This window comes from Chiloscyllium punctatum, chromosome 48 (assembly GCF_047496795.1).
Source record: "Chiloscyllium punctatum isolate Juve2018m chromosome 48, sChiPun1.3, whole genome shotgun sequence".
Taxonomy (NCBI): Eukaryota; Metazoa; Chordata; class Chondrichthyes; order Orectolobiformes; family Hemiscylliidae; genus Chiloscyllium; species Chiloscyllium punctatum.
Genome location: NC_092786.1, coordinates 37332601 through 37620958, shown reverse-complemented (window position 1 = coordinate 37620958; position 288358 = coordinate 37332601). Strand labels below are relative to the sequence as shown.

The 288358-nt window shown below is 40.9% G+C and overlaps 5 protein-coding genes across 18 annotated transcripts; 4 read left to right on the top strand and 1 right to left on the bottom strand.

Annotated features, from left to right (window-relative positions):
- Positions 1-24208: 24208 nt before the first annotated feature.
- On the top strand, positions 24209-52319 carry dnaaf4 (dynein axonemal assembly factor 4). 3 transcript variants are annotated; one of them, XM_072564977.1, is made up of 10 exons: positions 24209-24346; positions 26079-26226; positions 26391-26524; positions 30523-30763; positions 32676-32818; positions 34282-34391; positions 38228-38381; positions 38972-39077; positions 40515-40631; positions 50515-52319. In XM_072564977.1, the coding sequence occupies exons 1-9, from the start codon at positions 24224-24226 to the stop codon at positions 40622-40624; spliced, it is 1269 nt and encodes a 422-aa protein (XP_072421078.1). In that variant the 5' UTR covers positions 24209-24223; the 3' UTR covers positions 40625-40631; positions 50515-52319. The 3 variants fall into 3 exon arrangements, with proteins under 3 accessions (XP_072421078.1, XP_072421077.1, XP_072421079.1); XM_072564976.1 differs by having other exon boundaries at positions 50431-52319; XM_072564978.1 differs by lacking the exon at positions 24209-24346 and adding an exon at positions 24662-24779 and having other exon boundaries at positions 50431-52319.
- Positions 52320-54758: 2439 nt separating this feature from the next.
- LOC140468896 (uncharacterized) lies at positions 54759-60476 on the bottom strand. Its single transcript, XM_072564975.1, has 2 exons — positions 59382-60476; positions 54759-58910 (listed from the first exon to the last, which is right to left on the bottom strand). Exons 1-2 carry the CDS (start codon positions 59974-59976, stop codon positions 58876-58878), a joined length of 630 nt encoding a protein of 209 aa, XP_072421076.1. The 5' UTR covers positions 59977-60476; the 3' UTR covers positions 54759-58875.
- Positions 60477-60490: 14 nt separating this feature from the next.
- Positions 60491-123871, top strand: ccpg1 (cell cycle progression 1). Of its 2 annotated transcripts, none has more exons than XM_072564974.1 (11): positions 60491-60595; positions 65933-66008; positions 77294-77393; positions 81810-81889; positions 82904-83114; positions 91424-91669; positions 95964-96002; positions 100515-100615; positions 106221-106346; positions 114939-116383; positions 121358-123871. In XM_072564974.1, the coding sequence occupies exons 2-11, from the start codon at positions 65949-65951 to the stop codon at positions 121566-121568; spliced, it is 2619 nt and encodes an 872-aa protein (XP_072421075.1). In that variant the 5' UTR covers positions 60491-60595; positions 65933-65948; the 3' UTR covers positions 121569-123871. The 2 variants fall into 2 exon arrangements, with proteins under 2 accessions (XP_072421075.1, XP_072421074.1); XM_072564973.1 differs by having other exon boundaries at positions 81807-81889.
- A 2765-nt stretch (positions 123872-126636) lies between these two features.
- Positions 126637-129935, top strand: LOC140468893 (protein PIGBOS1). The gene has a single exon (XM_072564972.1). It carries the CDS (start codon positions 126806-126808, stop codon positions 126986-126988), a length of 183 nt encoding a protein of 60 aa, XP_072421073.1. The 5' UTR covers positions 126637-126805; the 3' UTR covers positions 126989-129935.
- A 22244-nt stretch (positions 129936-152179) lies between these two features.
- Positions 152180-286756, top strand: rab27a (RAB27A, member RAS oncogene family). 11 transcript variants are annotated; one of them, XM_072564967.1, is made up of 9 exons: positions 152196-152350; positions 173390-173547; positions 175470-175522; positions 211116-211322; positions 244120-244292; positions 266845-266930; positions 270961-271064; positions 275113-275236; positions 285416-286756. In XM_072564967.1, exons 5-9 carry the CDS (start codon positions 244140-244142, stop codon positions 285615-285617), a joined length of 669 nt encoding a protein of 222 aa, XP_072421068.1. In that variant the 5' UTR covers positions 152196-152350; positions 173390-173547; positions 175470-175522; positions 211116-211322; positions 244120-244139; the 3' UTR covers positions 285618-286756. The 11 variants fall into 11 exon arrangements, with proteins under 11 accessions (XP_072421063.1, XP_072421062.1, XP_072421068.1 ...); XM_072564962.1 differs by lacking the exon at positions 173390-173547 and having other exon boundaries at positions 152180-152350; XM_072564966.1 differs by lacking the exon at positions 173390-173547 and having other exon boundaries at positions 152196-152353.
- Positions 286757-288358: the final 1602 nt, after the last annotated feature.

Genomic DNA, 288358 nt, shown 5'->3' with positions numbered 1-288358 from the left:
TGCCTCATAATCTGCTAAACTGTGAGTGAATAAAAGAAAACCCCTGATTTCCACTGTTTACAGAAAAAAACCCAAAAACTATTAATAAATCTAAATATCTTTCTTAGCTAATCACTATCTGACCCCCAACTCTATAAAATACTGCTGTAATAACATAACTATGAAACATTAAATTAATTTCTCAAACGTCCATACAATCTCTAATGTTATCTTCCTTCTAGTCTCCCTGCTGTTTCTTTCTGTCTGTCTGATTCTGCTGTCTTCTCCCTGGGTCTTCTTACTTTTCTCTGCCAATGTCTTTGTATATAATTTCTTGGTACCTTTAAAGATAATGCCTTCTGAGGGATTTATTTTGAGAGCTTTGAAAGACCCTATCAGATGACATGTGCTCTCCAGTTCAATGGGCAGTTAGCTCTGAATAATATTCAAAGTGCCCTTCCTTTTTGAAACCCAAGACTCATACTTCTCACTGATCCGATGTCAATACAATCAAATTCAAATTCAATTGGTTTTTGGTACCCTGGCCATAATATAAATTAATTGATTAAATTCTAATCCAGTTGCCATAACATTAAAACACAACCCCAAGCCAATTGTTACAAATTATCAATTTTCATAAGTCTCTGTACCTGTCAGCTAGTCATAGACACATCTATGTCACAATCTCTCAGCTCAAAAAAGGCTCTCTCTTAAACTGGCCATACACTCCTTCAACTTTGTCACATTTGGACGTTTGCCAATGACACCAAAATCGGAGGTGTAGTGGGATGCGAAGAAGGTTACCTCAGAGTACAATGGGATCTTGATCAGATGGGCCAATGGGTCGAGGAGTGGCAGACGGAGTTTAATTTAGATAAATGTGAGGTGTTGCATTTTAGAGAGGCAAATCAGTGCAGGATTTATATACTAAATGGTAAGGTCCTATGGAATGTTGCTGAACAAAGAGATCTTGGAGTGCAGGTTCACAGTTCCTTGGAAATAGAGTCGCAGGTAGATAAGAGAGTGAAGATAGCATTTGGTATGCTTGCCTTTGTTAGTCATTCAGTATAGGAGTTGGGAGGTAATATTGCAGCAGTATAGAACATTCGTTAGGCCACTTTTGGAATATTGTGTGCAATTCTGGTCTCCCTCCAATGGAAGGATATTGTGAAACTTTAAAGGGTTCAGAAAAGATTTACAAGGATGTTGTCAGGGTTGGAGGGTTTGACCTATAGGGAGAGGCTGAATAGGCTGGCATTATTTTCCCTGGAGTGTCAGAGGCTGAGGGGTGACCTTTTCGAGGTTTATAAAACCATGAGGGGTATGGATAGGATAAATAGATAAGGTGTGTTGCCAGGTGGGGGAGTCCAGAACTAGAGGGCATAGGTTTAAAGTTAGAGGGGAAAGATTTAAAAGGGATCTAAGGGGCAATTTTTTCATGCAGAGGGTGGTGCGAATATGGAACTAGCTGCCAGAGGAAGTGGTGGAGTCAGGTACAATTACAACATTTAAAAGGCATCTAGATGGGTATATGAATAGGAAGAGTTTCAAGAGATATGGGCCAAATACTTGGAAATGGGACTAGATTTATCTAGGATATCTGGTCAGCATGGACAAGTTGACCGAAAGGTCTGTTTCTATGCTTTACATCTCTATGACTCTGTAACTCTGTGCTGGAAACTATAGATGTGTGGGAATGGATGTGGAAGAGAACACAAGCTACAGAAAAAGAATCAAGTTTGGGAAAGGTGAATTCAGAAAGACCAACTAAAGGAACAGCCTCAACTCTCCAATTTCAAATAACTCACTTTGGCCCTCAATCCCGCCCCCCCCCCCACCCCCCCACCCCACCCCCCCTCAAGAGAGGGAATGTGTTGGATACAGCTAAGGCCCTGTGAACCAATGTGGTGGTAATCCTTGTTTGAGGAAAAAGCTGGACATTTCAGAGACCCCTCCCGTAGAAGCTGGCATCATTGGAACAGATGCAACAGAGACAGAGGAACTGGGAGAATAGAATGGAGTTTTTACAGGAAATGGGGTGTGGGGATATATAGTCAAGGTAACTGTGGGAGTCGATGGGTTTGTAGTGGATATTGGTGACCAGCCTAACCTTAGAAAGGGAAACAGAGCTATCGAGGAAGGGAAGAGAGAAGCCAGAGATGGACCAGGTGAAGGTGAGAGTGGAGTGTTTGATCTAGTTGAATGACAAAGCAGGTTCAGGGCCTATTCCTACACCTATTTCCTGAATTCCTACAGCAAAAATCCAGCAACCTCTGATTTAAACTTTACAATTGATCTAGAAGGATAAGAGTTCCAAAATGCTGGCACAACAGTTTGTGTGTAGAAATCTTTCCTTAACGTCACTGCTGTAAGGCCTGACTTGAAAGTTTAATCTATGCCCCCTCATCCCAGTGGAAGTTGTTTCTGTCCACCTACCCTACCTGCTCCCATTGATATCTTAAAAACCTCAGTCATCTCACTCCTTAACTTTTGAAATTGCTGGGAATATGAACATAGTTTGTGTAATTTTATTTCGAATTTAACCCAGTGAACGGATTGTCTGTAACTGACTGGCCTTTCAAACAGAGGTCCACAAGGGCTCTGGACCTTATCATTTCTCTTTCCATTACACTGTCCATTTTCTTCTCTATTCATGACTTTGCTCAAGACCATTATTTCTCTTGCTGTACACTAGTGAGAATCCCTGTAGGGTTTGCCATTTTGAGTTTAGCTGGCTAGTTCCTTGTGAGTTAATCTTCATTTCTTTCCTACAGAAATGCCACATCCCAAGCCATGAATAAATGTTGATCCATCAAAATGTCTCACTAAATTACCTGGAGACTATGTTGAGAATATGATTTGCTTTGGGTATTCATCTCAGCCGCGGTGTTAATAATGTGGAGGTGTTGATGTTGGGCTGGTATGGCAAAAGTCAGAGGTCACACGACGCCAGGTTATAGTCCAACAGGTTTATTTGAAATCACAAGCTTTCGTAGCATAGCCCTTTGTCATGTGACTTCTGACATAGTCTTAATGGAGGATGTTGTAGTGGAAAACTTATGAGTGCTATGCCAACAAGGTGGTTCTACTTAATTAAGCTCCACTTATTACTCATACTTTGTCATTTTAAATCCTGGGAAAGTGGGGAAAGAGTGTGTACAAAGAACATGTGTGTGAAAACCCTAGTTTTGTGAATTTCTCAAAATGTTTGGTTTGGGTCACACTGATGGGTTTCATCGAGTGTCAGGTATACAAGTTACAGATTCACAAGGCAGTACTGACCTCTACAGGTTATCAGCAGAACCACAACAGGCAAACCACCAAACGGAGTGCTGTATTCTGTGGGAAAGCATACTGCCTCTTTTCTAGTGTCATGGGAACATGAATTGTTCTGCAAAACCCAATTAGCAGCTATGTAGTTTGTAAACTATTGAACTGACATCCACATCTTTTGAGTCTGAACAGTGGCCTTTCATAGAATCCCTACAGTGCAGAAAGAGGCCATTCAGCTCATCGAGTCTGCACCGACTGTCTGAAGAGACCCTCTCATACTGTCACATTCCATATTATTAGACTGCTATACAGTTAAATTCTCATAGAATAATTCTCCCATTATTTTACATTCCTTTAGTGTTTTGTCCGATTCTGTTACACTTCTACAGTCTCTCACTTTTATACTGTCAAACTCCTATGTGGTACATTTCTTATATTATTACATTCCTCTGTTATTACATTCCTATATTATTACACTTGTTGCAAAGGTGTATGGTCCAAATATTAGTTCCTAATATAATTGACCAAACCGAATTATACCTTGAACTTTGGAAAACACACTTTGCAAAGCAATAAACCCTGTTGCATTTCTGAGGAACACAGCATTTGGATAGTCTATGATACTTTCAGAGTGAGGTCTTATGACCCAGTTTGTGGGTAATACAGCTACTGAAATTTGTACAGTCAGAGTTTGCAATATCCCTTTACCCTTTCTCTCTTTCTCGGAAACTCATTGAATCAAAATGCGTGAATTGAAGACCCATCAGAAGGCTTCATCACCAGTCCAGGAGGGTTTCAGTAGAAGAGTATCTACCTCATTGACTCCAGAAAAATAGAATCTAACCAGACACTGATCCAGGAACACGCCCCAGTTTCAATAGCTTGTGTGTGCAAAGTGACTGGCTACAGATTCAAAATCAATAAAAAAAATTCAAAGATGCATGAATATTCTTTTCCTCTGAAGTTTCCCTAAACACAAACAACATCCTGCAGAGTTTTATTTTTTTTCCTCAGATTAGGTAGAGGTAGGGGTAGGGGTGTGTGCATGCATGCGTGTTAGTTTTACGAAAAAGTAGTCATATATATTTGCACAGACTAAACCCTTTGTTAGTAAGCATTACCTTTGTTTGAGTAAGTTTCATCTGTAATAACTTAGTTGTTATTTGTTAACTACAGAAACCTGGCTGACTTCTTATTGATAACAAACTAAATACAGCCTTTGACAAATAGAATTGGTAATATAACCACCAAATTAAAATTGAAACTTGTTTGTAACCAGTGGAGGATTGGGAAAGGGAAAGGGAATCAGTTCATCCTTCCAGTATCATTTGCAGTGTCTCTTATTCATAAGAGGTTAAATCACATTCACCTCCATTTTTATTCGAAGTTAAAAATCACAACACCAGGTTATTGTCCAACAGATGTTTTGGAAGCACTAGCTTTTGGAGGGCTGCCCCTTCATCAGGTAGACTCTCCTGCTCCTCAGATGTTGCCTGACCAGCTGTTCTTTTCCAGCACCACAACCTTCGACTCTGATCTACAGCATCTGCAGTTCTCATTTTCTCCTTATCTATACAGGTGCGTTGTATGCTATATTGTTGCAGTCCTGTATTGTAATAACACTAGATAAAAATAACATTTTTAGAAATTTTAGATTGAGGATGAACTCTGTTGTTCAGATGATCAGGTTTCTCAATTTGAAGTCTATTTACATAGAAGCGATTTCTTTAGGCTTGTTGTTCAGACCAATGTTCTACAGTTTTTGTTCATATGGAACGAGACAGGTAGAGATAATTACAAACAAAAACTGAAATTGTTGGAAAAACTCAGCACGTCTGGCGGTATGTGGAGAGAGAAATCAGAGTTAACATCTCAGGTCCAGTGATTCTCCTTCAGAATTTTTTGTTTAGAGATAATTACAATGAGCCAAATATAAACTCTGCTGTGGACCAGGTAAAAACAATAACTGCAGATGCTGGAAACCAAATTCTGGATTAGTGGTGCTGGAAGAGCACAGCAGTTCAAGCAGCATCCAACGAGCAGCGAAATCGACGTTTCGGGCAAAAGCCCTGATGAAGAACGTCAATTTCGCTGCTCGTTGGATGCTGCCTGAACTGCTGTGCTCTTCCAGCACCACTAATCCAGAATCTGCTGCGGACCAGTTGATCCAAATAGCCTGTTACTGTGCAGTCAATTTGATGTAAGTCTGTTTCTTCCCCTTAGCAGCATCGTGGGTAGACTGTTCAGCCTGCACCCTGAAGAGATGAGAGATGTTGTAGATTAGATTCCTACAATGTGGAAACAGGCTCTTTGGCCCAACCAGTCCACATCACCGAAGAGTAACTGATTTAGATTAGATTACATTACATTACAGTGTGGAAACAGGCCCTTCAGCCTAACAAGTCCACACCGATCCGCCGAAGCGTAACCCACCCATACCCCTCCATTTACCCCTTACCTAATACTATGGGCAATTTAGCATGGCCAATTCACCCGACCTGCACATCTTTGGACTGTGGGAGGAAACCAGAGCACCTGGAGGAAACCCACGCAGACATGGGGAGAATGTGCAAACTCCACACAGTCAGTCGCCTGAGGTGGGAATTGAACCCGGGTCTCTGGCGTTGTGAGGCAGCAGTGCTAACCACTGTGCCACCGTGTCGCCCACGGCCAATTTAGCATGGCCAATTCACCTGCCCTGCACATCTTTGGACTGTGGGAGGAAACCCATGCAGACACAGGGAGAATACGCAAACTCCACACAGACAGTCACCCGAGGTTGGAATCGAACGTGGGACCCTGGTGCTGTGAGGCAACAGTGCTAACCACTGAGCCACCATGCTGGCCCTGATGTTCTGATACATGAACTCCAATTTGATGAGAGTGCAGCTTTTGTAGTTCATTCGGCTGACCACCATGTGCTGCAGAGGAATTTACAACAGGCTGTGACAAGGATTCAAGGTGCTTAGCCCAGAAAAACACCACTGATAAACAGCGCTGAATTCAAAATTGTCGACAAATTCCATTACCTGCAGGCAACGGTCTACGTGAGAATTTTCACTGATCCCAACTTGTGGTGAGAGTGCTGCTGAAGCATTTGTACAGCTTCATGTTGGAGTCTGGAAACGTCCAAGCTCACAATTGCCCCACAATTAGAAATTGAAGATGTTTTTGTACTAACTAGACTGCTGTAATGTGCTGAAATTTGGACTGTTTGTTAGAAGCGGGAATGCAGATTGAATGGATTTCATGCCTGCTGCTCAAGAACAATCCTTGGGATCCTTAGGCAGCATGGAGCTCCCAACACAGACATACTGCAGCTTTCAAATTCGGAAACTATTGTGGCAATGTTGATATAATGATGACTATGATGTCAATCCCATGCTATTATAATTAATTATGACTACCTACCCAGAGGTGCACTGGATTGACAGCTCACCTGTAGCCCATTGCACACCCAAAACCAAGACACAAGGAAATAGGAGCATTGGATCAGGGGAAATAGGAACAAAAGGAGGCCATTCAGGCCCTAATACCCAGTTCTACTATTTTACTGCTTTATAGCTGAATTACCACAACACATTTTCCAGCACTATCCCCAAGTCCACTGATACCTTTTATATCGAGAAATGCATTGCTCTCTGTGTTGAATAAACTAAAGTCTGAGCCTGCACAGCACCCTGAATAGATAATTCCAAAGCTTCATGACTATCAAGGTACAAAACTCCTCATTATTGCAGTCCTAAACAGCCTACCTTCATGCAAGCAAGATATCATTTCATGCTAAATAAAAGCAAAATGTGGATGCTGTGGAAATCTGAATTAAAAACTGCAATTGCTGCAGAAACTCAGCAGGTCTGGCACCGTCTGGAGAAAAATAGAGACAATATTTTGTATGACTCTCTTTCAGAACTCTGCCAAAGAAGAGTCATATCAGGCTCGAAAGGTTAACCCTGTTCCTCTCTTGACAGATGCTGCCAGTCCTGCTAAGTTTCTCCAGCACTATCTGTTTTCATATCATTTCATCCCACAGTAACTTTAACAACCAGGAACAATCTACATATGACTGGAGCACTTGGTATTGTAGTCCATCCGGGAATGTAGAAGTTTGAGGAGCAACCTTTTCAGCTTGCCACAGGAAGCTTTAGGAAGCAATACACAGCAGCATCTCTGCATCAGCAACAGACCACCTGCAGATCAGCAGCTGACATGTCTTGTTCAACTCAGACTATGTGAAGACTTGCTCAGATCTGGATTGTATTTGAAGACTTCCTCAGACCGGATTGTGGAGTCATAAAGTTGTACAGTTGTACATAAAGGAAACAGACCCTTCAGTCCAACTTATCCCTGCCAAGCAGATATCCTAAATTAATCTAGTCCCATTTTCTAGTATTTGGCTCACATCCCTCTTCACCCTTCCTACTCATGGACCCATCCAGATGACTTTTAATGTTGTATTCGTACCAGTCTGTGCCATTTCTTTTGGCAGCTCATTCCATACACACACCACCCTCTTCTTGAAACAGTTGCCTCTCAGGTCCCTTTTAAATCTTTCCCCTCTCACCTTAATCATATGCCCTCTAGTTTTGGACTCCCATACCCTGGGGAAAAAGACTTTGGCTATTTACCCTGTCCATGCCCCTCATGACTTATTTGAAGACTTGCTCAGACTGGCCAATATTTTAAGAGTTGCTCAGACTGAACTACATTTGGAGTGTTGTTCAGACTGGACTTGCTCAAATTGGACTGTATTTGAAAACTCACAACAGATGAGGAATAGCCACAAATCATTGGCAATGCAGTAAATCACAGAAGAGTAAATGTGATTGACTGTGGCATCGTCTAGTGGTCCAATCAGAGATATAAATAAAAACCGAAAAAACTCCAGATGCTGTAAGTCAGAAACAAAAACAGAAGTTGCTGGAAAAGCTCAGTAGGTAATAGAGTCATAGAGATGTACTGCATAGAAACAGACCCTTCGGTCCAACCCATCCATGCCGACCAGATATACCACCCCAATCTAGTCCCACCTGCCAGGACCCGGCCCATATCCCTCCAAACCCTTCCTATTCATATACCCATCCAAATGCCTCTTAAATGTTGCAATTGTACCAGCCTCCACCACTTCCTCTGGCAGCTCATTCCATACCCGTACCACCTTCTGTGTGAAAAAGTTGCCCCTTAGGTCTCTTTTATATCTTTCCCCTCTCACCCTAAACCTATGCCCTCTAGTTCTGGACTCCCTGACCCATGGGAGAAGGCTTTGCCTATTTACCCTATCCATGCCCCTCATAATTTTGTAAACCTCTATAAGGTCACCCCTCGGCCTCCGACGCTCCAGGAAAAACAACCCCAGCCTGTTCAACCTCTCCGTGTAGCTCAGATCCTCCAGCCCTGGTAACATCCTCGTAAATATTTTCTGAACCCTTTCAAGTTTCACAACATCTTTCCGATAGGAAGGAGACCAGAATTGCATGCAATATTCCAACAGTGGCCTAACCAATGTCCTGTACAGCCGCAACAGGACCTCCCAATTCCTGTACTCAATACTCTAACCATTAAAGGAAAGCATACCAAGTGCCTTCTTCACTATCCTATCTATCTGTGACTCCACTTTCAAGGAGCTATGAACCTGCACTCCAAGGTCTCTTTGTTCAGCAACACTCCCTAGGACCTTACCATTAAGTGTGTAAGTCTTGCTAAGATTTGTTTTCCCAAAATGCAGCACCTCACATTCATCTGAATTAAACTCCATCTACCACTTTTCAGCCCATTGGCCCATCTGATCAAGATCCTGTTGTAATCTGAGGTAACCCTCTTCGCTGTCCACTACACCTCCAATTTTGGTGTCATCTATAAACTTACTAACTGTACCTCTTATGCTCGCATCCAAATCATTTATGTAAATGACAAAAAGTAGAGGACCCAGCACCGATCCTTGTGGCACTCCACTGGTCACAGGCCTCCAGTCTGAAAAACAACCCTCCACCACCGCCCTCCATCTTCTACCTTTGAGTCAGTTCTGTATCCAAATGGCTAGTTCTCCCTGTATTCCATGAGATCTAACCTTGCTAATCAGTCTTCCATGGGGGACCTTGTCGAACGCCTTACTGAAGTCCATATAGATCATATCTACTGCTCTGCCCTCATCAATCCTCTTTGTTACTTCTTCAAAAAACTCAATCAAGTTTGTGAGACATGCTTTCCCATGCACAAAGCCATGTTGACTATCCCCAATCAGTCCTTGCCTTTCCAAATACATGTACATCCTGTCCCTCAGGACTCCCTCCAACAACTTGCCCACCACCGAGGTGTGGCTCACCGGTCAATAGTTCCCTGGTTTGTCCTTACCACCATTCTTAAACAGTGGCACCACGTTTGCCAACCTCCAGTCTTCCAGCACCTCACCTGTGACTATCAATGATACAAGAGGCCCAGCAATCACCTCTCTAGCTTCCCACAGAGTACACCTGATCAGGTCCTGGGGATTTATCCACCTTTACCTGTTTCAAGACATCCAGCACTTCCTCCTCTATAATCTGGACAGCATCTGTGAAGAGATCCTACCATCAGTTCTGAGAAAAGGTCACTAGATCTGAAATGTTAACTCTGATACAGATGCTGCCAGACCTGCTGAGCTTTTCCAGCAATTTCTGTCTTTGTTTCTAATCTGAGATATATTTGCTTTTTAGTGTTTTTTGCAGTCTTTCCCTCATCTGGTCACTCAATATTACTCATTGTAACATAAACAATGTGTTGTGTATGGACATTCAAATTAGATTAAGGATAATTCTTGAAGCCACCAGGGAATATATGTCACTAAGTAGATAAGTGTTTCTGATCCAAAATTATTATTCTTCTAAGAATAAGACTTGTTGCTTTATATTGGGAAATAAAGTATCAATCATTTGATTATTTGTAAAGTTAAGTAGATCTTTTGCAAAGGGTTTGCAAAGAGCACCTAATGATCCATTTAATAAAAACTCTATTAAAATGTGGATTATGATGTGTTGTAACAAACACTTGAAGAAAACACTCTTATTCACAAAAATGCTAACCTACAATTTAACAGAGGCAATGTTTTTAACTTATACAATTGTCAGTCTCTGGACGGGCTTTCCTTTATTTTCCTTAGATTTGCTCCAACTCCTTACTCCAATAGTCAAATGCTGCCTTGGTTTTCAGGACAGTTACTTCTGTCTGTCCTTTAACGTTTAGATGTTGCATCTGGTTATTAGGAGGAGAGGCAGGGTGCTTCAAAACACTTCTACAATTTGCAGTTATGGTGAAGAAGCAACTTATATCAAATATAGACATTTAAGATATACAGATAATAATAACTGCCCACATGTAACCAGGTATAGTATCAATCAAGGAAGCACATACAATTTGGCAATGATTATTGTCAAGCCAGAGGACTGGGAATGTTTTAAAACCCAACAAAAGATGACCAAAAAATAACAAATAAACTATAAATACAGACTACTAAGCAATACAAGTATCCATAGAAGGCATTACTCAGACCACAGCTGGAATACTGTGAACAGTTTTGGTCCCTTATCAAAGGAAACATTTGGGCAGTGAATTCCAGAGCAACGCACAGGCAGCAAGTCTCAGGCTGAGACCGATGCGGGGGAGGCAGTTTTGGAACTTATCTTGGTGCAGCCAAGTGTTGCTGCACCAAGTCTGGAGACTTGGAACAGAGCAGGATGACTGTTGGGCTGGGGTCTGGCACGAGCGGTCAGACTACATACGAAGGCCCTGCGTTGAGCTGCTGCAATGCAGTGTTTATTTGAAATTTTTCACCTGACTATAATGTCAATCCTGTAACAATATCTTATTTATAACTTAAAGTCTGTAAAGTAATGCAATGACTTTTTATTTCTTTCGTATCCAAGATTTGTACTAGGTGCTTGTACCTAAGATGGCACCATAAGAGACAGACATTGTAAAAGCTTTTCACACATGACATTAAAGGATATTTTATTCTAAGGAAAGATATAGTAGCATTGGAGATAGTCCAGAGGAGATTCAGAAAGCTGATTCTGAGTTTGGAGGACTTTCTAATGAGGAAGGGTTGGGTTCGTTGGGCTTGTACTTGTCGAAGTTTAGAAGAATTAGAGGAGACCTTATTGAAACATACACGATTCTTTAGGGGGCTTAATAGGGTAGTCACAGAGTTATTGTTTCCCCTTGTATGAGATTCTTGGACATGAGGGCACAATCTCAGAGTAAAGGATTGCCCAGTTAAAACAGAGATGAGGAAGGATTGCTTCTCTCAGTTGCCAATGAGTCAATGGAATTCTTTACCACAGAAGCCTGTTGAGGCTGGGTCATTAAGGTGAGATAAACAGATTTTTAATCAGACAGGGAATCAAGCATTCTGTGAAAAAGACAAGAAAGTGAAGTTGAGGTTTATCAGATCAACCAGATATGATTGAATTGCAGAGCAGAATTGATGGGCCAAAAGGCCTACTTCAATGTATATCCATTAAGGTCATGTAATATAGATTAACATATACATGTGGAAATCTGCATTTATCAAGTACTTCATAAAAGTGTTATTATTTCATGTACTTGTGCAAATTTAATTCAGTTCTTCATATTCCCTGGTGACAGAAGACTCAGCGAAAAGCTCTCTGTCACTCCACCCCTCCATATACAGTGTAATTAGCCCTCTCCTCTCCCCCACACTTGCACACACAGATACACATATTCCTCTTCCCAAACCCCCACAAAATCCTTCAAACAGTAGTTCCTCTTCTCAAACTCCCAGACCTGAGTGGGAATATTTTCTCCCTATTTACTCTGTCCAGACTTCTCATGATTTTGAATCAGATCTCCATTTAGCCCTCTCTTCTCCAAGGACAAGATTCCCAGTTTTCTAATCTTACCTTGATTACAGAAATTCCCCATCCCCTGAAGCCACTCAGATAATCCTCTTCTTCACTGTGTCTAATGCCTTTACATATTCCTAGAGCATGGCAACCGGAAATAGTCCAACTGAAGCTGAAGTAGTATCCTATATCAGTTCAACATAATGTTCAGTGTCACTGGGTCAAAATCATGGAATTCCCTCCTTAACAGCACTGTACGTATACTTTCGCCAAATGGACTGCAGCGCTTGAAGAAGGCAGATCATCACCAACTTCTCCAGGGCAACTAGGGGTGGGCAATAAATACTGACCCACCCAGTGATGCCCATGTTCCATGAATGAGTTTTTATTAGAAATAGAAGAATATACACAGTTAGTTAAAATTCTCAACTCTCTGGAGAAAATCATTGAATATGACTGGTTGAATGGAGAATTATCTCATAGGTATGAAAAAAAAATGTTCTGGAAATAGAATAGAATCCTTACAGTGTAGAAACAGGCCATTCGGCCCAACAAGTCCACACCAAACCTCCGAGGATCATCCCACCCAGACCAATCCCTGTACCCTGTAACACTGCATTTCCAATGGCAAACCTACACATCCCTAAACACTATTGGCAATTAGCATGGCCAAACCACCTAACTTGCCCCACGTCTTTGGACTGAAGCATACTAAGAAATGACAGCAATGGGGCAGATAAAGGAAACTGTGTTTCAACTACTGAATTTCCCTAATACTGAAAGAAGGGACAGATGATTTGGTCTGTAGTTAGTTATAGAGCAAGCTCTCCCTCTGTAATTCTGACTGCAGATTGCTGACCACCATTTTAATGAGTTGAAATTTCATTGCTGGATCTCAATCCCACAGATGCTGGTGCTAGGACTAGTCCCACATTGTGACTTTCAGAGAGGTGGCCAATTAAATGAGGGCCTCTGTGATCCCAATCCAATTAAGAACAAGAAGTAGGATCCAAAGTCTGAAGTTGGAGAAAGTGAGGACTGCAAATGCTGGAGACCAGAGTTGAAAAATGTGATGCTGGAAAAACACAGCAGGCCAGGCAGCATCCGAGGAGCAGGAGAATCAACGTTTTGGGCATAAGCCAATTCCTGAAGAAGGACTTATGCCTGAAACGTCGATTCTCCTGCTCCTTGGATGCTGCCTGGCCTGCTGTGCTTTTCCAGCATCACATTTTTCAACTCCAAAGTCTGAAGAGCCAACAGGAGATTGTCCATCACTAAAAGATTGGCCATTCCACTGTCAGAGTATTGCACACGTCTTTTTGATTAAAATTCCACAAGTCGTGAACCCAGTGGGGGCTGTTTAGCTGAGCTGGATAGATGGTTGTGTGTGGCTCAGATTGTTGGCATCAGCATGGACTTTGTTCCTGATTCCAGACAGTTAGCTAGGTCCCATCCTCCCAACTGCCTTGACAGGCCTGAAAATCTTCGCTAGTCCCATATGGTGACTCACAAACAATTATTTCAACTTTAAATCCTTCCCAGAGGCTCAACCATAGTGCTTTAAAAATACCAAGCAATAAAACACCTGGTTCAAATCAGATACTGGGCAAGGCAGAGTCAACCTGCTTAATGAACTGTCAGGCATAAAACCAGAGGACTAACTAACAACGAAAACAGAAGTTGTTGGAAAAGCTCAACAGGTCTGGCAACATCTGTGAATAGAAATCAGAGTTAATGTTTTGGGTCTAATGAGCCTTTCTTAGAACTGAAGAAAGGGCACTGGACCCAAAAGGTTAACTCTGATTTCTCTTCACAGATGCTTGCAGATGAGCTGAGCTTCTCCAGCAACTTCTGTTTTTGTTTCTGATGTACAGCATCTGTAGTTCTTTTGGTTTTCATTTACAGAGGACTATCTTGTTGCAGTCACAGAAGTAAACGTAAAATTCCAATGATTCTACTTACATAACTTAGTCAGCCTTGTAGCTTCTGTCGATGCCAATGTGACCATGAAGCTGCAACAGTTTTACATTGTCACTCGGCCTGACAAAGCATGATCCAGAATAGAACAGGTTTTACTGATGTTTGTCAAATGCATTTGAGGTTTGTTAAAAGTCCCAGGTGATAGAATGATTCTGTAAAAAACAAAGTATTGGAGAAACTCAACAGATCTGGCAGCATTTATGGACAGAGAAACAGAGTTAACATTTCAAGTTTAACATGACCCTTCTTTGGAAGAAGAAGATCTTCTGCATCTGCAGTATTTTGCTTTTAGCAGAATGATTACATCTACCTCCCAAAAAAGTAACATAAAACTTTTTTTTGTGCTTTTTGAATGTTAGTACAGCTTGACAGTTACATTGAACAGTTTGTTTGGCAAAAGGGGACTAACATCAATAGCCTTATCATTCAATTTACAAAAAACATTTTGAGTACGTCAATTTGAGTAAGGGTGAACATTTCTGTTAGAATTTTCAAAGAGCATTTGTATTCTGCATGTATGTTGTGCTTTGTGATGCTACTCATTACAGAACAGTGAGGGGACACAGCTGACATAATACCATTGGTGAATGCAATCAGCAAAGGATTCTAACACAAAAAAGTGACTTAGCCTTAATTGCCCTTTGTGAGTCCACAGTTAATTTTGGTCAGTTAGCTTTATTTCAAACTTGATAAATTAAGGTGCTAAATCGTATGCTTTGTTTTGGTGTCTATCTACAATAAATCAATGAAGTGCTATGAACAAATAGCTTTAACTGCTGGTGTCTAGGAATAAAGAATGGATAAAATAGGTCACTATAGATCAAAGAATCTGGGAGATACTGATGAATAATCAGGCTGTTGTTACAAGACAGTGATAGTGATCACGTGTAAAAAACACCTGATAACACTTGAAGTAAGTTATTTTTCACGACTTATTAGCTCGAAAAAAATTTACACCTTTACTTTGATCTATTTAATAAAGTCAGACTGAACTATGTGTCACAAAGAAATTAGAGATAGCATTAGATCCAAAAGAGGCATACAAAATGGCCAGACAAAAAAAACACCTGAAGAATGGGAGCAGTTTAGAATACAGTAAAGGAGAACAAAGAGATTAAGAAAGGAAAAATAGAGTTATAGAGTAAACTTGCAGTGAATATTACTGCCTAAAGAGTTTCTATATGTATGTGAAGAGAAAAAAAATTGTTCAAGACATATGTAGATCCCCTATGACAAAAAACAGGGGAAGTTGTATTGGGGAATAAAGAAATGGCTGACCAACTAAATATATGCTTTTGTTCTGTGTACATAAGGGAGGACACAAGCAACATATCAGAAATGCTGAGAATCTCAGGTTTTAGTGAGAGGGAGGAACTGATGGAAATCAGCATTAGTACGGAAATGGTGTAAAGGAAAATGATGGGACTGAAGCCCTAAAAATCTCTTGGTCCTGATAGTCCACATCCCAGAGTACTTGAGGAAATGGACCTCGAAATAATGGAAGCATTGGTGGTCATTTTCTAAAATTCTAAAGACTCTGGAACAGTTTCTACAGATTGGAGGGAAGCTAATGTAACACCACTGTTTAAAACAGGAGGTACAATGAAAACTGGGAATTATAGACCAGTCAGCCTGTTGTTGGTTGTGGGGAAAATACTAGAGCCCTTAATAAAGATTTAATAGCTGAGCATTTGGAAAACAGTGACAGGATCAGACAAAGTCAGCATAGATTTATGAAAGGGAAGTATACTGGAATTCTTTAATTATGGAACTCTGCAAGGTGGCACAGAAGGTGGGAATACAGCACAGCAGAGTGAACCTGGGTGTGAACAGTGAAAAGATAAATAGCTGAGGGGTGGGGTCAGTCAGTGTGAGTCTGAAGACAGGCAGAGCAGGATTGAGGACAGTAAAAATGGGACTGAGGTCAGTCAGAGCAAGACTGAGCACCGTCAGGGTGGGGTGGAGGACAGTCAGGATGGGACGGAGGACAGTCACAGTGGGACTGAGGTCAGTAAAAATTAGACTGAGGTCAGTCAGAGCAGGGCTGAGCACAGTCAGAATGGGATTGAGGACAGTCAGATTGGGACTGAGGTTAGTCAGGGTGGGACTGAGGACAGTCAGGACAAGACTGAGGTCAGTCAGAGCAGGAGTGAGGTGAGGCAGAATGGGACTGAGAACAGTTGAGCAGACAGCTAACAGATGGAATGGGACTGTGGACAGTCATAGCAGGCTTGTGGACAGTCAGAGTGGGACTGAGAACAGTCAGAATGGGAGCGGTGTCAAGAATGCAGCTGAATCCAAAGGCAAAGCAGCAAAGGTGGTGTCAAACTCAATAAGTGACATAAGTTTGGCTGTTCAGGAACCAGGTTTAGAGATTGAGTGAGTAGTGTCAACATGGGATAGAATATAAAGTACTTACCTCTGCTGTAGTTTGTTAGGAATAGAGAGTGAGGGTGAGAAATCTGATTTTGGTGAGTAGTTTTGTATAATTTGTTCCTAGATTATTGGCTGCAATTGGTCAGGATCACAATGGCAGGAGAACTCAGCCCTTTGGGATGTTCCTCCTGCAATATGTGGGAAATCAGGGACACTTCCAGTGTCCAAGGTGACTATGGATGTGGAAAGTGTGTTGAGCTGCAGCTCCTGAATTTGCTTGGAGCTGCGGATAGACTCATTACAGAACATCCATGAAACTGAGAATGTTGTGGACAGCATATTTAGCAAGCTGGTCATACCACCAGCATGGGGTCCACCAACAGAAAAGATGGGTGACCACCAGGTAGACTAGTAAGCTTGGGCAAGCAATGCAGGAATCCCATGTGACCAATCACCTCTCAAACAAGTATACGTTTTTGGATACAATTGGGGATGAATGGCCTATCAGAGGAAAGCAATAGCTGCAGCCAGATCAGTGATACCATGATTGAGTCTGTTGTATGGCAGGGAGGGTTGAAGTGTAAAAACAATGACTGCAGATGATGGAAACCAGATTCTGGATTAGTGGTGCTGGAAGAGCACAACAGTTCAGGCAGCAACCAAGTAGCTTCGAAGATGTAGTGATAGGGGATTCTGTAGTGAGGGGCACAGATAGGTGTTTCTATGGCTGTGTGAGATGCCAGGATGGTGTGTTATCTCCCTAATTCCAGGTCAAAGATGTCTTAGAGTGGGCACAGGATACTCTGAAAGGGGAGGGTGAGAGGCCAGATGTCACTGTCCACATTGATGCCAATGACAAAGGCAGAAAGATGAGGTCCTGCAAAGGAAATTCAGGGAGTTCGTAGGAAGTTAAAAAGCAGGACCTCAAGGATTGTAAACTTGGGATTACTCCCTGTGCCATATGCTTGTGAGGAAGATAATACAGTTGAGTATAGTAGCTGTACAAGAATAACAATTTGCACCGAAACTGACAGGGAAGTTTGCTCGTGTCACTCAGAGTATTTTAAACTATTGTAGCTGGGTGGGGCTGATGGGATCCAGAGCAGTAAGTCAGCATCTTGAGTGTTTCAAGAGAAGCAAAGAGCTAAATTAAGTAAATCTAGCAGGAAGAACAGGCAGGGCCAATTAAATGAGCATGGCAGGACTTGGCAGCAGTTTATTTATTTTAATGCAAGGAGTATAATAAACAAGGCATTTGAGCTTGGAGCTTGGATTAGTTCACGGGACTACGGTGTGGTAGCCAAAGCAGAAACTTAATTAAGAGAGGATAGGACTGGGAGCTCAACATTCTAGGGTTTCAATGTTTCAGGTGAGCAAGAGTGAGATATAAAAGGGTTAGCAGAGTTGGATTATTGATTAAAGAGAATGTCATAGCTACACTAAGAAAGGACATCTTGGAAAGGTCATCCACTGAGGCAATATGGATAAAACTCAGGAATAAGAGCAATCACTCTTATGGGATTATAGTATAGGGCCCCAGTAGCCAGCAGGGAACATATGAATAGATATGTAAGCAGAGCATGAAAAGGTGTTAAAACAACAGGGCTGTTGTAGTGGGTGATTTTAACTTCCCCAATATTGACTAGGACTCCTTTAGTGCCAAGAGCTTAGATGGGCAGAAGTTGTTAGGCCCAACCAAGACTGTTTCTTGGAACAATATGTAGATAGTCCAACTAGGGAAGGGGCCTACTACACATTGCATTGGGGAATGAGCCCGGCTAGGTAATCAAAATTTCAGTTAGAAGTGTTTTGAGAACACTGAACACTGAAGCTTTAAGATAGTTAAGATAGTTAGAAGAGGATAAGATTGGTCCTCATCTAGAAAGGAATAGATTGATTAGGGAGAGTAACATGGTTTTATGAAGGTTAGGTCATGCCTCACAAACCTTACTGAGTTCTTTGAAAAGGTAACCAAACAGGTAGATGAAGGTAAAGTGGTTGATGTGGTGTATATGGATTTCAGTAAAGCGTTTGATAAGGTTCCCCATGGTAGGCTATTGCATAAAATATAGATGCAAGGGATTGAGGATGTTTTAGCAGTTTGGATCAGAAATTGGCTAGCTGAAAGAAGACAGAGGGTGGTGGTTGATGGGAAATATTCATCCTAGAGTTCAGTTACTAGTGGGGTACCGCAAGGATCTGTTTTGGGTCTGCTATTGTTTGTCATTTTTATAAATGACCTGGATGAGGGCACAGAAGGATGAGTTAGTACATTTGCAGATGACAATAAGCTCGGTAAGAGTTGTGGATAGTGACGAAGGGTGTTGTAGGTTAGATTCATAGAGTCATAGAAATGCACAGCATGGAAACAGACCCTTCGATCCAACCCGTCCATGCCGACCAGATATACCACCCCAATCTAGTCCCACCTGCCAGCACCCGGCCCATATCCCTTCAAACCCTTCGTATTCATATACCCATCCAAATGCCTCTTAAATGTTGCAATTATACCAGCCTCCACCACAGCCTCTGGCAGTTCATTTCATACATGTACCACCGTCTGCGTGAAAAAGTTGCCCCTTAGGTCTCTTTTATATCTTTCCCCTCTCACCCTAAACCTATGCCCTCTAGTTCTGGACTCCCCGACCCCAGGGAAAAGACTTTGTCTATTTATCCTATCCATGCCCCTCATAATTTTGTAAACCTCTGTAAGGTCACCCCTCAGCCTCTGACGCTCCAGGGAAAACAACCCCAGCCTGTTCAACCACTCCGTGTAGCTCAGATCCTCCAGCCCTGGTAACATCCTTGTAAATATTTTCTGAACCCTTTCAAGTTTCACAACATCTTTCCGATAGGAAGGAGACCAGAATTGCATGCAATATTCCAACAGTGGCCTAACCAATGTCCTGTACAGCTGCAACATGACCTCCCAATTCCTGTACTCAATAATCTGACCAATAAAGGAAAGGATACCAAACGCCTTCTTCACAATCCTATCTATTTGTGACTCCACTTTCAAGGAGCTATGAACTTACACTCCAAGGACTCTTTGTTCAGCAACACTCCCTCGGACCTTACCATTAAGTGTATAAGCCCTGCTAAGATTTGCTTTCCCAAAATGCAGCACCTCACATTTATCTGAATTAAACTCCATCTGCCACTTCTCAGCCCATTGGCCCATCTGGTCAAGATCCTGTTGTAATCTGAGGTAACCCTCTTCGCTGTCCACTACACCTCCAATTTTGGTATCATCTGCAAACTTACTAACTGTACCTCTTATGTTCACATCCAAATCATGTATGTAAATGACAAAAAGTAGAGGACCCAGCACTGATCCTTGTGGGACTGCACTGGTCACAGGCCTCCAGTCTGAAAAACAACCCTCCACCACCACCCCCTTTGAGCCAGTTCTGTATCCAAATGGCTGGTTCTCCCTGTATTCCATGAGATCTAACCTTGCTAATCAGTCTCCCATGGGGAACCTTGTCGAACGCCTTACTGAAGTCCATATAGATCATATCTACTGCTCTGCCCTCATCAATCTTCTTTGTTACCTCTTCAAAAAACTCAATCAAGTTTGTGAGACATGATTTCCCACACACAAAGCCATGTTGACTATCCCGAATCAGTCCTTGTCTTTCCAAATACATGTACATCCTGTCCCTCAGGATTCCCTCCAACAACCTGCCCACCACTGAGGTCAGGCTCACCGGTCTATAGTTCCCTGGCTTGTCATTACCGCCCTTCTTAAACAATGGCACCAGTTTGCCAACCTCCAGTCTTCCAGCACCTCACCTGTGACTATCGATGATACAAATATCTCAGCAAGAGGCCCATTACAGAGGTACATAAATAAGCTGCAGAGCTGGGCTGAGAGGTGGCAAATGGAGTTTAATGCTGAAAAGTGTGAAGTGACTGACATTGGAAGGAGTAACAGGAATGCAGAGTACTGGGCAAATGGTAAGATTCTTGGTATTGTAGATGAGCAGAGATATCTCCGTGTCCAGGTGCATAGATCCTTGAAAGTTGCCACCCAGGTTGATAGGGTTGTTAAGAAGGCATATAGTGTCTTTGCTTTTATTGGGAGAGGGATTGAGTTTTGGAACCATGAGATCATGCTGCAGCTGCTCAAAACATTGATGCGGCCACATTTGGAGTATTGCTTATAGTTCTGGTCATTTGTAGTATTGCATACAGTTCTGGTCACCGCATTATAGGAAGGATGTGGAAGCTTTGGGAAGGGTTTTTTTTAAGATTAGATTAGATTACTTACAGTGTGGAAACAGGCCCTTCGGCCCAACAAGTCCACACCGCCCCGCCGAAGCGCAACCCACCCATACCGCTACATCTACCCCTTACCTAACACTATGGGGAATTTAGCATGGCCAATTCACCTGACCTGCACATCTTTGGACTGTGGGAGGAAACCAGAGCACCCGGAGGAAACCCACGCAGACACGGGGAGAATGTGCAAACTCCACACAGTCAGTTGCCTGAGGCGGGAATTGAACCCAGGTCTCTGGCGCTGTGAGGCAGCAGTGCTAACCACTGTGCCACCGTGCCGTTTAGAGGGGATTTACTGGGATGTTGCCTTGTATGGAAGGAAGGTCTTACGAGGAAAGGCTGAGGGACTTGAGACTGTTTTCTTAGAGGGAAGAAGTGACTTAATTGAGACATATACGATAATCAGAGGGTTAGATAGGTTGGACAGTGGGAGCCATTTTCCTCCAATGGCAATGGCTAGCATGAGGGGACATAGCTTTAAATTGAGAGGTGATAGATATAGGACAGATGTCAGAGTAGTTTCTTTACTGAGAGAGCAGTACGGGCGTGGAACACACTGCCTCCAACAGTAGTAGACTCGCCAACATTAATGGTCGTTGGATAGGCATATGGACGAGAATGGAATAGTGTAGGTTAGATGGGCTTCAGATTGGTTCCACAGGTCGGTGCAACATCGAGGGCTGAAGGCCTGTAGTGTGCTGTAATGTTCTAAGTTCTATTAGTTGAAAAGGAAAAAAAAGTATCTGTAAGGTTTAGGAAACAGAAATCAAATGGGGTTTTTGAGAAATATAAATGAAGCAGAAAAGAAATAAATTAGGAGGGCAAGAAGGGACCACGAAATGTCCTTGGCAGGTCGGATTAAGGAGAATCCCAAGACACTTTATACATATATTAGGAGCAAGTCAGTAACTAGTGAAAATGCAGATTCACTCAAAGGCAAAGGAAGGAATTTATGTGTGAAGCCAGAGGAAGTGGGTGAGATCTTTAATGAATATTTTCAATTAGTATCCATCAAGGAGAAAGGCATGGATGATTCTAAGTTTAGAGAGGGGTTTGTGGTAACTCCAAAGCATGTTGATGTTAAGAAGGACGAGGTTCTGGGTGTCTTGAAAAACATTAAGATAGATAAGTCCCCAGACCCTGAAGCGATCTATCAAAGGATTCTGAAGAAGACAAGGGAGGAAATTGTTGGGACCAAGACAGAGATCTTTGTATCCTCTTTCTGTTGCAGAAGGGAGTGGTGCTGTCGAAGAAAGCTCAATAAGCTGCTGTAGTGCATCCTATAAATTGGTTCATATTGCAGCCATGGTGTAGTATTGATGGAGGTCATCATGACACAATGGTTGAAATAACTTAAACAAAGTTGGCCTCTTCCTGTTAATTTTACAAAAACAAGTTTGAGAACACTAATTTTATTTCTAATTAAGATAAACTACTGATTCAGGATGTCATTGTAATGTTTTCAATTTATTTAGTGCCTTTTTTTCTGTGCACTTCATGCATGTTTTTATTCTATTGAACACAACATTAAATGGTATTATGAAATTGCATACGTGTATAATTTCTGGATAAGTGATTGGCAGCACTTACTTAAGCTTCTGTAATTCCACAATGGTGATACATCTCAAACCTTGTAAACATTTCTGAGACAATTGCTAATGAAAAGTATCAAACATGAAATTTCAAACTAAAACAGTTTGTCAGATTTAATTTATTTTTCCCTTCCAATAGCTGATTAGTGTATAATTAGTTGGGCTGGAAGAAGCTGGCACTGGAATTGGATCTTCCTCCTTTCCATTACTTCATCAAACACTGCTAATTTACACAAAACTCATGTAATAAATATTTCACCAGTAAAGAGGGAGATGGCACAAGGCGGGGTGACACTAGGCAAACGGACACACAAGATGGCCGCTGAGCCATCAGTTGGCCAACTTGATACACAAGATGGCCACCGGATCACAATATGGAGAGAAACAGCAGAGCAGATATGGATACTGCCTGGGACCACCAGAATGTCAGCACAATCCACTCACAACCCAGTTGATTAGCTTAAGACGAGTGGGCAGAGAATACACATGAGTAACGAACACCGCCTGCCAAAGTGTCTGGGTCTAACCAACATCTCTTATAGAAATGCTAACACCTTGATACAGACTCAATACAAAATGCTAATAGATATTGAAACTGACAATGTCTACACTGAAACTGACAATGACCACGCGGAAATTAACGAAGGCTGAGCTGGAACTGACAAAGTCTGTATCGAAACTATCAACAATTCTGCAATGATTGCCATAAACAAACCATGTTACAAAGACAATAATCTCATCACTGACCTATTGTATCACAAGATGTATAAAAATTTCTTGACGTGCTCTGGGTCGAGAGAGTACTCGCAGCTGTTGGTGTCTTTCTCTCCATGGAGCTCCGGTATTTCCTTATGCAATAAACTCTGTCATTGAACCCTGAGTTTGACTCTGAGACTGGTGTTTTTCCCCACAATACCAGAATTGCCATTTGGTCAGTTGAACATTTATATACAGTTCAGTCAGAAGGCTAGGAAAAGTGGGTGACATGGTGGCACAGTGGTTAGCACTACTGCTGTCTCACAGTGCTAGAGACCTGGGTTCAGTTCCTGCCTCAGGCAACTGACTGTGTGGAGTTTGAACATTCTCTGTGTGGGTTTCCTCTGGGTGCTCTGTTTTCCTCCTACAGTCCAAAAATGTGCAGGTTAGGTAAATTGGCTATGTATAGTGTTAAATGTAGGGGAATGGGTCTGGGTGGGTGTGTGTTGGTGTGGACTTGTTGGGCCGAAGGGCCTGTAAGTAATCTAATCTGAAAAAAAGGCAAACAACTGTCTTATAAAGCTAAGCAACAAGGACATAGTAGGAATGGATAATTATGGACAAATAGTATTTAGCAGCTTTCGATGAATCAGTTAGGGCTCGAATGTGGTTCATTTAATGTTGATGACACCATTTTGTTTCATATCTTGATCCAAATACTCAGGAGTGGTCCGAAAATGATGTTACCATCCAAACACTGCTCCACAAAGTAGATTTGTAAACGGATGGATAGATATACCAAACTAGTAGCATAATACACACATTGTTGAGTCACTGGACTCAAAACGTTAACTTTGTTTCTTTCTCCATTGATGCTGCCAAAATGCTGAGTTTCTCTAGCACTTTCTGTGTTTTTCTGTTTCAAATCTCCAGCATACACAAATGATTGTTTTAGCTACATCGCTGAACATTAGTTTGAATTAATTTTCATCAGAAACCATATTGAATCCATATAAGTGGCAGTGACTCCCTAAAATCTCTTCATAAAAGTCTTGAACTGAGTGAAGAACCTGGAATCTCAGGTTCAATGTGTGGAGGGTATCCATGGAAACTGTCACTCATTGATCCGGAAGTAAAGCTCACGTCACCCGGAAGGACCAGTGAGCGTGACTCGCGTCGCTTAGCAACGGGCTGCTGTCCGTAAAGATGCCGCTGCAGGTTAAAGATTACACTTGGGACCAGGTGGAGAGCCAAGTGTTTCTAACGGTGCCGCTGAAGGGAGTGAGGGCTGGGAAAGCGGACATTTTCTGTACAGAGGATTATTTAAAGGTGAGGGATCCCCGTGGGTGTCTGTGCTTGGAAATGGAGAGGGGAGCTGCCTGTACCCCTGCTCTATACATTTGCTTCACAAGCAAAGCACAGGCTGTCAGCTTCTGCTGTTACCATCTTAATTTCACCTTGTGAGGCCAGTCACTTTATCAAAGTGCTTTAACGCCACAAAACTATTTTCGTTACATAAATTGTTGGAAAAACTCAGCAGGTTTGGTGGAGAGAAATCATAGTTGACGTTTCGGATCCATTGACCCTTCTTCAGAACTGATGGTAACTCGGAAAATATTGATATAGAAGATGGAGAGGGGAAGAGTAAGAGCCCAAAAATGGGCTGCTACCACACACAACCCATTGTCAAGTCCTAAAAGCTCCAGTAGCTGCTATTCATTTCCACAGCCAACCACCTGATGAAGAAGCAGTGCTCCGAAAGGTAGTGCTTCCAATTAAAACTGTCAGACTATAACTTAGTATTGTGTGATTTTTAACTTCCCACAGACTGACCTTTAATCACGTGAATGTGGTATTGGCACAACCCTTAGAATAGTCCTCATCCACAAATCATTTAAAAAGATTGTTAATGTATTGAGCTACATTAAATTTCTGTTTTTAGTTTATAAAAGAAGTAGAGAATGAATACACTTAATTTACTTTGGAATCCTGAACCTGCATTTAGATTCATAGAGTTATGTAGATATACAGCACAGAAACAGACCCTTCAGTCTACCACGTCCATGTTGACCATTTGGCCCATATCCCTCTAAAGTCTTCCTATTCCTATACCTATCCTGATACCTTTTAAACGTTGTATTGTACCAATCTCCATCACTTCCTCTGGCAATCCATTTAATACACTCCCCACCCTTTGTTTGAAAAGTTGCCCTTTTGGTCTCTGTTAAATCTTTCCCCTCTCACTTTAAACCTATGCTTTCTAGTTTTGGACTCCCCCACAATGTTTACCCTCTCCATGCCTCTCATGATTTTATAAACCTCCTATAAGATCATCCCTCAGCCTCCGACGCTCGATGAAGAATAGCTGCAGCCTATTCAACCTCTCCCTATAGCTGAAACCCTCCATCCCTGCCAACATCCTTGTAAATCTTTTCTGAACACTTTCAAGATTCACAACATTCTTCCTTAGCAGGGAAACCAGAATTGCACACAGTATTCTAATAGTGGCCGAACCAATGTCCAGTATAGCTGCAACATGACCTCCCAACTCCTATACTCAATGCACTGACCAATAAAGGCAAGCATACCAAATGCCACCTTCACTATCCTATCTACTTGTAACTCCTCTTTCAAGGAACTATGAACCTGCAGTCCAAGGACTCTTTGTTCAGCAACACTCCCGAGGACCTTACTATTAAGTATATAAGTCCTGTCCTGATTTGCCTTTCCAAAATGCAACACCTCACATTTATCTAAATTAAACTTCATATGCCAGCCTTTGCCCCATTGGCCCATCTGATCAAGATTCTGTTGTACTCTGAGGTAAACTTCTTCACTGTCGACCACACCTCCAATTTTGGTGTCATGTGCAAACTTACTAACCATACCTCCTATATTTACATCCAAATCAATGAAAAACAGTGGACCCAGCACCGATCCTTGTGGCACATTGCTGGTCACAGGCCTCTAGTGTGAAAACCAACTCTCCATCACCACTCTCTGACTTCTACCTTCGAGCCTTTGCCTCCAGATTTTGATTTTAAATTTTTTACTTTAACAGGTGAACTTTCCTCCATTTCTGTTTGAGGTAATATTATTTGCTTCTATTGATGAATCAAAAAGCTCTGCTAAAGTTGGCAATGATGTTGTTATCTTCACCTTGTGTAAGAAAGACTCGCGAATGTGGGAGCAACTTACAACGGTCGAAGGTAAGCAATGATTTAGATATTTTGCTATATATTGAATCCTATAAAATTAAAATGGATATGAATTGCATTAGCAGTACTGCTCATGACAGTTACTTTAAATTTTGTAGTTAGACATAACTAGTTTTTCTTTGCATCATATAATTACATTGACTGTCCTTTGATAGTTAGTAAGGAAAAGTTGCAGAAAAGGAGGGAGAATGCAATACTTGCTGCTCAAGAAAAGGCACAAGAGGCAGCAAAAGAAAAGGCAATTAAAAAACGAGAAAATGAGAAGTACTCATTGGAAAAGACAATGAAGGTAAGTATTGTAGAACCTGTTAAAATATTTAATTTTCTTGTTGTGCACAATATTGTCTACTTAAAATAGACTTACTGACAGAGTAATTTGATATAAAACTATGAATTCAAGCCATTTGTACAATAAAGCTAGAAAAGGAATTAAAGTTTCCAGAGTACAGTTCAAGATGACCAGCATCATGGTAGTGTAGTAACATGGTAATTTAATCAAAACAAGACTTTATCTCCCCTATGCAGATCTCGCACATTTTCTGTAATACTCTTTTCCTTTTTGACAATGCTACAAGATATAAACTTAAAACTTGAGGATTGATAGTCAAAGGCTTGACTAATATAATCAAATGGAGTGGTGGTAATGTGAGACAATCATTCAAATGTTACAATCTCATTAATTCAAAGAATATAAGATTGTATACATATACACTTTTATCCTTATTAGTCTTCTGTCATAGTTGTATGAAAAGCTTGTTGTATTAATGACTTTCAACCTTCTGTTTGACTTTGTTCCAAAGATCTAAAAGTTGAAATTCTAAATTGGAGGAAGATTAATATTGACGATATTAGGCAAAAACTTTCAAAGCTAATTGTGGGCAGATGTTTTCAGGTAAAGGGATGGCTGGAAAATGGGATGCCTTCAGAAATGAGATAACAAGAGTCCAGAGACAGTATATTTCTGTTCGGGTGAAAGGAAAGGCTGGTAAGTGTAGGGATTGCTGGATGACTAGAGAAATTCAGGGTTTGGTTAAGAAAAAGAAGGAGGCATATATCAGGTATAGACAGGAGAGATCGAGTGAATCCTTAGCGTATAAAGGCAGTAAGTATACTTAAAAGGGAAATCAGGAGGACAAGAAGGGGACATGAGATAGCTTTGGCAAATAGGGTTAAGAAGAATCCAAAGGGTTTTTACAAATACATAAGGACAAAAGGGCAAAAGGGAGACAATAGGGCCCCTTAATGATCAGCAAGGTGGCCTTTGTGTGGAGCTGCAGGCGATGGGGGAGATACTAAACGAGTATTTTGCATCAGTGTTTACTGTGGAGATGGACATGAAAGATATAGAATGTAGGGAAATAGATGGTGTCATCTTGAAAAATGTCCATATTACAGAGGAGAAACTGCTGGATGTCTTGAAACACATAATGGTGGATAAATCCCAGGACCTGATCAGGTGTACCCTGGAACCCTGTGGGAAACTAGGGAAGTTTCCCACAGGGAATATCTTACTGAGATATTTGTATAATTGATAGTCACAGGTGAGGTGCCAGAATACTGGAGGTTGGCTAACATTGTGCCACTATTTAAGAAAGGTGGTAAGGACAAGCCAGGGAACTATAGATCAGTGAGCCTGACGTTGGTGGTGGGCAAGTTGTTGGAGGAAATCCTGAGTGACAGGATTTATGTGTATTTAGAAAGGCAAGGACTGATTAGGGATAGTCAACATGGCTTTGTGCGTGGGAAATCATGTCTCATGAATTTGATTGAGCTTTTTGAAGTAAGAAAGAGGATTGATGAGGGCAGAGGGGTGGACGTGATCTATATGGACTTAAATAAGGCATTCAACAAGGTTCCCCATGGGAGACTGCTTAGCAAGGTTAGATCTCATGGAATACAGGGAGAACTAGCCATTTGGATACAGAACTGGCTCAAAGGTAGAAGACAGAGGGTGGTGGTGGAGGGTTGTTTTTCAGACTGGAGACCTGTGACCGGTGGAGTGCCACAAGGATCGGTGCTGGGTCCACTACTTTTCGTCATTTATGTAAATGATTTGGATGTGAACGTAGGAAGTATAGCTAGTAAGTTTGCAGATGACACCAAAATTGGAGGTGTAATGGACAGTGAAGAAGATTACCTCAGAGTACAACGGAATCTTGATTAGATGGGCCAAAGGACTGAGGAGTGGCAGATGGAATTTAATTTAAGTAAATGTGAGGTGCTGCATTTTGAGAAAGCAAATCTCAGCAGGAGTTAAGGTCCTAGGGAGTGTTGCTGAACAAAGAAACCTTGGAGTGCAAGTTTATAGCTCCTTGAAAATAGAGTTGCAGGTAGATGGGATAGTGAAGAAGGCATTTGGTATGCTTTTCTTTGTTGGTCATAGTGTTGAGTATAGGAATTGGGAGGTCATGTTGCGGCTGTACAGGATGTTGGTTAGGCCACTTTTGGAATATTGCATGCAATTCTGGTCTCCTTCCTATTGAAAAAATGTTGTGAAACTTGAACGGGTTCAGAAAAGATTTATAAGGATGTTGCCAGAGTTGGAGGATTTGAGTGTAGGGAGAGGCTGAATAGGCTGGGGCTGTTTTCCCTGGAGCATTGGAGGCTGAGGAGTGACCTTTTAGAGGTTTGTAAAATCATGAGTGGTATGGATAGGATAAATAGACAAAGTCTTTTCCCTGGGGTGGGGGAATTCCAGAACTAGAGGGCATAGGTTTAAGGTGAGAGGGGAAAGATATAAAAGAGACCTAAAGGGCAACTCTTTCATGCAGAGAGTGATACGTGTATGGAATGAGTTGCCAGAGGAAGTGGTGGAAAACAATTGCAATATTTGAAAGGCATCTGGATGTGTATATGAATAGGAAGGGTTTAGAGGGATATGGGCCAAGTGCTGGCAAATGGGAGTAGATTAGGTTGGGATAACTGGTTGGCATGGACAAGTTGGAATGAAGGATCTGTTTCTGTGCTGTACATCTCTATAACTAATTCTTCACTCAACATACATTACCCATGAATACAAACTTGGAACAAATTACATGCTGGTGGATGGTTTGGATTATGTCAATAATTTGCCTCCATTTTTCATACTTTAATTCTTTTATCTTACATTTATAATTCTAGCAAAGGTGTAAACTAGGTTAATTGTAAGAGGATTTATTTATGGTTGGGCCGGTGGCCGAATTACATTGTGACGAGAGAGAATTCTCCAAAATTTACTCTGTAATCAGTACCTCCTGTCATCTACTGAATCTGATTGTACAGATTAACATTTCTTCTTTCTTTCACACAACATATACCATGCCTCAGTTTTTTGTGTTTCCACTGACTCCATCCACTGTCTAAAGTTATAGTCATTCCTTTTCTATCTGAAGTATGCTTATTAGATTTATATTTTCTATGCTAGCAATCCATAAAGTATTAATGTAATTTTCATTTCTACTTTTCCCACCAACATTGCAATATGCATTACTAAAAATGTAGAAATACTTAAAACACTCTTTAAGTTTCATTGTAAAGCTAAAGTACATTCTGATACGAAGTTCGTAGATTTAATTAGAATGAAATTTTTATAAACTTGTGTAATGAACCAGTCAAACCCCCTGAAAATATATCAAGAAGATAGTCTAGACCCTAACGTCGTCTTATTTTAAAGGTAAGTGTAAGGCGTTGCATTCCAGCTGCAATTCAATGGGTCAAACTACTTGACTTCAAGCAAAATACACTTTATATTTACACTATAGTTAAAATGCAGATAGAATGAAAATAAAAGAAAAGAATTGACTTAACTGTAACTCTACTGAAATGGTTAACAAAAGAACACATTTATTAACAACCACTAATTAACTATTTCAATATAGTAACATCCCAAATGTACATCCTTGGCAAAGGCAAATTCAGTAAAATAGATTGTCTCACAATCAATTCTAGCAGCAGGAAGAGAACCCCAGCTTTTAACTAAAACAGAGAGGAAAAAAAATCAGAGCTTCCACATCCAGCACCTGCAGAAAACCAGAACTAAAAATCCTGGTTCTGTGGGAGCTTGACCCCACCCATTCAAACTGCTTCTATTGTTCCAACTTGAGAAAACACCCAAGGCCTCACAACCTGTTTGTTTTATTGGCTTTCAGCAGACTGATTTGTATCTCTATCTCAACCTTTCTTCATTTATAAAAAAAGGACAAAAATACCTCTTAAAGCTGTAGTATTGTTAAATGTGAGAGTCAGAAACTGAAAGTTTGACATAAACATGATGTTTCAGAATAATAAACTTGCACGACAATTGTACAGATAGAGGAACATGCCAGAAAACAGATTGAAGAGATGAAAGAACAAGAGCGAAGAAAAGCTACTGAAGAGTTGGAACAGTGGAAGCTGCAGAAGCATGAAGAAGAGAAATTAAAGAGAAAGGAGGAACTAAAGCATGCAAAGCAGAAAATTGAGGCAGAGAAAAGGAGGATGAAGAAGAAGGAAGAAGCCAAAATACAGAATTCTGACTCACGAACTTCAAACAAACATTCAGTTAAAGGAGGTAAACCTATTTCAAATCAGTGATTTAATTCGGATTTCCTTTTACATAAAGACAAAATCAGCAAGAGAGAATTTAAAATAACATTCATCCAAGTGTTAAGAATACCCATAAAAGATGCAGCATGTGACATTAAGCTAAGTGGATTTCAGATTCATTGTACCTCTCGCTCATTTTAAGTTTTCTCCCTGCCTTTGGTTTCCTTCTTCCCTTATGCTCAACTACACTCTTAGCCAAGAGGGAGCTTAGGTTAGCCCATGTTAGTTGGAACAAAGTAACTTGTTTGTTGGAATATTCAAATATACTGCCAGCATGACTGATCTGAGTCATACAGTAGGCGATTGGGTCTGGGTGGGTTACTCTTTGGAGGGTTGGTGTGGACTTGTTGTGCCAAAGAGTCTGTTTCCGCACTGTCGGGATTCTATGATTCTATGCTGATTTGCTGATTTTGGGAAGAAGTTGGGGGGAATGGGTTGATCTCTCTTTTGCAGCTTCTTTGCATGACTGAGTGTAGAATTTGACGTTTGGGGCTTTAAATCGGAATTTAGTGAATAATAAACCAGTATAATAAATCATGTTTATATTATGTCATTATTTGCTGTATGTATAAACAGGTATTATTATAGAAGTGTATTTCTTTCTGTTGGATATTTCTTAAAGATACTTTATTATTAAGCTAAACAACTTACTTCATCAAAAAGCACTTTTTATTCATTCACGGGATGAGAGTGTCACTGGCTAGGCCAGCATTTATTGCTCATCCCAGAGGACAGTTAAAAGTCAACCACACTGCTGTGGTCTGGAGTCACATGTAGTCCAGGCGAAGTAAGGATAACAGTTTTGTTCCCTAAAGGACATTAGTGAACTAATGGGTTTTTCCGACTAGGGACTCATAATTCCACATTTTTATTGAATTTAAATTCCATAATCTGCTGTGGCAGGATTCAAACCCAGATCCCTAGAACATTACTGGATCTCTGAATTAACACTCCAGTGATAATACCACTATAGTAATGCTTCCCCTTTATTTGAGAGAAGACATTTCATCAATATACTGAGGACTGAGAAGTGAACGTGCAACTGTACAGAATCTTCTGGTGCGATGTTTGACACTGAATGTGTTTAATATCTAATATGTGTAGCACTGTGACTTAACATCAGCATACAGCAGCTCAAATGTATTCAATTAAGATAAGCATTCCGTTTTTATACTGACGCTGTTGATTTTGTTTAACCAAAAATGTTTTTTCTTACCTGCTCAAACATCATATTTTCCATCCATGCTACTCTGGTTTGACCTCAAGATGGTGCTCTCCTCCAAAAAGGGACATCTTTCATTGCAGGACCTACAAAGCCTGCCCACTAAAAAGGGTCATTCTGTCCAGAACATTTTCTGTATGAAAAATAATTAGACTATTCACGAGCAGCCAAAAGCTCATCAAGAGCAGAACAATAATGGCGTGAAGTTGTTACATCTAATCAAGCAGGTGGAATATGCCATATGTAGCGTTCATATATGAAAGTTGGCTGACCTCGCATTTATTTTATAAGTTGACATTGTGACTTAGTGTTTAATACTTTGCAGTTCCTGTGCCACCTTGACATGACCACATTATCAGCTCCAATATCTTTTGTTTAAATAAGGTTAAATAAATTGGATTGGCGCTAACTTTTGGTTTTATTCATTCTACTTGACAATGCATAGTTCAATGCCTTGAAGTTCCTTTTTCTGTATCATAAAGATTTGATTATCAAAGAAGTCAGTTGTTTCCTGATATATCTGTGGCAAATCTGTAGATCATAATAATAAAGGTACCTTTTCCTTCTATTTTAGTTCCTAACTGCAAACAAAAAGTATAATAATCTTTGCAGGATGGTATTTAATGGTTAACTTTTAACCATTGATTAATTGCAGGTACAGCTGCCAACATGTTTGCTGAAAACTACAATGACAAAATCATCCCAGATCCCCGTTCGGCTGGCAATATTGAAGTACAATTCACACCACGAGTTTTTCCTACAGCACTGAGAGAATCTCTTATTGCAGAGGAGGAAGAGGTTTGGGTTTTGTAAAAGTGAATACATTTCTTCAAACAAATGCCATAATCAATGAAGAAATTGTTTCTGGACCTGTGAATCTCAGAAAACAAAGAAGTATTTATACATTGTTAACTCTGATGGCTTGGCAGCTCACGTAACTAGTTTAAATTTCCGGTTAGAGATGAGTTTCAAATTGAAAGGATAAGGAAATTATGGTGGTTTTTGTATTGATTTTAGTAAAACCTGTTGTTTGCAGAATAAAATAATAGGTAGAAGAAAATATTGCATCTCTAAGTAGGTGCTGGGAATTAATATTTTTTCTAATTTTTTTTACATTTTAATTATCTTTTTCTCTCCTTTGTACTCACTTATACAGAGTTCCTCTTCAAAGCATGAATAGGCAAATTTATTCTGGGTTTCTGCCAGATTTTAGTTTGTTATTGCTTGGGGTACAGGAATGCCATGATTACACTTGCATTACAATCTCACTTTGAATGTCATGTCTTAATCTTGATCAATTTTTAATGTAGTTCAAGTAAATTCTGAAACTCACTGTGAGGAATCCTAGATATGATTCTGTGTGGTGCTGTTCATTAGTTGCTGTTGGTTTACATTTGAGCTTTGGTTTAATTTATTCTTGTTTCTTTGTTGTCCATATATTATAACCGAAAATCTAGGATGTGATCAAATGTTTACACTTAAAATAGTCTTTATAGATTTGATTTAGAATTTAGAGAATGAAGTTGCTAAGTTTATAAAGCAGCTTTGTATAAGTTATGATGTGGAGGTGCCAGTTTTGGACTAGGGTGGACAAAGTTAAAAATCACACAACACCAGGTTATGGTCCAACAGTTTTATTTGGAAACACTAGCTTTCGGAGCGCTACTTCTTCAGGTAGCTGTGGAACAGGATCATAAGACACAGAATTTATAGCAAAAGATTACAGAATCATGCAGCTGAAATGAAATATTGAACAAACCTAGATTGCTGGTTTCGGTTCATTAATATGTTAATCCCAGAACTTCTTTTAAGTAACATTCTTGAGATATTGTAAGGTTTTATTAAAAAAAAGTGACATCTCAGCTCAGACAATGTATTAAAGGTTTCTGAGCTGAGACATCATAAAACTTTAAGTTTTCTCGAGAATGTAACTTAAAAGAAGTTCTGGAATATACATATTAATGAACCGAAACCTGCAACCCATTCTAAAAGATGAAAGACTTAACAACAATCTAGGTCTGTTCAATATATCATTTCAGCTGCATGACACTGTAATCTTTTGCTATAAATTCTGTGTCTTATGATCCTGTTCTACAGCTACCTGATGAAGGAATAGTACTCTGAAAGCTAGTGTTTCCAAATAAACCTGTTGGACTATAACCTGGTGTTGTGTGATTTTTAACTTTGTGTAAGTTAAGATGCCTTAAGAAATATAACATACGATGAAAATTTATGAACTAAGGTTCTTCATTTGTTTACAGTGGTTAAGAAAACAGGCAGAAGCTAGACGAGCTAAAAATGCAAATATCCCTGAGCTTAAAGACCTGAAAGCAGAGGAGAAAAATCCAGACTGGCTGAAGGATAAGGGGAAGTAAGTTATGACAACATTTTTAACAATTGATTGTAATATTAAAAAACTTCACACTTCACTAACTCATCGGTAAAATACAAGGAACAGGACCAACTGCTGTACTTGGCCATTTTCAAACACTCAAAAAGCCTTTGTCTCCATCACCTGTGAAGACTTATGGAGTATCCTCCTCCAGTTTTTCTGCCCTCAGAAGTTTTTACCATCCTCCACCTACTCCATGATGATATGTAAGCCTTAATCCTCATCAATGGAATATCAGAGTCTCTGTCAAGCAAGGTCAGGCAAGGCTGTTTCATTACACCAACCTTATTCTCCAGCTTCTTGTCTGCAATACTGCACCTCACCCCAAAATTACCCACTGACGGAAGTAATTTTCCTAACAGATGGGAAACTGTTTAATTCATATCACCTTCCATCCAATACTAAAATCACTCAGCTCCGGTGAGTGGGTGCAGTAAACAGATGATGCTTGTGTATGTATTCACTTAAAAACTGTGTCCAAAGTGATTGTTGATTCCTTCATTGAAGCATTTGAAACAATAGACTTTTCACTAAACTCATGAAAATGTAAGGTCCCCTCTTCCAATCAGCTCTAATGCCACAATAATTTGTTAATTAAGATCAACGGTGAGATCCTGAACAATATGTCCATTTCTATATCTGGGGAGCCTCCTCAGGTCATTTGAGGCATTGGACAAATCTACCAGTGATACCTTTGCAAATTCTCCAAATTCAATGGCAAGAAAGGTGATCAAATAGCAGTATTCTCTCCCAAGCCAACATATCCACAATGGAAGATTTAACCACAAAACCATTTCCGCTGGGCAGAGCATATCATTTATATGCCTGATAGCAGACTTCTGAAACAAGTATTCCATATGGTCATGGCATGAATCCATTGTCGATTGTTGGAAACAATTGTTAGGGACATCTTCAAAGCACTCAAAAGCTCTACTGAACAGCTCTACTAATTCACGGGAGTCTCTGCTTGTGACTAATGAAAATTAAGAAAGTTCATTCGAAAAGGCACCAAACAAATGGAGACACTTCATTGGGAAAATGTAGAGCTAAAGTTGAGACATTGAAAGGAATTAGCTGCATGATCTTCACACAGTGACTGAAAGGAGTCTTAACTGCCTTTGGTTAAAAAGGAGAGAATTACCCTGTGTTTTTGCTTTGATCACTATACAGTAATTCTTGCCAGACATGTATATGCATAAAGATTGGGTGAAGACACAAAAAGAGTTGGTTAGAATGTGGAATTCTCTGTCTCAACCTGCTGTCGAAACAACTGCTGCTGAGCATATAAGAGCTTTTAAACAAGAATTAAGGTAGATGCTGAAAAAAAGAGACATGGGCAGAAAATGAGAGATGATATGATTCTGCCAAAATATCTTGACAAATGATATTGTGACATTTGCTTGAATAAATGCCACTCACAAGATGTACTTGACTGGTGGAAATTTATTTGCTTTAGCAGCAGTTTGTGACACAGAATATTACAATCTCACCATATGTGAGGAAATACTTTATTTGAACTACTTCTGCAATTCTCCAGGAAAGTGTTAGTCAATTAGATAGGAAGATGATTTGAGGATTAAAAAAACTACTCATCATTGCATTTGTTTAAACATTATTTTAATATCCAGAGAAAACAGCTAGTACATTAATGACGGACTACTGATTGAAACAACTTGCTCACCCATTCAATAACTGACCCATCTCCAGTCTAGAAGCCAGTCTGGTCTGTTGCTGAAGCCTTTCAATGATTTCTGCTGATCCTGATGCTAATAACATAATAGTTGGAAAAACGGTGATATAAAGTGCTGAATCTTACCAGAATTGGCTAAATACCAATTTTGGTGAGTGTCATGGTGATGTCCACAAGATCTGGCAATTTTTCTCATGCTCTTTTCCCAACCTGCCTCATTATTTTGCATCACACCACTATGGTTTTCTGCTTGTTGTATTCTTCCACTTGTCATAGGTAGCAATACTTACCTGTGCTGGACATCCCAAGATTCCTATTGCTAATGTTGTATTTAAAGCCCAGCCATGCACTCAGCCAAGTGGTGGCAATTTTGAGCTACCATTCACCATGCACGTTGTGGGGGGGCAAGCAAAAGTAATGCTTTCTTAACACATAGATTGTACAGCTGATGCTTCATTGCATTTACAAGTGCATATTCAAACATCTATTGCTATTTAAGAAAAAGCTGCACAGCTTATCTGTCCTTAGCTTCATTCCAACTTACAGTCCTATCTTAGGCAGTGCTACTCTTTCCCCAATGTCCTTTGTAGCCCAACAGCTTATCATTGTTCAGTGTGGTTCCATCACATACAGGAAAGCCTTCAAAAGTTTCACATCATTCACTTTTAATCAGCAATGGTAAAAGCAAACAATAAAACAAGCAGAAGATACATTTGCGAATGGCAGCAGTCAGGGATAGCTTGCCCTTCAAGAACCAGCACACCTACAGTCAATGAGTAATTACTGTAACCAGCTCTCAGTTATTGGAACTGGATGTCAATTAACCAGTGTGTCTTAATGCACTTGATGCTTCAGTGCTCGATCATGCAGAACGTGATGTTCCTTCTGTGCTATGTCACCATCTTCCTCCTCAGATGACTGCTGATAGTCTCCCGGCTCTTCAGAGTCCATCATTTTTTGTTTACTCATTCATGGGATTGCCTAGAGGGCATTTAAGAGTCAACCGCATTGCTGTGGGTTTGGAGTCACATGTAGGCTAGACCAGGTAAGGATGGCAGTTTCCTTCCCTTAATGGTATTAGTGAACCTGATGGGTTTTTCCAACAATTGTCAATGGATTCATGGTCTTCATTAGATTCTTAATTCCAGATATTTATTGAATTCAAATTCCACCATCTGCGGTGGTCGGACTGGAACCCGGGCCTCAGAACCCTATCTGGGTCTCTGAATTAACGGTCCGGCAATAATATCACTAGGCCATCACCTCCCCTTGTTGCCCACTCCAGTTGTACAGAACACAGCATCTTGGGATAATGTGATGTACTCTGTCTGGAGTGAACTGCAATGCCCTTCAACGCTGCTCCAAACATTGAATATCATCCTCTGGAAGTTTTTATCTGCTTCACCATAGTCTTTGTGGAAGAACGGGCTGCATTGTATTGATGCCCAATTTCAGTCAAGGGGTTGCTTAATGGATTCATCCACCAAGATCACAAAAGTTAGCTCTGGTTTCCCAGTAACCATATTTATAAGGCATCTGGCCCTTGAAATAAAGCAGGAACTACCTAATTCCAAATTTTTATTGAATTAAAATTCCACCAACTGCCATGGGGGGGGATCTGAACCTGAGTCTCCAGAATATTTCCTTGGTCTCTGGATTAATAGCCTAGTGATAATACCACTATGCCATTGCCTTTCCTCCATTTGCCTTTCTATCTGCTACCTAACTGGTTGAAACTTACTTTCCACTCAGAATGTAAATGTTACAATTAACCATATTGTCCTTTAAAAACAATGCATGCATCTATTCTAGGTGAAGTCAGTGATGCCGCAACTCTGTAGCCCTCCATATTCAAATTGTTTATGAACAGGAACTGTTTGGTCTTTCATATAATTATGTGGCACTTGGAAAATTAATTCAATGATTTGCCTTTTCTGTGTATCCTCTGAAAGAAATTCTGGAATCTATTACATTGTTGTCGATAATAAAGTAATAACTAACTGCAGTAAGTGATCTTCATTTGTGGCAGTCTGTACATTGTTAGCCATGAAGACCTGTTTAATTTCCCTGTAATACACTTCAAATCAGGTTATCATATTGTTCAAATATTATTTTTCTCTTCCAGCAAGCTGTTTGCATCCGGAGATTATCTTGCAGCAATTAATGCCTATAATTTGGGAATACAATTGAATAATAAACTTCCAGCCCTATATCTGAACCGGGCTGCAAGCCACCTTAAACTAAGAAATTTACACAAAGTCATTGAAGACTCCTCCAAGGTTAGTTCATGTTCAGTTTCTGGGAAATTAGTTAATGCCGATCAATTGAATAAGGCAAAATTAACCATAATTCAGTTTGTGTGCACATTTAAGAACCTTCCTGTGTCCAAATCACTTTTTGCATCAGGGTCAGTTACAAAATTAAGGTAAATCATAAAATTCCATCTGTTACAGAACAATATGAAATTATACATTTGTTATGAAGGGATTGGCGTTTGGTTATTTGTCCCACATTTTTATTTCTCTGATGTGGAATGCATTGCTTCCTGTGTCAGGGGATAAACGGGGGACACAATCATTCCCTCTCTTATGCTAGAGCAACTCATTAAATTGAAGGTTGCGAGATCATCCAGCCAAAATGACAGTATTCTTTTTAAATAGATACGGATTAAATTCTGTGGCAGTCACCGGGACTTGATTTGCTATTTTAATCTGTGGCCTCAGTGGAACACTGTGATTGCTAGGTTGGTGCATGATGCTTTAAGTTACTTACTACTCTTGGAATATTTTACACACACTTTTAAAAGATAACCTACAGCTCTTTTTATATTATATCTTTTTACTTGCTTAACTATATATTTTTCCTTTAGGCACTTGATTTGTTAACTCCTGCTGTTCCAGATAATGCAAGTAGCAGACTGAAAGCCCATGTTCGAAGAGGAACAGCATTTTGTGAGCTGGAACTCTACGTAGAAGGTTAGAGAACCTTTTGGTACTTTGTGCACTGAAATTAGGGGATAGTGGTAATTTCACTCGACTAGTAATCCAGAACTCTCACCTGTTGTTCTGGGGATATGGATTCAAAGCCTATTATGATAGTTGGTGAAATTTGAATTTGTTAAAAATATGGAATTAAGAGAAAGCCTTTTTATTGTTCATAAATTATGGTAAATTATAAAACAGATTTGGTTCATTAATGTACTTTCGGGAAGAAAATCTGCCTCTTTACCTCGTCTGGCTCATGTGTCTCCAGACTCTTGGCAATGTAGTTGGCTCTTAACCGTCCTCTGGATGAGCAATAATTGCTGGTGAAGCCAGCAACATCCCTATCCCACAAACATATGAAAAAAATGTAGTAATATATAATTAACAAATATTAGATATTGGAATTAAAACAGGCTACACCAGTTTTCCCCTTCCCAACTTTTTTCCTCTTTCTCATTCTTTCCTTAATACTGTAATATGTGGAAGATTCAAATACCGCACCAGTTAATGAACTCTTAAGTTATTTAGAATTAACTTCAGGTATGGCAACGTACAGATTAATGTGTGTTTAAGAATAAATTTTAACCACAGTCAGCAAAACAATAGCATATAGCTATTTCGTTGTGCTTTGCTCTTTCCCTTATTTTCTCATTTTTCAGGTCATTTATAGAATAATAGAATCCCTAAGCTGTACGTAGAGGCTATTCGGCCCATTGAATTTTCCAGAGTCCTCCAAAGAGCATCCCAGCCTATCTCCGTAACCTCACGGTGACCACCGCTAACCCAGGACACTATGGGCAATTCATTTTGGCCAATCCACCTAACCTACATATCTTTGGACTTTTGGAGGAACCCAAAGCACCTGGAAGAAATCCACATAGACATGGGAGAGCATGCAAAAGCCACACAGACAGTCACCCAAGGCTGAAATTGAACCATGGCCCCTGGCGCTGTGAGGCAGCAGTGCTAACCACTGTACCACCATACCTTTATATGCCCAACATCACAAGGAGTGAGGAGATAAAACTTCATTTTTTCCCAACTCAACCTGTCCATCTAAACCTTAACAAAGTTATGTTGGAACATGGAGCTATGGGATTTAGCTATGTGGTTGTCAGTGTTGGTGAACTAAGCAATTTGGCATGTGTTCTAACCAAATTTCATCTCGCCATCATTGAAGGTGAAGAGAAACACACTCAGCAAACGTGCAAAATCTGCAATTGCTTGCTAATCATAATTTAGAATTCTGATATTTTTTCCTGTTAATAGTCTAGGCACTCTGAAGCCAATTATATTTTCCCACTTCTTCTTCAACTGAGATCTTGCAGACCAGTACATTCTAGTAATTCAATATGAATTTTGTGGTTTACAATCACATCACAGCAGATTTGATTTATTCAAGGGATTATTTAATTTATGGTCTGGCAGGCCTTCAGGATTTTGAAGCGGCTCTCAAGATTGACCCAAATAACAAGACAATACAAGACGATGCAGAAAAGATACGGCGAGTGATTCAAGGAGCACCTCCAGACCCCTAAAAGCAAGGTGAGAAATGTCAAGAATTTGGAGGTCTATTCACAGAAAAAAAAGCCCTTCAGCCCATTGTGTGTGCACTGGTCAAAAACAACCACCTAACAATTCTGTTCCCTTTTACAAGCACTTGGCCCATAGCCTTGTATGCCTTTGCATTGCAAGTGCACATCTAAATATTTACTGACCGTTAGTGTATTTCTGTCTTACACTTTCTGTTGGGACATAAACATTGTTTTCAGAGGGGCAAATAAATCCAAAGCAATAATCCAAATCAGCCTTTGTTCGATTTTCTGAGGAAAATTTGAAGTTAAATCAGTTTGAACTAAAAGATTTCTAGAGTCCTTGACTAATACTGCAATGTATTAATTAATGGTCCAATTGCATTTCTTTCTTTATGAGAAGCTGAAGTCTTTTATTTGTTTATGGTACTCCTTTTAGAATTGAGTATATGCCTTCACAGTCATGAGGTTGGAATATTTAATCGTATGCCTGTTACACAACCATTTTAGATCTGTTAGAACAGTTGCATTATAGAGTCTTCACCTGCTGAACAGCTCCAGTTAAAACTGCAGCTGGCAGATGTACTCATTCACATGACTTTGGAATGACTATATCTCTGCCAAGAAATGTTGTTATTTGAAATTGCTCGCTTGAGTCTCCAGTCAACCTTGCATCAACCTTGACTCCATTGTAGTGAAGCTTTATGAAATAACTCCACATAGGCTGTTATCCACCAAATCACCCTTTGTTTACCATGAAGAGTCCTTGGCACTGATCCAGCTCTGTAAAAGCCAGCTGTCAGAGTAACAGAGTCTCTGATACTCCTGTTTATTTTTTTAAATTTCTTTTTTTTTCTTTAGAGTGAACAGAATGTCTGACACTCTTGTTTTTTTTTACCCCCACACTACTGCCTAACTGCGGTAGTGCTTATTTTTTCCCCAGCACCATGTTGTGTGTGTACAGGTGTGAACATTCCTGTTTATTTTTTTTTTCTTTAGCACCCATGGTGTGTGTGTGTGCAGGTGTAAAACACAGTGAAAGACACAAAGTGCACCAATCTTTATTCAATTTCCACCACCAGGAAGATATGAAAAACACCCGAGTGGAATCTCCAGTTTATATATTTTTTTGTTCTCCTTTTTTTTCTTCTTTTTTAACCCCCACACTACCGCCTAAGTGTGGTAGTGCTTATAACATTCCTGTTTTTTTTGTCACAACTCCAGGGTGTCGGTGGACACCCGCGTGCTCCTTCTCCAAGGACACCCAGAACATTCCTGTTTATATCTGACAGCTAGGCCTCCCTGATTAGACCACATTAACAGCCCCAATCAGGGAACTCATTCTATGAGGTTCACCTGGCTGACCTTGTTACTATCACTACATCCCTCCCCCTCTGATTCCAAGGGCATATGTTGGTTCTTTTTTTTTGTTGCTCCTCCTGGATCGTTTTAGCACCAGGTCAGGTTCCTCCAACTTTGCCTTGCATACGGGGGCGTATAACGCACAATAGCTTGCCTCTTGCACCTGGACCGTCTCGGGAAAAATGCATTCTGCACTTCAGTCAGCAAAGGTGTCGGCGGCAACACCTGCACGTCCATTTCAGATTCTGAGGTATCTGGGTTCCAGAACAGTCAGAAAAGCAGTCAAGAAGCCGGGGATGTTTTGCTCCTGCACCATTTGTGAGTTTGCGGCTTTCATATGGTCAACATTCTTTTTCAGGACTGTCACATCTGCATGAACTTTATATGTCACTGGACCTGATCTTACATTAGGCAAAAGTGAGGACTGCAGATGCTGAAAACCAGAGTTTAGATCAGAGTGGTGCTGGAAAAGCACAGCAGGTCAGGCAGCATCTGAGGAGCAGGAAAATCGACATTTTCGGGCAAAATCCCTTCATCAGGATTATTCAAGACCAGTGCTGAATTTTGCCTGAACCTATGGGCGGCCCTGCCTTGTCTTCTTTAAGTAGACGTAACAAGGTTTATTAATGTGTTATTATTTCAAATTTACATCTGTAAAGGTATTGGTAGAACTTCCTGACTTCAAATATGATTGCCAAACCTTCCTTGTCTATCTGGGTATATTTATGTTCTGCATAAGCCAAAGTCCTGGACGTATATGCCATTGGGTGTTCCTCTCCATTGGGCCACCTATGAGCTAATACTACCCCGATGCTATGTGGGGAGGCGTCACATGTTAATACCAGACCTTGCTTGGGAGGATATTGTGCCAACACCTTAGAGTATGATAGCTGTTTCCCTTCTCTGAAGGCTATATGACTTGGCTATGCAACAGTTTCCAAGGCTGACCCTTTTTTTAAGAGTTGATGCAAAGGTGCCAGGATGGAGGCGTGGTTATGTATGAACTTTCAGTTAATAGCACATCATCTAGGTAAATGGTGACCTGTGGTAAACCTCATAAAACATTCTCCATCATCTGCTGAAAAATTGCACAGGCTGATGATACCCTAAACAGCAGACTTGTATATTGATACAAATCCTTATGGGTATTAAGTGTGGCATTTTTCTGGGAATCCTCTTCTGACTGCAATTGCAAGTACACATGGCTTATATCCAGCTTTGTGAAGGATAGCTCCCCTACCAGCTTTGTGTATAAATCCTCTATGTTTGGGATTGGGTATTTCTCCAGCTGTGAAAAACAGTTTATCGTTTGTTTAACATAATCAGAAAGATGAATCAACCTTCACAATCAGTACAACTGGTGCTGCCCCTTCCGCAAACAGAGCTGGTTTGATGATTCCTTCGCTATCTAATCTGCTTGTTTATGTCTCTACTTTTGCCCGGAAGGGAAGTGGCACTGGGTGGACCTCTCAGAATTGTGGAATTGCTTCCTGGTCAATGTGCAAGGTGACCTTGGTGCTTTTGATTGTTCCTAGACTTCCTGAAAAAATCCAGGCATTTAATTAAGATTTCACTCAGGCTGTCATTTTCTATTCAAAAAATATTGAGCCAATCCAGGGGAATCTTCCTCAACTAATTTTGCCCCATCAAGCTTGGGCCCAAGCGTTTTACCTTCGAGAAGAAAGTGAGGACAGCAGATGCTGGAGATCAGAGCTGAAAATGTGTTGCTGGAAAAGCGCAGCAGGTCAGGCAGCATCCAAGGAGCAGGAGAAGAGCTTCTGTGCAGAGGAGATGACCTGGGGTGTGCAGTGAGAGAGGGACTCACTGAATTCCTTGTAGAGGGAGGAAGAGAACTTCTTCAAGGAAGGCATCCTTGCAAGAGGTTCCTGAAGAAGGGCTCATGCCCGAAACGTCGATTCTCCTGCTCCTTGGATGCTGCTTGACCTGCTGCGCTTTTCCAGCAACACATTTTCAGCCCCAAGCATTTTACTACAATCAGTGGTAACTGAACCAGCTGTTTCTCATCAGAGACCAAAGCTGAAGTTGCACCCTTAATATGTAAAGATTCCCCAGTATAGGTTCTCAGTCAAGCTGAAGTCTTGTGTAAAGTTAAGAGTTGGAGTCCAGAGTGAATTTTGTTAAAGACTGGTTCTGTGATCACTGAAACGGCCACACCAGTATTGACCTCCATTAGAATTGGACGACCATTTAACAAGACATTTTATTTGATTGGTGCTGATTTGGATGTTGCTAAGTGATTTAACTGTTCCAAAACAGATATAGGTGGTCTTTCCATGGTGTATACTCTCCTGGATACCAGCCTATGAGTTCACTTACTCAATTTAAAGTCTAGTAAGACTCTTTTGCTGTGTACCAGCAGCAACTACAATGGTTTTCTGGCCTGAATTCTGAAGAAAATTTCAACCATTTGGTCGAGATTTGGCTTTGTTTTAGGGTTTTGCTGTGGGCTAACCTAGAGTCTTTCTGTTCAGGATATGTCCTGAGTGAGGCTGTGCAATTGCCTTTACTCAAGCGATGTTTCCCCCAAACACTGTTGGATGACAAGAGTGTCCAATTCCTTCGGAATACTCTGCAACTCACATGCTCCACTTTCTGCATTTTCTAATGACATAGCTAGTTGGAGTACCATTTGAAGTCCACTTGGGTTTCAGTTAGTGATGCTTTTGCGTGGTTACATCATTCATTCCGCATACCTAACAGTTCCTCAGCATCTCATTAAAGGTTTAAACCAAAGTCATGTGCCTCTGCCATCATCTTAACCCAGTCAGAAATCCCAATACAGATTCCCCTGGTTCTCAAATCATCCTGTAAAACTGATAGCATCTTAGAGTTAGGGGATGCTGGGGTCATAATATTTCTTCTCTAAATATGTCAACTCTTGAAAGGTGCCTCAAGAAAAGTTAGGCTCCTAATAACTGAAAAAGCTATGGGTCCACAAGCTGTCAGGGAAATTACTTGTTGCTTGTCAGCTGCCCCAGTGCCATTTGCCTGAAAAGAAACAAGTCTCCGACGGCAGGATTGAATGAGTCAAGTTTTCCAAATAGCAACATGACGCCAGAAATGCTTACTCCAGCTCAAAGATGACTGTTGTGAGCCAATTTGTTTAGGAGCATGTTTTTCTCTCGTCACTGCTGAAATAACTCCACTTGTCACCAACTCACCCATTATTTACATGTGAAGAGTCTTGCCACTAAGCTAGCTCCTTCAGAGCCAGCTGAACAGAATCTCTGACACTTTTTTAAAAATATCTATCTGCCAGGGCTTCCTAATTGGATCTGATTACAGCTCCAATCAGGGAACTCCTATTCTATGAGGTCCACCTGGCTGACCTCATTTCTATCATTACACTTTACACTTGATTTCCAACTGGACTACCGTGACTGTTCAGTTAGTTTTTCCTAAAAGTGTCTGTGGAGAAGTTAAAGACAAAACCAAGCTTAATTGAAATACTCATGATAAAGTAATAGGTGCCAATTAAAGATATAGATCACATTTTATATAATGGCATATCCTGTTCAATACCTAGCAAATGGACAAATGCAACTCATCTCCAACACATTGAATTCCACATTTCACTGCAACATGATAAACTGCATGTGAACAACCCCCTTGGGAAGGTGGAGTTGACAATTTCTATCATTAATCAGTCAATTTCAGTGTAATTAACACTGCTTTTTCAATTTTACTGTGGATCTCAAGTGTTTGCTAAACTTCTTCGTGAAAATAGGGTTAATACACAGCAATCAAGGGACTGAACTCATGACAGGAAAACCTGTCCTGAAATCTTACAGCTGATTTCCTGCCTGTTTTGTTACATAGTATTTGTGTTGAGATGCAACTTTGACAACTTTGGAGGTTTGTTTATCTGATCCTCATTTTTGGAAGTTCCATACTATCAGATCAACATGTGTGTCCTTTCTACAGCATTATGTTGGACCTCAGATGAGGACCAAGGTGACTAGCAGCATCAGAAACAGCATTAGCCTGTTTCTCACAGATCTGCAGCTCCACAGGAGTGAGGTTATGAGCAGAAAGATGCAACTCACAGGAGTACACACTTATTACCACATGGTCCACAGGTAGTGTTTAAACTTCCAGCACATCAGAACAGCAGTGTCTCAGCTGGCTGAATATGTTGAATATGTTGCATCAGGTAGTGGCTGACCTTTCAGCTGGCTGGAACTTTATTAGTTGCCAAGTGGACCTGATAATCACTTTTTACCCGTGATGGTCAAAAATCATTATCACCCTCATTGTTTGCTTCTTGATCCTTCCAAGGCTGTGATGGAGAGATTCATGGTCAGCAACCCATAAATGCATAATGCTGGTGACTGATGATTTGTTTGGCAGGGCAGGCAATTATGTCAACTTTGCCCATGATATTGCCGGACAGAATGGGCAAGTACTTTGAGATCCTGACTGAATTTTCACAGATGCAGTAGATTATTTACTGCATGGGTGTATTAGTTAATCTACTCAGTATATCCTGGAACATTCATCAATCGCAAGGGCATTTATTCTATCATCTTTTTCTTGGCTCACCCACAATTCCCTACTGGCAATAAATTGGAGAGCACTTTGCTGCAGATCATTAGAGTGATGTTTATCCAAGGCTAGAATATCATGCAACCTTTTTAAACTAGCATTCAAAATTAGCAAGCCTTTAATGTCAGGTTTGTACACACTTGTTTGATGTTCTATGCAGTTGGCCAATTGAAGTGTCCATAATAAAAGCCAATCTATAATTTTGGCCTATGGAACTCTCTCCACATGATATCAAGAATAGCTGAAGGCACTTGATTTTGGAAACCGTGTGGGCTCTGACAATATTTCAGCAACAGTACTGAAGACTTGTGCTCCAGGAAAACTGTATCTTTAGCCAAATTATTCAAGTGCAGATGTAACTCAGAACTGACAATATAGAATACTGCCTCCTATGCCCTGTCAACAGGGACAGACCCAATCTGGCCAATTGCTTCCCCATAATCATCAGCAAAATGATGGAAGTTGTTGTTAGCAGTGCTACCAGTGACATTAACCTGCTCAGTTATGCTCAGTTTGAGTTTCACAAGTTGGGCTGAATAGCCTGTTTCAATGCTGTAAGACTCTATATTGGAGGCCTGCCACCCCTCACTTTGCCCCATCCTTATGGAATATTGTCCCTCAAGCTATATGTAGCCAATGATCTTTCTGTAATGGAGATACTTTTGGTCCTTTGTGGACAATGGCTAATTATCTCTTATCAAGTCCACATGTCTGAGTTGGTTTGCCACATGGTTGTAAAATATTTAATTCTGTAACCAGGTGTCTAGGTGGGTCCCCAACTTGAATAGCTAGACACATTAAGATTCTATTGATATCCAGGGATGCCTTCTCTGGAGTTGTCAACGGAGAGATGGCTGGGAACCTGCCATTGGTCTGCATCTCCTCCGTGTGTTCTGTGCTTCCTTTGCAAAAAGGGAAAGTAACTAAAGTGAAATTGCATTTAAAGATGTGTCAGTGGTGAATGTGAGGAAGTGTACAGGCAGAAAGGGATAGGTAGACCTTCAAATTAGTGTGAGGAATGAATTATTGAAGTATGCTTGAGAAAGCAGAGCAAAGGGTTGATATGATATACCTCTCAGGATGTCAGTGAAGTGCCATTCTCACCTTTTCTACTCTGCTTATGTCATTCCTGCTCTTCTTTCTGAACACGTGGGCAACTTCCAGCCTGCACTTTTGTTTCATGGGCAGACCTTTTCTTCTCACAATAGAGAAGAAAATGTTTATGTGGACTCTTACATTGCTAGCATCTCATCCAAAGCAGCATCACAAGATGAAACAAGAGATGAAACAAGGCACAATCTTTGAATATCTGATTTAAATTCAGTCAGTTCCTTTTGTTGTACTGTTGACTCCAAAATCCATGATTGCCATGTTGCTTTAAATTTTGAAGTTGAAATTAACACATAGAATCATAGAGGCATAGACATGTACAGCATGGAAACAGACCCTACGGTCCAGCCCGACCAGATATCCCCTGTCATTAAGCTGGCTCATATAAATTGGTTGGAAAACCAAGAGTGACACATTGGCTGGGTTAAAAAGCCAATGGACACACCTGTTGTCAACATGACAGGAATTTAAATTCTAATCAGACGTTTCAGAGACCAGCAGAAACATACGTCAAATAAAATTAGCACTTTCTAGATAGGTTATGGGGAAAAGTAGGAATAATTCTAACTTACTTTCTAAACTGCACAGTTTCTTACTTTGTAATCATCAAAAAAATACATTTTTTACTGAAATCAAGCAAATTGAAAATATTGAATTCACCATCTTTCATATACCCTACAAATGTGACTCCTCTCCATTCAACAAAGTGAATGAGTTATTCAAATTTCATTTTATACAGTCTTGCTATTTTGTGATGAATACATGTTAAACTCACTTTATCAAACACACAGACCAAATAAAAGGTAGATCTTTCCATATTTTCCTTCTTGTTGTTGTTGGCTGCCCTTCGATTCACGGATGACATCTATTCAAAATTGCAAATTTTTGTCACAAATCTTTGTGACTGAACAGGCTGACCCTTGACCTGTAGGTCTTTGGGAGTAGGATCTCCCATAAGATGGCAGGATCTGGAGCATGAGAATTGCTTCCTTTTCTTTCCCTTAAATTCTGCTACTCTGTCTAATCATTAAGAAGTTGAAGCTCAAATCATGATTTTGCTTGATGATCAAGTTGTCACCATTTTGAACACTTTATAGCAAACCCCTGCAAATCATAAATGTCATTGCTGCCAGTCTTCAGGGAGAGCTTAGGATGTTGTTACAACACAGGGTAAACCTCTCTGCTAATTTAAACCAGCCACACAGAAAAGGTTCACCTTACGCTGTAATTTGTTAAAATTTGAGAGGCAAACAACTATCTCAGAGGTCACTGTTTAAAGTAAAAATAAACAATTTTATTCTTGAAGTCCAACAAAGACAATTAAAACCAACAACTATTTACAACTCCTTTATTTTAAACCTATCTTTTACCTCCCACTCTACAATACTGGTCCAATAAAACAAAATCCTGATTAAGATTTACAAAAAAAAAATCATGTTTCAAAAACCATGCTTTGTCGATTCTCCTTTGTACATTTTCCTCTGTAGATTTTCTCTAGGTCAGTTTCAATGTTCTGCTGCACAAACTTCTTATAGACAGGTACCTTTCAGAGAGCTCTTCAACTCCTTTGAAGATTTTCCTCTGAAGATTTTCTCTAGGTCAGTTTCAGTGTTCTGCTGTGCAAACTTCTTATAGACAGGTATCTTTCAGAGAGCTCTTCAACCAGCAGTCTATATTTGTAGATGGCCTTGCAGTTCTTCTTCTAATTGTTCAAAATGTCCGGTTTTATATCCCAAAACATCAGATCGTTTCACTGGTTTTAATATTATCAAACTACTAAATTCAAATTTGATTGGATTTTGTTTTCTTGGGGCATAATTTAAACTGATTGGCTGAATTTGAATTTGTTTTTGTTTCATGACAACTCAGTTGTAGCTATCAGTTTCCCAAGTGTTACATTCTTACTTTGTTCAGGACTCTCTGTGCTTTGTCAGTCCTTGCTAGCTTTTCAACTCTCTTAAAGGTACAGTACACCTCTACACCTTCATATCAGTGTTGTTATAGTATTTTCTTTGTCCTCCTCTGTAACAGTGGCCATCTGAAATTTATGAAAATTTCAGGACCTGATGGGGTAGATACTTTTCAACGATCCAATTTATTTTAGTTGATTTTGCAGATGTTTTGCATTAGTAGTTGCAGAGCTGGCTTAAAATATTATTCATGCACTAACATTTATTCAATGGTCCTCCTATTGATTCCAGCAAATGGGGAAGATACATTGCTGGTGGAATTTCTCTAGTGCTCTTATGTGTCACTAATATACAGTCCCATTCTCATTACAGTACAGCAGTTTTATGAACTACAGCAGTGAGTGTTTGACAACCAAGCGCTCCACTAGTCAACATAGCGCCTAGTGAGAAAGTTGGTTGCCATCACCGCATTCCTGTACTGCGGTGAGAACTAGACTAAGTAATGCCAGTTGGGTTGCTCCGATATCATGATGCTATGTGTTCAGTTTCAAACAAACGGTATTGCTTTTGCCATTTGTAACTTAACAATGAAAATTCCTTGTTTTGGAAATAACTACTTGAAAAATGCAATGGAGGCTTTTAAGTCAGATTAAACAATAATACAGTCCTGGTAGCTTGTTGTTTCATTTGAACATCATTATCATTCTAAAATTCACATGAAATCATTAATGCTTTAGAGAAATGATAAATAAATGTTATGATAAAGTTAGAATGATAAATTGGAATAGCATTTGATTATGCTACCATAATTGTGTTTTCAAAGACATTTTTAAACCTGAAATTTTAATTTAATGGTGCAATTAGGTAACTCATCTGGAGCAGAAAATGGGTGTAAAGAGACTGTGAGAATATGGAAAATAGAAAGCTAAAATGATTATTTATTTAAAGAGGAAAAGGGAATGGATCCAACAGTAGCCCAATGCTTTCAATATCACTGAGGTACAACAAAAGAAGAAACCGGTGAACAAATAAGGAGAAGAGAATGAGATTCAAGACAATCTGCTGAAGAACAGAATCTTAAAAGAAGACATGATATCGACATTAAAGTGTTATTGGACAATGGTTATCTGTTGTTGTTCTGAAATAATATAACAAACTTTCACCGGAGTTGTTTTATTGTTGATGATTACTATCTTCTTTGCTTTTCTAAAAAAAAAATTCCAAAATATTTACCATGATAAATGTGGTGTACTAAGGAGAATGAGGATTGAGCAAATTTTACACTTTTTAACTTGTACTAAGTTACTATGCTTTAATTATTAAACTGTCTGATGTTATCTCATTTAACATAGTTAGATGCATAATTGTGTTTGTGAAGTATTTGACACCTCAGAATCGGCAAACATTTTCAATACCTCATGTAATAATGATTCATAGTTAACAGTGCCCGATCTTTTAATTTGATTGAGTTTTATGGGTAATTCAGGAGAAGGTAAATCAATTTTAATACAATATCTTAAATTAATGTACATTTTGATACTTCTGTTTTAATAACATTCAGGCATCTTTGAGACAGTTGCTGTATGCCCACAATATGCATTCTGACTCCATAAATGTTCTGGTGTTTGCTGGTGAAAGACTGTAATGTGTGAATTAATTCTGGAATTTGTATTTCATGACTAGGTTGTTACACTTCCATTGTGTCAGACAGGTATGCATAGTAATTGGAACACTTTTTTCAGTCACCCTATTCATTTTAAATAATAGAACTTCCTATCGGAAGGATGGTGTGAAACTTGAAAGAGTTCAGAAAAGATTTACAAGGGTGTTGCCAAAGTTGGAGGATTTCAGACATCGGGAGAGGCTGAATAGGCTGGGGTTGTTTTCCCTGGAGCATGAGAGACTAATGGGTGATTTTATAGAGGTTTATAAAATCATAAGGAGCATGGATATGGTATACAGACAATGTCTTTTCCCCAGGTTGGGGGAGTCCAGAAGTAGAGAAAATAGGTTTCAGGTGAGAGGGGAAGAATTTAAAAAGGACCTAAAGGGCAACTATTTCACACAGAGGGTGGTTCATGTATGGAATGATCTGCTGAGAAAGTGGTGGAGGCTGGTACAATTACAACATTTAAAAAGCATCTGGATAGGCATATGAATAGAAAGGGTATAGAGGGATCTGGGCCAAGTACTGGCAAATGGGACTAGATTAGGTTAGGGTATCTGGTCAATATGGATGAGTTGGAGCAAAGAGTCTGTTTCCAAGCTGTGCATCTCACTGACTGTAAGAGCTCAGACATTCTTTGCTCAGAGGCTTTCAGGCATAATACACTCTGTATATCCTAAGAACAGTCATATTCAACTCGAAACATTGACCCTGTTTCTCTCTCAAGCTGCCCAAGCTACGAAGTTTTTCCAGCACTTTATTAAATCTCAGTTTTCCAGCTTCTGTTGTTTTTTATTTTCATGAATAAAATTAAAACAACCAGGTTTGGTAGATGTGAGGTATATGGGGCAGGATTTTTTGGGTAGCAGAGTTGGCCACTGCAAGATCTAGAAAGTTATTGGTGAATGGACTCCTGCCAAATGCTACATCCCTCAGCCATTTACTGTTTCAAGAGCTGCTGGCTTATCTGATTGGCTGGTGATTCCAGCAGGAGCAGTGGCCAAGACTGGAACTATAAGTAGTCTCCTGATTCTGACCTGACATCCAGGACGTATTAAGTGTGGTGGGGGGGGGGGATCTCACAGCTGGGAGGAAGCTGATGCAGATGGCATGGCAAGAACACGATGCCACTTTCACTTGATGAAATTTGTCAAGATTTCCCTCAATCATTCCTGTCCAGCTGCTTGCTCAGTTATTTTTGGTGGTGGTTAAGAATCATATTGTATTGTATGCCTGGAGTTACAGGTAGGCCAGACCGGATAATAATGACAGATTTTCATCCCTAAAGGTTAATGGTGAATCAGAATTGCTTTTAATGACAATCTCCTAGTTTTATGTTTACTATTAGTTATACTAGTTTTTATTCCAAAATTACTCAATTAGTTAATTAACTGTATTTGAATGCCCAACAACTGCTGTGGGATTTGGATTCACGGATTACTGATTCAGTGAGATATCCAGAATACCTTGGGTATCACCAATTATCTATCAATATTTGAATAAAACATCTTCCATAATAAAGTAAAAGTTTATCATTTAACAAAGAGATTCCATCCCTTTTTGGTATATATTGATGAAGTTTCTCTGATCTACCATTTTGGAATTAAGAGCTATTTTAAATTATACAGTACCAAGGACTTAAAGTTTTAATTTTGTAGTGAGATTAGAAACTGATATTTAAAATCATTGAGGACTATAATTTATCACATTTAGCACAGTGCTTTGGATAATAAATTATACCATTCAGGAAAATAAAATTGTACTGTATCGATGATTTGTAGTTGCAGGATCATTTGATACCTCAGTGTGTTCATCCCTGTCCTTTTGCAAGTTGCCCCAGGCCTAGGTCAGAGTTCCCTGCTCAAGGTTACAAACCAGGCTTAGTGATGGAACCAGCAAATTTTTGGTGGTGATGACGGAAGAGCAAGAACCTCAAGGTTACAGCTGTTTACAGGCAGAGGACACCTCAGCAAAAGTGGTTTTGTTTCCTTTAAATGCACATGGGAAAGATAACAGGAAGCCACCTTTTATTCTTTTCCGTTGTTATATTGCTCATTGCTATTGGTAGTTGTCAGTGTCAGGTTCTTATAAACAACTGAAGAGCAATGCAAGGCAAAGGGAAATGGGCACAGGATCTATCCTTGGGATGATTCACACTACACAAGAATGAATATTAATTTTCTAAATTGTTTAAGAGGACACTAAGTATTATCAAAAGAAGTGAAGGAATATTCAGCAAAATGTGATCGTTAACAAGGTTTTAATATCCTTGGCATATGCTTCATTTCTTTGGAACTGCTTCAAGTTTCACTTTATCTGCTCGTTTTTTTTAAAGAAGAAGCTATATTATTATGGGCTAGCTATTTGGTAAAGAGATACATTTTGTGATATATAAAACCAAAAGGAAGACAATGTGTAATTGAACTGTGACTCTCTGCAGATGTTGGCTGACCTGTCGGGGTTTTTTTTGCCTATTCTGTTTCTTTAATATATTATAGGCATTATTTGGAGAAATTACAATTAAAGTACCTTTGTTCTGTTTAATGATTACTTTGAAAGTAGGTACAAGCAAGCTGGCTTTCATTTACACATTTCAACTGCTAACTTACTGAAATTTCAAGGGAATAATGTGAGTCAAAGTCAGGATTTATACCTTTTTTAAAGCAATTAAATCTCCTGTTAAAGAAAATTATAGGGACTTCTTTAACATCAATAGCACATAATAGCATAGTTTCAAGAAAGTGAAGTAGTGTGATCCATAACTGTAAAGTTGCACATACAGTATTGGTATTTGTGTTCAGACAGTATGTTGTCTGTGGATAAATCTTGTGATCTCTAACCTGCCCTCTATCTGAACATGTCGAGATGGGCAGTGTGAGACACCAATGGACACATTTTTGAGGAGCTGGAACATAAATGACAGGCTGAGGGACCCTATTTTGTACTGTAAAATTTGATGATTCTTATAGTATTGAATAGGGTGATGTTGAGCATTGTACTGGTATTTTTAAAAAAAATTAGGGATGTGGGTCTCACAGGGTGGGCCAGCATTTATTGCCTGCTCCTAATTGCCTGTGAGAAAGTGGTGGTGAGCAATCATCTTGAACCATTGTAGGAACATGTACAACACATTCGCTCGGGATTTCCAAGATTTTGACCCAACAAAGAGAACGTATGATGATATATTTCCAAATCTGGATTGTGAGTGGATTGGAGAGGAACTTGCAGGTGGTGGTGTTGCCATGTTTCTATTGTGTCATCCTCTTTGATGGTAGATGTCATGGGTTTGGAAGGTCCTAAAGAGCCTTTATGAATTTTTGGAGTGCATCTTGTAGATGGAGCACACTGTTGCTAATGAGCATTGGTAATAGAGAGAATGAATGGTTATGGATGTGGTGCCTGTCAAGTGTGCTGCTTTGTCCTGGTTGATGTTAAGCCTCTTGAAAGTTGTAGGAACTATACTCACCAAGACAATTAGGGAGTATTCCATCACATTCTTGACTTTGATTTGGTTTATTATCACATGTACCGAAGTACAATGAAAAGCTTTGAGTACAAGCAGAACATAGGAAGCACAGATGTACAGATCAAAAAGACTTAAACAGAGGCATACAGGTTACATTGCACTGGGTGTGCTCTAGGTGAGATCAGCATTAGCTAGATCAGCATTATTTGAAGCTAGAGAGTCCATTCATCAGTCTAATAATGGCTAGGAAGAAGCTGTTCCTGAACCTGCTGGTGCATGTGTTCAGGCTTCTGTATCTTCTGCCTGACGGAAGAGGTTGTAGAAGATCTTTACTGGGATGCAATGGGTCTTTGATGCTGGCAGCCTTTCCACGGTTGCGAGCAGTGTAAATGGAGTCCATGGATGGAAGTCAAAAAGTGTGGTGCTGGAAAAGCACAGCTAGTCAGGCAGCATCTAAGGAGCAGGAGAGTTGACGTTTTAAGTATGAGCTCTTCATCAGGAATGAGGTGATGGCCCAAGGGTGCTGGGAGATAAATGGAGGAGGGGGAGGAGGGCTGCTGGCGGAAGGTAGCTGGAAATGCCATTAGTAAATGAAACTGGGGGGTAATGATGATAGGTTGAGAAGGAGGGTGAAGCAGATAGGTAGGAAGGAAGACAGGTAGGCCAGTTCAAGAGGGTGTTGCTGAGTTGGAAGGTTGGCTCTGGGATAAGGTGGGGGGGAAGGGAAAATGAGGAAACAATTGAAATCCACATTGATCCCTTGTGGTTGGAGGGTTCCAAGGCAGAAGATGAGGCATTCTTCCTCCAGGCGATGGGTGGCCAGCGTTTGGCAGTGGAGGAGGCCCAGGACTTGCATATCCTTGGTGGAGTGGGAGGGGGAGTTAAAGTGTTCGGCTGCAGGGTGGTGGAGTTGTTTAGTGCGTGTGTCCCAGAGATGTTATGTGAAATGTTTCACAAGTTGGTGTCCTGTCTCCCCAGTATAGAGGAGACCACATCGGGAGCAACAGACACAGTAGATGACGTGTGCAGAAGTACAGATAAATCTCTGTCGGATGTGGAAGGATCCTTTGGGGCTTTGAATGGAGGTGATTGGGGAGGTGTGGGTGCAGGTTTTACACTTCTTATGATGGCAGGGAAAGGTGCTGGGAGTGGAGGGTGGGTTGGTGGGCAAACGTGGATCTAACAAGGGAGTTGCGGAGGGAATTGTTTCTGCGGAATGCAGAGAGGGGTTGGGAGGGAAATATGTCCTTGGTGAGGGAGTCTCTTTGTAGGTGGCGGAAATGGCAGAGGATGATATGTTGTATCTGGAGGTTGGTGGGGTGGAAGGTGAGTACTGGGGGAGTTCTGTCCTTGTTGTAATTGGAGGGGTGGGGTTCAAGGGCGGAGGTGTGGGAAGTGGAGGAGATATGCTGGAGGGTATCATCAACCACGTAGGAGGGGAAATTGCGGTCCTTGAAGAAGAAGAAGGCCATCTGGATGATCTGTGGTGGAATTGGTTCTCCTGGGAGCAGATGCGGGATAGCATTTTTACGGGAGGCACGATAGGAGGAGGTGCAATCCAGGTAGCTGTGGGAATTGGTGGTTTTGATGTAGGTCCGTGTTGAGTTGGTCGCTGCAAATGGAGATGAAGAGTCCAGGAAGGGGAGGGAGGTGTCTGAGATGGTCCAGGTAAACTAGAGAGGTGAGATTGGAAGGTGTTAGTGAAGTTGATGAACTGTTTAACCTCCTGGTGGGAGTATGAGGTGGCGCCGATACAGTTATCAATGTAGCGGAGGAAAAAGTGAGGAATGGTGCCAGTGAAGCTGCAGAAGATGGACTTTCCACATACCCGACAAAGAGGCAGGCATAGCTGGGGCCCATGCGGGTGCCCATGGCTACCCTCTGGTCTGGAGGAAATGGGAGGTTTTGAAGGAGAAATTGTTGAGGGTGAGGACTAGTTCAGTCAGTTGAATGTGTCAGTGGAAGGGTACTGGTTGGGTCGGCGGGAGACGAAGAAAATGAGGGCGTGGAGGCATTTATCATGGCAATGGATGTGTACAGGGACTGGATGTGACTGGTGAAGATGAGGCATTGGGGGCCGAGGAAACAAAAGTCATGGAGGAGATGGAGGGCATGGATGGTGTCTGAATGTATGTGGGGAGATCCTGCACCGAAAGGGACTGGATGGTGTCAAGCATTGACTTCTGTGATGTTCTGGGCACTGCACACCACCTTCTGTAGTTTCTTACAGTCCTGGGCAGAGCAGTTGCCATACCAGGCCATTATGCACCCAGAGAGTATGCTGTCAATGGTTGCATTTGTAGAAGTTGGTGAGGGTCCTTATTGACATGCCACACTTCCTTGTGCCTTGTAGATTGTAGACAAGCTTTTGAAAGTCAGGAGGTGAGTTATTCACTGCAGGGTTCCTAGCCTTTACCCGCTCTTGTAGCCACAATATCTGCGAGACAAGTTCAGTTTCGGGCCAGTGGTAACTCCCAGTATATCGCCAATGGGAGAATTCAGTAATGATTGTCTCTTTTTAGAGCTGGTCATTGCATGGTATCTGTATGGGATGAATGTTACTTGCTATTTGCTCAAGTTTGGATCTGTCCTGGTCTTAGTACATTTTTACATGGATTGCTTGAGTATTTGAGGAGTCACAAATAATGCTGAGCATTGTGCAATTATCAGTGAATATCCCTACCTCTAACCTAATGATGCAGAGTAGGTCATTGATGAAACAATTGAAGATGGTTAGGTCGAGGACACCATCCCGAGAAGTTCCTGGAGAGATGCCCTGGAGTGGCAACTGACTCGAACAACCACAGCCATTTTCCTTTGAGCTGGGTCTGATTCTGTGCTACCTGCATGGTATAACTGCTAAAGCATTGAGGGTCATAAGGAACCTAGGTGGGAAGGTAATTCATAACAAATATTGTAGCCATCATAGCTCCCTCTGCAATCAGTTATTTTTTCTCTTCATGCTCACTGGGGCCTCTTCTGGTTACTCTCTACCATATGGAACACCCACACACCTGCATTTAGGATTCCTGAGCACTCATTTATGAACCTCAATACAAATCTCATTGCTATATCTAAGGTGTCTAACTGGCACACTTAAAAAACCTTTTGAAATTGCTTTGGTTTTGAGAATATAATGAACAAGTTATACAGATATACTTTCATCATAGAAATCCTACAGTGTGGAAACAGGACATTTGGCCACAGTAATCCTCTGAAGTGTATCCCACCAGCAGCTCCAGAACACACATAAAAGCATGATAGTTTTTTTAATATGCAAGCTCTACCTATTAGAGTCCTTTCAGTCAGCATTTCAAATGTTTCGAGTATATGTAGGAGGATGAACATTGCCGAAACGTTTAAGTTAATTCCATCACGATAGGTTTTTAAACCTACTTCAACAGTACAAGAGACTTGGTCCATATAACATCAAAGCAAAATAGTTGGTCAATCTGAGCCTGGATTTAGACTGTACTTTTAGCATTGCGGGATAAACAAACACTTAATTGTAATTTAATTTAAACTGGATTTTATTGACACACCAAATCCCAATAGCTTCACTCACAGTAATTGAATTACATGCTGTTTAAATTAAGGAAGTTATGAACAATTTGGGACCAGAAGCAAGTGTGTCACATTCAGAAGCTACATAATATATGCAATAATCTTAATACATTACTTAGTCAGCAAGAGCAGGGTGCCAAAATGGGTGGTCTTTAAAATTATAGGATGGTTCTGGACAGTATTAATTGTTGAAGTAGCACTAGTCTTTAAATTGTTAAAATTTGGAGGTATTTTAAAGTTTAACAGGATAAATCAGATTGGTATTTCAGGTCACAAATTAGAAATTGAGCCTAAACAAATTACTGACAAAGAGTAAGAGAATGAGATATGGAACTATTTTATCTAAATTACAAACATAGGGACAGAAATGTAAGAGTGGGTTTGGGGGTGGGGACGGAACCATTGTTTTTACAAGTTGCTGCTGAGAAAGGAAATGGTGAGAAGGGGAAGTGGTATTGTGCTGGGAGGCTTTTGAAATGCATCTGTAAGAGCCAGCAGACTTTGCATGCTGAACGAATACAAGGTGCAACAGCACTATCCGGTGTAGGAGTTTGTGAGATTTTACGTGAAAGAAAACATTTGATTGCTCGTTCTTGACATTTGTTGGGTCTGTCTATGTTCTTCCGAATGCTGCTTTATCAAGCGTGCCTGAAAGAAATTATGACAAGAATACAGTTGTACACGCGATATATTTACATAAATTCTAATTTTGCACAATCTCTCCCCAGTCTCACAGACAAAACTGAAATGTTCTATTCATGGTGCCAACAAATATTAGCAGAAAATGTCATCAGTTGACTATTACAATACCACATGCACTCTCGAACCACGACGGCTTGCTCCCAGTCTCTTCAAGTCAAAGGGGGAGTAAATCGTGCACTCTCCTTTTGTCCGACCCAGTATTTAGGGAACGGTTACGGTACATCCCGCCAGTTTGAAGCATTGCAGAGAAGGACTGCGTTAGTGGTTTGTAGACTGAAGGTGCAATTTCACATGTCGGTTGATTGGACCCATATGATGCACTGGTGGTTCTGAAGAGTGGATTTTGAGGTTTAACGAACGGAACGGGGGAATATGCCGCCGTCGGGAATTTCGCCATGCAAGAAAAGACAGGGTTACCTGGATTCGCGCAGGGAGACCACGGCTTCTCCATATCCTCTGCTTTTGCAGCAGTGGCTGGAATAGGACTACTTTCACTCGTTTCCTTTTTATGTTCAATTTCTGGAGCAAGAGATTGACTGTGATCATCACGGACTGAGTTCTTACACTCACCCTTTGGAGCAAAGGATAAACGGACATCATCACACACACTGTCATCACATGGCTTTGCAACAAAAGCTGGATTGAAATCATCCCGCACTTCATCACACTGAACCTTCTGAGCATGGGCTAAATCAACATCGTCACACATTATGTCCTTAGATTCAACCTTGGGCGCAAAAGATTGGTTAAAATCCTTACATATTGAGTCTTCAATCTGATCCTTCTGAACAAGGGGTGAATTAGGATCAATTTCACAATTTGTAGACTCAACTTTTGAAACGGGCAGTTTGGGATTGTCACACACCGAGTCTTCAAAGTGAACATTTCCAGCGAGGGATGAGTTGGTATTGTCATCTCTGGGCTCAGCCTGGGGAGCAGTGGGATCATCATCACAGTTCGGGCCTTTGAACTGAACTTTTCGAGCAGTCGCTCGAGTGGGATGGCAGCTCATGGTCCCTTTCAGTAGGAAAATTCAGGTCTTCCCAGGTGGAACACGGTCCTTTCTGCTCCTGATTTCCAGCACCCGCAATTCTTTGTTTTGTTTTCCCCCTTTCTGGGGCGTTCACAGATCCCTGCAGCTCCCCTTTGGCCAAGTACCAGTTTGACTGTGAAGTGAAGCAGTATCCAGAGGGAAATATTGTAACCAATGCAGTCAACTGAAACCCTTAGTCCATGGTTACCATGGAAGCATTATTCGGCTCGAGCTGTTTGTTGTGGCAGCGGCGCCTTGGTAACGGCGTCTGATTGGTTGTCCGTCATGACGGGCCGTGTTCGACGGGTGTTTGTGCGGTGCATTCTGGTTGTAGTCCGGGGGCGGGGGAAGAGGCTGGTTTGGTGAGCGGGGAAGCCGTGGGGTTTGGGACTGCAAGTCCCAGAATGCCGCGCGGTGAGGCGGGGTAGCGCGTAACCGCCCTGCCGGGAGGGGGCGGGGCTTCATTCGGCAGCGTCAGTCAAAACATCACAAGAGGAGGGGGAGGGGTGGGGGCTGGTCGCAGCCTCTGGAGGCTGTTGTTTTTTAACGGGTCAACAACAGCGTTTTACTTATCGCCGGCTGAAGGGAGAGGCGGCAGGTAAGGCTTGCCGGGGCCTGGGTTCGAGGCCCGGCGCGGGGGCGGGGGTCGCGATCGTCGCTGTCTCCCGGGGTGACGGACCGCGGGCCCCAAGGTAGGGGGGGGAGAATTGGTCTGAGCTGGGAAAGGCCGCGGCCTTTTGGGGGGGGCGCCTCGAGCTCAGGTTAACCTTATCCTGCCTCGAATGACCCATTTCCCCGACTCCTCCTCCAGTTTAACCCGCTCGGGCGCCGTCCCTGTTATTATTGCTGCGCGCTGGGGAGGAAGCTTCGCAAAGTCACTTGTTTGTTTTTTGGTTCAACCTCTACAGGCTTCAGACCCCACTGGCTCTGGTTTTCCTTCACACAGATTGCAAACGATTGCATGATCTGACTGCACTCTCACTGACGTAATTCCCTCCTCCCCACCCTCCACTATTTCCCCCCCCCCCCCCCCGTTTCTTGTGGAAATGGGAGTAACGCGCACCTCTCAGACTGCGCGGTTTACTGAGGAAGGCTGGAATTAAACCGGACCTCCGCAAGCGCCTTCTTCACAGTCAAATCTTTGATCATAGTTGTTGATGAAACCGTCCTCTCACAGCAACAGCCGACGAGGAACAGTTGCTGCTGTTGTTGACATTCTCTCTTTTTTGTTTTGCAAACCATGATCTGCATTTTGGGCAGCATTTTCTGCACTTCCCTAATTTCCCTGGGAAGACAAGTCATTGCTCCCTAACTTTTCAACGCTGTCCCACTAGCTGTTCCATGAGCCATTCCTTACAGTAGCACTGACAATAATTTCAACATGGGTCTGGAAGGATCATTAATGAAGATTCACCATCTCAAACTCTCATGAAACACCTAATTATTAAAACATGATTGCTATGAGATGCCAGGGAACAGACCATAGAATGGGGCTAATATGATTTAAGGATGCAATATGTGCATCTAAGTCAAAAATCAAGAATTTCTTAATTCTGCTATTGGCCTACCAAGGATTCAGATAGAAATCTCAATCTTTTATGGAACATGCTATGACTGTCTTGGGGAACAAGGATATCATATCCTTCTTATGCTTGAGGTTGCAAAACCTTTTATTTTGTTAGTTCTGAAGTGGTCCTGCTTCTTTTCCCTCCCCCATATGACTCCTGGTTTTTGTCTGGCATTTTTCTCCAGCAGCACAACTGTCATTGACAGTTCAACAAAGTGGAAAATTCTATCATTCAAGGGTTACAACACAGGAGGAGGTAATTCAGCCTGCTGGAATGACTGTGGGATACAGGCGGGCAAACAATGCATTATCTCAATGACTATAATTTCAGTAACTATTTTTGGTTTTATTCAAACAGAAAATTTGCTTAGAACTGGAAGAGAATTTGGGCTAAGGAGGTCTATTTTATTCTCAGTAATTTCAGTCGTGCCTCTAGTATTATTCCTTCATCTCTACTAACCTTTTTGGTTTTATTTTCAACTCGTTTATAATATTGACTTTTGTCACTTGTTTGGGAACTTATTTTGCTGTTATTTTTAATGTAAAACCAAGTTGCCTAACAGCTGTTTTTGCCCCAAACTCGTCTCCTTTGTGTCAGTGAATGATTTGCCTAAAACAACTTAGTTAATCCCTTCTGTCATTTATGGTTGTGAATTTAATTGTTAGATTCTCGTTTGGTTTGTGATTAATGGACGTTATAAGTATTCTTGTGGTAATAAAGCTATTAAAACAGTGCAGAATATTTAGCATCTTTAAACCAATCTTAAACTGTAAGTATTTCACGGAATCCTGACAGTGTAGGAAGAGCCCATTTGGCCCCTCCAGTCAGCACTGATCCTCCAAAGATCATCTCTCCCAGATATAACCCCTAAACATCCCTGTGACCCCATTTACCATAACTAATGCACCTAACCGGCATATCTTTGGACTGTTGGAGGAAATCGGAGTACTAGGAGAAAACCTAAGTAGACACTGGGATAATGTGCAAACACCACACAGACAGCCACTCAAACCTGGGTCCCTGGCACTGTGAGGTAGCAATGCTAACCACTGTGCCATTGTCCTGCCCTAAATAGAGTGCTGAGATTAGAGTAACATTTCCAAGAGGCACAAGTGCATGCTCACAGTAATAACAGGAACATGGAAATAGCGGAGGATGGTTGAAACAGCCCTTAAAACAATGACCAATGTGTCTTATCCAGTTTTGTTCCTACTTTGTATTTCATTTGTAACTTTCTGCTCTATATCATTGGTTTTTTTTATGGGTTTATTTTTTGTCTATTTGTGTGTTTAATAGACTTGGTTAATCCTTGTTTTTACTGTTTTGGATTGTTGCCTTTTGGAAATGGAAACACTATATTGTTATTTTAAAAAGCAGGGATATTCTTTGGCTGGGAACTACTGATCCACCAATAAAAAAGCCTAAATTTGTTGTCCTTTTTATCATAAATGTGTAAAATGGAACCACTGCAAACCAAAGATGAATTCAGAATTCAAAATGTACTATTAACTAAAATTAAACTTCCGTTTGCAATGTAGTCTTTTCAGTTCTGTACAACACCTTTCCAGTTTTTAAGTTCTAAATTTTTTAAAGTGCAATTTTATACTTTGTAACCGAATCTTATCCATATTTTGTTTTCCTTTAAAAATAGTTTATTTTTCTTTTTGATGTCAGTATTTCGAAGAAACCTTCAAAATACATTGTATCTCAGTCAAAAATCAGGATCATCCATGCATAGAATAAACGCTGAAGATTCACTTTTTAATGTGTATATTATCAACCACTACTGAGTGCTGGATGAGTGAACATTGTATTTTGAACTTAAGTTGGTAATTATACAGAAAGATAGATATTTGTGGGTATATGAAATTTAAGATTTCTTGACATGCCACATTTAACATTATGGCACAATAGGCTATTTACAGAACAATACATGTAATTATTCCTGTCCTTTTGTTTGCAGTGTAATTTTTGCTATGAAGTTTCACTACTGATTTCGCAATTATTGAAAACACTTTTCCTCTCAAAATATTGCATAATGTTGCAAACTTTTTAACAAGTGTTAACCTCCTTATCTGTACTAAATACAACCCCAGTTTTGATTATTTCAAAAATGCATATAATGGTTTGGAATATGAAAACTGGATTGTTACGAGTTGGGGGTTTGTAGCATGTTAAATCTTTTAGCGTTTGGGCTGCAATTTCACTTGGGTCTTCTATAGACCTCTATAAAACTTCCATGCATACTCATGTGACACAGACTAATCACTTGCTGCCTGATACTAAATCTGTTTGGAATAAGTTCACTGCATGATATCATACACCTCAGAATGGGTCCTGTCGTTTGCTGAGACCATTTTAAATTTGAGCTGAAGCTTCTTCTGTTCAAGGACTATAGTGTAAAATAGTATCAGCATTGAACTCCAATTTAATTATGTACCAATTATGATTCAACTGCCCTTCATCATGCTGGACAATCAAGGTTCTATTGTAATTTGTAGAAGAACATACGGTGCTCATCTGTTTTGCTACTAGCACATAATTATTATTTAAAAAGGGCATCTAATGGTAAAATTTCAATCCTTGTTAATTCTTCCTGTATTTTGATTTGATGCCTCCAGGATTGTATTCCTGAAAATTGGATTTGATAGTTTGATCTAAGCAACCATGATCTCCATTTGTTCACGTGTTCTGTAAACACATAATCTAAATGCTTCGCGTCTAATAGTTTTCTCGTGCAAAACACTGACGTTACATGCATGGATTAGGAGCATCAGTAAACCACTCAGCCTCTCCAGGCTGCTACACCATTCAGTAAGATTATTGCTGCTTTGAATATGTGCCAGAGAGTTTGATTTATTGCTCCCATGACTGATCAATAACAACAAGGATGAGCCATAAAGTCAACATTTGAGATCCATGTTGTTGCTTTCAATTTAATTCCATACAGTAGTTATAGTACAGTTAGGAATACCATATGCATTGAGAGCAGTGTGGCATTTTCTTTTGTCACCAATGTGATTAAACATATAGAGAAGGTGGTAAAAGCTTTTGGCATCTTTCAGATCCCATGGTATACCTGTTTCCCATTTCGGGTGAATAATGCTGAAAGCTGTATTGCGCTACAAAAATAATGCCTGTAATCTGCACAATCATAAACAATTGCAGTAAACAGGCTTACGTAGTAGTGTACTCTTAATAGCAGTTTCATGAGTTTCTATGTTGCTTTCACATTGAATGCAAAGTATTAATGGGCGGCACGGTGGCCCAGCGGTTAGCATTGCTGCCTCACAGCGCCAGAGACCTGGGTTCAATTCCTGTCTCAGGTGACTCTCTGTGTGGAGTTTGCACATTCTCCCTGTGTCTGCGTGGGTTTCCTCCAGGTCCTCCGGTTTCCGGTCCAAAAATGTGCAGGTTAGGTGAATTGGCCATGCTAAATTGCCCGTAGTGTTAGGTGAAGGGGTAAATGTAGGGGAATGGGTCTGGGTGGGTCATGCTACGGCGTGTCATTGTGGACTTGTTGGGCCGAAGGGCCTGTTTCCACACTGTAAGTAATCTAATCTATTACACAGTTGAAAAACTTTCTGAAATATTAGGCAAATCTGGGTTTTATGAATGGGGTAGGATGCAAGGAAGGGTGGGTAAATAAGTTGGGTAAACATTGTCTGAGTCTGTATCTTGGGTATGATATTTAGTCTATGAAAGAAAATCAAATTAAAAAGAGCTTGCCCTTGATTGGCTTGAGGAGCAAAATAACCCATTCCTGTTCCTTGTTTGTATGTTTGTGATTAAAATAACTCACCGCCTAGTTGTCTTTCAGGTTTAAGTTCAAGTTCACATTGGTAGCTACTAGAATACTCGAGTTTTAGATTGGTTTGTACATGCAGTCTAAAGGTGTCGTCACAGGGATAAATTTAACATCTATATATAAATATAATATTGTTGAAAGCCCCAATTTTATTTTAAGTTTGAACTGTGCTGTGCAGCTGTTCTTGTGAACAGTGACCTTGCCATCTAGATAAGGTGCAGGGAGTAAAGATGGGTCACATGATTACTCAAACAAAAACAAGCTGTTCTTACTATATACCGTGTGGTGTACTATTAATTCAAAGTTTTTTGTTTTAAAATTGGCATAAATTTTAATTATTTCCTAGTTTTAATTAAACAGAATAGAAAGCTTTTCCTTTGGCATATACGTGTTGGCTTTTTGAGTGCCATTTGAGTTTAAATAGTGTTGTTTGGGTTCCAGAAACATTTGTTTACACGTGTTATTAACAACAGACCAAACAAAATGATTGTGGTGTGGAAAAGTCTTGGACTTAAACTTTGATTTTCTTTTGCTAATTTTGATATTGTTTGTTTTGCAGTTACCTTGGCGTAAAGATGTCAGAGAGTTCCAGCGATAGTGAATCATCCTGTGGTTGGACCATAATTAACCATGAAGTATATGATACTTTTCTTATTCCATTTCTTAAGCCCTGTGATGTATTGTAATTGTCGTTTATCTGTGCACTGAAGAATTGAGTTATTAAAAATTGTGAGATGTAAGAACTAGTAATGCAATAACTTGTGATTTTTTTTTTAAAAGAAGGCAAGATTTTGCTTTGCATACTCTGTTACAGAATCATGTTCCAGGTCTTTTATAAGTTTTTATGACTTTGGTGCACATAAGGGAAATTCCCCACCCCTCACTTTTCTTTCACATTGTGCAATAGTCTATATAATCCAATGTCTATATTTGCATAGTTTTCTTTGGAATTGGTCACTTAATTAACAATCTTGCCACTATTTTATTTTCTTCCCAAGTGACTAGAAAAATATATTTGTGCATACCTAGTGAATGCCACTACCTAGATGCATCTGCAACAACACTCAAGCTAGAAATCATCCAGGAAGTCCACTACTTTGAATATTCACTCCCTTTACCACTGATGCAAAGTTGCAGCAGTGGGTAATTTTTAAAAAGGTGCACTGCAGTAACTCACCAAGGATCCTTTGGCAGCACTGTCCAAACCTTTGACTTCTGCAATTAGAAGGACAAGGGCAGTACATACATGGGGCCCAAACCAACTTTGACTTACGTTGTAAACCATACACCTGACTTGGAACCATATTGCTATTCCTTCACAGTTGCTAGGTCATAATCTCAGAACTTACTTTAGTGCTATTTTGGGTGTTCCTACACCACAAGGACAACAGCAGTTCGAGAAGATAGCTTAAATTTACCTTCTCTGAGGCAATTACAGATAAGCAATAAGTACTGGCCTAGCCAGTGATGTCCACATTGTGTGAAAGAATGTTATTTTTTCCAAATGAAATAGATCCATCATATACAGAATTAGGGCATAATGGTTTCTATTCACTATTAGGAGAAAGTGAGGACTGCAGATGCTGGATATCAGAGCTGAAAATGTGTTGCTGGAAGAAGGGCTCATGTTCGAAATGTCGATTCTCCTGCTCCTTGGATGCTGGCTGACCTGCTGCGCTTTTCCAGCAAGACATTTTCAGCTCTGTTCACTATTATGTTTGTTGTAACTGTCTGGTATAGTAGAAAAATCACAAGATGAAATAATATGTGATTTATATGCTGTATGTTTCAACGTGCAAGTATACATAAATGTCTTTTTTTTTTAAAGATTCTGGAACAGCAGTGAAAATAGATCAGAATAATACTGAGTATATTTTGGGAGATGTTATTTCTAGCTAAAGTTATTGTTCTTTGATTGTCTGCCTTGATGATGGGGAAATTTGCCATAGAAATTGTGTGTCTTTCTGTCCTTCCTGACCTGAGTGAAAATTATTTGGTATTTTAACTGGAAAATATAGATAAGCATATGGAGTGGTATTAAATTAATCTGGCGATACTACCTTTGAGTTGATTTCTTATTTTGGTATCCGATTAATAAATTATGCTGATTTGCATTATTTATTGATGCTGTTATCTTAAAGTCCCTCTTGGGACGGATCTAAAGTTTGGTTTTCTGGAAGAAACGGTATCTGAGGTAAATATCAACCACAAAGCTGGTGGTAATGACTTGTTTTCGAAACTTCCCAGACAAGTGATCATCTTTTTATATTCAAAATACTTGCTCCTTTTTTTTTTGCTGTTAACTTCCATTCCTAAGTGGAACCCTGGAATTAAAGCTGAAATAGCTGCTCTTTACATTATTTTGCACTTTACATGAAAAAATACTATTCTACGAACCTTGGAGCTTTAATCCAGTATATCACTGCAATTTTCATATACAGTATTATCTAAAAGTTTTGATCAATCCAAATGTGGAATTTCTCTAACAATATAGTAATTGCATTGCGGCCAGAAATATTGTAGTCATATGATACTAGTCTTTTTAAGACCCTCTTTTTCTAATTGATGTTATGCAATATACATATTGAAATCATCCAACCTTTTAATGTACATTTGGTACTGTTAAAAATTGTGGAAACCTTTCTCATTTCATTGTAACAGGATATTTTGCATCACAAAAGATGTAGTTTATAATGTGGATAAAATGTTATTAATTTTCATAATAAATATCAAGAAGAGGCACTCAATCCACTAGATTCACTGTTTAAACCTTTAAAGATGGATCTGTTAGTAATTATTAATATCTTTATAGTTTTCACCTTGGTGTCCATATATTGTTAGTGTACTGGTAAATAGTCTCTCCACCCCTTTTGTTTGAGCACATTATTCCCTATTTTTCTTAATGAATTGTTGAAAGTGACCTCATATAAATACATTAGTTAAATGTGTTTTCACTGTCTTACTTCGTGCCAGGTTAACTTTCTGTGAAACAAATCCATACATACTTAATTGAAGGTTAGTTGCTTTCTGAAGGGAATTTCCATTGCAGCCCAGCTGTCAGTTGAAACATGAATTTATTTTGGGAAATGTTGGTGTAAATGGTATGTTTGATGCAATTGTGTGTGGCATGGATGTGGGAATCTAGATGAGCTTCCTGGAGGAATATTGGAATGTAGAGACCATTTAATCCCTCAATCCTGTTTCAATGTTCTGTGAATTCATGGCTGATCTTCAGTGTAACTCCATAGACCTTTCTTTGTCCAATATCCTTTAATATCTTTTGCTAACAGTTACCTTTGGATGACAAAAGTAATGGGGGATTATTAACATAAGTGTTCCTGCTAAAAGGCCCATGTTGTTTAAATGCAAAGTCTGTGGGTGCATTGTTTGGATTGGATTTCTAGATTTGATGGTTCTCCCAACTATTACAAAGGTTTCAAATTGAGACTAATGTGTCTCTTTAACACATTGGTTGAATTGCTATGAGAAATGCAGCATGTAATGATTTTTGTTCTGATTTGTCTTCAAAACATGTTGCAAAAAGTGATTTGAGGTATCTGGCACAGATTAGAGAATTGAGCCTAGCATCCCGTTAACAGAAACCTTAAGGAGTGGTTTGACCTCCTAGTTGCTTGGCACAGGAACCAAGCTACCATTTTCAGGGATCTATACTTATGACAAAAGATGGTTCAGAATATCATTTACCTCTATAAATATTTTTATTAAAGACCTTTTTTTACAAAACATCTATGTACACAAGAAAAAGACTGAAAAGTAGAGAGAGTACAACAAAGTCATAATGGAACATAGAACAATACAGCACAGAACAGGCCCTTTGGACCACGATGTGCCGAACATTTGTCCTAGCTTAAGCACCTATCCATGTATCTATCCAATTGCTGCTTAAAGGTCATCAATGATTCTGACTCTGCCACTCCCACAGGCAGCGCATTCCATGCCCCCACCAATCTCTGGGTAAAGAACCTACCCCTGACATCCTCCTCCCCAATACCTTCCACCCTTCACCTTAAATTTATGTCCCCTTGTAACACTCTATTGTACCCAGGCAAAAAGTCTCTGACTGTCTACTCTATCTATTCCCCTGATCATCTTATAAACCTCTATCAAGTCACCCCTCATCCTTCGCCGTTCCAATGAGAAAAGGCCTAGCGCTCTCAGCCTATCCTCGTACGACCTATTCTCCATTCCAGGCAACATCCTGATAAATCTCCTCTGCACCCTCTCCAAAGCTTCCACATCTTTCCTAAAGTGAGGCGACCAGAACTGCACACAGTACTCCAAATGTGGCCTTACCAAGGTCCTGTACAGCTGCAACATCACCTCATGACTCTTGAATTCAATCCCTCTGCTAATGAACGCTAATACACCATAGGCCTTCTTACAAGCTCTATCCACCTGAGTGGCAACTTTCAAAGACCTATGAAGATAGACCCCAAGATCCCTCTGCTCCTCCACTTTACTAAGAACCCTACAGTTAACCCTGTATTCTGCATTCTTATTTGTCCTTCCAAAATGGACAACCTCACACTTGACAGGGTTGAACTCCATCTGCCACTCCTCAGCCCAGCTCTGCATCATACCTAAGTCCCTTTGCAGCCGACAACAGCCCTCCTCACTATCCACAACTCCCCCAATCTTCGTATCGTCTGCAAATTTACTGACCAACCCTTTGACTCCCTCTTCCAAGTCAATAATAAAAATTACAAACAGCAGAGGACCCAGAACTGATCCCTGCGGAACTCCACTTGTAACTGGGCTCCAGGCTGAATACTTACCATCTACCACCACTCTCTGACTTTGGCCGGTTAGCCAGTTCTCTATCCAACTGGCCAAATTTCTCACTATCCCTCCTGACTTTCCGCATAAGCCTACCATGGGGAACCTTCTCAAATGCCTTACTAAAATCCATATACACTACATCCACTGCTCTACCCTCATCCACATGCTTGGTCACCTCCTCAAAGAATTCAATAAGACTTGTAAGGCAAGACCTACCCTTCACAAATCCATGCTGGCTGTCCCTAATCAAGCAGTGTCTTTCCAGATACTCACAAATCCTATCCCTCAGTACCCTTTCCATTACTTTGCCAACCACTGAAGTAAGACTAACTGGCCTGTAATTCTTGGGGTTATCCCTATTCCCTTTTTTTGAACAGGGGCACAACATTAGCCACTCTCCAGTCCCCTGGTTCCACCCCCATTGACAGTGAAGACGAAAAGATCATTGCCAACGGCTCTGCAATTTCCTCTCTTGCTTCCCACATAATCCTAGGATATATCCCGTCAGGCCCGGGGGACTTGTCTATCCTCAAGTTTTTCAAAATGCCCAACACATCTTCCTTCCTAACAAGTATCTCCTCTAGCTTACCAGTCCGTTTCATACTCTCCTCTTCAACAATACGGTCCCTCTCATTTGTAAATACTGAAGAAAAGTACTCATTCAAGACCTCTCCTATCTCTTCCGACTTAGTACACAGTCTCCCACTACTGTCCTTGATCGGACCTACCCTTGTTCTCGTCATTCTCATGTTTCTCACATATGCATAAAAGGCCTTGGGGTTATCCTTGAACCTACCCGCCAAAGATTTTTCATGCCCTCTCTTAGCTCTCCTAATCCCTTTCTTCAGCTCCCTCCTGGCTATCCTGTATCCCTCCAACGCTCTGTCTGCACCTTGTTTCCTCAACCTTATGTAAGCCTCCTTCCTCTTTACTAGATATTCGACCTCCCTCGTCAACCAAGGTTCCCTCACACGACCATCTCTTTCCTGCCTGACAGGTACATACATATCAAGGACACGTTGTATCTGTTCCTTGAAAAAGTTCTACATTTCAATAACATCCTTTCCTGACAGCTTATGCTCCTCAGATCCTGTCTTGCAGCATCGTATTTACCCCCCCCCCCCCCCACCAATTGTAAAGCCTACCCTGTTGCATGCACCTATCTCTCTCCATAATCAAGGTGAAAGTCAGAATTGTGGTCACCATCACCAAAATGCTCACCCCCTAACAAGCCCATCACTTGTCCCGGTTCGTTACTGAGTACCAAATCCAATATGGCCTCCCCTCTGGTCAGACAATCTACATACTGAGTTATAAAAGCTTCCTGGACACACTACACAAACACAGCTCCGTCCAATCAACTTGATCTAAAGAGCTTCCAATCAATATTTGGGAAGTTGAAATCGCCCATGACCATTACCCTGTGGCTTCTGCACCTTTCCAAAATCTGTTTCCCAATCGGTTTCTCCACATCTCTGCTGCTATTGGGGGACCTATAGTAAACACTCTACAAGGTGACTGCTCCTTTCCTATTTCTGACTTCAGCCCATACTACCTCCAAAGGCAGATCCTCCTCGAACTGCCTTTCTGCAGCCATTATACCATTTCTAATTAGCAACACCACAGCCCCTCCTTTTTTTTTGCCACCCTCCCTAATCTTACTGAAACATCTGTAACCAGGAGCCTCCAACAACCATTCCTGTCCCTCTTCTATCCACGTTTCCGTGATGTCCACAGCATCGTAGTCCCAAGTACCAATCCGTGCCTTAAGTTCACCCACTTTATTTCTGATCCTCCTTGCATTGAAGTATACACACTTGAACCCATCTGTGTCCGCAAGTATTCCCTGTCAGTGCTACTTTTTCTCCACAGCCTCCCTACATTCTTGGATATCCTGAAAAAGCAGCTAACCTACTTGCTGGACTACAAGCCCGGATCCCATCCCCCTGCCAAATTAGTTTAAACCTCTCTCTCTCTTTCTCCCCCCCCCCCCCCCCCCCCGAAGAGTGCTAGCAAACCTACCTCCCTGGATATTGGTGCCCTTCTGGTTCAGGTGCAAATCGTCCTGCTTGTACAGGTCCCACCTTCCCCAGAATGCAGTCCAATTGTCCAAATACCTGAAGCCCTCCCTCCTACACCATCCTTACAGCCATGTGTTCAACTGCACTCTCTCCCTATTCCTTGCCTCACTGTCACGTGGCACCGGCAACAACCCAGAGATGATGACTCTGTCCGTCCTAGCTTTTAGCTTCCAGCCTAACTCCGAGCTCCTGAATGACCTTCCCACCCCTCTTCCTATCTATGTCGTTGGTGCCAATGTGCACCACGACCTCTGGCTGCACACCCTCCCCCTTTTAAGGATTCTGAAAACACGGCCGGAGACGTCTCGGACCCTGGCACTCAGGAGGCAACAAACCAATCGAGAGTCTCGCCCATGTCCACAGAACCGCCTGTCTGTCCCTCTAACTATAGTTTCTCCTATAACTAGCGCTCTCCTCCTCTTCTCCCCCTTTTCCTTCTGAGCCTCAGGTGAAGTCGGCAGGAGCATCGGTGGTCACCCCTACCTCAAACATCCTGCAGGAGGAACATTCCACTGCCTGCGCTGTCATAACTCTACACTTAGTCTCCACACTAAGTAGCTTACCTTTTTTTTTGTGATACTATTATCAGTGAACGACCTATTATTCTACCAGAACAAATGTATCTACTTAAACTAAACTACAAACAAATTAAATGAATATTAACTTAAACTAAATTCAAGTAACTTAGAATACAATAGTGAGATTTAATTTAATTTTAATTTAATTTTAATTTAATTTTAATTTAATTTTAATTTAATTTTAATTTAATTTTAATTTAATTTTAATTTAATTTTAATTTAATTTTAATTTAATTTTAATTTAATTTTAATTTAATTTTAATTTAATTTTAATTTAATTCACTCCTCGAACCTCCATTGAGGTTCCCATCCCTGGAAGCACCAGCTATAGTACCTTTCCCTTTTTTTTTCCCCCAGCCTCCTCCTCCCAGGGCCCCATCGGCACCCATACTGATTCCCACAGCTATACCATAACCCTAATTAATATTGCTGATAAGTCTGCATGAATATAATTTAAAAAGGACCACCAGATCTTATAAAACTGTTCAGTTTTGTGGTGCACCTTATTTGTGAGGTCGTCTTGGGGGAGATGCTCATCACCAGCCTACATCACCCCATAAGACCTGGTGGTTTTTCTGACATCCAATTCACTAGAATGTTCTTCCTCGGACAGTGGGTAAGAATGTTACACAATCTCTTCCCGTGTTCCCCCAGAGAGGGCAAATTTGGCAAACCCAGAAGATGAAATACTGGATCCATGTTAATTTCAATCCCCAGGATGTCCTTAAGCTCCCTTACTACAGCACTCCAGTATCTCTGGATCTTACAACGTGACCAGGAGCAGTGTATAAGAGTGTCTACACTAATTTTACATTTGGGACATCCTGATAACACTCCTCTTTTGAACTTAGCTAGCCTCTTTGGCGCCATATGAGCCCTGTGTAAGATCTTCAATTGCATGCCCTGCGCCCTGTTAGATACTGAAATTCTCCTTACTTTTCCCCATATATCTTTCCATACCTCCGATGAAATATCCTTTCCTAGCTCTCAATTTCACTTCCAACAGCATCCTTCTATGTCCCCCAAGGCACAACCTTTCTGTAAATGATACAAAGTACTGGCTGAAAGAGCATCCGTACACCCATACTCTTTTCTTCATGTCTGACTTGTAACACTGAGCCAAGAGCGTGGTCTTCCTCTGTATATAATCCCTTGTCTGAAAGTACTGGAAAAGGTCCCTATTAAATAATCCATATTTCTGGCTTAACTGACTAAATGACATCAAGACCTCCCCCTCAAACAAATCTCCCAGGCATGAGATTCCCTTATTCTCACATAACTTAAAGCTGGAGTTCATTACCCCAGGTTTAATTCCTTGGGCTCCCAGCAACGGGGTAAACGGCGAGGTCTTAGACCAACTGCCCTCGTCTTGTCGCATTATCCTTCAGGCTTTCACCGCATTTAAAATGATTGGATTCTTACACTGCTCTGTCACGGATTTCATCTTATCCATAAATAATAAATTAACTAGAGGACATCTTGACTGCGAGGCTTCAATGTCAAGCCAAATTGACTCCCAATTCTCCCCTACCCAGTCACCAACATATGCTCACAGGGCGCTTATTTGATATTTCTTCAAATCTGGAATATCCACCCCTCCCTCGCCCTGTGAAAACTGCAATTTAGTAAATTAGAGGGCGTCTGTGGTATAAGTAAAGGACCCTAGCCAGCCATTGAGCCTCCGTAACACTGATCTGGGAACATTCTCATGGAGTGTAACAGGCGAGGAAGAACTTTCATTTTAATCAGGGCTATTTGCCCCACCGAGATAATGGTAAACCCTCCCATCGCTGCAAATCCTGTTTTATCCTCTCCAATAGTTGTACGTAGTTAGCTTTATACAGCTGGTGGAAGGAAAGGGTAATAAAAATTCCCAAATGGGAACTGCATTCCATCCTTCAGATTAGCCACCTCCACTAATCCCCCCCCCCTGCTGGCATGGCTTCTGGTTTTGTAAAGTTGATTCTGTAGTCCAAGAAATTAATTTTTTTGAATCAGTCAAGGAACAGACTTATCCAGATTGGCCAAGAACAAAAGGATGTCGTCAGCATATAGGGTGATCTTATGCTCCACCATTCCCACCCTTGGCACTACTATTTCAGGATCAGTCCTGACTTGAGCAGTTAGCTGAGGCAGTTTCCAAGGTGAATAACAACAGTGAGAGAAGAAATCCCTGTCGACAACCTCTCCCAATGTTAAAGTTATCTGACTTAGCACTGATTGTAATGACTGCTGCCTTAAGATCATTATACAATACCACCAACAATCTGGCAAAGGATTCCCCCCAGCTCAAAGTGCTCTAGGACCTATTGTGGAGAAAATGTAGAGAATCACCAGGAGACGCAGAGAGTTCTTCAAGAAGTAGGTCTTTTATTTGCAAACAAAAAACCGTGACACTGAGAAAGCAGATTTTCAAATGCCCACGAGCCTCAGGGTCCGTAGTTTTTAAAATTTTTTTAATATCATGTTTCTGTTTGCTTATCAGCATGTCCAACTATATTAATCAAAGTACCTCATTCTAGTTACATAATAAACCAGTGATGTTCATTCCCATTATCTGTTTAGTTGTACGTTCTACTTAATGTAATTCTAATGTCACTTAGATATTTAGTGTTAACCCTTGCAACAATGGTCTTGCATTCCAGACTCTACTTAATATTTTCCTAGTTATTTATTATCATCTCTGCTACAGTGATCTTCCATTCCAGACTAACCTGTCGTGATAGATATTTAGCTATTCCATCTATTACAATAGTCTCCTTTCTCAAGCTGACTCTACTAACTATTAATTTAGGTATTTCATGTCATGTCCCAAATATTTATGGTCCCAATCTTGTCATAATGACTCTTAACAGGGAAACTACCTCTACTAACTGTTATCTCATCTCACCATAGTGACCTTTCAGCCTTACGCTAATTAGCAGAGTAAGGTTAAGAGCATTCCACTATTCTTATCCCATCCTCCCTTCCACAGACCACAGATTGCCAGTGATCGTCATGTTTTAACCCTTCCCATGCTTTCATGCTCTTTATTTTCCATAGACCCCAAACAGATACAGCCATTCTTTCCCATTAAATGCTTTTTCTGCATTTAGGGATGCCATCAAACCGGGGATCAATCTTTGCTGGCATACTTGCACGATGGGGGAGATATTAGCCTCCCTAAGACACGGCAGTAGACAGTCCTGTGCATATGAAAAGGTATACATCCCCATAAGTGGCTCCACCAACGCATTTATGAGTTTCTTATAGAATTCACTTGGGAATCCATCTGACCCAGGTGCTTTGCCATCCTGGAAATGTCTTATTACTTCCTGTACCATTATATTTACATTCGATAGAAAAGCCTGTACCGTGTTTATACTGGGGAAGTCCAGATTCTCGAAAAAGGACTGCGTTCTCACTGCACTGTGTTCGCCTCCTTCTGACCAGTATAGCTCTGTGAAGTATTCCCTAGATCTAACATTGATCTTCTTCAACTCACATGTAATTGTGCCAGCCTTCTCCCTAACAGACCTAATAGATTGGGGAGCTTTTTTCCATCAAGCCAAATATGCCAGATATCTACCTGGCTTACCTCCAAATTCAAATCATCTTTGTTTAGCAAAGGAGACTTTTTTTTTAGCCACTTGTGTGTGCAATGAGTAGAGGGCCGTGACTCACTGCAACTTGACCAAAGAGGGCCTATTACAATGTTTCCTCAGCTATCTGCAGCCGGGCCTCCAGCATCCATCGTTACTCCTCCCTCTGCCTCCTTCCAGGCGCATAATATGAAATAAACAGGCCTCGTAAAAATATCATTCTTACCAGTATAGCCACTCCTCTACTCTTGGAGCTGAAGGAGGAGAAGAATACCCTGTCATAACCTCCCTGCTTCCAGTTTCAAATGTTCCTTATCAGTTAGATGCGTCTCTTGCAGTAGGATGATGTCTACCCTTTCCTTCCTAAGGCTAGACAACACATTCTTTCTTTTACTAGGGGAATAGCTCCCTAGAATATCATTCTTATTGTTTTGACGTGTGATTTGAAGATAGTAGACTTTGTAACTACACTGTGGAATGAATATATGATATATTAAAATATATTACCTGTCAGTTTAAAGCTGGAGTCTTGGTTTGAGAGATATTTAAGTTGCATATTGAACAGAGTTGAATTGATTTGTGGCATATTATACACTTTCATGGGAAGCTGTTTTGGAGTTTCCCCATCAATTACCTACCAGTTGGGCAGATAAAGTCATGCCCTGATTTTTAGGTATCATTGCAATCCATCTGAGAAGTGGTTGGTACAACTGAACCCAAGTTGACAATCTAACGTAAAATGCAGTGTCAAGATGTGCACACCCTCAGGTTGATCTCCAACAGAAAAGTTGCAAACTGTAGCTGATTGATTAAATGTACTTTGCTTTTAAAAGCAAAATGATTAAATGTGACTTGTTAATTGATGATCTCCTTTGCTTAGGGTTCTGATGTGGAGATACTCAGCTCAGACAAAGGAGAAGCTGAAGGCATTTCACAGCCTTCACCAGATCAACAACTTGACAAACCTTTTGAATTGCAAGGTAAGCAATATAGCAGCTAATGGATTCAATTAAAGAAGTTGTTGTTTTAATCTTCTGGTATGAAGGAGCTGTAAATAAATATCCTGTCAAACGTTGCTAACAAGAAACAAGAAGTTGAAACTATTTATCTTGCATTCATCAGAACAAGAATGCAAGAAACAGACTTGAACAAGGGGACATTTTTTTTACACAACATGAGAAGAGGGCGCTGATTGGTTTAGCCGTCATTGCCATGGAGGTGCAATGGGTAAAGTTATCTATCAATCTTAACTCTCAGACCAGGAAGGTTGTATCTAATTCATCAAGGTGTTGTTATCTTGCCATGCAGCTGAGATTAGTTGTCAAGCTTGTTTGTACCTTCTTAATTTAAAAAAAATGTATGTATAAATTCCATTTGCTTACATAAACAATTACACAGGACCTGGTTATGTAGCTTTTAGCATGTGCAAGTTTATCATTCTGAGACCAATTAATGATCTCAAGTTCAGTTATTATTTAATTATTTACATAACCCCTCTTGCTGGAATACTGTTCCATGAAGATTGGATACCCACCAGCAGTTTTCCCAAGTGACTGTCATTCATATGTGGGCAGAGATGGAATTTTTCAATTGGAAAAGGTCAATTCATTGCCTGTTTTGTTTTTCTCACCTGGTTTATGCTTTGCCTGCAAAATTCTGTATCAGGAGTGGTGACCCTGGCTAATTTTCCCTAATTTTGCCTTGTTGGCATTCCCCTGTTAAACTAATTGTAGAGATGGTTCTGGGCTGTTTCTGGTGCTTGTTACCCGGCTGTTCACTAGATAAGCTTTCTGTCCCTTTTGGGGTAATGGAATTATTGTGAAACATAAAAAACAGATTTACTGCGGTGTAATGAACTGTGATTTGTGAGACAAGTTTTGAAGGAGGTATTTCATTTCTTACTTTTGTATATTTCAGTATATAAACATTTTTATTAGCAAAAAATTAAATATTTAAAAATTATAAGTGGATGGATTAGTTGGTGACATAGTGTATATATTTTTGACTTTTTGTGTACATTTATGCTGGGTGGAACAGCATGTTCCAGTGCAAACTTAATTTTTTTTCTCTCAAGCTGCACAGTCTTTAATCTTCTTGCTCACTCCCTCTAATTTCTAGGTTGAGAAAAATTGTGTATGTAACAACTATTTAGTTTTATTTATGTTGATTGGTTCCTGTAAATTTTAGTCCAATAAATGTGACTGCTGTAGCCAGATGGATTTTAGATGAGGAGAGCGTTTTGTAGTAGAATGTCCCTCCTTGTCCTTTCCTTTTATTGAGTTTTGCATTTTCCTGATGTGTAATCCACCTAGCTTGGTATCTGCCAAGCCCTTCTAAATCTTGTGGACCACTGTCGGTTTATTGCACTAGCTGCAAGCTGGAGCAAAGCTTTCAGCTACTTTTCCCTCAAGATTACAAACAACATGGAGGTAAATTGGAGTGAATTCCAGAGGTCTGTGACATACCTTTGTTGACATTTAATGAAGTGAATGAATTTTCAATATTTCAAAAGAGAGTGGAACTCCTGTTCGGGAGGGAACGTAACGGGTAGAACTGAGTTGATGATGCAGTTCTTTTTAAGAAAACTATAGTGTTCAGTTAACAGTGCATGCTTCATGTGAGTCTTTTATGTATAAAAACGTGGAGTTATGTGGCTTAGTTCTGTCAAATAATTATGGAGTGTTTGGATTTCTCTTTAAACATTAACATTCCCCAAAAGGATTGCAACAAGGTTACCTCCCTCCTGCATCTGGCTTTAGTATCTTGCAAGGAACCTGTGGTTTCTTTTCTCTTTTGACACTAACCACTATTCTTTTGCTCCCTCTTTTACTTTCTGCCCAAAAACTTGGAGCTGGCAAGTCTATTTATTAGCACAGCTACCCTTGCCCTTCATTCCCAAGTGTGAGAGATTTACACCTTGATCAATAAATCACATGAATTTAGCCATCCAGTTATGGGGGGGTTTTCCTGGTCTTTTGGCCAATATTTGTTCATCAACCAACCTTGCTAACATGAGTGGAGATGGTGGCATTGTAACAATGTCACTTGACTATTGGCGTTCTAGAGATGTGAGTTTACAACTCAGCGTGAAACCTAGTGAAATTTAAATTTAATTCATAAATTTGGAATTGAACACTCTTAATTGTGACCTTGAAACTATCATCAAATCATTGTAAAAACCCATTTGGCCCACTGGAAACTCACTGTCTTTACCTGGACTGACTTACATGTGACTCCAGACCCACAGCAATGTGTTTGACTGTTAACTGCCTTCTGAAATCTCCCATTTGAAGGCCAAACAGGGATGGGCAACACTTCCCATGATATAATTCCTTTACTTTTTGAAAAAACATCAAAATCTTTGCTGTTATATTTCCCAACATGTGATGTATGGTGTGTGGTTTTTCTATGTTTTAACATTATGTATTTTAGAGGTTGGATTTTGCTCGGGACATGTAGATTTTGGTTAGTCTCTCTAAAAATGTTTATGCGTCAACTTGTGGGTGGTTTTGTAGGTGATTTTCTGATGTATAATGGGATTTTGTTTATATTATGAGCTTCTCAGTGAACAGAGTAAATGTTCATTAGATGTTCAGTGTAAAAGGTCAAAGATTTTTTTTGTTTTCTTTTTGATCAGGGGAAATAACTCTGTGTTGGGAAAGAACACTTTTTCAGTTTAATTTTAGCAGTTTTGCAGAAGTCTTGCTGAAGCTGGATGTGTAAAACAGTTGCTCCTAAAGAATGGAGATAGTTAAGAACTATTAAGATTTAGATCACTGCAGTGTTAGGATGTTTTGGTGTTAAAATTCCAGTCAGAAGTGTGTGGTTAAAACATAAGTGTTATTTGAAGCTGAGAAAGTCTAAACTTGGCCTCTTCCTGAGTCTTCATACAACTGTCAGATTCTCAATGAAGAGACAGTTAAATGAAAAACTGTAGATCTAATAGAGGGAATTCACCCTGGTGTGAATACTGTAAAAGGAGTGCTTTTGGGATAAATGGGACTGAGTTTTACTGTGTGTTTGGAAATCATTAAACATGGTTTGTTCTATTTCAATTTTCATTTCTTGTGAGTAATAAACTTCTGTTTTGTTGTAAAAACCAAATCTGCATTGCATGCTTGTGCTTCCGTTAAAGACCACTGAGATAACATATGATGTATCAAGTCAAATTTCAGTCTAGCATCTGACTTGTCCAGTAAAAACATGAGCTGGGATTATAACACTATTTTCTGGCAGTAACTACAAGTTACAACTCTGTTTCATTGAACAGGAAGTAGGTTCCATGGTTCTCAATGAGGTAATTTAAGTCCAAGTTCATTTCTCTTCTTTCTTGCTCTCTCTTGTGACCTATCAAACAATATGTTTCATTGGTTTTTGGTCTGCCATGTTTCCCAGATTGATATCTGTTTGTTGAATTAGGCAGTAAAAGACTTTTAGGGACTTCCCAGGGTTTTGCTGTAAATCTGTAGGTTAGCACAAATACCAGCTTCCACACTTCCCTTTCGAATCATTTTAATAACAACTCTGAACAGGTTGATTTAAATATCTGAATGTTGCATTTAAGGAGAGAAAGTGCTTTTGTTTCAAAGGATTTTTACTGTTTTGTTTGGTCAGAGCTTTACACTTCAACTACTTCCGTTGTTTTTCCTGGCAAATAGGTGTTGCACTATGCTAATTTCCAAATATTGAACATGTGAAGCAGAAGCACATTATTGTTTCATAAGGTGAAATGTTTGTCGCTATGCTTTGAATGAGTCTCCTTCTGGTTAGGAGTAAGCCGGTTATGTACCTTACAAACTGCTAGCTGAAACAAAAGTGGATTCTTAGAAATTTGCTAAAATTGTTCCAAGCTATAACACATGAGACATTTTAATTTTGGAATGAATTTTTCATGTAACTAAATATAAAGCTTGTTTTGGCATAGCAAAATACTTTGTTATTAATATGAATTAGTTATCATTTCTGTAGAATAAAATTCTTGCAATAGATACTTGATGTGTTTTGATTATCACTTAATTCATTTCTTAATATTTTCTATGATACACTATCATGGAATATAATCAGCTTCTATATTTGTCTATTATAATTAAATTTGAATTTGTAATCTGTTAGAATAATTTTAACTTTAAATTTATAAAAAACTTCTTTTGCACATTGTGTACTTTATTAAATGGAAACTCTGCATTGTGTTCTTTGGTTGCTGCAAATCTGGCAATGTGGTGTTTTACTGAGAAATGTAAATAATCCCGGCAGCTAGTCGTATGTAAACCAGGAAACTTGTCCCTGGGGATTTCATTGTGGCAACTTCTTAATTTTCATTTTTGAATAATTTGTTGTATGGTTTAAATTTAATGAAAGCTTGACGTGTTTTTGCACTGCATAATTTTTTTCAGCAGAAGAAACTGAGCACCCAGAACTACCAATGGAAACTCTTACCACCTCGGTTACGTTAGCAGAAAAAGAATTATTCTCTGAGGTGAGAGTACATTGGAATCTGTTCTCTGTTATGAACACAGACACAATATTTAAATAGTCAGATGTTAACACACATAGCTTCTGTGGAAAGTGTAGCAAATTGCATAATATTGCCACTAAAGCTATTGAGGAAAGGTGATGGAATCATGAAAACCCTGATTAAAAACAGTTACTGTTTTAAATAATTAGTATGCAGGAATTTATCATTTCTGTGTAGCACACAGCCTCTAACTGTACATAGCTGATTCAAACTGAAGTGATGATGTGTGCATTTTATGAGAATAGTCTAAACAACAAACATTTAGAAAATATTTAGCATATGGAACAGTAAAAATACCTTAAACATAATCTCTCACGGTCATGAAAGTCAACTTTGTGGCTGAGGATCAGAAGAGCAATAATCCTGGGAGCTGCTTTGCCAGAACTGCATTATACATCTCAAGTTTCAACCAATGTTAATTGAAGTAAAGTTTTAAAATCATGCTTTTTTTTTCTAATTTAACATACCTCAAAAAAGAATATGTCCTCGCACTCCTTATATTAATTGGCTTCACTTTCAATCATAGGAATTTTGAGTGGTATATAGTGTGGTTGCATTTGTTTCACTCTCTTGCTCTTTCATCCATTTCAACTCTAAATGTACTGTTCTGCATAAACCTTCCTGGATCCTATATTGAACACAAGACATTGTACAATCTCCTCTTGAGTTCAGTGGTGTTGGGGAAGACAGAATTTATTACATTTAGTCAACATTTTATAAGCTTGATATCCCCTAATCGCTAGTTTTTTGATTTACTATTTCTTTTCTCTTTTTTTTAATTGATCCCTCTTGGAAGTCAAAATGTTTGTATTTCCAACTATTAAAAGTAAATTAAAATCATTCTACCAGAATTGTACCAACAAAGTAACTTTTAAACACCTGGCAAGAGTGTAAGATGGTCAGATGAATAGGTTATTGCTGATTCTGATTTTTTAAATGGAAACTTAACAAAAGACTACTGTTTGCTTGTTCTAGCCAGCAAAAGGTAAAATGGCTGATGACAGTACTTTTGTTGGTGCAACTAGTGATGATTCAGATATTGTTACCCTTGAACCGCCACCTGTAGAAGATCTTCAGGCTGTCCAGGAGGAAACTGAAGTTGCAGCACAAGAGCAAACAAACTATGATGAATTGAACCTAGGCTCGTCTTCCAGCAGCCAGTATACCTTTGCTCCACCAGAAACTGGTAAGCATTGGTCGCTAGAGTTTAACTCTGTATGAGCTAACAGTCTCTGACCACAGTAATTTATTTCTCTGTTGTAGATATCTTGGAGTAAGTGTGAAATTCGTAATTAGTAGCAACTGTTTGTTTTTGTTCAATTATTAGAATATTGCATAACTATTGAGGCTAAAACATAATTACTTTTTAATCCTGTAAGATCATAAAAAAAGGATGAGGAGAAGGCAGTTCAGCTGTTCGAGCCCACTCTGCCATTCAGTAGGATCATGACTGTGTTGCCGTTTCTCTGTAAACTGTGATCCCACTATGGATCAAGAATCCACCTATCTCAATCTTAAATATGCACAAGGACTCTGCCCTCGTAGCTTTGTGGCAGGAGGTTTCAAAAATGCTCAACCTTCAGAAAAGAAATTCCTCCTCATTTCAGATTTAAGTTGGCACCCTTTCATTCTTAGATTGTCTCTGGTCCGATATCCTGGATTAGTGGTGCTGGAAGAGCACAGCAGTTCAGGCAGCATCCAAGGAGCTTCAAAATCGACGTTTCGGGCAAAAGCCCTTCATCAGGAAGCCTTTCCTGATGAAGGGCTTTTGCCCAAAACGTCGATTTCAAAGCTCCTTGGATGCTGCCTGAACTGCTGTGCTCTTCCAGCACCACTAATCCAGAATCTGGTTTCCAGCATCTGCAGTCATTGTTTTTACCTCTGGTCCTATATTGTCTCTATGAGAGGAACGTCCCTTCAATATTTACCCTGTCAAGCCCTTTAAGATATGATCCCTCATTTTTCTTTAACTCCAATGAGTAGAGTTCCAGTCTTCTTTACTTTAGCTCATAGGACGATCCTTCTTTACTGCGGATTGTCCAACTTTGTACATTTGTGAAGTCCGAGTTGGAGAGCCATGCAGCACAGAAGAGGCCCTTAAGCCTATTGAGTCTGCATTGACCTATGTACGCGAATGCCGCTTTCCAACAGTTGGCCCATAGCCTTGATGTTATAATATTTCAAGTGCTTATCTGTATATTTTTTAAAAGTTGAAATTTACAATCTACAGCCCTCCCAAGCAGTGCATTCCAGATTCCCAACAGACCCTGGATGAAAAAAAAATTCCTCAAATACCCTGTAAAGCTCTTGACCTTCAGTTGAAAATCATGTCACCTTGTTATTGAATCTTCAACCAAGGGAAACCATTGCATTCTATCCACTCTGTCAATGCCCTACATAATCTTAAAGACCTCAGTCAGGTTCCCCTCAGCCTTCTCTGTTTTAAAGTAATAAATCTGAGTTTTTCTAGCTGATTTTCGAAGGTGAAATGCTCCATCCTAAGCAACATTCCGACATAGCTCCTGTGCAAAAGAAGCAAGGGTGATGTGAGAAAAATATATTTTTACATGGTGAATAGTTAGTGTATGGAATACACTACTTGGAAATATAATGGGGGAACATTCAATTGAAGCATTCAAGAGGACATTGGATGATTATTTGGATAGAAATAGTGTGCAAGGGTCTGGGGAAAAGGCAGGAGATTGGCACCATGTAATGATGGTCATTTGAAGAGCGAGTGCTGGCACGATGGACTGAATGATAATCTTCTGTGATTCTGTGAACAGCTGCTGAATCTACACACGAGTTACGATATATATCGCTGACAGGCAAAACTCTTTCCTTAGCTCTTGCTCCTAAAATATTGATGATACATTTTTTTATTTTTTACATGAAATATATTTTCAAAAATGTTTCATCCTCTATCCTAATTTTATTTTTCACTTCACTTTCTAAATTCATTTTAAACATCCTAAAATATGACTTTTTTTGTTATTTAATCTTTTATTTTTCTGCTTTACCTTGTCCTTGAATGGTTCTGGATAGTTGGTTCTAGATTTGGCAGTACCATCCTTTTATCTTTGGGCACACAGAATCTTGGTTTTGAATGTCCCCCAGTGATTTTTGACTGACTTTCTTTTTAAGTAGCTGCATCCAGTTCACTTTTGCCATATCATCTCTCAGCTTTGTAAGATTTGCCTTACCACTATTTACTCATGTTCTATCTTTGTCACTTTTCCTTAATGATGCTAAATCAGATTGTATTTTGATCACTAACTCACCCACTGCTATTTCATCCACCTGTCCAGCTTAATATCCAATGACTAGAATTGTGCCCCCTTGTTACTGAGCTTATGTGCATGTTTAAAAAGTTCTCTTCAATGTAATTCAAGAATTTCACACTGTCTGTATCCCAGTTGATATTTTGGATAGTTCACTTTTATTTTAATATTCACTTATGGGACACTGGTGTCACTGACTGGGCCAGCATTTATTGTCAGTCCCTAGTTGCCCTTGAGAAGGTGGTGGTGAGCTGCCTTCATGAACCACTGCAGTCCACGTGCTGCAGGTTGGCTCTCAATGTCATTAGGGAGGGAATTCCAGGATTTTGATTAGTCCCCAACTATTATTGCCTTTTTTTTTGTTTTTACACTCAGAAATTTGCTTCCTCTAACTCTCTGCTATTATGGAGTCTCCTGTATTTGTCTAGCAGTGTGGCTGCACTTTTTCTGAGCTTAACCCATCAGACCACATCTTATGCTTCATTTAGTATATCACCCCTCCTCACTGCTGTAATTGTTTTTTTTAAGCAAATAATGCTACACCCCACCCTTGTTATCATCTTCAACATGCCTGAAAACTCTATATCCAAGTTTGATGAGCCCCATATGCGTGACATTCTTGTTGTCCTTCACCAACACAGCTGAGCTCAATGCAGGTTTTTGTTTTTTCCTATTTTCCTAGGTCACCACTCAAGTCACCTCTAGTCTTGAGTCCTCTAATTATGTTGGTAGACTTCTGTTTACATTCAGAAGTCTGAGGGTTACCGATTGACATGACTTTTGTCTAGCGTTGCACTATAGTTGTGACTCTAAGGGCTGAATTTTCCTAGGCTCTGACCGATGGGCAGTGGCAAGTCAGTTGTGAAACTATGGTGACAATCATCCAAGCTTTTAATGGCTAGATGAGAATTTCCCGAGTGATTGAGGAGGGGCCTTTTTTGTATGCATAGACATCTTATAATGACCTAACCTTGTATTATTTATATGCAAGTTGCTATTTCCCAGGCAGTGGAGAGAAAATAGTCAGTGACAATTCTTGATACAAGTCTGTGGGTACCTGGCCATAGCAGCTCACCAGCCTGTTGTCTGTTGACATTTGTCCTTGCATTACACTGTTCAGACACAGTTGTCTCCTTCAGTGTTTGACGTACTGTGCCACTGGGGTTTAAATATGGCACCCTTGGCATAAATATTGGAACTTCCTAGCACTAGTGAGCATTTTGCTGCTGCTGAGTGCACGATTGTGTGAGAGCGATGCGATGAACTTGTGGTAGCTACTTAATGAGGTGAAAAGTGCAGGGTTGATTGGGAAAAGTACCTCCGGAATCACAGAAGGATACCCTCTGTGAAGCTTCCTAAAGTTAGCACTTAAACAATTTTTGGTTAAATTCAACCCTATACTTCTGTCATGATCTCTTGGCTTCTAAAGAAAAGGGGTTTGTGATCTTCCCAAATATTTCATATTTAAAAATGACACATCCTCCTTTTAAAAATGCCATTGATGTGTGGCTTGTAGTTTAGGACCGTGGTTTTCTTTTAACAAAAATGGTTGAAATAAAGTATGCAGAAGTAGTTTTGGAAGGTTCTGGAACATGTGAAAGAGTGGCTGACAGAGCATCTGTCTGGCAATTTGATTTTCCTAAGTGGCGTGATCAAACTGGAACCAGTAGGCATTACTTATGCAGGGTGACTAATAGTGATTCATATGACTGTTGTTTATGCTGCTTTTTTAAACTGAGCCCAGTGCTTGGTATTTTAACCTGCAAATTGCTTTACATTTTGTTTACACTGGCCTGTTCAAAAATTATAAATGATTTTTCAGGTATACTGTGAATGATGGAGTAAGAAAGCATGTTATGCAGGGAATGGGATTCATCAGAATAGGAAATATTAGAAATGGAAGGTTTTTGTAACCACTGAACAAGTATAGTAGGAGTAAATGTAACACCATTTGGTTGCAGGGTGTAACTTCTGAACGGGCCCAACAATTGTCATTCCAACTCATAAGTTCAGAAGAGTAATGGTTTTACTTTTCAGCAGGAATTAATTTATGTCGGGTTTGCTGCACATAGTTCCCAGTCATTGACCGTGGTGGTCAGTACCCTCTTACATGGTAAGTCCTGAACTATCTTCCCTAGTTGCTGTCAGTTGTGACTCTTGATAGGTTACTCAATGCCAACTTAAGGGCTTCATACGGCTGCTACTTGAATTCACCTAGTGGTGGGTGGGGTTTTCACCTCACTGGAAGCCTGAACAGCATACCCAATAGGTTTTGTTTATGAAATTCGAGGAGGGTAGGTCCCTTGTTGTCATGGACTTAGTGTTTAATTATAGAACTTGACATTGGAAAGGGAGAGCTGCTGAGAGTGATCTTCCTAACTTTCCTGCTCTTCCATCCACCCGCACCTCACCAAGCCACATCATCTACTTGTGGCCTGTGTTTCATAATGATACTAGGCCTTAATGGGTGCTATTCTGCCAGCAACCATTGCCTCTTTCCTGATGCAGGGGTGAGGTGCTCACCTCTGATGGACAGTAGATTTTGGTGGGTGGGGTCAAGGCCCTTGAACCCAGGAAAGACCCATTCTTGTCCTGTTAAGTGCCTCAGTGGCACTTGATTTGGTGGGTTGTCTTTTGATGAGGCAATGCTTGCCGACTCTCCAGTTAATGGGTGAGATCTGATGCCTCTATTAAATACCACCTCATAACAACAAAATCCGTTCAGAACTGGCTGAGGTGATTTCGCTTGGAAGCAAAAACAAAAATAAAGGCAAGAGAATTTTATCTTATCATTGGGACAATTGAGTTCAAGTGAAAACTATGTTCCAACCAATCCACAGCCAATCCTTGGGAATAACGTGGATGCACACTAACATTACAATAATTGCTTCAGGAGTGTATCTTAATTTCAACCTTTAAACATCTTTAGTTATCAGTACTCATTCAGCATTTGCTTTTGTAGCTCATTTTGTCTCCATGCAAAATATGAAAAGGATGTTTCTCCAAACTATGTAATAAAATAAAATGTTGCAGCAGAGCAGTTGTTGATTTTCTGACAACTCCAAAGCTTTGAAAGTATTTCCAAGACCACTATTTGCCCCAAGTTTGTTTAAAAGTACAGTTGGAGGTACAAGTCTTATTTTAAAAGCTATGATTTTCTTTTGAAACAAAACTTAAACAATTATCCATTTCTATTTGTGTTCAAGCCAATGTGACTTGGTTTGTTTGGATGCCTATGTAATAGCGTTAAAAATCCCATAACACCAGGTTATAATCGAACAGGTTTATTTGGAAGTACAAGCCTAACTTGGCAATGTGACTTGAAAGGCGTTCTTGGATTTACATACTAATTAATCAAAACCTGCAACCCATTCTAAAAGATGAAAGACTGAACAGCAATCTAGGTTTGTTCAATATATCACATCAGTTGCATGACACTATGATCTTTGGCTATAACTTCTGTGTCCAGTGATCCTGCTGCACTAGCTACCTGACGAAGGAGCAGCGCTGCAAAAAGCTTGTACTTCCAAATAAACTTGTCGGATTACAACTTGGTGCTGTGTGATTTTTAACTTTGTCCCCACCCAGTTCAATACCGGCACCTCCACATCATATGAAATAGTGATTACATTTTCAAATGGGATTTGTTGGATATGTATAAGAAAATGAACAGGTTATACATCTCCTCAAGCATGTTTTCTGTTTTAATAAGATCAAGGCTGATTCGTGACCTCAACCCCATTTTCCTTCTTGATCCCTGATTCCCTTGGAGCTCAAACATCTATCAGTCTCAACAACTGAACATTCACAGGCCTCTGGAGTGCAGAATTCCAAAGATACACAACCCTTTGAAATTTCTCCTCCTCCCTGCTAAAATAGTTGACTGTTCCTCTTTGTGCTTTCAGACTTGCTATGTATGTACTAGAAATATATCTGTGCTTCCTGAATATTTGTATCATTTCTCATTCTCACACTCATTTCAGTTTGTTTTTAATTTGTTCACCACTCTGGTTTACATATCATTGCTGTTTCTTTGTTAAACCCCCAATGAATTAATGTTAAGACATTGTGAAGGTACCTAACTGTGAATTTGTCTTATCTACTAGTTTAGAGTCTTAATTTGAGCTTGTGAATTCCAACTAAATGTGCATATTTCCTCCCACCACAGCAGAGACATTTGCTGTCATGTCTTGCATTCTAGAAGGTACACTATTAATTAATTGTGATATCTCGGTATCAACCTTAATGCTCCATAAAATCCTACCTTTTTGACCATTTCCTTTGCCCACTTCCTCCAAACTACTCTAAATCTATTACCCTAAACTGATAAAGTGACTTGAACTAGCTTGCTAATGATAAGATCTTAGTAATGTAAGTTCTTAATTGAACTGAATGGTGTTGCATTTTTTTCCTCTTCAGTATTGTGTAAAAGTTCTGGGAAAGGAAGGATGTTCTTTATCATGGCCAGTTTGACAGATGTATTGCTTAAAACACTGATGTGCTAATTTGTTTGCCTTGCTTATCTAAGTTTAAAGTGAATTGGCCAGTATAAATGTTATCCCTTCTTGTGTATTTGACATTGTTGTGTGTAACTGACTTCAGTTTTGAAGAAAGTGGCTCAGGTGTCCAGTGTTGTACAATCGTGGAATCATAAAACATTTCTAATATTTAAGGGGGCTATTCAGCCTGTTGAGCCCTTGCGAGATTTCTACATGAACAACTTACCTCAGTCCACTCATCGTTTCCTTTTTCCTTTATAGCCTACTTTCTTCTGAGCAATTGGTTATCTAATCCACCGCCTCCAACCTCATAGTCCCACAACCCCGCACCGCCCGTTTCTATCTCCTGCCCAAAATCCACAAACCTGACTGCCCCGGTCGACCCATTGTCTCAGCCTGCTCCTGCCCCACTGAACTCATCTCTGCATACCTCGACACGGTACTGTCCTCCTTAGTCCAAGAACTCCCCACCTACGTTCGGGACACCACCCACGCCCTCCGCCTCCTCCATGATTTTCGCTTCCCCGGTCCCCTTATTTTCACCATGGACATCCAGTCCCTATACACCTCCATCCCCCATCACAAAGGACTCAAAGCCCTCCGCTTCTTCCTTTCCCGTCGTACCAACCAGTACCCTTCCACCGACACCCTCCTTCGACTGACTGAACTGGTCCTCACCCTGAACAACTTCTCTTTCCAATCCTCCCACTTCCTCCAAACCAAAGGAGTAGCCATGGGCACCCGCATGGGCCCCAGCTATGCCTGCCTCTTCGTAGGATATGTGGAACAGTCCATCTTCTGCCGCTACATTGGCCCCACCCCCCACCTTTTCCTCCGCTACATCGATGACTGTATCGGCGCTGCCTCGTGCTCCCACGAGAAGGTTGAACAGTTCATCCACTTTACCAACACTTTCCACCCCGACCTCAAATTCACCTGAACCATCTCAGACTCCTCCCTCCCCTTCCTAGACCTTTCCATTTCCATCTCGGGTGACCAAATCGACACGGACATTTATTATAAACCAACCGACTCCCACAGCTACCTAGACTACACCTCCTCCCACCCTGCCCCCTGTAAAAACGCCATCCCATATTCCCAATTCCTTCCTCATTCCTGAAGAAGGGCTGATGCCCGAAACGTCGATTCTCCTGTTCCTTGGATGCTGCCTGACCTGCGCTTTTCCAGCAACACATTTTCAGCTCCTATCTAATTCTCTTGACTATCTCAATAGAATCTTCCTCTCCTTACCCTCTGTGCAATCTCAATCCTAACCACTTGATCCATAAAAAGGTTTTTTCTCCTTTCTCCTGTCTCCTGTGCTTCTTTTGCTAATCACCTTCTTGATCCTTCAGTTAATGGAAGCAGTTTCTCTCTATTATTCTGCTAAGACCCTTAATGACTTTAAACATCTGTTAATCTTCTCTCCTGCTAGGACAATAGCTGCAGCTTTTTCCTTCTCGGGTTATTTCATTGTGGATAAAGGACAGGGCAACTCCGTCCAATCTATTTCCTAGGATCTTGCCTCATACTTCATAGTCAGCATAGAGCTAGGATAGGAATCTGCCAGCAAATCTGGAAATAGAGCTTTTATTTCTTCTTAGAGCTTCATAAATTATTCCTTTGCACCATGTGATAAATTGATATTAACATCAGGAAAAAAATATTGCTTTGATGCCTATTGCCCTAAAATATCTTCGTCACATCTTTCTTAGTGTCCACAATTGAAGAAAGCAGAGATGAATCAAGCAGTGATGAAACTAGTGGTAAATCAAGCCCCACGCTGCGAAGACGGCGTATTAGAAAAAAAACTATGTCGTCTTCTGAAACTGAGGAGAAACCTGATGAGGACGTGGTGGATGGTGAACATCAGCAGCAGCATCGCTTCAATACCACTCTGAATAAATGCATTTTACTTGCACTGGTTATTGCTTTCAGCATGGGATTTGGACACTTCTATGGTAAGTTTAACAGAATCAGCTCATGTGTATACATAACATATTTGCTGTAATAAATGTTCCACAGTGCTCCACAGAAAGAGAAAAAAGAAAGGGAAAAGAGAAAAGTAGGAGGACAATTGGCTATAATTAGAAATTTAGAAGAAAAGATTGAAGAAGGAAATTTTAAGAAGGCTTTGAAAGTAGTGAGAGAAGTTGCAGCATGACAACGAATTAGGGCAAAAACAGCTAAAGTCTAGTATGGATGCTAGAGTTGAAGGAGGGATGAATATGTGGTTGATCAACTCATTGAGATAAGCAAACTATGCTGTAACTGTCGATGGTACAGTCTTGTAGTTACACCAGTTTGGCTATTTTTCCATTTTACTAACTGTGAATCAACAACTGAAACTAGACAAATCTTTTTCAAATCTACAACTTGTGCACAATTTTCTGCAGCCTTTCCAGTTTCTTGTCGATCTGAGAAGTATCTGAGCTTTGCAAACTAAAAGGAGCATCAAAAGTATAAAAGAAAGCAAATACATAATAAATGGCATTCAGATTTATAAATATATTTGTTCGAGGTAGGTGGATAAATAGAATGTTTGTAACATCTTGGTCATTGTTGGATTCCAGAAGATGGAGGAGAATGTTTTTTCAAATTCTGAATAGTTGCAGTTTTATTGGGAATTTCCACCTTGAGAATTTTCCAGAAAAGTACTATCTAAGTTTAACTATAAGGTACATATAATAGAGTTGAACATCCTCCTGTACTGGTGGTAGAATATAGTTGTTGTTGCTGGCGACATTGTACTAGGTATTGTGATGCCATGCTTAACTGCTTCCAGTTTCTGAGAACCAGTTCCTTTTTAATATTTTTTGCTTTAACTTCGAGTAGAAGAAGGGAATGAGACACTTTTTATTATGAGCATGCATAATCTGACTTATAGTCGAGCATATTGTTCAAAAAATTGTGATGGTCATGAATTGCACAAGGAAAAGTTTCATTTGCTATTTGTATAATTTTGTGGATTGAGCTGTTGCGTCTTCTAAAGATGTTGTATATTTTACTTGAAATGCAGATGGTTTATAGGTCATTTAGATATATTGTTCCCTTAAAATATTTGGCTTTATGGATAGCTTTTTTGTGTATTTTCAGGTGAATTTGAAGGTAAGAAAGGCAGTGAGTACAAGAACCAAAGTTATTTGAATTGTTTGGAAATATTTTACCAAATTTACATGCATTGGAGTGGTAATTAAGAGTCTTGATGCTGCAAGTTTTATTGCTCAAATGTGCTCCTACTGATTTTCTTTTAAATGTCAAGCTAGATTTTCTTTTGTTTCATAAGAATGATTGACTTATTTCAAATTAAATGATCACCAGTGACACCCCAGTTGTTTAAATGTATGCAATGCAGCAATGCATAATTCCTCTAACGTTTGGATTTCAAGGAATGTAGCACCTAATTGAGGACAAGCATGCTCAGATTTTCTTCCTCTTTGGTGATGGTCTTCAAAGATATGATATTTTCAGCTTGCATCCTGCTCTACATCACCTCCCTCCTCTCCATCTAGGGGCCCAAACAGTCCTTCCTTATGAAACAGAGGTTTACCTTCCTCTCCTCCAACCTAATTTACTGTATCCAGTGCACCAATGTGGTCTTCTCTAAATCAGTGCGATCAAATGTAAACTTAGGCAATATTTTGCCAAACATCTCAGTCGGGCCCATAGCCTGACCTCCTGGTACCGCCCATTTCGATTCTCCTTCCCACTCCCTCTCCAATATGTCCTTCCTGGGTCTCCTTCATTGCCACAGTGAATCAGACTGCAAATGGAGGAACGGTGGGCAACTGTCTGTGTGGAGTTTGCACATTCTCCCCTTGTCTGCGTGGGTTTCCTCCGGGTGATCTGATTTCCTCTCGTGGTCCAAAGATGTGCAAGTCAGGTGAATTGGCCATGTTAAATTGCCCATAGTGTTAGGTGCATTAGTCAGAGGGGTGTGGGTTGCTCTTCGGAGGGTCATTGTGGACTTGATGGGCCGAAGGGCCTGTTTCCACACTGTAGGGAATCTGAATCTAAATCTAAATCTAAATTCTAACACCTCCTTTTCCACCTGGGCAGTCTACAGCCTAGCGGAATCAACATTGAGTTCTGCAATTTCAAATAATCTTCCCACCCATCCCTGGACTCCCTTTCCAGCTCCGCCTCCTTCCTTCCATCCTCTAACCAACCCTTCCTTCCGGCTACCTACTGAATTCATTCCTTGCATCGACCAACCAGGGCGCACCCACCTCCTGTCTTCCCCTTTCCCTACCCACAACCCTTTCGCACCCTCTCCCTCTTTATCTGCAGCTCTTCCTACCTCCATGTCCATTCCTGAAGAAGGGCTATACCCGAAACGTCGACTTCTCCACCTCCTGATGCTGCCTGGCTTGCTGTGTTCTTCTAGCCCCCTACTTGTCAACATGGAAGTGACAATCTTCTTGTACTCACTGAAAGCAAGTCAGCACAGAGTAAATGGATCAGGCCTACATTCCAAATCATCAGAGCACCAGGTAGCAGTGTCTCAAAGTGTACTATGTATAACTAGGTGGCACGTTTTTCAACAGTTATTTTGAGCAGTTGAATAGGTTATAAACATAATCATGTACTGGAGCTGATGATAACACTTGCAGTAGCCAAATTGAAGATATTTTATACTGGACATAGGATTTGAGTTGGTATTTGAAAGCATTCTGGAATGTATGCAGCATGTAAAATTTGGTTTAATATTGGTTGGCTGTTTACACACAGCATCAAATGCCCCTAACATTTTTTAAAGTTTGGTGCTTAAAGCATGTATATATGTTATATCAGTTAATTACTACAAATATTACATTTGTAATTTTTTTCCTGTAGCATGCATTAAATGCAAATATTTTTCTATTGCAATTTGAATGTATCTGATGTAGAAACATATATTTTCTTTTGAAGTGTTTGCATGGATGTTCAGTGAAATGCAGCTGTGAAGTTCTATAAATTCAAAATGCATTGTTTTCTTCAAAAAATTAGCTCATTTGATTGTGTTAATTCTTAAATTGAAAGCAAAATTGGAAAATCTAAATATGATTAATATGGTCATAATAATATATGACTAATTAATAGTTGCTATTTGAATTTACACTATTTTTGTGCTTGAAGTTATTATGCACATTGTTTTATAAATATGCCACTGTATAACCATACAGTGACATACATAATCCAGGTTTTAGTTAGATCTTTGAAATTTCAATAATCTACACATTCAAAGGAGTTTTGCTTGTCTTACAATTGTAAATCAATGCATGCACTACAAACAATAAGACAGCTATATTAAGACAAATATCCAAATTGACTAACTGGATTATAAACAGAACTCTTTTACATCATTCTTACCAGCTTGTGGGCAGCACGGTGGCACAGTGGTTAGCACTGCTGCCTCACAGCGCCAGAGACCCGGGTTCAATTCCCGCCTCAGGTGACTCTCTGTGTGGAGTTTGCACATTCTCCCCGAATCTGCGTGGGTTTCCTCCGTGTGCTCCGGTTTCCTCCCACAGTCCAAAAATGTGCAGGTCAGGTGAATTGGCCAAGCTAAGCTGCCCGTAGTGTTAGGCAAAGGGGTAAATGTAGGGGAATGGGTCTGGGTGGGTTGCGCTTCGGCGGGTCGGTGTGGACTTGTTGGGCCGAAGGGTCTGTTTCCACACTGTAAGTACTTACTTTGTATTATGTATACTTTTCATACTGTCGCATATATACTCTGTTTTAGTTTGATACACTGTTATTGTTTTTTTCTTGTCCTTCCTTCATTATAACCAAAATCCAAATACTCAAGCCAATTTGAAACTATAAAATTGGTTACTTTGTGACCCACAAATAGAACTGACAGTGTCAAATAGGCCTTTTATTTTTATGACTTGATTATAGAAATGAAAAGTAAACAAATTGACATACAAGTGGTAAGTCAAACCTGCAAAAAGTTTTAAGATTTTCAAACCAAGGAGTGGTTTAAAAATTGAAAGCTGCACTGACCTGAGTTCAGACACTGCAATAAACCTTTGATCATTGTGCAAGGATGCAATGTGAAGTTGTGTTTGTGTAGTGGTAAATTAGGTCATGCTTGCGATCCTTTCAGTTGTCTTTTTTGTATTGAACTGAGACAGTAACATCTGTGTGTACACACAGATGATTGTGAACTTGCATGTATAGTTGTTGAAAAAAAATTATATCAAGTCTCTGTTGAAATAAATTGTATTTGGGGTTGAGACTAACGTGCAAATTTAATACTTGATCCCTGTTTAGGAGACATTCAAGATGGCAGCCAGTTGCCTCTGAAGAGGGGTGAGACGAAGCTCATTTGAAATAATGGGGAGTATGAGAGGGCCATCCTTGCTCTTGATAGCCCCCATTAAACTTTTTTAAAACATTGCTTTAAATGTATATTTTAAGTTTATACTTTAATTAGAATTTCAGCAGTGTAGAATATATTTGGGAATTATTTGTCACTTGGAATGCTACATTAGTGTACATTCATATATACATACACTCTGGCACTTGATCCTTCACTTATTTGCACATTTATTTTCTCCTTAGTGATGAGTGTCTCTTTGTAGTGTAGTTATATTCATTTCCTGATCATGAAGCTCAGCAAAGTGTTTTAATTTTCATATTGTTGCCTACAGACCAGCAAGTGAACATCAGTGTGTTTTGTTTAACTTTTTTCGATAACATAACATATGCAAAATTGTGGGACTTTTCTGACGTATGGACCATGTTCACTAGAAGTTTGATGGTGTACATTTCATTTATAATATAGGACAGTTGAATTTAGCAGAGGGTTCGCTTCTTTTCCATCAGACAAAGCATGAGTAAAGTTAATGTATTGATGTGCTAACCTATTCATGCATCCCTGTTCCACCAGATAATTTTTTTACAACAGTGTCGTCTAGTCTAGCCTGCTAGTAAGAAGCCAAGTGATTGTGGTTTGCACAGCCTCCAAGTAGTATTACCAACTTATTTCTAGAGAGAGCAGTTTTCTTATTTTTAAGAAAGTCATTATAACTTAGTTAGAAAGTAACAAGTATTACTTTTCCTGGTTACTTCAGACTGATAAAAAAAATTAGGAAAAAGCATTAATCTGATATGATTCAAATTAATTGATCTGAAATTACATAGCCATTGTTCAGTGTCTGTTTTATTATGCTCTCATTTTTCTCCTTGGCCTCCTTCAGCTAGAAGATTTTTCTTATCAGTGCTAAACAGCAAATTTTAATGTATAAGTTTGAATGGTGAGCGTTGCCAACTTTTTCAAGTGGTAATACCAAGCTAATCCTGATCTTGTTCTCATCTGGTGTCCTCACATATCCTTATGATCAGTTAGAGTTTAAATCTAGAGTGTGCCTCTCAAATCAATACCAATAAAATTAATTTTGGGGCAATTTTTCTGATGGAAGTGTTAAACCTCATGGCCCCCCGTCACTTACATCTTGCTGCTCCCGCCTCCCTTGTGTGTGTCTTGCAGTGAGCTGACAGAAAATTCTTGGGGGATAATTTTCCTCCAGCTGCGCGTATGAGTTAGAGGAGCTGTACAAGTTAAAGGGAAAGGGGAATTGACATTTGAGGCATAAGCCCTTATTCAGGAATGAGGAGGGTGTGCCAAGCAGGCTAAGATAAAAGGTAGGGAGGAGGGCCTTGGGGGTGGGGGGAGGGGGTGGGGTGGGGGTGGCGTTGGGAATGCGATAGGTGAGGGTGATAGGCCGGAGAGTGGGTGGGGGCGGAGAGGTCGGGAAGAAGATTGCAGGACAATAAGGTGGTGCTGAGTCTGAGGGTTGGGACTGAGAAAAGGTGGGGGGAGGGGAAATGAGGAAGCTGGAGAAATCTGTATTCATCCCTTGTGGTTGGAGGGTTCCTAGGTGGAAGATGAGTCGCTCTTCCTCCAGGCATCGTGTTGCCATGGTCTGGCGATGGAGGAGGCCAAGGACCTGCATGTCCTTGGCGGAGTGGGAGGGGGAATTAAAGTGTTCAGCCAAAGGGCATTAGGTTGATTGGTGCGGGTGTCCCAGAGGTGTTCTCTGAAACGTTCCGCAAGTAGGCGGCCTGTCTCCCCAATGTATAGGAGGCCACATCAGGTGCAGCGGATGCAGGAAATGATGTGTGTGGAGGTGCAGGTGAATTTCTGATGGATATTGAAGGATCCCTTGGGGCCTTGGAGGGAAGTGAGTGGGGAGGTGTGGCTGCAAGTTTTGCATTTTTACGGTTGCAGGGGAAGGTGCCGGGAGTGGAGGTTGGGTTGGTGGGGGGTGTGGATTTGACAAGGGAGTCGCGGAGGGAGTGGTCTTTCCGGAACCCTGATAGGGGTGGGAAGGGAAATATATCCTTGGTGGTGGGGTCCATTTGGAGGTGGCGGAAATGACGAAGTATGATCCGATGTATCTGGAGGTTGGTGGGGTGGTAGGTGAGGATTAGTGGGGTTCTGTCCTGGTGGCAATTGGAGGGGCGGGGTTCAAGGGCAGAGGAGCGGGAAGTGGAGGAGATGAGGTGGAGAGCATCGTCAACCACATCTGAGGGGAAATTGCAGTCTTTGAAGAAGGAGGCCATCTGGGTTGTTGGGTATTGGAATTGGTCCTCCTGGGAGCAGATGCGGCGAAGGCGAAGGAATTGGGAATATGAGGTGGCGTTTTTACAGGGGGCAGAGTGGGAGGAGGTTTATTCTAGGTAGCTGTGGGAGTCAGTCGGTTTATAGTATACGTCCGTGTTGAGTCGGTCGTCTGAGATAGAGATGGAGAGGTCTAGGAAGGGGAGGGAGGAGTCTGAGACAGTCCAGGTAAATTTGAGGTTGGGGTGGAAGGTGTTAGTAAAGTGGATGAACTGTTCAACCTCCTCGTGGGAGCACGAGGTAGTGCCGATACAGTCATCAATGTAGCAAAGGAAAAGGTGGGGGGGTGGTGCCAGTGTAGCTGCGGAAGATGGACCGTTCCACATATCCAACGAAGAGGCAGGCATAGCTAGGGCCCATGCGGGTGCCCGTGGCTACTCCTTTGGTTTGGAGGAAGTGGGAGGATTGGAAGGAGAAGCTGTTAAGAGTGAGGACCAGTTCAGCCAGTCGAAGGAGAGTGTCAGTGGAAGGGTACTGGTTGGTTCGGTGGGAAAGGAATAAGCAGAGGGCTTTGAGGCCTTCGTGATGGAGGTGCATAGGGATTGGATGTCCATGGTGAAGATAAGGCGTTGGGGGCCGTGGAAGCGAAAATCATAACAAACCTGACTGCTCCAGCCGACCCATTGTCTCAGCCTGCTCCTGCCCCACCGAACTCATTTCTGCATACCTTGACACGGTCCTGTCCCCCTTAGTCCAAGAACTCCCCACCTACGTTCGGGACACCACCAACGCCCTCCACCACCTCCATGATTTTCACTTCCCGAGCCCCCAACGCCTTATCTATGTAAAAACGCCATCCCATATTCCCAATTCCTTCGCTTTTGCCGCATCTGCTCCCAGGAGGACCAATTCCAATACTGAACAACCCAGATGGCCTCCTATACATTGGGGAGACAGGCTGCCTACTTGCGGAACGTCTCCTACTTCCTCATTTTTTCCCCCCTCCCCCACCTTTTCTCAGTCCCAACCCTCAGACTCATCACAGCCTTCTTGACCTGCAATCTTCTTCCCGACCTCTCCGCCCCCACCCCCTCTCCGGCCTATCACCCTAACCTTAACTTCTTTCCACCTATTGCATTCCCAACGCTCCTCCCTCAAGTCACTCCTCCCTACCTTTATCTTAGCCTGCTTGGCATACCCTCCTCATTCCTGAAGAAGGGCTTATGCCCGAAACGTCGATTCTCCTTCTCCTTTGATGCTGCCTGACCTGCTGCGCTTCTCCAGCAACTCATTTTTTAAGCTCTGATCCCCAGCATCTGCAGTTCTGACTTTCTCCAAGTTAAAGGGAAATACTTGCTTGAGGCAAGTGTTTTAAGTAAATATGGGCAATAAGATATACATTGTAAAAATTGATGACACTTGCATTTTCTGATCGATTTTGTTAAAATTTAATACTTGTTGCTATATTCCAAAAGAAATTCACAATCAGCATATGTTTAGAGCCAGGCCTCTTTAAGCAAAGTAAGGATGTTTTAAAATGCATACTGGCTGCTTTAATAAACCTTTTAAAAGAAGAGGCATGCCAATGTTAAGAACTATGTACTAAAATTCAGTACTCAAAAGAATAGGGAGACGAGATGGGGGATGTTGCAACTTGGGTATGAGCTCTCAGTGGCAGGAGGGGCAGTGATGGAATTCTAGATGTGTGTTGTACTTGGCACAAACTGGAGAATTGGATAATGCAGGTGGGTAATCACAAGCATAACTTAGTGCAATATAAATTTGTAGCTTCATTATTACTGAATCATTGTTTATTTTGTGCAATTAGTATAGTATGTAAAGATGACAACACAAAATCCACATATAATTATTTATTAAAATGAGACATACCCCATTTATTTCATTCTGTGCACATTTGTGTTTTACTTGGAGGTAGTTGGTCATTATTAGGATTTAAAGGGGAGACAGGAGAGTGAATGAATATTTTCGTACAGTTATATAAAACCTGGCGGGACAAACTGCAACTAACTACAACAACCATTGGACTTATATGAAAAAAATTGTCCTTCAGTTTTTACTTGTCCTAGTCATGCTACATTTATTTCACAAATTAGCCTTATCATTATTTGCATGTGCTACTTATGAGTGTCAAATATTTCATTTTTCAAATAACCAGTCAGCAATGCACGGATAAAAGATAATCCAAAAGCCTGTCTTTTTGATAGTACCATGGTGTGTTTTCTTTTGACTCATTGCAGGAACGACCCAAATTCAGGAACAGCAAAAAATAGTGAAGAAAATTCATGACGAGGAATTGAATGATGTTAAAGATGATCTTTTTCAGTGTCAAAAGGATCAAGTAAGTAAATGCCCTAAGTCATTACACAGTGTGTTAATACTACCTTGTACCCTCACTTCAACTGAAAAAAATGAAATCTTCAGTACAATGAAATCTCCAAACAGTGAATTATTCAGTATTATATTTTAGTTGATTTAGTGTTTTGTACTGTGTACATAGAAGCAGATTGGTGACAGAGTGGTGGTTGAATCGAGAATAACATTCAGCACAGTGCAGTTTCTAGTTTTACCATGTAATAAGAATCCAAATTGCTTCACATTGTTGCATGCTTTTGCTGTTACGCAATTTTCAGAAAAACATTGATGTGTTATCGAGATAAGATTCATGAGCATAGATATTGAAAAGTTGTGGCCAAAGTGCTAAGAAATTTCTTTAATTTTTGCTGCTCTGGAGTAATGTGCATGGCTGTGGATACACTCTTTCCCTGGTCTTGAGTATTACATTATTTTATTATTTCTATCTTTCCTTTCCTTTCTATCTGGACTGTGTAGCCAACTTACTCATCTACTCATCCACAGTTAGTGTAGGTACTGTACTGTACTGCCCCCATTAGTTCATATGAACTAGGAATAGAAGTAGACTGTTCTGCCTCTTGAGCCTATTCCATCATTCAGTAAAATCATGTCTGATTTATTTGAGTTTTGAATTCCAAATTTGCATCTTCCAATAAATAACATTTGATTCTTCTGTTTAACGGGAATCTACCTATATCTGTCTTAAAAAATATTCAATGACTTCGTCTCCACCATCTTCTGAGGCAGAGTGTTTTAAAGTCTGTCACTCTCCTGAGGAAAAATAGTTCTCATCTCTGTCTGTAAAGATAACTCTTAAATTTAAGACAGTGCCCTAATTTCTGGACTGACCCACAAGAGGAAAATTGTTTTATATTCATCTTGTCAAAACCATTTGGGATCTTTATATACTTTAATAAAATCACCCGACTCTTCTTAACTCCAGTAGAAGCCAGTCCAGTTTGTCCTCATAAGACAACAAACTCATTCATGAGATGAGGAGACCAAAGATACAAAGTATTTGGGATGTGGTCTCACCAATGCCCTGTGTATCAATAGCATAATGTCCTAACTTTTATGTTCAGTTCCTTTTATAATAATTGATAGCATCCCATTAGTCTTTTTGATTACAACTTATTATGACTCATGCACAAGAACCCTAAATCAGTCTACACTTTGGAATTTTGCAATCATTCTCCGTTTAATGCTGCTTCTTTTTACACTCTGGCCAAAGTGAACAACTGAACATTTTCACTCCATCTACCACATTTTTACCTACTTGATAAAACTATCTGTTAACTGTCTGCAACCTTCTCATATCATCTTCACAACATACTTTCCTGCCTAACAGATAGCTGTGAATTTAATAACCATGCCTTTGCTCCTCTTGTATAAGTCAGTAATGTAAGTTGTAAAACATTGAGGCCCCAGCCTGGATCACTGTAGTCTTCATACCCTGCTAATTACCCTCCATACTCTGTTCACTGCCAGTCAATCTTCTGTTCATGATAACATGTTACTCCCTAACTTTTATTTTCCACAATAACCTTTCACCTGTCACTTTATTAAATGCCTTCTGGAGATCATGCACTCTCCCCTTTACTCATTGCGCATGTTTGTCCTTCCAAGAACTCAATTAAATTGGTTAAGTATGATTTCCCTTTCACAATATCACACTGACTTCTCCTAATTACCTCGTTATTCTAAGTGCATAGCTAAAATCTATGTAATGAGCAATTTTAACACCTACTCCCCTTAGGTTTCAGGCTAACTAACCTATAGTTTCCTGCCTCTTTGAATAGAGGTGTTATATTTGCTTCTTTACAGTTTAATGGAACCTTTCCTGAATCTAGGGAATTTTGGAAGATTAATGCCGATGCATCTATTACCTCATCAGCTGCTGTTTTTTTTCAGGCCCGAGGATCTGAACCCAAAGACTTGTCAGCCCACAGCTACATCAGTTTACCTAGTACCATTTCCCTTGTGACAGTAATTCCACAATGGTCTTTTGTCCCTTCTACCTCCTAAATTATAGCTATTGTTGGAATGTACTTTTGTATCCTTTTATAGTGAAGACAGAAGTAAAATACTTCATTATATCTGCTGTTATCTACAATTAACTCCCCTTTCTTGCTCTCCAGAGACAAACACTCACTTTGTTTTATTTTTCCTTTTTAAATACTCAGAGAAGCTCTTGCTCTGTTTTTACATTCCAAACTACCTTACTCGCAATCTTAATCTCTTCTTTCTGATGGATACTATCTGTTCTTTACACTCTGACCATCTCACCTGCCACTTCTCTTTGTTTAGTTATCTTCACAGTCCTCTTCTGTCCTATCCACTGTCCTGGTTAATATTTATCCCAGCTCTTGTTAATTTATTCTGGCATTTCTGCACTTTTGCTCAATTCGTGCTGGAACTCGGTTTTTTTGCTTTTTCTTTGGGCTAGTAGTCTAAAACAATTAATGTCAAAACACTCTTACTAAAGCAAGGAATATTGATTGAATGAGTGAGTGGAGCAACAATATTTTTGCAGATTCCAGGTTTAAAATCAAAGTCCCACTTTCCATTGGCCTCTTAATGAAAATTTGAAGCAATACAAACAGAACAAAGTTGCTCCTTGGAATTTAACTTTTTTGCAGTTTCTGAAGATATTTTTCTGTTCAGAAGAAGACATACATTCTGTCAATTGTATCAAGCTGATCACGTAACTTAAATAGTTGCTGGTTTCAGCCATACCAGTATGTTCAGTGGTGTAGCTGACTTGATGCTTCATATGTCCAGCTGGCTGAACTACAGAGTAGCAAAATAACATTCCAGTATGCCTGTCAATCATTCCATCAGTACTATCAGACAGAGGTTAGCACTGCTGCCTCACAGCACCAGAGACCTGCGTTCAATTCCCGCCTCAGGCTGACTGTGTGGAGTTTGCATGTTTTCCCCGTGTCTGCGTGGGTTTCCTCCAGGTGCTCCGGTTTCCTCCCACAGACCAAAAATGTGCAGGTTAGGTGAATTGGCCATGTTAAATTGCCCGTAGTGTTAGGTGAAGGGATAAATGTAGGGGAATGGGTCTGGGTGGGTTGCGCTTCGGCGGGTCGGTGTGGGATTGTTGGGCCGAAGGGCCTGTTTCCACACTGTATGTAATCTAATCTAATCTAATATTTGACTCCTAAGTCAAATAAGTCTAATTTGTGCCAGTGAAAATTAGAATCATCCCTTGAATGGAGATTTATCCAGTAAGGAGGGGAGGGTGGTCAGTCAATATGCTTCTGTCCCAAAAATGCTAAAGAATGCATGTTTCTTTACTATTTGTGAGAAATACTAAAACAATCTGCTATATTGGCGAAGGCCAAGTGGAGTATCCCACAGATTTTCTGATATTTCCAATTAATTTTGATGTTTGTCACTGATCGTAATGTAATCCAGCAATGATTGACAGCAATCTATTTCATAATATTGCTGGATAGGATTTACAGCAACACAAAATGTAATTCCGTAGTAGCTCATGCATGATATTTTTTAGTGAGCACTGAATAATCCAAAATGCTTTGAACCATTTAATATTGCTTAGTGCCTCCATTGCAATGTTGCTCAGTGCTCAAGAGGGTTGAGAATGTGATCCTTAATGACCACTAATTAGCAAGAATGACAAAGTTAGATGTTTTTAAAATTAACTTGCACAATCTTTGTGTGAATGGTATTTTAATTTTGGAGAACTGAACCTCCATAGCTTAAACATTTTAGAGTTAAAATGACTTCACTGATGAATAACATGTAAATAGCTGCGTCATAAAGACTGGTAGGTGTTTGGTTCAACTCTTAGCTGTCCTAAGTGAACTAATCCCATGAAGCAACAGTAGGAATCTTTTTGTCCTGTACCCCACTATATGGGAAAGATGCAGCGATTTGCTAAGGCTTCTTTGGCAATTCAAACCCACTACCTTTACCACCTAGAAGAACAAGGGTGACATCGGAACACACGATGTGTTAATGCCAGAAGAGAGAGAGAGAACGAGATGGTGGAGGGTTGTTTTTCAGACTGGGGGACTGTGACCATGGGTTGGAGTTTGGTCCACTTTTGTCATTTATATTAATGATTTGGATGAGAATATAGAAGTATGGTTAGTAAGTTTGCAGATGACAACAAGATTGCAGGATAGTGGACAGTGAAGAAGGTTACCGAAGATTACAAATAGATCTTGATCAATTGGGTCAAAGGGCTGAAGAGTGGCTGATGGAGTTTAATTTAGATAAACACGAGGTTATTGCATTTTGGTAAAATAAACAAGGGCAGGTCTTGTACAATTAAAAGTAGAGCCTTGCGTGGTTAGGTTGTAGAACAGAGAAACAGAGGGTTTCGGGTCCATAATTCTTTGAAATTCGCATCATACAGATAGGATGGTTAAGAAGGCATTTAGCACACTTGCCTTCGTTGCTTGGAACTTTGAGTTAGGATGTTATGTTGAGGTTGTACAGGACATTGGTGAGGCCTCTTTTGGAGTACTGTGTCCAGTTCTAATTGCTGTGTTATAGGAAGGATATTATTGAGCTGGAGAGCATTCAGAAGAGATTTACCAGGATGGTCTGGGGATGGAGGGTTTGAGTTATAAAGAGAGGTTGGATAGGCTGGGACCTTTTTTTCACTGGAGGGTAAGAGGTTTATAAAATCATGAGGGGTATAGACAAGATGAATGACAGATGTCTTTTCCCGAGGATGGGGGATTTCAGGACTAGGGGACATATTTTTAAGATGAGAGGAAGATTTAAGGACATGAGGAGCAACCTTTACCCAGAGTGGTTTGCATTGAATGAACTTCCAAGGAAGTAGTGGATGCAGGTACAGTTAGAATATTTAAAAGACTTTGATGTAAGTACATGAATAAGAAATGTTTGGAAGGATACGGGCCAAGCAGAGGTAGGTGGGACTGGGTTAGTTTGGGATTATGGTTGGCATGGACTGTTTGGACTGAGGACTCTGTTTCTGTGCTGTATGCCCTATGTCACCACCTGCAAGCCCTACACCGTCCTCATTTGGAACTATAAATTGCCATTCCTTCATTGTAAATATGCTAAAATCCTAGAACACTCTTTCTGAGATCACTATGGGTGTAATTATATCACAGGTTACAATGGTTTGGGAAAGTAACTGACTATCACCTTGTGCTAGGGCAATTAAGGATGGACAATAAAAGTTAACTTTGCCACTGATTTTCCCCCATCTCATGAACAATAAAAGAAATGCCAGGAATTTCCACTTGTACACTGTTCAGCAGTCCCTGCTGGAAGGCCAAGCAGGAGATGTTTGAAGATTGAATCATTATGAGCAGCAATACCCTTTTGCATTGATTATTTTGTTGATAATTGGTGCTAAGGCTCACTTGTATGGAATGACCAATTAAAGGAATCAGAGACGAGCAGTACCATACAACTATCACATTAGCAGTCAACGCATTCAGAAGGGAAGCTTAGGTGGTTAAAGATGGGGAAAGTAACCATCATAATTCATTTAAAATGCCAATTATTTAACACAAAAGTATGAAAATAGTAGGTGCAGCAGTCATATACTCTCTGATAGCTGCCATGTTATAAATTAGGCTGGAACTGAGGAACTTTTGGAAGACATAAAGGAAAAACCGGACATGTTGCTTACACTGACAGAGCTTATGGATAAGATGAAAAAAGAAAATGAACAGCTCAAAGAAAAACAAGCTGAGCTTCAGGTAACTTGACCATTCTTGGATATTTATGTGACTGTTCTCAATATTAATACAAATGATCTTGTAAGTGTCCTTTAAACTACAGACTTATTGGATTTGTAACATCTGAATATATTTTATCTGATTGCTTCATTTGTTGAGCTCTAAAACTTGCGAGTATCAAAACATAAACTAATATAGTTATATGCTGTTATTGTTCGGATACTGAAGCAGTAGACTGGATTTTGCAACTCCTTGCTGGGTGTGTTTTCAGTAATGCATGACATTGCCTTCATGCCCACCCTTGAAATGGTCTCCATAATACAGTATGGGTAGGGTGCTACTCTCTTGCATATCCTTTGGCCTGTTGAGACCACTTCTACAGTCTACTGTTTCAGGCAGAGTTGCAAAGGCAATGCATACAGGGCATCCTCCAAATGACATACCCCAAAAAAACAACTTCCTATTTTCAACTGCCTCCCGTTGCCCAGAGCATTGATTGCCATAATGCACTGGGCAACAGAAGGCAGTTAAAAATAGGAAGTCTGTTTTTGGAGAATGTCATTTAGAAGATACCCTGAATGCATTGCCTTTGCAACTCTTTGCCTGGCCTTCAAAGTCTATACCCTGTCCAAATCCCCCTCCCAAAATAAAGTGTACAGCTGCACCCTACTCACCCAAAACACTCAGGATTCCCCTGTGTCCAATTACCACTACATGCTTTATGGAGTTGCTTGTAGTTCTACTAATGCCTTGTCGTAAATTCTGGCACTGCTGGGCAGTAAGAGATGCCAGCCAGCTATCAAGGATGGAAGTCCCTATGGCAGAAATCTGGCCCCACGGCTTTTCGAGGGCGTTCACCGCACATTAATGTTACAGGGCAACCTTTTTGTACATTTGCCAACTGCCTTTTCGTTGGAGGGAGGGTTGGTGCAAGTTGTAATTTTGTATCTGAAACTTTTAAAAGTTAAACTTCCTTACCCTCCTCTGTTTTTGTTTTCTTTTTCTTAAAATTGGCCTGATTTCGCAGGTTGTATGTTTCCAGAGGAATTCGAGTCCAGGACACCACCAACAATTCCAACTGTGGAGTCAGAAAAAAGACTTGGGAACAGAGAGAGAAAGCAATACAACCATGAAACCACAGGAGTGGAAAAGGAAACCTGGGAGGGGGGGCCCACAGTATTTAGATGGGGGACTTTTAGCCAAGGGGAAATTTTTAAGGAAGAGAGATAATAAGGGCAGACTGGAATTCGGGCATCCAGAACTGTGGGAAATCAATCTAGGACAGAGTCAGTTCCACAAAAACAAAAGACAGACTCAGAAAGTGCACCAGAAAATATCCAGAAGAAAGGTTACAAGTTTTCCTAAGAAGGAAAGAACCAATAATACCTGCCACAATAAAAAGAAACGAGTGCAGAGCGTTCACCAGTGTTTCCAAAGAACCCACAGTACTCATCAAAAAAGCAGAAAAGGACCTTCAAAATTTTCCAGAAAAGAAAAAGCATGCTCCAAGTATGCCATAAAATCTGACATTGGTCTCCAAAATAAGCTCTTAAAAAAGAGTCTTCAAAAAAATGGAAAAGACAGGAAAGTCTTCCAAAAGTCCCCTAAGAAAAACACCCACAATGCCAATCAGAGAGCCTACAATACTCAATCCAAATTACATAAAAAATCCTGCACCATATACCGTAAAAAGAGAAAACAGCCTAATAGTAAGAAAAACCCATGTCTACCCAAAGACACCCGGAAAACAGCAGACCGTGCTTATCATAAACAAATATGTAATCAAGTTCACCGTGAAATGCAGAACAAAGCCTCCAGTATCCAAACTAAAGTAGGTAAAAGCCAACAACACTCAAAGAGAAAACAACCCATTACTTTCAAAGAAGCCCATGTTTTCCCAAAGAAACCCAGAAAGGAGCCAACAATGCCTGCTAAAAAGAAAGGGAAGGGCTCACCATATTTGGCAAAACAAATAGAAAGAAGTTTGCAATATTCAAAGAAAAAAAGGGCAACATCCATTATAAAAAGCTCCCACAATCAAATGAAAAAGTCACAGAAAAGAGCCAATAATGTCAAGCTGAAGACATCCAGAAACAAGTCCACAAACTTTGCCAGTCAACCTGCAAAATCTAGAACAAAAACTAAGCTTAAATAAACACATGATTCCAGAAAACTGCAATTAATGTTCTCTTGTCCTTTTATCTCTTCCTCTGTCCTCCCAGCTCTCACTTATTAGCTCATCGAGGTGGCTTGTGAAACATTTTCATTTGCACAATTGCCTCATTCTCTCACTGCTCCATGGTGTCTCAGTTCAGTCTTTGTTGATTGTATTTTGCATGGAATGTGGTTTATTTTATCTATATATGTGCACAAACACATTCACAGTTTGTTTCCCTTAGTAAAATGCAGTGTAGCATTTTGTAGTTGGCCATCTTGATGAGTGCCAGATGCTTAAGGGGCAGTAACTGATGTGCAGTTGCCCAGTAAGTGAATGCATTTGAAAGTACCGTGTGTAAATTGAGACTTTACTGCCAGTAAGTCAGTTTTAAAGCTTTTGTACCAATGACAGGGAATTGGCAAATTAAAGGGAACTCTTAAAGGATAGATTTGGAAAAAAAATTGTTTGTTTCCTTCTGCAACCTGATATTTGGATAGAATGAATGGAATCTCCTATTCACCTTTTTTTGTAATGACGTGGTACCTGCTCTGCTTGCTTTCACAGTACGGTAGATGAGATTGTTGGGAAGTGGTAGTCTTAGTTTCTAAGACTTAATCGCAATCATAATAGTTTGTAATGATTCCGGTGTATCCAGGATAGTATTCAGATATGTAGGGTAGTTATTAAAGTTTTCACATGCTTACTTCAGAGATTACACAAATGTTGTTCTTGGGAGAATTGATTGGAGCAAATAAAATTAATTCAAAATGAAGTTCAATGAAAATGTTTTTAATGTTCCATAGTAAAATTATACTATTAATATTCAAGAATGAAATAGAGCAGAGATTTATATCAAAATAGTACCTGGACTCTAACTGTTAAATTATGCAAAGTTCAGATAAATCAGGGTTGTATTCCCTGCAGTTCAGAAGATTATGGGATGGTATAATTGAAGTTTGCAAGATATAGAAAGATGCTGAGAGGGCAGATTGGAATAAATAATTTATGCTAGTTGGGGCACAGTGGGACTGGAGCATTGTCGAGTAATGAGAGTCAGGCTTTTCAGGTGAGAAATTAGAAAACGCTTCTTCGCGCAAAAAGTGGTAAAACTTTGAAACACATCTGAAAATGCTGATTGATGCTCAACCGGTTGCTGATTTTGAAACTGCAACTGATAGATTAGTTTTAGCCAAAAGTATGAAAACACAAGAGACAAAGACCCATAGCCTAGCAGCTATGATCTAATGAATGGTAGAACAGTTTGAGGGTCTAAATGACTTCGTCCCATAGCCTGATTTGAGTCTGTTCAATATTATCTCTCGCACTAAGTAAGATACCTGACTTGACCTGTACATTGCTGAAGGTGAGCCATAATTTTGCTTTTAGAATAGGCATTAAACTATGATGTTTGTGTTTTTACTCTTTGGCAGAGAAGACTTTTTCAATTAATCGCTGCTTACATTTCTTGGTCCTTATGTTGATCATAAGGTTTTAGATTTTCGCATTTATTTTCAAATGCTTCTTGATCAATGATAAATTTCTAATGTTAAGCATGTTTACTTAACTACCAGGCTATAATTTCTATCACCTTTCGATTTGCTGTGGTGCTATTGAGGGTCTTATGACCAAATCATATCTTGTTTCTTTGTGTACTCCCCATGTCTTCTCCTTGGAGTATCTTTGCAAGTTCCACTCCCCTTGCCACTCTTAAGATCCTCGCCATATGCTGCATCCTAAATTTCTTTGCAATATCTACCCACCTTGTCTCTCTGATTTGGGAGTCCAACTTGAGTGATTTCACTATCCACCTCAAATTATCTCCTTTTTAACTGTCATCCTGTTTCCTATAACTGTCCCCAAGTACACCCTGCTACCCCTACTTGCCCTGAACCTTGCTATGTCTTGTGATCTCTACTCTTATAGTTGTGATCACAGATGAGGCTATTTCTGATCACTTCTTTGTATCGCTTCTCCCACACCCCTTTACGTACAAAAGAAAAATAAAAATGTGAGTCACTAGAAAAACATTTCCCTAAATTTGCTTACTACTCTATTCTCAGTTTCTCAACTGCATAGCCTTGGCTGCCTTTGCACAATGATTCAGCAATGTTTAAGTTGCTTAACTTATCCTTTTAGATAGCTTATGATGCCATTGTCCTTGATACAGGTTGGGAATCCTTTATCTAAAACCTTGGGGTCAGTTATTTTTCAGATGAAGGATACTCTTGTGTTTTTTCAGTAACATTTACGTTACACTCGATGATCTTTCACTAATCATCTCATAGCCAAAAGCAAAATACTTATCTAACTCTTGAACTCATTGTATCTATTCTGTTGGGAATGGGTTCACATTATCTTTCTTAAAAATGCTGATGATATCTGTAAATGTGCTTTTCGATATCTATGCACTTATTATTCTTTGTCGCCACTTATTGCTGCATTTACCACAAGTCTGTTCAGGCTCCTTAGGGAAAAAAAAATCTTCACTAGGCCTCAGTGGATCTAAAATTGAAGATTTAATCAAATATCCTGAACAGACCCGTATATGTGCTGAGTTTGGGTTTTTGGAAAAGTAATCTTTGCTTTTAGGTCCATTTGGGTCAAACAAAGCTTTTTTTCCAAACTCTCTGCTTCTACAGGTCTGTTGGGGTCCCCTTTTGACAAGACCTTCAGTTTTTTTTCAGGTCTTTTCTGCTTTCAAACCTGCAGACAAAGAATACTTGATCTGTAATACTTTACTATTTTTCATTCATTTTAATTATCCTGACATAACTAGCCACCATCTTATCCATCACCAGATATGGCAGGGCCAAATTAAATACCTCGCTCTTAATAATGGCATCCCTCTTATCTACAAAGCTGTCCATTGTCCAGGGTCAAGCTGAAGAGGAAAATTAATAACCATGGCTGCTTCTTTCTGCTACTAACCATCTCCTTAAACCTTCCTCCTTTCTTCACCCTCCCCTCCAGCAAGTATAAGGAACTTGTTATCTTATTTTGTTACTAACACTGAGACTGCCTATTTAGCTGCTTCGATTACTCCCTCCCTGTTCTCTCCAATACTCTGTCCCTAATTATGCATCTTTGTCTTTTCTATCCTATTGCCTCTCATGGCTTACCACACTTCACTTGCTAACAAAACCCTTGACCCCATTTCCTCTAAATGCTAGCCGCCCAGCTCCCTTTTTCTAATGTTGTGAGTGATTGAATACTATTCTCCTGCCTTTCAAAACAGCTGCCATCAATCTCATTTTCAAAAGCTGCACACCTAACCCAATTAGCAGATTATTGTCTTGGCTCTCTTTCTCTCTTTTTCTCCCCCTCTCTCTCTCTTTCTTTCTCTCTTTCTTTCTTTCTTTCTTTTTCTCTCTCTCTCTCTCTCTCTCTCTCTCTCTCTCTCTCTCTCTCTCTGGATGAGGGAGTTACTTAACTCTGTAGTTTTTAATGTGACTTGTTACTTTTCTTATTTTTAAATCTGTTTTCTAGATCAGCAGTCAAAATCCAATAGCCACTTCAGATATACATAATCTGTGCCTCGCAACACGTGAAAGATTTGTCCTTTCCTTTCTTAAAAATTTGTTCATGAGATGTGCACATCAGCATATATTGCCAGCCCTAATTACCCCTGAGAAAGTGATATTGAGCTCTGCAATTTTTATCTTGGCAATAGTAAGGAAACAACGTAATGTAGTATTTCCAGTTCAGAGTGGTGTGTGACTTGGACGGGAATTCGCAGGCTATCTCAAAATTTAGCTGTGCCTTGAAGTACTGAATCCTGCAATCACTTTTGTTGCTGTTCTTTGAATCCTCTTCAACAACTCAATGTATTTTTGAAGGTAGGGTGCCAGAATAGCACGTAGCTTCTCTGTTGACAGTACAAGGTTGAAATAACTTTTCTTGATTTAGAGTCATAGAGATGTACAGCATGGAAACAGACTTGTAGTCAAATGTCTTGAGAAGGATTTTTAAAAGTATTTTGTGTGGAGACAAAATTTGTACAGACAAGAAATTTCTTGAATGATTACTTGTTACATCATGATATTTTCCCCTTTTCTGTTTTTTTTTCTTTAAAGGATTCTTTATTGCAAACACAATCTCTATGGCAAATTTATCACCTCAAATTTACTTACCTGCTTTGTAGCCTAGTTCATCTTAATTGTTCTATAACTTTTGAACTTTGCCCTTTTATATTTTGCACTGGGTTATTCAGGTAGGAAATATCAGAAAAGGTTATTTTATTGCAGGTGCTTCTCTTTTCAGACATTCAGAAATAGTGTAGTCAGCAAGTGCCTTTGCGCAAATCTATGTGGACACCATTGTTTACTGCTATCTCGATAGTGTCTTTTCCCCAATGATTTATCACTATCTTCTCTTTTTTTTAAATCTGACTCGAGCTAGTTTGAATCCAGATAATTAGTTTATCACTTCCCTTGAGAAACAGTTGAATTTTCACCTATACAGTTTTATCTAATACCTTTTGAAACATGTATACTGGCCTGGATTCTGTGACAGTAAAGACACCAGAAGTGTCGGCGTTTATCATCGTTACTCCTTTGTAACTGGTGGAAGTTGCTGACAGTTGTTCTATGCTTCTCCACAAGGGGTGTGTGGTGTTGAAGATGACATCCCCACATTGCAATTGAGTAGAAATCACTGATTTGACAATACCGTGGCCTGCTTATAATATTATTTACTTTTTTAAAAATGAAGTATCAAACTTTTATTTATTGCTTGAAAACCTCTAAGGCCCTGAAAAAAATGTTATGTCAATGGAATATTGAATTTCTCCATTATGATAAAAAGTCACACTTTTGAAGTTTTTCTTTAAATTTATAATATTTTAGTTTCTTGTGGGTATATCACAATAATTTATTTTCAATGTCAGTAAGATTTAATTAAAATTAATAATTTAATATCTTTAGTTTGTGTTTTCACTGACCACCAAATCCAGTCCATTATGAATGCCAATCATTATTTAATCAATTCTTAAAGAAGTCTGGCAAACTGTACACTATTGCTTTTAAATCCATGTAATTGCTTCTTCACATCTGTGATTTGTAAGCTAAGGATAATCCAGTATATCTTATTCTTGGGTATCTTATCTATTACAAGAAGTATGTTTTCATATTTTATTCACTCATGGGATATGGATATTGCTGGCTGGCCAGCATTTATTGCCCATCCCTAGTTGCCCTGGAGAAGATGGTGGTTACACATTTTTATGAATAATCAGATGACATTTGTATACTTCTTCTAAATCCTCAGAATATATACCCAATTGATCTTTATTTGCTCCCTTATCTATACCTTCGCGACAGTTGTAATTTAAGTTAAAACATCTCACAACACCAGGTTATAGTCCACCAGGTTTATTTGGAAGTTGTGGTTTAAGATTTGTTTTTGCAACACCAAATTCGATACAAGTTTACTGTGGAGTAAAGTATCATTCATCCTCTTTGCCTATACCTTTTTAGTGTCTGCTTATGTTTTCTTTTTATTTAAGAATCCTGAGGCATACTGAATATAGAATTTGACTGCAGTCTTCTGTGAAAACTAGATTATTCAGTCATTTCCTGAGCCTCCATAATCTGTATGCAACATTTGTCTAACAGACTTATCTGGTTTGACATTGTCTGTTTCACTCACATCTACACCAATGTAAAATGAAAATTGCTATGCTTAGAAGGTTACTACATATTAGTAAAATTGTTATTTTTGTCATTTTTGTTTAACCTAGAGAACATTTTAACTTTAATCTCCTGGTTTCATTATATTATTAGTTTTGGAGAACTAAGGCAAGGTTTATTTTTGGAGAAATTTGCAAATCAGTGTCATTTATAATGAAAAAGTGATTATATTATAACATGTGCAGCTATGAGTACACAGATACTTGATCTACCCACTGGAACTCACCAAATCAAATCAATCTGTTCTCAGTTCTCTCAGGCGAGATAATTTATTTGTGGTTGCTACACTTTTAAATAGTGTTCCATTTGACAGCTAAAACTCAGGCTTGGCACATGGAGCCCTTAATTGGTGATATAAGTTTTCAGCAGAACTGGAAGTTGTATTTTTTCAACATGAAGCTGCTACATAGGAGTTTTTGTGAGGAAAGAGCTTAGATAAATCTTAAGATGTGCTTTCTCATCTGCATCAAGGATTCAAAATATTTTGGTTTCCAGCAAATATTCTTTGCTAAATGATTGCTGGTTAACTATAGAATGGCTGTTTGCTGAGAGTTTATATTATTAAATGAAAATATTTTAAAGTTTGAGTACATAGTACTCATAAACACCACCATCTTGTGTTCACGTTAATATGCTGCCTCCTCCATATTTAACTTTTTTAAAAAAAATCTTGGGTAAGAATTGTACAGTTGTAAAATTATTTTGTAAACTATTATGGATTACCTTCATGTATGTACATTTAACAGTTTTCTCCTTTTGGTTGTTTAGTCACAGGGAGAAAACTTGGAAATACGCTTGAAACAGACTGTGGATGAGAAGCTTTCTGTTGAGTCACATCACCAAATACTTGCTCAAGAAAACCAGCGTATGAAGGAATCTCTGGAGCACGAAGAGAAAGCACTATCCTTGCTCCAGAATGAGCTTCGGAAGCTGAGAGAACAAATTAGAACACTAGAAGGAAAGGGAGTAGATGCTGAGATAATCATCACTGAAAATCAGAAGCTGAAGGATCACCTGGAAGAAGAAAAGCAACAGATACAGAATTTTCTTCAACAGAAGGGAAACCTTGTGAATGAGGCTCAGATATTAAGAAAGGAATTAGACAAGGAAAGAGAAATTACTGATGCTCTGCGTAAGGAGTTGGAATCTTTGAGTCATCTTCAGTCCTCTGCTAATTCAGAACAAGAAGGTAAAGATACAGAGAATTTGCAGTCTAGACTTGCGGAACTGGAAAAGAAATTGGATTTTGAGCAGCAACGCTCTGACTTGTGGGAGAGACTTTATGTTGAAGCTAAAGAAGAAAAGGATGATCCTGAATTTAAGAAAAATTCAAAGAAGCCAGACAGGAAGCCAAATCAGGGGTTTTATGGTACTCGTGGTAAAAAGCACCAACCGAAAGAAAGTTTTATGAGATCTGTTAAGAATGGTTTTGATGCTGTGAAAAACTCAACTAAAGAGTTTGTGCGTCATCATAAAGAAAAAATTAAATTGGCAAAGGAAGCTGTAAAAGAAAACCTTAAAAAATTCTCTGATTCTGTTAAATCCACATTCCGACATTTCCAAAATTCAGCCAAAAATTTATTTCACAAAAATAAGAGACGTGAAGAAGCACAGGATGCAAAACCTAAACGTCAAGGGTTCTGGCAACGTCATGACCACCCTTGTGGAGTAAACCAGCATGGTGTTCATGGAGGCAAAGATTCCTGTCAGTATAAACCCAGAGAAACCGCTCATGCGCAGTACCAGTACAGTGATACAAGGAAACACAACAAAATGTACACCAAGGAGCCTATCGATTTTGAAAGGAGTACAAGTGAACATGACAACTTTGGAAAACACATCCACTATAGGAGCCCTAAGGGTTGCTCTGGTGTATTTGAATGTGCCCATCAAGAATCGCTGAGCCTCTTTAATAAAGTCCTCGATCCCATCAAGGTTGAAGATTTCCATAAGCTTCTACATAATTATCTTCAACAAGAGGTAGTTGAGTTTCAACGCTGGAGTGAGCTGGAGAAATTTATAAACCGATTCTTTCATAATGGCCTTTTTATACATGACCAAATGTTGTTCTCTGATTTTGTCAATGATGTTGAGGATTACCTTGAAGATATTGCAGAACACCAAGAAGATAAAGTTGATCCTTTTGATGACCTAGATGAATATATTTATAGGCACTTTTTTGGGGACAATTATTTCAATCGATTTGGACCAAGGTAAGTTTCTTTTTAATGAAATATTGACCAAGCTTGCCATTTTTTTTTCTGTTGAGGATTTGGGATTTTTTTTTCTGGTATTCACAATTATTTTCACTTGAAGTGAAGAATTCTAATTGCACAATTAAGCCAAGATATTCATTAATTTTTAGGTGAAAGTGAGGACTGCAGATGCTAGAGATTAGAGTCGAGAGTGTGGTGCTGGAAAAGCACAGCAGATCAGGCAGCATCTGAAGAGCAGGAAAATCGACATTTCGGGCAAAAGCCCTTCATTAGTTTTTATTAGTTTTTAGTCTGGATTGTCAGCATTATTCTGGAAACTCTTTGTATTTTGTTTCAGGAATTGACTAAAATCTGGCCAATTAGAATGTGAAAAAAAAGTTGATGTGGATTTAACTCCAGTAGTTAACTGTTGCGTACCACTTAAGGTTTGATATACTTGAATAGAAATGTACTGAATAGTATTCATTTATGAATTCTGATAATTCACAGGACAGTTTCCAAGAGGTCAGACAGATTGAAGTTTGCTGATATTGCAAAAATGTTTGATCTGATAAAATGCAGATTAGGCCTGTTTACTAGGTTTGATTGGTATGCCAGTGGCTCAGTTAGTTGTCTCATGATTGAGTGGTTCATGCAGACAAAGTAGGTCCCAGGTTCACTCCCACTTTTAATCCGACATGTATGCTGAGTTATCTGGTCTTAGGAAAGGCAGTTTGAGGAGCACCGAAAATGATTTTAGAACTCTTGGATATTGCCAGCGAAGGTTTCCACTCCTAATCACTGTTCAGTGAATACTGCCAGAGGACCACAAGAGCAAAGGTAGTGAAGACCAGATGGGCCCTTTGTTTTTTTTTCCCTCTGAGAGAGTCATTACAGCATGGAAACAGACCCTTTGGTCCAATTCGTCCATGCTGACCAAATTTCTCAAACTAAAAACTAGTCCCATTTGCCTATGTTTGGCCCATGTCCCTCTTTTTTTTTATTCATGTACTTGTCAATTTGTCTTTTAAATGTTGTATCTGTACCTGAATCTACCACTTTCTCTGGCAATTCCTTTCATATATGTACCACTCATATATGTGTGGAAAAAGTTGCCCCTCCCATCCCTTTTAAATCTTTCCCCTCTCACCTTAAACCTGTGCCCTCTAGTTTTGAATTTCCCTACCTTAGAGAAAACACCTTGGCCATTAACCTTATCTATGCCCCTCATGACTGTATAAACCTCTAAGATCACCCGTCAATCTCTTACGCTCCAGGGGAAAAGTTCCCAGCCTATCCAGCCTCTCCCTATAACTCAATCCCTCCAATCCCAGGAACATCTTTGTAAATCTTTTCTACACCCATTTTTAGTTTAGTCATATCTTTCCTAAAGCAGGGCTACCAGGACTCTATGTACTGACCTACTTTTAGTCACTGTCTTGTTTTTGTATTGTGTATCATTTTAATTGTATTAATTATTGTCCTCTGGGTTCAAAAGGCTGTGATTGGACAAGGTGATAAATTTGAAATTCTAAGAAGCAAAATGCTGCAGATGCTGGATTCCTGAAATAAAATCAGAAAATGCTGGAAGATGCTTCAAATGTCAGGCAGCATCTAGGAAGCAAAACAAAATTAACGTTTCAGGCTAAAGACCTTCTTCAAACTGTCATTGATCTCAAAGTTCTTTCTCAATAAATCAGACAGCATCAATGATTCAGATTGCTGTCTATTTGATGACCTGAATTGTTAATTTGGTTTCTCTCTCCATTTATGCTGCCTAACTGTTGATGCAACTGTTTCTGTTGTATTTGAGGTTCTACAATATATGAATAAAGTGGTTATAGTGCAAAAATCACAGTTTAAGAATAAATCTAGGGAACCTTTGCAAAACAAAAACTTATTCAAATAGGAGTACTCGGTCTCCCACTCTTCTTTGCTCGTTGGCAAGCTGCAGGTGCAAGAATAGATCTTGCTCTGATTCACTGGATCTCTGATTTTGTAATGTATGGTCCTTCAAGAATTATTTTAAGTAAATTCTGTTTGCCGCTACCAATAATTTGTACATTCAGCAAACAAATGCTTTGCAACTTGGGCAACCAAGGTTCAAACCAGGAACATCAGTCAGCTCCGAATAGATGTATTTTTGCTCTGACAACGTTTGCAGGCTGATGGAATTAGTTTCAAATGGCATCATGGTTGGCACAGACATGGTGGGTCAAAGGGCCTGTTCCTGTGCTATACTGTCCTCTGTTTTATTTCTTCAGGGAACCAGTATTTTGTGAGGTAAGGGATAAAGCAATGGCAGAATTACCCTAGTGATGGGAGTATTTGCTTTGTAGTGGCTTTTCCCTGTTTTATTAGAATCTGGTTAAGTAGCAGATGAGGAAGCCTGGTGCATTGTACTGGATTTTCATGTTCTCAAATTTGAGGTGCTTCATATGCTAGTCTGTGCAGATCCTTGCTGTACACAGAAGGCAGCTACCCATTGTTTCGCTGAGGCATAGCAGCAAGAGAAGAATGGCTCCATGATCAGAATGATGTCGGCTGAAATAAAACTTTTCGTTGAGCTTTTGAATTTTGAACTTTCAAAGAGAACTATTTGAAATGCATCATTTATATTCAGCACAATTTAGCTGTGTAAGGATTTTAGATTAGATTAGATTAGATTACTTACAGTGTGGAAACAGGCCCTTCGGCCCAACAAGTCCACACCGACCCGCTGAAGCGTATACCACCCAGACCCATACTCCTATATTTACCCCTTCACCTAACACTACGAACAATTTAGCATGGTCAATTCACCTAACCTGCACATTTTTGGATTGTGGGAGGAAAGCGGAGCACCCGGAGGAAACCCACGCAGACACGGGGAGAATGTGCAAACTCCACACAGAGAGTCGCCTGAGGCGGGAATTGAACCCGGGTCTCTGGTGCTGTGAGGCAGCAGTGCTAATCACCGTGCCACCCACTTTGTTGGTCACTGCGGAGAGCAGACTTGTGGGCTCTGATTTAAAAGCTTGGGGGATGTCCATTGTCCAGTGGTATGGTGAGCAATAGATGTGAAAATCAAACTGATGGGGTGACCAGACATCTGAGACTAATTTGATTGTCGTCCCGGGGCTGCCCTACTGACCGTGATCCTGGGACTATTCTGTTGATGTTCTCAAATTTGTCAATCTCATTATCTTTGCGGGTTGTGGTCTAGAATTGCGGGTCAGTCTGTAGCTAGGGTCACAGATGAGTGTGCGCACAGTGTTCATCATATTTTGCCACATTGGAGTGGTTAATGTCAGTTGTATATTTTTGGAACACCTCTAAATGCCTGCAAGATTTGGTATACAGGTTATAGTGAGTGTTTCATTAATGTGAATTGGCTGTAACATGATTGACCAATTTGGGACACTGTTTCTAAAGTGCAAATGTTTAAAACCTGTTGGCTGTAATGCGATTACATCACCAACCCTTTAACTACTGTTTCTAAAGTGCAATTTTTCTATAATGCAGGATTGCACAAGAATGCAACCATCATGTTATAGAAGAACTACCTGTAGTCGTTCTTAGCTGTGGTTGAGATTTGATCTTGGCGCCATTCTTCCTACACTGAGAGTTTGTCAGATGCCATATGTGTTCCCTTTGTTATTCTTTTCCAGTTAGAGATTGGTTGGTTGAATTTGGAGATGCATTTGTTGAATTTGAAGAGGCAGCAGAAGAGGAGAGAATCAAACAAGAAATCAGGACCAAAGTATTGATAAAGTTGGAAATTGGACAAGACTGCAAATGTAGTCATAAAATATTATCCTCATGAACAAAATAACTGATGCAAGCGTTGGTGGGGCAGCAGGCAAGAAACATACCCACAAGTTAGTGTCCTGAGAATTGAAGTGGTCAGTAAGTAATAGATGTGAAAGCATTAACTGGTTTGAGGCAGTTACTGAGTATTGAATGTGCCAAGATTGAGACCAAAACTGCGTATTTAGACAGGGTACTGATGGCGAGATCAGGGTCTGCAATTAGATCTTCTTATCATAATGTTTACATGATTGTATGACACTGGAATGTTGACTCTGGTTGGAGCCCCAACAATAGCATCTGTCAGCTGTGAACATGGTTTTGTGCACTACTCACACTTCTTTGGCTTCAGTAAACTGTGCATTGTTTGCCGACTGATCTATCATCACAGACTATTTTGGACTTGCCTCTCTAACTCTCAGAAGCTCTAATTAACAAAATCTCTTTTGCTAATCTATGACGACTAGAATGGAATTTTGGGTGATTGCTTACTCAGTGGACTGATAATTCACTCAAGACTTATACACTGATAAGTAATTATATAGGTTATTGGACCATTGTGTAGCATAGATTTACATGGCATTGTCTTGTTTGAGTTCACTACCACCATATCAGCTCTCGGAAACAAACTAACATCTCTGAACTAGAAGTATAGTTAGTCCTCACTTAAAAGTGTGTCTTTATTCCTGAAAATCATTACTTTCAGTGAAGCGTGTTCCGGAAAGAGTCCATATTAATACACGAGTTAGGTTCTGTAGGACCTTTCTTATCAGAGAGAAAAATAATTCAACCCAGTAAAATGAAATACCTATGATTATAATTTTTATATTGATAAATGAAATAACTTTCAAAAGAAAAATGTAATTTCCTACTTTTGGTATCTCTTGCTCAAGATCCATCTTCATATTTTCTGGTGATTGGGTGCTAAAATATCCCTTCAAATGATCCTGCATTGGACAGTCATATTCCTCCTTGTTTGTCTATACTTCAGTCCAAAAATGTCAAAAGTACCTTTTGAATGTGCTCATCTGCTGCTTTACAAATACAGGAAGGTATTGCTGTTTGGAAAGTACTGAAAGCACTTCAACTATCTGCTGCAGAAATGCTAATACAGAATTAAACACAGGCATTGATAAGTCATTACAAGTAACATCTGTTATTGCACTGAAAAAATCAATAATTAATTTCCTTTTAATCTTACAGTCAGCTTTACGATGCTGGTAAATACAAACAATACGGAAAGCAGTCATCTAGAAATGCAGATGGCTCCAGATACCAGAGGCATGAAAGGAAACACCAGCATACATATCACCAGAAAGAACGTAAATGGAACAAGCCAGGCCGTACCAATGGAAGACAAATGGCAAACGTTGAAATTGAGCTGGGCCCAATGCCTTTTGATCCAAAATATTAATGGTTTTTACATGTATCAGTGTGTGTTTGAAATGTTCAGACCAGATCCATCTGACTGCTGTTTGTGATACACGCCTAACAATGATTTTTTTTCAAACAATTTGCATTTCAGTTGACTTTGAATAATATGACTGTAGAGGTAGCCTAAAAACTTTCCATCTCTAATTGCAAAGTACTGGTCAAAAACTTCCTAAGCAGTTGCATTGTGCAAGTATGTTATGCTAAGCACAGTTTAGCATTATGAAAAAGACTAAAAGGTTGCAGGAGCTTTAATGAATTTACTATGTCTTTGTGTGTACTGGTGTATGTGCATGAAATTGAAGTCTCATTTCTTCCTTAGCAAGTTTGTAATTTGCTATCATGTGAACGTAAATTCCATAAGGTGTAAATTATTAATATTGGTGTGCAGAATTTCTTTTATTTTGGAGACTGTAATTTTGTTCTGTGGTGAAAATTAGCCATTTCTGTTCTTCCCTTCCCCCTGTTGTGGAATGATTTTGCACAGATTCTATTGCGATTCCTGAAGGGGAAGAAATGGGTTATGCCTTTAATTTGAATTTAGTAACATTGCAGCTACATACCTTTTTTCCATTTGACAAAATAGGCAAATTACAACATTGATAATAAAGTGATGGCTGAACTCTGTTTGTTTAATAAACAGCCATGTGTTGAGTTTTTATGTGCTTCAGAATCCAACAACCAGGAAAGATCCGAAAATATTTTACATGTATACAAATTTCTCTTACTGACTAGCTGCAGGGCCAGATATGACTGCTGTTTTTAAAAAAATAAATTCTGTAATTTTGAAATAACCTTTTTTGTTGTTTGTAACTGCTTAGTTTGAACCATTTTTACAGCTATCGCTTGAATTTCTCGATCAGTTCATTATTAGTGACTAAGAATAAACTCCTTTCCAATAAGGGAAGTTTTCATGTTGGGCCAAAATATTTGAGGAACTTCTTTAGGTGCGATCTTTGTTTTCACTGATATGGTTACATGATCTGCTAAGTGATAATAATAAGAAATCTATTATTTAGGCACTTGGAGGGGTGGGGGTGGTTATGAATATAAATATGCTGTATTGGTGTGTGGTTGAATATGGCCTCTGTAATTTAACTGCTTTTTGTGATGTGTGTTCCAACTTTTGAGTACAATGGGAGAGGTTTACTTCTGAAACTGAGGAAAGGAGCAATGCCAGTATAATTTCTTGTTCAGAACGTTGTTTTTGAGGAGGATCAAAACTGGTTCTGGTGGAGCTGAAGCATGTGAACAGCAGTATTATTTCTGCTACAGTAAACACTTGCAACTTCCTGACTGCATAAAAATCCATTTAAAAATAATGCTTTTATAATTGAATTTTAGACTTGCAGTACATCTTTAGAATGTGCAGATTCTCAGCTAGTTCTCTCATCAATATAATTTAGAACCATAATTGTTATTTATTTTAAACTCCATCATCTCTGTTCTTGGTAGGTATCAGTCCCTTTGGAATTTCAGAGAACGCACACATACATAGAGTATGGCTGCACATGTTGGGCAGTGACTAAGAGCCCATTCTGCCACTAATTTCCTGAGAAGAAAACTATTGGGAGTCTGTCCTTGCTTTTGATGTCATTCCTGTAATGAATCCCCTGTATTTATTTTAGAATCTTAGGTACAAATTGAAAGAGCCCTACATTTTTAAGAAAACAACCTGCTTGTGCTTTTTTGACCTTTTTTACATTAGTTAACTAAAGGTACTTCTTATTTTGGGGTGAGATCTTAGCTTTTCCGTGTTTCCTATGTTAACCATTTGAATTCTTGGACCAATACATTTTGCTTTGTGCAAACGTATATTTAAAGAAACACCATTTGATATTGCTTTACTTTTTCTGTAGTAATTTACTCAAACCTGTTGCCTTTAACCCACAATGAGTATGCAATTCCAGATTCTCCTCACATTCTACATCTCTTTTTTCTAATTTAATCATATGGCTAGAGAGAGATAGGTAAATAAGAATTAGCAATACAAAATAGAGACAAGTGTTTCTTTTTTCCTTCTATAAATATTTCAAGGATTTCTTTAAAAACAATTCTCACCTCTGGTTTGTCCACAAGGTTTTTAGGAAGGCTGATTTTGGTGCAACATATTTGAACACCTAAAAGCAGAAAAGAAAACACTCCTGGCATATTTGACATTGCTGTATCATAAGTTTCAGGATGGCAGTACTGCATAATGCATTAACAGGCATGTTTTCAACCAAATGTGTATCAATTGATGCTTCACAAAATTGTCATGTGTTCAATAAATTGGTCTAATATTTAGTGCCTCTGAATGTTATTTCTGAACACTGGAAACATATGGGGTTACTTTCCAACTGCATGTGAATGGCAAAATGTTAAACTTCAATTTTTTAAAAGGAAACCTGAAATTCCTCTATATTCCTGAACCTGTACCATTTTTGTAAGTCTTTTTCATGGGTTGGAGTGCCTCCATGGTGAAAAGCACATTTCTACTGATCTCATGTTCCCCAGTATTAGAGAGTGATGAAAATCACATTGTAGAGCTCTCATCATTTTTGCTGGGACCTGAATATTTAGTGCATTGAGTAAATGCAAGTCCTGTCTACCAAATCATACATGATCAAGAAACATCTTAGTGTTTTGTTGCAATTTTTAAACTGCCAAATGCCTGCAAACAGTTGAGTGGCAGGGATAGAGTGTGGAAGGAGTTGTCTCTTTAAGTTGGCACATTGGAACACTACTGAGTCTTAAATCTGAGTTTCCTGAACACTAAGGAAAAACGCTTGAAATTAGAGTGGGAGCACCTGTATTCTATCTCTAGAACCTTGATACAACAAAGAGGCAATGTCAGACGAGGATGACTCTTCCCAAGAGGTGATGGATGACCTGTGTGACATTTTGAGACTGGAGCACCACCCAAGAAACCAAAAGCTTGCCATACTCTTGCAGACCCAGCCACAGTGAAAACTACCTACTTACATGAACAGGCCTTTTAAAGATGTGGGTTAGATGCCTGGGCAGTTTAGTGGACTCACTACAATATAATTCTCAGTCCTTAGAATAATTGTGGTGTGTTGGATGCTGTACAACTTGGTACTGAGAAGAATGTTTCTTCTGGACTCAGAAGATGAAGAATGGGGCATTTCCTCAGATGAGAAATTGGCCTTCTGTCAAATGAGGAAGCTGAGGAAGAAGGATTATGTATGAAATATTAAATGGAAGGCCAACAGAGAGCCTGTAGCAATGAAAGAGCAGTTCATCACACACCAGTTATGAGGAATCCATTCAGAGTGCCATCATCACCGGAGATATTACCACACGTCTAATTGAGACCCTGCCATGAGGTTGAAAGCTAACCAGGAGTTAAGAGTAAATGCCAAAAGAACTGCGGATTCTGTAAATCAGAAACAAAAATGGAAATTGCAGGAAAAGCTCAGCAGACCTGGCTGAAGAGAAGAGAAATTGAAGTTAAAGAGAAATTGGAGCTAATGGTTTGGGTCCAGTAACCTTCAGAACTGAGAAAGGTTTTAATTGCTATAAGCTATCGGGATCATTGCAATGTGCAAGATAGCCATACTCTATCCCAGGAAGATTTCTGCTATGGGGAATTACATAAATTTTAGATCAAGAGGGAGAGTGAGATTAATGAAATTACTGTATTACGAACAAAGTATGAGTAAATAAGCTAGCTACAAAATGGAGGTTGAAAAGATAGACAACTGGCAGAAACAAGAAATGGTGCTTCAAAGAAGTCTTCACTGGGACATGTTACTACTTAAACAATTTGGATTTGGGTGGATGATGTAAAATTTAAAAAATTGAATTTCTTTGTTACAGTGGATAGCTGTGATGAAATAAATCTTTATTCAACAACAACTGGTAGAACACTTAACAGTAAAAATGATCTCTTGCTTCACCTTCCTCTTGTAAAGCAAAATTTAACACGTTGAAGTCAGCTTCAAGTAGGTGATGAAAATCTTGGTAAAAGAAAGAGATAGGTAGGTTTTGGGGAGCATCTTGAAGGTGGAAAGTGATCTGGGGAAATAATTCCTGAGCTTTAGGGCTTTGGCAACTTATATGATCGAACAGTTAAAATTGGGAATGCTCAAGAAGCCAGGATTGGAGGAGTGTGGATAGCATGGAGACTTGTGGGGATGGGGATTTGACATAGGTGAGGACAAAGAGGGATTTGAGAATAATGGATTAATACTTAAGTGGGAATGAGTGTGGATTAGTAATTTTAATTTGAGGATTTAGAGTTTATTGGATGATTGTTTTGACAGAAATGGTGTGCAGGGATATGGGGAAAAGCACTAAATAATAGAACTGGCATAGGCAAGATGGATTGACTGGTTCTGTGTCCTATCAATTGTGTGATTCATTGAATAGCGTGAAGACGAATAGGTGAGAGTAAGGATACATACAGCAGCAAACTCTACAACTACCTCAAGTTTAGAATGTGGGACCTGAAATGTTAACTTTGACTTTTCTTCACAGCTGGTGCCAGACCTGCTAAGCTTTTTCCAGCAACTTCTGTTTTTGTTTGATTTACAGCATCCACAATTTGTTTTTTAGAATGTGGGAAGCCTGCCAGGAGGGGGCCATTAGAGTAAGGAAAGCTAGAGACTTGACGAAACAGAAGATGGTTTGGTCAAAGGAAGGGATTAGCTCTATTTTGACAAAGTAGTTTCAACTTTGGTGGGACAAGCAGGAGGTTGCAAAGACGCAGCAAGCCAGGCAGCATCGGGAGGTGGAGAAGTCACCGTTGCAGGAGGGTTACACCCGAAACATTGACTTCTCTATCTACTGATGTCGCCTGGCTTGCTGTGTTCTTCCAGACTCCTCCTTATCTACCTTGAATGCCAGCATTCTGCAGTTTCTTTTTCGCCTTCAACTTTTACGTGGGAGACGTCTTTGAATTTTGTCGCGAGAAATTGCTCACCTGCAGCAGCACAATGGCAACATACTGGGGCGGGGCTAATGGGATCCCAACGTGATTGGTAGTGGATGGGAAGGCTCTGATTGGCCGAAGTATCCGGGACCCTGATTGGTTCAGCACTTGAGCTTGATTCGGTCCAAGCCCGGTGTTCACGCGACTGAGGCGGTTGAAGCGCATGCGCTCTCCCGAGGACATTCAGTGCGGTGTCGTCTTGCCCCCATTTTATTATCGAAGGGAATGTCCCCTCCGTCCGTCCTCGTCCCCCTCCCTCTACCCGACGGAGTCCGTTGCCGCTGATGGCCTTCAGGAGGCTGCCATTCCCTCAGCTGACTCTGGCCGCGGTGCTGGGGGTGGCGGGCGGCCTGTACGTGTACAAGCCCCTCTTCCAGCGGTACAGCCTGGAGCAGCGCAAAGCCCGGGAGGCGGCCCTGGCTCAACTCCCTGAGTCTCCCCGCCCCCAGAGCCCAGCCGAGAGCTGACCCTGGCCCAGAAACCGGGAGGAGGGCGACTCTTCACCGAGGGCGAAATGTTAGAGCGTCTGTGAAAGGGGCCGTGGGATATTTTTGGCCTATTTCCAAAACGCTATTGACCTTTACAATGCAGAAACCTCAACCTTTTTTAAAAATGGTAATAATACTCTCACCTCGATGAAGACAAAGTTGTGGCTGTAACTCCCACTCCATAAATTCAAAGTGGACGGCGCGATGCATTGCTGAGGGAGGGCTGCACTAGTGTAGGTGCCGTCTTTTGAACTAAATACATCAGCCTTTGGTTTAGTGTTATCTCAGATGGAGAAGAAGCAGACCTTCACCTTTCTGTCAACACCTAAAAGTAGACCGTCTGGTCATTATCACATTACAGTAGATTTCTGTGTGACTTGTTTCCTATAAGTGACTGTACTTAAAAAGAACTAGCTGCAAAGTGCTTTGGAACAAGGTTATTTTTAAAAAAAACCTCCCAGAAGCACTAGAAATTGCTAAACAAAATTCCTGGGTTTATTAGGATTAGATATTTTTGCTACTGAATTGTGGCTTTTTTTTAAGATAGAAAATGGAGAGTAAGTCTCAAGCCTTTGGTGATGGCTTTATCCAAGAGTATTGAGGTTGAATTTCATAAAAGCAGTCTAGATGGATGTTGGTCCCCTCTCATCATCATGCAAAAAATTGAGAAATGTGCTGTAATAGTCTTTACATTCATCTGTGATGTTGATCCTTCCAGAAGAAAGATTCTGGATTGCCTTCATATTTAAGGACTGATCTGATTGACATATAAACTAGGAGCAGGCCTGGGCCATTTGGTTCCTTGTCAACTGTATAATTTGATAGGAAGAAGGGCTCATGCCTGAAACATCAATTCTCCTGCTTCTTGGATGCTGCCTGACCTGCTGCGCTTTTCCAGCAACACATTTTCAGCGTGTATAATTTGATAAGATGGCTGATCTGATTGGAGCCTCAGTACAACTTTTTTATCCATCTCCCATACTTTTGTGAGTTCTTATCAATGCAAAATCTTTAACTCAACCTTAAAAATATTCAATGGCTCTGCCTCCACTGTCTCTTGGGAAAAGAGATCCAAAGACTCAACCTTCTGAAATAAGAAAAAATCTCCACCAGCCTGAAGGGAACTGCCACATTTTTGTCTGCTGGTTCTAATCTCTCCCAAAAGGGAAAAACATCTTTCTGGCATCCATACTATCAACTTCCTTGTCCTAAGAATCATTGGAGTGAATTTTCTCTGAACTGTTTCTGAACCACTATATGCTGTCTTCATTAGTACATGCTATGCAGAAGTTAAGACAATTCTATAACTATCTAGTTTAGAACCTCAAGTCTATCTCTAATTGGCTGTGGAAAAGGAAACACAAATATGTGTATGAAGTGAGATATTTTCATTATTAAGTTCCAGTAAGTTAATAAGTATCTCAATTGTTTATTTGATTTCTTGAATGTAATTTCCAGAAAATATCAGTTGATGTGGAATAAAATCTGTTGGTATTGATGAATATCTATGAATACATTGATCGTAGTACTTTAAAAAATGCTTCTGATTTTGTGGGAAAAAATCCTAGCAAAGGTGAAGTTGCTGCATGTCCAGAAATTTCATTTCCGTAGTAGCTAGTTGATTGAATCCAGCGTGTTGGTGAATATTTTGAGTATGTTTGGTCGAAAATGAAGATGTGCAGATTTTTTCGTGGAATGAGGTCTTGTAATTTTTGAAGATTATTCACTTTTTTCACTGAACTCGTAATGTCTGCACTGACCTGCACGTTACCCTCGTGTATGATTGCTGAAGGGTTGAACAAAAACTAATGCCATACATCAAGTTTGCATCCCTGATTGTCCATCATGGTCACTGAAATGTAGTTTAGCAATTGATTGAACTTACACTTGGAATTTAAATATTTAAGTTATCCTTGTACTAGTTTAACTTTGCAACAATACATGAGTTTGTTACTGTGCTAGATAGAAAAGTAATCACTGTCCAGTGGATTTTGGAGTAAATGTGCAGTGTATTTATGGCATCAAACATCCTAGGTTTGATGTGAGGCCTGTATTAAATCACCTAATTTTATATGCAATGCAGCCAGGTCTACGCTTGCTGGCTGCTATTCAGTAAATTGTGTTCAAAAATCCACCTTCTTTTTGTCACTGCTTTTGCCTCCTGATTACAGGCAAGAGATGATATTTTGATTTGGATGGTGTTAATTAATTCCCTTAAAATGTCACTGGTGACTGCTGCCAGACATTTTTGGTGGATTTTCCTTGAGCTTTCCATAGGTCAGTTATATTTTCCCTCCTTACAGAGCAGCCATGTCACAATTCTCATGCTTCCAAACCAGAAAGTTTGTGGGTGAAGTGTATCACTAGTAATTCAAGCACAAAATCTAGGCTAATATTCCACTGTAGTACTGAGAGAGTATTGCACTGTTGGAGTTGCTGTCTTTTAGATGAGGGGGCATATATCTCATCCTAGCATCTTAAATGGATATAAAATATTCCATGGCACTTTGCTGTTTGCAGATTGGCTTTTGCTGTGTTACAACTTTACTTCCAAAAATATGTAATTGGTTGCAAAGTACCTGGACTGCCTTTAGGGGCTGCATATTGACAGGTTCTTTCAAATAATCTCCATTTAATTTTAAGGGGGAAAGCAGAGATTGTGGTTTGAATGGCTACCAAAGATTAATCATTTTTTTTCAGTTCTGCAAACTTAATTGTATTTAAAGAAAACTTCTATTTTGGACTGGTAGACTTAAAATATAAAATCCTTACAGGGTCTCAATAAACCTAGTCTTGGATGTCAGTTTTTCACAGTTTTAGATCTTTGATGGTCCTGCAATACATCTCCCCTGTGCAATTTTCCACCTACTATCTAATTAAGATGAACAATGTATTTGTACAATACATAGTGCTTTTAAAAATAAAATTACATTGGATTGATTGATACTCATTAAAGTAGGAATACTAGAGATCATAATTTTAAATCTGAGATTAATAGCTTTTAGGTCAAGGATATGAAGTCAACATAAGTGGCTGGGGTTATGTTAGAAATCAGTCATGAACAGGCTCAAGGGAGTACTTTGTTTCTATGGTCAGGAGATTCAATCAACAATTGATTAGAAAAATATTTCCTGCCTTTGGAAAACAGTATGTTCAATTTTCTTTTTTATTTGCTTGATAACTACAGTAGGTTTAGAACATAGAACATAGAACATAGAACAATACAGCACAGAACAGGCCCTTCGGCCCACGATGTTGTGCCGAACTTCTATCCTAGATTAAGCACCCATCCATGTACCTATCCAAATGCCGCTTAAAGGTCGCCAATGAATCTGACTCTACCACTCCCACGGGCAGCGCATTCCATGCCCCCACCACTCTCTGGGTGAAGAACCCACCCCTGACATCTCCCCTATACCTTCCACCTTGCTGGGTGAGCTTTTATCCAACAGGTATTTTTCTAGTCTGTGTGAAGGAATCTGAATATTTAGAAATTGTCTACTTGAGTGCTGATTTTGCACCTCTAACTTTCAACCATTTAAATAGTTAAAGTAATGATCAACTGTCTTTGGAGTGCAGCATGCAAGATAATTTATATACATCCACTGTTCGGTTTTTAAGAGACTGATTTACAGACCCATACCATTTTAATTAAAACATTTATGGGTGCAAGCATGTTTGAGATGGGAATTCCTAGAGACTATGAATTGGAATTCAGAAAAATGAGGGTGACCATATTGAAATATACAGGATTCTTAGGGAGCTGGACAGTATAGATTCAGAGAGGCTGTTTCCACTTGGGGATTGTAGTAGCAGAGGGTATAAATTAAGATTAAGGGGTTGCCCATATTCTCTAAAACTATCAATCTCCCCAGATTAATCAATTCATGAGGCAGTCTAATTGCATGTATTCCAACAGGAGCTGAAGAAAATGCGAAATGTTGAGAAAGTATTACTGCCCCAGGTCCTTGTTGCAGGAATCCTCTGGACACAAGAAATGCAATGGTTCAATGACCCAGCCATCACTGTAATAGTCAGAGATGGACACTAAATGTCAGTATCACCCACGCCATGAGAAAAAATAACAAAATATTCCAATAAGAGATGTCAGATTTTTAATTGTTCTTGTTTTCTCAACTTAACCTTGTTCAATATTACAACTTTCCCCACTTACCTAAACATTGCCAAATCATTGTGAGGTGTAGTTGAGTGGATGAAGTTGGAACATTTTATGTTGGATGAATGAGTTTCTCTTCAAATTGAAGTCTTATCAGGTGAGACGTTTGGGGTGACCTTCTGCTAGGTAAGTGGAAATATCAGCTTTGGGACACATCTAATGACCCTTTGATATAAGTGACAACAATGTATGCAATTACAATCTGGAATGTGTTTCACTCCTAATTAGCTTTTCATCCAGTTTTCAGCTAAATGATTATTTGGCACTGGATATATATGCTTTCAGTGAATTGCAGATATACACAAGAATTTATGGGAAAATAATTGAATGTGTCGTCTTGTTTTAAAATTATTCATTCATGGGATATGGGAATTTCCCCTGAGAAGGTGCTGGTGAACCACCTTAATGATAAGTGAGTGGCTTACTGAACCATGTTGGAAGGCAGTTAAGAATCAATTGCTTTTTCTGACACAATCAGAGAAAGTAAAATATTGCTACTGATTTTGAGTCATTTGATATTGCAGTAATGTTATCTATTGACCTTTGAGTAGTGTAAAACAATTCTCAATTTGTAATGGCTTAATGTAACTTATATTACAATTATATGAAACATGAGACCTGGACTTGCCATATAAATATAGTGGCTACATCAGCAGATCGGAGGCTGGAATTCCTGTAGTGAGTAGCTTACCACCTGAATCCATTAATTATGTTTAGCATCTACAAGATACAAGTCAGGAGTGTGTTGGAATCCTCTCCACTTGCCTGGATCATTGCAGCTCCAACAACACTTCAGACAACATCCAGCAGTCTAGGTTATTGACATCCCATCTACCATCTTCAATGTTCACCCTCCCCATCACTAACACACGGTATCAGCAATGGTATGATATAAAAACTGCACAGCAGAAATTCACCAGCATTCCTTAGCACCTTGTAAACCCATGATCGTTACCATCTAGAAGGTCAAGGTCAGCAGATCCACTGGATTCTGTAAAAAACAAATTTGATCCACTAATCTCCTTTAGGGAAGGCAATATTCTGCCCTGACCCAGTGTGGCCTCTGTGTGACTCCAAATCATAGCAAAGTGGTTAACTGTTCTCTGAAATGGCCTAGTAAGGTGTTACAAAGTCATCCTCTGAAGTGCAATTAGGAATGGGTGAATAATACATTCCAGATTTTGGCCTATGAATGAGTAAACTAATATTACAAATGCCAGAGATTATTTTCTACAGCATAGCATCTGTATTGAGTGCCATTTTCAGTGCAATAAGTCACAAGCAATGATGTATAATATAAGCTATATTGAGTGGGGATGATTATTAGTGTTCTTCGTTTTCTTGTCTACTTTAGGTGTTGTTGAATTATTTGCCTAAAGGTAGGTCTTATAGGAATATCTGAACTGGACTAGGCCATTCAACCCATCATGTCTGCGCTGCCAACTAATGTGATCATGACTGATCAAACACTTTAATGCCTTTTACCCACATTATACCTGTTATTATTTTAAAGATACACAAAGAATGAATTTCCACAAGTATCTGTGGTGGAGAACTCCAAAGCTTGGTGACAATCTGAGTCAAATGAAATTTTCACCTTGTTCCTAAGTGGCATTCCACCTTTATTTTTAAATTCTGTCCCTTGTTTCTAGACTCTCCAGCCAGTGGAAGCATTTTACCTGCCTGTTTTTCAGTATTTTGTACTTTTCAATGCGATCACCTTACATTCTTCAAAACACGGGGAATACAGGACCAGTTTGCCCATGTTTGGTGATTATTAGACGACAGCTAAGTGGCATTTGGATGGGTATATGAATAGGAAGGGTTTGGAGGGATATGGGCTGGGTGCTGGCAGGTGAGACTAGATTGGGTTGGAATATCTAGTTGACATGGACAGGTTGGACCAAAGGGTATGTTTCCATGTTGTACATCTCTATGACTCTAAGTGCTGTGATAGCTTTGGAAGGAAGGTTTGCCTCAATCAGACCCTGTAATCTGAGCTGATGGGTTATCATGTAGACATTTTGTCACCGTACTAGGTAACATCATCAGTGTGACTCTGTGAAGCATTGTCGTTCAACTCCGCTTGATATTTATAGGATCTTGTCTGTTAAGGTGGGTGTTGTCATTTCTGGTTTTTCTTTGCAATGTTTTGTTTATGGGCTCTATTTCTACATGCTGGTTGATGACATGCTGGGTTGAAAACCAGGCCTGTAGGAATTCCTGTGTGTGTCTCTGGGTTAGCTTGTCCTGGGATGGTTATGCTGCCCCAGCCAAATCGATGGCCTCCTCATCTGCATGTACTGAGGTGAGGGAGAGTTGGTCGTGCCGTTTTGCTGCGGGTTCATGTATCCAGATTACTAGTTTTCTGCCGGTCTATCCGATATAGTGTTTATGGCAGTTGTTACACAAGATTTTGTGTATTACACTGGTCCTGAATGTTGTGGGTATGGAGTCTTGTCCTTGTAAGTAGTAGTTGGCATAGTTTGGCTGTGGGTTGGTGTGCTACCATGATTCCCAGTGGTCGTTGGAGTTGGGTTCTCATTTCTGATACATTGTGGATATAGAGTAAGGTGACCAGTGTATTAGGGCATACAGTGTCCTTTTGGCATTGTCTGTCAGATAGGCATCGGTGGAGAAAGTTGTTGGGGTATCTGTTGTTTCTAAAGACCTTGTCTAGCTGTTCTTCCTCCTCTTTGCATAGTTCTAGTGTGTTGCAGTGTGTTATAGTTCATTTAAATAGTGTCCTGACATCATTCTATTTGTGGATATTCAGATGATTGTTGGTGTAGTTAAGGATATGGTTCATGTGGGTTGTCTTCCTATATACTTTGATTAGTAATTTGTTTTACCATGACGTTTAGGAGTGGGAATTGGTGGTTGTTTACCTCCTCTCCAGTGAGTTCGATACTGGTGAATATGTTGTTGATGAGATCATGTGTTTCCTATACTTTACTCCATTTGATGATAACAAATGTCCATGTATCTGATCCACAGCTTTGGTTGGATTGGGTGAGGGCTGTGCGTTCCAGTCTTTTGCATGACTGTTTCTGCTATGACTCCTGAGATGGGTGATCCCATCAGTATGCCATTGATTGTTGATCTACTTGCTGTTGAAGATGAAGTGAGTGATGAGGCAGAAGTCTAACAGTTTGAGCATATTGTCCTTGCTGATGGTGTTGTTAGGGGTTAGCATTTCTGGTTCTTCCAGTAGTGTTGCTCGTGTTTCTTTCGCTCGTGGTATATCAATGGAAGTAAACAGTGCTGTAACGTCAAAGGATACCATGATTTCATCGTCGACTTCTATGTTTCTGAGGTTGTTAAAGAATTCCTAACCAGTGTGGTTGGTGTGGGTTGGTCTGTTTTCGAGCTGTTTCAGTCTGAAGAAGGGTCACTGGGCCTGAAACATTAACTCTGGTTTCTCTCCATATGCTGCCAGATCAGCTGAGTTTTTCTAGCAATTTCTGTTCAGGTTTCTGATGTCCAGCATCTGTAGTTCTTTGGGTTTTTATAACTTGTACCGTGTGATAGTCTGAATTGTATCAGATCAATTTCAGAAGTGCTAAACTCAGAGGTTCTGTTGCTATATAATTTTTAAACGTACATAGTAGCGATTGTTTTGAAGAATCTTAACATTTTGATCATGGGTTACATTAATTGCATTTTCCATGCACGACTTTCAAGCATTCCAAGCAGGCTGTTCCAACATTGCAACAATTGGATTTCTTTTTTTGAACGATGCAATATGTGTTTACAATATTCCTGCCATAAGCAAAGCTTACCAAAATGCCTAGAAACAAACGGCTTTTCCTGACTAGTTTTAATTTTTTTATACTGTAGGCCAGGTTGTTATAAATGTCGCCCATAGTTCCTTAATAACTACAGGAAAACAACACATAATGATCAAATACTGAACAACAGAAGCAATCAATCCAACACCCACAATTGAAGCTGCATTAAAACATCATTTCAACAAGCCACCACACACACTGCAGCACAGAGGGACTATACAAAGCAGAGGAAAATCACCTAGACAGTGTATTCAAAAAGAACGGGTACCCAATGAACACAGTCTGCCGATTTCGCAGCAACAAACCCAAACAAGCAGACAAAACACATCCAGAAACCCTACCCACTTTCCCCTGCATCAAAGACATCTCGGAAATGACTGCCAGACTACTCAGACCTCTTGGCATCATGGTAGCTCACAAACACACCAACACACTAAAACAGCAGCTGACCGACAACAAACAAAACTAATATCATTTACAAAATACCTTGCAAGAACCGTAACAAACATTATATTGGACAAACAAGGAGAAAACCAGCCACCAGGATACATGAACATTAACTAGCCACAAAAAGACAAGATCCACTGTCACTACAGATGAGGAAGGACACCACTTCAACTGAGACAACGCATCCATCTTAGGACAAGCCAAACTGAGACACACGAGAATTCCTAGAAGCATAGCATTCCAACTGGAACTCTATCAACAAACACATTGACTTGGATCCCATTTACCACCCCCTGAGAAAAAGAACCAGAAATGACATCACCACAGGAAATGACATCACCAACCCAAGGAAACATAAACACATAAATAGAAAGCAGGCCATGCCACTAGTGCTTCATCCAGAGGGTCACTGAAGATGTTATCTAGTATGGTGACGAAACGTCTGAAAATGAACCTTCCAGTTCAGCAAGCAAACCTGCATCCAGTTTCTTAATACACCATAAAAATGAAATGCCAGAGATTTCCTAATTCCCATTCTCCCCATCATATGATGATAGAGATTTAATGATTGATGCAACTTTGCCAAGGTTAAGGATTATCCACTTTTTTGCCTTACTTTCAGAAAGATAATTTGAATTTATAGTGACCAAATTAAATCAGCTACAGACAAAAAAACATAGATTATCTTCAACATCCTGAGCATATATAAATTCTTCACTTAATTAATTACATATTAAGTGTAGTCACTGTTAGATATATGAAAATGGCCTATCACAGTCCATTTGTGCACATCAGTAACCCATAAACAAGTAAATTAAATAAATGACCAGATAATCTGTTCTGATTGTGTTTATTGATTAGTAAATGAGCAACAAAAATGCCCCACAAAACCTTTTAAGTCAATTTGAACAGGCAGTGCGGCTTCCATTTCATCCACTTTAGTATAAAGAACTCCTCCATCTCTGAAAAAATTGTAACATATCGCCTGACACTGCTGCTTTTGTGCCAAACTAACATATTGGGCTAAATTATTTCCTTATTCTGGAGAATGACTCAAAACGTTAACCTGAATGACTCAGATGGGAGTGCTGCCACAAAGCTGAAAATCCCATCCGGGAGGAGTGTAAGGAGCAAATGTACGTACCTATTATAAGAAAGTTTGGCTTCTTGCCTTTGGACAGTGACTCTGTAATTTGTAAAAGTAAACCATAGAATCCAGCAGGAGTAACAGTAACAGATTTGCATTGAAGGCATTGCCATAGCGGCATGATCATGTCTTGGCTTCTACATCTGCTGTTTTAAAAAAAAGTCATTATCCTATTTATTTTGAGATATTTAATTATAGAAAAACGTTTTGAGAAATTTCAGTGTTTTTTGCTTTATGTTAGATTTCTCCTCTTCGCAGTTTTGTTTTTCATCCATAGTCGTGTGCGTTAAGGTGTAATTTTAAAGTCTGACCAAACAGTTTGCTGTGATATTTTCTAATCTACCTACTCAATGATGTTATGAGACATCTCTGGAACAGGTGGGTCTTGAACCTGGGCCTCCTGAATGCTGTACCTGTATTATCTATTGTTGCCACAGTGTGGTGCCCTGAATGCTCTGACTGCAATAGTTGTAATTCAGGAGATAACTCCTGCCCCCTGGTGATGCATTGCAGAACCGACTTCACATCCTGCTTTTGCACTGTATAAACATAATCACTGTAGTCAAATAACGTATACAGTATTGATGTGGAAAGGCGGATTAGTACCACTCTGTGGAGAAATCGAACATTACAGTCATTGCTGCTTTTATTGTAAAAGTTAAAAAAGCAGAAGGGAAAAACTAATATGTGGCATTATGACAAAATAAAGGAAACACAGAACTGACCAGATAGCCACAGAAGTTTTGGTACTTTCCCTGGGAGAGCTGGACCACACCTTAGAAGTCAGTTCAGTGGCTTTCAGCCTAAATCCACAATAACATTGAACCACAAATCTAGGCAGTAAATTATTTTCAGACTGTTGATTATAGTTGACTCTTGAATTGGCAATGAGAAAGTGTTCAACAGCAACTCCATCTATAAGTTTCCTTTTAAGTCTCTTTCTTGATCTAGGAAGTCAACTTCTTCCAGATAGTGACAACCAAATAACTTTTGTTTTCCATTTTTGCCCATATTCTCTCTCACTCTTTCGGCTTTTCCCTTGATACATGGGGTCACCAGAATGCTAGCTGATCACCCATCACCATCTCTATTCATACCAGTCAGTGTTTTTGGTGAGGGGAACTTGGCAACTGCTTTTCATTCACAACTGAATGTCCTTCCTGATGTCAACTCTCCCCCTTCATCCATTACTCCAGGCTGGGGACCAGCACTGATACCAATAGCCAACAAGTCCTGGAGTGAAAATAAAGAGGCCATAGAATGGCAAGTTATATAATTCCCCATGTATTGTTAAAGGAGGGGAAATCCAGCTGGCAGTTTTTTTGACATTAAGCTCTCTTATGTTCTGGTTTGAGTAATGTTGTTCTAACACCTCCACACTTAGCTCAGTGTTGCAGAGGTGTTACAGTGCAGAAACAGGCCATTTAGATTAGATTAGATTACTTACAGTGTGGAAACAGGCCCTTCGGCCCAACAAGTCCACACCGCCCTGCCGAAGCGTAACCCACCCATACCCCTACATCTACATTTACCCCTTCCCTAACACTATGGGCAATTTAGCATGGCCAATTCACCTGGCCTGCACATCTTTGGACTGTGGGAGGAAACCGGAGCACCCGGAGGAAACCCACGCAGACACGGGGAGAACGTGCAAACTCCACACAGTCAGTCGCCTGAGGCGGGAATTGAACCCGGGTCTCAGGCGCTGTGAGGCAGCAGTGCTAACCACTGTGCCACCGTGCCGCCCAATTTAGTCGATTGTGTCTGTGTCACCTTTCAGTATTTTAACTTAGTGCTAATTATCCATCTTTTCTGTACATTGGAAGACTGTTTAAATACAAATAATGTCCTCTTGAATGTCTCAATTAAACTGGCCTCCAACACACAGGCAAACAGTGCATTCCAGACCTTAAATACTTGCTGTGAGGAAAAGCTTTCTATCATTCCACATTTGCTTCTTTTGAAAAACACTTTAAAATTGTTCCCTCTCATTCTCAATCCATTTCTGAGTGGGCACAATATGGAGATGCCAGTGTTGGACTGGAGTGTACAAAGCTAAAAGTCACACAACACCAGGTTATAGTCCAGCAGGCTTATTTGGAAGCACTAGCTTTCGGAGTGCTGCTCCTTCATCAGGTGGTTGGATATACTCCACAACTACCTGATGAAGAAGCAGTGCTCCAAAAGCTAGTGCTTCCAATTAAACCTGTTGGACTATAACTAGGTGTTGTGTGATTTTTAACTTTGACTGGGATCAGTTTTCCCTTATCCACACTGTCCAGACCCCTCTGGATTTTGAAAACTTCTGTCAAATCTGCTATTAGCCTTCTCCTGTCCAAGGAAAACAATTCTAATTTCTCTAATTGATCTTCATTAGTGAAGTGCTTCATCTCTGGAACCATTTTCATAAACCTGCATTCTCTCCAATACATTCACATTCTTTCTACAGTGTGAGTCCTGAACTGTGCACAATACTCCAGCTGAGATCCAGCCAGTATCTTCTGTAATTTTGTCATATCTTCCGTGCACTTGTATTCCATATAAAAAATATATATAGCATTCTTTAATCACAGCTCTCTCTAACTGTCCTGCTATCTTTAATCACTTATGTATATATAAGGTCTCTGTGCTCTTTCACACCTTTTAGAATAATATACCTTCTCCCCAGGTTCTTTATACCAAAGTTACACTTATCCATTGAACTTTATCTCCTACCTATTTGCCTACTCCACCTTTTAAAGTTTTCAATGTCCTTTTGAGGTGTAACGTCCATTTTTTTTCTGTACAGTGTTATTGGCCACAAATTAACAAGTTGATTTTCCTGTTTCACACTAATGCCTCTGTGTGAAATTGTCTTCCTTTGCCATTTTATCCCAGTAAAAATTCCTGTTTTGACATTAGGCTCCTGACACACACAATTGTTACCCTTTCAACATACTTATTATTGAAAATGAGACCAAGTAATAGTTGTCTGTTTTTATTGTCACGAGGCTCTGGGTTCAACTCTTCCTCAAGGCCTGAGGACCAAAATCAAGGCTCATACTCCAGTGCAGTACTGAGGGAATACTACGTGCTGTCTTTTGGATGAGTCTAATCTGGTGCATGCAAAATGCCTCAAAAGACAATTTTAAAGAGCAGGGTGTCCTGACCAATACTTATTCCTCCATCAGCATCACAAAAACACATTATCTAGTCATTATCAGACAGCTATTTGAGGGGCTAAAACAGAAATTACTGGAAAAGCTTGGCAGGTCTGGCAGCATCTGTGGAGAGAAAGCAGAGGTAATGTTTTGGGTCCAGTGACCCTTCTTCAGAACTTCATCTGCCACTTATCTGCCCACTCCACCAAACTGTCAATGTCCGTTTGAAGTTCTAAAGAAGGGTCACTGGACCTGAAACTCCATTTCTTTCTCCACAGATGCTGCCTAACCTGCTGAATTTCTTCAGCAATTTCTGATTTTGTTTCTTATTTCCAGCATCTGCAGATCTTTGGTTTTTTTAGTTGTTTGAGGGACCTTGCACTGTGTAAATTGGTTGATGTCTTTCCTACAACAGTGATTACATATGAAATTTGCAATATTTGGTTGTAAAGCACTTTGTGATGTCTCGTGATCAGGTTAAGTGTCATATAAGTACAAACCTTTCAGGTATCTCTTTTATGTCTTAAGTATTTGTTGTATGGACCAGGGATATTGGGCATTGATCATGTATATATTATCTGTGCTTAGCTAACTGATCTCAGTCAGGCTGACTTTTTGTGTTTAAAAATGAAATGATCAAATAGGATCCCTGCTCTTAATTGGTTTCCAATGCCCTCTGTGTACTTATTACAGGTCCCAATGGCTTCTTGGTGAACACAGCTCCATAATTGTTAGTTATTCTCCATTACCACATCCTGGTGACATTGATTTAAGTTGGATGGTGAATGTTAGCAAGCTATTCACAATTGTTTTCACAAAGAAGAGCTTGCATTTCTGAGTACTTTTCACAACCTCAAACTCTGAAATAGTAGTTGGAAACTGGTACAGTGTCTTGAATTTTTCACCTGAGAGCTCAGTGCTAATTGTAACAAGTTTAACCACTGCTTTGGCTGGTATGAGCTGACCCTGTACACATGGAATTTAACAGGAATTGCTGTAATGTGCGTGTTATTGTTAATGCATTCGACTAACTCAGCAAAACAATATTTCACTTGATATTTTTTGTAACTGAAATTCTGCTCTGTGGTTAACCAGCTCTACTCTTAAAAACTCATGTTGTATTGCTTTGTCATTTGTCAAAAGTAATATTTTATTGCTTTCTGCTCATTCAGAAGCCAGTGAACAATGCCAACTGCAGGGCATTTTTTTTTGTCATTACATTAGACACTTGCCAACTTTTTCAGAGAAAAGCTTAGAAGAGGGAAAATAGCCAACGAGTAGAGACAACACCCTCCTCAGCTGTATCTAAATCCCTGTTGCCAGTCCCCAGTCATCTGCCTTCTGTTCGCCATCGATACCACAAGCCCATTTCCTGGCTTTTCTAATTAGTGTTGCTAGTTCTTGGTACCATGAGTCAGTGCTGCTTTGTCTCCATTTTAAGTTAAAAGTTTGCAAGCAATTGTTAAAATGGATTATCTGAGGTTCCAGGGCTAGTGGCATTAAGGTTCCATGAAGTTAGAAAATAGGATTAAAATGTTATTAATAATATAATGGTAATTTGGAAAATTAAATAAATCACCGCATACTTCCAGCATATGGAATATTTTATCCTCCATTTCCTTCTGTTAAGTAGATTTTATAGAATGGGAAGAGACTTCACCTTTGGACCGATCAATTCCAAGTTTCTTAAACATCTATAAATGGATTGTCTGCAGGTCATATTTCTGTCTACTTTTGACCTGAGGAAGGTAGCTAACCAGTAAGGGTACCCTCCAGTTTGCAAAACAAATCAACTATAGATGTGAAAATGGGAATCTGAACACCGTACTTTATAAGTCCAATTCAGCCTGAATTGTGGAATCTATCACAGTGACAACATGTCCAAATGTAGCACAGATAGGTTAGGGTCAAATGACCACTGCTCTGAGGTCGCCAGTTTTAAAATTCAGTTTTGCCAGACCAGTTTTATTTATTGGATTCCTAGCTTAGCTGTCTGAATAGGATGTTGAACCGGCAATTTCCCTGGTTAGAAACTTAAATGATGGAAATTATATATAGGCTTCAATGTTTTTCCACTTTATTTTAGACAGTGTCAAAGCAGACCGGAGAGGACACTTGTTTTGTTACGTGATTACAAGCTGCCCACAGCAGGGAGAATACTGTAATGTGATAATGTTATTCAACTCTTAGTATAACCAACCGCTTGGCTAGCTTGCTGACTTCATGTGAGTATCAGTCTTGAAAAGGAAATTAAACTAATCTGTCAATGACTTTACAACATGTCGTGGCTGCCACAGAGACTGGTCAATAGGCCACATCTGAAACATTTTGCAATTTAGGCATTCATTGATTACAGTAAATCATTACAGTAAATTTTACATACAAAGCAATGGACCAATCCAATTGATCAATAGTCAATAAGTGACCATTCTATTGTTAGTTTTTTAAGCAAGTGTTTAGTAACTACTAAGCTGAATGGTCTGTCTGACAGACCAATGCTGATAAAAGCAGGCCAGAGAAATGGGTGCATTGATTATGTGGTAATTTACTCATTGATCCTTGCCAACCATATGATTGTTTCCATGGTAACTACAGCTTGGTGGCTTTGCCCACTGTGACTATTCTGTGGGAACAATGCGACTGTAAAATTGGATCTGTCATTGGTTACTGTTAACCTCTCCTTGTTGCCTTCTGGCAACTCGGGACGCTTATAGGCAATGACATTCAACTCACCAAAGAGGGAGCACACAGAGTCTCAGTGCATTTCTTATGGTTTGGAAAAGAAAATTCTTTTCAAATAAGTTTCACCACAATTGTAGTTAGAGCATGTACTGGACTAGAGGCCTGACGTAGTGTCTATGTTGTAAGTATCAAGTATATTGCAATTGTTTTGAGGCATTCAAAAGTGGCACACACTGTATGGAGAAACAATTGAATTCAATTACATTCCCTGTATTCATTTTGAACTGGAATGTACTTTTACAAAGTTTCCAAATAAAATACATTGTTGGGACAAAAACATTTCTACCAGGATGCATTAAATACTGGGGCAACAACGAGAAAAGCCATTGTCTAACTACCTTCAAGGCTGAAAAACCCCTTGGACTATAAACTTGATATTATCCAAGTATGGAACACATTAGCAGCAATTGTAAATGGACTGGGTAACGTGCAGAATTGGAAGAAACTGGTTTGATTTGCACCTGATATAATGTCAACTTTGAACAGTCACGTAATGTAATCTTCATAGCCAAAACAAGTTATGAATAAAGTATATTTTTGAGAAGAAGCATAAATTGAAAAAAAAAATCCCCTTTCCACTTACTTTGTTCATAAATAATGGGCAAACAATGCAATCACAAGGAATATGTAAACTACTGAGTAAAATGCAAACATAATTTGATTAAAAGGATTGTCAATAAGCAGAGTTAGAAGAGACAGTAAAATTTCCAATATCCAAACTTAACTTTGTCTATCACTCTTGTATGTGTGTTATTATTTCTGGCTGCTTGTTATAGAAGTACCAGTTTAAATTTCCACTATTAATATGAATAGAATCAATGAAATGTGTCTCTTCGATTAGTGTAAATCAATGGTTCCAGTCATGAAGCAATTAATTTCTCTGTGCAGTTACTGAATGTGCTAATTACTACTTTAGTTTTCACTCACTCTGTCTCAATGATTTTATGGGAGGCAGACTGCCTCAAGAGCCTAATTTTTTTTGTGTGTTGTTAAATATTGGGCCTTTTCCAGACGGGTTTGAAAACTAATGAAGTGGAGAATAATGAGGGACAGTTTGCATTGGAATGAGTTTTTAAAATTAATGTTCAGAATGCCGAACCTCAAACAGATTGAATTGAGTGGTTATTGCTAGATATAACCATATTGTCATCAACAAATTATCACTCAATATTATTCAGTCTGCAATGGCATCCAATGTATCTTCTCACTGGCAAGATATTGTATCAAATTAATCCCATTGATTTATGTGGCATGTTGTTGCATCACTCAGAGAAGTCATGAGGCACTTCATATCCAAGATGTTGAGAAAGAGACATATATTGGTTCCAAATCCAAATGCAACATTGCTTTTGTTTGTGCAGAGGAAGAACCCACAAGTAGCAATGATCCTTCGATATGTTTTTGGGTCGGCTGGTTGAATCATAGAATCCCTGCAGCATGGTAGTAGGCCATTTGGCTCATCAAGCGCATGCTGACCGTCCGAAGAAAAGTTCACACAGACCTCCTCTTCGGCCCCCCCCCCCCTCCCCCTCCCCGGTTAGCCTAAACCTGTAACCCTGCATTTCTCATGGCCAACCTACCTAGCCTACATACCCCTGGATGCCACGGCCAATCCACCTAACTTGCACATCTTTGGACTGTGGAAAGAAACTGAAGCACCTGGAGGAAACCCACACAGACAGTCACCTGAAGGTAGAATCAAACGTGGGTCCCTCGTGCAGTGAGGCAGCAATGCTAACCACTGAGCCACCATGCTGCCTCATTGAAGGAAGAGTATTAGCCAGGATATCACAAAAACTCTTGAGTTGTATTGGAATGTATCATTAAACCAGCCAGATGGCTCACTTACAGATATAATATCACATCCAAAGGCAGTGCAACACTCTGTCAGTGTCACACTGACTTGTCGGCCTGAATGATGTGCCCTGTTCCAGCGTGAGCTTCAAACCCACGGTTTCTGATTCAAAGGCGAGAATGTTACCGAATGAGTAAAGACATAATGACTCACACGTCAATGAAAATGAAATTGCATTTAAACAGTGACTTTTTTAACAACAGGGGATGTTGCATAGTACCTCCATTGGAATTGAATTCGTTTTAACTTTTAAATGATTGATGTTTTGTTGGAAGTTCCTCCAAAACATCTACAAGATCAAGGTTACTCGGTGTTTGGCAGTGAATTAAACAGTCACCACGTTCCCTCTGTCCAATTGCTAGCAGATCTTTTACACTCCACCTGAACATAGAACATAGAAGAATACAGCGCAGTACAGGCCCTTTGGCCCTCGATGTTGCACCGATCCAAGCCCACCTAACCTACACTAGCCCACTATCCTCCATATGCCTATCCAATGCCCGCTTAAATGCCCATAAAGAGAGAGAGTCCACCACTGCTACTGGCAGGGCATTCCATGAACTCACGACTCGCTGAGTAAAGAACCTACCCCTAACATCTGTCCTATACCTACCACCCCTTAATTTAAAGCTATGCCCCCTCGTAATAGCTGACTCCATACATGGAAAAAGGTTCTCATGGTCAACCCTATCTAAACCACTACTCATCTTGTACACCTCTATCAAGTCACCCCTAAACCTTCTTTTCTCCAATGAAAACAACCCCAAGTGCCTCAGCCTTTCCTCATACGATCTTCCTACCATACCAGGCAACATCCTGGTAAACCTCCTCTGCACCCGTTCCAGTGCCTCCACATCCTTCCTATAGTATGGCGACCAAAACTGCACACAATACTCCAGATGCGGCCGCACCAGAGTCTTATACAACTGCAACATGACCTCAGGACTCCGGAACTCAATTCCTCTACCAATAAAAGCCAGTACGCCATATGCCTTCTTCACTGCACTATTTACCTGGGTGGCAACTTTCAAAGATCTGTGTACATGGACACCAAGATCCCTCTGCTCATCCACACTACCAAGTATCCGACCATTAGCCCAGTACCCCACCTTTTTGTTACTCTTACCAAAGTGAATCACCTCACACTTAGCTACACTGAACTCCATTTGCCACCTTTCTGCCCAGCTCTGCAGCTTATCTATATCCTGCTGTAACCTGCCACATCCTTCCTCACTGTCAACAACTCCTCCGACTTTTGTATCATCCGCAAACTTGCTCACCCAACCTTCTAGCCCCTCCTCCAGGTCATTTATAAAAATAACAAACAGCAATGGTCCCAAAACAGATCCTTGTGGAACACAGCTAGTAACGGCACTCCAAGATGAACCTTTACCATCAACTACTACCCTCTGTCTTCTTCCAGCCAGCCAATTCCTAATCCAAACCTCCAACTCACCCTCAATGCCATACCTCCGTATTTTTTGCAGTAGCCTACCATGGGGAACCTTATCAAACACCTTACTAAAATCCATATACACCACATCTACCGCTTTACCCTCATCCACCTCCATAGTCACCTTCTCAAAGAATTCAATAAGGTTTGTGAGGCACAACCTGCCCTTCACAAAACCATGCTGACTATCCTTGATCACATTATTCCTGTCCAGATGTTCATAAATCCTATCCCTTACAATTCTCTCTAAGACTTTGCCCACAACAGAAGTGAGACTCACCGGCCTATAATTACTAGGGTTATCCCTACTCCCCTTCTTGAACAAGGGAACCACATTTGCTAGCCTCCAGTCTTCTGGCACTATTCCTGTAGACAATGAGGACATAAAAATCAAGGCCAATGGCTCTGCAACCTCCTCCCTTGCTTCCCAGAGAATCCTAGGATAAATGCCATCAGGCCCAGGGGACTTATCTATTTTCACCCTTTCCAGAATTTCCAACACCTCTTCCCTACATACCTCAAAGCCATCCATTCTACTTAATTGTGACTCAGTATTCACGTCGGCAACAATGTCCTGTTCCTGAGTGAATACTGACGAAAAGTATTCATTCAGTGAACAGGGATCCAGATTAACATCTCCATTGAAAGGCAGCATCTCTGACAGTGATTATGTACACAAACTGGGCTAAGAAGCAACCAGCTCCTTAAGAAGTGAAGGTCCTATCACTAAGCCAGGGTGACACCAGGGAATAATAATGGTTGACAGGCTTTCTGGCTCAGTGTCGGCTCAGTGTGCCTGTAATAGAGTAATATAATCATATAATCACAGCATGCCAAAAAGATCCTTTGGTCCAACTCATTCATGCCGAGCAGATATTCTAAATTAATTTAGTCCCATTTATAGCATTTGGCCCATGTCCCTGTAAACCCTTCCTATTCATCTACCCTTCCAGATGCCTTTGTGGACAAAGTCAAAAGTCCCATGACACTAGATTAGAGTCCAACAGTTGAACTCTGAGTGCTGCTCCTTCATCAGGTGACTTGACGAAGTGTTCTGAAAGCTTGTGATTTCAAATACAGGTAAACGTGCTGGACTATGACCTGGTGTCATGTGACTTCTGACTTTTAAATGTTGTAATTGTTCCCACCTCCTCCATATTCTCTGGCAGCTCATTCCATACACACTCTGCATGAAAATGTTATCTCTCTGATTCCTTTTATACCTTTCCCCTTTCATCTTAAACATATGCCTTCTAATTTTGGACTCCCCTACCCTGGGCAAAAGACCTTGGCTATTCACCCTATCCATGCCCCTCATGATTTTAGAAACTTCTGTAAGGTCACCCCTTCACCTCAAGTGCTCCTGAGAAAATAGCTCCAGCCTATTCAGCCTCTCCCTATAGCGTAAGGAAATAACAGAAGAGAAACCTTGTGACAGGACTACCCAACATGTACATGTGAACAGAGATACACCTTGTTTTGGATTTGAGAGAGGACCCTGTTGACCATAACAATTTAATTTTTTCCCTCCCCCACCCTTCACGGCCAACACAGTTAGTCAGTTGAAGAAGCTGACATCTTACACGTGACTGTAGCACTGCCTTGACTAACCTGATGCTGTGAATCAGCCAATCTATGAGATGACTACAGACTTGAATTCAGTGAAATTCTGAATCCACTCTAAGAGACATGCCCCTGAAGGTGCTGTCAGAGTCGAACATCCAGCCTCTGAATGATCTGGTTTCTAGTCTGACCAATATCCATGTCAGAGTGATGCTGCCATCATGAACCTTCTCTTTGTTAAAACTGAGAGCGTAAATATCAGTATTATCACTCACTCACATTGCAGAGAGGGAAAGAACAGGGAGAGAAACTCTGTTAAACAGAGGGGAATGGAATAGGGACGAGGGAAGTCATTGCTGTAAGAGGACGAAGAGGTTTCTTTGTCAAGACCATGTTCAGGCATGAGGAAGAGGGGAACATTCTATTAAACAGAGAGGTGTTGGAGAAATAAAAAAACAAATGTAATTGAATTTTGCACCCCCACTCCACCACCACCAAGATCTCCAGCTAGGCGTCGATCAGTGACTGTGTTATTCCTCTTTATGTGATCAGTTGGATCATGCTTTCAGTGTGTGGGTGCCACAACTGATCCTGAGTTTGGGGATCTCCGAGGATGGAGATTTCAGACCTGATGGTCAATAAACTAGAGAGAGATTATGGGCTGTGTGCAGTGAGGCTGGAAACAGTATGGTTAAAGAAAAGGGATGCTCACACATTATTCACAACAGCATGTTCTTTAGCATTGACTATGACTATATCCTTACTTACTGAGTAGTTTAGATTTTTAACAACAACCACAAGCATCCACTGCCTCCCCCCACTCCACTCAGTCGCAACAATATACTGTCTATTAGATGCAGTGCAGAAAATCACCAAGGCTCCTTCAACAGCATCTTCCGAACCCAGAATTATTACCATGTAGAAGGACAAGGGCAGCAGATACAGGGAAACACCACTACCTGCAATTTCGCCTCCAAGCCACTCACCATCCTGACTTGGAAATATATTGCCATTCCTTTACTGTCACTGGGTCAAAATTCTGGAACTGAACCGCCCCACCTCCCCCCCCCACCCCCGCCACCAAAGGCATTGTGGGGCTACTTACACAAAATGGACTGCAGAGGTTCAAGAAGACACCACCTTCTCAAGAGCAACGAGGGATGAGCTAGAAATGCTGGCCCAGCCAGCCATGTCCATATTCTATGAATACATTTTTTAAAAATTGACACACACAAATGTATTGGCAATGAGCTACAATGTGGAAATACAACAATGCATATATTAAGCAGTTAAAATACAATGAACACTGGGAAACTTCACTATTTGTCTGAAGTTCCTATCCATCAGCGCACTGACTTGTAAGGTTATCTGGAATTGAACAGTAGGAAGTCCACCTCCAGGGGGAGTCTGCCCTCAAAATCCAGCAACACAATTGGAATATTGTATAGCTGCTCATCTTAAGTATTCAGTTATCCAGAATTGATTCTGTTCCAAACAATTATTATTGTGTCACAACTTTAAACCTAAAAAGATTTCCTTCTTCACTGTCACTGGGTCAAAATCTTGGAACCTCTTGTCTAACAGCACAGCAGCTCAACAGCACCTCCTCAAGGTCCAATATTGTTGGGCAATAAATGCTGGCCTACTTAGAGATCTCCATGAAGATTGAATAAATACAAAACAGTAAGGTCACCAGGTGCTGTCCTCCACAAAAGATAACTGTCACTAGGCAGGACATTCCAAAGTAATATGGAAACAATGGTGACTATACACCAGGGCAGTAAACTATCACTATCCTCTTCACCAGAGCATGGTGGTGAGGAATTCAGTATGAACTGCTTACCTGCGGAAAACCCAAGTGAGGGTCATCTCTATATTCCCTATATAAGAGCATGTCCTTATCTCCTATATCTACATTTCAGGCCATATTTTTTCATTCCTTTGAGTTTCTTTATCAGTGGCATGTTGTGTAATGGAAGGAATTGACAGCACCCTGGTCATCTTGATGTTCTCGATGGGATGTACTAGCCTTTTCCTCATTGGCATTTGCTCAATCCCGATCCAGATGAAAGTGAATTTGCTACAGAAATGTGCCCGCTGAACCATCGATTCCTCACACTTGAGTTAATGTGAAGTTAAGTCTTGTTTTCTCCCTGAAATTGTTTCTCTTTATTGCGACATGGGTCAGGGGACGATCATGGGAGCTCTGGCCCTGAAGGGGAATGTGTAAATGGGACTTTGTGACATTGAAAACCAGCAAGGCCACAGATCCTTTTATTCCTGATGACCATCTTCCCAAACAGTTGTATCATTTTAGCAGCTACTGCAGCCGCTTGTATAGACATGTGGGCTAGGAGCAAGAGTAGGCCATTTGGCCTCTTCAGGCCTGTTCTGCCATTCAATAAAATCGTGGCTGCTTTCATCACTCCACATTTTCACTTATTACCAACTTTCACCTCCTTGCTTGTCAAGAATCTAAACCAATGATCTAATTATTGAGTGAAGCTTCCCCTTTGTAGCCATTGGCAGCAGCTCTAAGTCCCAAGGTCTGTGTTCAATCCCCACCCCAGGGCTGACATTCCAGTGCAGTACCAAGAGATAGCCACACTGTTTCAGGTTTCAGTTTCCCAGGTGAGATGTCAAACTGAGGTCCTGCCTGCCAGCGTGGTTGTAGAAAATCCTCTTAGCATGGTTTCCAAAGAAGGAAGGGGAGTTGTCCCTGATGTTCTGACTGACATTGATTGCTCAATCAACATTATGAAACAAAAATTAATACATTGCTATCTCTGGAATCTTGCTGTGCACATGTTGGCTCCTGTGTTTCTTACTTTCTGATTGTGACTAAATACAAAAGTGCTCCATTGGCTGTAAAGTACTTTGCGATGCCTGGTGGCTGTGAAAAGCACTGTACAAATGAAAGTCTTTCTTTCAATTGGGACCTTTCGATGAACAGGTGTTCTTTTCACCTATATGCTTAGCCCATTGTTCAGGAAAGGGAAACAGACATGCAGGAACAGACCATCTCAGTACAAATCTCTCTGTGGCCAGGCCCTCTGAGGTTAAACCTTTGCCACATCATTTTATACATTTTAACATGGGAAACACAATCATAGGATCACACAATCATTACGTTGTCAATTGGCCCATCGTGCCAGCACTCAAATGATCATCACTACATAGTGCAAACCTCCTGCCTTTCCCCTGGACCCTTGCACACTATTTCTATCCAAATAATCATCCAATGTCTTCTTGAATGCCTCAACTGAACCTTCTTCCATTATATACAGGACATTGGTTAGGCCACTTTTGGAATATTGCATTCAATTCTGGTCTCCCTTCTGTCAGAAGGATGTTGTGAAACTTGAAAGGGCTCAGAAAAGATTTATAAGGAAGTTGCTAGGGTTGGAGGATTTGAGCTACAGGGAGAGGTTGAATAGGCTGGGGCTGTTTTCCTTGGAGCATCGGAGGCTGAGTGGTGACCTTATAGAGGTTTATAAAATCATGAGGTGCATGGATAGGGTAATGAGACAAAGTCTTTTCCCTGAGGTGGGGCGTCCAGAACTAGAGGGCATAGGTTTAGGGTGAGAGGGTAAAAGTTTAAAAGGGACCTAAGAGACAACTTTTTAATGCACAGGGTAGTGCGTGAGCTGCCAGAGGAAGTGGTGGAGGCTGGTACAATTACAACATTTAAAAGGCATCTGGATGAGTATATGAATAGGAAGGGTTTTAGAGGGACCTTCTTCCAAGTGCTGGCAAATGGGATTGGATTGGGTTAGGATGTCTAGTCAGCATGGATGAGTTGGCCTGAAGGGTCTGTTTCCGTGCTGTACATCTCTATGACTCTATGACATTTCCAGGCAGTGCATTCCATACCCTAACTTTCCTCTGTGACTTTTCTCCCATCATCCTTGCTTCTTTGGCATGTCGCATTCAATCTAAGCTCCTCTTGTTTGTGTTCCTTTTATGAAGGGGAACAGCTTCTCCCTGTCATCCTGATCCAGCCTGCTCAGGATTCTGTAAACCTCCATCCAAATCTTTTATTATCGAACTTCACTTTGATAAGAATATGGTACTCGGTTCCTGGGGGACAGCGACACCATCCCTGCGTCAGGGACAGAAGACCCAAGTCCAAGTCTAACCTGCCCAGATGCTCTACTTCTGAGGTTAGGAGTCCAGATTAGAGTAGTGCTGGAAAAGCACAGCAGGTCAGGCAGCATCCGTGGAGCAGGTAAGTCGACGTTTCAGGCAAAAGCCCTTCATCAGGAATGAAGGGCTTTTGCCTGAAATGTCGATTTTCCTGTTCCTCAGATGCTGTCTGACCTGTGCTTTTCCAACACCACTCCAAACTAGACTCTGATCTCCAGCATCTGCAGTCCTCACTTTTATCTTCTGAGGTTAGGAGTTCAGATCTCACATACAGGGAGGGGATTGGTTGGCTCAGTTGGTTTTATGGCTGGCGAGTGATGTTAAACAGTGTGGGTTCAATTCCTACACTGACTGAGATTAGTATGAAGAACTCTCCTCACCTTCTCCCCTCACTCCTCACCTGAGGCATGGTGACCCTCAGGTTAACCCACCACCTGGAATGAGAGAGCAGGCAGATGGTCGAGTAAGACTATGGCAACTTTGCTTTTAACCCGGTAGACAAGTTGATTAGAAATAGTTTTTATAGTAAGGGGCTTCAGAGAGAAAAAAATACAATTTGGTCATAGCCGACTAGAAGCAGAGAGACAGCAGAAGCTGTGTCAGCCGGAGATACTGACTCACCACCAGTCACATTTCAGCTGGTTGCTAAGGGACGGCTGCTCCTGCGGCAGAGAGGTGGAGCCCTGTTACGGGAAGTGATGTTATACTGACGGAGAAAACCACTTTGCCCCCAAAAGAGGAAGGATGTGAGATGAATCGGAGTGCACTTAAATGCAAGAAGTCTGAGCTGGAGCTGTTTCCGCGTGTAACCAGTGAGTGAGGTGAAACTGGCTGAGCTGTAGCAGCGAGTCACCAGTGAGAGGGAATAGCTGACTGGAAGGTAGTTTGTACAATTGTGAACTGAACCCAAATTGTGGAATGTTTAGTGTCTGTCAAATGTTTTTATCTAGTTTAATGAAGTTTTGTTTTAGGTTGCTGCAAATATTGAAATCTGTTTGTGATCCTGTTCTGTAAGGAATCTCTGGTCTGATCTGTTTCAGACAAAGGAAATTACCTGAAATAGACAAGTTTTTGTTTGGCTTTTAACTCGGTACCTCCTGAAATAAACAGGGTTGTGCCTGTACAGAATGACGTGGGCTGTGCCAGGAACTTACTGCAACAGGACTTGGGGTTTCTTTCCACCTCGGCTGCACTTTGTCATCCACCTCCTTGTTCTTTCCAAACTCTGGAGATTAGTGGCACGTTTTGTTGCTGCTTAATTAATAAAAAAAAAGTTCATAGCCACTTGCTCCACACGATTTGAGCGAGACAACCGACGTGGCTCTAGTTTGGTATTAATATCACGGCCCGTAACCAGGGAGGATTAGTCTTGGTGACTCCAACCCACGGTTTTTGTAGAATCTGTCTCCAGACATTGGGATTTTTATTTTGTTGTTTCTCCATGGGTCTCCTGTCGCACTTTCCGACAGCGTGGGGAGAGGAGGCGATGGGAGGCAAGTGTCAGGGAGCTGGAGATTGCAAGGAAACCAAAACTGCACCTTTCCAAGATAAAGTACAGCACTCGACATGTCTGCAGTACTGTGTTGTGTTTATAGAGGAACCTATAAAAGTGATCGTTTGTATTTTCCCAAACTGCAGTCTCTCTGCAATAACTCTGTGTTTTGTGCCTGTCTGTGGGGGTTTGGAATTGTGACCTGGTGAAAATCTCTCTCCATTCATGTCATGGGCCTGACGTGCAGCAGTCATGACATTTTCTAATCGCCCTGTTCAGAGAGGTTACATTCTCCTCTGGGACTTGATTGACGCCTCTTGGCTCAGAGGCAGGGATACTACCAGCGTGGCACACTATCCCTCGTGTTGTGGCTGATACAGTGCAAGCCGCTTACACAGAACTGCTGAGTGGGTCTGGGGAGTTGTCACCGGTCACATCTCACCATGATGCTCCAGTTCCCTGACCAGCTTATTTTTTAACCGACCACCTCAACTATCTACGTTACCGCTTTGAATGGAAACAAAAAAAAGTTGCTGGTGGGTCAGGCAGCATCTGTGGCGAGAGAAAAGCTAACATTTCGAGTCAGGGTGACTCTTCATCAGCATTCAGTTTGTTTTCAGTCCGGATCCCGGCATCTGCAGTAATGAGTTTCAATATTGCTGCTTTGTTGGATCTGGAATCACTTGTGTTTACAAAGCTGTTGAGCACGTGTGGATGTGTAGGATGAGTTACAGTAAGCCCCCATGGATATATGTGTATTAGCAGCAGCAGGACTTCCACATTCAGCAAGATTGGAACAACTTCCTCCTTTTCTTCATTCAAAAAGTGTGTGTAACTTCAACACTAACCAATTTTTTGTTCCAGTATGTCCCCCACCTCGGTTGTCTTTTATATATAAAAAAGGCATCCTGGAAATGCTTTTATTCGTGTTTTTTTAATTGAATTGCCTTTAGATTTTTTTTAACAGCAGGTGAATGGGAATGATTCTGTCCTTGATTTTTTTTTAACAGCGACCCTGTTGCAACAGATAAGCTAGCTATTATTTCTCATTAACAGCTCGCTTGCCTCGCGTCGCTCCACATGATGTGTTTAAATGTTTTATTATAATTGCCCTCCCACACTGACTGTAACCAGCCCAACCCTGTGTTGCTCCTTGGGGAAGCTGCAGTACACATTCCAATTAATTCTGGATTAAAATCCATGGCTACTGTTTTATTTTTCTACTAAAGATCAGGGAAGTTGCTTGAGAGAGTTAACACTGGCATAAAGATGATGGTCCAACAAATTAGTGGAGGATAGGTTTTGAAAAGGTTGTCGGATCATGAGCAGTGCTGCATTGATTGTTGCACTAAGGAACTGCTGCTGCTGCCTTGGAATGCTGATAGTTTTAATTTTAAAAACTGAGAGACATTGTGGGCTACACCTGCACTTTGAAGCACTAATGTCTGTGTGTGGAACATGTTGACCAGATTGTTCTCCCTTGTCTTTAAAAAAAAATTCTATGGCAATCTGGCAACTTTCTTTGTCCATAAAGTGGTGTAGGGAACAGCCATAGGCCATTCAGCTCAAACAGTCTGCTGCATCACCCATAGGATCGAGGCTGATAATGCTCAACTTCAAATGCCAGCCTTTTCAATCTGACCCTTCATTCTCGTATGGATTTAAAATTATTTTTGGCTTCCTGATGTCAGCCTGCAAATAAAACCATGAAATAAATAATTGATTGAATTGACTTTTAGAATATTGTTGGGATCCATTGTACGTTTGGAACCCTTTTAATGTGAAGTTTCATTGACAAGTTTTTTGTTAGTCCCTGTCGTCCCTCCACAGGCAGTTTGAGTGTTAATAGTGACTAAAGCAGAGCTCCTTTCTTATCACCAGAATCCCAAAGATAAGTCCTTGGAAGACTGACTATCCTGTGAGCGATAGTCATAGTTATTCAGTTATTGGATTTGATTTATTATTGTCACATGCACCTAGGTACAGTGAAAAGTTTCATTTTGTGTGCAGTACAGGCAGATCATATCGTACAAAGTGCTTTAGGGTAATAGAACAGAGTGAGGAATACAATGTTTTGGCTGCACAAAGAGTGAAATCAACATTAAATTTTAAATTTGTGAGGTCTATTCAGAAGTCTCATAAAGCGGGAAATAAGCTGTTCTTGAATCTGTCGGCATACGTATTTAAGGTTTTGTATCTTCTGCCCAATGGAAAAGGTTGGATGAGATTATAAGCAGGATGGGAGGGGTCTTTGATTCTATTGGTTGCCTTCTTGAGGCAGAGAGGAGTATAGATGGTGTCAATGGATGGAAGGTTGGCTTGCATGATGGACTGGGTTGTGTTCACAACTCTCTGTAGTTTCTTACGGTCCTGGGCGGAGCAGTTGTCATACCAAGCCGTGATGCATCCAGATAGAACGCTTTTTATGATGCATCTATAAACATTGGTCAGAGTCTTTATGGACACGCTGAATTTCCTTAGCCTCCTGAAGAAGTAGAAGCCTTGTGCTTTCTTGGCATCAATGTGGATGGGCCAGGACAGATCGTTGGTGATCATCGCTCCGAGGAACTTGATGCTCTCGACCATCTACAATTCAGCTCCATGATGTAGACAAGGGGCCTGCACTCCACCTTGCTTCCTGAATTCAATGACCAGCTGTTTCATTTTGCTGATTAGGTTAGATTATGTTAGATTCCCTACAGTGTGGAAACAGGCCCTTTGGCCCAACAAGTCCACACCGACCCTCCGAAGAGTAACCCACCCAGACCCATTTCCCTCTGACTAATGCACCTAACACAATGGACATCTTTGGACCTGCACATCTTTGGACTATGGGAGGAAACCGGAGCACTCGGAGGAAACCCACGCAGACACAGGGAGAATGTGCAAATTCCACACAGACAGTCACCAGAGGGTGGAATCGAACCTGGGACGCTGGTGCTGTGAGGCAGCAGTGCTGACCACTGAGCCACTGTGATGTTGAGAGAAAGATTGTTATCTTTACATGATGCCACAAGCACTCTATCTCTTTCTTGTATTATGTTAATGTTAATGTTCTCTTTGTCTACTGGATGATTTTCAAATGTTATTTTAATAAAAATTTCTATTTCATTAGCCTCAGCTACCACAAAAGAATCTTGAATGCGAAAGCCTGGCACTGACTAGCAAAAAAAAAGATGCTCAAGCAGATACAAAGGGAATAAATCAATGGAAGTCCTAGTCGAGTCTAGAAAGTGCAGGGACGAACTTAATAAAGCAATTAAGAGAGCAACAAGGGGGCATGAGAAAACACTGGTGGGTAAAATTAGGGAGAATCCCAGAATATCCCAGAAGGGAAAAGGATGAGATTCTGAAGGGCGAATGAAGGGAGTTCAGCAGGAATTTAGAAAGGAGGTCCTCAATGGTAATAAAATCAGGATTACTCCCGGTACTATGAATTGGTGAGGGTAGGAATAGGAGGATAGAGCAGATGAATGCATGGGCTGAGGAGCTGATGTATGGGAGAAGGATTCACATTTTTGGATCATTGGATTTTCTTGTTGGAAAGGGTCTAATATACTGGCAGGGCGATTTGCTAGAGCTGCTCAGGAGGATTTAAACTAGTAAGATTGGAGGAGAATGTGTGGTGGGATGCAGGGTGCGAGTGGGAAAAGATCAATCTAAGACTGGTACTGTTGAGAAAAGAAGTGAATCAAACAGTCAGGGCAGACAGGGACAAAGCAGAGAAGAAGGTAGGACTGATAAATTAAAATGTATTTATTTCAATGCAAGGGGCCTAACAGGGAAGGCAGATGAACTCAGGACATGGTTAGAAACATGGGACCGGGATTGCATAGCAATTATAGAAGCATGGCTCAGAGATGAACAGGACTGGCAGCTTAATGTTCCAGGATACAAATGCTACAGGAAGGATAGAAAGGGAGGCAAGAGGGGCGGGGGAGTGGCATTTTTATAGGGGATAGCTGTGCTGAGGGAGGATATTCCTGGACCTATATCCAGGGAAGTTATTTGGGTGGAACTGACAAATAAGAAAGAGATGATCACCTTATTGGGATTGTATTATAGACCCGCTAATAGTGAGAGGGAAATTGAGAAAGGAGATCTCAGCTATCTGTAAGAATAATAGGATGGTTATGTTAGGAGATTTTAACTTGACAAACTTTGACTGGGACTGCCGTAGTGTTAAGGGTTTAGATGGAGAGGAATTTGTTAAGCATGTACCAGACAATTTTCTGATTCAGTGTGTGGATGTACCAACTAGAGAAGGTGCAAAACTTGACCTACTCTTGGGAAATAAGGCAGGGCAGGGACTGAGGTGTCAGTGGGGGAGCACTTTGGGGTCAGCGACCATAATTCTATTTGTTTTAAAATAGTGATGGAAAAGGATAGACCAGATCTAAAAGTTGAAGTTCTAAATTGGCGAAAGGCCAGTTTTGACTGTATTAGGCAAGAACTTTCAAAAGCTGATTGGGGCAGATGTTTGCAGATAGAGGTATGGCTGGAAAATGGGAAGCCTTCAGAAATGAGATAATGAGAGTCCAGAGAAAGTATGTTCCTGTCAGGGTGAAAGGGAAGGCTGGTAGGTATGGGCAATGCTGGATGACTAAAGAAATTGAGGTTTTGCTTAAGAAAAAGAAGGAAGCATATGTAAGGTATAGACAGGAGAGATCGAGTGAATCCTTAGAAGAATATAAAGGCAGTAGGAGTATACTCAAGAGGAAAATTAGGAGGGCAAAAAGGGGACATGAGATAGCTTCGGCAGACAGAGTTAAGGAGAATTCAAAGGGTTTTTACAAATACATTAAGGACAAAACAGTAACTGGGGAGAGAACAGGGCCCCTCAAAGATCAGCAAGGAGACGCTTGTATGGAGCCGCAGGAGATGGGAGAGATACTAAACGAGTATTTTGCATCAGTTTTTACTGTGGAAAAGGACATGGAAGATATAGAGTGTATGGAAATAGATGGTGACATCTTGAAAAATGTCCATATGACAGAGGAGGAAGTGATGGATGTCTTAAAATGCTTAAAAGTGGATAAATCCTCAGGATCTGATCAGGTGTACCCTAGAAGCTAGGGAAGTGATTGTTGGGCCTTTTGCTGAGATATTCATATCATCGATAGTCACAGGTGAGACTGAGGTTGACAAACATGGTGCCACTATTTAAGAAAGGCGGTAAGGACAAGCCAGGGAGCTGTGACCCATGTGGAAGTTGTTGGAGGGAATCCTGAGGGACAGGATGTACATGTATTTGGAAAGGCAAAGACTGATTAGGGATAGTCAACATGGCTTTGTGTGTGGGAAATCATGTCAGATAAACTTGATTGAGTTTTTTGAAGAAGTAACAATGAGGATTGATGAGGGCAGGGAAGTTGAAGTAATCTATATGGACTTCAGTAAAACTATCGACAAGGTTCCCCATGGGAGACTGGTGAGCAAAGCTAGATCTCACAGAATACAGGGACAACTAGCCATTTGGATACAGAACTGGCTCCATGGTGGAAGACAGAGAGTAGTGGTGGAGGGTTGTTTTTCAGACTGGAGGCCTGTGACCAGTGGAGTGCCACAAGGATCGGTGCTGGGTCCACTACTTTTCGTCATTTATATCAATGATTTGGATGTGAGCATAAGAGGTATAGTTAATAAGTTTGCAGATGACACCAAAATTGGAGGTGTAGTGGGCAGTGAAGAAGGTTACCTCATATTACAATGGGATCTTGATCACATGGGCCAATGGGCTGAGAAGTGGCAGATGGAATTTAAGTTAGATAAATGTGAAGTGCTGCATTTTGGGAAGGCAAATCTTAGCAGGACTTATACAAAGACCTTGGAGTGCAGGTTCATAGCTCCTTGGAAGTGGAGTCGCAGGTAGGTAGGATAGTGAAGAAGGCTTTCCTTCATTGGTCAGAGTATTGAGTACAGGAGTTGGGAGGTGATGTTGTGGCTGTACAGGACATTGGTGAGGCCACTTTTGAAATATTGCATGCAATTCTAGTCTCCTTCCTATTGGGGGATTTTGTGAAACTTGAAAGGGTTCAGAAAAGATTTACAAGCATGTTGCCAGGGTTGGAGGATTTGAGCTATAGGGAGAGGTTGAACAGGCTGGGGCTGTTTTCCCTGGAGGCTGAGGGGGTGACATTATAGAGGTTTATAAAATCATGAGGGGCATAGATAGGGAGCATAGACAAGGTCTTTTCCCTGATGTGGGGGATTCCAGAACTAGAGGGCATATGTTTAGGGTGAGACGGGAAAGATATAAAAGAGACCCACCGGGCAACTTTTTCACACAGAGGGTGATGCACGTGTGGAATGGGCTGCCAGAGGAAGTGGTAGAGGCTGGTACAATTACAACATTTAAAAGGCAACTGGATGGGTATATGAATAGGAAGAGTTTGGAGGGATATGGGCCGGGTGCTGGCAGGTGGGACTAGATTAGGATGGGATATCTGGTTGGCATGGATGAGTTGGACTGAGGGATCTGTTTCCTTGCTGTACATCTATGACTATGTGCATCGAAGGGAAGAGGATAACCAGGAAGAGAGTAGGGTGCATTAGGGATGAAGTGAGGAATCTGTGGGTGGAGCCAGAGGATATTGATAAGTTGTTAATGGAGGTTTTGATGGGTTTACCAGTGAACAAATACCCAGGTCTGCATGAGTTGTATCCTAGGTTGCTGTGGAAGCTGAGGGAGGCAATTACAGGGGCTCTGACCCATATTTCTAGTTCCTTTATGAACATAGGGAAGGAGCCAGAGGACTGCTTCATAACTAACATAGTTTCACTTTTCAAGAAGGGTAGTCGAGATAAATAAGGGAATTACAGACCAGTGAGTCTCACATCAGTGCTCAGGGAATGATTGCTGAAAATTCTGAAGGAGAGAATGAATCTCCACTTGGACAGGCAAGGTTTAATCCGAGATAGTCAACATGGCTGGCTTTGTCAGAGCAGGTCATGCCTAATAAATTTGATTAAAGATTCTAAGCAGGTGACCAAGTTTGTAGTTTATTTGGATCTCAGCAAAAGTTTTGACAATGTCCCAAATGGGAGACTGATAAAGAAGGTTAAAAACACATGGATCCAGGATAATTTCATAAGATGGGGTCAATAATAGCAGGCAACAGAATGTAGTAATATAAGGTTGTGTGGCTGGAGGCCAGTATCCAGTGGTGTACCCCAGAACAGGTGCTGGGCTCTTATTGCTCATAATGTATATAAATAATATTGTTGAAAATGTTGTGGGGTGAGGGGAGATGGGAGGTAAGTTTGCAGATGATGTAGAGATTGGCGGGTGATTAATAGTGAGGAGGATGGTCTTAGGAGGGTAAAGAGTGATTGGTCAGATGGGCAGAGCAGTGGAAGATGGAATATAACCCTGAAGGTATGAGGTGATGCACTTTGGAAGAAGTGACAAGAGAAGGAAGTATTCGATGTGTGGCAGTACATTTGGAATCTCAGGAACAAAGGGATCATGGGCTGCTTATCCACAGATCCCTAAAGGCTGTAAGATAGGTTAATAGGGTGTTTAGGAAGTCATACTAGAGACTTGCCTTTATCAGTCATGTCATGATTATAAGAACAGGGAGGTCGTGTGGGAGCTGTACAAAACTCTGGTTAGTCAACAGCTGGAGTACTGTGTACAGTTCTGGTCACCACACCATAGGAGGGATGTGACTGCTTTGAAGGGGATACAGAAGAGATTCACCAAGATGTTGCCTGGATTGGAGCATTTTAACAATGAACAGTGGCTCAATAGGCTCAGGGATTTTTTTTAATAGAAAGCTGAGAAGGGACCTTAGTTGAGGGGCATGGGCAGGATGGATAGGAAATAGTTGATCCGCTTTGTTAAAGGGTCAGTAATGAGGAGATGCAATTCTTAAGGAGGTTTAGAGGAGATTTGAGAACAGTTTTTTGGTGGGCACCTGAAATGCACAGCCTGGAAGGAGTGTAGAAGTGGGAAACTTCACAACCTTTAAAAAATACTTGAATGAGCATTTGAAATGTCACGGCATTCAAGGCTGTGGGCCATGTGAGATCAGTGTAGTTAGGTTTGATTATGACCAATTTCTGTGAGGATCCCTAAACTTTAAAACTTTGCATTTGACCCAGATGGGAACTGGGGTGCCTGTGAAATGACTTGACTCTGTTTTGGATCAGACTGTACATTTCTCCATGTCCTTGGAGTGCAAGATGTTAGTCCCTGCAATTGGGCTGTGCTCAGTTTGTAAGATGGATTTCACAAGGTACAATTTATACTCTGCTATCCTGGGGTTATTTGTCCATGCCAACAGTACACTGTGGCCACATTGTCCTTCACTCCAATCTCCCAAAGCCACTGGGTTGAAGGCTTTGTTTCTATCTGAAGCTGGCTCTCACATATTTCTGTTAATTGGATAACAGGTTTTTTTTCTTGTGGCCTTATGTTTCTCAAACCCTAAATTGTGCACTGTCCCAATGTGCCTGTGTGCTTTGGCTACTGACTGCCAGAGAAGGAACGTCATCATTTATTTGTTCAGATTTTGGTGCATCGTTTCTAGGCAACCTGGAGCTGACCATATATGAAAGAATGTAAATGCAGGTTTATTTAAACCATCTCTTTCACATATAAATAGTATACATTTTAAACTGGTTACAAACTCTCTTTATTTGGTACTGTTAAACTTAAATCTAATATGTGATCCATAAGTGTGTGGCTAACGAGGAAATCTTCTTAGTTAACTACCTTTACTGTTTTTGCTGCTGATTGTTTTGAAGTATTTTCATTGGCCTGGGTGGCTGCTTCCCCATCCCCTGCAGAATTTAGAGATACCAAAATGCTGATAGTTCATAGACCCAGGTGGATGAGCCCAGAATTTAATAGATCAACCTGCCCATCGTTGAACAGGGAGGATTGTCTGAGTGACCCCTCCACTGCCCTATTGCAGACTTTCCTGTTTCCTGCAGCTGGAGTCAGTTTGAAGTCCAGCACTGTCACCAACCAGATATCTTGTGATCCTTCCTCCCAGTCCAGCAGAGTGATTTGTGGGTTTTGAAAGGACATCTCGTTGCCATACCATCTTGCACAGGGTGCCAACTTTAAATTATGAGGTTGACATGAATTAGAATCACAGAATCTCTACAGTGTGGAAACAGGCCATTTGGTCCAACCCTCCGAAGACTATCCCACCCAGACCCATTCCCCTACCCTATTACTTTACATTTCCCCTGATTAATGCACCTAACCTACACATCCTTGAGCACTGTAAGCATGGCCAATTCATCTAACCTGCACATTTTTGGACTGTGGGAGGAAACCGGAGCACCCGGAGCAAACCCATGCAGACACAGGGAGAATGTGCAAACTCCACACAGACAGTTGCCTGAGGATGGAATCGAATGCCAGACCCTGGCGCTGTGAGGTAACAGTGCTAACCACTGAGCCATCATGCCCTTTATTCAGTTTGCACATTATTTAGTGTTATAAAGGAGTAAATGAATAGGAAAAGGATAGAGCTGGTTAGCTTAGTTGGCCAAATGACTAGGATGTGGTTCAATTCTCATTCCAGTTGGTGTAGATTTTGGGAACTAATGTGCTCACGTTATGCTTGATGTGTAGTGGTTCCTCTCAAGCTATGTAACCAATTATCACTTATTTTATCAGGGAGTGATGGTAGTGGTCCTGCACCTCTCCTACTCCATAATCCCCAGATGTTTGTGCCAGTTATCCACTGCTTCCCATGACAGATATGGAAAATGGTTGCATTATGATTAAGAAGTTGCATTGAAAGTACAAGTTCCAGTAGGATGTTACAGCTTTACTATTGCTCTAGTGGATATAGTTTGAGGTCACTCACACTGTGGCGATATCACTTTATATTCCCACGACGAGGCAGACAGAGGAGATAAGTTGTAGGTTGTGTATGAGTGATTGTTCAGCTTTAAAGGAAGCATTTAATGAAAACTAGATGCTCCAGAGGGCTGAGAAAGTCAGTTAGGTGTGGGAGGAGCCAATGAAAATCCCTTGAGCTTGTGGTTGGTGCTGAGAACAGGGAGGTTTTCTCTGCATTGAGTAAGGCGGCATCTGGTGGAAATATCCTGAGATGCTAGGTGACTGAAATGGGTCATTCTTCTTTCTCTGGGAATTCTTTAGGAAAGTAGAATTTCCATTGTTAAAAATATTGAGATTTGCTTTGTGTGAAGTTCTCAGATGTGGAGTTCACTTTAATAGGCTAATGTGCTGGAACTGGGAGCAAGCTCTGTGATGGTGGCACTTGGGGGGGAAGCCATTTCTCACAAAGGCTGATGGGAAAATCAGACAGCTGAGGCCAGGGTTGGTGGACAGTGAAGCTGGGTGGGCGCCGAGTTCCCTGGCATTGGTTCCCTGCGACGATCCCAACTCCTGCCCATTCCCAAGAGGCCGGGATTGGGAGAGAAATGGCCGGTAACCTGCTCACAAACTTGTTAGCTCAATTCAAATGATCAATTAATGTGATTAATCAGAGGCTGGTGAGCTGGATATTTCAGTTGGGCTTCAAAGCTCAAGGCTACTTCCTGGCTGGGGCTTGTGAATGACAGACTTTTAACTTCTTTCACCCCCCCCTCCCCAACCACCACCAAACAAAATCGTCACTGTAACTGCTCGGCTACAGTTGTGACCGAAGCTCCTTTTGTGCTGAGATTCCTCCTGGAGCAATGGAGGTCCAGCAACTGCGATCATCTCTTTGCCCACTTCAGTGAAAAAAACGCTGAGATGATACCTCAAGATGGAGACATTGTTTCTCTGTGGAGAGAAGATGTGGAATTCTGTTCAGTGGAAAGCTGCTAAACCCAAAGCATTGAATGCTTTCAAAAAAGAGTTAGATTTGGTTCCTATGGCTAAAGGGATCAAAGGGTATGGAGGAGAAAGCTGGAACAGGGCACTGAGTCGGACAATCAGTCATATCATATTCAATGGCCAGGCAGGCTTTCGGGGCCAAAATGGCCTACTCCTGCTCATTTTTATCTGAGTTTCTCCAGTATCTGAAATGCAGGCTGGAACTCCTTCAGTGCTGGCGAGTCTCCTGATAGCTGGGTGGACTCTGGTCGGCAGTGAGAGCCTACTGCCTATTGGTGGAGTTCTGACTCTGGGTAGAAAGCTCCGTCACCTAGTGCTCACTTTGCACTTTCTTTTGACAAATTCTCAGGCAACTGAGCCCAGAGCCCCAAGTGAAGGATTGGATGAGTCAGAGATTGGGCAACCTGTACTCCATACCCTGATCAGGGGATGAGCATTGGACACTGCCTGCTGTATAATTATGGCTTAGACCAAGCAACTGGGTTGTGTTATGTTGGAGGCAGGCTTGTTGCCTCATTCACTTCACAACGTCATTGTTATTGCCACTGTATAAAGGGGCCACAGGTTATCGGATGAAGCTGGCAGAAGAATTTTATTCCCTTTGAAACAATAAGGTCATGGTCTTGAACCTTATCATGCCTTGTGCAGTTTCTTTATACATCCTGGCAAATAGTTCTCTTGGCTAAATAATATTAAGAAAATCAGGAAGCTGTGGGTTATCTATTGTTGAATAACGAACTCCTCTGCAAATATTATCCCACTGGCGGGGGGGAAAAGGAAGCAATGATCTGAACCATTTTCAATCACTAAACTATCTGCAAAACTAAAGTTTGCTTTGTGAGCTTGAAATAATGAGTTTAATTTCTATAAATGCATTTTGGTAATATGAACCAGGACAGAACTTACACAGTTCATGGTTGGACCCTGGGGAATGTTATTGAACAGAGAGATCTAAGGGTACAGATACAGAGTTCCTTGGAAGTGGAAGACAGAGTGTTGAAGAAGGCATTTGGTATGCTTGCCTTCATCAGTCAGAGCATTGAGTACTGGAGTTGGGATGTCATTATACAGCTGTATGAGACATTGGTAAGGCCATGTTTGGTGACTGCATTCAATTCCAATTGCCCTGCTATAGGAAGGATTTTATTAAACTAGAGAGGGTGCAAAAAAAAAGAAACAATGATGTTTCTGGGGCTTGACTTATAAGAACAGACTGAATAGATTAGATTCCCTCCAGTGTGGAAACAGGCCCTTCGGCCCAACTGGTCCATACTGACCCTCCAAAGAGTAACCCACCCAAACCCATTTCCCATATTTACCCTGACTAATGTACCTAACTCTATGGGCAATTTAGCATGGCCAATTCACCTAACCTGCACATCTTTGGATTGTGGAAGGAAATCGGAACACACAGAGGAAACCCACGCAGACACAAGGAGAATGTCCAAACTCCACACAGACAGTCGTGCGAAGCTGGAATTGAACCCAGGTCCCTGGTGCTGTGGGGCAGCAGTGCTAACCACTGAGCCACCCATAAGAAAGCAGTTGGAGTGAGAACCAAGAGCATTCCGTCCCTGGGTGGTTTCGAACCATCAACTTTTTGGTTAACATCCAAACACGCTGACCAGTTGTGCCACAGAGACTATTGGGCTAGGAGTTTATTCCCTGGAGCATAGGACATTGAGGGCTGACCTTATGGATGTTTATAAAATCATGAGAGGCATGGAGAGGGTGAATACCCAAGGCCTTTTCCCCAGTGTAAGGGAGTCCAAAACTAGAGGATATAGATTTATGGTGAGATGGAAAAGATTTAAAAGGGACCTAAGGGGCAAGTTTTTCACGCAGAGGATGGTGTGTGTATGGAAAAAGCTGTGAGAGGAAGTGGTAGAGGCTGGTACAATTACAACATTTAAAAGGCACCTGGATGGGTACATGGATAGGAAGGGTTTAGAAGGATTAGGGCTGAAAGCTGGCAAATAGGACTCATTCAGTTTAATAAACCTGGTTGGCATGGACAAATTGGGCCGATGGGTCTGATTCCATGCTGTATGATTCTATGACTCTATGCCGCTGTGCTTGTTGTGATGGCTAACTGTCAAAAATATCAGCTGGACTGGAATCAACCAGATAACAGGGTAGATTAGACCTGGTATTGTTTAATATGCCAGATTTAAATAAGTAAAAGCGCCCCTGGATAGTAGTAACTATAATTTCAGTTTGGAGGAGAGAGGTGTGGGTCTAAGATGAGTATTTCACATGTAAATAGGGGCAACTCTGGGTAAAAGCTGAACCAGGTGAAACAAACTGGAATAGTACGCTGGGGGTAGATCAAAAGGCAAGTAGTAGCAGACATTTAAGGGAATATTTCAGGAATATTCGGAATATTAGAAACACAGGACTTAGCTCCTCTACTTGGATGGCAAGGAAAGCGTTGGACCTGAGAAAAAGACACAGAAATGAGTGGCAGGTCAGATGACTGGACAGAAGATAAACACGGCAATGAGACACGAATCAAGGGGGAGAAATTAGATTGAGGGGAACATATAAAAATTGATGTTTCTTCTAGCCCTTTAAAAAAGAAAAGAATAAGTCAAGTGAGAGCTGCTCTTCTGAGTGAGAACAAAGTGTTTAATAGTAAATTACAAGGCAGTGGTGGATGAAACAACCAAATATTTTGCTTCTGTCTTCATCATAACTGTCTTCATTCAAAAAATATCCCATCAGGCCTCTTATACTACACTGGCAGTGTCCCTACCTTCGAGCCAGGAATGATGAGGTTAAGTCTTGCCTGCTCCAGACTGTGGCATAAGATCTCTGAATAGGTTGATTAAAATATATACAGAAACCCTTCAGGTATTAGCTACAAATCAGGAGGTGGAGGGGAGAGAACTTGGTCAAATTATAATAATTAGGGAAATGTTACTGAGCAAACTGGTGAAACTGCAGGCTGATGAGTCCTTGGGTGCTGATGGACTTCACCACAAGGTCTTCCAAGTCGTGGCTAATGAGGTAGTAGATGAATTGGTGTTGTCGGCATGGATTGGTTGGACCGAAGGGTCTGTTTGACTCCAAGACCCTGAGTAACATGGCCTGTGGGTCAAGTGGAGCATGTAAATGTACTCTCCTTGGAGACATTTGACAAGGTGCCACAAATAATGTATTGCTGTAAGGTAAGAACTCACAGTGTAGCGAGTAAGTGATTAGCTCAGATAGGAGATCAGCTGGATGGCAGAAAATGAAGTATGTATGAATGGGTCTTTTCCTTGTTAGCAGGATGTGATGAATGAAGTCCTACTGTGGTTTGTCGTGGGGCGTCAGCTTTTTACAATTTATGTCAATGATTTAGACGACGGTACTGAAAGCATGATGGTTAAATTTGCAGATAATAAATAGGAAAATATGCTGTGAAAAGGTGCTTGTAGATAGACATAGGTTGTTAAATGAGTGGACAGATGGAGTATCGTTTGGAAAACTGTGAAACATTTCATTCTGACAAGAGAATGACTCCAGAAATTGGAGGTGCAGAGAATGTTCTAACATGAGTTACAAAATGTTAGTGTGAGAGTACAGCATGTAATTAAGAAGTCTAATGGGATGCTAGCCTTTATTATGAGATGACCTGAACATCAATGGGAGCTAGAAGTGAATATTAGTATTAGGGTGCATGGAATGCTGGGAGATAGATAGCATTATAATAACAATTAGTAAATTTTAAGATGAAGTCAGAATAAAGGAGAGAGCAATGAAGTCTACTTCAGGGTTATGCTGCATGTGTGTGAGTGCAGGTAGTATAGTTAATAAAACTGGGGAGTTTACAGACACAGACTGCCTTTTGGGATTGTGGTGCAACAATAATGAAGACATAGCTTAAGGGCAGATCTGGGTGTGAAATATTCCTGGCTATGAGGTATCACCAAAGATTGAAAGGAAAATAAGAGAAGGGGTGTGGCTCACCTTTTTGCTTGAGGTGAGCTTTGCAATACCAGAGACAGAGGATATTTCGGACAGTTAAATGATACAATTGATTTGGCTAGAGTTAATAAATAAGCATGCAATTAGAGCGTGATCACTGACCGACCAACTAGTAGCAAGTTTATAGAGGAACAAATTTGTAAGGAAATTTCGAGAAGTGTAAAGGTCATAGAATAGGGAAAACTTTAAAGCCATGGATATAAACTGGGATCCTGGTAACGTAAAGGATTGTGAAGGACAGTGTTCTGGTAAATTTTATACAGCTGTGTGTCCTTTTCAATGTGAAAGGAGACACTGCTAGACCTGGCTCTTGGGATTGAGATGAATCAAATAGTTCAAGTGACAGCAGGGAGCATTTAGGAGACAGCAACCATTCTATCATAGGGTTTAGGATGATGGTGGAAAATAACTTAATCAACCCCTGGTGAGAATGGGTTGAGAGTTTGGTGGTGACCCAACTTCACTGCAGCAAGAACAGAACTGAATTGATTAGACTGGAATGAAAGGTTGGTGGGAAGTAAGTAAGGTTAACAAGGGACTGCACTCAAAAAACAGTACTTGGGCTCACTCAAGCTATGTTCCTTCAAAGGGGAAAGGTATGTCTGAAATCCAGAGGTATTTGGTTAGAAGTGAAGTTATGTGTGCTTTTGGTAGGTGTCACACAGAAAATTCAGCTGAGAACCAAGCTGAATACAGAAGGTTCTTCAGGGAGCTGAGGAAGCAAAGAGAGATCATGAAAAAGAAAATCCAAAGTCTTCCAAAGGTGGCAGAAGGAGGAGTAGGGTTGATTTGGGACTAAAAAGGGGATTTACACTTCAGAATGTGGCTGATGTGTTGAATGCACACTTCGCATGAGTCATTATTTACCCAGGCCAATGTTCCAGCAGGGGAAACTCAGTCACTAGAAAGGCTTAAAATTGATAACGTGGAGATATTAGGTAAGTTGTTGGTAGTTAAAGTTGATAAACCACCTTTATCTGGTTGAGCTGCATCTAGAGATATTGTGGAAATGACAGTGGAAATTGCAGAGATACTAACAATAATCTTGAAATTTTCCTTGGACTGGGTCTGATTCCTGAGAATTGAAGAATTGCAAACAGTATGTATTTGTTCAAAAAAAGATTGTAAACATTTCCCAGTAATTACAGGCCAGTCAGTTTAACTTTGGTGATTGGGCAACTTCTAGAAACAATTCATCAGGATAGAACGAAAAGTCACATTGGTTAGTTTTGGAAGATTCAGCATAGGGTTTCTTAAGGAGAAAACTGTGTCTAGCTAACTAGGAATGTTTCAAAGATGTAATAAAGAGGGGTAATGAGGGGAAGGCTGTTCATGGACTTTAAAAGATACAGTGCCACATGACTGACTTGTGAGGAATATGTTATAGGTCATGGAATGAAGTGACAGTGATAATATGAATACAAAACTGGCTGAGAGATAGCACACAAATGATAATGGATAATGGATTATTTTTGAGTTGGATGAAATTTTGTTGTGGCTTTCCTCAGTGGTTGGGATTGGGATTCTTGCTCTTCCTGATCCAGATGACAAAAACATGGGAGAGTTCTAAGCCGTGAGGATAGCAGTGTAGAACTTCAAAAGGATACTGACAACCTGGTGCAGTAAGTGGATAGGTTGTATTTAAAATTCTATATGAAAAAGTGCAAGGTGTTATGCTTTGGTACAAAGAACATAGAGGCTGTGTGAAATAGAAGATGTACAGGAGTAGAGATCTGAGTCCATACTGGTATGTAATTAATCGTGATAGGACAAGTAGAGAGAGATGTTAATAAAGCATTCAGTAATCTGGACTTCATTGAGAGGACCATAGCAAACAAGAGCAGAGAATGCTAGACACGATGGGAAGATGTGACTGCATTCGAGAATGGCTCCAGGGATGAAAAACTTTTTTTATTATGAAGATAGATTGGAGACGTTGTGATTATTTATCTTGGAGATGCGAAAGCTCAGCAGAGATTTGTTAGAAGTTTTCAAAATTGAGGGAGATCTGTACAGCGTAGAGACTTCCAGCTTGAAAATGAATGAGAATGAGAAGGCGCAGTTTTTAAAACTATTTTGTGAAAGAAGCAATTGCAAGAGGATACATTTATTCATGCAGTGGGGTTCTAGAATTGAGTGGTGGAGATTCAAATGAGGCATTCAAGAGCTCACCAGATAATTAGTTAAATAGAAACAACATGCAGGGTTGCGGGGAGAAAAGGCAGAAGATTGACAATAAGATATACTTCTCAGAGACTGGGTATAGACCTGATGCAAAAATAACCTTCTTTGCACTAACAGTTTTGAGATTCTGTGATAAAAGTAAGAGTGTTTTATCTCAGTTGTAGAGGACATTGGTGAGACCACATCTCAAATATTGTGTGCATTTGTCGCTTACTCATTTATGGAAGGACACAAATGTAGTGGAGATAGTTTGGAAGTGGTTTTCCAGTTTAATACCTGAAATGAGCAGGTTGTTTGATGAGGATATGTTGAAAAGGCTGGGCTTGTTTCTACTGGAGTTTTGAAGAGTGAGGGGTGACCTGATTGATGTGTGTACGTATACTGAATGATCTTAGTGAGGCAGATGTGGAAAGGATATTTCCTTTTGTTACTGAGTTCAGAACTAGCCAACACTGTTTTAACATAAGGAATTTATGTTTCAGACATTTTTGTAACTTTGGGATTCTCTGCCTCAGAAGGTAGCAGAGATGGTGTTATTGAATATTTTTAAGGTCGAGGTAGTTTCTTGCTAAGCTGGGAATCTAGGGTTCTCAGGGTTAGCAGGAAATGTGGAATTTGAGAAAGAAACACATCAACCTTGATCTTACAGAATGGCAGAGCAGACCATAGGTCCATGTGGCTTACATCTGCTCTGACTTCATATGTGTCTGTGACTATATATGGACCATGTTCCACTCTGCCCTTGATTAACCAACACTCAACATAGTCATCGGTTGTTCTTGTCTTATATAATTGCTTAATGATTGGATTCAATACATGGAGATGGTGATAATTAATTTCTCACATTTGTTGGGTCATATACAGCAACATGTTTTCTGGTTCTGGGTTAAAATAATAATAAAATGATGGTCCCATAAAAACCAGGAACATGAGTCAGCAATTCACCTTTTAATAAGATCATATCAGGATCTTTTGTGTTTCAATAACACTACACCTGTTTTATTTTCTAAATTCCTTTCGGTACAGGCTTAGCCTACCCTCACAGTAACCCCTTGATCCCTGCAAATGGTCAAGTGAAGCTTCTCTGAAATGCTTCTATGAAGCATTTCTATAAAATTCTTTTATTTTCTTCCTGAACTTATTGGTTCACAATAATACTCCTTGGATTTGAATGCAAACAATCTTTCCAAATTTCCACCTTGATTTGGTAGCATCCTTGCATCTGAGTTATAATTGTCTAGATTAGAGTGGTGCTGGAACCTTATGAATAAGTTCAATGGGCTAAATGGCCTACTCCTGTTCATTAATTAGAACTCCACGTGTCAATGTCCCAACCCAGTTCAATTCCATTTGAAGTATCAACCAGGTATCATCCGAACCTTATGAAGGGCTTTTGTCTGAAGCATCGATTTTCCTGCTCCTCGGATGCTGATTGACTGGCTGTGCTTTTCCAGCACCACTCTAATCTAGACTCTGATTTCCAGCATCTGCAGTTCTCACTTTTGCCTCTGAGTTATAATTGGCAGACTCCAGCACCATTCAAAAATCCATGGCGATACTCCCATGCAGTCCTGAGAGGAATTAACCACATTATCAAGGCCAACATTTATTCCTTCATCAACATCAATTAACAGATTTACCCGTCCATATCATCTTGCTGGTCATGACAGTTTGTTGACTACTGTGTCTCCTGTACTATAACAGTGACTGTACAGCAAAAAGTACTGCATTAGTTGTTAAGCACTTTGCAAGTTCTAGTCAAAGACACTTTATAAATGCAAGTCTTTTTAAAAAAAGTCTAATATTTTAGAGAAAGCCACTGAAATTTATTGTTAATGCTAACATTTAAAGAACCTTTGAATGAAATTCAGAATAAATTTTCTGAATAAATGTTATAAGCCAACTCCTGGATTGAAATTAAAAGCATTCAATAGAACACTAGCTGACATTATACAATAGTATTATTGTTTAACTTGGATCTCTGCTCCAATATCTTTGAGTGCCAGTTGCCCATTTTACTTTCCCTGGTTGATACTTCAAATGGAATTGAACTGGGTTGGGACATTGACATGTGGAGTTCTAATTAAGGAACAGGAGTAGGCCATTTAGCCCATTGAACTTATTCCATCATTCAATTAGATCATGGCTCATCTGTCATAATGTTACTTTCCCATGCTTTCGCCATTTGCTTTACTGTAATTAATATAGCAATTTCTGCCATGTCTGTGCTCAGTGATTGAGCTTTCATAGCTCTCTGGGTAAAGAATTCCAAAGGTTCACTACTCTCTGAAAAGATTCTTCCTTATCTCAGTTTCGGAGTAAAGGGTAAGCAGTTTAAGACTCTGTCCCCTGGTTTTTAAAATAGTCTTTAACTTACAAACCCAGCCCTAAACTATGAGCCATGTCTTCAAATCTCTTTTAACTTCCTGACTTGCCCCCGTACACTGTCCGAATAACTTCCTGTCTTAATTGATCCTAATCATTCCCGTACCATCCTTGCCACACAGAGTTGGTGGGGACAACTTGGTGATTAGTTTTTCCTAGTTCCTTCCAGTGATTGCTTCTTGATATTAAAACTTTAATAATGACTCGAAGCATAACTTCCTGAGCTGTATTTTCCAAAGTGGCTCAATGAACATTGTGTATATTATCTTCTTTGTTGTTTGTTTTGATTACTGTCTGACTCTTTGGAGACTTCTGCGTTTTCCTTATGAGCAAGAATGTGAGCTTTAGATGTATGTGACTGATGAGGCCAGTTAGAGATTTGTGCCAAACATTTGTTGGCATCAAACCAAATTCATCTTTGAACTTAAGTTGCATCCTTCATAACTTTAAGATGCTCCAAGCATTATAGAGTCATAGAGTCATACAGCACGGAAACAAACCTTTCAGTTCAACAGGACCATGCCGAACATAATTCCAAGCTAAACTAGTCCCACTTGCCTGCTCCTGGCCTATGTCTCTCCAAATCTTTCCTATTCATGTACTTATCCAAACGTCTTTTAAAAATTGGAATTGTATCCACATCCACCACTTCTTCAGCAAGTTTATTCCACACACACCACCCTCTGCGTAAACACTTTGCCTCTTACGTCTTTTTAAAATCACCTTAAAATGATACCCCCTAGTCTTGAAATCCCCCCGCCTATTTGTGTTACATCACATGGATCACTAAACCTTTTAAAAGATATCATGATACCATCACTTTATGACAGTTTGTGACCTGAGGCTACAAAGGTCTCACATTCCATCTTACCCAGGGGTCAGCTGAAGCATGACACTTTATTGGAAGTTTGCTGCTCTCAGTGCTTTCTGTTGTAAACTAATGTTTAATTATATTGGTCGTAATAAAAGTCCAATACCATTATAACAAACACAGTTTCTTGTGTTAAGAGGGATAACCTAAGCAACGCTGCAGGTAAAGTAACTGTTGACCAACCTTCATTTTTTTGAAATTCCAGCTGGAATTTAGGAAATGTGATCACCACTTTGCAAACTCCCACAAACAGCACCTAACCTATTGATGCTGCTCGAGGGATAAATATTGGACGTGCACCAGGAGAAACACTCTTGGTTGTCTTTGAAACAGTGCCAAGGAAATTCTATGTTTGCCTGGAAGGTAATATTTAACATCTTGTCCATAAGACGACACCTCTGACAGTGCAGCGTTTCTTGGTGCTGTGCATTTGCCAGCCTTGCTGATGGTACTGGAGTGTAATTTGACCAAGTACCTAATCTCCCTCTCGATCTGCATCACTGAAGAACTCTGCAGTAAGACTCAAGCTCTTTACTGTCACTTTGTGTGACATAGTATGCAACAAATATTTTCTGGGCTTATAAGACACTTTAAGGTAGTAAATAGATGGGCTAATGCTTTCATTCAGAGAGGCACCTCACAGGCTTTCTGTGTAGTTTACAAATTGTATAAACTAGCTCTCCAGTCTCAATGTGCTCTGCAGCAGCTACTGTAGTTAAAGCACCACAACCTGAAGTAAACGCTGATTGGTTCTTCAACGATGGCCGTTTCAGAAAGGAGCAGAAATGGTTATCAACAATATCTGCTTCAAGTGTTTGGCAGTTATTTTCTGTAAACTCACCGCTGCTGATGCCACTCACTTTCTTCCATCTTTATTCTGATCCACTGCGAGGAAGGTCCTGAGAGAGAGAAAAAATACATCAACACAACAGCAACTTGCATTTATGCCGTATAATAAAATGCACCCTATAAACTGGAATGTATGTATTTATAGGAGGTCATTAGCTGATTCAGGTGGATGGCTGGCTTGTGATGCAGAGTGATACCAAGAGTGTGGGTTCAATTCCTGCACCAGCTGAGGTTACCATGTAGGGAGCCTCCTCTCAACCCTGCACCAGCTGAGGTTACCATGTAGGGAGCCTCCCCTCAACCCTGCACCAGCTGAGGTTACCATGTAAGGAACCTCCTCTCAACCATGCACCAGCTGAGTTACCGTGTAGGGAACCTCCTCTCAACCCTGCACCAGCTGAGGTTACCATGTAAGGAACCTCCTCTCAACCCTGCACCAGCTGAGTTACCATGTAGGGAACCTCCTCTCAACCCTGCACCAGTTGAGTTACCATGTAGAGGGCCTCCTCTTAACCCTTTTCTTCACCTGAGGCATGGTGACCCTCAGGTTAAACCATCATCACATCTCTGTCCCTCTCCAATCAAGGAGCAGCCCAATGGTCTTTGGCAACGTCACCTTTTACTTGTTTGTGCGTGCAAACCAGTCTAGCCATGTTCAACCACGTTTGTGCTTTGAAGCATAATTTGAAGATGTTTTCTGTAACCAGCTTTAGGATCCTTACAAACTAGCTGAGGCCCCTTCTGTAGTCTGAGTTTTTACTTGAGTCATGAATAAATAAATAGGTTTGAATCCAGGAAAGGGGCTAATCTCTTTTTGCTCTGTCTCTTGTTTTATTTATCAGTTTTTTAAAAAATTAGAATTTAAAAAAAATTAAATGTCAGTGACTTACATGGAGACCTTGGCCTATGTATTTGTCACGTCTGAAGACTGCAGTATTATCAGCTGTTTACTCTATCCTTCAGTTTAACATTTCCAGCTCCACAAAATGAGTCATGCTATATCCTGTTAGAATGTTTTCTTTCTTCAGAAGCAAGTCCGGACTGAATACAGCCCTTTATCTCTCATCTCAACTCCGTAATTCTGTAAATTGATTTGGTGGTAATGCTGCTATGGCAAACAGTGTAGAACCTTGGATAATACTGTGAGCTAGAATGAGCAATGCTTTTTTAAAAAAAAGCTCCCCATTATCTTTTTGCTTTTGCAGAATGACTGCAAGCACACGATAAAGGGCTCCAGTAGCAATTGGTAGCTTGATAACTCAATCAGAAGTGATTCCTGGCTTCCTTTCTGTTTTGGGTTTGCAGCCTGGGCAACATGGCTCCCAGATATTTGGCGGGATTTGCTTTAATTCCAGATTTGTAGCAAATAATGGGGAGAGGGGAAGGATGAAAAGGGGACATTAACTTCACTGTCCGACTGGTTGTTTTTTTTCCAGGCCTTCGATCTCAAGGTCCAGTCCTTACCGGGAAGTCTTCCAATACTGACCAGGTAATTCAATTCCTCCATCATTTTTCCTTCTGGTATCTGTGAATTGATTCAGTGGTTTTTGGTTGCTTTGGCAACGGTCCATGTTGGTCAATGAGTGGAATGACTTTCATTAAATGCATGAGATGTTTTGCTCTATGTTGAAAGCAAAGGTCACTGGAAGGAATTTCCTGAGACATCTGCTTTGTTTGGCGTAGTGACTACAATTCCAAATGACCGTAACTGCTAAGGTTGACTAATATGTCTTGACTAATTTTCACAAAGTAAGACTTGAATTTACATAGCGCTTTTCATAATCATCAGGCTATTTTAAAATTATATGGGAGCCTGTGAAATACCTTTTTGAAGTGCAGTCAGTGTTGTAATGCAGGAAATGGGGCAGGTCATTTTGCACTCAGCCACTCCCACAGACAATATACAAGTTTATTTTCCCCCAATCATTTGTGAGATGAGTGTGGCTGGGTTGACCAGCAGTTATTGCTCATCCTCTGGTAAGATCAGTGAATCTGTTTTTTTTTTGTGGGTTGTTTGAAGGAATAGTATTTTACAGGACACCAGGGCTAATGTTCCTGTCTTTTTATTTATTTAATTAGTGTAAATGGGATCCATTGTATCCACTGGAGCAGGCAGATGGGGCCTTAATTTGACAGCACCTTCAGAAGGTAGTGCTTCTGTCAGTACAGTACTGAGGAAGAGCTGGACTTTGAATGTTAACTTTGATTTTTATTATAGAGTGGGATATTTAAAATTTTTGTTCAAAATCCAGTCACCAATTTACAAATAATAAGCCATAAACACTGCCCACTATAACCAAAAATATAAAAATCCAAAGAAGGTAAACGAGGGCGGTGGAGCTACATCAAAATTATGCTGGCATGAGATTTAAACTGGAACCCTGTGACATTTACAATTGGTGCTCATCATTTAAAGACTTCCTTGGTCCTTCATCTAATCCTTGGTATAGCAGGGCTGATGGATATGTTTGTTCCAACCATTGAGTCTTCCAGGATTTAGACTTGCTATTTCTGTCATTTCTCGTTAATTTGATTTTTGGATTGCTGATAATTGAAAATATTCCATTGCTAATGGCACTCCTTAAACAAAGCACTTGCTGCTTTATGGCATGCATCAATGGTATTTATCAAAACCTGTTTAAGATAATGCAATGAGACAGCAGATATGAGTTGCACTTGTATTTACCCTACAATGTAATTCAGCCTGGAGTGAATTCCAAGATCTGAGCCACATCGCGTGATTTACCAGTCTATTAATTGCAAAGTGATAAAACTTGTTCAGATATTTATAACCTGCTCAATTAGCTGAGTCTTGAACAGAGGGTTGATCCTTTTGGAAGATTTCTAATGTGTGGGCACTACCAATAACACTGTGAGAGCATTGCAATTATTTACTTTTTGGTTATGATCTTTTAATTTATCTGCCCACAAGGTCATGTCGCTCTATTGAAAATATTCAGCAATTAATAGCTGGGTATCAGGAGATTTTTTTTTCAGAATTAATTCAGTCCTGTAAATCCTGCATTTAATTGAGTAGGTGTTACAAGAGGCATGGTAGCTCAGTGGTTAGCACTGCTACCTCACAGTGTCAGGGACGCAAGTTCAATCCCAGCCTCAGGCAACAGTCTGTGTGCAATTTGCATATTCTGCCTGTGTCTGTGGGGTGTTTCCTCCAGGTGCTTTGGTTTCCTTCCACAGTCTAAAGATGTGCAGATTAGGTGGATTGGCCAAAGGAAATGCAGGGGTATGGGGGTGAGTCTGGGTGGGATGCTCTTTGGAGGGGTGGTGTGGACTTGATGGGGCTGAATGGTCTGGTCTGCTCCCACACTGTAGGGATTCTATGAAGAGGCTCAAGGCAGTAAAAAGATTCCCATTGGGTATTTTTCTAAAAAATGTTAAAATATATAACACCCTTGAGGGTTTTTTTTCATTAGATAAAAAGGTTTGACATCATCTGGCCACAGGGAAATGTGCTGTTTTGGATTTGTTTCTGCAAACTGGGTTATTCTGAATTTGAAGAAGCTTCTGTGGTTTATTCTGAGGTTCCTAGTTCAGGTTGCTAGTTCAGTTCATTTGGCACCAAGTTGTGAATTTTGCTTGGCATTTGCTGCATTTTGATCATCACATTGTATTAATTGGATATTGGTGCAGCTGACTAACCTGGAGCCATTCATAAAATGAAATATTCCAACTCTTGCATCCCTTGAGGGATTTTGCGGTTTAATATGCAGTGGATGATACATTTAAGCTGGTTTAGTGGTGCTGGAAGAGCACAGCAGTTCAGGCAGCATCCAACGAGCAGCGAAATCAACGTTTCGGGCAAAAGCCCTTCATCAGGAATAAAGGCAGTGAGCCTGAAGCATGGAGAGATAAGCTAGAGGAGGGTGGGGGTGGGGAGAGAGTAGCATAGAGTACAATGGGTGAGTGGGGGAGGAGATGAAGGTGATAGGTCAAGGAGGAGAGGGTGGAGTGGATAGGTGGAAAAGAAGATAGGCAGGTCGGACAAGTCAAGGAGACAGTAACTGAGCTGGAAGTTTGAAACTAGCATGAGGTGGGGGAAGGGGAAATGAGGAAGCTGTTGAAGTCCACATTGATGCCCTGGGGTTGAAGTGTTCCGAGGCGGAAGATGAGGTGTTCTTCCTCCAGGCGAAAAAAATGCTTAAGCCTTCCAAAAAATTTTCACTGGGTACTGGATAGCGAACCCACAGGGTTTGAAAATAAGCTGGCAGTGGGGAAATGATGTGGAGCTGCTGTCCTGACATGTGGGACAGTACTGCCTTATCTATTGACCAGCTGCGCTATCCTTTGACCACTGAGGCTCATTCATAGAGTCATAGAGATGTACAACCTGGAAACAGACCCTTCGGTCCAACTCATCCATGCCGACCAGATATCCTAACCAAATCGAATCCCAGCACTTGGCCCATATCCCTCTAAACCCTTCCTTTTCATCTACCCATCCAGATGCCTTTTAAATGCTGTAATTGTACCAGCCTCCACTACTTCTTCTGGCAGCTTATTCCATACACACACCACCCTCTGCGTGAAAAAGTTTCCTCTTAAGTCCCTTTTAAGTTTTTCTCCTCTCATCCTCAATCTATGCCATCTCATTCTGGACTCCCCCACCCCAGGGAAAAGACCCTGAATATTTACCCTATCCATGCCCCTCATGATTTTATAGACCTCTATAAGGTCGCCCCTCAGCCTCCGATGCTCCAGAGAAAACAGCCCCAGCCTACTCAGCCTCTCCCGATAGCTCAAATCCTCCAACCCTGGCAACATCCTTGTAAATCTTTTCTGAACCCTTTCAAGTTTCCTCTTTTAATGCTGATATCTAATATGGAGATGGAGGAAGAGGTCGCTGGGTAACATTGGTAAATGGATTTTGATTTTCTCATCTACCAAAGAAAGTAGAGGCCAGTTTATAAAGTGCACGATCAATAGGGCTCAATTAACCATCTGTACTCTGCTAACAGAACAGCACTGTAGTTTGATAACTTCATGGTGTTAGTTGGATGTTTTTCTTCCTGCTTAGTCAGAACCTATTCCCAGAATGTGTTTCAACTGTTGCACTTCTTGAGGGTTTTATTTTAGCGTACAGTGAAAAGCATACTTGATCAGATGGGAGAGTCATCCGATTCCTTTTTCTTGGGTACCACCTTTACTTTCTTTCTGATGCCAATTTGGGGAGGGTCAGGTTCAGGAAACTGCATACGGCAAGGGCAGCGAGAAAGCAAATAGGGATTCAGTAATTGATAAGATGCCCTTGTATGAATATATGTTGCTAAGGTATCCTTTCAGTTTTGTTTCTTGTTGCAATCGACTTTGTCTGTTTGCTGGAATAAAATTTCTGAATCAAAGTTGAAACATTTACTTGTTTTTTCATTGGTTGTCTTCCAGTTATAAAATTAATTGTTCTTATAAGATCCAGAATTAGATTGGTTTTCCAGTTGTGGTCATATCAGCTCTCATTGAATCTAGTCCAGCTTGGAGTTTTAAATTTGAGAATGCCTTGGAATTGTCTCTTTATTTTTATTTCAGATTTCCAACAGCTGCAGTTTTATTAATAATCTTGGTTTTGTAAAAGGAAAAACCCTTCATTTTGACTGCTGTTATAATGTTGCAAGTCAAAAAGCTATTACTGTTCAGCCAGGGGAACTGGCCTTGTTATGTTTCTGTGATATATGCCCCATACTGAGGACACTGCCGACGCTGAAAGCGCAAGTTGTTCACATGTTATTTGTAAGTGTGAATGTCTGTTTTCCAGTCAACTGGTTGCAATATAAGTGTGAGCGTCCCAATGCCTATATTGATCTTGTTTTTCTTTAATGTAGTACAGGAAGCTGTTTTTAGTGGTTTAAATTGGCAATACAGAAAATAACATTCATTGCACCTGATTTGTGTTTATATACACTTTGACCCACTTTCCTCATTGCATTCTGGAGCACTGACCAACAGCCTGTATACAATATACTGACATCTCTTTGTCATGATGTGCAGTGGTCAATATAGTGGCAGAAGCCCCATTCAAAATCAATGCAATAACTTGTACATTTCTTTTGACTGAAGGAATGTAAATTTCCTAGTCAGCATCTTGTAATCTCAGCCCTAGTTAGAGCAACTGAAGCATTGCAGGAACAATTGGGTCGTTGGCCTGAAACTAGCACTTCCTCTCTGCCACCAGGTGCTGCCTGACCTGCTGAGCCTTCTCACTGTTTCCTTATCTCTTGGAACTTGTAGAGAGGTTTCTTTTGTTCTAGAGAAAATGGCAACATCAGCAAACGAGGAGAAATCTGAAGAAGGAACTGAGTTAAATATTAAGAGTCCAACATGACTGCTCTTCAGAAGCAAAGTTTTTCTGTCCTTATCCATTCCAAAAAATATTCTTGGACTCAAGTCATTAACTCTTTGTTTCTCTGTCCACAAATGCTGTCAAGCCTTCTGAGTTTCTCCAACAGTTTTCCTGTTTTTGTTTCCAATCTCCAAAATCCTTAGTACTTAACTCTTACTCTTTTGTTCTCTGCTTTATTAGTTGGGGTCACTATCAATGAGAGGTAGTGTCCATTTGTGAATCTTCTCATTCTCACCCTCCTGCCCAGCTGGGAGGAGTTAGCTCTGCATAAGACCTTTTAGATCTTTGTGTGCTTTGGTTCAGTTTCACATTCAGCAATCCCCTCAATAATTAAGCCATTTAGAAAATGACAGCTTTCCATTAAATAACCTTAATGTCCCACCCATTTTAGAAACAATGTCTGGCACAGCTTTCAAATTATTTCTGACCAACCCACTGCATTGTCTCCAGGTTCTACCATTGGCCCTACTTGATGTCACAACCTTTGTCAATACCATTGAGTTATATCCATTGTGTGCCTTGCAGCCTGCTCTCTCATGATGTCATGATATAGGAGAGATTTCACGCCTGTTGGAGTTTGGATTTTCCCCAGTGCTTATATTTTTGCAAGTAGTGGTTTGAATAAGCAGTACTTTTATCAATTGAAACTGGCACCATAATGAAAAAAGAAGTGCTGCCGTGCTAATGTATTTTAAAAACATGTCGCTAACCATTGACCAATGATGACTTGCATTATTCTACCATCCTTGAAAGGGAAAAATGTCAGAGCGATGAGTGCAGGCTAAAACTCCCAGATTAAACTTATTTCTAGATGAAAAAATAAACAGGGGGAAGTTGCTGAAATGGAGCAGTACTTAAAAACTTTGGAGTGTATAAGTGATAATCTATGTGACTTGTATAAAGAGTTCATGCCTCTCCAGTATTTGACCATTTTTAGATGGAATGAAATCCTGTCTGTCAGACTTTCACATGGAAATATTTAAAGTGAATGTCCTTCATTATGGAGGCAGTTATTGTTAAATTAAAGCTGCAATTAATTATTAACAATTAATTATTGTTAAATTAAACCTGCAATTTTTCATAAAGATTTTTTGTATTTTTTTTTAAGTAAGCAAACAGATAGTCTGGGCAAACACTGTGGCTTTTATCTGTAAATGTTCCTTACTTCACTAGCTTAGCTTGGCATGAACAATTTGGGATTTCCCGTTTTGTGTTGGTGTAAAATGTTCAAGACTGATGTTGGTGATCTGCACTAACATGCAAGTGAAATTTTGTTTTTCCACTGTTTCCTGAACAAAAGAACAATATGTGATGAAATGCTATAGTCTTTGGAAGATAATCGCTGTGTGGGTCTGAACCTGGCCCTCACTAACTTGCAGAATTCACAACTGGAAGTTGCCTTATAAACCTGTGACTTTTTTTTCCCCCTGACCTTCTGTAAAACTGGAGCAGCTGAGGCGTGTCTCACAGCATGCCAGTGATCGAAGCTCTGAGCGTATTACTGAGGTACTCTCTGTAGGTTTAAAGTTGCTGTGTTTATACTATTCATTAAAATACCGAAATTAAAACCCCTCATTGTTCTTTGCAGTATTGGTACTGATTCTGTAGCGAGCTGGAACAGATGTTCCACGAAACTGCCACCTTGACCTGAAAGCTAATGTTGAAACTATTTAATTTTTTAAAGCTGCGCCATGAGTTTAAACTGCAGAGGTCTTTTCAAATGAGTGCTCTGTCTTTTACCTTTTTGTTGCATTACAAGGACAGCAATTGAGAACTTGCAGTGTGTGCATGAATATGCCAAAACTTTGCAAACCCCACAAAGAACATTTCGCAGAAACTTGTACTTTCTTTGCATGCCTGATTTAATGTAAGAAGTTAATGGGGAAGATTAAGAGCCCAGTTGAATTCAAGGGGAAGCAGTAGATGATGTTGATCTATTGAGAAGCATTGTATTTTATATCGTGGTCTCTTGGCCTTGGCATTTACTGCACATATTTCCTGAAGCTGTAGATCACAACTTCTGATTCAGGTGTTGATATGATAGCCTTGAGTTGAAACTTTTGGCAGCTTGATTGTTCGGTTTAACAGATGAGGAACTGGGAGGGTCAGAATTCAAGCCTATGGCTTGTTGCCCATTTGAGAGAGGACACGAACGTCCTTGAGAGGTGAACCAATAACAGGCTGCGATTTCTCTTTCAGTGAATAACACAGACATAATTGCATCTAGGTTTGTACGGAGCTGACATAGTTTGACTAGTTTTTAATATTATTATGTGCAGAAGAAATCAGATTGAAGACAGTGTTTTGTTTGCTACTTTCTATTAGTGACTGATCTATGAGCAATGCTGGTGCATTGGATACACTCCTCACACCCTTGGAAGTCTACTGGATCAGAGGGACCTTGCTGCACATGTCCTTAGATCCTTGAGAAAAGCAGGACTTGGGCGATAAGGGGATTGAGAAACCATATGGGATACTTGTCTTTTATAAGTCATGCCACTGAACACAAAACCCAGGACATTATGGTGGAGCTGTATACAGTGTTAATCAGGTCACTTGTTAGAGCACTGTGCAGTTCAATCACAGAATTACAGAATTGTTATAATGCAGAAGACATCCATACAGCCCATTGTGCCTGCACTACCTCTTCATACAAGCAGCATTACCTAGTGCCAATCTCCTGCTTTCTCTCCAGACCTTTCTACACTATTGTTATGAAGTTGACAGTACGTACTATACCTTTAAGAGAGAGTGAATGATGTTCTGCACTGAGAGCTTACAAGAGCAATCTCAGAGAGTACTGAAAAATGAAAATATGTAACATTTGACTGTGAAATAGATACCTGAGTTGGTTGCTGTTTTGGCAACAGTTTGAATTTAACCAATCAGTTTAATTTATGCCCCAGGGTACTAAAACGCAATCGAGTTTGAATTTATCATTTTGCCAACATCGAACCAAGGAGATGAACTTATGTTAGGCATATTAAAAAGACAGAGAAACTGCCATTGAGAGAGAGAGAGAGAGACCTAGATATTGAAACACTTTCTGTTTAGGGTACCATTTCATATGAAACCTCTTCACAGTAAAAGAAAGAAGATGACCCAGGGAGATCTTCAGCCAGAAGAAGAAAGACACTGAAGACGACAGCCGCGGTATGGTTTTGAAACTAAATTTTAATAAGTGTTTTAATGAAACAATATATTGTTATAGAGTTGGAGGCAGGTAATAAGCAGTTAAGCGAAAGGGGGAATTAGAGTTGTGAATACCTGTTGTAAAATGTTCACTTTGAGACTTAAATAATAAATTTATATTATTTTCTTTTAATAGTGGAATTTGGGAGTTCTCTGTCACTCATATTTGAACAGATTATGAGGTGAGGTGAGCACTTCTGGATGTTTAGTTTAATTAACAGAAGGGTTCACTGCCGTGTCATAACACTACATTTCCATCCAAATAAGGATGGGTGCACTTTGAACCCTCCTTTAACATCTAAAGATGATTCTGAAAATGTGGCAACATTATTACTTTAGATAAACCCCCACCAAGATGAAGGACAGTTAAGGTGCCCTGCAACAAATGCACTATCTCGCCACACCATAGGAAGGATGTGATCTGAGGATGCAGTGGAAATTCACCAGAATGTTCCATGGACTGGAGCAATTCAGAAATGAGGACTAGATAGCCTGGGGTTGTGCTCCTTCAAGCAGAGAAGGCGTACCTAACTGAGCTATACAAAATTGAGGGGCATTGACAGGGCGGATGGGGAGTAGAGGGTATGGAGAGGATTTGACGAAAAATGTTTCACCCAAACAGTGGTGAGTATCTGGAATTTATTGCCTGAAAGAGTGGTGGTGGTGGGAACCACAAGATATTTTTAAAAATGTAGATGTGCACTGGAAATGCCATTGCAAACAAGGCAACAGGCAAAGTGCAGAAAATAGGATTAGAATACTTGGATTCTTGGTGACTAACATGATACAGTGGGTCGAAGGGCTTTCTATTGAACTGTAAAAACTCTATGACTCTGTTTTTGGAGATGCCTGCTCTCTCTCAGTTGGCCTACTCCTCAGAAATATTGTTGGCTAGATGTGGCAGGACTGTAGAACTCTGAACTATTGGCTGTGGGATCACTTTGTTCTGTCTATCACAGCCTGCTTCTGCTGATTAACTTGTGCTTGGGCCCCTGCTGTACTGTTACTGGGTTGGGACTTTAATATTAGGTATGCATGGTGCTGCTCCTGACCTGCTTTGAATAAAATGAAGCAGTTTTTTGCTTTATTTATGTCATCTCCAGTAGACATTGTATCAGCCTAACCAGAACACAGACGTTACAGTTAAAAGTGTATGTTTCAAGGTAGTTCCACCCCTTGCTATTGAACCACCAACATTGAAGGCAAACTCTGAGTGAAAATGATTGAGGGAATATTTCAAAAGAATCCAGAATTTGAAATGATGTGGTCTGGAAGAGGATCATGTTAAGTCCTGCCAAATGACGATTCTACATCTATTACAGATCAGTCTCGCCCCCGACTGTTCTGCAACATTGTCGGGTTTATTTAAAGTAATAATATTGCCATATTTTCTGAATCTCCCTTATCTGTTAAGGGAGTGAGTCAAAGTGCTCGCATCCTCTCACTCTGCGCCACCTCCCTCGAATTTATCAGCAGTGCCAATTTGAAGTTTGATCTTGTCAACACTGATGTCGCTGATAGGTTATCCAGTGTATCTAAACCTTGCCTATTGGGATTGTCCCAGCTTCAATATAGTGCCATTCTTTATGCTGTTAGTTTAGTTGATCCGAGATTAAAGTTAAATTTAAAGTTGGCCAGTGTCTCTGCTGCTGATGTCCTACCCACTGGCACCTATGAAAAATGCCATTCAGGGATGCCACAGCAAGGCTGAATGTTTCAAAGTTGGGCGATCACCAAAGCTCCTCCTCATTTGTTCCAATGATAGAAGACTACAGTCTCCTTGAAATGTACTTCAGCGAGAACTAAATACATTAAGGTAATGTATCAGTGAGGAGAAATGTACGCATTATGCAACTGACTGCAACAATTTAAACCGCACTTGTTCATGTTGAAACCAAACATATGCAGGAGTAGGCCATTCAGCCCCTGAACCCTGTCCCGCCATCCAGTGAGATCTTGTCTGAAAGTGACCTAACTCCAAATTCCTGCTTTTGATCCATATCTCTAATACCTTTGCTTGACAGAAATTTATCCATTGCAGATTTGAAATGAGCGTCTGCTCTAGTTAGTTTGAATACACTGGAAGCCACTCGAATTCTGATAATTTTCCTCTTTGTAGTGAAACTATTCCTTTTTCTAATTTGTCATCCGTATTCGATCCTTGTTTTTGTGGTTGGAAATATTCTGTGTGAGGTGTCTTTTTGTACGTTCTGCTATCTTGCAAAATGATTGCACAAAAACTTCCACCACCTGATTCCGGATGCAAATCACTTTATTGCCGACCGATAACTTGGTGCGCTCTCTTTGCAATACAATACTGGAAGTATGAAATGAAGATAAACTGCTTTTGTTTATCTGTGCATTGTGCCAAAAACAAAATGGTTTGTAGAATGCAAGTACTGAATCAGTGGAAAGACTGTTATGAATAAGGATGTTAATCAAACATGCATCACTAGTATGAATCTTGGTTTAAATTGCACATTTATCAACTATTTGTCAGCATAACCTTTTCATTTATTGAACAACGCTCGATGAATTTCTACAATTAACTAAATCCATTGCTTCATGGCATGATATTTGGGGGAGGAGAGAATGCTTCCACTGATATTTTGCAGTTTCAGGTCTTGTTGTTTCTTTCAACTGTTTTTTAAAAAAATTTCCATTTCCAAGGGGAAGGAAAATGGTGTTGCATCACTAACCGTCACTCGGACAGTGAGTGCAGCAATCTACGTTATGTAAGGTCATCAACAGTGAAGAAAAGCTTTCTCTGCAGCTTCACTTTCTAAGTCCTCTCTTACGATATTGGAAATGCTATCACCAAAAAACAGATGATATGGTGGTCATCATATTGCCGGTTTATGGAGGATTCTGTGTGCAAATTGATTGCTGTGTTTCTTCCATTTATATTTTGCTGTGCAATCCTCTTAAAGAATTTGTTGGGTGTCCTGCAGATGTGAAATATGCAATGGAATTTTAGTGGTGGCAAAATATGAGTGCTTTTTATACTAAAATATGAATATTTTCAGCTGAACATGCTTTATGCTAAAACTTGAACTGAGAAATGCAATTAAGAAATCTCTATATTAATGAGTCAAAATCAAATCCATTAAGACACTGGAAATGCAATGAATTACTCAACACCTGGAGAAACAAATGACATTCATTTTGGCTGACATCTCTTCATTTGTATTGCTTGGTCAATCTATTGATATTCTTCAGCGTAATATCCCTCTGATATCTGGAGCTGTCATTACTGTCAAAACTACTTAGTAAAAGATTAACTTTCTCAAAATCAGAACCTGTTTTTGTTCTCTCTATGCCCCTTGAACATGAACAGACAAAAAGCACAATAGATTAAACAAATTGTTGTAGTCCACTTGAACTTTAAATTGCAGGATAGGACTCTTCCTTTTTCAAACACAACAAATCTACTTTGGTGTCTTACTAGTAGCCATTCAACTTCTCCAGACCCAGACAAAGTGAGTTTCACTTTTGACAGTTTATTTCTGTTCTATTCCTTTCTCAGCCTGGTAACTTTCAATCCTAGAACTATCTCTCATGGCAAGAGAGTTTCCTGACAATTCTCCCTTGAGACAAGCTAGGCGAATTTTCTGGTCTTGTTTCAAGTCAGCCACAAAAGTAAACGTGAATTTCAGAAAAAAATTCCAAAGCAATCAATTGATAATTTGAATTGACTCATTAATAAAGATGGCCATTAATGATTCCCAAGTGACAGAGCTAATAAAGCCTTTTTATTTTTGTCGGGTTGGGCAGCATCCATGGAGAGAGAGCAAGTTAACATTTTGAGTCCAGCTGATTCTTCAACAGAGTTGCTTGTTCTCTCTCCATTGGAAGCTGTTTCATCCATTGTGATTTCCAGCATTTTCTTTTTGTTTTCAGTACAGATTCCAGTGTGTGCAGTAATTTTCTTCTTATTATTTTTGTCTTTTGGTTAAGAAGCTGAGCTAGTGAGTGAAAATGAGTTTACCCAAGCCCTGATCAACTGGAAAGGTGTTGGGACTGGAGCTGAGCTAAGCAACTGGGTTTAACTAAGACTGACCTTGGTTGACCTCTGGTGGGGAACATTCTGAGCTGACCTCAGATGTAAGTGGGGTTTGCAAGTGAATTGCCTTTCAGCCCCTGTTTCCCTCCTCCACGTCTCAGTTGCCTTTGTGCTTAAACCTTTGTGGGTGAAGTTAGGCTATGTTTGTGTGTAGGATGAAGGGGGGAAGGGTAGATCTGTCCAGCTCAATCCTAAATTCTTACTTGTTAGGTATTCTGTTAGTTCTTCATGCAGTCATCATCAGCCTGACTATCATTCCCTTTCCCCCCAACTCACTCTCCCTAAAAGAGGCCCAGTGCTATTCTAAGAGCTTGACATTGCTGCTTAGGGCCAAGTGAAATTATTTGTGTTGCGCTGCTCCCTGGCCCTCCAATCACTATTACATGCCTCTTTGCCAGTTTGCCATTCAATATGAAATTGTGTGGGGTTTTTTGTTTTGATTTGCTAAATGTGCAGACTGTAAATTCAATGAGGCATGATGTCAGTTCCCAGTGGTACAGGTTTCTCTGGGGAATCCTGCTCCCCTTCAGTGTGGCTTTAGGGTGAGCCGGAATTCCACCTCTGGACTGCATTCACATAGAACTTCAATATGGTGTTAAAAGAATTCCACATCAAACATCATTATTCGAGCATTTTTTTGATAGCTGTTCACAGTTTTTAGATAATTTTTTTAAAATCCCAACATTACCAATAAGAAGTGAACAGTAGTGTTTTTGTCTGCCTGTTTTAATTTGGTGATACAGATGTGTTTTGTTTACAGTGAGCCTGCCTCATAGAGGAATCAATGCCCGTGTGGCAGCTCCTGAAGTGATTTAATTAGTGAGCCTTCTGTCAGCATTCAGGAGGGGCTGATGTTCATGTTCACAGCTTCTAGCCAGTGAATAAAACACCAGCATCAGGGAAGAAAACTGAATACAGGCACCAGTTACATGTAATGATTTGAAAACTGCCATTGCAGTAATAATGGAACTACGCAAAGGTATCTTTCTTCAGTTCTTGCCTTTAGTTTGAGATTTACCAGCTTGGGAAAATGGGGCCCCTCATGGTGCCATGTTTTATCTTCTCAAATAGACACACACTATTCGTCAATTCTACATTGCTGGAATACATGGATATTGTTATTCCATACGTGATATTAAACATATAAGGGTTTGCTCGCTGTAGTACATTTGCAAGTTGATCTTTCTCTGTTATGGGAAGAAATGGAAATAAAAATTTCTCAAGTTGATGCTAACGTTGTAGATTTTTATGCCTCTAGGAAACACCAAGGTTCCAGGTTCAAGGATCTGGTGTATGGATTAAACCTGTGCTGCTGTCATTAACTTGTACTATATACTCTTACAGTGAGTATGTTGGTATGTCTCTGAGAATTCTGCCCATAATATCTTTACTGTATCATAACACATAACTGGAGAATATAAAGATCTCATAGTCCACCTTCCATTGGATCATTTGAAGCATGATACTTCACTCTGTTTTAAGCCAATATCTTAATATGAGTCAGTAAGTGTGTTGCTGGAAAAGTACAGGTCAGGCAGCATCTGAGGAGCAGGAGAGTCGACGTTTCAGAAATTCCTGATGAAGGGGTTATGCCTGAAACATCGACTCTTTTCCAACGCCACACTTTCGACTCTGACTCTCCAGCATCTGCAGTCCTCACTTTCTCTCAATAGCTTAATAAGAGCCTAGAGACTGCTTTCTGAGGAAGGTCATGTTAGTATATAATAGTTAGTTGCAACAGATATCTGTTGAATTCTTCAATAGTCCAAAGGTGTGCAGGTCAGGAAAACTGGTCATGCTAAATTGCCCATAGTGTTAGGTGCATTAGTCAGAGGGAAATGGGTCTGGGTGGGTTACCCTTTGGAGGATCGATGTGAACTTGTTGGGCCAAATGGCCTGTTTCTCCACTGTAGGGAATCTAATCTAAACAACACCTACGATATCCAGTTTCTTACGTGATGGGAAATTACATTCTTCGGGTACAATACCCTGTTGGAGGCAAGGTCTCACACAACATATTTTAGTCACTGAACCAATTGAGCCAACTGGCCCTCTCTGGGCCTCTCCTACCTGTTCTTTCCAATTTCTTTTAAAAATGGACCGTGCTGAAATTGATATTAAATGTTAATGTTAAGATACTTTTTCCTCATTGAATGAATACAGAATTGACGGTTTGATTAGATTGACTGTGCAACTGTTATTGGCAGAGCTATATACAGTGAGTGTGCAATGTTACCTCACTTCTTGTTCAACTTAGCAAGCTATTTTTTCCAACTTGTCTCTCCAATATAGCATTCTCCTTGCAGGCAGTGGCTGCCCCCAGGAGTACTGTGCCTGGTGCTGCCCTGGGCTCAGTCCTGTCTCCAAGACTCTGTCTCTGACTTGAGAATGAATGCTTTTCTAAGTGTTGACTTTTTTGATGTTGTGTTGAAGAAGTGAGAAAGATACATTGGAGGTTTAGTTGAGTTTACTGGTAGGCTGTTCAATGGAACTCTGGGTAGGATGCTTCCTCCTTGTCTTGGCCTGTTGAAATCAGCCACAACCTTTCCTAAAAATGTATATATGTGTAACAGGGGAGGAGCATAGAAACACAGCATTTATAAATATGGATATAAGCCTGCATTAACGGTTTGGTTGTTAGTTGTTAACAATAAGCTGCTATTTTGTGTCACAGGAAATTGTGGTATGGTTGCAACAATTGGTCACACAGCTGACAAGAAGTCAGGTTTTTATCTCTGTTTCCAAGACTAATGGGATAACTAGTTTTAAACTGAACTGTTTTCTTTAAAATGTGGCATGCACTAAGACATCACTTCCACAATGATTGTTATATTTCTGATATGTATTTATACAGCCTCTGCCACTTTCAAACGTGAAATAGTTTCCAGAGCAGGTCATTTTGGGGCCAGCACATTGGAATTATTTTATCCCCTTCAGTTTTAATAAGTTTTGTGAAGCAATGGCTGAATGAGGCATTTGGGTCTTGTGACCGACTAGACCAATAATTGATTTTTTTTTTAATTGTGAAGGCTGTGAAAGGTTTAGGGAAAATTGGGTGCATGGGTAATGTGGTTGAGGATGAGAAATGGAAAGAGGAAGAATTATTAAATTGTGAGAAGATGAGAAGGCAAAGAAAAGGTTTTAAGTTGCTGGATGTGATTAATAGTTCCAAAGCTGTCATGCAAGGCTTGAAACATTAACGCTCTCCATAGATACTGCCACCAGACCTAGTAAGTTTCTCCAGCAATTTCAGCTAAAGTTTGCTTTTATTTCAGTGATGAGCAGTCTGCTGAAATGGGACTCTGTTTTTCTCTTTTCTGAACAAGTAGAGATTCACAATGAGCTGTTTCATTACAGTGGGTCAGTGGTTAGCACTGCTGCCCCACAGCACCAGGATCCCAGGTTCGATTCCAGCCTTGGGCAACTCTCTATGTGGAGTTTGCACATTCTCCCCATGACTGCATGGGTTTCCTCTGGGTGCTCCGGTTTCCTCCCATAGTCCAAAGATTTGCAGGTGAATTGGCCATGCTAAATTGCCCATAGTGTTAAGTGGATTAGTCAGGGTTAAATGTAGGGGAATGGGTCTGGATGGGTTGCTCTTCAGAGGGTCAGTGTGGACTTGTTGGGCTGAAGGCCCTGTTTCCACACTGTAGGGAATTTAATCTAATAATGACACACACCATCCATCAATTGCATAGAGTCTCAGAATTGTCACAGTGTAGAAAGATGCCATTCGGCCCATAATGGGGGTCTGCTTTGGCTGACTAACTGAGCGTTATGACAATGCCTTTCTCCTGCCTCAGAATTTTCTTTCCATTTAAATAATAGTCCAGTGTTCTATTGAATGTCCAGTTGAACCTGTTTCTGCCACATTTTTCAATAATTGATTCTAGACCCTAGTTACTTGCTGGGTGATAAAGTGTTTTCTTACCTCCCTTTATTTTTCCTTTTGCAAATTACCATTTTACACAAGTTCTCGATCATTTTATTGGAGGACACTTTCTTTTTCCTTTCTCCTGCAAGCAGCCCCCTCCATGATTTTGAAAAGAATAATCAAATCTCCTCTTACTTGCCACTTTTTCCAAGGCAAATCTCTCCCATCTGTCTCTCTAAATGAAGTTACTCATCCCTGGGACCACTCCCATAAATCTCTTCTGCACTCTGTCCAAAGTGTTCACCTGCTTCCTAAAATCTAACCCCCAGAACTATGCTAAGTACTCCAACTGAGGTTTAACCAGTGTTCAATACAAATTCAGCATAACCTCCTCAGTCTAATACTCTAGGTCTCTGCTCTTAAACCTTGGATACCACATGGTTTATTCATTGCTTACTTTACCTGTTTTGCCACCTTTTAGTGATCTGTGCACGTGTATATCCAGGCTTCTTTGCAATCTTTATTTCATACTGTATCTCTGTGTTCTTTCTACCGAAATGTATCACCTTATATATCTCTACACTGAACTGCATCTGCCACCCATCTGCCCACCCCCTAACTAGTCATCATGCCTGTCAAGTTGTAAGCTGTGCTCTTCCGTTTCCAATGCATCCAAATTTTGTATCATATGAAAACTTGGAAAATTAACCCCTGCATGCCAAGATATAGATTATTAATATATATTGTAAAATTACACATCCTAAAACCAAACCCTTGCTCCAAATTTAACGTGCATCCTTCCATGTAACTATTTCCACTTATGACATTTCATGACCCACAGGATATTTCTTCCTGTTGCTGAATTGTTGAAACATTAACAGTGTATGCATTAAACTCTAGCATTATATTCCATGTAAATTCTGCAGCATTGTCATAGAGTCATAGAGATGTACAGCATGGAAACAGACCCTTCGGTCCAACCTGTCCATGCTGACCAGATATCCCAACCCAATCTAGTCCCACCTGCCAGCACCCGGCCCGTATCCCTCCAAACCCTTCTTATTCATATACCCATCCAAATGCCTCTGTTTTCAAGGGATACGTTTTTGCTTTTGGCTAAATGATTGGCTTTTAAAACTCTGTCGGAAATCCTAACTATGCTAAGCTACTCGGAATAATTGGCCTGCTGTGATGATTTCTCACACTCTGCCAACACTGAGGTTAGTTTATTATAATGGAGGTGAGAAACATTCTCGCAGAAAGAACTGGGATCAGCACCCAGGTAGTAGCCAACAGTGGCAGGAGGAGGAGACAGAAGGTGAAGTTTAATAGCCAGCTGCAGAGATCCGTTGTTAACTTTTTTTTAAAGACACTAATAGAGTTGATAAATATACCATAAGATCAACAAAATTTACAGGGATAATAAAGTTATTTGCAGTTTATGTGTCTAGTGTAAGTTTTATGTTTAATATTTATTAACTGAATATATTGTGGAACATTTATTAAACATACAATGCTGGCTCTGCTGGATTTCACAGAAATTTAGTCTGTTTTTAAATGTAGATCCAAAAAAATCCCATAATGCAAACTGGAACATACTTATTGTGTTTTTATTATTCATTGAAGTTGAATTTTAGCTGACTTTACTGAAATATGAAAGGAGAGTTTTGGGTTTAATATTGATTCTAAATCCATTGAATTGTGCCCATCTGGAATGAAGCTGAGATGAGGGTTTTTCTCTTTTTTTCTATTTGTTTTTCTAGTTACAGATGTACGAATTTGACTATCTCATAGTCACAATATTGAACCATTTCCCACAATCCTTAGCAGTGTTTTGGTTAATTGACTATTTGTGTCACTGACTGTTCAGTCGATATCTACTGGGGGCTTGGCGTTAGGGTTGCTGTGTGAAATAAAGTAACAAATATGGAAGTGTTTGTGTACATCAAATGAAAACTGTTGTCTTAGTTGACATTATGTAGGGCCAGGGGTAGGTTCATTTAAATTTGTCACTACATCCTTAGACTCTAAGGCTGATCTTTTTATACACATTTTTGCAAACCTGGCATTTGGTTTGGTCCTGTGACTATAAATGATCAAGGTCCTGGAATTTATTCAGGTCTCCGATACGGTACTGCACAATAGACCCCTGGTCTAAAGTCTGGGTGTGTGGGATCAAGAGACAAGTAGATGATGGAAAACAAAACAGAGATCAGGAGTGGGGATAAAAGGTAATTTCTCAGCCTGATGGGAAGTGGTATTACACAGAGATTGGTGTTGGACATTTTGTGTAAATGTTTGGATTTGGGAGTCATTTGAAGGGATGTATGTGATGATGCTGCTCCTTTAACAAGGTTATGTTGTCCTTGTTTTTTTTTTCAGGAGGTCCTAAAGACACGGGCTCTAAAATGTCTGGGGTGATATATTTGGGGAAGCCTTTAAGTTTATAAAAAAAACACTTGTACAATGAAAGGGGAGTGGCCAGTTCTTCCAGCTCAGCTTTGCTCTGGTTTACTTTGTTTTAGACAATAGACAATAGACAATAGGTGCAGGAGTAGGCCATTCAGCCCTTCGAGCCTACACCGCCATTCAATATGATCATGGCTGATCATTCCTAATCAGTATCCTGTTCCTGCCTTATCTCCATAACCCTTGATTCCACTATCTGTGAGAGCTCTATCCAACTCTTTCTTAAATGAATCCAGAGACTGGGCCTCCACGGCCCTCTGGGGCAGAGCATTCCACACAGCCACCACTCTCTGGGTGAAGAAGTTTCTCCTCATCTCTGTCCTAAATGGTCTACCCCGTATTTTTAAGCTGTGTCCTCTGGTTCAGCACTCACCCATCATTGGAAACATGTTTCCTGCTGCCAGAGTGTCCAATCCTTTCATAATCTTATATGTCTCTTGTAGTTTGGCTGTTACGAGAAAGCAGTCAGCCATTTTTGAGGCAGCTGGTCAAAGAAACAGCTATAGAGAAGAAGGTGTTCCATGCTGAATCCCTCTGACATCTCTCCTGTAAGACCCATGTGGGTTTTCCTTTTTTTGCCAAGAGGTTGTATATGTGGATTGTTGTAAGTTGCTGAAACAGCATCATTAAGTTGGGATAATCTGTTGGGTTTTGGAATAGGTTAAGCTATTCTGTATTCTGTTCACTTTGTGTTTCATTTGATAATCTTGCAAATAAATTCTGTTCTGGTGATTGGGCCTGCTGCATCACTCTAGAATATCCGCTCTACACCTGCTTAAAACAACAAGCAAAGTTCAGGTCCGGGCTACTTTCTTGAAACGTTTTGAGGAGGTCTGGTTTGGTCCACAACATGTATAACTTCATAAACTGTGAAAGATTTTGAATTGCATGGTTTAGAGAATAGGGAAGGCTGATTAAAGCGATGCAAGTGTGAGACAATGCATTTTTGGTAGGTATGATGTGGAGGTGCTGGTGTTGGACTGGGGTGGACAAAGTTAAAAATCACACAACACCAGGTTATAGTCCAACAGGTTTATTTGAAAGCACTAGCTTTCCAAGTGCAGTTCCTTCATCAACTAGTGTTCCAAATAAACCTGTTGGACTGTAACCTGGTGTTGAGTGATGTTTAACTTTTTGGTAGGTGGAATTAGAATATGATCTCTTGTAGACTATAACTTGGATAAAGTGACAACTTCCTGAAGTTTTAAATTTGGATGGGGACCTTATAGCCTGTTTCTGTGCGTGCAAAATCTAATAATACAAGGTCTTCTAGTGTCAGACAGACTGTAACTACATTAAGTGGGGTAAGAATTCATACAAGCAGTTTTCACTGTTAAATATTAATGGGAGTAATGTTGCTCTCAATCCTGACTTTAAAATGTGAATACGCAAAAGTGAGGACTGCAGATACTGGAAAGCAAAGTTTAGATCAGAGTGGTGCTGGAAAAGCACAGCAGGTCAGGCAGCATCCGAGGAGCAAGAAAACGATGTTTCAGGCAAAAGCCCTTCATCAGGAATAGAGGCAGGATGCCTCCAGGGTGAAGAGATAAATGGGGTGGTGGGGGTGGGGGGGGGGCGGGTTTGCTGCGTGGGGCTGGGGAGAAGGAAGCAAAGACTACAATAGGTGAATGGGGGTGGGAATGGAGGTGATAGGTTAGACGGGAGGGTGGAGTGGATAGATGGGAAGGGAGATTGGCAGGTAGGACAGGTCATGGGGATGGTGCTGAGCTGGAAGGTTGGAACTGGGGTAAGGCGGGGGAGGGGAAATGAGGAAACCAGTGAAGTCCACATTGATGTCCTGGGGTTAAAGTGAACGCCTCATCTTCCACCTCGGAACACTTCAACCCCAGGGCATCAATGTGGACTTCACTGGTTTCCTCATTTCCCCTCCTCCCCCCACCGCCTCCCCCCACTTACCCCGGTTCCAACTTTCCAGCTCAGCACCATCCCCATGACCTGTCCTACCTGCCAATCTCCCTTCCCACCTATCCACTCCACCCTCCCGTCTAACCTATCACCTCCATTCCCACCCCCATTCACCTATTGTACTCTTTGCTACCTTCTCCCCAGGCGCCCCCCCCCCTCCCCCCCTCCCCATTTATCTCTCCACCCTGGAGCCTTCCTGCCTCCATTCCTGATGAAGGGCTTTTGCCCAAAACATTGATTTTCCTGCTCCTCGGATGCTGCCTGACCTGCTGTGCTTTTCCAGCACCTCTCTGATCTAAACTCTAAAATGTGAATGCTTGCAAAACCTCAAACTCATGTCATCAAGGGCAAAGAAGGCTAAAAATGAAGACCAGTAAGGTGAGGAGCAGTGGGGTTCAGGCTGGAGCTGAGAGGTTTGCTTCCTGCTGCTGTAACCTCTTGGAGCCTTCCTGGGTGGAGCAGAAAGACAGGAGCTGCATTTGGAGTGGAAAGGAAACTGAACTTAAGGCAGTGTTCTCAATGCAGGAAGTGTGACTCTAGAAGATGTCTGATGCAGTGCTCAGGTGGAGATTAATCCATGCAGCTTTGGAATTAGTCTGATTCTTTCCTGAAGTCAAGGCATTCTGATGTGGGTTATATTGGCCATACACTCTCTCTCTCTCTCTCTCTCTCTCTCTGCTGTGGTTTTGTAGAATAACTCTTTTGTTTAATTTTTATGTCTGATTGCTATTTCCCACTAATGGTGGTGCTGCACTATGATTCCTCTTAGCCACTTTTAGCTATCGGACACTTGCTGCTTTCCCATGTTGGTTTAGAATCTTCCCATCTAGCACTGACCTGACTTTTTGGGTGTTACTCTTCAGGATAATGGGGATTTGATGACAGAGCAGGGGGTTGGTTAGTTCAGTTGGCTAGGTTGCACAGGGGTGCCACATGATTCCTGCACTGACTGAAGTTACTACAAAAACTCTCATTCTCAACCCCTTGCCTGAGATGTGGTGACCCTCATGTTAAACCACCATCAGTCATCTCTAATGAGATTGGACAATAGTGACTGTATTTATATCTAAAGAATAAATTTGTCCGATGATACTAGGAAACTTCAAGGAAATCCTTTTTATATCTTGGCAGTTCTGAAATGTTTTAGTTGGCTGATTCTGGAGTAGAGTGTTAATTGATACTCGGCAGTTCATTGCCAGCCCAAGGTCTGATGCTGTTAGAGTTGAGCAGCTGTCCAAGGGGTGGAGACCAGTGCTCTCGGTTTCCCCACTTCCCTACTCCATTTTGGACAATTTGCTTTATGTATCTGATGACATTATGCCAGACGTTGACTCGTTTCCCAGCAGATTAGTACCTTATTACAATAGGACCCTTTAAAAAAGACATGAGGGACAACTTCATTTACACAGCGTGGTTTGTGTCTGGAATGAACTGCCAGAGAAAGTGGTGGATGTAGATACAGTTACAACTTTTAAAAGACATTTGGATAAGTCCATGAATAGGAAAGGTTTAGCGGGATATGGGCCAAACGCAGGCAAGTGGGACTAGTTTAGTTTGGGAACATGGTTGGTGTGGATTTGTTGAACCAAAGGGTTTGTTTCCGAGCTGTTTGACGATATGATTCTGTAGCCTCCTTGTGAATATATTCCATTTGTTATGTCATGCCCTCACACCCCCCTTTAATATGAGAAAAAGAGGCACGTTACACCCATCTGTACCTGAAGAGAGTACAGCATACACTGAGAATACAGGATGGATACTTGTAGATAATATTTAGGAACATAGGAACAGCATTAAGCCATTCAGCCCCTTGCAGAGAAAGTGAGGACTGCAGATGCTGGAGATCAGAGTCGAGGGTGTGATGCTGGAAAAGCACAGCAGGTCAGGCAGCATCTGATGAGCAGTAGGATCGACCTTTTGGGCATAAGCCCCTTGACCCTGTTCTGTCATTAAATGAGATCATGGCTTACTGTGGCTGAACTCCATACACCTGCCTTTGGCCCAAATACTTTACATTTTTGTTAAGCCAAACGTATTATCTATCGCAGATTTAAAATAGACAACTGATCTAGCATCAGCAGCTATTTGTGAGAAGAGTCCTGAACCTCTATCATCCTTTGGCTGGACTAGCCGCCACCTTTGGGCCTTTGCTTGGAATTATACAAAGATGCCAAAGAATCGCCATTTGAGTGTCTGGCATTAACTGATTGTAACCAGGGACTGTTAGTGTTGCTGCAATTGGCCTGCGCTCTAGCCCAAGAAGGGGGAAATGTTTGCCCAGATTTCCCAATCCTGATTTCTGTTCCATGAGTGTTTATGTATCGGCATCCATTTGGATTTAGGATTCTGTTGCAGTCTTCCATAGCTGCTGTCACTCCAACTAGATCCATGTCCTGACTTCCAGATCAAAAGAAACTGTTTCTGTGGGGGATGCCTCCATGAAGATGGGCAATTGAAATTATTTTAACTGACTGCCTGTTTAAAAACCACTCAGTGAATCTGCAGGATTCCAGAACTTAGTTTCTCGATGCAGCCAATTATCAGTCAGGTCCCAAGATGGAAATGAATTTGAGTGAGCACTCCATCAAAGGATTACTGGGTAAGATGTTCTTTAATATTGCTGATCTGGAATAAATGTTTTTATCTGGTTCCAAGTTAAAATTAATGCATTTGTCTGTCCACAGATTTTTTTGTTTTTTTTTAATGGAAGGAACAGGTGCAAAAATGTGGTTTTCGCTGACTTATGCTAAACTGAACACCAAACAATGTGCAGAGAAATGATGTAAGATCTCTGTTGTATAGTTCACAGGAAAGTTTCAATACTTGGCCAGCTGAATGTAGAGTCGAAGAGTATGGTGCTGGAAAAGCACAGCAGGTCAGGCAGCATCTGAGGAGCAGGGGCGTTGATATTTTGGGCAAAAGCCCTTCATCAGGAATGAGACTGCCTGCTGTGGTTTTCCAGCACCACATTCATCGATTCTGATCTTCAGCATCTGCAGTCCTCACTTCCTCCCAGCTGAATGTAGAGCTAGACTTAATTTGTCAGAAAGTATCTGTGTTGGGTTATTGTAATTCTGAAATATACAGACAATGGGCCAAAGCACCACTTTCTATGCTATAGACTCTCGAATGCTGTATTGTCTGGAAGATGGGTGAGTGTGTATGAGTAACCAACAGTGGAAAGCTGGCTTCTTTGGTTTCATCAAACACAGCTAATGCTGGAGAAATTCAACAGGTCGGGTAGCACCAAGAGGGAGAGATAGCAAATTAATGTTGTGCGTCCAGTATGACACTGAGTGCTGAACTCTAAATACTAACTCTGTTTTCCTTTCTCCCCAGCTGCAGCCAGACCTGCTGAGTTTCTCCAGTGTTCTCTCTGTTTATTTCACACTTCCACCATCCACAGCATTTTGCCTTTATTCTTCTGTTGTATGACAGCCCCCTAATCAATGCAGGATAACTGGAGTTTCGTTGATAGCCCATTACAAGGAGAGGGCACTGCTCCGTATATCTTGTGTGATATCACAGTCCAAGTGATTTGTGACTTCTCAGATCACTTTGACCCGATTTTAAAGTTAAAAATCACACAACCACCTGATGGAAGGAGCAGTGCTCCAAAAGCTAATGCTTCCAATTAAACTGTTGGACTATAACCTGGTGTTGTATGGTTTTTAACTTTGTACACCCCAGTCCAACACCGGCTTCTCCAAATCAAGCCTATTTCAATGTAACTTAAAGGTATATTTTTGCAAGCTGCTGTTGCTATCTTCTCTGTTTGAACTAAATCAGCTAATGCTGCCATTTAACACCATGTCCTTTTGAAATGTAACACCCAGGTGCTTGACAGTTGTTTAAGTTACCCTCACTGTTTTCTCATTGTCTCAAAGATGCTTCATTCCAACATTTTGTTTAAGTGCCCTTCAGCTTTAAAATGCACTATAGCAACTCACTAAGCCATGAGTTCCTTCAACCACATCTTCCAAATCTCTGACCTCTAGAAGGACAAGGGCAGCAGATTCAGGGGAGTAACACCACCTACAGGTTCCCCTCCTTGGATGAAGTTTTCAATACGTCCAGGTGAAAACTGTGAACTGACATTTGACAGTAGTTACTGACTCATACTCTCACTTGTCCAACCTTGTGATGTGTCCTCTGTGTGAAAATACTAGCATCAAATTTGTGACCTGTTGCTGGATAGTTGCATCTATATTCTGTACCTGTCTCTAAGAGATCCTAACACACATCACCCACACTCAGCAGTAGCAGTGTGTACTACTCACAAGATGCACTGCAGGAATTTACCAAAGATCCATGGACAGCACCTTTCATACTCATACTCTCGACGGACGAGGGCAGCAGATGCATGGGATCACCAAGTACCCCTCCAAGCCAATCACCATCCTGATTTGGAAATATGTTGCTGTTCCTTCATTGTTGCTGAGTCAAAATCATGAAGGGCATTGTGGGTAAACCTACAGCACGCGGATTGCAGTGGTTTACGAAGGCAGCTCACCACCACCTTCTCAAGGGCAACTGGGGACGGGCATGAAATACTGGCCCAGCCAGCGATGCCCATGTCCTGTGAGTGAATAGGAGAAAAAGAATAGGAGAAAAACACAAGTGATCGACTTAACAAAGAATTTCAACAAATTCCAATTTTTGCACTCAGTACATGAGTGTCAGCTCAATATCTTAATGGACCGACAGTCCAAACTTAAACACTCAATAGTGGGCAAAACTATTGGAAGCAATTCTGAAGGACAGAATTAATCTGCATTTGGAGAGACTGGGATTAATAAAAAATACAGTCAGCATAGTTTGTTAAAGGGAGGTCATGTCTGACCAACCTGATTGAATGTTTTGAAGAGGCGACCTGATGTATAGATGAAGCAATAGATTTGGTGTAGTCTATTTGGACTTCAAGCTTTCGATACAGTCCTGCATGGAAGACTGACAGTGAAGGTAAGAGCCTGTGGGATCCAAGGAAACTTAGTAATTGACCCAGGTGGGGGAAGCAGTGGGTGATGGTCAAAGGTATTTTTGTGGCTGGGGACCTGTCCAGTGGGGTTCTGTAGGGATCAGTGTTGTGGCCCTAGTTGATTGTGTTATATATAAATGAACTAGACTTGAAAGTGTGAGGGTTGATGAGTAAGTTTGTGGACAATCTGAAAATTAGTTGGGGTGCTAAGTATTGAGAAGGATAGCTTTGAATTACAGGATGATACAGACGGCTGGTCAGATGGGCACACATAATTCAATTCAGATAAGAGTGATATACCTGGCTAGGACAAATGAGGCATGGGATTACATGATAAACTCTAGGAAGCAGTGATGATCAAAGGATGCTTGGTCAGCATGTCCACTGATCCCTAGAAGTAACAAGGGAGATAGGTAAAGTGATTAAGAAGGCATATGGGATACTCTCTTTTATTAGCCGAGACATAAGAACTTCAGAGCAGAGAGATTTTACTGGAGCTATATAAAACATTGGTGAGGTCACAGCTAGAGTATTGTGTGCAGTTCTGGAACTCAAATTAAGGAGGGACGTGACAGCACTGGAGAGGTGAGGTGGGGGGCGTGGGGGAGGGTGAGGGTACAAAGGAGATTTACCAGGATGTTGCCTGTGCTGGAGAGTTTTAATTATGAAGAGAGATTGGACAGACTCGGGTTGTTGTCCTTGGAGCAGAGGAGACTGAGGGGTGACATGATTGAGATGTATAAAATAATGAGGCATATAGATCAGATAGACAGGAAGGAGCCCCTTAGCGGAGTGATCAATGACAAATGGGGCATGGATTCATGATAAAGGGCAGGAAGGTTAGAGGGGATTGGAGGAAAAGCTTTTTCATCCAGAGGATGGTAGGAATCTGAAACTCACTACCCATAAGGGCGAGAGAGGCAGAAACCCGCATAATGTTGAAGAATTTAGATATGCACTTTCAATGCCATGGATCGAAGGCTGGAAAATGGGTTAGAATAGCTAGGTTCAGACTCGATGGGCTGAATGGCTGTTTTCTGTGCTTTGGACCTCTATGAGTATAAAACAACATCCCTTTATCAATGATCATCTCCTTGGCGATCACACCTTGCTGTGTGCAAGTTGGCTGTAGTGTTTCCCTACATTGTAGCAATGACGGCACTTCAAAGTATTTAATTGTTTGTAAAATGCTTTGGGGTGTCCTGTAGCTTTTATGCAAGTTCCAGATAAAGCATTGAGTTTTATGCAAATGTCACATTTATACAATATTTACCCTGCAAGTATTCTATGATCAATGCGAACTCCTGTGCATTTATCTCTGAACTGCACATGATATTTTCACTTATCCTGAACTGGCACTTCTAATCAGAAACAAAATCCCAATTGATTGATTGATTGATTGTTGTCACATGTACTGAGGAATAGTGAAAAGTGTTTTTTGTGCTATACAAGTACATCATGGTCGCAGAACAGAGTGCAGAGCACAGTAATACAGCCACAGAGAAGGTGCAAAGAGAGAGATCAGAATTAACATTTGAGAGATCTGTTCTAAAGTCTGATGACAACAGGGAAGAAGCTGTTCTTGAATCTGTTTGTACGTGTATTCATTTGAAGGTGCTTACAAGCTGTGAGCCCGGTGTTTGACTTTACTGTTGGATTGTTGTCTCTCTGGCTTGGATACTAACTGTTATAGATCAAAAGTCCTGGGTCACCTGGCATCTCCAAGTCAGTGGGTTTGTGAATTGGTGCTTCACAATAGGACTTACAAATGCCATCTTTTCCTGATTAAGTGCTACACTGCAATAGTTAATATTCGCCATTTAATACTGAGGGGCCCACAGTGACTGAAGTTCCATCCTTTTGAATGACAATCCTGCTGTACAGTAATGGAAATTCTACCTTTACTCCAAGCGAAGCTACAAAGCATGTGCAGAAGCAGTTATGTCATAGTAATATGGAACTGGAGTCTGGGTCTGTAGGACTCCAAATAAGATGTCCTTCCAAATCATCCTCTGTCTATTGTTAATGTTCAATAAAACTTGTCACTGTTCATCTCAATAGTGTGCATTTTACGTTACTACTCTTTGTATGGTGCTAGATGTTCAGGGATTATTCTATGATATGGACCATTTTCCATTGTAGTTCTTTGAAGTGATGTTTAATGGATGTGCATTGGGAAAAGCAGAGGTATTGGTGCAATCCCTGTCAGAAAAGGAGTATAATTTATTGCCACACCAGAACTAGAAAGCCACCTTGGCTTCTTTTGTCAACTCCCATGAAGATATGGTCTATTCTGTTTTCCGGTGGTATACGTGATAATTGTCCGTCATGCTATAGTGACCTGAGTTATTTTTTCATTTTGGGCTCAACTGAGAACAGTGGGGCACAGTGTTTTCACTGAGGTCCACATCAATAAAGAATGAACTGAAATTTTGCATTGGTAAATGAACTGCTGGTTCCAATAAGCCTGCCTGCTCATCAGGAAATGTGTTCTATTCCACACTCCACCATGGTTTAAGTATTCAAGATCAAACTAGTGTAACCAGCATCATCAGCTGTTTTTATCTTTGCAAGGACGCATCCACTTCTTTTTCAGTTGAAATGCAATTTTATGGCTAATGGCTGTTTGTTTCAATTTGAAATTGTGAATGAAATTGCGCCAGTTCTCCCTCATGTACACCAATCAGCTGGTTAACATTGCTATGTGCTATGCCAGAGGCTGTTCGATTTCAAGAAAGTCAATCAATGACAGGTTTACACGAAATAAAGTGTAACTACAGAATGAAGTATTGCAAGGATACATTTCCAAGCTCTATTGCCTTCTGTCTGCATAATGAACCCCCAATTAATGTCTTTCACTTGCACATAACTGTGCATCAAAGGTGTTTAGTTCTCAGATGCAGTAATGCCATCTACCAGATCAGGAATCTTTCCTGTCTTTATTAGAAGCAGGTTGCCTTCTCACCAGGAAATATCCAATACGACTCTCAGGTTTTATACTTTCCACTGGGTATCCATGAATATTTCAGACATAAATGACAGTAGTCACTGCTGCTGATTAAGTAGTTCGAAACATTGAAAAATGTTGCTGACTTAGCCAGTTATTGTTACAATTTAAGTAGGTCTTTTTACTCTTCAATTCATCCTCATTACAGTGAAGTATATTTAAAATGTAATATTAAAATTGCAGTACGTCACAGCCAAAACTCATTGGCCATGTTGCCAACTTCAAAGCAGTGTAACAAACATGAACAGGAACATCTTTATACCTACATTTTTCTTATCAAGACACAGAGAGTTCAGGATGTTGGTAAGGCGCTGAAAGGAGTTGAAGAGTGCGGTGCTGGAAAGACACAGCCGGTCAGGCAGCATCTGAGGAGCAGGATAGTCAATGTTTTGAGCAAGAGCTCTGCACCAGACAGATAAAGAAACATTGACTCTCCTGCTCCTCGGATGCTGCCTGACCAGCTGTGCCTTTCCAACACTACACTCTTCGACTCTGACTCTCCAGCATCTTCAGTCCTAACTTTCTCCTAGGGGCCTTAAAGGTGTCTGTTGGAGTGTCAAGCAGTCAAGTGGGGAGTTAGGTAAGAAAAGAAAAGCTTTTCATTTTAACTTTAACTTCTGAAGAGTAAATGAAGTACTTCGAGAAATGTTGCTATTGGGCATGTGGCAGCCAATTTTTACACAATGACATCCACAAACAGCAACTTGTAAAGGGACCATACAGTCACAGAGTCATAGAGATGTACAACACAGAAACAGATCCTTTGGTCCAACTTGTCCATGCCAACCAGATATCCTGACTTAATCTAGTCCCACCTGCCAGCGCCTGGCCCATATCCCTCTAAACCCTTCCTACTTATATACCCATCCAAATGCCTTTTAAACGTTGCAATTGTACCAGCCTCCACCACTTCCTCTGGCAGCTCATTCCATACACGCACCACACTCTGTGTGAAAAAGTTGCCCCTTAGGTCCCTTTTATATCTTTCCCTTCTCACCTTAATCCTATGCTCTCTAGTTCTGGAATCCCTCACCCCAGGGAAAAGACTTTGTCTATTTACCCTATCCATGTCCCTCCTGATTTTATAAACCTCTATAAGGTCACCCCTCAGCCGCCGACGCTCCAGGGAAAACAGCCCTAGCTGATTCAACCTCTCCCTATAGCTCAAATCCTCCAACCCTGGCAACATCCTTGTAAATCTTTTCTGAACCCTTTCAAGTTTCACAACATTCTTCCGATAGGAGGACCAGAATTGCATGCAATATTCCAACAGTGGCCTAATGTCCCGTACAGCCGCAACATGATCTCCCAACTCCTGTACTCAATGCTCTTATCAATAAAGGAAAGCATACCAAATGCCTTCTCCACTATTCTATCTACCTGCGATTCTACTTTTAAGGAGCTATGAACCTCCACTCCAAGATCTCTTTGTTCAGCAACACTCCCTAGGACCTTACCATTAAGTGTATATGTCCTGCTCTGATCTGCTTTTCCAAAATGCAGGCACCTCGCATTTATCTAAATTAAACTCCATCTGCCACTCCTCAGCCCATTGGCCCATCTGATCAACATCCCATTGTACTGAGGTAACCTTCTTTGCTGTCCACTACACCTCCAATTTTGGTGTCATCTGCGAACTTACTAACTATACCTCTTATGCTCACATGCAAATCATTGATATAAATGATGAAAAAGCAATCCTTGTGGCACTCCACTGGTCACAGGCCTCCAGTCTGAAAAGCAACCCTCCACCTCAACCTCTGTCTTCAACCTTCGAGCCAGTTCCACAACCAAATGGCTAATTCTCCCTGTATTCTTGCTAATCAGTCTCCCTTGAGGAACCTTGGCGAATGACTCACTGAAATCCACATAAATTACGTCTAACGATCTGTCCTCATCAATCCTCTTTGTTACTTCTTCAAAAAAATTCAATCAAGTTAGTGAAGCATGATTTTCCACGCACAAAGCCATGTTGGCTATACCTAATCAATCCTTGCCTTTCCAAATGTATGTAAATACTTTCCATCAGGATTTCCTCCAACAACTTGCCCACTACCGATGTCAGGCTTACTGGTCTATACTTCCCTAGCTTTTCTTTATCACCTTTCTGAAATAGCGGCACCAAGTTAGCCAACCTCCAATCTTCCGGCACTACATCTGTGACTATTGATGATACAAATATCTCAGCAAGATGCCCAGCAATCACTTCCCTAGCTTCCCACAGATTTCGAGGGTACATCTGATCATGTACTGGGGTTTATCCATTTTTATGCATTTCAAGACATACAACACCTCTTCCTCTGTAATATGGACATTTTTAAAGATGTCACCATCTATTTCCCAACATTCTATATCTTCTGTGTCCACTGTAAACTCTGATGCAAAATACTTGTTTAGTATCTCTCCCATTTCTTGCAGCTCCATGCATAGGCTGCCTTGCTGATCTTTGAGGTATCCTATTCTCTCCCCAGTTACCCTTTTGTCCTTAACATATTTGTAAAATCCCTTTGGTTTCTCCTTAACTCTCTTTGCCAAAGCTATCTCATGTCCCCTTTTTGCCCTCCTGGTTTCCCTCTTAAGTACACTCCTACTGCCTGTATATTCTTCTAAGGATTCACTCAATCTATCCTGTCTATACCTGACATATGCTTCCTTTTTCCCTACATCCTACCAGTCTTTCACTTTAACAGGAATATACTGTCTCAGGACTCTCGTTATTTCATTTCTGAATGCTTGTCATTTTCCAGCCGTCCCTTTACCTGCAAACATTTCCCCCCAATCAGCTTCTGAAAGTTCTTGCCTAATACCGTCAAAATTGGCCTTTCTCCAATTTAGAACTTCAACTTTTAGATCTGGTCTATCCTTTTCCATCACTATTTTAAAACTAATTGAACTATGGTCACTGGTCCCAAAGTGCTCCCCACTGACACCTCAGTCCCTGCCCTGCCTTATTTCCCAAGAGTAGGTCAAGGTTAGTAGAAACATCCAGATAATGAATTGGAAAATTTTCTTTTTCTTTAGTAGAAACATCCAGATAATGAATTGGAAAATTTTCTTTTTCAGATTTAAATCCCTCTCCATCTGAGCACTTAACACTATGGCAGTCCCAGTCTATGTTGGAAAGCTAAAATCCCCTACCGTAACCATCCTATTATTCTTACAGATAACTGAAATCTCCTTACAAATTTGTTTTTCAATTTCCCGCACCATTGTTAGGGTGTCCACAATACAATCCCACTAAGATGATCGTCCTTTTCTTATTTCTCAGTTCCACCCAAATAACTTGCCTGGATGTATTCCCAGGAATATCCTCCCTCAGCACAGCTGTAACGCTATCCCTTATCAAAAATGCCCCTCCTCTCTTGCCTCCCTTTCTATCCTTCCTGTAGCATTTGTATCCTGGAACATTAAGCTGCCAGTCCTGTCCATCCCTGAGCCATATTTCTGTAGTTGCTATGATATCCCAGTCCCATGTTCCTAACCAGGCCCTGAGTTCATCTGCCTTTCCTGTTAGGCCGCTTGCATTGAAATAAATGCAGTTTAATTTATCAGTCCTATCTTGTTCTCTGCTTTGTTCCTGCCTGCCCTGACTGACTCATTTCTTTTCCCAACTGTACTAGTCTCAGATTGATCTCTTTCCTGACTATTTCCCTGAGTCCTCCACCTTACTAGTTTAAATCCTTCTGAGCAGCTCTAGCAAATCTCCCTGCCAGTATATTAGTCCCTTTCCAATTCAGGTGCAATCTGTCCTTCTTGCACAGGTCACATCTACCCCACAAGAGATTCCAATGATCCAAAAATGTGAATCCTTCACCCATACACCAGCACCTCAGCCACACAGGCATCTGCTCTATCCTCCTATTCCTACCCTCACTGACTCGTAGCATTGGGAGTAATCCAGATATTACTACCATTGCAGACCTCCTTTTTAAATTCCTACCTAATTTTCTGCATCGTCCCTTCAGAATCTCATCTTTTTCCTTTCCTCTATCATTAGTTCCAATGTGTACAATGACCTCCTGCTGGTCCTTCTCCCCTCTGAGAACATTCTGCACCCTCCTTGAGATATCCATTGATCCTGGCACCAGGGAGGCAATGCATCATTCTGAGTTTTCTCTGCTGGCCGCAGAAACATCTGTCAGTGCCTCTGACTACAGAGTCCCCTAACACAATCTATTGCTTGGAACCCGACGTACCCCTCTATTCATTAGAACCAGTCTCTATACCAGAAACTTGTCTGTTCATGCTACATTCCCTAAGTGTCCAACATCTTCAACATTTTCCAAAACAGCATACTTGTTTGAGACGGGGATAGCCACAGAAGAGGAAAAAGTGAGAACTGCAGATAAGGAATAAGATCAGAGTCAAAAAATGTGGCGCTGGAAAAGCACAGCCAGTCAGGCAGTACCCGAAGAGCAGGAGAGTCGACGCCTGCAGCACAAACTCTGCTGAAGAGCCGATGCTCCAAACTTCGACCGTAATGCTCCTCGGTCGCTGCCCAATCAGCTGTGCACCCTCAGCACCACAATCCTTGACTCTGATAGCCATAGGAGACTCCTGCACTACCTGCCTACCCCTTCTAGCTTTTCTGGAGTTAAATTGACTGTATCTGCGTCTTTTCTCCCTTCCAATAACTGCCATCACTCACACCCCCTAGCTCTTGTAAATTCCTTATTGCCCCTAACTGCTGCTCCAACCAATCCGTGCGATCTGATGGGATTCGCAACTGACTTCTTGCAGAAATAATCATCAGTAACATGGAAACTCTCGTAAACTCCCACATCTGACAGGAAGAGCATATCACTCTACTAAAGACCATCTTTGCTCCTACAGATCCAGAAAATAGCACTGTCTTTTTGCTCTTTTGATAATGGTTTTCTTTTGTCTTTCATGTTAAAATTGGTATCACATTTGTTGTCAAGTGGCAGAATGCCCTGAAATCTGACAGGGAGTGTGTTTTACTCCTGGAAATGATAGAACAACTTGACAATTGCATCGTGTTAAAGGAAAATGGGGCTTAGGGAACGTTCTGTCTTGATTGTGTTACTTGTTCTACACTCTTTGAAGATTAAGGACATTCTACTGGCATCAACTGGCATCCTTCAGTTTTCCCCTAAAGGTTCCACACCTTCAAGTGATTATAGGCCCAAACTATTCATTCATTCCTTAGAATAGCTGCCAGTGTGTGTCATTGTCAGTTTTATTCTGAATACCACTGAATACTAAAGGGATTAATGTACTGTGACCTGTGCCTTTTGCTTCCTGCAGACTGCATGAATTTAACTCTCTGTCTGTTAGGCTCTCCAAATTGTGTCAACAGCTTTCTGCCACCATTTCAGTACCTGTAATCTTGCTTTGCACTTAATTATTGTGGATATTATTTATTCTGTGTATTTCAGTTTCTAGCAGGAATTTTTTTCATTATACACTTGGTGGATTTTCTCTGAACGTTATTTGTTGAAAAGTCATTTATATTCACTCTGAACTGGTCACTATTATTTAAGGATATTTTGAACACTACTTTTGTGAATTTTAATTGTGACAATCTCTTTTGTTCTGCTCATAACAATCTCTTGTGTGTAGATGTGTTATTTGTCTCAACACTGCGATTCCCTGATTACACTGTGAATGATATTGTGTTGTTCAGAATTTCAGGTTGATTAAGGGTTAGTTTACCTCTCGTTAGCAGCTGTGTAAAGCAGGAGTGTAGTTATCGATTTGCCCATATGAACTTTCATGAGGTGAATGATTATTACTCTCTCAATCTGTAGGACCAGATGGAAGGTTGTTTATTACCTGGAAATAGGGAACTGTCCAGTTCAAAGAATGCAAGTGGTCCCCTGGGGACAAATGAGTGTTTCACAAATTACTTTGAAAGTACCCCCAATTTGTGCACCATAGCTCTCCCAAAGTATGAAGTAAGTGATATATTGAGTGGTGGATGAGTGGTTAAGAGGAGAGCTGAATGGTAAATATCTGCTCTTTGAAGAATATCATGGCATGCTTCACATCTGCTTGACCTGGCAGTAAGTGTTGGGCTTAAACACTTCAGCTGCTACGTACCACTCCTCTGCAAGTCAGACCCCTTGGTTCCTGCATGTACTGAAGTCTGACCTGAACACTCAACTTCCTGTCTTGTGACAGTACTGAGCTTAAGTGATTCTTTAACATTGTGTGTTTGTACCACTGATATGATAACCCCTTGCTGCAGTGTTTTGTTCCCTGCATACTTAAAAGTTTTGTTTTGTGTTTGCAAATGTTTCCTATCATTGGGAGCTGGCAGCAAAATGTGTTTAAGATGGCAATCAACTCAGCGCAGTCCTGATCTTATTGAATGGGGAAGCCAAAAGGCCTACTAGTTCTCATGTTCCAGCTGTTTTCAAATGCACTTTGAAAATGGTCTTTGTGATTTGTTGTGTCCATTTGAAGCAATGATCAAACTAACTGGTTTTCTCTCCATGCTCCTAAGACTTTTTAAGGATTTTAATTTGTAGATTTTAAGGAAAGGGCTACGTTCTGAGATTTGTGGTCAGCTAGTTTGTCGAGGACTTTCACCCTGAGGTTCTTGTAAATTCAGGACTCAGGATTCCAAAAATGGTGTTTGAGGGAGGTGTCAAAGGCAACTGAAACATATAACTCACATGAAACACTTCATGAGAACAGGATGACCTTATGTAAGGCCATCGACCTGAGGGGTTAACTGTTTCCCTCTTCATGGATGTTGCCTGATGCACTGAATATTTCCAGCACTTTCTGTCTTGTCAGATTTCCATCATTTACAGTATTTTGTACTCCGATAATAACACATTTTCTCCATTTTCTTTCTTTCTCTCTCTTTTCTGTCTTTTCTCTCTCTTTCTCTCTGTCTTTCTTTCTCTCTTTCTTTCTCCTGCTTTCTCTCACTCTCTTGTTCCATACTTTTGGTTTGGCCAAATTAAGACCTTGCTCCACAAACACCAGGGGTGTCTATGTCGTTGTTCACTGAGATCCACATTTCACAATGTTCAATGATTTGGTTAATATGCGGAGACGTGGTTTCAGAGTTTAATTGGATATTTTTTGCAGAAGAAAAAGGCACTGGTCAGTCTTCAGGAACACATGATAAGCAGCTGATGCCGATTAGGAGAGGCTGCAGTCTTTGTAGTTGCTTACAGCTTCTTGTGTCAATTGGATTTGCTGTGTAAGTTTATGTCTCTTTCTCTCTCCTCTTTCTGTTTATAGATTCGGTAGGTTTTGTGCAGTGGTGAAGGCCCAGGTTAAATGGCTGGTGCATTCTGATTTTTCACAAGACACTATCCATTTTTATCCTGCACCCTGGAAGACGTTCTGTGGCCAAGCTAGGACATTGGAGTTTGTCTCCCAGAGAAATTGGATACGGAAAGTTTGGACATTTGATTGAACCTATTTCCCTTTCTGCTCTGTGCTGAGGTATGGGCAGTTTTAACAGGAGATCAATGTTTCAATTGGTTTTATTCTGTATCTTGTGGACATGAAAACTTCAGCAATTTTGATCCACTGATTTTTAGAATCGTTGAGGCAATTTCGGGTACGCTGGTTCTGATTTAATTAAGTGCCATGGATTTTTATCGAAAAGATTGTTTTATAAAGTCATTTGTAGTGTGCAGTGGTAAGTGAATAAGGAGCTGGTTCACTGAATTCAAGTGCGATCATTCAAGTATGAATAAAATCATCTGAATTCAGAATAATATGTATCCTGAAAAAATACTATTTCTCTAACTTTTTTTTTCTGAACCAAATGAATTCCTTCATACTGTACAATGCTAGCGTTCTCATGTGTTGTGCCACTTAAGAATTTGACTGTGACAGAGCTGATTTAAAATTAATTTTGTAGGATCTAGTCCCAGTTATTTGATAAAGCTGTTGTATATTTGAAGCCTAACCTTACAGTGGTATAGTGGTGAAAGACTACTCATCCTTCCTCTTTACTCTCCTACAATCTGCCCCTCTTTAACTGCCTGCCTGTCAAGCCCTGGTCATTTGGTGGAGGTAGCAAGTCCCTGTGACCTGTTTTTCTCCCAAGGGTGAATTAATTTACATCCTTCATGCTTGATTCTGACTCAGGCATATTGACAGTTGCGTCAGTGCTCAGAATAGATCAGATCCACACCACCTCCACATTTTTTTTTCAAAACAGCTATATAAACATTTTTTTTCTGAACAGTTCATTTTCTTTTTGAAAGTTGTGATTGCATCTTGATAAGATTCTTAACATTCATGCGTTAGGAACTTTTTTGACTTGAATGTTTTCTCTTCAGCTGACTAACTCGCTACAAATTAATCTAGAAAGTGTGACCTACCATAGAGCTTTAATGATGGTTTGCTTTGGCCCCTTCCCTGCCAGTGATAGAATCCACTGCTGATTTCCAGCAATACAAAAGGATGGTTTGAGCGATTATGCCACATCATCCAGTTCGTTATACAAAATGCAACTGAAGCTAAAGAAACAATCGATGCAGTAAGAACCCCTTTTGAAGTTGGTGAATGTTACTGAAGTCAGTGTAAATAACTAGGCCATGAAGACAAACAGCTAGACTGATGGCTAGGAGAGTGTATCCATGTGGTTTTGTGTGTGTAAAAATTCAATGGCATCCATCAATAGGGTTAACATCAGAACATTATGTAGCAACTATGTTCTAAGTGCCATGGAATATATTGACAGAGCAAAGTGTTTTTTTTTAAATAACATGTTTTTTTTTATGATATCTTTTTGAAAACTCATAAAAACTCATTGAGGGAGTGAAGAAAAAGTCTGCTAAAAATTCCAGACCCATGTGGTACAGACTTTTGAGGAGTGGTCTCGGGTTACAGGGGGATCTCTGATCAGGAACCTTTGCAGTAGCTCTTATGGAATCTGTATTGCTTTGGGAACTGACATCAAGTCTGTACCGAAGCTTCAAAAAGCCTAATATTGGCCTCAAGCAAAAGCAGTCTGCTTCCCAGAAGAATCTATTTGCTTTTCTCGTGATCGTATTGGCTTCGTTTAGGAGCATTCTTGAACAAAATACTTGCCTGTATAATTTTAACAGCTTGCACCACACTAAGTGTTTGCCTATTTGCCAATGACTGCAGCTTCATATGGACCCCACAGTAGTGCACTATTGAAGCACTCCGAACACCCCTCTCGCATTGTCCTGTCTTGTAACAGTCCTGCGAGGGATTACTGTCCAGGGAATGTACAAAGCTGAAGGCTGTGGAGCAACAATGCAGGCTCTCTTATTTCCACATTGCTTCTGTTGGAAATACAGGAATCTCGATGATGATATTAGAATGTCTCTATGTGTAGATGCTTCCGTGAACCGGTGTTCTGCAATTCAACAGGATTGGGAAATGCTGTACTCAAACGGCTGCATGTGTTCACATGGAGTCTTTTAGTCTTAACTGGAGAGTAGTTACAGCCAAATCACCTGACTCGATTGCCCCAACTGAAGGGCAAAGAACAATGTTCTTTCCCATTACAATGTAGTCTCTTGTAACAGAATGGTGCCAGCATGTTTCCTAAAGTGAGGTTTTGAAAGTTAGCTGCTCAGCTGTGTGGACTTTCTGATTCCCCTCACTGTAACCTCAGCAGATTTTTTCTTCTGGGGTAAAATTGGATGACTGATCCTGTATCTGAATTGCATAATGTGGAGCCCTATCTCCTTCAGTTCCTAATATGTGTGGATCACTAACAGTCGCTTTCTGTGCAAGTAAATAGAATTCGTTTGTTGCCAAGTGAGGATTGCTGTAGACAGATGACTATCTAGATATGGCTTATTTGGTTTTTAGTTTTAGATTTAGACTTTAATGTCATGTGTGTTCAAATCAAGGAGTACATTGAAAAATGTATAATGTCGCCGCACACAGGTTCTAAGAGTTTCTGATTCCTGTCACCCTCTGGATGAAAAAGATTCTCATTGACTCCCCTCTCAATCTTCTAGCTCACAATCTTCTACCTCACATTTTAAACCTATGCTCATTGTTTAATGACTCTTCCAATTTTGGAAGAAAGTGCCTTCTTATCCACTCAAACTATGCCCCTCATAACCTTATACATCTCTAACAGGACACCCCCCCCCCCCCCCCACCCCCACCCCGCTCCAAGGAAAGCAACCCCTGGCTTTTCAATCTTTCCTCATAACTAAGAGGCACCATCAAGGCAGCATTCGGGAAAATCTCCTCCGTGCAATCATATCCTACCTATAATGCGGTGACCAGAACTGCATGCAGTACCCCAGTTGTAGCCCAACCAATGTCTTATACAGTCCCAGCATATCCACTTTGTTCTTGTATTCTATGACTCAGCATATAATGGCAGGTATCCCATATGCCTTCCCAACCACTTTTCTACCTGCCCTGCTACCTTCAGGGATCTGTGGATTTGCACATCGAGGTCTTTAGTACTTTCCCCTGCCCTTCTATTTATAGTGTAGTCTCTTGTCTTCTTAGCCCACCCCAATGCATTAGCTCACACCTTTCCAGGTTGAATTCCATTTGCCACTACTTTGTCCAGCTGATCAGTCCATTAACATCCTCCTACAGTTTGTGGATATCCTCCTCACTGTTTATCACTATGGGTGGCATGGCCAAGTTGGGCTGAAGGGTCTCAGTTCCTGGCCGATCACTATGACTCTACCACCCTACGCATTTTCATATAATTTGCAAGCCTTTTGGTTGTACCCTTACATTTAAATCCAAATCATTGATGTACGCCACAAACAGCAAGGACCCCAGTACAAAGTCCTGTGGAAACCCATTGGAAGCAGACATCCAGTTACAAAAATATCCCTCTTCAATCACTCTCTGCTTTTTGCCTCTTTGGATCAGTTTTGGATCCAATGTGTCACTTAGCCTTGAATCCCATGGGCTCTTTCCTTCTTGATCAGTCTGATAAAGGACCTTATCAAAAGTCGTGCTAAATTCCATGTTGATCACATCAGATGCCTTCCCCATCATCAATGCTCCAGGTTACCTCCTCAAAAAAAACAGTCAAATTTGTCAAACACCACCTTCCTTTGACAAGTCCGTGCTGACTATCCATGATATATCTCTGTCTCTCGAAATGCAAATATATACCATCCCTCAATATTCTTTCTAATGGCTTGCCCATCACTGAGGTTAGACTGATTGGCCTGTAATTTCATGGTTTCTGCATTCCTTTCTGTTTTAATAATGGGTCAACGTTGGAAATCCTCCATTCCATTCCTCCAGCACTTCACCTGTTCACAGAGAACGTTTCAATATTACTGCCAGGGCCCCTTACGTCTCCACTTCTGCCTCCCTCAACAACCTGAGATATATCTCATCTGGGCTTGCAGATCTAACCCCTTTTAAGTCTGCTTCTAAAATCACCAGTACCTCCTCTCTCTCTTAATGTCTTCTAATATTTCACATTCCCCTCTCTGATGTCTTTACCTGTGGCATCGTTTTTGATTGTGAAGATCCTCACGAAACGTTCATTGAAAACTGTGTGCCCATGTCTTCTGAGGTCTACAAACAGATTAACTCTCTGGTCCATAATGAGCCCTAATCTTTCCCTAGTTTGTTGTTTTTGCTCATGATGGGTTCAAAACCCCCTTTTGTGTTTTCTTTTACTCTATCCACTAATGCTTTCTCTTCACTCTCTTCACTTTCCTAATTTCCTTTTCACTGTACTTTTTGTATGGATCTGCCATATCGAGTGAGCTCTTGATATTTGCCATAAACGCCTTTTATTTTAATCCTAACATTTATGTCTCTTGACATCCAGGGGTCTCCATTTCTGGGTCTCACACCTTGTCTTTATGGGAACGTGCCTATCCTGAGCTTGTTGCCAGTTCCTCATTGAATACCTGCCACTGTTCTGACAATTTTATCTGTAACTCGCTGCTACCAGTTCACTTGGGCCAAATTGGAAATTATCTGAGTAAAATTAATGTTTTCCAAATTGAGAGCCATTAATCCCAGCCTGTCCTTATCCTTCTCCATAACCATCCAAAACCTAATGGAGCAATGATTACTATCTCCCAAGTGATTCCCAAATATATACATTCCATCTCTTCTTGCTCATTTCCGAATATTGGCTCCAGAACAAATCCTAGTCCCTTGTTGGGCTTTCTACACTGACTAAAAAGGTTTTCTCGAATGCAATTAAAAAATTCTGTTCCCTCCCTATTTTGTATGCCAAAACTATTTCAGTAAAGATTTGGGTAACTAAAAATCTACAATTGTTGCCTTGCTATTTTTACACATTTCTGAAATTTGATAACTGATTTTGATCCTATATTACTCCCTGACTGTCACTGTCTCTATTTCAAGGGCTATAGTTCACACCTGACAGCATACTTGACCCTTCTGTGTGTTTTTTTAAAACTTTATCCATACGAGCTCATTTGATGAGCTTTCCAAGGTATCACCACACCTGACTGCTGTAATTGACTCCTTGATCAATTTTACAACTTTTCCCACCACCATCACCCCCACCAATCCTGCCTGAATACTTTATAAAGCAGCATTGTGAACTGCCAATCCTGTTCATCTTTCAGCCAAGACTTGGTCATAGCTGTGATATCATGTCTATTTTTACCCTCTATTTTATTCCTCAGGCTCTACAATATATTCCATTTGGCTCTGCTAACCTCCCTTCTTTCTTATCTACCCAAGGTTCCTCCACCTTCCAGACTCACTTTAAATTCGAATTGCAACTCCGATTCTTTCTCCTCTGAAGTACTTGTCAGGATCCCATTCCCTGGCCGTTGTAGTTTAAATCAACACCAAATCTTATTGCGAGGATGTTGGTCCCGTTCCTTTTTAGCTGTAGCTGTCCAACTTGTACAGTTTCGGCCTCCCCAGAAATGGTCCTAATGCCTCAGGAATCCATCCCTCCTGCATCATCTCTACAGCCATGCATTCATCTGCTTGACTCTTCTATTCCCATACACGTGGCACCAAGGGTAATCCAGGGATTACTGTCTTTGGAAATGCTGCTTTTCAATATCTGACCTAATCTCTAAAGCCTGCTTGCAGGACCTCATTTCTTATCTCCCCATGTCATTGAATCCTACCATGGACCATTATCTCTGGCTGTTCATTGCACCCCTCCCCGCTTTGCAATGCTGTGCAGCCAAATTGTGGCATCCTTGACCTGGCAGCCATCTTGGATCGGCCAAGGAATGGAATCCTGACAAGTACATTCGAAGAAGTGCCTATCCACTTCCTTTATTAACAATCCCCTCCACACTTTCTTTTTCTTCCTCCCATCCTGGCCTTGACTCTGCCCACCCCCTCGGAGGAACTGTTACGCTCCCTGCCTCCCAAGGCCAGGCAAAAGTGAGCAACTGAGGGGCACTCGGGGGATTCCTCACTTTTCCCTCTTCACTTGCACTTCCTCAAGCTACAGAGTGACCACATCCTGAACCTATGCTTTTCGCAAACTTCTCAGTCTCTTGTGAATGCACAATAGTGCCCACAGCTGCTACTTATGCTTCAAAACCCAGAACTTGAGTTGCTCCAGCAGGAAGCATCTCCTGCATCAATGGTCATCCATACTGTGAGGAGTATCTAGAATTTCCCATGTAGTGCAGGTTGTACAAAACAAGACTTGAATTGCCCACGCTTACCTTATTATATACACCTTGTGTATATCTTACCTTATTTCAAATGAAAGATGTTTATAGTTTATACTTATTCTTGTTTATGTCTCGATTCCCACTCAGGCCTATCACTGGTCTGTCTGATTGTCTGTGAGGGTTCTCCTTTCTAACTTCCTTTCCACGGCCTTCATCTCACAGCCTGAGCTCACTGGCTCCTTGTTTCTCCATGGCCTTGCCTCATCCATTTACTGTCGCCATGAGTCCCTGCTCCCTCTGCTTCTGGACGAGTTTATTTTCCCACAATATCTTGTTCCACCACTAGAGGTCAGTTCTTTTGCTAGCATGCTCCAGGCCTTTGGACCTTTGTTCCCCAGCACCACAACACCTCCCTGTCCTCATCTCCTCTTCGCATCCCCATCCCCTTCCTATCTCCCACCTCTCTCTCTCTCTCTCTGCCTCTCTCCCTCTCTGTCTCCATGAAGTCTCATGGTTCAGGTTAAATGTGGGACAAGGAAACCTCCCATTCATTACCATGTACTAACCTCTCTTGGCTGATGAATCAGTACTCCTCCATGTTGAACAACACTCAGAAGAAACACTGAGGATAGCAAGGGTGCGAAGTGTATTCTGGGTGGGGGATTTCAATGTCCACCACCTAGAGTGGCTCAGTAGCAGCACTGCTGATTGAACTGGTCGTGTCCTAAAGGACATAGCTGCTAGACTTGGTCTGCAGCAGGTGGTGAGGGAACTAACAAGAGGGAAAAACATACTTGACCTCATCCTTACTAATATGTCGGTTGCAGATGCATCTTTCAATGACAGTATCGCTAAAAGTGACCACTACACTGTCCTTGTGGAGACAATGTCCCGCCTTAACATTGAGAATATCCTCCATCATATTGTATGGCACTATCAAAGTGCTAAATGGGACAGACCTGGGATAGATCTAACAACCCAAGTCTGGGCATCCATGAGGCGCTGTGGGCCATTAACAGCAGCAGAATTGTCCTCCAACATAATTTGTAACTTCATGGCCTGGCATATCCCCCACTCAACCATTACCATCAAGTGGGGATCAACCCTGGTTCAATGGGAGAATGCAGGAGGACATGCCAGGAGCAACATCAGGCAGACCTGGAAATGAGGTGTCAACCTGGTGAAGCCACCAAACAGGATTCATTCCATGTCAATAGCATAAGCAGCAAGTGATAGACAGAGCTAAGTGATCCCACAACCAATGGATCTGAACTAAGCTCTGCAGATGTGAATGGTGGTGGGCAATTAAACAACTCACTGGAGGAGGCGGCTCCATAAATACCCCCATCCTCAATGATGGAAGAGCCCAGCAAAAAATAAGGCTGGTGCATTCACAACGATTTTCAGCCAGAATTGCCGAGTGGATGATCCATCTCAGCCTCCTCCAATGGTCCCCAGCTTCAAAGATCTTCAGCCAATTCGATTCGCTCCACATGATATCAAGAAACAGTTAAAGGCACTTTGGTTCTGCAAAGGCTATGGGCCCTAACAACATTCTGACAATAATACTGAAGACATGTGCTCCAGAACTTGTTCCCCTAGCCAAGCTCTTCCAGTACAATTATAATACTGGCATCTACTCGATTAATGTGGGAATTTGCCGAGGTATATCATGTACACAGGATAAATCAAACCTGCCCAATTACTGCCCCATCAGCATACTCTTGAAAATCAGTAAAGTGATGGAAGGTGCTATTAAGCAGGACCTGCTCAGCAAAAACCTGCTCAGCGACGCCCAGTTTGGGCTCTGCCAGGGCCAATCAGCTCCTGGCCTCATTACAGTCTTAATTCAAACATCGACTAAAAAGTCAAATTCCAGAGGAGGGGTGAGAGTAACAGCCCTTGACATCAAGGCTGCATTTGACTCAAGTGGCATCAAGGAGTGCTCGCAAAACTGGAATCAATGAGAATTGGGGCAAACACTTTGTTGATTGGAGTTATACCTGGCACATAGGAGGATGGTTGTGGTTTTTCAAGGTCAGTCAGCTCAGGTCCAGGACATCTCTGCAGAAGTTCCTCAAGGTAGTGTCCTAGGACCAACCATCTTCAGCTGCTTCATCAATGACCATCCCTCCATCATAAGGTCACTGGCATGTTTGCCAATGATTGCTTAATGTTCAGCATCATTCGTGACTCCTCAGATACTGAAGCAGTCCATGTCCAAATGCAACAAGATCGGGATCATTTCCAGGTTTGGGCTGGCCAGTGGCAAGTGACATTCATGCCACACAAATACCAAGCCATGACCATCACCAATAAGAGACAGTCTAACCACCACCCCTTGCCATTCAATGGTGTTACCATCACTGAATTCTCCACTATCAACATTCTGGGTGTTACCATTAGAGTCATAGCAACTTAGAGATGTACACCACGGAACCAGAACCTTTGATCCAATTTGTCCATGCCAACCAGATATCCCAACCCAATCTAGTCCCACCTGCCAGCACCCGGCCCATATCCCTCCAAACCCTTCCTATTCATATACCCATCCAAATGCCTTTTAAATGTTGTAATTGTACCAGCCTCCTCCACTTCCTCTGGCAGTGCATTTCATACACGTACCACCCTCTGCGTGAAAAAGTTCCCCTTAGGTCTCTTTTTTGTCTTTCCCCTCTCACCCTAAACCTATGCCCTCTAGTTCTCGACTCCCCCACCCCAGGGAAAAGACTTTGTCTATTTATCCTATCCATGCCCCTCATGATTTTATAAACCTCTATAAGGTCACCCCTCAGCCTTTGACACTCCAGGGAAAACAGCCCTAGCCTGTTCAACCTCTCCCTATAGCTCAAATCCTCCAACCCTGGCAACATCCTTGTAAATCTTTTCTGAAAACTTTCAAGTTTCATAACATCTTTCCGATAGGTTAACTAGAACCTTAACTGGACTCACCACATAAACACAGTGGCTACAAGAGCAGATCAGAGGCAAGGAATGCTGCAGCAAATAACTCACCACCTGACTCTCCAGAGCCTGACCACTGGCTACAAGGCACAAGTCAGGGATGTGATAGAATAATCCCCACTTGCCTGGATGAGTGCAGCCTCAATAACACTCAAGAAGCTTGACAATGGCCTGGACAAAGCATCCTGCTTGATTGACGCCACATCCACAAGCATTGACTTCTCTACCACTAATGCTCAACTGCAGCAGTGTGTACTATCAACAAGATGGACTGCAGAAATTCACAAAAGAGCCTCAGACAGTACCTTGCAAATCCATGACTACTTGCATCTAGAAGGACAAGGGCGGCAGATACTTGGGAATGCCATCACCTTCAAGATCCCTGCCATGTCACTCACCACCCTGACTTGGAAATGATATTGCTATTCCTTCGTTGTCACGGAGTGATAATTTTGGAATGCTCTCCCATCCAACCCTTCCAGGGCATTGTGGGTCCTCCGACAGGGTATGGACTGCAGTGGTCCAAAGAGGCAGCTCACTACGACCCTCTCAAGGGCAACTCGGAGACAGATAATAAATGCCCACCTCCCACGAGTAAATACCAAAGAAAGGAAGAAATATTTGGTGTAACCGGGAAATGGAGTTGAGGTGCAGGTCAGCCATGATCTAGTTGAGTCGGGGTCCAAGGTGCTCCCCATCTCCCTGTTTCTGCAGTGTCTTTATTCTCCTGAATTGACTGTCATCTCCTCCAGCTCATTATCTGTATGACCCTCTCACCCTCAAAACAAAACCCTGAAGATATGAGGCCTGTGATCTTTGGGGGAGGTGATGACCTAATGGTATTATTGCTGCACTGTTCAGAATCCAGAGAACCAGATAATGTTCTGGAGACTCTGGTTTGAAATGTGCCATGCCAGATGGTGGAATTTGAATTCAATTTTAAAAACTAGAATTAACAGTCTAATGACAACTAGGAAACCTTTGTTGCTTGTCAGAAAAAAACTTGTCTGATTCACTAAGGTCCTTTTTAGGGAAGGAAACTACAATCCTCACCTGGTCTGGCCTATGTGTGACTCCAGACCTGCAGCAACATGATCGAATCTTAACTCCCTCGAGGGCAGTTAGGAATGGGCAATAAATGCTTGTCTAGCATGCGGTGGTCATATCCCATAATTGAATTTATAAAATTTCAAATAATTAGGCTGGGTTCAGAAGTCCGAGGAGAAAGTGAGGACTGCAGATGCTGGAAATCAGAGTCGAGAGTGTGGTGCTAGAAAAGCACAGCAGATCAGGCAGTATCCAAGGAGCAGGAGAATCAACCTTTTGGGCATGAGCCCTTCATCTGGAATGAGGCTTGTGGGCCGGGGATGGAGAGCTTATGCCCAAAACGTCGATTCCCCTGCTCCTCAGATGCTGCCTGACCTGCTGTGCTTTTCCAGCACTGCACTCTTGACACTGGGTTCAGAAATCCCACAGTATTGCACTGGATGGTTGTACTCTTCTCTGGAGTGAGACGGGACCTTCTAACTCAGGGGCGAGAATGTTAATCAGATGTCCCTCAATTTGAGGATGAGTCCACCAAGAGTCACAAACGTCTGTGTGTTTCCCGAAGGGACTGATTCTTGACCTGCCAATCTATGCGGACATTTTGCAACAATACATTTGTACACATTTCATAATTTGGGTGCCGTTAAGGTAGTGGGATTTGCTTCTTTCTTTCTCCTTCTCTGTTGCTACTCTGCTGCATCATGAGGACATTTGGACTTAAAGCCATGATGCAAATTGATGGATAAGGAGTTGCTGTTTTAAGTTGGAAGTTTGATCTTGGCTCTGACCATGTCTTGAAATGGTGTGTTGCTGCCACTGAGCTCCCCTCACAGTGCACTCAGAGCTGCTAAAGACTAGTCTCCCCATGGACACCGCCAACTTTGCCTTTTAAAGCTCTGAAATTAGATTAGATTAGATTAGATTACTTACAGTGTGGAAACAGGCCCTTCGGCCCAACAAGTCCACACCGCCCCGCCGAAGCGTAACCCACCCATACCCCTACATCTACAAATTTCCCAGTGACCAATACAAATAACCAAAGCACAAGATTTTACATTTTAAGTCTTTAACCATATAAAACAAACTAAAATTTGCAGATGTTACTTCACAGGCAGCTAATGCACCAAGCTAAAGAAATTGTCCTTTTACATGAAGGAGAAAAACAAGATGAGGCATTTTAATTAATATCCTGCATGCTGCGGATGTTTTGCAACGCAACATTAAAAACCGGATTAATCCTAGCTTCTTGCGTGTTAACTTCTCACTGCCACACCAGAGTCAATCTCCGTGTCCTTGATCGGCCTATTTCACCAGCAAGGCTCATCCCAGCAGCCACTCATTCCTGAGAAGATTTGGCTCCAAAATGAAGGATTGTCCCATATAAACTTTTTCATTAGAAATGTATCTCACTCCTTATTCCCCTAGTGAGACATCAGCTCAAACTGGCTGCTTACAATTAGAGCATTTCATGGATCCTTCTGGTGTATTACTGGAAAGCCAGCAAATCACCACTTAACGAGCTTGAGCATAATTTCCGGGGCACCCCATGACTGAGTGCAGACGGAGTTGTGGGGTCCACATTTCCCATTGGTTTAAGGTTTTTGTGAGCAGGAAATGAGAGGCTGGTACCTGAGGGAATTTAGCATTTCAGCTCCCACAACATTGCATTGGGCATCTAGGCATTGCATTTGGAATAATGGTCTATTTTTGCCAGGATTCAGGGCACAATTTTGACAAGAGTTTCCATTCTCGCACCCTTCTCATAAATGATAATCTTTTGCAAACCTGAAACAAAATATTGGATGGAATCTTGAGGTTTCTTTAATTAAATGAAAACAAGCACTCTAGGTTTTTTTTATATTCGAAGAATTTCTTTCATTTTTTTTAATGAACCCAGGTACAAGGTTCCACTTTTGTTTTATAAATGCTTCAGAGTGTTTACTGGTATTTAGATGTTGAAACAAAGGCAGACCTGACACTCAGCTTCAACTCTCCATCACTCCACCTGCAGCTGCCACACCTTGACTTCAGGAAGTTCCTGAGCAAATGCAAACACTGACACGTAAGCGAAAAATGCTGTATGCTTTGCAGGTGGAGCTGGTAAAGTGCTGCCACGAGCTGCATCAAATTACTTTTAACCCGAACCAAATCTTCATCTCTTGAACCACGGCAGGTAAGAGTGTGGCTTTCACTGGTGGAAGAAAGGTTGCTGATTGCTTATGATTTCAGTGTTCCCAAACCCTGGGTTCCCTCTCTCTCTGCCTGTCCCCTCCCTTGCTGCAGTTAATGACTCCACTGTGGCTTTTGCTTTTCAGTGCTGAAAGGATTTGAAGTGTTGCTGTCACCTCTGCGTGCTTTTTTATTTCCCCCTCACAAATATTTGGGAGTTTTTTGTGGTTAACTCCTGGAGTGCCAGTAGCATTTGAAGTGTTTTACTGAGGAATGTCATTAAGCATTCTGTGTTTAATGGTGTTATGTACGATGTGTTCACATTGTTGGACTGTGACACCCCAGTCTTTCTGTTCATTTTTCTGGTTTAAACACAGTCTCCTGCTCCCTGGCAGATTGCCGTGGAGTACTCGCCTGCACAAAACAGCATTTTAAATAATGTTGATAGGATCCTAATTTGAAACTATTTATAGTCCCAGTGATCTTGGAAAGGAGAACAGGCCATTGGCCTTCACAGAGCAGTTGCTTTTGGGTCAATGTTGTGGCTATGCCGATAAGTATGGCACCATTTGTTTTAAAAGCTGGAATGTTCAGAAGTGAAACAATATAAATGTCGGTTTTTGCAGAGATGTTCAATATGACATTCTAAGTTAGTTCTCCAGACTGGAACTTTCAGTTCAATTTGTTTGAACTTGGTGGAAGGCAGGGTTGCTCGTAGCCTGTTTGTTTTTAAATTCTCTACCTCATGACCTCTTCACTGAACTCGATTCTACAGGCATGAGGGCCCATTTCATAAAGCAGCTTTCACTGCCCTCAGGAAGGTGATAGTCCGCTGCAGCCTTGAACTGCTGCAGTGCATGTGCTGAAGCTAAACCACAAAACTGTTAGAGAACTCCTTTCAGGATTTTGACACCGTGACTGTGAAGAAATATAGTTCCGGGTCAGGCACTAGCATTTGCATACACTCTCTGTCCCTGCCTTGAAAGAAATCATGGGTTTCATCGCTGGTAAATTATAAATGGTACACATTATCGTCACGGTGCGCTGCTGCTGAAGAGAGTGTCACTGAAGAGAACTGCTTCATTATGTTAAGCTTGATGTTTTGTTGGTGCTATATTGATCTAGAGAAGTGCAGAGTACTCCAATCACATTTTTGATTGTTACTTTGTGAGATATGATTTGGACCGGGGTGTACAAAGTTAAAAATCACACAACACCAGGTTATCATCCAACAGGTTTAATTAGAAGCACTAGCTTTCGGAGCGCTGCTCCTTCCGGTGTCGATGTATGCAATCTTCTTGGAGATCCTCTCCACTTTAAGCTGGCAGTTAGTGGTGTCGATAGCGCCGAAAGCTAGTGTGTTTCCAATTAAACATGTTGGACTATAACCTGGTGTTGTGTGATTTTTAACTTTGTGAGATACATATGAGTTGGATACAATGAGGATACATCCTGTAGTGTGCACTGCCTCCGATCTGCTCTTGTAACCACAGTGTTTATATTGGCTAGGGTCCTGTTCAGTTCCGAGTCAATGACAACTCCCAGATATTGACAGTGGTGGATTAAATTGATGGTAATGCCATTTAGTGTCCCTGCAAGGCAGTTAGGGCTCTCTCTCTCTTCCTCCATCACGCTCTCTTTTTCTTTTTCTCTTTCTCTTTCTCATGCGCTCTGTTTCTCTCTTTCTACCTCTCTTTCTCTTTTGTTTTCTCTCTTTCTTTCTCTTTTTCTCTCCCTCTCTTGGGCTCTCTCTCTCTCTTATGCTCGCTTTTTGTTGCTGCTTCCTCTTTTTCCCTCTCTCGCATTCTTCTGATATTCTATTCTCTCTCTTGCTTCTTTCTCTCTCTCTCTCTCTAACTGGCACTTGACATTTATCATTCAAGGCCTGAATATTATTCTGGTCTAATTGCATAGAGCTATTGACAGCTTCAGTATCTGAGGAGTTGCAGCTGGGACTAGACGCTGTGCAATAATAAGTGAGCACCAACCCTCCCCACCCCCAGCCGTATATTGGGATAGTGTGGGAGCCTATTGACATGCTGCTGGAGATGAGTTTGGACTAATAGTCTATCCAAGAAACTCCCACTGCATTGCCCTGGCTAGGACAATTGGCTTTCAATTGGCTTTCATCTCCCATTTGGTTTGAGTCCTGCCTCACACAGTGGAGTATTTCTCCCAGTTCCCATTGACTGCAATCTCATTAATAGCACTTGACATCAAAGCAGAACTTCCTGTGGCATCAAGAGCACTCGCTGTCTCCTCCACCCTTTGGAATGTAGCTTTTGTTGTGTCCAAGTATCAATCAAGGTTGTACTGAGGCCAGGAGATGAGAGACTTCTGGTGAAACCCAAATTGAGTATCAGTGAACAGATTATTAATAAATAATTGTTGTTTGGTAACACTTGTTGGAAACTCACCACCATGTTCTGAAGAAGAATCGTAGCAGAACCATAACTCTAACCCCAGATACTGCCTGACCTGAGTTTCTCCAGCATTCTCTCAGTATGCTTCCAATTTCCACTATCGCAGTATTTTGCTTTTACTGTTACTGATTGTGTGCTGGCTGATGGGGTGGTAGTGGGACAGATTGGATTGATCTTCTTTTGTGGGGATGAGACTGTGTTGTATACATTATGACTGTGTGTTCTGGCTATTACTATCTTTGGATTCTCACAAAAATGACCTGACATTCTGACAGTTGAGGGTGAACATGGGAACTGGATAATTCCCTTTTGATTTTTGCTAGTGCCCCTTGTTTTGCTGCGTAAATGGGATGGTGAGGGTGGAGGATGGGGATCTAAAACTCATGATCCCTCATTAGACTGTAGTCACTATTTTATAAAGAGGATGGAGACCAAATGGTTAAATGCTTCTCTACGCTTCTTGCTACCCTGCAATGGCCAGCCCAGGATGTCCATCCTCTGAATCCAAATGGAGAATTGCTCATATACCGAGTGCTTTTTGGGCTCAGATACAACAACAGGAGCACTTGAGGTGAGATTTTTCAAGATGCATTTTAGAAGACGTTAAATGGACAAATGAAGAAAGAAGAAATAAATAAAAGGGTTTTCCAATGGAGATGTGAGAAGGATCTTCAGGAACCTAGATCAAATGAACTCTTTCTGTTCTCTAAAATTTACAGAATGAAGTTGTCTCAAATATAGGGAGGTTTTGTTTGATTTAATTTGACAACATCCTGTCCAAAGGTCTGGGATCTTCCAGTAGTCACTCTGCAATGTCTGTACATTGTCTGAGCAGCATATCAGCCAGATGAAGGAGCTGGTCATTGACTTCACGAAGCAAGGTGGAGGGCAGGCCCCTGTCTACATTCCCGATGCTGAGGTAGAGGTGGTCGACAGCATCAAATTCCACGCAGTGATAATCACTAACAATCTGTCCTGGTCCACCCATGTTAATGTGATAGACAAGAACACACAACACTTCTACTTTCTCAGGAGGCTAAGGAAATTCGTTATATCCATAAAGACTCTGACCAATTTTTATAGGTGCACCATAGCAAGCATTCTATCCGGATGCATCAGTACTTGGTACAGCAACTGCTCTGTCCACGACTATGAGAAACTACAGAGAGTTGTGAACACATCCCAGTCCATCACACAGGTCAACCTTCCATCCATCGACTCCATCTATACTTCTCACTGCTGTGTGGAGGCAGCCAACAGAATAACTGTCCCCTCTCACCCTGATTATAATCTCTTCCAACCTCTTCTGTCAGGCAGAAGATACAAAAGCTTAAACACACATACTAACAGATGCAGGAACAGCTTCTTTCTTGCTGTTATTAGACTTCTGAATGGTTTTCTCAAATTTCAAATTTGAATGTTGACCTTGCTCTTTGTGCATCTTCTCTGCAGCCTAAACGTTGTATTCTTCGCTCTCTTGCCCTAATACACTCTGTATGGTATGTACTGCCGGCACATTAAAACTTTTCACTGTGGTAGGTACATGAGACAATACTAAATCAAATCAAATCATTTCTGTCCCCTTCAGCTCTTATCCATGTTGACTTTCCTTAGACACCTCTCAAGTTGGAGAATCTGAATCTTTGCAACAACTCCACCTTTCGAATTCCTTGTTGTGTTTCACTGTAACTGGCCAGGTCAGCATGCACGCACCATGAATTAGAGGTACCTGAGATTTAGTCTGGGCAATATTGTGTTGAACAATTGATTTAATTCTGGGCTGTTTTGCCAGGCTGATTTTTGTTGTCATTGGGAATTGTTCCCGGGTCTTCAAAGAGTGAATTTGAAATATTTCACTTCTGGCATTTTTGAGTCTTTTGTGAACCTATTCCAAATCCCAAATATTGCTAAATGCTAGGAGCTTGTGAATGGTTTTCCAATTGTATCCACTGGCTTTCTAACAATGACAGTTAACATTCGACAAGTAGAGTCCAATCTCATTATTATTTATCACTTGAATATGCCCTTGTTTTCTGTACAAAGGGTGTGCAGGATGTCCATACCCTGGTCATATGAACTGCATTCTCCAAATAAAAGAATTACTCCGGGTCCATATTGAGAAACAAATCAACAATGAACTAAAAGGGATATTTACGCATCAGGTAGTGGTATTATTCAAGAAATGAAATAAACACTATTGTTCTAAAAATCAATTTAAAACTCATGGCTCACTTGCTGTATTTTTAATCATCTGCAGCTTTGACTAGTGAGACTTCTATGATGATGTGGTGGATGTACCTGCTGATCTCACTCAGTGGACGTGACATCTCCCTGTCCTCGAACACTGAAATTAGATTAGATGGTTTACTTTGGGAATTAACTTGATTTTATATTCCCCTGCTAGTTTTGGCCTATCAACAAGAGGGTATTGGACCATCTGTCTTTTCCTTGCTGCTGTTCAATGTAGTCTGACACCTGGTGTGTGATTTCTCACTTCAACAGCATAGCAGTGGCTGAAATAAATCTGATTGCTCCAACATGACACTTGTTGAAGCGATGCTGTGGCAACGGTAGTAAATATGGATTATTGCGAAATGAGACACATGGGTATCTAACAATGTAACTTAAGGATAGTGAAACAGATAAATTAAATTAGAGCAGCAGAGATTAGAATTGGAACTCCACTAGACTGTCAAGAGTGTGTTGCTGGAAAGGCACAGCAGGTCAGGCAGCATCCAAGGAGCAGGAGAATTGATGTTTCGGGCATAAGCCCTTCATTAGGAATGAGGCTTGTGGGCCTGGGTTGCTGAGAGATAAATGGGAGTGGGGTGGGGGTGGGGGGAGGTAGCTGGGAAAGTGATAGGTGGATGAAGATGAGGGAGAAGGTGATAGGTCAGAGGGGGCAGTGATGGACGGGTCCGGAGGGCGGTGCCGAGTTGGAGGCCTGGGACTGGGATAATGTGGGGGCAGGGGAAATGAGGAAGCTGTTGAAATCCACATAGATCCTGTGTGGTTGCAGGATTTCAAAACAATTCCAAAGGCATCGGATGGTAACGGTTTGGCGGTGGAGGAGGCCCAGGACCTGCATGTCCTTTACGGAGTGGGAGGGGGAGTTGAAGTGTACAGGTACATTTACTGCATCTGGTGCTCCCGGTATGGTCTCCTCTACATCTCTGGGACACCCGCACCCACCAACCCCACTGCCCCGTGGCTGAACACTTCAAATCCCCCTTCTCCCTCATCTTCATCCACCTATCACTTTCCCAGCTATCTTCCTCCAACCCCACCCCCCTTCCATTTATCTCTCAGCCCCACGGCCCACAAGCCTCATTCCTGATGAAGGGTTTATGCCCGAAACGTCAATTCTCCTGCTCCTCAGATGCTGCTTGACCTGCTGTGCTTTTCCTGCACCACACTCTCAACTGTGGAAATAGAGTTCCAGGAAACTAAAGGGAACTTAAGCTGAACCAGCTCCAGCTGAGAAGGGAGAACAAAGGTAGCTCTAGGAAGGGAATCACATGTCACTTTGATTTGAGGGCTGATGTAATAAGTTTGAACCTTTTAATCATCAGCTTTGAGGAGGAGGTGGATGCCTTCTTTACCTTTTTTGAAGGATTCGCATGGAAGCTAAAGTTACCGGTGGACAGTGTTATTGTAAAGCAGGTGATAAGGAATGCTCTTACAGTTACCTATTACCTCCTACCTGAGGAGAGCATCACTGAACGTGAGGCAGCAAAAGAGGGATGTTTTAAGAGAGAGCAAGTTATTTCCAGAGATGTACATGCACAAGTTCTGTACCTTTTAAAGATCGGCCTGACCAGAGTAAAGACTGCATCCTTTTATCATCTTGCACTGTATTGTTCATTGTGGACTGAAATGGGAAAAGGATTGCTTTTAAAATCCACAGATTCTGAAAGGGACTACTGCATAACAGGGGCCCTCTTGTGGTGCAGTGGTAATATCCCTAACCCAGACTAGGAGGCCCAGGTTCAAGTCCCTCCTACTCCAGAGGTGTGTAATAACATTTCTGAACAGGTGATTTGAAAAATGGGTTAAATAAAATTTTAAAAACTCTTAAAAGTAAGCTATCAGCACTTGTTGCAAGTACTGCTTACATTGTTAAAAATCGAACAAAAAACTGTGGAAACTGTAAAATCAGAAACAAAAGCAAAAGTTACTGGAAAAGGTCAGCAGGTCTGGCAGTGTCTGTTAAGATAAATCAAGAGTTAATGTTTCGGGCTCACAACAAGGTTCATTTAAAAAGGAGTCCTGCTTTATGCATGTCTTCCTTCCAGGCTGAATTTGTTTTAAATGGAGGCAATTTAACCAGGCTTTCTTGAGTTAATAAAATATGTTGTTTATTAGTTAATAAACTCATTAGTTACTAGAAAGAACCTGTAATGTAATACACACCAACTGGGAGTACGATTTTGAGTCTAAAGAAAAATGTAAGTCAAAAGATATACGGATCAGTTTCTTGGATCATTTGTGAGGTATAGACATTGGAATGTTAAACAGTTGATTTTTAGGATTCCTGGCTCTTGCAGCTCAGTTGAAATCCTTTTGTTCTGTTTGCTTTTGACAGTGATTGACTGGTAGCATTCCTGTTTCATTTTGACTGGTTTATTAGTGATCTGTCTTCTAACATGCAATATCAGGCTCCTTTTACCTGAAATGCAGGGGTGACTAGCTGGTGGTTCATTGACTGAGACTTTTATAGCGTTCTTAGACCAGGGTAGTAGACATGGGTGCCCTGGTTCACGAGGGCACCTTTTTTCACTGGCATGCTCCGGCCAAGGTTACCGTTGTTTTTTTAAAACTATTTTTGTATATTTCTGGAATTCCATAAATATGTCAACAGGAGGTGGCTTTCTACTGAGAAGGGGAGGATAGTCAGACCCCTCTTCTTCCTCTTACATCTACCTCTTTGAGAATTTCCTGACACAGCAGGGTCCCACACAAAACCTTGCCAGACATTACTGAATTTACATCTGCAATCTCTTGTTACTCCCTCTGTACTTGTTCTCTCTTTTTTTAAAGAAAGGCACATTTTGGAATTGCAAGTTTAAAAATGTTCGTAGTACTACAGGGTTTGAATGTGTCCTCTTGACAATTTCCAATGTGCTGTTACAGGAGCTCCTAAAAATGTGGATTAAGGTGCCACTGGGTAACTTTCGTGTGGACAGTGAGTTTGATTCTGGTCTGGTTACAGTGCAGTATGTCCCAGGCTTGCCAATGCCAGTGGTAACTTTGTATGTGGAATGATTTTGTTGGCAACAAAATGGACCCCTTCAGTGGAAAAGGACAGCCCAAAGAGATTGGAAAGGCTGGACAAAGCCAGCAGCAAGTGGATCGAATGTGCCACTTTATCATGGATCCATTGGGCTCTTACTTTCTTGACAAGTCTGCTATGAGGAACTTTATCAAAAAACCTGCTAATGTCTATGTTAACAACATCCAATGTGTTAACTTAATTAACACTCCTGGTTACCACCTTAAAAAAACTCACATTGGTCAAACACATCCTTCCCTTAACAAATCTGTGCTGACTAGCCCTGATCAATTCCTGTCCAAGTGCAAATATATTCTGTCCCTCATAATTCTTTCTAATAAGTTGCCCTTGCTTAGATTGACTGGTTTGTCATTTTCTGGTCTGTCCCATCCTCCCTCTTCTAATAATGGGTCACTGTTAGTCACCCCACATTCCTCTGGGATCTCACTGTGGTTAGGGAGGATTTAACTGCCAGGACCTCTTGGGTCACTTCTCCTGCCTCCCTTAACAATATGCCTTATCGAAGCCTGTGGTTTTAACCACTTTTAAAGCTGACAATCCCTCCTTTCGCTGTTAAATTTGATTGTCATACTTCACAGTCCTCAACCCTGATGACTATCTATGTCCTGCTTTTCTATTGTGAAGACCGATGCAAATTATTGAGTATTGTGCCCACGCATGTTACCTCTGTGGTCCTTAATGGGCACCACTTTTTTTTTCCTCATTATTCTCTTACTTTTAAGATATTTAGAAAACCCCTCTGGGTTTCCTTTTATTCTACCAGCTTTCTCATGCACTCTGGGTTTTCCCGAATTCCTTTTAAATTCTCCTCCTACCACCCCGGATACACTGCTGTATAAATTCCTCAGCGTCTGACATAAATTTTTTGTGTCTTAATCCTAACTGTTATATCCCTAGATGTCCAGGGCTCTCCAATCTTGGCCCAACCATTGTCTTGATGGGAATATGCTGGCTCTGTACCATTGCTATTCCCTCCCTGAATGCCCCACCCCCTCAGCTCTGGTATAGTGCACTCCAAGCAGCTGCTCCCGTCCATGTGGCCAAGTTGTGTCTTAGTAAAATTAACCTTCTCCCATATTGGAAATTTAAATCCCAGCCTTTCCTTATCCTTTTCCAGATTGGTCCCAAATCTGAATTGTGCGCACTCAGCCCCAAATGCTTCCTAATAATACACTTTCCACCTGCCTGGGCTGATTTCCAAAAATTAGTTCCAGAATGTCATTCTCTCTTGCTGGTCTTTCCATGTACAGGCTGAATATGTTCTCTTGAACGCAATTTAATTATTATTGTACTATATCTCTACCTGCACTCTGAGACTATCTCAGTTAATATTTGAGTCATTAACAATCCTACTATTACTGATTATTGCCACACTTCTCTGCAAAATGATTACATATTTCACCCCTCCCCCATCTCTCCCTGACTATTTGGGAGCCTATAGTAGACACCCGACAGCACAGTTACCTCTTTCTTTGTGATCTGTTTTACTTCCACCCATATTGCCTCAGTAGATGAGTTTTCCAAGACATCTTCACACTGCTGCATTTGATTACAAACCCGTCTCCTCTTCTATCCCCATTTCCAACTCACCTGAACATCCCATAACCAGGAATGTTGGGCTGCAAATCCTGTCCAAGTCTAGGCTGTAGCTACAATATCATACTCCACTGACCTTGACTCCTCTGTCTTATCCCTCAGTTTCCTTGCATTAAAATATGTTCCATTTAGCCTTGCTACCTTCACTTCTTCCTTACCCAGCCTATATTGCCTTGCCCACTTGAGGTTTACACTCTAATTCTATCTCAGCTTCTCTCTCCTCTGAATTACTTGTCAAGTTTCCATCAGCTTGTCAATCAAGTTGAGATTTGGCCCAACAGCATTAGAAAACAATGTGGGCATGGGACTCTGACACTGATTGAAGAAATTGACAAAAAAGAATTGACCTGGTAAGTGAGACCAATTTTGAAACCGTGAAGGCAGTGGATTTGGAGAAGGCATCCGTTAGTTATTGTAGCAACCCGGAATGGAGAAGCTGTGCGAGCAGCAAAGAGAAGCATCGTCTCGGTGGCTTCCAAACCGAATGATTCAAGGTCTCCACCAAGTGATGAAGAAATGGCTGTCAAAGTTAAAGTTCCTCTAATAGACGCTAAATGAATCTCACCTCCTCCTCAAAAAACATTCTGGTGAAATCGTAATGCATAAAAGGATTGCTAAACCTACACAATACTTACTCATCTCTACTCCTCTTCTTCCCAGATGTCCCAGCCAGCAAGTGGTTAGCCATACAGTCCTACCAGTGCACAGGAATCACAGACATACTCTCATGCAGCAAAAGGCCATTTGGCCCATTATTTCTGTACTAGATCTTCAAGTGAGCACCATTTCTTATTGACAATTTTCTGTTTTTCCTTGAGCATTATTTCTGTCCAAATAATAATCCAATAACCCTCGAGAATGCTTCAGTTCAAGGCAGTGTTTTCCATAGAAACAGAGAAACTGGTGGAGGGGATAGACCAAATGGCCCTTTGAGTCTGCTCCACCATTCAATATGATCACGGCTGATCTATCTCAGTCCGCTATTCCAAACTTCTCTCCATAACTCTTCATGCCTTTAATGTCTCAATATTTATCAGTATATTCAATGACCTGGCCTCCACTGCCTTTTGCAGGAGTGAATTCCACAATTTGATCACCCTTTAAGTGAAGAATTATTTCCTAATCTCAGTCTGTATCCTGAGACTCCTGATTTTAGACTCCCCAACCAGGGACTATAACCACCTGCAATCAATTCTGTCTGTCCCTGTTGGCCTGATTTGGAGATGCTAGTGTTGGACTGGGGTGTACAAAGTTAATAATCACACAACACCAGGTTATAGTCCAACAGGTTTAAATGGAAGCACACTAGCTTTCGGAACGCCACTCCTTCATCATGTGGTTGTCAACCACCTGATGAAGGAGTGACGCTCCAAAAGCTAGTGTACTTCCAATTAAGCCTGTTGAACTATAACCTGTTGTTGTGTGATTTTTAACTTTGTATCCCTGTTGGAACTTGTACTTTGCAATCAGGTACCCTTTCGTTCTTCTAAACTCTAATGAGAACAGACCCAGGCGAACCACTCTCTCCCTGTGATAGTGCTGCCGTCTCTGGTATCAGTGTTGCGAATCTGTGCTCTGCTCCCTCTACATTCCCTCTACACTCCCTCTTAGGAAGGGAGAGCAATGTTCTAGGCACAGTCTTACTAAGGTATGATATAACTGCAGAAAGTGAGGACTGCAGATGCTGGAGATCAGAGAAGAGAGTGTGATGTTGGAAAAGACAACAGGTCAGGCAGCTTCTGAGGAGCAAGAGAATTGACATTTCGAACATAATGGCTTATGCCTAAAACATCGATTCTCCTGCTCCTCAGATGCTGCCTGACCTGCTGTGCTTTTCTAGCATGATATAACTGCAGGAAGATATCCCTACTTCAGAACTCAAATGGTTTTGCAATGAAGGCCAATATGCCATTTGCTGCACTTGTCTGGTTATTTTCATTAACTGGTGTATAAGGGCATCCAGATCCCTTTGTACATCCCCAATTCCCAATTGAAATAATACTGTATTTTTGGTTTTCACGATTGTATAACTTCATATCTGCCTAGGTTAGACAGCATTGCTCATGTATTTGCCCACTCACCCGGCTTGCCTAGATCACTCTGAAGTGTGGCATGCACCTCACATTCACTAACATCTCACTGCCTGGAAGAAGTTGTTTCTCGTATCATATTTGTTCCTTTTGCTGAACATTGGAAGCTATTTGGCTTTTTGAGTCCATTCAAGAGGTTGAGGTTCATGGTTGGGTGCTATTTGTGGAGTTACGTCTCAAAATACTCTTTCATGAATACTGCTGTTTGCCCCCAAAGGAAAACAGATAAAGTCTTGACTCCCTGTGTAAACCTGACCAAAGGAAATTAAGCAAAAAGCCTGGAAGTCTGAAAGAAAAACTGAAAGTTGGAAATACTCAGCAGATGGTTGGTGATCCTTTAGAAGGGTCACTGAGCTGAAACCTTGGCTCCATTTCTCTGCAAAACTGCTGTCTAACCAGGGATAAATGGATGTTGTCTCACTTTGAGAGTAAAAGTGCTTGCAAGTTATGGAGGCCTGTTTAACTTGGAGCTGAGGTGGAGACACCACTCCACCCTCCTGGAATATAAAACCACACTAATTCGAAGGTGTTGGCTCTGGATCCCACTCAGTGACTCACTTGTGTGGTGGAGCGTCCAATAAATATTTAAGCAGGGAGGAGAGATCCGTGCGTGATAACCATGATTTTCAAAATCGAAGGAGTTGCATCATTTTATTCCTGAATATTTAGACTGAGTCAGTTAGATTAACAGGGATTAGTGTTATGATAACTCTTCCTGGGGAGAAAGGAGAAAAGACTGCCGGCACTGGAAACCTGAAATTGAAATGGAAAAAGCTGGAAGACTTCAGTCAGTCAGGCAGCATCTCTAGAAAGAGGATTTTTTTTTTCAGACAAGCTAGCCAGACTGGGAGAAAACAAAAGATGTAACAGTGTTTGATCAAATAGAGAGCTGAGGAACTGAGCGAGTAAAGAGCTGAGGTGACAGTTTAGGATAGGTTGCACTCAGGAGCCATTTTCTAAATAACCTTTTCAGGAATGTTACTTCTCCCCTCTGGAGCAGGACAACCCAGGCCGCCAGTCTCTAGGATGGTGACGCTACCACTAGGCACAAGAGCCCTCAGGAGCTATTTAATGGCAAATGGGATGATGCAAAACACAAAGGGGTGGTAATGGACTGGAAAAGATGTGTCTGGAGGAGATGTCAGGCATTCTGCAGCCTTTGGTTTTCAATGTTGAAGCCACAACTTTAGCTCAAAGGAGAGCCATGCCAATACATAGCCTTTCAAGATGACAGAATGTCCCAAAGTGCTTTAAAAGTAGTCTCGTACCTTTTGTTTTTGAACTGTAGTCCCCGATGTAAATGCTGCACGCAATTTGTGCACAGCAAACTTCCATAAACAACAACATGAAAACGCAACTGGAGAATCTGTTCTTCTGTTTCTTTTGAGGGGTAAATATTACTCAGGACACCAGAAATAATTTCCCCTGCTCTTGGTGCCAGGTGTATGTTTGTTTTCTCTGTTCTCTTTGACATCTCATCAGAAAGATGCCAGCTGTGCAGTGCAGTGCTCCATCAGTATTGTACTGGGGTATTCGCATGAACCCATAGTCTTCTGCCTCAGAAACAGGCCGCTTCCAATGGAGCAATAACTGAAGCCTGATCATAATCTCTGCTCCCATTTTCTCTTGTACCATGTGCTCTTACTCCTGCTGTAACCACTTTTTTGAAAAAAATTATTTCGTGAGATCTGGCTGTTGAGCCGATGGTTTATTGTTCATCCCTAATTGCCCTTCACCTGCGTGGTTTGTTTGGCCAATTCAGAGAATATTTAAGAGCTAACTATGTTGCTCTGGCACTGAGGTCATATGTCAGTCAGAATGACCATTTTCTTCTACAAGGGCCTTAGTGAAATAAATGGGTTTTTATAATGTTTAATAGTCACGTGATCACAATTATTGAGGCGAGCTTTCAGTTCCAGACCTTTAAATTGCATTTAAACCTCCTCAGTTGATGTGTCGGATTTCAGCAACCCAGTTTAAGATTTGTCCCTATTTCAAAAGACTGAATTTGGTGGGACCCTGATCCTTTTTGGACCTTCCGTAATCCTCCCAGTTGTTGGCATTATTTGTCACCTTTCATCGACTGATAGTCATTGCTTCTCAAATACTGGCCTAACCCTGCCAGAAGGACCCTAGTTTCAAATCCAACATCTTTGTCAGTGCCTTGGAATACTCTGCCTGTCTTTGAATAATTTCAAGGCTGCATCAGCCTATAAAGTGTGGAGCCTGCTCAAACGGTAACACAATGTCTTACTGACTGAAAGATCACCACCTCCTGCAGGGGTCTGGAAACTCGACCTTTGAGTCTTGTTACCAGCCAGCAATCTAACATCAGGTCTCCAAACATGAATGATAAGCTTGTAGAAAGGGGAAGTGGGGGAGGGGATGGGTGGGGGGATTGTCAGTGTAGACAGCAAGATAGAAAATTGAAGGTAAGAGCCCTTGAGTTAATGATCTGACTTCTGACTGATTAGCTGTTGATTTTCAGCAGTGGCAAAGTTCGAGCTGCCCTTGAGTTCTGGTGAATGATTGTGCTTTTCCCAAGTTGCAATTTCACCAAGTATTCTCTCTGAAGTTCAGTAAGAGTAGCTTCCTCCTTATGCTCACAAATCCACTTTTATTTTGGTGATTCTCAGTTCTGCTGCTCTAAAGCAGCTGTTGAAATGCAGTTCAGTTTGTGTTCCAGAACCTAATTCCATTGTCTGTCTTTCAAGCAGATGACAAGGATCGGTGCTGGGTCTTCTACTTTTTTTCATATATATAAATGATTTGGATGTGAGCAGAAGAGGTATAGTTAGTAAGTTTGCAGATGACACCAAAATTGGAGGTGCAGTGGACAGCGAAGATGGTTACCTCAGATTACAACAGGATCTGGACTAGATGGACCAATAGGCTGAGAAGTGGCAGATGGAGTTTAATTCTGATAAATGCGAGGTGCTGCATTTTGGGAAAGCAAATCTTAGCAGGACTTACACACTTAATGGTAAGGTCCTTGGGAGTGTTGCTGAATAAGTGCAGTTTCATAGCTCCTTGAAAGTGGAGTCACAGGTAGATAGGATAGTGAAGAAGGTATTTGGTATGCTTTCCTTTATTGGTCAGAATATTGAGTACAGACGTCGGGAGGTCATGTTGCGGCTGTACAGGACATTGGTTAGGCCACTGTTGGAATATTGCATGCAATTCTGGTCTCCTTCCTATTGGAAAGATGTTGTGAAACTTGAAAGGGTTCAGAAAAGATTTACAAGGATGTTGCCAGGGTTAGAGGATTTGAGCTATAGGAAGAGGCTGAAAAGGCTGGTGCTGTTTTCCCTGGAGCGTCAGAGGCTGAGGGGTGACCTTATAGAGGTTTACAAAATTTGAGGGGCATGGATAGGATAAATAGACAAAGTCTTTTCCCTGGGATGGGTGAGTCCAGAACTAGAGGGCATAAGTTTAGGGTGAGAGGGAAAAGATATAAAAGAGACCTAAGGGGCAACTTTTTCACACAGAGTGTGGTACGTGTATGGAATGATTTGCCAGAGGATGTGGTGGAGGCTGGTACAATTGCAGCATTTAAGAGGCATTTGGATGCGTATATGAATAGGAAGGGTTTGGATGATATGGGCTGGATGCTGGCAGATGGGACTAGATTGGGTAGAGATATCTGGTCGGCGTGGACAGGTTGGACCGAAGGGTCTGTTTCCATGCTGTACATCTCTATGACTTTATGACTTACATCCTAACATGTGACTCCTGGAAAGGTGCGAGTCAATGGGGAGCTGCACATGTGAGATTCAGTGGATTTTATAATTATGTTAATCCTGGCTCAGACTGATCTTTACTAACTGATGGCCTCAGGAGCTTGGTTCCACTTGGGTAGATGATCACAGCAGGGGGGAGTGATGGTGTAGCAGTAACAGCATTGGATCAGTAACTCCAATCCCCAGGCTGATGTTCTGGGGACATGGGTTCAAATTCATCACGGCAAATGAACTTTGAATTCAATAAAAAGTTGATCTAATGTAATGATTATAATTTTCAATTATTGTAAAAACCCAGTTGGTTCATTACGGTTCTTCTTGAGAAGGAAATCTGCCATCCTTACCTGTGTGGCCTACATGTGACTCCTGACCCACCTGATTGCCTCTTATCTGCCTCTGAGCAATTCTGGATAGGCAATAAATATTGGCCGAGCCAATAATGTCACATTCTATGAACTAATTAAACGAAAATAGTATTTGCCCATTATTAAACCATTTTTAGTTCTTGCAGTACTCTGGTATGATAGTTAGATGATTGGAGTTGAACGTAGCTGGTTCATTTTTACTGTGATTATATGAATCCGAAATGATGGGTTAACATTGAGGAGAAAGCCTTTTGCCCTAGATAAAGGAAAAGCAAGTCCCTTTTGCATCCCAGCCCTCAGTTCTCATTGGAGAAATTAGTAATGCTTAAAAAGCCAAAGAAACACAAAGTGCTCAACATGAGATGATTTCCATTAGGCTGTGTTTGGTAGAAGGAAGGCCATCAGGAAACCTAAAGAGTGAGCATCGATAGCCATGGTGAAAGGGGTCAGAGTTTAATATGGAAATAAGCTGCAGGGAAATGGGGAGATACCAGGAATTTGAGAATGTGATCTTGTGCAGAATTTGGTGAGGCTGTGAACAAACTTGGCTGCAATGTTTAACAACCGTCTGACAATCACCAGCTTGGATTTGCATGTGGAGCTGGCGGAGAAGGGAAGCTGCTGACTTCTGTCTGACATCAACTCCTGAAGAGTCACCATTTTCAGGAGAAAATGTCTCATGGATTGAGATTGGCAAATCATTATGTATAATTTATATCAACGTGAGTGTGACATTGAATATAATTGATCCAATGGGATTTTGATGCAGAGAGATTTCAAATTTATTTGTACAGATATTCACATTCTATACCATATTGGCAAAATTATTTAATCTGCATAGTTAATTAAAATTATAGAGTATGCTTTGTTTTAAAGACTGGTTGGAATGTGATAACAGGGTCCAGTAGGATTCAGTTGTGTAGATTTGTTTATGATGAATGATTTGGATATGAACCTAGAGTAAGTGAGGCACACCTTCAAGACAAACTTAAATGGAATCTACTCTGATCCTTTGGAAGGACAGGCGAAACTGCAATGAGATATTAATCAGATATCTGAATGGGCTAACAAGTGGCAAAATGAATTCAGTTGTCAATAAGTATGAGACAATTCATATTGTGAAAAGGTGACAGCATTCGTTAAACTTTAAATGGAATGGGACTCCGTACAATGTTTTAACAGAGGAACTTTGCAGGGGGATAGTACCATGGGTTGATAAAGTTGATAAACTCACCCAGTCAGATTTTAGGTTTAATCTTGATGGCTGGAATCCAGAGACAAGAAATTCAATGTACGGATTCACAAGTGACAGGAGTAACCTCCTCAATTGTGAGGTAGAAACTAAGCCAACGTTCGAGTTTAGATTAGCAGGGTGGATGAAGGTTAAAGGGAATGGGATGGGGGAGTATAATTGGAACTAAATGGTCACGTGAAGGGTAAACAATGACACAGACTGGTGGGGCTGTGTGGCCAATCGATGTAGTGATGGGTGTAATATTTTTACATTGTTTTTCACTGAAAAGGAGACAGATTTTGTGTACAGTTTGTTTGTAGAACTGGATTTGTGACCTGCTATTGCAAGGTTTGCCTTCAGTGTTGTCCTTTTGCCTTTGTTGTAAAAAAGAAAAAGGCTTGCATTTGTCTGGCGATTTTTGCAACTGCTGGATGTTTGTGACTGGTGTACATAAGTGTAATCACTGGGTGTTACGTTAAGACTGTTTTTTGGAAGAACAACTCACTTTGTCCCTTTCTCAGTGGTTATTTTTCTCTATCTGTCCATCACCCCAATGTCCAGTCCAGCTTCCCTCAGATAAATACCTGATTCTTCCGCACAATCGAAATAATCTTTCAGTTTAAGGACAAAATGTTCAATCTCTCACCTTTTTTACTTTTGGCCCGTAATTGCTTTTGCTCAGCAGATTTCTTGGCTGATAAATAACTTTCATCTGTTGCGTTACATATATTTGTGGCAACTAATTGCTCTGAAAGAATGTTACAATTTGCCTACAAGGTTTTGTGTGGGGCAGGTACAAGAGATGTTCTGCAGTAGGTTCACCTAGCATCCACAGGGGTCTCTGTCTTCAATTATATCTCAAAAACTGGGATCTTCATGCACTTTCTTTTTTGTAGCTACTGTGTTTTTCCAGAATTTTCTGATTCCTTTCGTTGATCGCGGGTTGTCTCTTTAGGTGAGTTTGGTTCTCTTGGCATAGTATAGATGGAATCATAGAATCCTAAAATCCCTACAGAGCAGAAAGAGGCCATTCAGTACATCAAGTCTCCAAAGAGTATCCCACCCAGACCCAATTCCCACCATATCCCCATAACCTGCACTTCCCATGGCTAATCCACCCAGCCTATGCATTCCCGAACACCGCAGGCAATTTAGCACCCAACCTGCACATAGAGTTATAGAGATGTACAGCATGGAAACAGACCCTTCGGTCCAACCTGTCCATGCCGACCAGATATCCCTACCCAATCTAGTCCCACCTGCCAGCACCCGGCCCATATCCCTCCAAACCCTTCCTATTCATATACCCATCCAATTGTCTCTTAAATGCTGCAATTGTACCAGCCTCCACCACATCCTCTGGCAGCTCATTCCATACATGTACCACCTTCTGTGTGAAAAGGTTGCCCCTTAGGTCTCTTTTATATCTTTCCCCTCTCACCCTAAACCTGTGCCCTCTAGTTCTGGATTCCCCGACCCCAGGGAAAAGACTTTGTCTATTTATCCTATCCATGCCCCTCATAATTTTGTAAACCTCTATAAGGTCACCCCTCAGCCTCCGATGCTCCAGGGAAAACAGCCCCAGCCTGTTCAGCCTCTTCCTATAGCTCAAATCCTCTAACCCTGGCAACATCCTTGTAAATCTTTTCTGAACCCTTTCAAGTTTCACAACATCTTTCCGATAGGAAGGAGACCAGAATTGCATGCAATATTCCAACAGTGGCCTAACCAATGTCCTGTACAGCCGCAACATGACCTTCCAACTCCTGTACTCAATACTCTGACCAATAAAGGAAAGCATACCAAACGCCTTCTTCACTATCCTATCTACCTGTGACTCCACTTTCAAAAGATCTGGACCAGATGGGCCAATGGGCTGAGAAGTGGCCCATTGGTGTTTAATTCAGATAAATGCGAGGTGCTGCATTTTGGGAAAGCAAATCTTAGCAGGAATTATACACTTAATGGTAAGGTCCTAGGGAGTGTTGCTGAATAAAGAGACCTTGGAGTGCAGGTTCACAGCTCCTTGAAAGTGGAGTCGCATGTAGATAGGATAGTGACGAAGGCGCTTGGTATGCTTTCCTTTATTGGTCAGAGTACTGAGTACAGGAGTTGGGAGGTCATGTTGCGGCTGTACAGGACATTGGTTAGGCCACTGTTGGAATATTGCATGCAATTCTGGTCTCCTTCCTATCGGATCTTTGGACTGTGGGAGGAAACCTATGCAGCCACAGGGAGACTGTGCAAACTCCACACAGACAGCCCCCAGAGAGTGGAATCAAACCTGGGTCCCTGGTGCTGTGAGGTAGCAATGGAGAGGAGACCGCTGGAGAGTTCTTGCATTTTTGAAGCTAGGTTGCTGGCAGGCATTTTTTTCTCTTTCTCTAGATAACTGGATTGCTGATGACCATCTCTCTCTACTATCAATCAGTGTTTATTCAGAATTAATACTTGTGAATGCACTTAAATTGTACTGAACTCCATCCTTGGGAACTGTGCCTTATTTACCAATTCCTGATCTCCATCTTTGGTCATCTGTTTGGCTACTGGAGATATCACTGTGTGCGTTTCAATGGGAAAACCAGTTGCTATGTACAGAACAATCTCGGTTATCGAACATCAATTATCTGAATTTCGGATTATCCAAACAAGATCTCAAGGTCCCTGTACATGCATTTCAACTGAAGTAGCAAAATTCTATTCCTCATCCATTTAAAGCATTATTCTGTAAATCTGAACAGGAATATAGATGCAAGTATTCTTAAATAAATAAATAAATTCAAATATATATTTGAGACGTGACATTAGAGTTAAGTCTTACACTTTTTATAAAAAGGCTCTCTGTTACTTATTCTCCCCGAGGACAAAGGTCTGTGACTGTGAACACACAAGAACAACATATGTGCAAGCCTGAGCTGTGCGCTGTAACAGCAAGATTGCCTCTCAACATTGACTCGCTCCGATTTGCAAACCCAACACTTTTTTTCCTCAGCTCATTCCCCAGAGTTATGTCAAAAAATGAATTCTCACTTTTCGTTTCCGTTATCCCTTGATGGGACTTTTTTTCCCAAACGAAAAGTAGTTCAGTATCTTTCGGTTGACAAAATTTAGTGTAACTTTTTTTTTGATGAGGGAGAGCAAATCGTAGTGAGTTAGCACATATGAAAATAAACAGGAGGAAGACTTGACGGGGGGAAACATGAGGAAAACATTACCCTCTGAAAAACAAATTGATGAGAGGACGGAAACTGAAGTCAGTGAAAACATCTTCCCTTTCTCTCGTGTCCCCCCTGTACTTTGCGCCTCTCTCTCTCTCTCTCTAAGGACTCGGCGGTCACTGAGGAGGGAGGGACAACACTTGGTTAGCCCAGACGGCTGGATAATACCGAGCAGAAAGATTGCGGCTGTCTGCGAGGACTGGGACAAAACCCAGGAAAATGTCAGCAAAAATTTAAAAATTCAGACAAACTTTAGCCAAGAAGTGATTTTATTTGTAAAATATCATGAATTTTTAAGCGATAGCCAGTGTTTGTACACATTTTATCAATTGAATGAAATAAAAACTCTGTAAACATGCTTTTTTACATGATCATGTTCAGTATGGCTTCCTTCTGAGCAAATTACTCCCCATCCACCATGATCATCGATGTTGCTCTGTATTTTGAAGAGGTGGTTGGTATGGGCAGGTAGGAAGAAAGCCTGGTCACCTTTTTTTGTTTGAGTCAATGTCTCTGTCCAACCATCCTTTTCTTCATTGCAGGTCAGCGTTAAGTTTTCACTATGTCTGATGGAGACTACGATTACCTCATCAAATTCCTAGCCCTGGGAGATTCAGGAGTCGGGAAAACCAGCTTCCTCTATCAATACACTGATGCCAAATTCAACTCCAAGTTCATCACCACAGTTGGCATTGACTTCAGAGAAAAGAGGGTGGTGAGTAAATTTGAAGCTGGAGACTGATGGTTTGCGTACCAATGTCTTTGCAACAACCGTAATAAACGAGCATTTTAGTGCCTTCTGGGGATACAAAGCCTTTTGTGAGCTTTGATGTTTTGAAAGCAAGCTTTTTGTGTTAGGTTTTGTGCTTGTACACTGTAACTTGTGTTTTATGTTCCTGTTCAGTACATGATTATAAATTTCTTCTAGCTGTAAGCTAGATTTTAAGCACTACCCTGTAAGAGTGTAAGGCAGAGAAGCAGGAATAGCCCCTCCAGCTTGACCTACCATTTAATAAGATCCTAGCTGATCTAACTGCAGCCTGAAATCCTCATTCGAGCTACCCTGAGAAACGATCACCCTTCTTTACCAGGAATTTGTCTACCTCTGCCTTAAAAACAAAGACTCTGCCTCTACCGCCTTTTCAGGAAGAACGTTCAAAAGACTTGTGCCACTTTGTCCAAAATGTTTTTGTCTCACCTCTGTTTAAACAGATGAACCTTTGTTTTTAACCAGACAACCTAGGTTTCAGGCTCAACGTTGTGAGAGAACACCCTTTCCACGTCAATCTTGTCAAGACCCCTCGGGATCATATACATTTCAATCAAGTTTTCTTTTACTCTTCTCAACCCCAGCAAACCCGCCTGTTCAGCTCTTCCTCCCAAGGCGACCCACCCAGTCCATCTATTACTTCACTGATCCAAAAATAATTCCAGGCTTTACTTGGGTACACATTCTCTGCACTGCAATTTCTGCAACCAAAGACCGAGTGCCGCCAGTTCTGTGATATCTGAGGCCGAGGAATAGATTGGTATTTCTCATATCAATCAGCTCCAACCCAGAGAAGCAATTGTTAGCAAGGTAAGGTCGAATGCTTCCTTGTTGACCAGGCAAACAAAGCTGCTGAGTGGCTCAAGTTCTCCAAGTGGCCAGTTGAGCCACGTTCCAAGCACTCTGATGGAGATTTGTAAACTCGGAGTGGTTTATGTGGCTCATTCACTCTCCTGGCGAACTTGGTTCTGAACCCACTCGTCTCATTTGTTTTTGAAGATGCCCATTTTTTCCCGCTGATCAGGTGGTTTTCATCTTGCCATTATCCAAAGGAGGGAAACTAAGCATCAAGGTTCTGATGTTTCAGTACTTCATGTTGGAGGGGGTAAGACAGATGTGAGGGAATACACTGAAAGAAACACAAGCTGTGAAGTTTTGTGAAGATTGAGAGCCAGTGGAGACAGAAGGACTGGTGACAGTGTCAGAGGGGAGGCTGGTGGGACTTTGAGATACGCATCAATGGGATTTGACAGATCATAGTTTTGGAGGAGATACATTGGTACAGTGCAGGAAGTACACTGCCCCCGTTGATTCCTGTTTGGTGCACATCCTGCATAGCACTTGGATTTTCCATCACTGCATTGTACATAGATATGAGACCCTTTGATCACACAATATTGCCTTCCTGGAAACAATCATCTTGTTAATAAAAGTATTTACTATTTACTATTACACATGACTTCTGCCCCACCCATTGGGCCGATAATGCAAATCTCCGTTAGGCACTGATTCGAAAAGAAACTACTACAAGTCGCTAAAACTTGTGAAAAACTGAGTTTACTTGCTACTGGTTTGAACGAGGTGGTAAGTTCCAATTGATGGACAAGAATTGGACTTTCCATTGATTGCTGCTGTTGAATATTAAGTTCCTGTTAATCTCTGCCTCCCTTATTATGATTGAATACCAAGACCACAACCCTTTAGAAAGTCATTTATCAAATTGATTTGATTCCTCCTAGATTGTCAATAGGAGGGGAAGAGCCACAAAAGACAGTTATGGATGGGTGAGGTTACAAGTTCATTGCAGCTTTCCTGAGCTGCATATTGAGTTTGTAAAAGATGTATAGCCAGGAATGAATTTCTCTGCAAGTATTCTAGAAGCTCCACAGTGCCCTAGAGTAGATTTTTTCCCCCTCCCTCTGCACAGTTTTATGTGACTCATTTGTACAGTTGTTCAAAATGAGGCTTCAAATATCAAATTTCTAATGAATGGGACATTGTTTAATTTTAGCACATTTTTAACTTTAGCCAGCCAGTAGACAGGTTAATGTGATATTTTGCTTCAATGATCACCAACATAAGCCAGGAAATGTTGTACAAAATTCCTGATCTCATTGTCAAGTGACATCTTCTGGAAGCCTGTCAGGAAGGGAAGGTAGAGCTGGGTGTGGGTTCTCTGATTGACGAGGCTTTGAATATCGGTCAAAAGTCCTGATCACAATGGGTGCTACATAAATGCAAGTTTCATTCTTCTTCAATTGAAGTCTGAACCTCGACAATAAATGATTAGTGGATGCAGCTGCTGTTTAGCTAGCTGTGGCGAGGATGTGATTCACATAGAAATTCATCAGTTTACCTGCTATGGTGGACTGTCAAGTGGCTATCTTTTCTTGCTGAGCTGGTAGAGGGTATTCTATCTCCAGGACAATAAATGCTGCCTTTTCCAGCAATGTTTGATTCCTACAGCAAACCTCATCCCTGAAGTAAACTGTCTCTCACTGAGCATAATCCTATGTCTGGCATTGGTGCTCGTGATGCTATTTCACCGCCCCTGCCAACCGCAGGTCCAAGAAGATCAGATTTAACCTGGTGCAGAAGCTTTTCCCCATTAGCAACTCTGCTGGAGCTATCCCTATAGTTGCATGAAGGGTGGTCATATAGTCAAATAGGAACCAGGACAGTCTGGTATCTAGTGAAGCTGCAGGCTGTTTCTTTAAGCATGCCTTCAAAATTTAGACTGCTCTGTTTGCCAGACTATTGGATAATGGATGGTATGGAACTGTCCTTTATTGTTGAGTGCCATTTGATTTTAGGAAATACTCAGATTCCCTGCTGGTAAACGATAGCCTGTTGTCTGTGAAGAACACTTCTGAGAGTCCGTGTACTGCAAAAGATGGTGCAGTTTTTCTATTGTTGATCCCGTGTTTGATGAATAAATGACTCTCTGCATGTCCAACCATTTTCAGTGGTGTCCACAATGACTAAGAGCATTGAGACCATGAAAGGACCTACATTGTCAACATGTAACTGAGTCCAGGGTTTATCTGGATATTCCTATGAATGGGGTGGTGGGGGGGGTTCCAGCAGTAATTTTTGACCTTGTTGGCATTCTGGGCACTGCCCACCAACACAGCTATCTCTACATCCAATCCTGGCCAACAGAGATAACTTCTTGCCAACATCTTCATTTTGGAAACCTTTGGATGACCCTGTTGGAGATCAGCCAGGATCTGGAGGTGACCTTTGCTTGGGACAATCACTCTTGCTCCCTATAATGATATGCTGTGCTCCCCTGGGATCTGGTCTGTCTGGGCCCAAAAAGGTTTCAGTTCTGGTTTTGATGGCCCTTTGGTTTCCCCCATCACCACCAGCTGTTTCAATTTTGCCTGGACTGGAGTTTTCTGCATCCAAACTCTGATATTGTCAGCTGTGGCTGGAAGCATAGCCAGAAAATTTGCAGCCATTACCAATTCTTCCTGTGTGGTACCATTTTTGGTGCATATGAATTCAGCCTGAAGCTATGGGTGCCACAGACTTGTCCTCTTTAAATAGATTTATCAGGGGTTTGGGGTCTGTTATTATTACAATCTTACTAGCTCTGATGACTCACACCTGTTCTGATAAGGACAGACACTTGATCCTAAACTGAAACAGATATTGGTGGAACTTCAGAGTTGGAGTCCAGAGTGAATTTTGTTAAAGGTTGGTTCTGTAATCACTGAAAAGGCTGCACTGGTATTGAACTCCATTGGAACTGGGTGACCATTTTGCCAGAGTTTATCTTGATGCAAGCAATTTAACTGTTCCAAACCAGAGGGAGGTGGAGTTTCCAACATGTGTACTCTCCTGGATACTGGCCTCTGAGTTCTCTTACTCAATGAAGGTCCAATAGGATTCCTTTTCTGTCTCGAATCTGCATATCAGGAGCAACTAGTGTCTTGCTGGTCGGATCCAGACAAAAATTTTACCATTTGGCTGAGGCTTGGCTTTGTTTTGGGGTTTTGCTGTGGACTGACCAAGAGTCCCTCTATTCAGGATGTGTCCTGTGTGAGGCTATGCAATTGCCTTCACTCAAGTGGTGTTCCCCAAACTCAGTCAGACTGGCAAGAGTGTCCACTTCCATCAAAATACCCTGCAACTTATGTTCTCCATTTTCCAATGATAAAGCCAGTTTAGTACCTGTTTGAAGTCCAGTTGGGTTTCAGTTTAGGATCAAGTGTCTGTCCTTATCAGAACAGGTTGTGAGTCATCAGAGCTAGTGAAGAGATCATCGCTGGATCGTGATTGGACGTTGGAGGATCGTTTGGTTGTGCTGACCTGCTCTTGGTGGATCTTCATGCTGGCTTTGGCCTAATGCCAATTCAGGGACCAGCCAACCTCAGTGCTATGGCCTCGACAGCTGCCCGCAGCCCTGGCCAGGGGGTTCAAAACACAGTCAGGGTGACTGTGAAGAAGATTGAGGATCATACACCACTCGACCGCACCCTGTTTATTAAGAAGGTACTGTTGGGATGCTGTGGGTTTGCTGCTGTGGACGTGTACTGCCTGCAGGATTTCCCTGAGGCAGGCTGCTTTAATGTGACCTTCAGAAGTGTGAAGCAGTGCAAACAGCTCCTGAAGGTCTTCAAGGAGAAGGAAGGTGAGCCGCTGTTGTCCATCTTGTCAGCGACCCCATTGTGTGTGCTTCCTGCACAGGAGGAATCGGGTTGTTACAATCCATATGTACAACCCTTACGTTCCAGTGGCTGATGTCCTGACCTTCCTGGGAAGGTATGTCCAAGTTGAGGGAGAAGCCACTGAAGTGATCGACCCCTTTTGGATCTGGACCAGTAAGCGGCAGGTCAGGGTAACTCTGAGGGCCGATGACAGTGGGAACATCCTCCACCCACCCTCGAGCTTCGCAATTGGAGGGAGCAGAGGCTACCTGACATATGCAGGGCAGCCGAAAGTGTGCCGAACCTGCGGGAAGTCGGGACACGTGGTGGCGGATTGCAAAGTGACCATCTGCAGGAACTGCAAACAGGAGGGTCACTTGACTAAGGACTGTCAGGAAGAAAAGAGCTGCAACCTGTGCAGAGAGGCGGGCCACATGTACAAGACCTGCCCAAGACGGGGGGGCCCCACTTACACACAGATGGCTGGAGGTGGCAATGTGAGCTGTGGACCCCCAAAGACCAGTAAGGTCCACCCGGACAGCAGGGAAACGGAGTCGGGTGGCACCCAGAAAGAAGAACAGGCTGGAGTGGAGGAGGCGGCAGCCAGCGGAGAGACACAGCAGCTGATCCTAGCTCTAGCCGGGCAGATGGGAGAAATGGAGGAGGAGGTAATCAAGCAGGCAGAGGAGTGGATACCTGTTAAAAACAGGAAGAGGAAATCTTGCCAGGCTCCCAAAGCCCCCCAGCAAAAGGGGAAAAGACAGCTGCACGAGGGAGGGACAGCCAGCTCTTCGGAGGGGGAAGACGGACGCAAAGAAGGCCATCACCACCAGAAGAAGAGACAGAGTGCTGTAGGTAAAGAGGAGGGCATTTCCTCCCAACCAGGAAACAACGGACCCCCGAAGTCCACCCTCCATCCATTGAGAACCAGGGGGTAGCCACTGCCCCACAACTACAGGCAACCGAGAGCTGTGATCCTCTGACAGTCCCATTGTCAGACACAGAACTGGACAGTGAGGACCCTTGCCTTGGCTCAATGACACCAGAGCGGGTAAATGACCCCAGTGAGGAGCTGGATAGCTACCTCAGCCCAGCAAAGGTCCAGCAGTTCGTGCTTACCATGGGGATGTGGACAGCCACCCCGGAGACAGGACAGTCAAATGGACAATGGTAACCCCATAAACTGGGGGTTAAAGAAGTTTCATTTGCTTTCATATAACAGGGGACCCACTCAGTAGGTGGGTTCCGCTGAAGCTACAGCCAAATACCAAGAGACTGGATAGTTAATAAAGGTAACTGTTAATAGGATAACTGTAAATTAGATTAATTCAATTTGTTCTTTGTAATGTTAAGACATGCAATGTATATAACTATGAACGACATGGAAAATTGTACAAGTACCAAAGATTTATTTACATGAATAAAGTATATTTTGAAATTAAAAAAATGTCCAGTTGGGTTTCAGCTAGTAGCGCTTTTGCATGGTTACATCATTAATCCCACATACCAAAAGGTCTCTCGGCATCTCATTAAAGATTTAACCAGAGACATATGCCTCTGCCAGTTGTCTTAACATAGTCAAAAATCCCGATATGGATTTGCCTGATTCTCAAATTAAGTGTAAAAACAATAGCAGCTCAGAATTAGAGGACCCTTGGGGTTGTAATATTCCTTAACTAAATCCATCAACTCTTGAAATATTTTGGTATATGATGCCTCAGGGAAGGTTAAGCTCCCAAGAACAAAAAAGCTGCGGGTCCACAAGCTGTCGGGAGATTTACTCATTTCTTTTCATCTGCCCCAATATCATTTGCCTGGAAAAAATTAACTAATTCCTTTCACATTCTGGGCCCAGTCTTCAACAGGATCAAATTATTCAAGCTTCCCAAATAACAGCATGATGCCAGAAATAGTTACCCTCAATTCAAAGATGACTACTGCAAGCGAATTTCTTCAGGAATGTGCTTTGCTTTCATTGCCACTGAAATAACTCCACAGAGGTTGGTATCCCATCACCAAGCCATCCTCTATTTACACGTGGAGAATCCTTGAAACTGATCCAACTCCCTAAGACCCAGTTCTCAGAATGAACAGGATTCCTGCCACTCTTGTTCTTGCCTGTCAGCCTGGGCTCCCTCATTGAGGATGTTAATCTAATCCAGTCAGGGAATTCCTATTCTATGAGGTCCACCTGGCTCACCTTGTTAGAATCATTGCATCTTCTAATGCAGTAACTGCTTCAAAATCTTTGATGCACTCCGGTCTTTTGAGTCATGGGTAAGCAAAAGGCTACCATTTTACCTCATACCTAACTAGGTGAGAGGTCAGATCAGACAGGTGTCAAATCACTGCCTACTGCGGTGTCAACTTGGTAACCTAGAACTTGAGTATTGCTAGGGAAAAAGAAAAGAGGATATCATAGCTTTTAACCTTGTACTCATCAAGGTAAATGCAGGAGTATTAAATATCCAAGAGAAGAAAAATTTATGTTGCATCAGTATCATTGTTCTCATTCATGTCTAAATTGTTGTTACTTTAGTTTAGATTAGATTACCTTTGAAGTTTGATCCTTTTGTGACTATCCTGGTGAGTGCAAAGATTAAAAGTTTTGATTCAGTGTCTTTTTAACTTGTATAAATTCATTGTTCAGGATGTGACTCTCAGGGTAGATATAGTGTTTAAGAAGCTCAGGCCCATGCCATTGCCCTGTGAAAGTGTTGCTGGCACTGAATTTGCTCAATGCATCCATGTACTCTCAACTTATTGTTTTAAGACCTGGTTCAGCGTGTCTTGCAGCAAAACAGAAGGAGACTGCACGTACCAAACACATTGCCTTCCACACTCTGTAATTCCATAAAACCATGTCATGCTGGCCAAGGTAAAATTTGCTTCAAATCTAATGGAGGCATGAAGGTGAATATATCCTGTAATAAGTTATGTTAGTTTGCCCTTAAGTTATACTTCGCTTTCCTCTCCACTTTCCCTGGTCATTGTTGAATGTCCTTATTTCTGATTTGCTCACCGGCCATGGGCATCGCTGACTGGGCCAGCATTTATTGCCCATCCCTAGTTGCCCTTGAGCAGGTGGTGGTGATCGACCTCCTTGAACTACTGCAGTCCATATGCTATAGTTTGACCCACAGTATGTTCCCAAATATTTGCTATCCTCTCCTTCGAGATGTAGATTTGATTCATTTTTCCAGCCAGTTAACATTTAGCATTGCTTGATTTAATTGCTTACTTGAAGCATTCTATCTGTGTGCATATGGCAAGTGCTCTGCCCAGGACCGTAAGAAACCACAGAAGGTGTGCGCATGACCCAGAATATCACTGAGGCCAACCTCCCACACATGGACTCCATTTACATTTCTTGTTGCTGCTTAAAGTCTGTCAGCATTATCAAAGATCCCTCCCACCCCGGTAATACTCTCTTCAAATCTCTTCCGTCAGTCAGAAGGTACGAAGCTGGAATGCATACGCCAACAGGTTCAAGAACAGCTTCTTCCCTGCTGTTATTCAACCGCTGAATGGACCTCTCTAACTTCAAATAACGTTGATCTTGCTTTGCCCCCCTCCTGTGCAGTGTAACACTGTATGCCTCGCTCTGTCTCCACACCCTATGATCTGTATGTTCTTGTTTGCTGTGATCTGGCTGTATGGCTCGCAAAACAAAACTTTTCACTGTACTTAGGTACATGTGACTACAATAAATCAGATCAAATTGAATGGGTTGAGCACTTGTTTGTAAACTTGAAATGACAAAAAGCACAAATTGAAAATTTTGGTTTGAACGCAGGGAGAGATGTAAGCTTTGTAAGAAGTGAGATACCAAAAACAACATGTAGAAGAGGCCATTTTTCCTCAGCTCAAAGACCAGTCTTTAATATGCCCAAAGAACTTCATATTTAGCAAAGCTCAGACAGAGTGGAATAAATGTTGAGGGACACAAGAAGTTTCGACCGGACATAGCCGGTCACAAAGAACTTTTGACCAGATTATCTACTTTTTAGATAAATTATCATTGATCACATGAGTCAATTTATATTAGACAACCCCAATCAACAGCAAAGCAATTAGTGACATATTTGTTTGCTCTTGTGTTGGTTCAGGGTTAACTGTTGTCCAAAACATCAGGGAGGGCTCCCTTCTCTTTGAATAGTGTTGTGGTGTTTCTAATTTCATTTGAAAGATGCCACTTCTAACAATACAGCACTCGCTGTGTGCTGCACTGAAATGCTAGCTTGGATTATGTGATAAAGTTCTGGCATGGGATTTGAACCCACTTTCAGTGTGCTATCACCGAATCAAATGAACCCTCAGCAGTTTTACATGTCTGAGCTGGTTCCTGGCAACGGAGGAGGGAGGGGATCTTCAGTTCTTATGGATCAAGCATTGAAGTTGGTGTGTTGTAAATTTCCTGCCATATAATGAGCCTCCAGGACCTACAGTAGAGAAGAGAAACATAAGTGCAATTTAGTGGAATGCTGAACGGTTACAGCACAGAAAGTAGCCATTCAGCCCATTGAACCTGTACTGATTCGCTGCAAATGCATTTAGCTCCTCCTACTCCTCCACCCTTGCCCTGTAATTCTGCAATTCTTTTTCTTTCCAACCTGTCATGATCCCTGGATAGACCAACAAATTCTGAAGAGATCAGTTTCCCACTGACCAACAACGATTTCATGTTTCAAGACTTTTACAGTAACAAATGAAAATCAACACAAATTAAATAGTAATTAACAGGCAACTAATGCTTTAAACTAGTGTGAACTGTAAGTTTTATATGAACAAACCTGTGTTGTCTTACAAACCCTTTTTACTGAGTGCTGTATTTGCAGCAGCTGCATGGGATTTACCAGGACATTCCCCCAGTTAGTCTCAGTGCCTTAGCAGGCATACGTTTCTCCTGGCTACGTCCGGTCGAAACTTCTTGTGTCCCTCAACATTTATTCCACTCTGTCTGAGCTTTGCTAAATATGAATACTGTTGGCAAGACCACATCTTGGTGATTCCCTGTTTCTTAAACCTTCCGTAGTCCTGTCTGCTATGTTCCTGTCTGAGGGGAAAGCGAAATCTCACCAAGCACCTCGCCTGCTTGTTAACGCAGGGACAGTTCCTCCTCGTTTTCCACAGCAGAAGCTCTAGCATTCCTGTCTCAAAAAGAAGCTGTCCTTATTTTTTCTGAGATGCTGTGAAATGATGGTGAAACTGATACCTGTCACTTCAAGTGTTTCTGTATGAATTTCACTCCCCCGTAGCAACCAGCTCGCATGGGCATGTCTCCAAGCTAAAGTGTTTACTGACTTCTCTGCTTCAGTTTGAGTTAAAGGTGCATTTCAACAAACTATTCTCTTGTAAAGGTTCAGCGTTCATTAATAGAGACTTATCCAGTTCCCTTTGAATCTGCCTCCACACCCTTTAGGCAGTGCATAACAGTTTTTAACCACACGTGTAGAGAGTTACCCCAGTTGTTGCCGTCAGTTCTTTTACCAATCTCCTTACCTCTGTGTTCTCAGCTCTCTGTTAGTGGGAACAGTTTCTCACTATCTCCTTTGTCCAGACAGCTCCTGATTTTCAGCACCTCCACCAAAATGCGCCTCAAACTTCTCAAAGGAAAGCAGCCCCACTTATTCCAATCTGTGCACTGAACTGAATGTCATATTCACAGAATCCTTCAGTACACAACAGGCCCTTCGGCCCATCAAGTTTGCACTGACAAAAAAAGTTACTCTTAAATCTAAATTTGTCCCAAGTTCCAGCATAGCCTGTAATGTTATTACATTCCAAGTGCTCACCCCAGTACTTTTTAAAGATTGTGAGGTTTACCACTTGAACTGCCCTCCCAGGCAGTGATTCCAGGCCCCTACCATCCTCTAGGTAAAACAAATGTTCCCTCAAATCTCCTCTAAACTTTCTGCTCTTCACCGTTAAGATGATGCCCCACTGTTATTGGGTTTTCAATTAAGAGGAGCAACTGCTTCCTACCCACCCTGCCCATGCCCTTCAATCTGAACACTTCAGTCAGGTCTCCTTTCAGCCTCCTCTGGTCTGAAGAAACCAACCTGAGCCCTATCCAGATTCTCTTCCCAGATAAACCGCTCCACCTCAGGCAACATGTTGGTGTATCTCCTCTGCACCCTGCTGCCCCCTGCCCCAGTGCAATCAGATCCTTCCTATCGTATGGTGTCTAGAGCTGCATACAGTGCTCCAGCTGTGTCCCAAGCAAAGTTCTATCCAGCTTCAACATGACCTCCCTGCTCTTATAATCTAGAACTGATAAAGGCAAAGGTCCCCATATGCTGCTCTGGCCACACTATTAACATTTGTTGCTGCTTTCAGCGATCTGTGGACAAGCATCCCAAGTTCCCTGTGTTCCCCTGTTCCTATTCCTCTACTTTGCTGCACCTTCCCCAAAGCCTTGCCACCTTTCCTGAAATACAGTAATGAATTGGACACTGTCCCAGTCAAGGGATAACTTGTTAAGATGCAGAGGGCAACTTGCTGAAGAGCAATTTGTCCTAGAAATTCAAGAAATCTTTGCTCTTGTTGAGTACCTCTTTCTGATCATGGTATCTCCTCACACTGTGTACCTAAATTAATTTGCCTTTGAGACCAAACCAGTTATAAAGTTTTTTTTTGTTATCTTCCATGCCTTAATTGTCGAAGCTTGGGATTGCATGTGCCTTATTAAAGATTTTCTGAAACTGAGCCCGGGGACGGTGTGAGGCCGGTGGTGGCACTCGGCTCTTCGGGCCTGTGTCTTCTTGGAGCCAGGTTGCTTGTGAATGCAGCCCACAGCCGCTGGTAAATCCCATCTACGGCTAACTACTGGCACAAGACCGATAGTCAACAAGTACCGTAAGGGAAAGTTGAAAAGAACTTTCTGAAACTGATTGTTCACCTTTGAGCAACTTGTGCAGATATGCCCCAGTCCTCTCTACTCCTGTTCCTCTTTTTGAAATTAATGCTTTATTTTATAGTATCTCTTCTCTTTTTATCTACCTCTATTACAGTTAATTCATGATGTAACTAACAAGATAAACAAAGGGGAACCTGTAGATCTACTGCAGTTGGATTTCAAACAGTGATCAATAAAGTGTCTTATATTGTTAACTGTACAAGATGAGAACTCATGCTGTTAAAAGTAATTTAGTAACATGGTTAGAGGCTTGGATACCTTATTTATTAATTTCTTTTAAAAACGACATGGTAAATAGGTATTTGGCAAACTAACTAAAGTGCTACAGGGATCAATGTGGAGGCCTCAACTATTTATAATCTATGTTAGTGATTCGGAGGAGAGGTCTGACTGTGTTTTGAGCCAATCTGATTCAAAGTGGGCAGGAAAGCAAGTCATATAGAAGGTGCAAAGGGATATTGATAGTTTGTGAGTGGACAGAGAAAATGAACTTGTGAAAATGTGAGGTTATGTACTTGGGCAAGGAGAACTGTAAAGCAAGATAGTGCTTAAAGTGATACTATTTACAGAATGTTTCAGTGCAGATGGCTCTGGGTATTCAGGGCAAGACCAGAACAGCTTGGGGGCCTATTGCTTATGTGCATCTGTTTTCTGCACGTTCGCAACTACTCAGATAATTTGGTAAAAGTGTCACTGTCACTTTTATTCCAGAGGTTTCAACTTTGTTGGCAAGCTTATATTGAGCTCTTTATCAGGCACCTTTAATAAGTCCGCGTACACCTCATTTATTGCACTGCCCTCATCAACCCTCTCTGTTACCTTATTAAACTGTATTAACATATGTGATCTAATTAGAGTCGAGAGTGTGGTGCTGGAAAAGTACAACTGGTCAGGCAGCATCCGAGGTGCAGGAGACCCAACGTTTCAGGCATAAGCCTCATTCCTGATGAAGGGCTTATTCCTGAAACATCGATTCTCCTGCTCCTTGGGTGCTGCCTGACTGGCTGTGATTTTGCAGCTCCACACTCTCGACTCTGATTTCCAGCATCTGCAGTCCTCACTTTCTCCTATGTGATCTAATTAGTCTCGGTAATTCTTTTTAATTTATTCATTGAATGTGGGATTCACTGGCTCGGCTAGTGTTTATTACCCACCATAATTGCCCTCAAGAAGGTAATGGTGAAGCTGCTATCTTAAACTGCTGCAGTAGGTAACCCCATAATGCCCATAGGGAGGGAATTCTAGGATTTTGACCCAGCGACAGTGAAGGGATTGTAATAGATTTCCAAGTCAGGATGGTAAGTGGCTTGGAGGAGAACTGGAAAGTGGTGGTGTTCCCATGTAACTGTTGCCCTTGTCCTTCTAGATAATAGCAGTTGTGGGTTTGGAACGTGCTATCCAAGGAGTGTTGGTGAATTTCTATCTTGCAAGTTGGATCCAATGGATATGGAGCCAATCAAATGGGCTGCTTTGTCTAGATGCTTCTTGATTGTTGGTGGAACTTGCCTCGTGATTTCCATCACACTCCTGCCTTGTGCCTTGTAGATATTGGGAATGCTTTGTGGATTCTAGAGATAAATTATTTTCCTTAGGGTTTCTAGCCTGTGGCCTGCTGTTGTAGTCACAGTATTCTATGTAGCTAGTCCAATCCGTTCTGGTCCATGGTGACTCCCAGGATGATGTGTGGCAAGAAATTCAGCAATGGAAGTGCCATTGAATGTTGAAGGATAATTGTTAAATTCTTGTTGAAAATTGTCATTGCCTGGCACTTGTGGTGTTAATGTTACTGGCTACTTGTCAGTCCAAGCCTAGATCGTGTTGTATTTTGGAGTGGATTGCTTCAGCGTCTGAGGATCGTGAATGGTGCTGAACTTTGTGTAATCATTGGCGAGCATCTCCACTTCTGACTTCATGACGAAGGGAAGGTCATTGGTGATGCAGCTGGAGATGATTGGGCCTAGAACATTACCCTGAGGAACTCCTGCAGAGGTGCCCTGTAGCTGAGATGACTGCCCGTCTTTCTTTGTACTGGATCAGACTTGAACCAGTGGAGAGTCTTCTTCCTGATTTCCATTGACTCCAGTCAACGAAACACTCTGTCACGTACAACCTTGATGAAAAGTCACTGAAGTTCAGCTCTTTTTGTCCATGTTTGAACCAAAGCTATACAATGGTCAGGAGTAGAGTGTCTCTGGAAGAACCCAAACTGAATGTCAATGATCAGGTTATTGCTAAGCATATATCACTTTATCACTTTATTGTCGAGGTGATGCCCCCTTTCATTACTTCACAGATAATTAAGAATAAACTGATGGGACATGAATTGACTGAGGTGAATTTGTCCTGTTTTTTGCATATAGCTAATACCTGGGCAATTTTCCAGATTGTTTGGCACATGCCAGTGTTGGAGCTGTTCTGGATGAGTTGCCTAGGGTTGTAGCAAGTTCCAAAGCACAATTCTTCAATGTTGGAATGTTGTTGGGACCTGAAGCCTTTGCAGCATCCATTGCTTTCAACTGCTTCATGTGGAGCAAATCAATTTAGCTGAAGATAGAATCTGTAATGCTAGGGACCACTGGAGGAGGCCAAGATGGATCATCCACTCAGCACTTCTTTTGTACTTTGTGGGCGGGAGTATTTGTGCCAAGCCCTCCTCCAGTGAGTGGTTTAATTGTCCACCACCATTCATGAATGATGTGGCAGGACTGCAGAGCTTAGATCTGACCCTCTGGTTGTGGGATTGCTTAGCTCCAACACTTGCGGCTTTTATTATTTGGCATATAAGTAGTCCTATTTTGTAGCTTCACCAAGTCGACATCTTATTTTTAGGTATGCCTGATATATACCTGCACTCTGCATTGAGCCAGGGTTGGTCCCCTGGTTTGATGGTAATGGTTCAGTGGGGGATATGTCACGCTATGAGTTTATATATTATGCTGTAGACAATTCTGCTGCTGTTGATGGCCCACAGCACCTCATGGATGAGTTACTAGATCTGTTTAAAGTCAGTCCCATTTAGCATAAGGGCGGTGCCGCACAACACAATGATGCGTATTCTCAATGTGAAGGTGGGACTTTTTTTTCAAAAGGACTGTACAGTGATAACTCAAATCCAATGCCACCATGTATGGAAAATTAGAAATGTGAATTGCTTTGAAAACTAATTTAACTTCATTAAAAAAGTTCCTACTTTAATAAAAGTCTAACTTTAGAAAAATTGAGATCTATACCCAGGATTGAGGCTGAAAGTTGTTCAAAATTCATTCACAGGATGAGGGCATCACTGACTAGTCCAGCATTTATTGCCCATCCCAGAGGGCAGTTAAAAGTCAACCACATTGCTGTGGGTCTGGAGTCACATGTAGGCCAGACCAGGTAAGGATGGCAGTTTCCTTCCCTAAAGGGCATTAGTGAACCAAATGGGCTTTTCCAACAATCAACAATGGATTAGAGATCATCATTAGACACTTAATTCCACATTTTTATTGAATTCAAATTCCACCATCTGCCATGGTGTGATTCAAACCCAGGTCCCCAGGACATTAACTGTCCAGCGATAATACCGCTAGGCCATTGCCTCCGCTTACTTTCTGTAGTTTTGTACAAAAACAACATTATGCTTCCCTTTCTCTACTCTGCGTTGCTGTGCATTTATCCAGGCTGGAATCATCCAAAACTCTGTCCATGTCCAAACTCTCCTTAAATCCTCCTACCCCCATCATCCCTGGATTTGTTGACCTTCCTTGCCTCCTGATCAGTCCACCAATGCTTCAATTTCTAAAATTTTCAAATCTCCCTATGTTTGGACAGTTCACTGTCTCTAGCTCTCTCCAGCCTCAGTAACCTTCCACAATCTCTTTGTTCCTTCAATTCTGACATCTTCTGCATCCCAGATTTTCATCACTTAATCATTTGAGACGTCCCCACAGCAGTTTAGATCTTAGAGCTCTGAAGTGACCCATGACTTCATACTTTCCTTTAAGGTGTGCCTTAAGACTGCCACTCTGAATTAGCTTTTGGTAACTAGTTCTAATGTCACATGTTGTGCCTCAGCAGCAAGTTTTGATGGATAAAGCTCCACTGACTTGCCTTGGGGAAGACCTTACCTTGTTAATGCCACGGAACAACTGAAAGGAATAAAAAAGATGTTCACCATTGTTGCTTAGTTAATGATGGATGGAATGGGGATTAGTTTTCCTCTGGCTTGGTACCTACAGTAACTGACACACGGTGATTTTTTGCTCCAGCCTATTTAATGAATGCTGGTGTACAGCTCCATCTGTTGGAATCATTGTGATTTGCAACCTTGGTTATTCCCAGTTTAAAATTCATGTGTTTTCTTCTGTTCTGTGGATGTGATGATTTCAAATTTCACAAGTTAGTGATTTGAGGAATAGAATAGTTAAGATACTGTCAAAATAATATTATTCTCTGAGGCATTGTGGATCTTTAAGGTTTTTAGATAGTGACATGTCTTGGTTTTGAAGTTTGAATACAATTGTGTAAAGGCAAATTCTTTAGAAATCCAAAATGACTCTCAACCACAAATGATTGTGGAAAATATGACAAAGCCTTGCCTGTTTGCTATGATTTTGTCTGGTTCTGAGTCATGTCAATGAGATGATGTGAGTCTGCTCCATGCAGAGAGCTCTGTTAGTACTACATGACAGCAGCTATCCTGCAGCTGTTTGAAAATCTTCCAGCACCAACCTCCCTTCTGCTTTCCCTGTTCTAGTGACTAACGCTACTCCATTATGTGACCATGATTTGGGAGCTGGACAAGAGATATTTGTTCTGTGGGAGCTGCACCTACTACATCACAACTTCAGAAAAATTATTTTTCTCTCTAAAACTGATAAAGACAAACCTTTTCTTAGTTTGTTATACAAAATCTGCGTCATTTTCCTGATCAACATGTTCAGAGATGATCCTATGCACCTCTGGAGCAGATGGGACTTGAAGTTGGATCCCCTGGTCCAGAGGTAGGGACACTACCACTGCATCAAAGCAGCCCTTTGTCATTAATTGGTTAGAGTATTTTTGTGTGAGTTGGTGGTAGATGAAAGATATTCCAGGTAATTAAGCATTCACATTGCAAATCCAAGATGGAGAAAATACCCCTAAAATGACTGTACATCATCTTGAAGCTAGATGAAGTCTACAGAATGTGTTCCCATTGGGATCTGACTAGTGGTGCAGGAGTTAGGGCAACTCATAGATTTGTGCTACATTCGTTTCCAGATATTAGTCTAGTTTGTTATGTTGAAGAATACATTTATGTTTATGTAATGACTGCTCTGTTTTGGTACATTGGTACAGAAGAATGCTTTCTATAATTAGCCGTTTCTACCAATTAAACAGAGCAGCTCCTGCCTGTGCACTGGGGCCAAATGACAGCCAAAGCAAACTGTCCAAGCTGACAATTGAGTAAAGTCAAATAACCTTCACCACAACGAATGCTGAATATCCTCTGCTCAGTTTTAAGGAGAAGGTTTAACTTTTTTAAAAATTGTGGTAGATTGCAGAAGTGGCTGAGAACTGAAATTGATTTCCCCCAATGAAATCTGGATGATCTGCAAATGTGCTGGCCATTGTCAAAGGAACCGCAGGTCCAGCGGATGTTATATTCTCATGTCATTAGCGCAGGGAAGTCAAGGGCTTTGCTTCAGTGCTTCCTGTTGAGAAATGCTGAACAATTGCGACACCTTTTGAGGTTTCTCTCCAGATTTGGATTTGTGAATACAAATGTTAAAGTACAAGATACCGCCCACCCCACCCCAATTTAGCCTGTTTTGCTAATTCAGATGCCTGATAACTTAGTCTGAGTTGAACTTCTAATACCTTCACTCAATCAAATTAATGGGGTTCAGGAATTTGGACATGTTCTACAAATGTTATTCTCTGAACTAAAGGCTTCGGGTTTGGTTGCTGAATAAATAAGTTTCCATTTGCAGTTCAGTGATGTTCTGATGTTTTACCTGGTGGGTTGGCATCTCTCTTCATGGTTCCATCCATTTTTTTTTTGAAACCATTAACAATAGCTTTGCCAATGGCTATTGGACCCTGCTGATCCATCTCCATGTGTGGCTCACAGTGCTGCTACCAATCCATTAGACTTGAAGTTTTGTCTCCATTAGCTGTAATGTGATCTATGTGCGAATTGGTTTCCCAGATGGCCTAATTATAAGAGGTTTTTGTCTTTGAAACTTGTAATCATGCAGTGTACATTTTGATGAATACCTCAATTAAGATCATGTCATTGCCTTGACAGCTGCAGTCTTGTAGCAGTGTGAAATCTGCTGTCAAAAAGATGCAATCCCTAATAAGTCAAAAGCTCACTCGAAAGCATTTGCTGTAGTTCAGGAGCTACCTGAGAACGAGTTCTGTTGAATCAGGATGTATTGGCCTGTTTTGTTAGCGTATCACTTTTCCCACAATTCTTTGGCCCAGAAACATTGCTTTAAATTGGATGTGCTCTGATTTTCTAGTTGATTGGTTCCACGTACAATTCTGTTTGAAGCATTACGGAATAAAAATATCACATGTGAGAGTGAAATGGTGAGAAAGTTGCCTTGAACGGAAAATTGTAACAATAAGGAAAGATTAGATAGCCTGGATTGTTACTTTGAAACATAGGCTAATGGGAGATTTAGTTGGTGTGTAAAAGAAGATGGTGCCTGGACAGCGTGGATAAGTGTAGGTCCCAGGATAATGTATTTCCTTTTAATGTGAAAAGTAACCAAGGGGCATAAATTTGAAGTAATTTGCTGAAGTATTAGAAGCGAATTGGGAATCGTTTTCACATTTGAGGATGGTGATGTTCTGGTACTTATATTCTGAAGGGGTGAGAGAGGCAGAAACGCTTAAATTCAAAAGAAACATCTAATTGGATGAGCATTTGAAGTGCATTGAAGTGTGAACCAAGAGCTGAAGTGTGTGATTCTCTTGTTATTTCGGCCAGTGTGGCATCTGGCTTCCTTTCACACAATAAGTTCTCTAGGTTTGAGTGAGCTGCAAGAGGGGCGGAAAATAAGTGTAGGCTGGATGCCTGAAATAATGTTGTTGGATGGAAGTTTGCTGAGGTCTGATGAGTTTGTTCCAATTGTATAAAATTTGTTTAAAATTGTAAAAAATCAGTACCTCCTGAACCACAGCTCCCCTAAAAACAATTCAGTTTGGGTCATTTAAAATGGGGTCAACACTGGCAAAAATTTGGGAAGTACTGAGGGGTAGTTTAAACATTGTGTGAGAACCCAGACTGTGGTGTTTTGTTCCAGTTAAAACCACTGTCAGACATCACTGTCAAGTCCTGCTGTTTTCCTTCTGCCCAGCTCTCTCTGGTGGAAACTGTTCAAAATGGAACTAACGTCCTTTTATTGCTGTGTCCGAATTGGTGCCTTGAATGTTACTTGGTCACAGAACCATCATACCTTCCTCAAACCTGAGCAGGCTACTTCAGGTTTATTCGCACTTTATAAGTGGCAACCTTATATGCTAAACGATGTACAATAATTGGTCTCATGTTTGACATTATTTTCCACGCGGTTGCCTATTGGATGGCTTTTGGTTTAAATTGAGTGCTGATTACCTCAGACTCATTTTAATGTAGTGCCAGCACGTTGGGGATAAATTAGTTAATACCATCAAAGTTAAGTCTCTGATCAGCTCATGGTTAACAAAGTCCATCTACAGATGTTAATATAGTTTCCTCACGTTTGCTGGCTCATTAGCTTCTCTCAGTTAAATGTTCTCATCTTATCATCACCATTGATCACAGACATAACCTTCTTGATAGTGTCGCCCACCCTCCAAGTATTTAAAGAAAACCTTTAATAGTGATGCCAAAAAAATGTATCTGCCTTCTTTTCTGTTTTAAAGTCTTTGTCTTGAGTGATGGGATGATTGCAGCCATCAGACTGGCTGACCACAGTGAAGAGCTACGAAAGCTGACTGAAAATGTTTACAGTTGTACAAGTCTGGCTCACTGATTAGGAAATCTGCAGTCTTTGCCTGGTTAGGCCTATGCGAGACTCCAGACTTGTAAACAATGAGGTTGACTCTTAACTACCCTCTGACCAGTCTAGCCACTCCATTCCAGGCACTTGGGTCATGGACAACAAATGCTGGTCTGTCCATCCTGTGTAAAGGAAATCATTTGTAGCATTTGGAACTGGAAGATTATGTGGGTGAATAATCCATTCAGGGTTTTCCCTAGAAGCTTCTTTAAAGAGACCATCACTTTATGGTGTTTTTAGATTGCTTGATCTTATTTGTGTCTTTGAGGCTATTGTACACATTCTCTTGTGCATTTATCTGCAAGGCATGTCTATGTCTGTCTGACTTTGTCTATTGGCCCCTTCTGTTACTTGTTCTCTCTGTTAGCTGCTCTTTTTACAACATAATCATTTAAAATGGTGGAGCAGGTTTTCAGGACTACTTTGCCATCTGCTTATTTTTCTGTTATTTTATATTCGAAACAGAAAGTACTGCTGCCAATTCTACTCCTCCTGAATTGAGGGTTATTGGTGCTACAATGAAAGTGGAGCACTCATTACCTTGCCAGAAATGCTGGGCCCAAGTGGAAGTGGCTAACAACACTTAGCACAAGTCCTTTTATTAGAAACTAATAGTCTTGTGGACGTATTTGAAGAGAGGTGATGGAGTGAGCGCTCACCAGGTACATTCGCAGTCTGCTATCAGACCTTAAATGAAAACAGAAAGTGCTGGAGAAACTCAACAGGTCTGGCAGCATCTTGGAGAGAGAAACAGTTCAGGTTTTGAGTCTGATATGACCATTCTGAACCCATTATACTCATAAGCAGAGTCCATTGTCAGGGAAAGAGTAGATGGGATATAACCATGTCTGATTTCCTTAATAAGAACATGATGTGCCTGAACAGCTGAGGGAGGCTATGCCTTGGTTGATCTGTGCCATTCAGGAGGAGGCAGATGGAATTTGTTTTATTGTTTACTTAATCTGTTCAGATGTGTTATGTCCCAACTCTAAAGTAAGCTGGACTGGCTCAGAGGCACTTCCACTGTGGGCATGTACAAGCAGCCCCAAGTCTAGGGGGGAGACAAATGAACCAGGAGTCTCTCAATTGTCACCTGTCCAGTGACCCTGCAGGAATTGCCTGAATCTAAAATAAGGGCGTGGGTGAAAACTGAATCAGCCTTCGCTGTTCCTTCCCTTCAGATGAATCACACCTTTTGAAGTACTAATGAAATCATAACGCAACATAGATGCTGAGCATTTTTTTTGTTCAGGATTACATCACGCATTACTTTTTACACATTACACATCCAGTCTGAAATAAAAACTCAAAAATAGGTGAAACTTCAAAACTTCATTCTTGTAACTGGGCTCCTGTACATCCAATCTAAAGAGATTTTAGTCTGTCCTTTTGATGGCTGAATGGGCTGTGGGGAAAGAGAGATATGGAGAATAACACCCCTATTCATTTATAAAAGGAGAATGAATACTGTAGTTTCAGGTGCATGGACCAAGGTCTTGTTAGTCCAGCAATTATTGCCCATTCCTAATTGCCCAGAGTCTGCAATAAGTCATAGGGTCATACAGCATGGAAACTGACCCTTCAATCCAACCAGTCCAAACCAAATAGAATGTGACTATTTTGATTTGTGTGGGCAATAGCATGTGATTCAGCTAATGGCTGCAGTGCTGTCTCTAGTATTTTCTGCTCTGCAGTTTGAAGTGCTATCATTAAAGAAATTGACTTGCTTTGTGGTTTAATAGTTGTCTGTCTTGATTTCACACAGCGAATTATTGTCTGATTACACTGAGAGCTATTTTTGCTGACTTGTAACTGCTTAATTCTTTCTTGTTAGTTCCTTACTGGATTATTTCCATTATCTCTGACATTTTATTGTAGCCACTTATTCTCACAGTCAGTACTTTTTTCAAAACCTGGAACAGTGGTATTATCATTGGACTGTTAATCCAGAGACCCAGGTAATGTACTGGGGACCTGGGTTCGAATCCTGCCATGGCAGATGGTGGAATTCAATTTTTAAAAACAAAGTCTGGAATTAAGAATCTAATAATGACCATTAATTGTTGGAAAAACCCATCTGGTTCACTAATATTCTTTAGGGAAGGAAACTGCCATCCTTACTTGTTTTGATCTAACTATGACTCCAGACCCACAGCAATGTGGTTGACTCTTAACTGCCCTCTGGGTAATTAGGATTGGTCAATAAATACTGGCTTAGCCAGCGATGCACTCCTCCCATGAATGAATAAAGCCCCCACCATTTTCCAGCTCCTTTTCAATTCCAAAGAAGAGACGCGAAACATTAACAGAGCTTCTTTTTTCACAGATACCTCCCAACCTGCTGAGTTTCTCCAGTACTTTCTGCTTTTATTTCAGGTTGCCAGCATCTGCAGTATTGTATCTTAAATGAGGAAAGTTTGAAGTTACATTTATCTGTCCTGGTTGTGTGGTTGGTTGTGATTTTGAAGTTGTGACTGACGATAAGGATGGGGAATATCCTGCTCAGTGATAGGGCCTCTCTCACTTTAGACCAGACCAGATGCAGCAAAATATATTCGGATGAATTTGTATGTTTTGTAGAACACCTTTGCTTTATAAGAATGTTGGAAAGACTGCCACCAATTCACCACTGTACATTATCAAACATAGCCCACGTGCATACTTCACACCTATCGGTGCCCCACATAAACAAATATTGACCTTGAAACTTTTTGTTTTGCAGAAGTAATGTAATATTGTGAACACCCTTTTATTCTGAAGACAAAAAAGTCAACTTAAGTGAGCTGACATTTGGACAAAGATTGGCTATGTTTAACCTCTGACCTCATTATAAGCTAGTTAATGTGCTTACTGCTTCGCTGTCGTAACCTAAGTTTGTTTTTAAGGGAATTTTAATATTTTTTTAATAGGTTTACAAACCCACTGGCCCAGATGGTAACACAGGAAGGGGACAGAGGATACACCTTCAGCTTTGGGACACAGCTGGTCAAGAGAGGTGGGTGCTTTTCACGTCCATGGAATCCCTTCAGTACGGAAGCAGGCAATTTGATCCATTGAGTCCACACCGACCTTCCCATTCACTCCCATCTCCATCCCCCTACCCTATCCCGGTAACCCTGCATTTACCATGTCCAACCCACCTAACCTGCACATTTTTGTACTTTGGGAGGAAACTGGAGCACCCAGGAGAAACGCACACAGACATGGGAAGAATGTGCCAACTCCACACAGTCACCTGAGGCTGGAATCGATCCTGGGTCCCTGACACTTTGAATTCAGCAGTGCAAAACACTGAACCACTGTGCCACCCCACCTAGAACATAGGAGCTTGGGTAGACCATTCAGGCTGTCCAGCAACCTGGTCCTGGCTGATCACCCAACTGAGTCCCCTGTTCCCACTTTCTCCCTATACACTTTGATCCCTTTAGCCCTAAGAACTATATCTAACTCCTTCTTGGAAAACATTATGTTTTGATCTCAGCTGCTTTCTGTGGCAGAGAATGCCGCAGGCTCACCACTGTCTGGGTGTATAAATTTCTACTCAGCTCTGTTCAAAATGGCTTACCCTATATCCTTAAAGATGTGGGGGAGCCAGTGTTGGACTGGAGTGGACAAAGTGAAACTTCACACAACACCAGGTTATAGTCCAACAGGATTATTTGGAAGCACTAGCTTTCAGTTGAAGGAGCAGCACTTTGAAAGCTGTTTTTTCTAAATAAACCTGTTGGACGATAACCTAGTGATATGTGAATTTCAACCTGTATCCTTAGACTGTGACCACCTGGCTTTGGATTCCCCAATCATTGGCCGTATCCTTCCTGCTTTCTGTCTAGTCCTGTCAGAATTGTACAGCTTTCTATGAGATTCCCCTCATTTTTGTAAGCTCCAGGGAATATAGTCCTAACAGACCCAGTTTCTCTGCCTGCGTCAGTTCTACTTGTCCCAGGAATCAGTCTGATACACTCTGTTGCACTCCAGAACATCCTTCCTCGGGTAAGGGGACTAAAACTGCACACAATACTTCAGGTGTGATCTCACCAAGTCCCAGTACAATTACAGCAAGATATCCCTGCTCCTGTACTTGAATCCTCTCACTATGAAGACTGACTTTCAAAGCAGAGAGAGATGGTGAATCCCAAGGTCTTCTGTAGGCATATAAATATTAAAAGCATCATAAAAGAAGCAAGAGGACTGATGAGGGACCAAAAGAATGGAGGCAAAGGCATGAACATAATATTAACTATTTATTTTGCCTCTATCTTTACCAAGTGGATAGATTCAACCTAGACCATGGTAACAGGAGGAAACTTGTTACTAGAAAAGTTTAAAGTTGATAAGGATGAAGTATTTGTTAGACTTTCAGTACTTAAGTTGGCAAAGCACTGGGATTGGATGGGATGTATCCAAGGATATTGAAGAAAAGGAGAGGTGTCAGGGGAGCAGTGAATAGTGTTCTGGACCCAACTAAACCCCCTCAAAACATATCTGGGAGATAGCATCGACCCTCACCTTTCTCTTATTTAAAGGCACTGTGTTCTAGATGGGATTCAATTGGTCTAACTGCAAGGCTTTAAGCAAAGCACACTTTATGGTTATACCACAGTTAAAATACAAACAAAAGATGAATTGGCATAACTTAAACTCTCTCAAAATACTTAACAAAATAATATATTATCTAACTACTGTTCATGAGGGTGGCATGGTGCCTCAGTGGTTAGCACAGCTGCCACACAGCGCTAGGGACCCGGGTTCAATTCCAGTTTCTGGTGACTCATGGGTTTCCTCCAGGTGCTCTGGTTTTCTCCGAAATTCCAAGAGGTGTGCAGGTCAAGTGAATTGGCCATACTAAATTGCCCACAGGGTTAGGTGCATTAGTCAGGGGTAAATGTAGGGAAATGAGTCTGGGTGGGTTACACTTCAGAGGGTCAATGTGGACTTGTTGGGCCGGAAAGCCTGTTTTCACAATGTAGGGAATGTAATCAATGGTTCCAATGTAGCAGCATCTCATAAACACACCCTTGGCAAAGGCAAATTCAGTAAAACAGATTTGATCACAGTTATACCCAGGCCAGGAGAAAGGAAATGTTGAAAGAATGAATCTAGCAGCACAGAGCGAACTCAACCATTTTGTAGCAGCAGAGAGAGAGCAGTATTTAGCTGCTTCAAACCCCAATTTTAACAACTGAAAGCAAAAGCTAAAACCCGGGTCTGTGTTAACCTGTGTCCACCTATTTTTTTTTTGTCTAATTTTTTTAAAAGCCCAAGCTACTTCCTCTGTTTTCCATGGAGCAGACACCTCGTCACCAGGTTTACAACATCTCTTCATCTCTTCCCAAGGGAACCAGGGCAGAACAAGTCTTTCTTAAAGTCACATCTTCTCACAATTGCAAACATCACACACTTGTTCAAAAAGGTTGGAAGGATATACCCAGCAATTACAAACCCATCAGCGATGAAGACGGCTCTAGAAACAATTATTTAGAAAAGATTAGTAGTTTGATAGAAAAAGATGGTGTGTTTAGAAAGAACCAACATGAATTTCAAAGGAGAGTTTTTTTATGTTTAACCAACATGTTGGAAAATTTATAAGGAGCAACACAATGGCTCGATGAGGGTAATGCTGTTGAGGTGTATGCATGGACTCCTAGAAGCTATTTGATAGAGAGCCAACTTATAGATATAAGAGAAAAGAATAGGTCTTGGAATAAAAGCAGTTCCACTGTGGATAGAAAATTGAGTGACTGGAAACAGTACATAACAATACATCATATGATCAAACAGAGTCAGTATGGCTTGATGAATGGAAAATCATGTCTCACAAATTTGCTAGAATTCTTTAAGGAGGTAGCAAGCAGGATAGATAAAGGTGAAGCAGTGGATGAAATATTTTTGGATTTTCAGAAGGCACTTGATAAGATACTACATATTCGGCTACTTACTAAATGTTGGAAGTACTCATTAGCATGGATAGATGATTGGTTAATTAATACAGGACAGAGAGTTGGGGTAATGGGCACTTTCAAGATGGCAACCTATAACTAGAGGATCAGTGCTGGGACCACCATTATTTAGAATGCACATGTGACTTGGAAGAGGAAAATGAATGTACTATCGCCAAGGTTGCAGCTGACACAAAAATAATATGGGAAGGGAAGTGATGAGGATGACCCAAGGAGTCCTCAGAAGGATGTAGCAAGGTATAGTGAGTGGGCAAAGTCCTTGCCAATGGAATATCATGGGGAAAAGGGGATAAGTAAGAGGTTTTACACTTTGGTAAGAAGAATAGAGGAGATGAATGTGATTTACATGGAGAAAGACATTGAGAAATAGCAGAACAGAAGGATTTGGGAGGCCTTGCACATGCATCACAAAAAGCTCGCAGCCAACTTCAAAGGTTAATAGGGAAGGTGAATAAAAGGTTGTTCTTTACTGAAAAGGGAATAGATTTTGAAAGGGAATAGATTTTAAAAGGAATAGTTTATGAATAAAATGCTGGAAACCAGCAAGAGATTTCCAGAACACAGTTATCACTAAAGAAATCTCTAACTTTATTGACTTGAGGGACTTAGGGTGAGAGGGAAAGATATAAAAGAGACCTAAGGGGCAACATTTTCACGCAGAGGGTGGCATGTGTATGGAACAAGCTGCCAGAGGAAGTGGTGGAGGCTGGTACAATTGCAACATTTAAAAGGCATCTGGATGGGTATATGAATAGGAAGGATTTAGAGGAATATGGGCCAGGTACTGGCAAGTGGGACAAGATTGGTTTGGGATACTGGTCAGCATGGATGAATTGGACTGAAGGGTCTGTTTCCATGCTGCACATTTCTATGACTGTATGATGGAAGTTCCTATCAAGTGCTTTTACTTTTCCTGTTGTGAAAAATAAAACTTTGGCAAGTACAAACAAAGCTTTTTTTCATTTACCAACAATAGTTGGTTATATGAAAGTTTTTTTTTCTATTTTGAGGTCCAGTGAGGTTGAATTATAATCGATTTTCTTTTTTATCCCCTTCATATTTCAGGTTCCGCAGCTTAACAACTGCCTTCTTTAGAGATGCAATGGGCTTTCTTTTGATATTTGACTTGACAAATGAGCAAAGCTTCCTCAATGTCAGAAACTGGATAAGTAAGTTCAGCTGCAAGTGTCAACTATTTCTGCTGCTTCAGCTCAAATATTATTTTATCTTCTTTGTTTTGACATGGCTGATTGAATCTCAGAATGTGACTGCGTACTGATGTAGAGTTGATGATCCAGCTGGGAGAGCTTGACCTTGGTAGCTCAGTGGTTAGCCTCACAGCGCCAGGGACCTGGGTTCAATTCCACACTTGGGTGACTGTGTGGAGTTTGCACATTGTCCCCGTTTACGCGTGGATTTCCTCCCGGGACTCCAATTTACTCCTACAGTCCAAAGATGTGCAGGTTAGTGGATTGGCCAAGGAAAATGCAGGGTTATGGGGACTGGGTGGGATGTTGTTTGGAGAGTCAGTGTGAACTCAGTGGGCTAAATGACCTGCTTCTACACAGTAGGGATTCTATGACTCCTACTTGCATGAGATCAGCTAGATTAACAATGACATGATCAAGACCACTCCTGCTAACTGTAAGAGAATGCAGACTTCAAATTGAGATACTGCCATGTTCTTAAGTAGATGGGAGGGAAGACAGGAATCTCCTGCATTCTTACAGAGATCTCCGGTTTCATTTATATTTTCCAAGATTGGCATGTATAGGGTCAATAGTCAAGGTCTTTTTCCCAAGGTGGGGGAGTCCAGACGTAGAGGGCATAGGTTTAAAATGAGAGGGGTCAGATTTAAAAAGGACCTGAGGGCTTTTTGTTTTGACGCAGAGGGTTTGCTTGGATGGAACGAGGAAGTGGTGGAGGCTGGTACAATGGGAACATTTAAAAGGCAACTGGATGGGTATATGAATAGGAAGGGTTTCGAGGGATATAGGTCAAGTCCTGGCAAATGGGACTAGGTCAGATTGGGATGTCTGATCAGTGCAGACGATTTGGACTGAAGGATCTGTTTCCATTCTGTATGACGCTGGCTCTGTGACTCAATCAACTGTTATATTTTCAGCAAAGAATCACACATTTTTAAGGTGAGAAGAGAGAGACTTTAAAAAAAGACATGAGAAGCATTTTCTTTACACAGAGAGTGGTTAGCGTATAGAATGAATGGCCAGAGGAAGTGGTGGATGTGGGTACAGTTACAATGTTTAAAAGACATTTAAATAAGTACATGAATAGGAAAGGTTTGGACAAATATGGGCTGGTCCAGGAAGATGGGGCTAGTTTAGTTTGGGAATATGTTCAACATGGATTCGTTGAACTGAAGGGTCTATTTCTATGCTTGTTGACTCTATGATTGTACGAATCAACGTTTCAGGACTTGGTGAACTTTATTTATAACAGAAACCCTGATCAGTTTATCGGTCCATCGGCTTATTTTATATATTGCCTCAGCTTCAGCTATTTTTGAGAGGAGAAACTGTCCTATGCAGCGAGAGCCGGCAAACAATATAATAGAATCCAGTGTGGAAACAGGCCATTCAGCCCATCATCTCCCCATCAACCCTCTGAAGATTATCCTACCCAGACACACCCCTCCATCCTTGCATTTCCCATGGCCAATTCACCTAACCTGCACATCTATAGACTGTGGGATGAAACCCACACAGACACAGGGAGAACGTACAAACTGCACACAAACAGTCGCCCAGGACTGGAATTGAACCCAGGTCTCTGATGCTCTGAGGCAACAGTTCTGACACTTGAGCCACCATGCCACACCAGGTTGAGTTTGGAACAAGGAGACATAATTTTAAAATAAGAGGGATGCCACTTGGATCCAAGATGAGGTGAATTTGTTTTCCTCAGAATTTTGAACCTTTGGAATTCTCTACCAGAGAGGACTGTGGAGGCTCAGTCTTTGAGCATTTTTAAGGTAGAGACTAATTACCAATAGTGTATACAGGGTTACGAGGATGGGCTGAGTAAAAGGCATTGAAGTGTTCGATCAGCCATGATTGTACTGAGTGGTGGGGCAGGCTGTATGGATTGAATGGCTGCTCCTGTTGCTATGTGTTAATGGTTTAGCCCTGGCCTGTGTGATTGTATAAAATTCTTGCTCATTAACTGAGCTGTACCTGTGAGCATTTCACTTGATTTTTCAGTCTGTCCATCTGTCACCACCACCAGTCGTCTTGCACTGCAGCTGTCAGCTACTTGTTTCCTTTGATGCTGTCTTTCTCTTCTCTTATTGGTTAATTTCTTCTGGTATTTTAACCTCCATGACAATCTCATTGACCATTTTACTCTTCAAAAGTGCCTGGAATTTCTGAATCTTTCTACACAACACTGGGTTTACTTTTTCAAAGGGTTGACCTTGTATCTGCTAAACTCAAAATGGTTTCACTGTAAGTTGACCATTTTCAACTATTTTGCGGACCTCTTGAGTCCTTTGAGAAGTCATGGGCCCCCTGATCTAATGACCAAATGGGTTGGTGAGATGTTTGAAGTTTAAATAAGAATTCTTTGGCAACTTACCAGCCTCAGTAGGCAGGTGAACACCCCCACCCACCATGATCACCCACCGTGTTAAACTGACAGTTTGGGAATGGGTATGTGGAATTGGTGGGCTAAGTACTGTGTTTGTATGGACCCCATCCCACTGCCAAAGTTAGCGAAGGGAGAGGGTGTAAATTTACAGCCTAAAGTCTTAGCATTGACTTTGTACTGAGGTGATTTGGATCACTCTTGGCTGGCCACTCTGTCTCACCATGCGATAATGCCTGTGACATTGTGCACGTGGGCTGGGAGTGGGCCTGAGGATTGAGTTCATGCCTCCAATCCACGGGGTATGGGGTGAGGAGAGGGAAGTAGTAGCATGATTATGGCTGACCCATGTCAATAGTGAATTGGCCAACTAATTTGCTGCCTCCTTTATAAATACACTTGAACCAGAAATCAATTTGTTTTTTAAAAGAAGCAAGCCACACAATAATTTACCCCTGACTTTCACTAATTTTCAAATGTCAGATTGTGAAACTTGTGAAGATTGTGAAACCTCAGTATGTTCCAGATCACTGAAGGAGAAGAGCTGAGGCTGAGCCCTGAGGCTTCTGGGATTCTGTACCTTGTTGTCAAGATGCCCTTCTCATTAAAGACCATTCACCAGTCAAAAACAAAAGGCTTTTTTTCATATAAAGAAAAGGGAGGGATCTTGTTCAGAAGTGATCCCTTTCAAAGTTATCACTTCTGTTCATTATGGGACTTTAGCTGAACACTTCAACTCCAAAAGAGGAGCCAATTTGCCTTTTGGACTGTACTCTTTAATTTTGGAAAGAAAATCCTCAAACTTGCAGCTAACTTAACAGCTGTAAGAATAACATCTCAAGAGGGATTAGTTCAATTTGGGAAACCTGATTGGCGTGGATGAGTTAGGCTGAAAGGCCTGTTTCTATGCTGTGTGACTCTGATTCTAATCCATTCACGGCCGCGCATTTTTGGATGATTGTGCTGAGGAAGTGAAACAGCTTAGAGGTCACAAAAGTGATACTTTTGGAGTTGAAATGTTCAGCTAAAGTCCCATAATGAACAGCAGAAATGATAACTATGAAAAGGATTACTTCTGAACAAGATCCCTCTCTTTTCTTTTTCTAAAAAAAGCCTTTTGTTTCTGACTGGTGAACAGTCTTTTAATGAGAAAGGGCATCTTGATGACAAGCTACAGAATCCCAGAAGCCTCAGGGCTCAGCCTCAGCTCTTCTCCTTCAGTGATCTGGAACATACTGATATTTCACAGTCTTCACAAGTTTCACAATCTAACATTTGAAGATTTAGTGAAAGTCAGGGGTAAACTGTTGTGTGGCTTGTTTTTTTAAAAGTAAAATTGATCTCTGGTTCAGGTGTATTTTTTTTAGAAATGAAATCAACTTTCAGCATTGTAGTACCTTATCTCAGCATAATCCTCTCCTGGGCATTTCTGGGTCATTAGAGGAGATTTGCTGCTGGTATTATCTCCAATCTCGTGTTCCTTGTTCTGGTCAATGCCTCACTTGCAATAGCTATTCTTGAGGGATTGTGATGTTTCATATTTTAACAGTGTTATCTTTTCATAAAAGATAGTTGTGTGTGTCTTTCTCTCTTTTGATAAATGTTTCACTCTAGGCCAACTCCAGATGCATGCGTACTGTGAAAACCCAGACATTGTATTATGCGGCAATAAATGTGATTTAGAGGATCAGAGAGCTGTAAAGGAAGAAGCAGCCAAGGCATTGGCAGAGAAATATGGGTAAGTGTTCTCCCAAGCAGTAAAATGTTTGACATTTATCTCATGGAAAGATGTTATGTTCATGAGTAAATTTTATTGAGTCAAATGTGGCTGTAAATATCCCATAGGATTATCTCGAACAGTGTGTTCTGAAAGGACACTGTGGTCATACTTGCAAGTCAAATAGCCAAGCACAGCAATGTCATACATGTCATAGGCATGGCAGTTACATAAACATTTTTTTTTCTGATTGTACCAGCCAGTCACATTTAAATGTCTGAAAGGATTGTCCACTTTCTTGTTAATTGCTTTGAAGAAATTATTTTTAAAAGTGGAAGAGGAGAATTTGTTGCGAAACGGTGAGATTTTTGGGTGGTTCAGAAAGGTACAGGTCAAATTATATTGCGAGGCTGGCTGTTCTGAAACTCACCCTGGGTTTTTCTCAGTCCTTGATCGCACAAGTTGGTTTATGTTTCTGTCCACAAGTCCATGGAAGTTGGAGCCAGCTCTATGTGAAAGAACCTCTGACAATCCCGTTTATAATCTGTCAGCCATCGTTCCTTGATTGGACCAGGTTAACAGCCCCAATCAGGGAACTCATATTCTATGAGGTCCACCTGGCTGACCTTGTTACAAACACTGCCCATTTGAAGTGTTGCAGCTTGTAATGATGTTAAGTGGTTGGTATTCAACTTGCATCATTCAATACGAAAGTCCTTTCGAGACAGGAAAAAAGTGATTTTTAAAAAGGAAAGGTATCAACCTAAAATGGCTCCATAATTATGTGACCACAGATGCAGGCAAGCTTTGTGAAACCAGTGAAAGATATATAAAACTTGTCTGCACTGAGATTACCTTTTCAAAGGCATTGAAACAAATTATGTCAGCATCAAGAAGTTTCTTCTAATTCTTTCTTTTTTATTAGGAGGTAGTAAATTTTTTTTTTGCAGTTGGCTCCTTCATTTTGGTCTGGTTCACTGTGTTTTAATTGAAGTGTGATAGCTGTGTGCTGAAAAGAAATAAAATAAATTGGAGTAACTGATTGATTGGGAGAGTGTTAATAGAGGAGAGCTGATTTTCCCCTTTCCTTACGGTTCATAACACTGTTGCTACTGCTGAGTGATTCATTATCATTGGAAAGCAGGGTGCTAACCATTCACTCATGTTATACCTCAACAGCCTGAGCTGTGACCTTTTTGGTGATAAAGTCAGCTATCAGATATTTTTCCAGTGCTCCAATTCCTATCGAATAGATACGGATATTGATCAGATGTATCATTTTTGAAGTTTGTTATTGGAGTGGAATGTAAACGTGGAATAGAATGTATTGTACATTTTATGAATAATACATGGTTTGCTAGTTTTATAGTGAAAGAACAGATAATCTGTGCTGCTGACTAATCAGTGCCTGCTCCTCAGGCTTTTCTGTTGAGATTTATTCAGTGTTTCTTGCCTGTGTGGGCTGGAAGTAAAGCATAGTGCAATTTGTATTTGAAAGGAAGGTGATCTATGTGCTGAGCTTGTATTGAATGAATGATTTTTTAAACAGAATACCTGAAATGTTACAGTGGTGCGAATATTGTAGTATTTGACTTTGGCAAATTAGTCTTTGCAATCCTGCTCTCACTGAGGAAATGGCTTTTTACTGGCCTTTTGGGAATGGTAGAGTAGAATTGAACGCCTTTTACATTTGGTATTAATATCTCTTTCTCAACATTGGGTGGAATTGCTGTTTATTCCACAATTTGTTGGAGGTTTTCAGTCATTACTATAATTCTACAAGAGTCGAGAGTATGGTGCTGGAAATGCACAGCAGGTCAGGATTCCTGATGAAGGGCTTATGCCTAAAACGTCGATTCTCCTGCTCATCGGATGCTGCCTGACCTGCTGTGCTTTTCCAGCACCACACTCTCGACTCTGATCTCCAGCAACAGCAGTCCTCACTTTCTCCTATAATTCTACAACAATGCTCTGTGCTCAGTAAAGTCTATGATCACCATGATGTAAAGTAGGGATGTTTTCATGTGCACATACTGTGTTCTGTTTTCTCTGTTCCTATTCCTAAATTGGCCCAACACTGACATGGGGGAGAGGAATGATTGTATTGACTGAAGGATATCATGTTGGTTCTCTCTTACTTTTTGCAATTCTCCAATAAATAATACAATTTGTGAAAGGAATACGGGCAGCGTGGGAAATGGTGAGTGTGGGGTTTGGGTGTTTTGGGTCATTGGGATAGTATGCTGTTGTGCAGTAGGTTTGAGAGGTGGATTTACACCAGCCCAGACTTGGGAGATATTGTGAAGAGACCCAGTACTTTCTTGCAACCAGGAGTCCAAAGTTGCTTAAACTTCATTTTGGTCTGTCAGCAATTGTTATTGGATGTGGGGTGGAGATTTAAGATCTCTCACTGGAGAGGGTGGGGAATAGAGCATCCCTCTTGTCAGGACTCGAACATTATGTAACTGCCCATTCTAATGTGGATTTTTAATGGAAAAACCTGAGGACTATACAATGTTGTATTTCTGAACAATGCCACATTGAGTGACCAGTGATGTAAATGTTGGTTAGTTGACAGGAGAGAGTCTCATTGGTTGATTCCAATTTGGACATGATTTTAAAATTCTTGTCATCAATCTGTTTGGAAATTCCACCAACGGTGCACTGTAAAAGTTCCCTTGGTATTTGGTGTTTTTAAAGAAATCCATGCTCACTAATGGTGGAAATCTGAACTAATGTAAAAATGGTTTCACACTCCTTGCCACTTATCAGCCTAAATTTGAATGTCATCCAGGTCTTACTGATGGCAGTGTACACTGCTTCAGTACCTGAGGAGTTGCAAATGATGCTGAACATAGTGTGATCATCAGTGAATATCTTTTCACCTTATGATGGAGGGAAGGTCATTGAAGCAGCTCAATTTGATTGGCAAAGGGCACAACTCTGCAGAACTCTTGCAGTGATGTCCTGCAGCTAAGGAAATTGGCCTCCAACAGCCACAGTCATCTCCCTTTGTACTAGATATGATCCTAACCAGTGTAATTTCCTTTTCCCCTATGGTTAATATTGACTTCAATTTTGCTTCTTGGTGCCACATGCTGATCAAATCCTATCTTGATGTCAAGGGCAGTCCCGATCAGTTTTTCTCTCAAATTCAACTCTTTTCTCCATGATTGGACCAAAATAATAATGAAACCTAGAGTCATTTGGCTCTGGCGGATTCAACAGGATGTAGAACACAGGACAAGGTTTGAGAACTTTTACTAATGAGACGCATTTCAGTATTATTTGATATTATGAAATTTACTTTATTTCAATTTGCAGCTCAAATTTGAAAATATGAACAATATACATTTGGGAGCACTTTAAAACTCAACAGAATTAATAGTTGCTGGAAAGAAAAGGAAAGAATATATTGATAAATGCTTGATGATAAGAATTGTGAATACAGACTTACAATGCTTAAAACTCACTTAATTGTAATTAATAATTTGCTGTTCTCTGTCTGAACTGAGACTTTGATTTATAAAGTCCATGTGCAACACTTTGCTACAAACCTGAACTGATAACAAAAGGAGAATAGCTGAGGGCAAAGAGTCTCATGTCTTCTTTATTGAGGAATAATTATAGAATATTTGTAAAGTCCTTGTTCAGCTTTGAACTTTTAATAGCTTTGGTTGTGTACATTAAAAAAGCTATAAATGGCATAGGAAAGCATAATTCATAAAATATTAGCACAATGCTGTTCGCATTTCTAAGGCTTTAATATGTATGCATATCTGCTAGTCTCCTTCGACAGCACCTTCCAAACCCACAACCACCACCATCTGGGAAGTCAAGGGCAGCAGATACATGGGAAAACTACCACCTGCTAACTTCCCCCATTTTCTCACCCCAACAAGCCACTCATCATCCTGACTTGGAAATAGATTGCTGTTCCTTCAGTGTCATTGGGTCAAAATCCTGGAATTCCTTCCCTAACAGCATTGTTGGTCTATCAATAACGTGCCCTGCGGCGGTTCAGGAAGACAGCTGTCCACTAGCTTCCTGAGGGCAACTATGGATGGGCAATAAATGCTGGGCCAGCCAGCAATGCCCATGTCCCATGAGTGAATTTAAAAAAAAGATGTTTTTATGATTTAATGTTTTTATTGAATCCAATTTATCCCCAACTTGGGGGTGGGGAAATGTTCTTCAGCTCCTGAGGGGATTTTCCTGAACGTGAATAGTGTTAAAAAGTAGATAATTCATTAATTCCTTTTTAAAAAAAATTAATCTGTAATTTACATTTTGCTTGTTTCATGTGTACAAGCAAATTATTAAAGTTTAAATTTGTAGAAGAACTTTGTAAACTTGAAAGAAAAACCTGTTTTTCATTTTCATGACACTTCCATTTTATTGGATTGACATAAAGGCCCACGACTGAGGAAGCTGAAAGAGAATTGATAGTGAAACTGTAACTGTTAAATAATTTTTTTGGAGATTTGAAGTGATTCAACATGACAATTTACTGCAAAGTGAATTTACTGTATTATGATTAAACTGTTTGCAATTGCAAAAATTGGTGCCTCCTCTAAATGGATTAGACATGATTGGATTAGTGTTTTAAAAAAAAAGAACACCAGATCAGAATTGGCATGCCTTGAATATGACTGCTGACTAAATGTTTTGCCTGTCCTATTGTATTCACAACATGTATTCCATTTCTATATGTTCTGATGAAGAAAGGTTACCAATAGTTATGAGGAAGTGGAGAATAACTTCTTTTTTTCTTTTTGCATTCCCCATTGTATAGAATCTGGGCAAGTTTGTAAAAGGCAAAACAGTTACAAATGAGACCACTTTCATGATTTTTGTACCAGCCTCTTAAAAGTTCATGGCAAATGACTACAATTATCCAGAGAAAGGAGAACAACACGTTTTGCTGTGGAAGCCATTCTCTGATTATGTTGGCCTCAGAACTTCCTGTCTAGCAGGCGGACAGGCCTTCTAGCCAAATATTGAAATATTTTCCTTCATTAAATTTCACTTACTGCTCATCCCCACATTTGATTGTGAGAGTTGACCAGGCATGCCATCAATGTGGAGAAACTGGAAGGCATGTTAATGTTCTGGGCAGTTTGTAAGTGCAAAGATTCTAGTACAGATAAAGTATGTAATCATTCAGGATGTAAAATAAGAGGCCCAGGTTTCAAGCTAGCTATGATCAACAATAATGTTTTGACTAATCCAATTACATTTTTAACTTCAATAGTTGCTTCAACTGCATGCAGAGAACCAATTTTATAAACTTGTTCTGTGCAGAGCAAGGTGCTGCAGCTTGTCATCATTAGATGTGTGTGCGTAGACACAAAAATATATTGTGTATATATAGTATGTATGAATTATGTGTCTGTGTGTGTGTGTGTATGTAAACTGGTAACTTTGAAAAGGAGTCCTTCCTCAGTCCAAGAGGCTACCTCATCCCACCCGTCCTCTAATTGGAAGGGGAGCTTTGTTCTGGGCTTTTAATTGATTTTCTATGATTAAGGGTAACTGAAAGGCAGTGAGGTTCTGTTGATAATGTCATGTTATTGCACCAGTTGATGATATGGAGTCAATGAGAGATTTCTTTCTAAATAAATTCTGACCAGTGACTGCAGAGGATTTGAAAATCCCTTTGCTGAAGAAGATATATGTATCAGAGATGAGATTTATACGTTTAGCCCATCAAACATTTTCCTCAAATCCACTAACTCCCATTCCATAGCATCAAACTGCATTTTAAATATTTTATATACTTTATCTCTGCTATCCTGTACTTTATTTCAACTATTTATCACCTGAGTATTGAGCAGCAATTACAGTGCTGCAAGCTTTAGCTAAATCTATTTGACACTTGCATTCCACTGATCCCACAATGGAAACCCGATGGAGGAATCCATTTGTCTCAAACAGAAAGACAGCACATGAGCAATTAATCCAGTGGCTGTTCCCTGGACTAGCTCCAAGATTCCATCCTCTTGCGTTGTCCAGCTCTGGTCTGACAGAAATGATGAATTCCCTGACGAGAGCATTTCTTCAAATGAGCAAGGTATCCTTTGACCTCCCACTCTGGTTTGGGGTATGGGATTCTGTCTCATTTGCTTTTTAACTGGCTTTGCCGTGTTGCCCATAATGAAATGGCAATTGCAAAGACGAAACCCCAGTGCAAAGCTGGTTGCTGATTTTTAATGGGAGTGAGCAACTGACCGACAAACAAATGCTGTTACTATCGGAAAAGTGGAAGGAAGAACAACCACAGAGTTTGGAGCCTCAACTTTCCATGAATGGGGTATGTGTGGAATACTTCAATGTGTCTTTGCTTCCAACAATTGCCGAGGCGAAAGGAGCATCTGCAGAATTTAGTGAATTGCGCTGAATCACTATCCAGGAGCTGAGGATGACATCAATCAAGAATTGGAAGAGGAAATGGAAAAGGAATGAATTGAACCATCATGGAAGATCTGGACTAAATTACATCACACTCATCTAAATGATGTTACTTGTTCAGGAGAGAGAAATTCTGTTCAATTACAGCAGCTGGCATAGCTCTCAGGAGAAATAAGCAAGGATTGAATTGAAATGCGCCGTACTATTCAGGCGTATTATGTATGGTTTGTCTAAAACTATATTGCCAGAGCTGCAGTATCTATAATGAGGTGTGATCTTGTACAACTCTTGTTTCTGAAATCCCGGCTCTCAAAGGAGCCTTTACTTTTGCATTGCCCTTTTTATTAAAAAAGGAACATTAACTATTTGGTTATTGCCTCGAGGTTAAGGAATCGGGCACTTAAAGCTGCTGCAATTCTGGGGAATAAATCAGATTTGTCACTGAATCAGTTCGAGAGTTCTGACCTGTTTGGAAAGCTGCTGTCGTGAAATGTGAATTTCCTTTAAATGAGACTACAGGATGATATTGTGCAATATTTTATCATCCCTAATTGAATGTCACGCGTAACTCTGTAGTTGAATGTTGCCATTTGTTTTTAAGGTTCATTGTCTTTTTATTGCTAGTTTGAGATTATATTTTATCCATCAATATGGTGTATTAATCAAATATAATCATGAATGTGTGAGTGTTTGCTTGCTGAGAAGGCTGTACAGCTCAATACTGAAGGCCCAGTGAGCATTACCGGCAAGAAGCCTCTGATCAATCCAAGAAAGTGTACAATTTGGAGTAGATTAGATACTTTATTTAGATTAGATTACTTACTTACAGTGTGGAAATAGGCCCTTCGGCCCAACAAGTCCATACCAACCCACCGAAGCGCAACCCACTCAGACCGATTCCCCTACATTTACCCCTTCACCTAACACTATGGGCAATTTAGCGTGGCCAATCCACCTAACCTGCACATTTTTGGATTGTGGGAGGAAACCGGAGCACCCGGAGGAAACCCATGCAGTCACGGGGAGAATGTGCAAACTCCACACAGAGAGTCGCCTGAGGTGGGAATTGAACTCAGGTCTCTGGCGCTGTGAGGCAGCAGTGCTAACCACTGTGCCACCGTGCTGCCCATAGATTTAGAATCGTTCAGGCTCTGGAAAATTCAGTCAATTGTCACCGTAATTATTAAAATAGCTCAACTGAGGTATTGTGTTATGCAGAAACAAAGGGTCAATTCCACAAGCAGATGAAGTCTTTCGAAACTGAGTTTTGCACGTTTTATTGCACGCTGTGAACGAAATCCCTTCCAGCTGCGAATCACCCTTCCTAAGAGCAGGAATAGTTCAAGTGCTCCATGAGTCTGTGTTGCTATTCAGGATGATGCTGACTGATCATCTGCACTTTCCACTTGCTCCCCACATCCCCTTATTCACAAACATCTCTCTCCCAGCCTTGGGAAAAAATTTCCACAATGGAGCATGTCCAACCCTCTTGAGCCAACAGATTGTAAAGATTCTGAGTGAAGGTTAATCCAGTTCCAATTTTAATTCCAACAGTTGCTTCAGTCGCATGCAGTGCACCATTTTTATACCCTCAAAGAGTGAAGAAATCGCTCTTCACCTCCATCTGAATTGATCGACACCTTATTCTGAGTCTGTGCCCCTGTGTTCTAGAGCTCCCAGGCAGAGGAAATTAACCTCTGTCTATCCTCTCACAATCTTTAATGTTTTGAGCAGAACATAGAATCCTTACAATGTGGAAGCAGGCCATTTGGTGCATCGCGTCCATATCGTCCCTCCAAAGAGCATCCTACCTCAGAATCACCCTGCTCTATCCCTGTAAAGCTGCATTTCCCATGGTTCATCCACCTAGCCTGCATATCCCTGGACTCTATGGGCAATTTAGCATGGCCATTCCACCTAACCTGCATATCTTTGAACTGTGGGAGAAAACTGGAGCCCCCATAGGAAACCAGTGCAGATAATGTCCAAACTCCATACAGTCTGGAATCGAACCCCTAGATCATCTCTTGATTTTCAAAAGAACTCCAGCGAGTATAGAACCAACTAATTCAGCTTCATCCTGCAAGACAATATTCTCCTTCCAGGAACCAATCTATCCTTCACGAGATATGGAAAGCACACAGGATGTGATCTCAAGGAGGAAAAATTGAGGACTGCAGGTGCTGGAGATCAGAGTCAAAAAGTGTGGTGCTGGAAAAGCACAGCTGGTCAGGCAGTTTCTGAGGAACAGGAGAGTCAACGTTTTGAGCTTTAAGCTCTTATGAAGGGCTTATGATCGAAATGTCGACTCTCCTGCTTGGATGCTGCCTGACCAGCTGTGCTTTTCTAGCACCACACTTTTTGACTCTAAGTGTGTGACCTCAACAAAGCCCAATTCAACTATAGTGGGATTTCCTTACTTTTGTACACCAGTCCCCTTGCAACACACCATTTGTCTTTCTAATTGTTTGTTGTAACTTGTTGTCAACTTTGCTTCTTGCAGAAGCGCACCCAAGTCTCTCAGAATACTTGGCCTGCTGTGTGATATAGTGGATATTGTGTGTCCACCTTAACTTGATATGCTCATTGAGAGGCAGAGTTTATTCTGAACCATATTCTCAGACTAAAATGAAGATTTATTTTACAAACAAGAGCCTGTAACGTTAGCAGTGACATAGGAATCCAGCCAATGTGTAACCACGTCATTGCTTCACTTGCATAGTACCTAAAGTCAGAAAAACGTTTAGTTGAAACTTGGGTGATTATTGAATCCATGACTCTATTCTTTGTAGAATAATCATTGTTGTAGGGTATATTGTACTCCAGGGCTACACTCCGTTGTGGGGCTGTTGTTTCCTTTGAGGCACAGATTGATAATCCAATGAACTCTACATCATGTTAGGCAATGGAGGCATCACACACTTAAAAGCTGAGAGATAAACAGCAGAGTCCTGACAGGATTAGATGAATGTCTATATTTCCTCATTGACAGTTTTGTATTAGGTGCCAGCATGGACTGGGTTGGAAGACCATTGTTTTGAACATTTTTCACTCCATTTTCTAATTTATTCCTAAATTCTGCAATGCTGGACTTTTTACTTCTCTATTTTCTGAAGAACTATAACTGAAGTTGTTGTACCTAGGGACCTTTCTACCTATGGTGGTGCTGTAGGCAGCAACTTGTACATTTTCCACTGCACTCCTTTGAGTACATGTGACAATAAAGCTAATTCCGATTCTAAATTCCATCTCATCAAGGGATAGACTCATTGTGTAACAGTGTGAATTGTGTACAGGTATTAACATTAAAAGAAGGAACCTGTTGAAAAATTAGAAATCTCTAGACTGTTTGGAAATGGTTCTTGGTCCTAGATATTTTTATATGAACCAGTTCAGAAATGATATAATACACCTCTGGAGAAGGTGGGATTTGAACCCAGGCCTTCTGGCACAGATGTAGGGGCTTGCTACAAGATCCCTCTTAATTCCTGCTTCTATTCATCATTCATGACGTTATTTTTTGGTTGGCCTTTGACTATCTTGAACTGTTAATGAGTTTAATGTCATTTGAGGTAGTGGTAGCTCATGAAGAAACACATGCTCTGATGCAGTTCAGCAACATTAAACCCAAAAAGGACTTTGTCTGATAGTAACGCTAATAAATTGATGGTGTTGGTTTTATTAATATGTCTAACGGCTTTAGTATTACAATATTTGCTGGCTTACACTCATTATGCGCAGTTTCTGTCTTTTCATTTATATATTGCTGACAACCTACTTTCTTCACAGACTACCCTACTTTGAGACAAGTGCAGCAACAGCATCCAATGTGAATAAAGCAGTGGAAACTCTGCTGGAGCTCATCATGAAGCGCATGGAACGGTGTGTGGACAAATCTTGGATACCTGAAGGGGTTGTAAGGTCCAATGGCCATAGCTCCACTGAGCACCTAAATGCAGCAGACCCAGACAAAAGCAAATGTGCTTGCTAGATTGACCTGTGGTGGAAACCTTTTATTAATAATTAAGCTAAACACTTTTTTTTTCTTTAAACCCAATGCATGCCATCCCTTCCCAAAGCTAATATTTTGGTATAATGAGAATAAATGAGCAAATTACTTATTTGTGGACTGTCTAAAAGAAAAATACAAGAGGTTTTTCTGATGCCTTGTGTGAATTAGTGTACTGTTCTGTTTCAACAGGAAGTCAGGGCAGACTGAGTACCAGCAGTAATTTTATTCTGGGCTGGTGCAAGATCTCGCAATTATGATTGACAGCTAAACCATTGCAATTAGTGAGTACCACATGGGTCAAGTAGTGGCAAAAATCAGCAGCCAAAAACGAATCAAACACCCAATGCTGAATTTTATTCCCCCTCCCCCATACAGCTCACGTTTTAAATGGGTCTTCGGGGTACATCATATATTTGTAATCTCCTTTTTCCTCCCTTTTGTTTAAAATGTTGGGGCTTCTTCTGAAAATACAACCTTCTCACTTGGTGCAGGATTTATTATTTATGGCTTCTGTGCTAATCTCTGGTTCTTATGATTCCATTAAACCATATGTAGACAGACAAATTGTGTATTAGGCTTTTTTTTCTCCCCTGAAGGATTGTTTAACTTCATTACAGGTATGTGCCTAAACTACTACTGGTGCATTGTCAAATTTTTACACTGGAGTGATGCCAAATTGTTTAAAACCTGCCAAACACTTGATTAAAAGATTAGATTCCAGATGGAGTTTATTTAATAAACTTCTCCTATTTAATGAAAACATATTTACCTTTTTTTTAAGGAAAAAGAGTAGACTTTTTATTTGCTGAGGTATTTGAGTTGATTTGGTACATGTTGGGTTACTGAAATAAAGGTTAGCAAGCACTTTAGTAAATGAGGAACAGGGGTCTGATTCAGTGTGACAAATCAATGTGTACTGCAGTTCAGAATTTCAGAAATACTAAATTGTTTCCATTGCATTAAAAGATTCTGGAATGTAGATGTAATTAGATTTGATACAAATTATTGTATTTTTCTCGATGTATCTGTTTACAATGCTATTTTAAAGAAACGTCTTGTTCTGAAAATACTGTCAGAATATCCTTTCTAATAAAATAAAATCCCCTCGTGGTTCTGTATTTTGGTTTGTATGTGCTTGAAATGGTAGTGTTTGCGTAATGAAGTTGAATGTAATGGAATTTAATGGAGAGGAAAGAGAATGAGTCTCTTGCTCTCCTGTACTCTGCACCATCGGTATATTGCAATGTTTCCTCGTTGTGAGTGAACTATAACATTCACAAATGTAACCATGTTTCTCCTCTTGTCATTTATTACCCTTGCTCAAATAAAGGACACAGAACAGTACAGCACAGGAACAGCTCCTTTTGCCCACCATGTCTGTGCCAACCACAATGCCATTCTCAACTGATCCCATCTGCCTGCACCTGGTCCATATCCTTCCATTCCCTGCCTGCTCATTTATCTGTCTAAGTGCCTCTTAAACACTGTGATTGTATCTGCTTCTACCACCTCCCCTGAATCTTGTACATGATGTATTAATTGATCTGCTGAAGCAGTAACTCATTGACAATAATTTGAATATTTGATCCCCTAATGACTATATTCCCAAATGCACCACATAGAGAACAGTGTTTGACCAGATAATCAGAACAGTAAAGGGCAAGAAAACCGAGGTTAAATTGCTTTGAATTTTATTGTTGGGGAAGAAAAGCTAAACAGCAATTCAGCTTGGTCCTAAGTCCAACCATGTTCAGTTGCTTCCTCAATGACCTTCCATGGTTGAGTGTACCTCCAACCATGTTCAAGAAGCTTGACACCAAAGCAAGCCACATCCACATACATTCAGTCACCCCAGCACTAATGGTCAGTAGCAGCAGTGTTTACTGCCTTCAAGGTGCGCTGCAGAAACTTGCTAAAGCTCCTGAGACAGCACCTTCCAACCCCTTTAACTATGATCCAGAAGTACAGCAACAGATACATTGGAACACCATCATCTGAAATTTCTCTCCAGACCACTCTTGCCTTGGAAGTATATTGTCACTGGATCAAAATCCTGGAATTCCCTCCCTAACGGCATTGTGGGTCAACCCACAGCAAGTGGACTGCAGTGGTTCAAGAAAGCAGCTCACCACTATCTTTTCCGGGACAATTATGGATAGGCAATAAATTATGGCCCAGCCAGTAGTGCCCACACCTCATGCGTGAATAAAAAGAAAACATTTATATTCTATTAAATTCCTGAAAATGCTAATTATGAAATGTTTCAGTTGAGCAGTTGTTTTGGAAACTGTTGAAAAATAACTAACACTTTGTTCCAAAACAACCAGTAGCACTATATTTTATCACACTTTCTTTTTGTTCTGTTGGTTAACGTAAAGGATTAAGTAAAAGATGATTCATTGTAGCTCATCAGTGTAATTGACAAATTATGTTGTAATTTGTCTGGTGGTAGGAATTTGGATTCTATTCTAGACACCAGAGCAAGAATAGCAAAAAAGATAATCAATTTAATATGATAGCTAACAAGGTTTACTGGGTATTAGAAATTGACATTTAACGTTTCCATAGTTGAGGAAAGGCGCAATACACAAATTCAATGTGCTGATTAATTTATCTTGTGGATCCATGGTCTCGTGGGCTGTTCTCTTAGCTGATTGAATTTGGTCTCTTGGCTCATGATACCCTTCAAGGTGGCATTTGACCAACTTATCTCTAACACG

Bases quoted from the DNA above. Each gene is read 5' to 3' on its own strand.
- dnaaf4 (XM_072564977.1), top strand. From the start codon at position 24,224: ATGCCGCTGCAGGTTAAAGATTACACTTGGGACCAGGTGGAGAGCCAA. The intron at 24,347-26,078 runs GTGAGGGATCCC...TTACTTTAACAG, and splicing joins GTACAGAGGATTATTTAAAG to GTGAACTTTCCTCCATTTCT. The intron at 38,382-38,971 runs GTTAGTTCATGT...TTTTTCCTTTAG, and splicing joins TCATTGAAGACTCCTCCAAG to GCACTTGATTTGTTAACTCC.
- LOC140468896 (XM_072564975.1), bottom strand. From the start codon at position 59,976: ATGAGCTGCCATCCCACTCGAGCGACTGCTCGAAAAGTTCAGTTCAAA. The intron at 58,911-59,381 runs GTAACCCTGTCT...AATTTCTTTCAG, and splicing joins GTCTCCCTGCGCGAATCCAG to GCACGCTTGATAAAGCAGCA.
- rab27a (XM_072564961.1), top strand. From the start codon at position 244,140: ATGTCTGATGGAGACTACGATTACCTCATCAAATTCCTAGCCCTGGGA. The intron at 271,065-275,112 runs GTAAGTTCAGCT...GTTTCACTCTAG, and splicing joins CAATGTCAGAAACTGGATAA to GCCAACTCCAGATGCATGCG. The intron at 275,237-285,415 runs GTAAGTGTTCTC...CTTTCTTCACAG, and splicing joins GCATTGGCAGAGAAATATGG to ACTACCCTACTTTGAGACAA.
- LOC140468893 (XM_072564972.1), top strand. From the start codon at position 126,806: ATGGCCTTCAGGAGGCTGCCATTCCCTCAGCTGACTCTGGCCGCGGTG.
- ccpg1 (XM_072564973.1), top strand. From the start codon at position 65,949: ATGTCAGAGAGTTCCAGCGATAGTGAATCATCCTGTGGTTGGACCATA. The intron at 81,890-82,903 runs GTGAGAGTACAT...TGCTTGTTCTAG, and splicing joins AAAAAGAATTATTCTCTGAG to CCAGCAAAAGGTAAAATGGC. The intron at 83,115-91,423 runs GTAAGCATTGGT...CATCTTTCTTAG, and splicing joins CTTTGCTCCACCAGAAACTG to TGTCCACAATTGAAGAAAGC.